This window comes from Halichoeres trimaculatus, unplaced genomic scaffold, assembly GCF_033239565.1.
Source record: "Halichoeres trimaculatus isolate MK-OKI-2021-1 unplaced genomic scaffold, fHalTri1.1 fHalTri1_scaffold_10, whole genome shotgun sequence".
Lineage (NCBI taxonomy): Eukaryota > Metazoa > Chordata > Actinopteri > Labriformes > Labridae > Halichoeres > Halichoeres trimaculatus.
In genome coordinates, this window is record NW_027437187.1 from 19,437,116 (window position 1) to 19,674,656 (window position 237,541).

General features: G+C 40.6%; 4 protein-coding genes across 7 annotated transcripts; all 4 read right to left on the reverse strand.

Moving 5' to 3' along the window:
• Positions 1-24,716: 24,716 nt before the first annotated feature.
• Positions 24,717-44,379, reverse strand: hgfb (hepatocyte growth factor b). The gene is made up of 18 exons (XM_074677522.1): positions 44,227-44,379; positions 42,529-42,688; positions 42,174-42,286; positions 41,414-41,528; positions 39,666-39,814; positions 37,625-37,745; positions 36,373-36,491; positions 33,996-34,161; positions 33,774-33,907; positions 32,891-32,984; positions 31,593-31,714; positions 29,877-29,906; positions 29,044-29,149; positions 28,566-28,640; positions 28,176-28,325; positions 27,968-28,074; positions 26,998-27,140; positions 24,717-26,511 (listed from the first exon to the last, which is right to left on the reverse strand). The coding sequence occupies exons 1-18, from the start codon at positions 44,273-44,275 to the stop codon at positions 26,332-26,334; spliced, it is 2,133 nt and encodes a 710-aa protein (XP_074533623.1). The 5' UTR covers positions 44,276-44,379; the 3' UTR covers positions 24,717-26,331.
• A 10,763-nt stretch (positions 44,380-55,142) lies between these two features.
• LOC141796481 (voltage-dependent calcium channel subunit alpha-2/delta-1) lies at positions 55,143-126,213 on the reverse strand. The gene is made up of 39 exons (XM_074677636.1): positions 125,908-126,213; positions 117,587-117,668; positions 117,303-117,419; positions 97,636-97,695; positions 96,898-96,933; positions 95,846-95,975; positions 88,858-88,989; positions 87,958-88,027; positions 87,674-87,724; positions 87,345-87,444; positions 80,623-80,781; positions 80,018-80,122; positions 78,710-78,788; positions 78,282-78,331; positions 78,099-78,188; positions 77,933-78,007; positions 77,771-77,851; positions 76,995-77,069; positions 73,495-73,566; positions 73,171-73,242; positions 72,919-72,980; positions 72,472-72,548; positions 71,651-71,666; positions 68,840-68,920; positions 68,664-68,755; positions 66,676-66,757; positions 66,061-66,123; positions 65,368-65,471; positions 64,785-64,874; positions 64,606-64,673; positions 64,481-64,519; positions 64,320-64,391; positions 62,484-62,636; positions 61,719-61,771; positions 61,274-61,329; positions 61,019-61,148; positions 60,256-60,368; positions 59,452-59,534; positions 55,143-57,067 (listed from the first exon to the last, which is right to left on the reverse strand). Exons 1-39 carry the CDS (start codon positions 125,994-125,996, stop codon positions 56,957-56,959), a joined length of 3,270 nt encoding a protein of 1,089 aa, XP_074533737.1. The 5' UTR covers positions 125,997-126,213; the 3' UTR covers positions 55,143-56,956.
• A 3,658-nt stretch (positions 126,214-129,871) lies between these two features.
• On the reverse strand, positions 129,872-189,818 carry pclob (piccolo presynaptic cytomatrix protein b). Of its 3 annotated transcripts, XM_074677787.1 has the most exons (38): positions 189,711-189,818; positions 187,022-188,225; positions 184,496-185,344; positions 182,265-183,095; positions 181,227-182,114; positions 180,088-181,035; positions 179,011-179,886; positions 177,899-178,750; positions 176,841-177,668; positions 175,423-176,640; positions 174,028-175,116; positions 172,865-173,923; positions 162,090-162,992; positions 154,444-161,293; positions 152,413-153,980; positions 152,048-152,313; positions 150,835-151,663; positions 149,282-150,332; positions 147,551-147,619; positions 147,200-147,226; positions 145,540-145,619; positions 145,329-145,404; positions 145,106-145,231; positions 143,555-143,663; positions 143,271-143,338; positions 142,953-143,176; positions 141,822-141,866; positions 141,610-141,740; positions 140,525-140,551; positions 140,002-140,095; positions 138,901-138,972; positions 138,115-138,421; positions 137,539-137,733; positions 135,334-135,475; positions 135,081-135,139; positions 134,191-134,328; positions 133,495-133,640; positions 129,872-133,114 (listed from the first exon to the last, which is right to left on the reverse strand). In XM_074677787.1, exons 2-38 carry the CDS (start codon positions 187,970-187,972, stop codon positions 132,971-132,973), a joined length of 24,135 nt encoding a protein of 8,044 aa, XP_074533888.1. In that variant the 5' UTR covers positions 187,973-188,225; positions 189,711-189,818; the 3' UTR covers positions 129,872-132,970. The 3 variants fall into 3 exon arrangements, with proteins under 3 accessions (XP_074533888.1, XP_074533889.1, XP_074533890.1); XM_074677788.1 differs by lacking the exon at positions 147,551-147,619; XM_074677789.1 differs by lacking the exons at positions 147,200-147,226; positions 147,551-147,619.
• A 15,032-nt stretch (positions 189,819-204,850) lies between these two features.
• On the reverse strand, positions 204,851-230,487 carry sema3e (sema domain, immunoglobulin domain (Ig), short basic domain, secreted, (semaphorin) 3E). Of its 2 annotated transcripts, none has more exons than XM_074678238.1 (17): positions 229,443-230,487; positions 218,566-218,726; positions 216,823-216,882; positions 216,449-216,568; positions 213,679-213,772; positions 213,285-213,401; positions 212,592-212,734; positions 212,389-212,503; positions 211,310-211,379; positions 211,088-211,232; positions 210,545-210,770; positions 210,190-210,281; positions 209,727-209,768; positions 209,374-209,540; positions 208,950-209,017; positions 208,500-208,633; positions 204,851-206,853 (listed from the first exon to the last, which is right to left on the reverse strand). In XM_074678238.1, exons 1-17 carry the CDS (start codon positions 229,558-229,560, stop codon positions 206,350-206,352), a joined length of 2,376 nt encoding a protein of 791 aa, XP_074534339.1. In that variant the 5' UTR covers positions 229,561-230,487; the 3' UTR covers positions 204,851-206,349. The 2 variants fall into 2 exon arrangements, with proteins under 2 accessions (XP_074534339.1, XP_074534338.1); XM_074678237.1 differs by having other exon boundaries at positions 208,950-209,020; positions 229,443-230,486.
• Between the last annotated feature and the right edge of the window lie 7,054 nt (positions 230,488-237,541).

A 237,541-nucleotide genomic window follows, 5' to 3' on the forward strand; every position in this document is an offset into this window, starting at 1 on the left:
GTGTGTGTGTGTGTGCGTGCGCGTGTGTGTGTGTGTGTGTGTGTGTGTGTGTGTGTGTGTGTGTGTGTGCGCACCACATTGCAGTAAAGCAGTGTTTGGAAACATGGCACGCACACTTTCTTTAAATAATGCTCTGCTCTCTGTGGAGACAGTCTTTGCATCAGAACATTACCTCCTGAGGAGCTAAATTTAACCTGGAAACCTGAGAAAATGCAAAGTAGGACATTTAGATTCTTCATGACTGCACAGGATCTCAAGTCTCATCTGGCTGGATTAAAAAGTAACATAGTCACACTTTGACTTTTCACTCATTCCATCTGATAGCATCTAACTGAACTAGATTTTATGAAACAGTCTCTGCGAAGCTGTGAGGGAAAAAGAGATGATTTTTGCAAGGACTGTTAAACTGGGACAAACAAGATTTGTTTGTATGCAGTCTGCCCAGTCAAACAACAGTAAATTGACCAAAGCCTGTGAGGCCAGTTCAGACTGGCTGCTACCCCCACAACTGACAAATGCTTCAACTATAACAGCTCGAAAAAAGGACTTCTGCTAAAGCTGACATTCATTCCTTCAATCTGCACGCTGCTGCTGCTGCTGCTGCTGCTGCTCTGTTGTTCAGTAAACATACACTGCTCCCTGCTCTGCTGCTTTGGCTGCTCATGATACCTAACATTTACGTTGATAAATCCCTCCTCCATCCGAGCATCCACCTGTGACCCCTGCTCCTCCAATGTATCCTCAGTGCTGAATTTTATGAGGCGGGCAGAGCGGAGGTCAGAGCGTGGAGACCACATGTCAGTTTGATGCGTATTCTGTTTGCACTCGTAAAGTACAGTATAGAGTAAAGGTTGGAACTGAAGTGGAGAAAAAGATCAGTGTGATAGGCGTGTGTGAAGAACATTTTGTTGATATTAGTTTTCTCTGAAGTATATTGATTTTTTTGCCCCTCAACATTGATGCTTTAAAGGTTCATTTGTGTGAAACAGATTTGTTTGAAATGCAATAGAATATGTGTAAGATTGTTTTATAAGTGTGTAATCAGCTGAATATTGAAGTACTTTTGTTTTTCTTAACTCAAAAAAGCCTTACACAGTCTGCCATCTTACATTGCCATGTTTCTACCAGAGCATAAAAATGACAAACTCGTAGTGTAGCAACAGCATTTTTTATTGAGTGGGCAAAATGGACCACTTGAGTAACAAAAAAAAGGAAGTGATTGTTGTGTGACAAAGAATTTTTTCTTTTTTTTGAGGGTTAAAATTTGACATATAAAGGATCGTACCTATTGAAAATCATATGATCCTCTCGTCCTCCAAGGCCACCGTAGCTTCATCAGTGGAAGTATGGAAGCATTTCAGTTTTGAATCTCACTACTACATGTTTATTATTCTAATTTCTACATCCTGTGTCTTACTTCAGCTAACATAAACAAATAATGACCTTTGTCTTTAGGTGTTGCTATTTGACTCATCATCAAGGAAGAAAGTGACAAACACTGAGCGCAGGTGCACCTGTGTGCAGTGACCAGAAAGAAATGAGAGCACTACTGTTCACAAAAGAAATAAGTAAAATGGTGTTTTCAATTGTTTTTTTCACAGTGACTTTGAAGCTCTAAAGAACTATTAACCACATCCCCAGCTCTGTAAAGTTCTGCAACAAGTCACAAGATTCTGTTTGTGTGGAGCTGCTCTTTGCTGTGTCTCTCTGCTCTGCCTGTAATGCTGACATAGCAACAACACAAACAGACAATTCAAATTTAAGGGTCATGTTCATTTTCACATTGTCACTCTACTCTGACTTTTAATTCAGACTACAGAGATCACAAGGTGGCCCATCTATGAGCTCTAAACCTTGGCACTGTTGTTACTTCATGTTTCTGGTGTAGTGTAAGGATGATTATATCAAATTAGAGAAAGTGTTCTTACATGTTTTAATACTTAAGAACAAATGTCCTCCCCACAAATATGGAATTGCTGTAAAAGAAAAGAAAAATTCTCAATGTTTGGGAACTGTTTCAAATATATAAGACCGATGGTCAGGTGCGCTTCTTCAAACTTTCTCTTCAAAGTGTAAAACAAAATGTGATCAGGAAGCAGCTTTGCCATTAAGGTGCCCCTCAGCAAACCAAGTAGATGCCTCAGTGTGCTGCTCAGCTTTTCCTTAAATATGTCTATATACCTGCTCTCTCGTGTATTTGACAGATTTTGTCTGGCTTAGCTTTCGTGTTTTAGCACTTTCTGGGCTCCAGCTACACACTGAACAGTGAACATCAAGTGTTTACTCGAGGAGCCCTTCTCGCTCTGACTTGTTGATGTTAACCAGCAAACAGCTCCAGCCACGCTGGATCCCTCCTACACACCCGCAAGAGGTGTTGAGCGTGTGTCTTCAGGTGAGAGAGAGAGACTGATGCAGAGTTTGGAAGACTGTGCGCGAGTGTGTGTATCGTGTCGGGGGTTGGTGTGTATGCCGCCACTCCAACTACAGGCTTGTGCTGCTGTTTTTCTGCTGCACTGCAGAGGCCTGCGCCGCCTCTTGCTCACAACTTTAGACCGGTTTCCCCGGCAACCAGGGTGTCTGCACATGGAGAGCAACCAAGTTCCCCAGATGAGAGCTTTTGTCAGTACAGTCACGATCACTAGGAGAGAGAGAGCACGCGAGCAAGAGGGGGGGTGAGGGGGTGGGGGTGTGTGTGGGGGGGCAAAGTAACTCTCACCCATATATCACCTGCACATCTGTGTGAGGTGTAAATTGCCATTTGTCCGACCAAGTGGCCAACTCTTCCAAAGTTAAAGTATAGTATCTCTTTTTCTACCCTTACACACACACACACACACACACACACACACACACACACACACACACACACACACACACACACACACACACACACACACACACACCACACACACATACACACACACACAGAGTTATGCAGCAATATTTCGCAGTTTGGCGCTCCTTAGGCCTCCGCAGTAAACTTACTGCTGAGTTGTACTCACAGGATACAACTTTTTGAGTAATATTTCACCTCAAGTCCATAAAAAATATCTCAGCCTGTCTCTGCTGAACTGCAACAGTGTGTGTAAAAATAAGTGGACTGTGAACAAGATAAAAAAAAAATACATGTCCCCACTGTGGGACAATGACAGAAACTTTTTTTTTTTTTTTTTTTAAATGAAGTAAGAACATCCATCAGTTATCTGTACACCCTAGATCAGACGTCTCCAACAGGAAGTCCTGGGAGCTACCAGGAGCTTCCAGGCCCTCAATAAGTATTTCACCAAGCAGATGGAAAATTAAGAATAGAAAAAAACAATAAAAAAATAAGGAAAAAAAATACAAAGAATCCACACAAACCTCAACTGCTTACTACAACTCTAAACATATCAATTCTCAGCATGCACTGTCAAACATCTCATTAAATGTAAGCCTATAAAATGTGTTTAATATGTACTCTGCAAAATAAATAATAAACAAATAGATACAGGGAAAAAGTAGCTCACTGCTTGTTTTATTGTTTGAAAGTAGCTTTCATCACAAAAAGGTTGGACACCCCTGCCCTAGACAGATGGCCGGCCAATCACAGGGCTAACTCTTAAAAGCAGTCATTGGTAACTGAGAAGTGAGAAGCTAAGATCTGCACATAAGCCATTGTCTTGCTGTTATCTTCTTCATCCATCATACCTTTGGGTATAACAGTTCACTCAAGCCAAGCAGGGCCTGGTTTCTACAAATCAAAGTGAGAGTTAATCGTATTCATGCTCACTTTTAAAAGCTGTAATTTAAACACTAAATGGATAGGACTATAAGTCAAGAAGTTACGTACTGATGTTCATACAAGGATAAAAGATGACAAGACAAAGATTTATTCCTCTCGACAGCTTTTCAGAGGTCGTAAAGTTTTGTGTTACGGCTTTAATTCTGTCATAATTACCACAGTTACCTTTCTGTCAGCATACTCTACAAAGGAAACCTGACTGGCTTCAGTATGTCAAAGCGTAGCTAATAGTGTGTGATAAACTTGCAAAATGCACTGATGCAGTTTGATGCAACAAAGCTCCAAGTGCTGAAATCATGTGACCTTCCAACTTTGATACAACTCAAAAAACACTGTTTTGACACATTTTTGCAAAGCTTTTTAAATTCTTTTAAGTCCACCTCTTGTCATCTGATGACTGGAATCATTGCTTTTTGAGGCACTGCATTTTTCATGGGTCATGTTTCTCCTAAGATTTGTATCAAACAAAAATCATAGCTTTTCTTCCTCTTGCCTTTACTCTGTATGCCTGCCATGCTTTCATCTGCCAGCAATTACAACCAAGCGTCGGGCTTTTCTCTACCTGCACACTTCCACTCTGTGCTCTCACCTGGAGGGTCTGTAACATTTAGTGCCATCTGAGACCTCTGAGTCAGCGCTGCTTGTTGATCAGATGTAGCAAACAACAGTTATTGTTGGTCACGGGAGATGCATAGTAAATTTGCACCCAGCGTTAAAGCAGAGTGAGACGTTAAATGCTTTAAACAGGGTATAAATTAATACAATGCAAAATAAAAACACATTTCATTCAAGAACACATTCGAGGCCCATTGATCTTCTGTTGTGATTCTATAAAACAAAAAGTTCTTAGCACATTGAAAGTGAGGGTTTGAAGGTCTTTTGTGCCTTTTTTGAGTGCCAACATTGTTTGATTGTATTTCATCAGTTTGTTGGGGGATAAAAAGACAAGTATAATGACAAGTCTGAAACTGCAAATTATTACTAGTATTAATCAAAGGGGAGGAAGAGCAGAGTCTGATAATGTCTTTCCAGCCTGTTTTGCATTGATTGTTACACTTTTCTTCTCAAAAATAAACAAGATCTGAACAAGCTGGTATTAATTTAAATGACATAATTGAACAAATACTGATATCCTGTCTGCCAGTGATATAAAAGTACACTATTTGGCCAGAAAAAACATCCTCATATTTTTCCACTACAATGTTGTTTCTGTTATTCATCTAATTGTTTTCATAGCTTCACAATTCTGCAGCTTAAGAACACCGCCCCAGGGAAAAACAGGAGTCTATATCTCTAAAAACTCCATAGAGCCCCCCCCAAAAAGGAAGAAAAAAACTCTCACTTTCCTTTCCCATTTTTGTTGCTTTTCTTAACTCTCTGCTACTGTGTCTGCCTAGATCTCATAAGACTCTGAGGCTCAGTTGCAATTTGGCTTCCCTGTTTCATTTAAAACTCCCCCCCTCTTTCTCCACCCACTCATACTAGATTACTAGATTTCTCAATAGTCTTTTTCTGGCCCCAGCTGACCTCACCCCTGATGAATAATAATATGTTTTCCTTTCATACACATTGCTCATTGAGACCAGCCTGCTGTCTCTTTAACACAGTGGTTATATGATTAGGACCATAACACTGTAGCAACAAGGCGCTGATGGCTGTATTTGTATTCATGTCACACTTGGTCATTTGAAGGCCTAATTGCACACGCATGTTTACAGGCTTCTTATTATCGCATATACACTCTTCATTACCCCAAACCAGGATATGAGAACTCCAGCCATACACAACAACTGTAAGAAGAAAAAGTTGACATTAATATTGTTGATAGAAGAACAGGGCCTTACAGGTACACAATTGAAAACTGATGTTACTCCCTGATAGGGATGGGTACCTTTCACATTTGAAACGATAAGGTACTGAAGCTCGGTACCTGGCAATCAGTATCGGTACTCAACGGTACCAATTTTTGGTACTTTTTTGCGTTTCTGTGGTAAAAAATATCAATGTGTTTAATGATAAAACATATATTTTTTTCAATTCACATGTTTATTTCTCAATATATAACCTTACAATGGTGTGTTCAAGACCTGCATGGAAAATCACCTACTCTTCCGACCCCTCACAGTCACAAGGATGCATTTAGGTACATAAACATGGTACCTTTTGATTTTATGTGAATTGGTACCTGGTACTTTTGACAGAAATAAGTTGGTACCTATAAAAGTACCTAATTCGGTACCCATCTCTACTCCCTGAGTGGGTATTATAAATACCTTCCTGGACTTAATATACGTCACATTCACCTGAAAAATCCAGAAAATGCCAGATGTTAAGAAATTGGAGGCCAAAGATAAGGCTTTGGTTGTGTACAACAAGTAAAAGAAATCGAGCAAGTGGAATTAAAAAATGTTTTGCTGGTTGATTGTGATAAGGATATTGTCCCAATTTAAGAAACTTACAAGTTTTTTCTTTTTTTTCTCATCACAAGTAATTCAGGCATCACTTTTTTTTTTACCAGCAATATCTTAAAAAAGGAGTTTTTGTACTTGCCAGAAGAACCTATCTTGGAATTTTTTTTTTTTTTTACATAGTCATGGTTATAAGATCACCATCTGTTTATTAATTGTAAAATCACTGTGGCAGTCTGTAAAAGTGTTTTGTTTATTTAAATTGTACTTTTTTTTCTAAATAGACTGATAAACAATTATGCTTTGGCTTTCTACACCGACTGTTTCTTCTCTTGAAGCAAAAATAAAAGCTCAACCGAGTCAACAGTAATGTTTAACTGTTAGCATTTTCAGACATTTTCCCAGCTAGGGCTATTGCACTGTCAGTTTATGCTCCATGTTGTTTGATTGCACTTTAAGATGGTTAACCTTCTTGTCACATCAACAAAGCTGGGAGTGTGGTTCAGTCTTCCTACCTTAGAGTCCTGGAATGAAACTGTTATGGAAGTGGGGTGTATGAGTTCATATGCTCAGTGGCCTGCTGTGTCTCAGGTTGTAGCCTCTGTTCTTCCATCAGAGCATGTGGGTTGTGTGAGTGTTCCTGGATGACTCTTCAGTCTCATCTCAGCCTCTCTGTTTTGATGCACTGTCTGAACCATTCAATCTGAAATGTCTCTCCCGCCCTAGGCCCCTGGTTTGTCATGTCGAACATAACAAGGTTAAACGCTGGCTTATGTAAATGTGCAAATCTTGATAAATCCAAAGTGTCCTACCTGATCCCGTCTGAGCCACATTGTCTTCCTTGGCTGAGTCGGACGCTATCTTGAATCGTGACACAGGAGCAGAGATAGTGGACATGATCAGGCGGACGTAATAGGGAGATAAAGATCACCTCTCTGACATGACCTCTGCCAATGACACACACACACACACACACACACACACACACACACACACACACACACACACACACACACACACACACACACACACACACACACACACACACACATACACACACGCACACACACACAGGCACTGAAGGTTGTGGACAGTGTTTACGACGGTGTCAAGTCAATAGGCTTTGAAGTGGGACACATTCTTTACACACCTGAACACACACACACACACACACACACACACACACACACACACACACATACACACACACACACACACACACACCCACACACACACACACACACACACACACACACACACACACACACACACACACACACATAAAACACACAAACACACACATAAACACAAATACACAGATAACTAGACAAATTAAAGGATGTACAAATTCAGCTTCACACCAGGTTTTCAAGTGCAGACAAAATTCAGTGTAGCATCCTGATCTTGCGTCTTAAAAGAATCCCTGATTTACCCAGCATGCATCAATGTATACCAGTGGTGTAGACATGCTGAACACCCTTGCTATCTAAGGACATTTTGTAGTAATTACCTGTAAAAAAAGATCTCTTTGATCAGAGAAAACAAACACTCTTTTTTGTGTCTCACTTTCAAAAAACAAAGGCAGAAAAGAAAAGCTTGAATTATGACTTTGCAAGCCATTTGGAGGATGCTTTGATCTGAAGCACCTTACAGATAAAGAAGGCCAGATCTATTTTTGGGGCACCTGCATCACTTTGTGCCCTGGTTGTTGTGGTTTCTAAACTGTCTCAATCTAAGAGGCTCATGTGCATTAGATCTTGACGAATGTGTTTTGCGCACCAGTACTAACCACATCAAATCGAATCAAATTATCACAACAGATGCTTGTCTTGCTCTTATCTCCTGTTCACCTCTGACATTTGATGATTCAAGTCATGTGTCATGGCGTGGAATCGAATGATGACTGATGCCTTAGCTCATCGACTGGGATGCCAAATAAGGGACTGGTTATGAAAAAAGCAAACCGCAGTGACACACAGGACTGAACACTCACTTGGTCTTGTCCTGTTTCTCCTTTCCAGTAATGATACCTGACTGCAGTGTTGGCCAAGTATGGCTCTTAAACAAACATAGTTTTAGAAAAATATAATAAAGATGGAGAAAAACTGATAACAGAGATTTCTCAAGCTCTGTCATACTTTCAACTCTTTGCTTTTTATACTGCAGTGTTTCAATATCACATAACAATTTACATCCTCACATCATGGGGGCTAGGCAAGACCAGTGCCCCAGAGAGTGACATTTTACCCAAAAGAGGGCGCTATAACTGAGCTAAAGCGTAGTCCTGAACATGCATTATTAGAACCACTAAAGTAGCTGCCATGACACCCATGCAGGCAACTTGACGCCTCATATAGTCATAAAAAAAACCCTGTTGTTCCTTGAGTATTCACTTGAGGCTGGCATTGTACACACCAATTAAAAACACTCTTTTATTTTTACGGTAAAAATGAACATGTTTGAAGACTGGGTACAAAATAGCTTGGGTTATGGCTGAAATACACCAGATGCGTCTACAGTCCCTCCGATAGGTTTCAATTCAAGTTAATGTGTCAACTTACACTGGATCTGTTCCGATGCAGTCCATCTGTGAAGCTGGTTTGTCACAATGACTTTCAAAATAAAGCAAGCCGTGTCAAAATCAGTATTTAGCTTGACTACGACAAAAAAGGACATAATACATAGTGGCACTAGACCAGGAGTCAACAGGTTTGAGCTTTTACAGCCCAACATGACTGAATAGAGGCTTATCAGTGGAGTGGGAAGCGCTGGAACGCCTCTGTCTCGTGACTCCAGTTGTCCTTCAGTCTTGCAGCTTGTCAACATGTGACAAAGCAGAGCTGGACTGCAGATGTATCTGAGGTATTTGAAGCGTTGGGTAGATTTTCCAATATGGCACCTGACAACGATCAAAACTCAGCTTCAGAAACAGATGGTTGACATCACAGACTACAGAACCTAGATCTTTGAGCAAGTCTGCTACCCAGGTACGCTATAGCTAGCTTGTTTACTGGGCTCTCAGCCTAAAGCTTGGACATGTGTAAGGTTCCTCTGAGAATGGGAAGAAGAGCAGGAACCACAGCTACATACAGGATCCTGTTCCTCTCTCTGCTCCACTGATGCCATGTGATTTCATTGTAAGAATATCCGGGGAGCAGATGTGGGGGTTTTACTCTGAGGAGGGAATATGAAGCCACAGCTGCCTGACTCCAGCTCCAGCATCTGGCACCAGTGAATAGAGTCGATGATAAAGGCTCCAAGAGATCCATCCAGGGAGAACAGGGCTTCTACCAGATCCCCCCAATCCTGACATTTCAGGATCAGTTACCTTTTGTACTGAAGGTGCAGAATGGAGAACCAGGAATTAGGCCATGACTGCTCTTTCACAGTTGAAAAGCTCATCCTGGTCATCCGGATATGTACAGTACATGTGCATTCATGGTCAGACCAGTGTGGTCCTTTCAAGGGCTGAGCATGTGTGAAACAGAAGGACAAAATCTGTGGAGTGCATGTGTTTCTAAATTGTAGTCTCAAGTTGTCTCATAATCACATGAAGCCTTCAAAGCTTAAACCGCAAACAAAAACAACACATTGAGCCTATCCAGAGACGGCACACTTATCAAAAAACAAAAAGCGTTCCCAGGGGGGTCTTTCACAGAGCAGAATTAGCTAGATTATTGTTATCATCCATCAATATGCATGACTGATTCATACTCCAAAAGCTAATACTCTCATTTTGTGTAACAGATGCAAATCAGGAGCACCAGGATATACAGAGTTATCAGTATAATTGTTCTGCAGTTAAATCCAGCTTAAAAACAGCTCTCAGCTGTACCACAGCTAAGCTAAAGGATACAGAAACTAGAAGACTGATGGCTGCTGCGTTATGAGCACTAAGATATTAACTCATCCTGATCATTATGTTAGATGATAATAGAAACTGACCTTTTCTTCCAAGCAAGCCCTAAAAACAACACACACAGCACAGTTTTACACTTGTTAGCAGTTGAGGTAAATATTTGCTTTCTGTTTGTTTGCTTTGCATTTAACACCTCTTCAGAGCTTTTTTTGTGTATTTTTTTCTTTTGTTGAAGAAGTGATTTCTTGACAAAAGTTGTGATGTGATGTATTGACTTCTGTGCAGGTTGATTGAAAATAAACATCAATGCAGTTGACAATTTGTCATATTTTAGTGCAAATGTCGCCTCGGTGTTATGGAGGGAACTCAGTGTGCTTCATCAAACAGTGAACAGATATTAGAGCATTAAGCAAACTGTGGAAGAATGTTTTTTGTTTTTTTCTGAGGAAAGATTCAATTTTCTTCATCAATGAGAGCAAAATGACGCAAATTCAATTTTATTTTCTCTGAAGTTTCAGTCTCATCTCTTTGATTCAATAGAAACGTTCCATTATACACCACTGAGGCTCAGATAGGGGGTAATTGACAAGAATTGACCGATACAGTAAAAGACTATTGAGCACACTCATTATCTCAATGACCTGACCCCCCCCCCCCAGCTTGCACTCAACACACACACACACACACCCCAATCAACCACACTGTTACTAGGCAACTGGCGCAGCCAACCACATGCTTGTCCCAATCACAGTACCCCAAGGGCTGACACAGATGACTGTATTAATGAATATTTGTGTGTTTGTGTGATGCGTTGTGCATCTAAAACAGACATCACTGCATTGCTGCCTATTGCAGCAAGAATGCCTCCTCTGCGGATGCTGAAATATTGCACTGGGGCAGCCATGGCATGTGCAAAAACTACCAGTCTGGTAATGTCATGGGACTGTTACACCCATGACATCAACCAAAATAGGCATTAAACGTATGAATAAAATATTAAAAATTCTGATATTAGGTAGAGTCCGCAGTGGAACAGAATTATTTGCACTCTTTAAAATCACACAACAAATGAAAACCAAACATATTAAAAAAAAAACAAAAAACAAAAACAAACGCACTTCCCCATAAATCAGCATAAAAGAATATAACCGTGATGACAACATTTTTGAGGAAAAAGTGCTTGATGCATATGTTGCTTTTGGTTTGGCTCCCTTTTCCCTATTTTAGTCAGCAGAGGGAGCTATAAATGTTTTGGCTTCAAAGAAGAAAATAGCACATGTAGGTTATCCATTTAAAGGCCTTGTGAGGACTGTATGAGTTATCTTGAAACTGGCTCACTTCCTCTATACTTGTCAGTTTATAATCCACAATTTGAAATGAAACTATCACTGCCAAGATCCTATATCACTAAGTGCTATTTCTCAGTATCCGCGGACAACCCGACCAAACCATTTATGCTACATAGCCCTGTAAACAATCCAGCATTTGTGCTTGTTAACAAACATATAGTAATCACCATCAGCTGGAGCTGCAGCTCAGGCTAGTGGCAGCTGGCTGCACTACAGTTCAGACACAACACATGCCCTGCATTTCAGGCTTGTATTAATGACATATCAATAACTCATTTAAACCTCTGACTACTGAGGCTTAAATAGACTGAAGATGCCTTGTGTCCGAGAGCTTTGGCCCCTTCTACATACATAAGAAGTACATAAAATTGATTTTTTTTTAACATCTGGTGAATGATTATTGCACATGGTATGGAACTTAGGTTTACAGTGTCATTTCAATTTTTCCAAATGAACAAACGGTGACGGAGTTATGGTTAAACATTACAGCCAAGGTCATGTAGTGCCAGCGCTATCACAGTAGGCAAAGCTGACTAGCAGTACTAATACTAAGGGTGAAGGTGTTAAATTGTGTCGTTGACTAAAATCACACATCTTTAATTACTGACAAAATTAGCATTAAGTGCTCCTAACCTCTAGACTTGACCAGGGCCTCTGGCAAGTCCTGGCTTCTTGTCCTTAGTAGCCAGTTTTCCCGTTTAATAGATTATTGACCTGTTAGTTAATAAATAAATAAATAAAATAAAGTAATCAATAAAAGGATTCTTTCTAAGGGCATGGTCTGTGATTGATTAGTAGATAAGTAGTAAATATTCTGCTCACTCTCACTGCTGTTCCAGAAACTGTCCCTATGGCCCTCCTACCACTGCACTGCTTTGGTAGCTCTCCTGTCTAATTAAAAGTTGGATATGCGATCAAAAGATAACTAAAAAAAATACTCAAAAGAAAATTTCTGTTCCTGTGATGAGTAACCTTCCAGGAATGTGTGCTTGCTTATATTTGATACAACGCCATACTGGGTGGTGTCACGCATCAGTGGAACAAAAAGTTCCACTCTTTCACTGTGTCTTTAAATTAGGCTGACGCACGAGGCAGTTTTTACATAAATAATAGGGCTTTGTTTTTCCCGCACAGGGCTTAAGTTGCCTTGACACTTTCTTTTTCAGCCATGTGTGTCACTGCTGAATTACTCACCTTACACTCAGCATGCTTTATTAAACCTGGCTCTAAAGAATGATCACGTACAGTGTTACAGATGCAACATGAAAGGCCTGAGTCAAATAATCAATGTGGAGGCAAGTCAGAGAAGAGAAATGGGCCAGTGTGGGTCTTTTAACTACAGGCAGACATACAGAGTCCAGAATACCTCTCTGCTTATTAGCATGATTGGTGATATTAGCCGTTGTTAGCTTTCTTATGATTCATCGCCTGCCACATGGTAGTGTTTCTATCTTTCTTATGGGTGCTATATGTTTACAGTGGCCTGTTACATAAACACTTTTGATCTGACTGTGGCTTCTCTAGCTGTGGGAGGTTGCTGAACATTGGCCTTCTTTTGGTTTGACAACTATTTTTACAGCTAACATCAGAGGATATTGACTGGCATGAACCTGTTACAGACCTTTTTAGAAATACATTTACAGTGTATAACCCGAGTCATTTTTAATATACAGTACACTACTGCTCTATTATCTCTTTAACAGTGATGCTGATTCGGCATCTCAGTACATTTTTCTTATTATTATTAAATACTAAGATTGGAAAGTTGGAAAACAAATGTGAGAAGATGTTTATTCAAATGTTAACTTTCAAGATGAAATCATTATCTAGTAGTCATATGCTGCCTGACACATTAATCAGCACCATCACTCGAGCTATAATCCTGAAAGAAAGTCATTTATTTTGTTTTTAGTGCAGATACCTTTATACATCTTGTCTGCATGAATGTGTTCAGGTCTTTGCAATACTTGTGTCCCCCTCATTCATCCCATTCTCTCATTTCTGAAGAGAGATAACAAATAGGGCATTTTCCAGTCCACCACTTGTGTGCACTAAACAGTCTCACTGAGGGCCAAAAGACCCTCAAACAAATGCAAACAAATACACAGTGATAAAAAAAAGGAAACAGAACTATCACTGTACGAAAGAGTTGAGTCGAAAAGGGATTGGGGAGCCTAGAAAGTAACACAGATGAAGGTTATTTGGAATGCAGTCAAGTACTCAAGGGCCTGTGGCTTTCAGCAGCCTGGCAGGCTAATCGCAACCCAAAATGGCAACAGACAAGATTTCCAAATACAACAACTTCAGGTGAAGCAAGTGGCGCCAAGCAGGGAAAAGGCCTGGGATAAGGGACAAAAATAAAACATCTGCTTTAGTCAAACACAGTCGGTACTCGGTGGGACGAATGTATACCTCATGCCTCAGGAGAGAATTGGCAATGGAGGCAGGATGGTTCGACGGAGTCAAGCAAAGGATTTGTTTTTTATCAAGCTTTTACCATTTTCTACTTAGACACTTAAAAGATAGTTTTTATTGACTCGATGTTGAGTTCATGTTTTGTAATGACAGGCCTGTCATTTTTGCCTCAGCCTTACTAGAGGCAGGACTACAAAATATTCAGCAGGTGCTACTAATGTTAGCACTGATCGGTGTACTTTGATTTAAAAGACAGATGGTGGTGGATCCTGGCCACCATCAGCATTTCGCTGATATCAGGTGAGCATTTTTTTTCTCTTTTAACTGGCATTTTGATTCAAGTGCATCTAACAATCATGTCCTGGAAAACATCATACCACTCCAACTGAATTCTTGTGCCAGGGAATCCTTCACTGCTTGTCTGATAAACTGCTGGGTTTACCAGAGGCTGCAGAAAACCGTCTGTCCCCTCCAGAGGTGGTGTTACACAACAGCCAATGGGTTTTTGGTTTGCTTGGAAGCTTTCACATCAAAAGGTCGGACAAAATCACATGCTGTAATGTTCCCCGCCAACCACACTGGTTGGAAGACAGGAAAAACAGACCTGAGGAAGTTGGCAGCCAGGAGCATAAATGTGACTGAGATCTTAGTCGGGCCAGCAGCATGTTTGACATTTGGCACCAGTGAGACTACGCAGGGTTACCGGCACTCAACCTGCATTGGATCAGCTGAGAGATTACAGAGAATCTGGCTTGAAGGGGAAGACATGAAAGTGTTCATGTGCAGGCATGCATTCATATGAATGTGGACACATTCCTTATCAAACCAGCATGGGACAGATGCTTGGGGACTGTCTTACACATTGACTATAGATGTGCAGGGACACTTGAAACATCCTAAAAGCTTTAACAGACAGCTGCTTTGTCCTTTAATTATCATTGCAGCAGCAACATCTGCCATACATGTCTTTAGATTCTTGTGGTTATCTTGCATGATAATGAGCTCAATTGGGGATTGACCTGATTTTCACCATGTCTCAAGCACTCTGCTGCTCTGTAAAAACATGCATGAGCATGAATAAAAAAAGACATTAGATCTTGTTTACCTTTAGAGAGCACAGTCAATGCTATAATAAAAGAGTAGATGGCTGGATGAAAGTGGTGGCTGATAAAAGAGAGAGTAGTGCAAAAGAAAGGAGGTCATCCCACTCAAAGGGAGGCATTTTTTAGATGCTCATACCCCTTAGAGGAGAACTGTCACTTAGTACATGTCCTCTATGAGTAATTGTTGCTGTGTACATACATGTATTCTACATTTGAAACATGAGAAAGTGCAGATGTGTTGGAACAGACTTGTGGGACAAATACAGATGATGAAAAAGAAGACGTGGTGTGATAACGTGTGCTGTGACAGACAATCAGAAAAAAGAGCACATTCTGAATGCAGAACAAACCAACCATCATTGAAAAATCCTGCTCAACACAGTGGAATATATGCAGTGTTTGCAGTGACAAAATAGACCTACTTATCGGCTGCTTATTTGCTGCGCCCCAGCACAAATGCCAAAGTTGCTTTCTGCAGAGCCGTGCACATTTAAGGAGGTCCTCTCACCCTGATTTCTTCTCAGACACATATCCCAGCTACCAACTGCCTCCGTCAGCACGCACAAACTCACAGAGAAGCACAACTCTCCAAGGGCACTCTCATTCACGCACACATGCAATGGCTGATGCACGTACACACACAAACACACACATCACCCACACACACACAGGCAAATACCCCCTGGCACCTGAATTCAGGTTGCTGTAACTGTATGGGCCATTTTTAGCTCTTTAATAATACTTGAATAGTTGTTACCTGAGATAACCCCAGGGACGGGAAAAACAATTCCAGTCTCCCACAAGCCCTGGAGTTTAATCCTCTCTTGTATCCTAGGGAAATAATGCTTCTTCTAATAATTCCTCTGGTTCTTCTGTTATACATTGATGTCCTTTCGTGTTAGCTGAGGCCATTAGTTCTGACACATGTATAATTGATTATCATATTAACAGCTAAAATCATTCAGCTCATTTTTGCTGAGGCTGTCAGGATGGACAAGGTGCATAATGGCCTGGAGCAGTGTGATCCATGGTTTGTCCTCTTGCTCTAGTTAAAGATGAGGCCACATGACCACAAGACCCAGAAGAATTGTCCTCGACTTTCTTGTTCTTTCATCACAGCAGTCTCATTCAAAGCCTCATGCTGGCGCCAATACTCCTCTCTCATACCTTGTGCTTTAGTAGTAAAGAGGCACTTCAGTCACAGAGCGGTCACAGGGCAGGTTTCTCCCCAGCACTTTAGTTCAAAGTTCAACCACAAACATTATTCATATGGACGAAGAATTAAGCTAGAGCCTTTGGGAGAGGAAGAAAAAGTGGTTTTTATGCCACTGTTCAATGAATGAGCAGGACACAAATTTCTCTAAGTGTGTTGCCGTGAGCCAATTCAAAGGGCAGCACTCTTTGACCTTCAATAAAAAGAGCGATTAGCAGCAGGAGGAAAAATGTGCCCTGTAAGAACACATACACACAGATGTGCAAGAGCACAAACTGTATTTAAACTTATTAGACAATACTTCAGTTTTAGAATTGGAATTAAAAAAAAACAAGTATCACTATCAAGTAGAGTTTAAGATAGGGTTGTGATACGTTCCTTGAGATGATTTATGTCTCACATCTTTTGTCTGATATACAGGAAGTATAAATTTGGTAAAGATTTAAAAATTTGGCCCAAAACCTAAGGGCCGGCCCTTATGATCTGAGCCAAATTTGCAAAAACCCAAAACAGAGGTGTTTTTGCTCAGACGTGTTTCAGAATGTGTTTTTGTTACCTTGGATGGCATGGACTTCAAGTGCCCTCAAAGATAGAATTCAAGAGGGGAGAGATCTTGGGATCTAGAAGGCCATTACACAGGACCACGCCAACCAGTCCAAGTATCCAGAAACTGCTGATCCAGGTACCAATGCACTCATTGTCTACAATGAGGTGGAGTTCCATCTAGCTGTGATGTTTTGCAGGGATGGGAGAATTTTTTTTCTTTCAATATGTTGAAAAACCTTTCTGCATCAAGATTTTCTCTGACAAAAATTGATCCAATAATTCTGTCAACCCATATCCAGGCCCACACCATCACTTTACCAGCACTTTGCATTTTTGTCGGACCTGTTATGGTTTTCATTATTCCAATAGCCTAGGTTCTGCCAATCAACCTCTCCATCGATGTAAAAGATTGCTTCATCAGTAAACAAAATCTTAGTTGAAAAGATTGCATCCTCTTTCACTTTAGTTCATCGAATTCTATCAGTCTATCTGGGTCATCTTCACTCAAATGCTGTGCCATGTGCAATTTGTGTAGATGCTGTTTGTTAGCTTTTAAAACGCACCTGGTACTGGATCTGCTGGTACCACTTTCTGCAGACAACCATCATGTACTTTTTCTGAGACTCCATGTAAGCACTTAAAGTATTGAGGCTGTTATTTCTTCATCAGTTGCTGTATGTATTGGACCACTTTGTGATTTATCTGCAACATTTCCAGTTTCTGAAACTTGCTTATAAGTTTTGCCGCAGTGCCGTGTGTGATGTTTTTTTGAAGTTTTCTGTTAAAGTTCAGTGCAACCATGCGACTGCTTCCTGACCCAGCCATCAGTATAATTTCAATTCCTTGGTCTTTCATCAAATGCATCTTTGCATCTTTAGGGTATCTGAAACATACGAAAACATACACTTTACATTTTCCTATGTATGGAAACTTATGGCCCACCCTGTATAGAAAAGAGGGAAGGAGGCACTCTTGTCTTAGTGGTTCCCGGATAAGTCCTTTATATAGACTGCATTACTTGTTGAGGTGGTTGCTGGTTTGACTCTCAGCCTGTGCGTGTTTGGTTGTATGTCTTCTTCCACTCTCTGCTCCTCACATATTCTGACTCTATTCAACTGTTCAATCAAAGAAATGAAAAATTCTCAAGATTATAACTTTAAAAAAAAAAAAAAAAAAAAAAGATATGGGATCATTAAAAACATCTTAATACCATGAAAACATGTGCCATACATGATAGCTTGAAGTGTCAGAAAAGTTAATTGTACGAAAGTTTCTTAATAAATTTCATAGCTCTGGAAAATGTCCTTTCATTATTTAAATTTTTGGGAGTTGGTGCTGAGATGTGTTATTATGCGTATCAATTTTAAAGAAAGCACAACACGTAAGAAAAAGAGAAGAGAGGAGGAGCAGAGAGATCTATGGCGTCAAAGAATCGTTGGTGGCACACATATCATTATCTGTAGCCTGTGTCCCATGGTTACCATATGCCGTACACAGCTGGGAACATGGGCCTCAGAAAGCAGGGTGACGCACTAGACACACACATGCACTGCAGGATGGCTGGCACCAAACACTCACGCTTGTATCCTTCATTTTCACTGTACCTGAACACCGCACCAACGTCTCGGTTACACAGCAGGGGGTGTTTCTAATTCCATCCTGGGTTAGAGCGAACACGTAAGGCTAATATCTGCAGCATCTTCAACTGGGAGAGGTAGCACACCTCTATCCCCATGAGATCATCCTGACTGAGGGAGATAGATAGAAAGAAAGAAAGAGTCGGAGAGAGATGCAGACAGAAAAAAAGGAAAGATTCAGATCCAAAGGCCGAGACAGACAGAAGGGAAAATAGGAGGGAAAGAAAGCAGCACATTATCTCTGCGTAGAGTCCTGGGAGGAACAGCCTGTTTGTAGAGTGATACCTATCAGCTCCCTGGCTGTCTCAGGAGATATTACTGCACTGTGGTGTACTTTACCCAGATAAAGCATCCCTACGTCTCTGATAGAAAGACTCAGACAGATAGTGGCAAGGTGAAAGGGAAGGTAGCAGGAAGGTTGTCAGACAGATTGACGGACAAAAGATAGGAGGAAGGGCTGATTACTTCCTTTTTAAAAGTGCATGAAACCTCATGGGGAGAAGACAATGCATAATATGTACATTATTTCTCAATCCTAGGGTCAAAAGTCAAATAACAGACATTGCATGCATGTGTTTTTTATAATGACAACCCAGCTGAGACAATAAAACAAATATTTAGAGGGTGAATGCAGTTCTTACATTCATTTAAAATACGCATAAAATCCAAAGCTATAAAGTTGTCAGCTCTTTCTTTAGCACAATTTTGATGTTTACCTGTGTCTTTCTTTTTGTCACCACATGAAGTCGTATGCCTGCTTTTCACTAGATTCAGTTGTCAGAGAGAATCTCATCACCCTCATGTCAAAAATGCATCAAGTTTTCCTTATGGAAAGTCATATTTGATGTGAAAAAAAAAGACTTCCAGGCACAAACTTGGAAGTTGGTTGTCACTTTGAGACTTTATGATCTCACAGAATTTGCTGTCTAATGTCCCCCAGCCTTTTCCCCCTTCTGATGATTCACCCTGCTGTGGGTCTGTCTGCCTGCCTGCCTGTCTGTCTCTGTGTGTGTCTGTCTCTGAGTCTGTCATGCTGCCTCCCGGGGCCCTGATTGAATAACTAATGATTAATATCAACAGAGTCACTACCACAGCAGCTGATTTACTGCACCCATTGATCCAGACCTTGAGATGTCTTGAAAAAATTCACAGATTGAACCTCAGGCGAGGTTTTGTGTCAGTGAATTATCTGAGGTGGACAACAAAATTCTGTGTGTATCGGTTAAAAGTATCATCCAAGATAAAACTTTAAATCTCTCTCTCAGCACTTTAAATAACACTCTTACTTTGTGATCGGAAAAGTCATGTCTTAATCTGGGATTTTTGTTGTCAAAATGTCAAATTATTGGTCTGTGTGACGCTTCATTTTAACCTTTAGGGATTATTATTGCTTCACTGCAGGGTGTCTGCAGAGCACTTACTGAGCAAGGAGGCCTTTACCCATGTTTATTTCTTTTTGCCCTTTTTTTTTCATCACTTTTACCTAAAAAAAAAAAATAAATAAATAAAGTGGTGTTCTTATAAGATCCATCAAAACTGGGACAGAGTGTTGAGTTGTGGTAAAAGCAGAAATTGGATTTCCAAATGAATTTAAAACTGTGTTTGGCAAGCAAGGTTGAATCTGGCTGTGTGATTGGAAAGCAAGCTGCTACAGTATTGAGAAATGTGCGCCAACAAACATGATGGAAGCTTAATGTTCCTGACTATGTCCAATTTTTATAAAGAAATTATTGTTTATTTCTTCTCTGTATAATTTTCTCCTTCTTGTCTCTTATCGTCCATCTATCCTCTCTGCCTGTCTTACAGGAAGCTTTTACTGCACGGTTGGATAAAGTATTAGAGTCCACAGTGAATAAGTCTGACATTTATTCATGCAGTGCATGGACTGAATGTCTGAAGCGGTGAGGGGATGAGGTACTTCTGCCTACAGAATATACATTTTGGCTTTTTTGGTGCAATATTTTGAGATTTTTTTCCTGTCAATAATATGAACTTTCAGTTGTGCCTGGAGACTGTATCAAAGACGAGACAAGTTGGTCAGCCAGTTTTAAAGATATAATCCTCTGCAGGATCACTAGAAGTTGTCTGTAGGTGTGAGTGTGTGTGTGTAAGAGGTTGTCTGTCTATGTGTCAGCCCTGTGACTGACTGGCAACCTGTCCAAGGTGTACCCCGCCTCTCGCCCTAAGACAACTGGGATAGGCTCCAGCCACCCGTGACCCTGAACGGGATGAGTGGTACGGAAAATGAATGAATGACTGAATCCTCTGCAGGTGTTGTCTCTGGAGATCAGCCCAAACTTAGTTTCAAAGTCACAGTTTTGCCCTATTGAAAGCATAGGTCACACAACTGACGGAAGGACACCTGCCTCGGGCTTCAAAACACTGTATGAGAAACAGATGGGTGACGTTGCAGACACTACATCTATATGATGGTTAACATACAATGGCTTATATGAGTTGTGCGCACAGGCTGTAAAAAAAAAAAAATGGACGTCATCTTGGTGGCTTGAAGTGAGGATGCCACAGAAACTGCTCCTCCTGGTGACTGGCTGTAGTATAGGTCAAAAAAGTGTCTCTCCAGTCATTCCAGATAGGCAGTGGTCAAACTTTAAAAAATGAATACTCGTAGAAATGTTTCTTACATCCAATTGTTGTGGTGATTTGAAGTTATCATTTGGCTGCCTTGTATTCGAGTCATCTTTTTTCTGAAAAGTTCGTTTTCATTAGTTAAAGGTTAAAAACGAGATTTTACATCACCTTTAATGATGGTTGACAGCTGCTGTTCATGTGTATTTTTTGGGGGTATTGCAAAATATATCAGGAGATAGAGTCAAGAAGTGAAAATACTCTCGAAAGAAAAAATATATATATTATTTTTGTCACCCGGCTCCTCTCAGATTCTCCCAGAATCCCTCAATCTCTACTGTGCAGACTCTGGCTGCACAACTGCTTCCAGTGGCTGCCCCTGTGACAGAGGGTATTTTGGCTTCAAAACTGTACAATGGTTAATGGTGGAGCCACGCTGTCCTCTCTATATACAGTCAATGGTTGTGCATGGCTTACACATTAGCTGCGGCCCCAGCTAGTGGCAGGTAGCAGTACGACAGCTTAGATGCATGAAAGTGCTGATCTTATACTGATTTGTTTTTATGTAAATAGTAACAATTTTCAACTTTTCTATATTTCTTCAAATTTCTAATTTCATATTATTATTATATTATTTTCTTCATAGTTATTGCATTTATTGCACTCTTCTGTGAGCTGCTGTGGCAAAAAATAACCCTATGGGGAATCGATAAAAGAATATTTTATTCTATTCTATTCTATTCTATTCTATTCTATTCTATTCTATTCTATTCTATTCTAATTTCCAGCAATGTGGGCCTGTAATAATAAAATATTACTTTGAAAATTTGAAATTCTGGTTCTGACCAATGAGAGTGAGGACAGTTCCGCCAACAAAGTAGTAATTGTATTGTATGTGCAACAAAACTAACTGTAAAAGAGAGGCTGAAGAAAAAGGGTAAGAAAATACAGTACAATGTCCCAAATTCAGCTCCATCAGTTCCATTAGTGAAACTATGACTGTGTTGAGTGTCACAACTTCCTCGGGGTACTTTCTGTCTCCTCAGTATCTGCTGGAAGATTAAGTGGTTCATTCAGCAGCTAAGTTTATCATTCTGCTGTTTGGTGCTGGAGCAGTGTGGAGCTTTTCTCGCTGAAAGCAGCTTCCTGCTGCATCTGGAAACAAGGTTAAACAGAGTGGTGGGAGTGAGCCAAAACTTTTAAGTGTGCCTCTGAAAACCAAGACTGAGTGTCTTAACTCATCTAAGGGTAAAGAGGTAAGGATAAGGGTAACTGCAAGCAACTGTAGGATCATACCTTGGGCAATCAATGTAGCCAAATGGCAAATCAGATAGAGAGAGAGATACAAAACGGCAATTCTCAAACACAAATGAACCAAAACACACATTATGTTGTTGATTAACCACCTCAGAAATTTATCACACCGTTACTCGCTCCTAAAAGTTTAATAATAAATCAGGACTCTAGCTGAAATAAGCTCATTTCACCTCATCTAACTAACAATGATCTGCTGCCAATTTCCCTGAAGTTTTGTTGCTGCACGCCTCACCTCCTGCATGAGCATTTCAACAGTCACATTTTTACTCAGCCTCTTAAAAATCGTCTCTCCACAAGTTTATTGAACACTTTGTTTGACCTAGACAGTTAATTCGATGAGTATTGGGGCCATACCGTCTATGCTGCATATAGATTGCTCTACCTCTTTCCTCTGACTGACAATTTCTTGCAAGCTCAATAAAATGTTGTTCTTTGTTCTGAAAGGAAGAAACATATTAGTAAAGGGAGAGTCATATTGAAGGTGAACTAAAGTAGAGATTAATGATGTGTCAGGTTTCTCGAATGAAACTCTGCTACGATAAGGATATTCTTGCGGATTTAAGTATCATCCACACAGACTTCCTTCTGCCTGGAATAAGTGTAAAGATGACACTTGAAAACGTTCATACAACCCAGAGAGAGAGGAAGAGATGGAGTCCTTCAAACTAAAGAGTCCACAGAGAGGGGAAGAAAGTGCCTAAAAGGAGTTTAAATGACATTACAAAGACAACCCAATTAGATTATGAGAGATATTCTTAACTAAGTCTGAAAGTCAATGATCTGTAATGGGAGTCCTGTGGCTTATAAAAGCCTTTCTCTGAAATAATCAGTCCCTCTCTCTGTCTCATTTTCCCTCTTTCTCCCGACCAGTCACTCTCAATCTCACCAAGACACACGCGTGCACACATACAGACGCCAACATACAGAAGCATTAAGACGCCACCAGTGGGGCTTAGATCTCTGCTTGCAATCGGCAGCCGACTGTGGAGACATGTGAGAGTTCCCTCCGACTTCGTTTGAATTTCAATGGACAGCCAGCAGGAGATTTAGCTTGAAATTTATCAGGAAATGCCACATTTATTCATGACACCATCTCAGACTGAATCCATTCATACACCCGTACATACAGCAGTTCTTAGATACAAGCTGTACTCGTCCCTTATGGAAAAAGCTGTTCAGATTCTGTAGCTCTGGCTTCTTTGTGAGTTACTGTACAGCTGTGGAATTATATTTTTTCCCCTTAGTTTTTTTTTTTTTTTTTTTCATCGAATCAGCCAGTGAAGTTAGTGGTTCGACTTTTTTTGTGGTGGAGTAGTTCAGTATTTTTCATAATCAAAACAAACTTAAAAACTTTATTTTTTATATTGCAGTTTCTACCATATTCAACACTTGCAATTTTAGCCAAAAAACTGACTGAAATGATACAGAGTGTCTCAGTTTTAGAAATGAATGTGCATTTGCAGTCTCAAACACAAGCGCACACACACGAGAGTCATTAACACTCGGACATAAGCCCTGATGCTTTCTGCATCATTAGCCTCTCACACGCTGTAGATCTTGCGGTACATTGAGCCAGGGTCAAGTAAGATGCAAGTTTGTGTGTGTGTGCATGTGTGTGAGAGAGAGAGTGACAGAGAAAGAGAGTGTGTGTATCCATCCTTTTGTTTACATCCACACTTCCTGTCTTTCTGTCCATCCAGCTGACCTGCAGATGAAAGCAAACTTCTTACGCTTAATCTCCCTTTGATGCTTCTATAGTAGCTGTTATCATAGAGTGCTCTGTATGCATGTGTGGTTGTGCGTGTGTGTGTGTGTGTCTTTGTGTGTGTACTATATTCGTCACGTTGTGTCAGCATCAGCACAGAAAGTCTGCCTCAAACAGAAAATGTCGACCCCTGTGTATTTCCTGCTTGCTCCATGAGTTCCTTAATACAGCATCAATGGAATCTCTATTAATCTGCAGCTCAGTGCTTTTCCTGCACATGCTTACACTCGCACTCTCTTTTTCTCAATCAGCCCTTATAACACACTCATGTTACAATCTGACTCTTGGTTTCACTTCATGTGTTAAACTTTGAGAGGGCTACCAGGAGAACATTCAGTTACAATATTTGATTAAGGACAGGTACAAGGCTAACATTTGTGGTGAGTGTGTGTGTGTGTGTGTGTGTGTGTGTGTGTGTGTGTGTGTGTGTGTGTGTGTGTGTGTGTGTGTGTGTGTGTGTGTGTGTGTGTGTGCTCGCGCCACTTGTATGGATGTTAAGTGTGCAAGAGAAACATGAGCAGCTATGTGCTACTGTGGTGCCATCTTCTGGTCGAAAAGCTTAACAGCTTTGAATTCATGAAATAGCTGACACATGGACTAAGACTCCACATTGGCATTCAAAATGTTTTTTTTTTTAAATGTTACACTCAATAAATAAAAATAAATGTCAGACTTGTAGATTAAAAAAAACATTTAATATAGTGACAAACATCATAAAACATTTAAAATAACTACTGAAACTGGGTTTAACATTAAGCATATAGGATAAGATGGCATTAAAGTTATGATAAATGTCATAATACAGAGGCATAAGACATTACTGTACAACCTGTAGAATATAGCAGCTTGCAGCATCCTTCAGTGCTCACACATAAGCAGACACACAATTCATTACTCCTACAAACACAACAATGTTATAATAAGAAGCCTTCTCAAAGAGATGTGTTCATATGTCTCGAGGGCCATTCAGTCATCTCAGCGGAGCAGCCGTTGCAGTCAATGCGGTCACAGAGTCTGTCTCATCTTTTCCGAGACAAAGTCTGAAGTGACAGAATTTGTGACGCTGATATCCAGAGTGGATTGAAACTGGAGGTCCGCCAAGGTCTGAGTGTGGGGAGTGTGGGGATAATTCATTCAGCTCTGGCTTCATCTCTCTCTCTCTCTCTCTCTCTCTCACACACACACACACACACACACACACACACACACACACACACACACACACACACACACACACACACACACACACAAGCAGACACGTGCTGCTGCAGTTTTGCATACTGACACTGCTGCAGAACTATGAAAACAAAAAAAAAATAGTAATACACACACACACACACACACACACACACACACACACACACACACACACACACACACACACACACACACACACACACACACACACAACACATCTATTCTATACCAGAGCTTGTGTTTGAGGAAATAGTCAGGTTTTACATGTTACATTTCCTGCTTGTCGTCAAATCTTTTAAGGCCAAGCTAGCTAAATGTCTCTTTCATCTGAGAGCAGGGTGCATCATGTAATTTCATTTTAAACTGCAGTGGCTTTGAAAGCTTAAAAAATGAGTCTTATTTGGTGTTTCCACTGCTGAAACAGAAAACTGACTGAATGTTGAAATGTAGTTTACACACTGTACATCACTAATCTGCCCAACATGACATTCACGTCTCTAGTCACAGATCTATAAGACCCAAATCAGCTTAAGAGTGTCACAAACACACTCATTAAAATACTATTTACAATAAGGACCACTTCATCAAAGCCCCTTGAGATACTTAGAGTTCCACTCTAACTACTAGTGGATAGTTTTTCTAAGTGGCCCATTGATGTACTCTACAGAGGGACCTGCTGAACCACTGCACTTTGGTGTTCAAAAACATTCAAGTAATGCCAGGAATCAAGAGTATTCACATGCACACATACCACTTGGGTGAATTTGCTACCAAAAGAACAAAAAAAAAATGTGATTGCAGTTTTTTGCCGGGTTATCTCTTTGTTAATGTTACATTCAACCCTTCTTTTACCATTTGCTACTTCAACTGTTCAATTCCCATGTGTAAGATCTGAACAACATCAACTTTCAATCCCCCTCATCACTGCGAATGACTCAGACTCAGAGTGGTGTTTGATTATGACCTGGTTGAATCTTACATCACAGTGTTTCCTCGCCCATCTTTTATAAGAGGTGCATCCATTGTTCAGGTTCACATCAACCCGTGAGCTGTGCAGGAATGAACATGGAAACCAGGTGTCCTGAGTACACTGCTGGGTTTACAGAAAGTTTGTTTGTTAGTTAGTGGAGAGTGCCCTTTTCCCTTTTTGAGTTCTTAGTCAACCTCTGGGTTGGGATAATGTTTGAAGACCTTGTAGATCCACTGTGTGTAGAAGGGCACGTTAATGAAGATACCAGGCTGATTGGCTCGAGCGCAGCCCCTGCCGTGGACACTGACACCCACAATAACCCTGATGTCTCCATCCTGGCACACCAAAGGCCCTCCGTAATCCCTCTGCAAAAGGAAAATTCGGCAACATGTTTTTCCTTGGTCAGTGTTGATGCATGGCTATCATGAGTGTTTACATTTAGAGAAAGCACTTTTATTGCTCTCAGGGACAGACAGCATCACCACTGTTTGAGAATGTGGACAGCTTTCTTCCAAAGCTAGAAACCACAAACACAAGGCTTTGATCGCTGATGAAATGTGGTGCAACAGTCTCCAGCTGCTCTATTTTCTGCACACTGAATACTAAGCCTGCAGATTCAAAGAACATGTGTTGGAGCTTTGAGTGTTGAACCAAGGCACTAATACTCTCATATATCCACTCTGGGAACAATTATTTGATCTAAAGGTCTAAAGCCCTGTTCTTATTTACCAACAAGGATTGGGCTATGTGAATCCTGAGACTGCAGATTTTACTCAAAGCACATATTTTCCCTCCTGTTTAAATGCTAGAACACTTCACTCTGAAGAGGATGTGAACAAGTAACAGTTTACCTCACACACTCCCTCGTTCCTCTTGCCTCCTGCACAGATCTTGGTGTTGGTGATATGGAGGTTGCCTCTGTGCATCTCTCTACACCTCTCATTATTGATGATGGGGAGGTTGACCGCCTTTAATAAGTCGTCATGGCCAGTGCCTTGAAAACAGATAGGTTTCACTTTATTGCATTTATTTTTTCTTTGGGACAATGCTACACAAAAGGCATCATTTGTACGTCAAGAATGATATGCATTTTATGCAGGAACTGATTTTAAGAGTGACGGAAAAATATAAATGGCTAATAACACACACACACATGTCAGGTCACCCAGCAACAAGTTCTGTGGTCAGAAAAAACCCCCATAAATATATAGTAAGCAATTATTGCAGAATAGGCTTACAATATAAACTTTCAGTAAGGAAATTTACTTTTGGTAGATAACATTTTTTTTGTAACATTGCTTTGTGGCAAATCCCAGATCTTTTGTGATGTTTTTATGTTTATATCTATTTAATTTTTTTTTTTTGCTTTGTTTTTTTTGTAATGAGCTCGACGATATTGTAATTGAGTGGAATATCCATGTGGGGCTGCACCCATGAAAAACAAAAACAAAAACAAAAAAAAAACCAAAAAACAAAAAAAAAAAACCCAGCAGAATAAGCTGTTTGGCATTAACAATGAGAAGATTTGACTAATTTCTCTTGGGCCCAACCCTCATACTCAGATCTGCTGCTCATTCCACAGATGTATGTACCTTACTGATGAGGCACAGTCGAGAAGGGAAATGATCTACCGAAGAAACATAGCTTTACATTTTGTGCTGAGTTCACACTGAATGGACACCTCATGTAATTTCAAGGAAAAATAGATTAATTCGGGACTGCTTCAGGGGGAAACTCAATATAAAAGTAATATATCACAGACCTGGAGGGAAGGTATGAATATAACATCTATAGCAAGTGTAGAATATTAAATATCAGTACCTTTGGTTTCTCCCCAGCCATACATTTTACATATTGTTCCTTCTGGGATGGAGCACCCAGCCACCGGCAGCTGAATCGTATGGACATTATCTGCTGGAAGGGCTGGCCTGGTTGATTTTAAAGAGCACAGAAAGCAAAAGGACATGAACATCAAACATGCACACAATCAAACACTGGTGTAACTTTCCAGCACTTTCCAGGTACTCACTTGGACAGTCTTATAAGCGCTAAACTGGAGCCCTCTGGGCCGCATATCACATGAGCTATGCTGACTTCCTGCCTCTGAGACCAGTCAGGAGCACCCTCTCGAATATCTGAGACTCCCAACCACACCCGATACTCGCTGAGGTCTGGAACACTGGACAGACACAAGACAAGAGGTAATACTCAATAAACTATTTCCACTCTTATTTCTCTCTACAGACTCAGACTGAGCAGAAAATCAGGGTCAGTTAGGGAATAAAGCTTGAATAAAGAGGAAAAACACATCAACTGAAAACATAAATCTGACATCTAATACACTAAGGGTATAAAAGAACATAAAGTTTTAAGCAAAGGGAAAGAAATCGCATTAACAGAGAGTGAGTAATGGAGTTACCATGAGGAGAAGCACTGTCTGTCGGTGAGGACCCACTCCTCACGTATCAGAGATCCTCCACACCAGTGCATTGACCTGAAGAGACAACAAAAATGCATCAGTGAAACATTAAAGACTTCAGAAACTCTTAAGTACCATGACTGTACCTTGTCAACAGGAAGATAGTTCAATAGTGACAATGACTAAGGTAGCAGTGTTCACAGGGCATGAAAGTCACTTTCCTTGGAAAATAAGACATGGCAATGCAGAAGCACTGTTTGGAAATAACACCAGTAATTTAGAAAAGAATTCAAGAAAAAAAGTTGCTTGAACTTTTCCATTTTTTGTCTGTTGAGCACTGTGAAAACTCATCTATCACAGCAGAAGAAAGAAAAGAAAATGCCCTTAAATTTTTAAAAGAATTCAAGTCAGGATGGTCCAACTGTTCTCCTTCAATGAAGAAGGAGAAATGCTTTGAATACTGAATACATTGCCTCACCCTTTCTGTATGCTGACCATCCAGCTGCCATCAGATATGCCCACTGGACCTCCACCAACAATCCTGGTTCTTTTATGGACAAAACACCCCACAGAGGAAACTTCACCTGAAAATGGACACACACACAAACAGACATGTCTTTCAAAGTTTCAATGTAACATTTACAACAGCACAAGTGTAAAACAAGACATTTACAGCCAGAATTACACTAATTTAAAGAGCTTATTGTAGTTCACGCACACACACACACACACACACACACACACACACACACACACACACACACACACACACACACACACACACACACACACACACACACAATACAAGAGACACTAAATCTGCTTAATGATCTGCTGTAATCGTCTTTACTGTATATAAAACATAACTACATAACCAGATGTACTGATGAGGCTATTCATTAAGGTGGTTATAGAGAGAGTTTATATATCACATGGGTGTAGTTTGAGGTCTTTATGTAGAGTGATGAAGAAGTTTATAACCTGCACTTGAGTTATTATGGGGGGAAGAATGTACACACGCACACACGCACACACACACACACACACACACACACACACACACACACACACACACACACACACACACACACACACACACACACACACACACACACACACACACACATCTCTCTCCATATGCATAAACAAACAAAAAATATATCCCCTTGACAAAATAATGTACAACATGATGTACCAAAGGGCTTAAGATACAAAAAGAGGCTGATCAGGTAGAGAAAACACCACGGCTTGCTGGCTTTTCAATACAGCTGAGCCAGAAAGACAAACACACCAGATGACAGAAACACTCACCCTGTGGAATGGTATTCTGTGCCGCATCACCTGCAAAGAAAAGTAGGGAGAAAAAAACTCAGGTTAGGTCATTTTTTTACAAAACAGGATAAGTAATTTTCAAATTAAAAAAATGACAGTGTAAACAAATTATTTTCTCCCTCTTGTGGTTTGATGCTAATATTCCATTATTTCCATACAAGCTAAAAGACAATTAATGGTTTAAAACTAAGAATTGTAAAATCCATCATGGTTTTCTCACAAGTTAATGCACTTAACTCAGTTAGTGACAGTGAGACCTGGTAAGAGCATCTCTAACACACTAGGTCCATTGCATCAATTTGCCAAGAGCAGATTGAACACACTAAAACAACATTAAATCATCTAGTTGACTTTTAAAATAAGACACACTGTGTGGAGGTGGGATCGTATTTTACTCTACGACAATAACAGACCAACATAATGAGTGGATTCAGGCCAGGAGACAACAGTTTATGGTTTTACAGTGCAATAAAAATAAGGAGCGGCTCGTCGTTGAGGTGGAGAGCGCGGGAAATCCTTTGTCTGGTGACCCCAACTGTCTGGCCGCCTTCCTACATGCTGGACTGAACTTGCAGCCGGTGTGAGTCGTCAGGTGAGAGCGCAAGCAATCAATATGTGATGGAGCAGAGATAGAATGGTCATGGGTCTGGTGTGAGCCAGTCAAGTCACTACAAAGCAACTTCGACCTTTAAACCAAACTTCCACCAGATCTGTATCTGGTCCATATTGGTTTTGACACAGTTTGGCTTCGTGCTGCACCCCTTCAAATCTAGTGGAGGGTGTTGACAGACAAAGGCCACCTCAATGATGAGCTTCTCCTTATACATATTGTCATCATTGATCTCTAAAATGTCAGATCTGTCAGGCAGCCTCCTCTGTCTAAGGGTGAAAACTTTGGATTTCATTAGCAACTGAAATCAAACTGAACACAGATTTAAAATCCCGCACTATTAAGGTGAAATGCTGACTGAAACCAGAACATAGCTGTAACCATTCTTAGTCTGCCAAATTTTTAATTTCCTGTGTGAACTGTGATTTTGTGGTTTTTAAGATTGATGTGTTTTTTTTTTTTAATTTATTTATTTTTTACTGTTATCCTGTAATGTTTTGCCATTTTATTGCTGGTAAATGAACATTTTATGATCTACTTACTTAACAGCCTAACTAGGATCAAAAGTTGGAAATTAGCACTTGCTACAAACTCCCTTTGCAGCACATCAGATTCATGCTTTGTTGTAAACTATGTTAAACTGCAATAAATAGATTCAAATGAAAATTCAAAATGTGAAGTCTTTAACATTTTTTGGTAACCAGAACAACCATTACCACCAGTATGAAGAGATACAAACACTGTTTCACTGACACACAGAAACAATCAAGCTGGATCTGGCTCCATGTGGGAATAGTTAGAAGAAGCCCTTCCCTGTCTACCGGATGAGTTGTGAATCTCCTCTGACACACAGTGACCTGTGAGTGTAGACACATCTACACACTGCAAATAAAATGTGCGTCTCTGTGTGAAAGCGAGACACACCGCTAGAAGGAGTGCAAATATTTCCACACTGGCTCTGTCCAAGATTTAACAACAAAAAAAAGTTCGACAAGCTTTCAATTTCACACATTCACACAGATGTTTTTTCTAGCATGTCTCTATTTGTTATTCTATGCATTGAAAAAGGTATTGCATTCACTCACAAGGTTTGATATTGCAGTAATCCCAGGGAATGGCGGAATTGTTGGAGTAACACCAAGGACCATGTTTGTCCTTATCAGGGTTTCTGCAGTAGTTTCCCTCCAGGCCAGCCATCAGCACACCACTGAACAAACACAGAAACACAACAAGTCCAATAACTTATTTTTTCATCATTCAGAGGGCCAAACATACACGTTTGGGGAAAAAAATAGTCGTTTCCCCTATTTATAGGGAATGATTTGGCTTCTAATGAAAGAAAGAAGTATTAGCCTGCAATTTATAACCATTAAGCAGAATGAATTTAGTAAGATAAGATCTAGACATCCAAACTGAACAGCTGTGTAGGCTCAGTCCCTGTGGATGAGATAAGAAGGTGATCTGCGGAGAATTACTCACTGAGACAGAATGCACCCACCTACACTCACATTTCTTGTATGTGCTCATGCAGACATATCCCACACATGAGGAGATTCTCATAAGAGTTGTAAACCACACACAGAATTCTTTCCCACACTGAGTTTTTAACTGAAAAGGTTGAGATTGAAGAGGGATGCTCAGTGCCTAATCACTACAATCCAGAGTCTTTAGATCTGTTTCTATGTCTAGTATTTTAGCAGCCAGCAGCACAGCCAGCACTCACAGACTCCCTAACCATGACTTTTGACCCCTGGGCAGGAGCCAAGCAGTGCACTTGATTAGCTTTGAAGTGTTTCTTACAAAGGAGAAGTCTGGGGTCAGAGGTGGAGAATGAAGTGTATATCCCCCAGCCAAATTATCACTGGGAGTCATTCTTGCTGCGTTAGGTCATCTTCAGGGAAACACTTCTCCAGCCATTAGAAGAGGCGAGTCACAGCACCCACGGGAGCAGTTTTCTCCTCAGAGAGACACAAGGCCAGACTTGGTCGGCTAACGACAATAAGACTCAACTTGAGGTCAATAATGGGTCGACTCTCTGCACTAACCACCACATCTCAGGTTTGCAAACACAGCCCTGGACACCTTTTCCCCAAACACAGAGGCTGTAAAAGCATCCAAACTATCTTTCTCCTGTTGAGACCCGTGAAATTGCATGTTTTCTGCTCATTGTCAGTGTTCTTCTTTGATCCTTCCCATTATTTGAATACCTCTACCTGACGTTAGACTGTCTGTGATGAGTTACCTGTAGTTGAATTGTGTGACATCTTGATCTCTTTTCTAGACAGAGGCACCCGCTTGGGGTTTATTGATGGCACAGGTCTGTTTTGTACATCACAGTGCAGTTTGGGAAAGTTATTAGGTCAGAGATTCAGTGGGGGCGAACCTGTTGCTGTGTTCTCTCCAGGGAGCGCAGGGCAGGTTTGATCTAGTCCTTGACTGCTCTCCTTGGTAATTCTCCCCAAAGCCTTCATAGCAGTCTGTATTTGGAAAGAAAGAGGAACAAAATCAGACATGCATTCAAGGCACTTACTTGATGTTTGTGTGACTAAATAGCCTTGCTAAAAAAGGAAGCACAGTGGGTAACTCTCAATATTATTCTTGATAATAAGCCTCTGTAGCCTGCATCATCATGTTAATCGTCACAGTTTGTCTGTATTGTTGCTGGAAGAGGTGCAGTCAATCATACACAGACAAACGTTGAGCTATTGTGTTTGGTTTTGAATGTGTATCACTGGGAACACAAAGAAGCTGTCCTTAGAAAAACAGAAAAATAAGAACTTGTAGCTGTCTGTCTCATTTCTATGTGGGAATGCATTCAATCCTCAAGGGTAGCCACCAAGAGGTTTTGTAATCCCAATGCAAGACCACATCATCTCAAAGACTTACCCCCAGAGATCCCTGGGGAAATGTGGATTTGTGTACTCAGCCATGGATCTACATATTTCCCTTCAAAATCTCATGCTTTCCCCCTACTCCATCTTTCCCTTGTCCAGTAAGACCAGACAGTTCCTGACATTGAGCTTCTGTCAGAGTTCATTAATGTGAGGCATGGCGGTCAGTCCTTCCCACACTCCTATTGAGCTTAAGTTCCCCACAGGGATGAGGAAACATTCTAATACGCCAATGTGCGCAGCCACAAGGTCACATGTGAACACGGCTGTCTACAAAATATGAAAATGCAGGATATTTCTGTACTCCTGACAAAGAGTAAATCGGCTTTTCCCCTCGCAGTTTTGATAGTCATGTGAAGCTGTTGAGTCCCTCACCACTGACAGGCTTGTTTTGGGCGCCGCACTGAGGGATGTTGGTGCAGAACATTGTGCGGACTCTCGGGTCTGTAGTGAAGCACCATGGGAGTTCTTGTCCATCTGGATTTCGGCAGTAGTTTTCTCTGAGGTCTCTGGAAATCACAGAGAAAGTCATCCTGTAATCTGCATGGAAATAAGTGCATGCAGGTGGGTGAGTGTTTGGATGGCTGTGTGACTCACTTGCAGGGGTAGGCATCAGGTATGAATGTGTGGTTATGAGGATACTGGGAGTCCCAGCGTTGGCATGTGAGTCCAGTGGGTAAAAGATCCACTGTGCCCCTATAACCCTCTCCTCTGCCTTGGTAGCACTCTGTTGTTTCCACCACGTTACTTTTGGGAGGTGTTTCTGTGGGAAAGCAAACGGTAAAGATTGGGCACTAGACATTGCTTTTGTTGACTTGCAGCATGTTTATCATACTTTTCCAAAACAACCTGTGTGATTGGCTAGATTTCAAGCACAGTAAATAAGGACTAAGATCTTGTGGTGTCATGTAACAACATTTCAGTATCATACAACAAAAACAAGCTTTTTATTCCTGCATTTTGTTAGGAAATGCAGTTCCTTTCTCAAACACACCCACTCAATGGCCTTTAAAGCACCTGGAAAACACTAATAAAAAACAGGCTAAGGCGCAACATATTAATGTGAATCATGTGTTTTAATGCCAATCTGTGCTGAAGCCAACTGAGGAATCCCTGTATGGGGAACAGCCCATATGGATTAGTTTTAACTAATGGCTTATTTTCTTGAATACACACACATACACACATTGGATGCTTATGTTGTGGCCAAAGAAAACATCGAGTAACATATGATTATATTTGTGTCTTGATACACCCCTTCCCATTCCACCCTACTCTAGGTATTAACATGTGAATGTATCTATCGAGAAACAATTTCTTATCAAGCTGCACTTTAGACATTAAAGTTGAAACTCTAGTGCCACTCCAAACTTGGGTGAAATGGATGAAGAAATGTTAAAAACTGGGAGTGTGATCTGCCGACAAAGGCGGGCATTAGTAAACTCTGTAAGAATGACTCAAACTTTAAGTGGACTACTCTTAAACCATATCACAGCACACGTTTCATTCTCCGTCCCATCTATCAGTTCTTCCTCTCTAACACAGTGTATGACAATACACAGGTCTATATTCTAGTCATGAGCATCTCAAAGATTTTAATCCAAATATCAACACACAAACTCAAGCAGCCAATTTGTTTAGATTGGTTAATGACTTGATTATAAAATTACTCTTCATGAGTTACAAATGGAGCCACAGAAATAGAATATTTTACTGATCAAGTAGTCTTTTCATTATTCCAACTGAATTGAGTGGTCTAATAAGAAAATGTGCATGCTCATCGATTTTTTTCACTAAACCTGTTCTTGCTATTGAAGTCTAAAGAATGTGTATGTCCCCCCGCTGTAGTAATAAAACAGCTTCTCTTTTTTCAGGGTTTAAAAAATGACCTGCCACCTGTTTTGTGTTTTGAAGCCAATATGAGAAGCAAAAGTGTCATCAGCTTCACTGCTTTTAGATGGCTACTTGTTGCACTAAGATTACTTGAGTTCATCAGCCTGAACCATGTACATGATTAAATCCAACTACTGTAAGTGTTAAGCAACAAATTATCAACACTAAACCAGACACTTTCCACCAATACAATAAGCCTAAAAATAGACACGCACTGGTTATAACAGTGAACAAAACAGCAAGCCTTGACAAAAGAACACTTTGTCTCTCTGTCTCCTGCTCTCTTCTCTCTGCCTTGTTTTGATTAAGACTTACTGGGTCGTAAACTTGGTCTGTTCCCAACAAACTCCCATATCAGAGACAGAGACAGAGAGGGGGAGAGATGGAGACAGTGCGGAGTGGGATACAGTTTTAGTGGGGAAAAACACAGGGGGTGCTGTGAATCACAGGGTCCACATGGAGGAGTGCCATCTAGTAAGCATGGTGCCAGGACTGCTGATGATTGTAGCAGACAAACAGGCCAGTCACACACTCAAGAGAGAGAAGCTGAGCCCAACAATAACACCAATGGGCTCTCTGTTTTTATGTTCCACAGGACCACAGAGGCTGCCCCAGTGACTCATCACTGATTATAGGTCATCTGAGTGCATACACTAACTGCTGCTGTACTACAAGTGTATAGACACACGTGCACCTTGTGCTTAAACATCACTCACACATGAGAGGTGTAAGGAAAGCAATCTGCCCATAGTGTGTTTGACCCCTGTGTTGTGTCTGTGTGTGTAACAGGGGGTTAATGTGGAGCAGTCCGTGAGCCCTGTGCAGTTTGACTCCTGCACATTTGAGCTGGCATAGAAAAATAAACAGCAGGCCAGTGGCGTAGGGAGAAAATAAACATTCTGGCTATTAAAGAAGACATAACAGAAAGCCAAACCTATTGGGGGGGGGGGGGGTCTCTGGGTTGGTGTGTGTGCTTGTGTGTGTGTTTCGTAGCTTTTGTTAACAATGAAGAGAGGAGTGGTAAATTTAAGGTATGGGATGTTATGCCCAAACAGAAAGCAAACATGACATGGATGCCTACCACAAACTCTGATGTCACAGTACTCCCAGGGTGTGTCGGGGTCCGTGGTAAAGCACCAGGGTCTGTGACGTCCGTCTGGGTTCCGACAATAGTTGTCATCCAGGCCTTTGTCAGGGTACCTAATTGAAGCAATCTTAGATTAAAATTTATGAAGAAGCCAAACTGTAGTGAAATGAAGAGCACAAATGCAGTATCAGAATGTGGTGCAGCCTGTAATATAACTGTGACTTGAAGGTAAGTAAAAGTGGCAGAACACACTTAAAGTCTCATGAATCATCCACTCATCGCAATAGAAAAAGAAAAGGAAAATGTGCTCATTTTTCTTCAGAATTCTTAAGGGGGCCGAGTGGAATTGATAGATAATTCACCATTGCACGCAGAAGAAGCATTAAAAGCTGGAGTGGTGCAAGAACGCCTCCATCTGTGAGTCTGCTCAGTGCTCAGGGGAGTGAGAGAGATAATAGGCAGCATAACTACAGGTGTTCTACAGTAAGTCAACCCAAAAGTCCCTCATCCCTCTAGGCCTCCCCCCGCCTCCAGGCACGCAGCATCAGGCTGTGAGACCCTCTCATTACATTAATGCTACGAGCAGCCTGGGACCTCGTTCACACAAACACTAGGATGATTAAGGATGTGTTAACGAGTCCCTTCTAATCCAGACCACCTGCCATATGACACAGACCGACACACACACACACACACACACACACACACACACACACACACACACACACACACACACACACACACACACACACACACACACACAATGAGATCATGTGAGGAATACTGATGCAGACCCATATACATATATAGCCATCCTAAAATGGGTATAAGCTTATCTCACAGCTGGATACTAGTCAGCTTTACAATTTACAGAGAGCTTAAAGGAATTTGGGCCAATTAAGTTGGATTGAAGAATTTTCCCAGTGAAGTGCTGCTAAAACACACAAAATTACACTCTGTGTAACTATGATGGCAAACCTTCAGGGAAAGTCTCCAGATCACTTTATCTGCAGAGCTAGTGCACCAAAACTGGAAGAACTTGTCATTACATTAAGTAGTCTCATGCTTTTTGCGAGCAGATATACTGTATCTCAGTGTGTGGTCTCCAGAGTGATTTAGCATGCGCAATTAAGGGTCATGCAGATGTGTGCGTGTGCCTTTGAGTGTGCCTGTGCATGCCTGTGTGTGTGTGTGTGTGTGTGTGTGTGTGTGTGTGTGTGTGTGTGTGTGTGTGTGTGTGTCGTACCTTTTGGGGTGGTACAGGTGTTTGTGTGGTCCATCCAGGTCCCAGCGCTGGCATTCCTTTCCACTCTCTGTGTGGTCCATGGGTCCTCTATAATCTTCCCCATTACAAGTCACACACTCAACTACACAGCAATGACACACACACACACACACACACACACACACACACACACACACACACACACACACACACACACACACACACAATAAAGCAACATCTTAGAGAAACAAAAACTCAACCAAAAAAACTCATAGACCTTTCTTCAATGTATTATCAACACATTGCTTTCACCACTTCAGTGTGCTGGCAGGAATTTGTATTGATTCTGAAACACATTCAGTTTCACTCTCTGGCCAACATGACCACTTGGTATTTTTAATGCCTGTCAGTCTTGTCATCAAGGCAGATTATGATAAAGCAATTAAATGCTTTTGGACTGAAAGAGCTTTTGTTAACATTTTCCCCACAAAGGTTGACATTCTGTTGTTTTAAGGATCTGTCTCCACAAAAAGGGTTTCTGTTTCTCTAAGACCTTAAAGTTGTATCCTTATTTTATACTGAGGGTACAGTGACTTCAGGAAGAAACAGCTGACACTTAGGGTGTCCATCCAGTTTGGATGCTAAGCACTGCAAAAAGCAGGAATAAACTTCTTCTTTTTTTCAGAAAGAAAGAGATGTGTCTGCGAAAACACTTTTAAAGGACACTGGCCCTTTAAAAAGTGGGGAAGCATTTTTTGGATCAGATGGGATTAAAATTTGTAAAGTTGGTTTGTGCTTTTCAGAACTCAGACTACAAAATTGTTACTAACCAAACTAACTTCCTTGAAAGTTATGATTGAGGCCTGTAAAGCATAAAGAGGACACAAAACACAACATTTTTAACAAGTCCTCATATTCTGCCATGAAAAATTATGCAACATATCACAAAAAATCCTCCATGGGAACTGCATAGATTTATCCAAGGTTTAGATATCGAATTATAGACTAAATGCACGAAAGAAAAGATTATGTTCTGCACTCATGGAGCCATGTTTCACTTTGATGTCGAAAGGGCACCATTTGTTGAGAGGTGAGCAGTACACAGGGTCTAGTGTAAACAACAGAGCACATGTGGATTAAAACCAGATGTTTGTGAGTCTACTGTTGTCATGACAGAGCACATTTAATACCACTGGCAACATGCACAAGTGTGTTTGTCCACGCCATGTTTACGTGTCTGTGTGTGTGTGTTTTCTATTAGGGCTGAGTAATTTCTGGAGGAACCCCTCAGGTTATTTCCTTCTCAATGACTTTCTATCATAATAAGCCAGTGCCCGTGTCACAGCTAGTGATAACCTGGTGAAACACAATGTGTGACTCTGAGGACGAGAAGGATTTCCGTCTTGTCTTATCGAACTGCAGCCTGTTTCCTCATTAACATGATTCAGTGTCATACATGCAGGGAAACAGCCTCTCTGACAGCATGAATCCCCAGGGATTAGATTACAGGGCCCTTATCATCCCTGTCATCAGGGGGGGATCAGCGCCTGAGAGTAATGTCAGTGTGATGTAACACAATGACGGAAACACCTCTGGGAAAGTAAATATCAAAGTTTTACTTGAACAGATCCATAACTCAACAGTTTGTGCCTGCAGGGATGAATGAAACAGCTAACAGTTTATCTGTGAGAAAAGACAAGGGATGAATATCCTCCAACATTCTGGCTCCAGCTTCTTTCGGCTCAAACCACTTACAAACCCTGAACCTGATGGAATGAGAGAGGACAGCATAAACTGAACCACACACCTGGAAACAGCTGCAGCTGGCCTCGGCAAATAAAGAAAACCTGTACCTCACACACACATATACACACACAGATGTAGAGCAGAGCCCAGTTAGAGCCAGCATTGCTTCATCTAAAGCACTGTGTGATTGTGTAATTTGCTGCAGCTCATTTCAGACTATCAAGCCTCGATTGGAGTGGCAATTTGCAATTTGAAATGGACATTATTTTTAGATAATCTTCCCCTCTGTGTGTCTGTGTGTGTGTGTGTTGCCTACCCTCTGAACACTGTGGTATGCCACACTCCTGGTGTCTGAGGTGTGGTCGGGGGTCAGTGGTGAAGCACCAGGGCCCAACTGTGGAGTTGTCTGGGTTGCGACAGTAGTTTCCTGTAAGGTCCTTCTTTCTGAATCTTTTGGACGTGAATCTGTCAGAAACAGAGCAGCAGTTACAAAAACAGACACGTGTACCGAGACCGCTTGCCAAATACTTCAGCTAGCATGCAGAGCAACCTCCTTTAGAAAAACACCCAAGGCCACAGTTTGTGTTGTCTTTTATCTCTGGCAGGGTGACGAATCACCTACGCATTTTATGAGAGCTGCTGCTGTTAACCTGCCTGTCGACAGGAACAGTAAAAATGAACGAGTTTTCAGTAAATTCAATGCAAATCTAACAAACTGAACCATCGCTAATGTGATGTTTTCAGTGCAAGAAAGCAGGTTAATAAGTTGAAGCAATGTTAGTTTTCCATGAGGCAGGTTCTGAATGTGGTGTAAACACTCTGACTCATATCTTCTACATCAGGCGAGCACATGGCTGTAGAAGTCAGTGGTAGTGATGGACCTGTGGCGCACTCAAACTGTGTTTCCCTCACGATGACGAAAAGATTAAAGTTCTGGAGTGCACGATCAGTCGAGAGGCTAATGACAGGTACAGAAATTAGAGGACATTAAGAGGAGAGACCTTTCGCTGATAAAAAAGCAATTTGCTCTAGAGTGTGTGTCAGTGGTCAAGTGTGGGTGAGAGTTTCCCATGCCTGTACAATGACTGATAAAAAATAAAAAGTGCCTGGGTTCAATTACCCGATCCAGAGAGACATAGAAGTCAACGCAGAAAGTTCAGCAGAGGTACAAACATGTGAAGCCCTGTTTGATTTGTCGGCATACAACAGAGCCTCTCTCAGTCATTAAATATGTCTGAGTGCAGTAGACAGAAGTAGACAGACTTGAAAGATGTCAGACGAGGTGTATGTGTCACGTTAAGGGTTATTTGATAGTTATAAAAAGCTAGGACATGACAACCCTGGGTGTCTCCATTTTTTTAATAACACATAAAGATTTGACATTATATAAATTTCAAAGTAAAAGCTTTGAAAAGCTGGTTTAGAAGTCATGTTTTGTATTTTCTGTTGAAGATAGCATCAACATTAAGCAGAACAAAAGACCTCACACTATTTTTGACTTTTTGTAAAGGATACACACAATTATCCTGTTACTTGCGGGGCATTTACTAAAGATTATTGCTAATCCAGCCTGTGTTATCCAACAGAAAGCATTGCTTCCCTCCTGTCTTTTGTTTCTTAACTCCATTCATATGGTTCATTTTTCTACTTGGAGCAAAACTGTATCCGACAGCATTCCTGCATACTGAAAGAAGAGATTTATCTGGGGTTTTACATGTGGGATACCTACAGCTTAACCAAAGGCTGCATATTAAATATGATCCTAATCCCAGCAAATCACACACAGACTCATACACGCACATGCACCTAGATAAACAGTAGGGCTGCTGCGGGAAATGATGTGTGACTCTGTTAACTGTTACAATGAGGTCAGTTCTGATGAATGACTGCTCCCAGGAGCCTAATCAACCCCTAATGTATCATACACACATACACGCAGACACACATGGAGGCTAGCCTCTAGCTACTAGCTAATTGCATCACAAACAGGCCAGAGCTCACACTAAGGAGCAGCTTTAATGCAACTTTCTTTGACATGAGGTAAAAAGTACATCAAGTTCTCACTTGTGTTCATGAGGGAAAGGAGAGGCCCACTCCTGGCACAGAATCCCGCTCACTGTCACTGACCTCCGCCCCCTGTAGCTCTGACCTGTACCCACAATGCACTCTCGAACATAGTCTAAAAAAGAGAGGAGAGGAGACAAGGAGAGGAGACAAAATGTCAGTAAAAAAGAGTGAGTGGGATGAGCAAACGACCTGTGTGAAATGCTGTCAACACAGAGAACAGATGATGAAGAAAACAGACAGACAGAGATGTTCAGCTCTAATGCCGAGCTTAACAAGGACAAGACAAAGCCAAAAGCCAAAATCTGTTTTTCTAATCTTCTGCAAAACATTTGGATCCAGTTAAAAAAAGGCTGCACAGCTTGCATGTTCAGAGTTGTGGTCGGTCAGAGTGGAGAGGGGGTGGGGGTTGTAGTGTTTAAACAAACTCCATGTAATGACAGAAAATGGGCCATAATGTGGGGCGACACAGTAAACACGACAAATGTCCTTGCCCTTCCTTGTCTTCCTGTTGATGCATGCTGTCATTACAAGGCTACAGTCACACTGTGAACAGGCTTTTTTAGACACATAAAACCTTCTACTTCCCAAAAATAAGCAAACAAGTGGATTTCTAAAACCATATCGCTGACTGTAGGTGGGGCCATGTGGGGACATTTTTTTCATGCAGTGTCATGGGGAGACAGCCCTTTAGTTGATGGAGAGAAAGGAGAGACATCATTTCAGTAAAAGAGAAAAAAGGTGGAACAATAAAGGGTACCTTTCTTTTGATATAGTTGGTAGTTGAAGTCCTGCTGGCTCTGAGCTCCCGGTGAATTCCTGTCAAACGACAGCCACTGGCATTTCCTGTTTTTATGATCATAGAGGAATGCTCTAAAGAATAAGAAGGAAGATAAAATAGGAGTAAAGTGAAGAACATAATGGTCAGTTTTCTTTCAGTGCCTTGTAGTAGAAGCACAAAAGTATGCCAAGCAGCTTGGTGACCAGCTGAACCCAACATGACATTTTACCTTCAAAAAGCATAATTATTGTGAAGAACTGGAAAACCACCAATTCCCTCTGTGTGTGCTGTCACTCATAGCGCGGGAAAGAAATCATGCAGGCGACAGACATACCTGCAGGTGAAGGGGAGTCTTTTGTTGCGGCTGCAGGCTTTGGCACATTTGGCCATGCTCACTTTTCTGCTTTTGGTCAGATGGGAGGAATCAGGGGTCACCACGACCAGTCGCACGCCATTGGTCTTCTGGTAGTCCTGGAGTGCATTTCTCTTGGCCTCTGAAACATTATTTCAATCACATGTGCATAAACATTCAGTAGTTTGGACATTAGAAAAATAAAACCAACCCTCATGTGCATACAGTGTGACTTAAGGTCACAGTCAGAGAGATGCTAGCTTGAGATGTGGTCAGCGGCTCAGCTCAGGTGACAAGTAGGCAGCCCCAGGACAAATTAAATGACCACTGCAATAATTTTTCCTTTCTTAGAATAGCAGCGATTATATTCCAGAGTCTGTTGAGCTTTAACACACGTCATTCTATTTGCTGAGGGTTATCTGTTATGTGGTACTTTAGTTTGATAAAAAAAAATACACCCAGAACTTAAGTCTATGGATTAGAAAGCAGTCCAGGTATTTTGCTAATGGGTTCAGCCAGACTAAGAACACCCAGTAACAGCATAACAATGTGTGAATTAGTCCCCTTAAACTGTCATTAAGTTACAGCACCTAATGCGATGCACCGTCATTCATCACTGCACCCAATATAACCCACAACCCCCCCCCCCCCCCCCCCCCACACACACACACACACACACACACACACACACACACACACACACACACACAGAGGGCAATCAGTGCTGTGAATGTCAGTTTGAACAGGTCCTCTGCAGAGTCAGAGTTAGACATTTACATTTAGACTGTAAACTCGGGCCTCCTCCTCCCCCTCATTCATCCTCCTCTTACTGATTTGAACTCAGCCTTTATACGCTTCACCCGATTTAAGAGCTTTTATCAGCACAGAAAAACTCCAACTCATGCTGACTCTGATAGGAGGGTTCCTGGAAAGCTGTCATTTCTAGGAATCCTCCCCAGCAATCAGCAAAAAGTCACTGTACATCAAGTCTGCAAATACAGATTCAGCATTCGAGTAAAGGGATGATCTGTGAGGGAGTTGAGTATCTCAGAGGTCCAGTGGTGTCATAATTGTCCGATCTTCAACTTGAGTTGACCGGCTCGGCAGTTTTCCTGCTTGAGTGCATGTGGGTGCAATGAGCCGCGAAATCGCGCTCTGTTAGGAGCACAGGATGACCGAACTTCAATTGGACGTTAATAAGGGTCACATTGCGAGACAATGGACTGAGTCTGCTGGATTTTTCGTCACATTTATTCATCTCGTGATCAATTCAGATAGGCCTACATACCTTCATACATGCCTCTGCAGCGTAATGCGCTCTGGCACGGTCAGCTATAGTAGGATTAAAAAGTAACTGCCTGATCTTTAATTTTAGATAAAGACATCTTTCATTCCTGCACTGGCTGAATATTCTCAAAAAATGTTCTTTCTACTCCGAGAATCACACTGTCATTAGATAAAGATGCTTAAATTAAACGATCTGTTTCTAAGAAGGTAAAAAAATCGTACTGCAGGTGGTAAAGACCGGCGGTCCTCACATTACATACATGAAAACATGATAAAGTTACGTCTATTCTCTCATCTGTTTGACAGTCCCTGTTTGTTGTGCGTTCCGAGGCGCGTGCGACCCGTCACAGAGCAACGCGAGCAGTTGTTGAAATGATTTCAGTCAAAACTTACCAAAAGAAGAAATGACGAAGAGAGGCAAAAGCAGAGTGTAAATCCACATGGCAGCGACACTAAAACGATAGTCTCACATCAAACTGGACTCGCTGTTCGCTGATCTGTCCGACTGCGATGCAGGAGATGTTGCTTCCACCACTGCGCGGAGGATGCGTCTCCTCTCTAAGTACTTCTCCTCTCACCCCTCCTCTTTCTCTATCTGCGTGTGTGTACGACTTTATCTCTCTCCCTGCTTCCCTCGCTTTCTATACCTCCCTCTCTTTGAATGTCGTTCCCTCTATCTTAGGTTATTTAATGCCATTAATGTATCATAATGTACATCACTGCAGTGACAGTGTTATCAGTGTGTGATCGTTGGAGTGAGTTCCTTATAGCCACAGCCTCCTTTTACATAAACCTTTGAAAGCATGCTGACCGTGGCTCTAACTTCTCTTCACTAAATTTTTAAAATCTGAAGAACCTGCATATTTTAAAAGTAATAATTATAATGTCATCACGTGGCAGACATCTTTACAGGAGCTGGATTCAAAAATGAAACATACTCTGATCTGGGAAATAAGTTTAAATAATAAAAAAAAAAAACTACTGATATAGCTGCAGTTAAATTGGAAAAATAAGAGAAACATAATTTCACTTTTTCTTATTTTGTCTTATTCTGTGCACTTGTTTAAGACAGGAAACCCAGCAGGGATGTGAAAAGCTGGGGGAGGAGCATGTGGGTTTGTTTATGCTACTTTTCTTCACCCTCCTTGTCCTAGATAAGAAGTGAAGTAACCGGTGGCGGCTTGGATGTGGACAAGGCATCCAGGCCCAGCTCCCGAGTGTCATCTCTATTTCCTGCGATGATAGCATGAGATAAGAGATGTGACACTCAGCCCTCTGTATCATGTTAAACAGAAAACATGTCAATTATCGCAGTGCAGGTCCCAAGTTACAGCTTTGTGGGGATTCCCGGTAGTTTCTTTCAGCTCACACCATGAGTGCACAACAACCCAGAGGGAAAGAGATGGATAAATATGCAGAGGGAGGCAGGCTCCATGTCTATATTCTTTCTGGTTCAGTGAGTAATGCTCCTGCGGCTTCCTGACAGGACCACAGAGTCATTCGCAATAATAAACAATCAGCTGTGAGTCAGATACTTTCACTGGAGCGCAGCACAAATCTCCATTTTTCTCTTTCTCTTGCTTTTTTTTTTTTTTTGGGCTTTCCTCTAACTCCATATGCATGCAACACAACCTAATTCTCTGTCTCACTCTGTTTCTTCTTTTTTTCCTCTGCTGTCTATCCATCACTGTAAAAAACATGCATGCTCGTACATAACAAGCAGCAGATGACTGGATAACCTTCACCAACAAAAAGCCCTCATCACCACAGTCTCATTACTGACTCTCCTAGCAGGAATCCAGTGGGTGTTTTTCATCCTGTCTGCACTGGAGCAATGGCTTCTTCTAGAAAGATGGAAATTGGAGAGAGACCCAGTCAGTAGCCCGTCGCTCGCACATATGAGTGCCGTCACCATTCAAAACTCCTCACATCTGTGGCTGGTTATTGCCAGAAACTTCATATCTCCCTGCAGCTGGTAATGATGGGAGGAAGTTCAGTGGGAGATGGAGATGATATGGAGAATAAGATAGGGAGAAAATGGATCGACTGTAGCTGCAAGGTACAATGCACGCCACTGTACTACATGTTGCTCTGTCTGGGTGCATATGGAGTGTGTGGGGGTGTAAATAGACTTCCTGAAGTTTATTTTGTGTGCATTATGTGAGCAATGTGTTGTAAACTCTCATTCCCCTGTGCATGTGGATATATGTGCATGTTTTCATCTGCAGCAAATTAGCCAGACCTCTTAGAGACCTCCAGCCCTCTCCTCCAGATTTCAGTCACGTGACCTTATGTATGAGAGATGGATTGGGATGGAAAATTGGAAGAAGAGATGCTGGAAAGAGCAGACCAGAAAGTGTGATGTCCTGAGGAAGACAGGGAGAGATAAGAGAAGTGGAAAAATGAGTAACAGAGTACAGAGCAGGTATTTCACTCTAATGAGAATAAGGGGTGTAAGCGTGTGTGGGTTTAGTTTGTGTGTGTTTGGGTTAGTGATGACAGTGCTTGGGCCTTGACGCTGTAAACACAGATACTGTGTCAAGAGATCCTCCTTTAAACAAACACTCACTTCCTGTTGTCAGTGCTTGCAGTTGTAGAGTCACTGCTGGTAATTGAGATCCGCTGACAGTTAGGGCTGACACAAATAAACTGTGTACACACAATCTGTGCATACAAGCAGTTTGCAAATATGGCTGTGTGAAGCTTGCAGCTCTGTGCTCTACCTTCAAGTCACATTTTTCAGATGGCGACATGGATATGAGAGCTAAAGAGTGGGCAGAAGACAGAAATGCAAACCTTTTTTCACACAGTGGTTCATTAGCATTCACATTAGTAGACTGAGTCACCGACACATCCTCGAAATAGCTTTCAAGAGGATCAGAGGACCATAACAAATAAATCCCACTCAATAAGTAATTGATTTTTCTTTTAGATAATTCACTCTCCAACAGCAAACAACCACTTTTCTCATTTTCCTTCATCCTCAAACGTATTCTATTGATCACAGAAAATCGATCACAGAGTTTTACTCGTCACTCATCTTTGATGTGCTGAATCACTCAATTCAACAAAGTCTGCAGATGTATCTAGGGATTGCTGTGTTTGCAGTTGACTTTACTTTCCACCTGCCTTTTGACAAGGGCAGACAATCTCCATTGATCTTCATCACAGTGAATGTGGTCCAAAATGCTCAACCTATGCATATTCCAAAACACATGCATAATTCAGACTATGATATGGGTGCTTCAGGACAGTGGGCGCCATACATGAAACAGCTTGTTATGATGAGGACATCGAAGAAAAAGACTAGACTTGTTCAGATGTTCAGATGTTCAGATGGAAAAAGCGGCATGGTTTGACATTAGAGAGTAACATGAATTTACAATAGTAAGAAGATTTAAAGAACTTACTTGGGTCTTGACAGCCGTAATGACAGAGTCACCATTGCGATGTGAGAGGGGTGGGGAGCGTATCATTTTCCTCCATCTCAGGAAACCTGAGTAGTAGTTTTGTGAGGCTGCTCCAGGATGCCTGGAGCGATAGCGCTATCTCCACAGCTAGCAGAGCTTCATCGCCAAACCCCCGAGTCCTTAGAGCTCTGTCAACAGGCAAGTCAACTTATTGTGCTGCTAGCTGCACAGCTAGCAAAGGTCTGTAGCTGGAGGACCCTGCAGTGCATGTGGAATCCCTGCTGGGTTTGGCTCCAACTGGCGTCAAAACCCATGTTCACGCTTTGCAAGACAAGAGGAAAATGATACCTGACATGCTCTGCATTCCCCACAAGGCATTTTTCATCTCTGCTGTGCTAGACTTCAGAAAAGTATTGCTGTAAATCTTTTGGCTTCAGTAACTACCTGTAAATCACACCTGGTGTCCTGGTGGCCTGCTTTTCTGTTGCTTGTTACAGAAGTAAACACCTAGAGACCCCCGTTCTCAGAGCTGGAAAACAGATGGCTAACAGTACCACTTGCTGAACAGCTAACTGAGATCCCTGACTACCTTTGGCTACACTTAGCAGTGGTGACTTTTGTATAGCTTTCTGCCATTTCAGATATTTACAACTGAGTGGCCTAATAATCGGCAAATTCAGTATCTGGTCTTCTTCTGCGCTGTTTCACTGAGCACAGTCAACGGCTGGATTTGTGGCATACTCACCTCCAGCCGTCATCTTCTTATGTAGCGTTTGTTAGCTTTGCACTGTTTGTATATTTGCTGCTCGTGTTGTCCTGCATTTTCACTTTTTTTCCCCTTCTTTTTTTGTGTGTCTTATTGCAGCATTTTTTTTCTGTATTTTCGCCATTATTGAGTAAATTAAACCCCTAGTTTTTTTTTTAATCCAGATATATTGAGCTTAACACACAGTTAGCTCGATAGAACAATTGTAATTCACTGCGCATAATCCTCACTTAGCCTTTTGTCCATCTCTGCCCCTGTGTTTATGGGTGTTGATGTGAACATTTCAGACAGACTCTTGGAACAATTCATTTTCACATTGAGCTGGTGAGTTTGTATATTCACTCAAACCATAACTGTTTAAAGAACACATCCTTTAACATGGTACACATGGAGGGTGTCGTACAAATACATCAACATCCCACATGCACTCTATTGTGGTGGCCCTTTGACAGCGGAGGTCAGTCACTCTGAAGTAGAGAAACGTGGAAAACACCCACAAATAGGTCATGTGTACATACACAACCTGTGTTGTATAGGAAGGACTATTTTGTAGAATTGTTAAGCTTTCAGATACAAATATTTATTTCAGAATCAGCTTTCATGAACTTTGGCAAATACTTGTACCTATACCCACTGAAAATTATGTGTGCATAGGATTTGTATGACATAAACATACACACACACTTACTTAAACTTAATAAAATCCACATAATTACTGTAGGTGCAGCATTTACCTTCAAGCAGAAAATGTTTGATATTGATTCAACAGAAACATTTAAAGAGATCACTCCTTAAAAATACCAAGCACTTACATGAAACTCGGAAGAATAACTTCCACATGTTCAGATATAAAGCGTAATTAGAAAAGCAAAAAGTGCTTTAGGACAAGAGACCAAGAAACTTGGGTCTTAAAATAGGGCTTTAACCTGTGTTTCCTCATTTCTTACACATCTGCAAACAGTCTGCTTGTCTTGTCTACTGCTTACTGCTAATTTACCCCCACATGACTCACACAGAGCTGGAGACGCACAGGAGAGGGGGCTGGTAGGTTAGATTAAAGAGCAGAGGGGAAGAAAAAGCTGCTCTGGGGCGGCAGGTACATTTCAGCCCACTTGTGTCTGTGTCAGAACACATAAATGTAATTAGCATGTTGATCGGGAACATGGCATGGGGCGGGTACGGCAGTATATACAACCCACCTGAGTGGTTTGCCAGACGTGCGTACAGCATACTGAGAGTGAAGACACACTAAATCAAAGCTATTTTAGTATCGAGCCAGCTTCTAAAGTTTGAACATAAAGTTTAACATGTGAACAAAAAAAGGCAGAATTACACAGACTCTGCCCTGTAGCATACCACAGTGTTCACTCATCCTTATTAATACGTCAACATCTACATTTCAAACAGCGACAGAAATTCATGGCCCCCAGAGGGAGAATTGAAATGACTCAGTTATCCCCTTCTTTCCCCCTCGGGTACACCAGCTGGACAAAGTTGTCACCAATGTGGTGAAATAGCTTGACGTCTGCTTGATGGATGGAGACAAAACCAGATAAAGACATTAACAATTCCCCAAGTTTGAGTATCAAAAGTTGTTGGCCTTCAACATATGGGGTCATAAATGTCACAACATGGGTTAGTCAGTTACTGGCAGGTGTTCAATCTTTGCTGTAAATATTACAAACGTGCTTTTGAATAGGTCTTGCATTGGCGTAAAGCACTGTGGGCATCACCGGCATATGATGTATTGAAAACAAACTGCCTGAGAAAAACAAACATATGACCAGATCAAGTTGAAAAATGGGTTAAAGACAATACCCCACCCCTTTTACAGCTCTGTCTTCCAATGTCAGGAACGCACATATAGAAAGCACTCAAGCCACTTATTTAAATCTCATAGTGTCAGGGGCTTAGTTAACCTCATTAAGCAAGCACTTTCTTTTCAGGAGCATCAAGTGCTCCTGAAAAAGAAAAAGGACTATAAGAGCCGGGCCCGTGGACCAATACTAATAATTGCCCCACCACTGGCTGTGCATGAAACTGGAAACAGGAATGGGATAGTGGGCTTGCATGTGCATCCAGTATACTGGAAAAATTACTGCACTACAGTTTTACTGGTCAAATACTCACAATGTTGACGCCATATTTACTGTAACAAGTCGCCAAAGAGACTCAAACAAACACCTGAACTCTCCCCTCAGAGGTTTGGTGGCACACACTCTTTACCCTGAGTGAATCTGCCTTCCCTTGTAATTATAACACCTCATGTTACCATTTAATGTGTTTTAGCCTCACTCTAAACACACAAAGAATCCAAACATCGGACCCAAACCTGGGCAACAGAGGAATGTGTCCCAAAGAGACTCTTCACCTGGTTGGAGTTTCTCACTCTCACGCCTGCCAATCACACTGAACACACAGTCACACGCACAGCATGCTCACACTGTGAGTGGAGAGAGGCAAGGAGAGAAAAACCAAGGTAGAGAGAACAGATAAGTGTCTGGTTATGTTTATGGGTTTACAGAAAGCCTCTGGCATTTCCTGATAATCCCCGCCAAGTTGGCGTTTTGTGTTCTTGCCAACTCTCACTTTGTCTTACACTGTATTTCTCTTTATTTTCACTTTGTTAATACATTTGAAAGTTTTCTTTGTTGTCAGGAAGGCCAGGTCAGGTGCCAGAAAATTTGAACAATCAAGGGAAGAGATCTGAAGACTTTTGAAGACCTTTTTCTGTTAATACTGAACTATTTGATAATATCTGTATTTCCTTTTGCTGCATACTAAAGGTCGGCGAAAACAACAAGATTTATTCACAAATACCATTTGATCTCAGGTGAAAGCTGTGTCTCATACAGGAAGAACAGGCTCTGTACCTTCACTTTTTTTCCTTTCTTTTTTTCTTTCTTTTTTTTTTTTATAAGATGTCGTAGCTACGACCCTGATGGCCCTGACCAGCTGTGTCATATGATGACGGAAAATCTGTGACCCTTCCATTGCTGCTTGCAGGAAGAGCACACTTTTTATGGTTTAATAAAGAAATCCAATAAGAACAAACAGTGCCAATTAAAATTTTGGACTTAATGTAAACTGCATGAAGCAAAGTTTATTCAGACCCGGGTTGATTGCCCTGCTAGATGTCATGATCTCAAGGTTGCTCAGAGTGTTGGGACTAAATATAGCACTAATGGTACAATCATAGCGTCACTGAGTGTTATACTGATCCAAAAATAGCCTTTATTCTTAGAACATACGCAAATAGACGCTATTTTCATAATCAAAATAATGTTAACGAACTTTAGAGGGCTTTACTGATGACCCAGGTCATGTTGTTGACGCAGCATAAATCTCATGTGTCACTTCCTGCAGTTTGTGGAATGAACCCAAAAAAACAGCCTTAGACTTTAATGACTCATACAGTTTGTTGGTCTGAGTCTAGGTCAAATGTCCTTCCTGAGGAACAACACACGGCTGATGTTCTGGAAAAATAAGCAAGATAGATCAGCGGATAAAGAGGAAAGTTTGAGGACTAAAGATCTTTAAAAAAAACATGTTTGTAATATGTTACTTGGTAATTTGCACACAAAACAGATCTATCCTTCACATAGAAAGCATTTGATGTTTTGTGTAATGGTCCAGTTTGACTTGATGGTTATGCCAGAAACATCTGCATCCACATCTTGAATACACAGAATGAGTCAGTGTTCCTGAGCTATTCCCCCATCCAACCGTGTTATCTAAGCTGTTTGATTTACTGTAAAAGCAACACTGAACTAAACTATGCATCATTATCACCTTTAAAATTACACTTGCACATGTTCAATAACACAGGTACAGCAGGTCACATTGACCCAGAATGTAGATGGATAGATAAATGATGTGTTCTTTACAGATTAGGTGATGATTTTAATATCTGCCTTCATTTTCCTGTCCGAAACAAATGGTTTACATAATATAGCAAACATATGGACTTGTTTTGTGTTTGGCTTGTGAGGGTGTGACACATGCCAAATCCTCAGTCCCACGCTTTCATCCAAACCTTTATTGCGTTTTGGGCCCTCTTTCTCTCCAACCATGTGTTCTGCCGCTTTGACAGTTGACGGTCTTATAAAAGAAAAACAACAGAACTGAGATAAAGGGAAGCTGTAACATGTGCCGCGTTGACTCAGTGATGAAGACATCATTAGTACAGTCACTGTGGCCCTGCATGTCAGCTGTGATGAGCATGAGTTGTTATAAGGACTGATGCCAGGAACGATGAAAATGAAACCTAAATTTGGGAGGACCAAACAACAAAGTAAATGCATTATGTAGTTTGTTCTATTACAACATTTGTTTCAATTTCTTATTCATTTTCTTACTTGACTTTTTCTAGCTAAAGTATTGTGAATGACAAACTGAAAAGAGGTGAAACTGGAGTGTGGCCCTGCTCTCCTGCGTCTGTAACTTCTTAAGCCAGAAATGTTAAAGGCTAAGACCTTGGGCCCGTTTACAAGAGTATCCTCTTACAACCTCCCTTCGAGGCATCACCATACAGCGCACACATGAGGACCTCCCAGCCTGACACAAGTCCAAGAAAAACAAACGCCTTTATGCTCTTCACTCAAAATGTGGCCGTATTGACTCTTAGATTACCATCACATAAACACAAATACCATCAAGTGGAGAACACTCGTTTTGCAAATGCCGTGTAGTTCTGTGGTGTTTGCATCTGGCTTTCTGTTGCTGCAAGCAGAGAAAGCAGTGCTGTCTGTGTTGGTGATGTTGCCAGAAGTGTTACAAAATTAGAAACATGGGGAGAGGACCACAGAAGTAGTAGAAAAACACCACCATGATGCTGTATTTAGGGTCTGCTTTTCTGTTTCATCTCACTCTGGTATTCATGTGAAAGAAAATGTGTTTTAATTTCATCAACCTTTTTCCTCCCCCCATCAAGCGCTTTAATATACCATTCTTTAAGTTAAATTTCGGGGTTTGTGGGTTGATTTGTTTGTTATAAAACAGACTTAGATTAACTCTGATGTGACTACGTGACCTATGAAAGGAAATGAAACCACCAGAAAAAGAATTATCATTTCAATATTGTTAATTATTGTGTTTGTAATCAGTGATGCAGGGGAAGTGTCAGATGAGGCCATGAAGTGCGTGCTAGTATGGCAGCCTTTACACGCTAAGGAGAAACTTGGGCTATCTTAAAATGAAGTTGTTTTTCTAGGGGGGCAGAAACACAAGACCAAAAGTCAGTGTTCCAGCTTATATTTGTTCTAATTTTCTGACTGATATGACACAAATGCCAAGAGAAGAAGGAAAAAAAAAAAACGTGCCGCGTTGACTCAAAAAAAAACCCTGCATCCTTAATCCTCCATATTGTATCCCTGAACTGCAGACCAGCACTCATGAGCTTGGGGTTAAATTAGATTTTTCACCTTAATTTTCACTGTGTCTTCAATGTTCATGTTTTTTGTTTGAATATATCTTTCTTTGTTGGCATTTCTCCTGCTAGCAACTGAAAATTGGCTCTTTCAGTGTATGCAAAACGCAGTATAGTCGCTCCCCATTACATTTCCCTCCAGGACACTGTAACTCTCCTGGAGGCTCAAATGCTGAATTTCTCTTTGGTATGACAGGTAGCCTTCTTTACGTTACGCAGCAAATCCTGTCAGTATAACAAGCTTGGCTTTCTTATCATCAGTGTCATGTAGAGACAGAGTGACACATGTACAGACAACTCAGTACATAAGTTTGACTTGAGGCGCATTAGAGGTGTTTTCCTATAAGTTCAAAAGCAACAGCCTTGGGAATGGCATTGATTGACATAAAGAGCTTGACAAGTTTGTTGGACCACCTTTCTCAGAATGAGTTCCCTAGGTTTCACCATTTTGAACAGCAGTGAGGAATTTCAAAGAAAGCTTACATTTTTAATCCCAAATTTGAGCCAGCACACCAGGATCCTCTGAAAAGTTAGAGACTTATCAGAAACAAACACAACCACCAAAGCATTTTTTTGTTTAGAAATGCAGGTAAATAACTGTAATTTAAGACAATAAAAGATAACAATGTGCTTTCTTATTTTCATTTTTTTTGTGTGTAAAACATGATGTTTAAGAATTAATGAATACCAACAATAATTATATTATGTATTAAGCTTGCACAAACTGGTGGTAAAAAGTTATGTAGTTATAACTAGGGATGCACCGATCTGGTCCTGGTACCGAGTATCAGTGCCAATCAAGCCCCTCAAAGCTGGATCAGGTATCGGTGGGTAAGGATTGGTCAAAACTTGACACTAAGACTAAACTATGATTTAGTCCATGAGGTATAAAATTTTTACCATCGAACTGTAATTTCTGTAAATTCTGAAGCATTTTAACAAAACTGCTGTTTAACATTTAAACACCAATAGTTTAAATAAATAACTTCAGTAATTCCATATGTACTCATTTTTGTCTTTTACTCAAAACATTACCAGTCTTATCCCACAGTAGAGCGTGCAGGTTGTTATTTAACACTGGTATCAGATCAGGATTGGTATTGGTTGATACCCAAAGCCAAGGTATCGGTATCGGTACCGGTATCGGTATCGGGACTAGAAAAGTTGGATTGGTGCATTCCTAGTTTTAAGTAATATGCTGGTAATTCAGGGTAAACACTTTACACTGATAATTTAGCTATGATCAAATACATTTGTTATGCACTTTTCATGTAGACCAATCAGGGTTACAAGCATGCTGCATTGTTTTTGATACTCCAACTGGTTAAAAGTGGGACAGGGATTCTCTAAAACTGGAACAAACTGGTGTTTTATAGCTCTCCATTGGGACTCGAGACACAGAGCTTGAAAACCAGACCGTCTTGTCAAACTGGGGCCCTAGGAAAAAGAACAAAATGTAGAAAGCTGTTTGACAACATAGTCACCTACACTTACTTCATGCACAAACCCAGTTTAACACAGTTGCGGATGTTCTTCCCCTATTCAGCAGCTGTCTCCGTCTCAAGAGACGATGACATGTTTGGTCTGCTCCCACACAAGCCAAAGCATCTTGCCAGATGTGACAGAAAAGGCTGGAGCACCTCGGGTCATAACAATACAACACTTTTATTGTGAATATATTATATTTGCACAATAATCAACACCATATTATAAACATTTGTCTTCTCTTTCATTTTCTCTTTTGTACAGTAAATAGTATAAGTGTACAAATGTATACAAAATTTATTCAGGCTAGTCAAGTTCCACAAAAGAGTAATTCATGTACAGTATTAAAGCACAATCAGATATTGGAGGGACACTCACATGCCTGCACATAGACATGTGATCCCCCCTGGTAAAACACAAGTCAACACACGACTCTGATAGATAGGCATATTCTGAACACTCAACACCCCCAGGTCACCATGAAGGCAAGGTAGAGAGAGCTGAATAACTGTTACAATGGCAAAGAAAAAAGTTAACACTGGAACATTTATGTATTTATATGTAATGATTGAAGTAAGGCAATGCAAGGTTACCACTGATAGAGGTCTAAGCTCCCTCCAACTGGCCCTGATGGCGACCCTGGGCATAGGCAGCGTTCAAACACAGAACAAGCTCATCCCGTCACATTGCAGCGTATGGACACCGAGCTTTCAGCGTCTGCTTCACAGCACTTATAAAGCAACACATAGAGGAAACAAGCAGAAGGAGAACATTGAGGAGAAGAAACAGAAAGAAAACAAACTGGTCAAATTCTTGTGCTGATCGCATTCAAACGTCATCCTGGCTCCTGAGTCAGTGATCCAGAAAGGTAACAGAAAAAGGACTGATGATGAGAGGTGTCGAAATACAAGCTCAAGTCTGTTTTTGGTTTGTTGTGACCAAAGAGGGAGATTATTAGGGCCCTTTTCATAATGAAAATCTGATTTTCCCAATGTTGCATGGGCCTAATAAAACTGATAAACTGCAGCATTTAGCCCATTTCACAACATGTCACGACAGAGGCTACCCCCCTGCTCTGCATGAGCTTAAGCATAGAAGCATACATGGACAGTAAACAACTCAGATACTCTGCTTCATTCAGGAAACAGACTGTTTGAGCTACTATGTAGGCACTGGGGATTTGATGTGTCAAATTGAAAACAACTGTAGCTATCTGTCCAAGTCTATCTGATACTATAACATCCTAAAATTTTGATTCAGATGGGTGTCCTCTAAAATACCTGGATGAAAAACACCTACATCTGAGAAATCTCTTAAACTCGCCAGCATCATCTCTGCAGTCGGTTGTTTTTTTCCTGTATTGGTGCTGTGTGTAGCTTTGGTGTCAAAGTGTTGTCTTAAGCTCTGTAGTGAGCACATGCTGCTACAATACAACACTCAGCTAGTTATGAAATGTACGTTGATTCTGAGAAGGAAAAAAAAAAAAATCATCAGAGATGAAGCGATAGGTACAGTACATTTAAAAAACACTCAAACAGAAGGGATATTCTTATCATTTGCACTAGTTGCAGAAGTGAACTATCATTACAGCATAATGATCCATACGCAATAATTATAATAAGCAACAAACAATATTGACAACTACACAAATCAATGCTGTCAGTGAACATACAGTCTTTGAATGATATTCAGTTGGCATAGCGAGACGACTCTTCAACTTCCACCAAAATAATCTGAGAAACAAATGAGGCAGAATTAAAGGGTTTGGTTAGCTCTTACTCTTGCACCATAGGAGAGTATTAAGGAGTATATCATGGGGAGGAGTGCAGCTGAGCACAGTAACTGTGTCTCTGTGTATTTGGAAATGATGGTGGGGAAATGAATGAGCACCCTTTGGCATTGGAAAATAGAAATGCTGATAAAAATGTCTCATTGCACATATTCTGCATACATCCTGGATGGCATAGCTGGAGTGTCTCTTGTAAGATGAGATGATGATTGGTGTATGTGTCTGTGTGTGAGTGTGTGTAGGGGTCATGAGTTTTGTAATGATGTGAAGAGCCACAGCAGCAGTAGTTGGAGTCCAAGCATTGGCAAGAGACACGGAGTTAGACAGGTCCCTCCTCCACAGTCAGAATCATCCTCCTGTTGGAAAAATCAGCCTTAAATTAATGAGACAAACATTTCCTACATCTGGTAGCTTTTTTCTCTACAAGCACTGCTTTAACAAATGATGGTTTTACTTGCAAATGATGAAGATTTAATCACTAAATAAATTTAGCACAAGGGGAAGGAGAGTATGTGTTTTGATTATTTCTTTGTTGTAACAATTCTTCTTGGCAATAAATCTTATACTGTAAGAAAGTCTGTTTATTTCCCTTTTTAGAATGAGCCACGTTTGTAAGGGACATGGGTTTATGGGGTGAGCAGCAAAACAGAGTATGTGGGTTACAACCATGAACAATTTGCCAGATATTCTCCGCCAATGCCAAACAGCTCAAGTGATTTATCGAGCTGTTGTTGAAATGCATATTGGGTATGTTACTTTAACTTTTACATCTAAAATATTCATATTGAAGCATTTTACCCAACATTTTCTAGCTAGCTAGCTAGCTAGCTAGCTGCTGTGCTGATATCACTAGCTCTCCTTTTGCCGTGCACTTGCATGAGCTACAGTCACAAGCCATCAGTATGACTGATATCTGCTACTGCTCAAGTACACATTTCTGTATTACTCTGTGTGATATACATTAACAGTAATGTTTGAGCAATGTATTAGAGTCATGCCTGAGTGAGCTGCTTGAGCTGCATTCATAAGCCAACTGTGTGACCAGTACATACTCTGTTCCGTTTCATGTTAAATCGTGACATGAACAGATAAACAAGCCTCCTGAGAGGGCTTTTCTAAATCTTACTGGTCACATAATGCTTTCGTGCAATAACAGAGGTGACTGAGACTTCATTCTGCCTTTCAAGAATGTATGTGTATGCACATGTGTCTGTTTACAGAAGTGTGCGGCATTCTTCTAGTTGATGGGAGTCTTCAGGATACCCGTGCCTGCCAAAGGCCTCAGAAACAGAGGTGGGAGTCTTCTGTATTCAAAGGACAGGAAGCCGTGTGGAGCTTCCTCTGTTTACACCGCTGGCAAAATGAACTGGCCTGGACACAAACTGTCTTCCTATGAGGAGCTGAGCCAAACATAGTGGGACAGATGGAAAGAGGAAAATGGGACGAGGCCTACTTTTTCTCTTTTCATCGACTTCCTCGGCCATTCTCCCCCTTCCCTTTGCTTCTCAGCTTCTCCACAGTGTAAACAAGCAGTCACATGAAATAGTGGCCAGTTATGTGTCTGATCTACGCCTTCAGAACACAATGAAAGTCTGAGTTCACAGAGATATGAGGAATAATAATTCCAAATATTTGGAAGTCTCATAAACTGTTCAAAGTTGGGTGGTGATGCAGTGATCTCACTCTCTCCTTTGTTTCACTGATGTAAATCAAACGGCATGATTTCCATTAGACCTACACGATGCTGTTGCTCTTACCAGGAAACAAAAAAATAGTCTTTCCAGATTGAGGCAAAAAAATCCAAATGAGCTTACATATTTACGAGAGAACTTTGCATTAATTTTAGGAAGCTGTTGGTGATGCTAATTAAATACGTCAAGTAAGCTGCTGGTATCATTTGTGAAGCTGGTAAAGAGCTATCGGATCCGCACTTTTTTTTTTTACTGCAGAGGTTCAATATGCTTTCCATCTGCTGGAGTGATAAACAGGAGAAAAATAAAATCAAGCAGAATGAAAAGGAAGACAATGTTTTCTGTCAAGTAGGAAGTCATGCAACAAAGACATAACCCCTACTCTTAGTTATTTCACTGTTTTGAAACTTTTCATGGGTATTTGCTTGTTCCAATTTGTTTAAGACCTACACTTTTGTTTATAGGTATAAGTCAGGATATTACCCAACACACTTGATTAAAAAAGTTGCATAATGTGCATGAAATTAGCATTTAATCAAACCCATCAACCATATGTTTGTTGGATTTGCTTGTGCGGGGAAAACTGCAATGATCTGGTAATACTAAAGATCAAGAGTGGGTAATGAAACTACATAAAGCAGTGCAAGTACACTAACCCTGAACCCAGCACCAGAAACAATAAGAGGGGTGTAGGGCTCAATGAAGAGGCTCTGCTGATTGGACACAAGGGCTCATCCTAGCAGAAATGAGCAGGAGCCATTGGGATGCAGAGTGGAGAAAAAAGAATGAAAGATGATGAGTGAGAAAATCATAGAGAACAAGACAAGAGTAAACAATTAACTGCATGCAAATGAGTTCAAATGAATGAAACCATAAAAGTAAACAAACTGAATGAACAACTCAGGGATGGATCAGAGAAAAAGAGCAGGCAGCCAATACTTGTTTGAATCTTTGCAGAAATCAAAACCAGAAAGAAGCTGACAAACCAACAGTGAAGGGTCACTAATGGAGCTTTTAACAACACAAAACCACATGCAGTTGCCTCTTACATTTTCATTGTTGTCAAAACACACGTCTGGCCCTTTGCGATATCTTGGATTCTGAGCCAGCTCGCATGGATTGGGACCTTCAGCTAAACAGACAGTGTCAGGAAAATACATCATCAACAGAGCTGTTTTCTCACTTTTAACAACAACAACTATATGATGTTGACTCTAGCAACTCTTCAAACCACTGCCAGAAAGCCTTATTTAGCTCCAAGTTGTCAGCTTGGTTATTTATTCCAAATGTTTTCTATAAACTGTGTCAGAGAAATTGAATAGAATAGCTCTAAATGGCAGTACCAAAGTTATTGAAAGTGTTAATCTGTTCAGTGTTATAATTTATAATTAATGCAACTCTATGCTGACCTCTATTAGCAACACCTGCAGCACCTAATACGTTGGCAAATAGTGACATTAAGGGCATGTGTCAGATAGATATACTGACATAAAATCTATCTGATGAATCTAAGCTACTCAGTTTGCATAAATACTTGAATATAATATGTATTGTTCATACCCATGCTCTTAGTGTTTACTCAACCAGACTGCAGCCCACAGCTCAGATGAAATCAAACAAAAAAATCTAATCTGAGCAGTAATCTGAGACAGGCTTTAATATTGCAGTGCATCTGGTTTACTATTGGCTTGTGAACACTCAGGGGGACCTGCTGCAGACTCATTAGCTGTGTCCTTGTGTTGAGAGTTCAAAGCCTCACTGTCATATGGATGATGGATTGAGGGCTGGAAAGTGAAGAGGAAGTGTAAGTCTATGTTTGATTTTTTTTTTTTACAAGCTGAGTGAAAGGATACAGGGTTGTTCAGCCTGTCGCAGTGGTCTGGGGTCACACGACAGACACGTTGCCTTGGCATCAGTGATCAGGAACACTAGGTTGGTGTTTGGCAGCTTCTCAGCGCGGTACATCCTAGGAAGCATTCAAAGCCACACACAGACATGCATACATGGTAAACTGTAGGTACAATATAAATCATACAGTGCAAGTTTGTGCGCACATGTGCAGCACTCATTCCTCCCCTCTACCTTTTTTTTATGGAAGTCATGAAAGTTTCTGTGTCCACAGTCGTTAACATTTGGGGAGTACAGGACCAGACACGTGGGACTTATAATGCCTAGTAATTAAAGCCATATTTAACCTTGTCTGACAGTCCGAATTGACAGAAAGGAGTTAAGAGCAAAGTGAATGTGCAGTGCTTTGTGAATATGTGTATTAGTGAGTTTGAAGTACAGCCAGAGAGCTTAGGAAGAAAAACAGATAAAAGCGCTTTTGTGCTCTCCTCTGTGACTCTGCTCACTGACAGATCAAGGTAAGCTGTCCCTGAGCAGGACTCTTCACATAACAGCTGTCTGAAATCAGGCTGGAGCACAAAAAAGAAGCCAGGAAGCCAACACTATCCCTGCAGACCATTAAACAGAATAGTGTCCAGGAAGAAGACCCAAAATAAGAGATGGGATTTGCCCAAGAAGACAACCCATTAACAACACATTCACAGCCAACAGGGTGGTAGCTTTTACAGATTTCTGCATGTATCCTGATATATGGAAACACCCACATACCTGGAACAGTTCACACAGTCTAGGACACCTGAGTAGGATCTTTCATCATTGTCAAAGAAGTACTGAGTCTGCTCCGTGATGCAGCTTTCCTTAAACATGGCATCTGGTATGTCTTCGTCTGCTGACTCTACTGAAAGTAAGACATAGGGTTTGACATCTGTGTAAAAGAAACTTCAAATAAAACAAATAAATTAAGTGTTGGGGTTCACTTTGGTTCAACGTGACTTTTGACAAATATTAGCTTCTGCTACTCACCTGCCTCCAGAAGGTTTGGGAACATAAGACCAAAAAAGAGCTGCTGAAGTATTGACCTAGACCCCAAGAATAAAAAAAAAACAAAGAATGAGTCACACACATGAGTCAATAAACCATCTTCAACTTATTTACTTTTATTAACTGAACACTGTCCAATAAAGACTCACATCTGTTAGAAGACAGAGTCACTGGTGATGTAAATGTCAGGGGAAGTATCAGTCACCCTATTTTCGGTTATAACACGGTTGAACAGTCATTTGGAAAGTAATCCAGTATAATGTGTAACCGTCTTTGTCCTGCATTGACCCAGCCAGCTTTATCCCTCGATGGTACACAAGCCCACTCTCATACAAACTCCTACCCTTAAGAAAACATGTACTCCTACCCTGAAACACAGACACAAACACACGCAAACACTCACAAATAATCTCAACCTGCAACTCACCAGGCAGCAGTGGAGGCCCACCAGCCAATACTGAGCATGTCTGCGATGGTAGGCTGGAGAAAGGAAAGAAAGAGAGAAAAAATGTACAAAGGGATTAAAAAAAAACATTGAACCATTATTTCTGTATTTGTATTGATGTATATATATATATATATATATATATATATATATATATATATATATATATATATATATATATATATATATATATATATATTATATTTAGAACTGGGAACAAAACAGGATTATACTGTGATACAACCAAAATATATTAAAAATCACTGAAGTTCTTATGGACTTAAAACAGACTCAAAGTAGTTGTAGCTTGTAGGAAGAGCAGTGGAACAGTCTCAAAAGGATTTGTATGAAAAGGTTAAGATTTACAAGTTGTATACCCTTTTTAAAATGCTAAAAGTGCATTGATGATTTACAAATTAGGATAAACAAGAGATAAATTAGAGCACAGTTACAGGTCTAGACTTCAAAATACAAATGCTGCTTTTCTAAACAATCCACAGGCAGGAATCATGCTTAACAGACACAGATCATTTAGTATGAGAACAGCACACTACACCAGTCTCAGAAGAACTTACAAATACATTTCCATTTAAGGAATTATGAATACATTCTAGTTAAGAGTACTTTTGGGTCTGTTTTAAACCCATTAGTATGGCTCAACCTTTATTCCCCAGAATCTAGATTAATGCAAATTTCAAATACAAACTACGTGGAAGACAGTGACTGCGTATAAGTGTTGCTTTTTACCACATATACAGAGCGCGGTCCTGCTGCAGCCTTGCTGTCTTTCTCTGGGTCACACACAGACTGGTAGTCATAGGTCTTGTTGAAGGAGTATAAGGAGGTGTTGACCAGGTTAATCATCAGCACGGGATCCACCTCCCCAAAGAACTGACCTATCTAGACAACACACACACACACACACACACACACACACACACACACACACACACACACACACACACACACACACACACACACACACACACACACACACACACACACACACACACACACACACACACACACACACACACACAGTCAATGAAAGTCTGTGCAGTACTTCCCTTGACAGATGCAGCCAATCAAATTGCACATTGGTTCACTTTTTTTGTTTTGTTATGAAAATACTTGACTCCTCAAAATGAGCCAATTCAACAACAATGTAGCTGCCCACAGCTAGTGCAGAACACTTCCTTATTTTTATTAGCCAAGTATGTGTCAACATATTATAAAGTCCATTAATCAAACATTCTCACTTTGCTACCACAGTCAGCCTCTCTTTGTAAGTGGTTGAAGAAAACCAGAATTACTAACAAGTGCATCCATTGTCACAGTCACATCTGTAAGACTTTAGTATGACTGAATCAGGTGGATAAGAATCTGGGTGATTAGTTTTCCTTGAAAGGAGAGATTTTATTCCTCAAAGTAGAATCCATCCAAATGTTTTTCTTTCTGTTTGTAATCATAATCATTTCCACCACTGTTTCAGTTGAGTGTAGGAAACAGTCAATGTGAAGGAAATAAAGACTTGGAACAAATTGACTGTAAAGCAATCCTTCAACCCAACTGCAATCCTTTGATGTTGATTTTGCTTCTTATTCTTTCGACATGTGCAGCAAGGAATACAGAGACAGACGTCATGTTTCTACTCCAACTACCACTCATTTCTCAAATTGCCGGTTGAAATGTAAACAACGGACAGGGAGAAAAGATAGAAAACAAATTCTCACTATTGGTTTTACTGATCTGAAAACTACTGGTTACAAAGTGCATTCACTCCTAGAGGCTGTATCATCATCATGTTGTGGGATGGTAACCAATTTGTTCTGAAGATTGTTTTCATACTGAGAAAAAAGCTTCCTTTAACTAAACAGATAACAAAAAACAATCAGAGTAATTGCTCAATGAGCTAAATTGTAACATGGTTTAAAGAGGTCAAAACCATAGAACTGCTAAAGCACAGACTGAATTCTTATTCCAGGAAACACTAAATGTACAACAAGGAAAAAAAAGAGAGACAAGAGAGTGCTTCTTCATAAACTGTGTGCCAGACATGCGGTTGTGGAATGAATTAAAGGTAACAGATTTCCTGAAAAGCTTTCAGACCCACAGTATATCCCACTACTGATTCACAGGGGTCTGCAGCAGCCGGGGAGAGTTAACACAGCAAAGATGACTTCTTGCACACACAGGGGACTTGCCTAACTCCGGCGGACTAAAACCCACCAGAACCTTTCTTTTGATCCTTTTCATCCAGTGCTGAACTTTATCCGAGATGTGGATGTGCTGCTGTCCTGCAGCAGCTTTAAAGCTGCCCTGAGCTAACGGGCCATTCTCATAACTTAGATGAGTCATGAGCCTGCTATTTGACCTTTGAATAAGATTACTGGATCCACTGGAAAGGTAAGATGAGCTAGGTATATAGAAAGGCTGGCAAAAAGTTTAACGTTTCTGCAAAGTCTGAAATTTGAACTTTTTCTAACCTTAAAGAAACAGATCTTGCATTTTGGAACATGTTATGGATTGAAAATGATTTTGCAAAACATGTTACATGGTAAGATGAAGCATCTTGTGACTCACCAAGTTGATATACTCATCCTGATTGGACATCAGGAGGAATCCCCCATCATCTAGTATTACACAGTCAACATGCTGCAAGATGAGAACAACAGCACTTTAACGGTGAGAAGAAGGCAGGTAACAGTATGATTAAACAAAAACAAATCAACTGTTTACAATACCTTGTCGTTCCTCAGACAGCCACAGATCTCATCCTTGCACTAAAGGTCACAAACATTAAAACAGTTGTGAAAACAAAGTTATCCAAGGTTATAATGAAAATGTCGGCTTTATGAGCAGAACTTACATTCAATTTTAAAGTAGCATTCATAAAACTGTTCATCCAGAATGAGACATTTAGTTTCACTCCAACCACTGCAGAGAAAAAAATACAGAACAGTCAGAGCTGCAGCTTGAGCAGCAATGAAATAGTTCAATTTATTTTGCATTACAAGAGGCAGTAAATCAGGTCCCAGCAAGACTGACCTGCTGGTTTGAGTGTGACTTCATTAACCGTGAGCTCCACTGCTTTGCTCACCAGAATACCTGACTCAGAAACGCTCTCCCTCCCCTCTGCTGCAGAACAGAAGACAGAGAGAACCAATAATCATGGCAGTTTCGGCACACTCTTGTAGTACATAGCAGGGAATGTTCAGAATGTGAATTACAGTTAAAATGGGAATAATCGCTCTCCATTGTGGGCGATTATTTTCATTTTTAACTGTTTGTGATTTATGCAATGCGATTGGAGCATGCAGAGCCAGGACATGTGCTAATCCAGTCAAGTGTAGCCGTGAGCAATGGCACATTATTCTGAAGTTAGCCTGTCCTGATGTCTGTTAGAGAGATCAGTGGAGATAACAGGAAATATGCAGGGTGGGAGGGGTCGTTTGTTGAAAGACAGCGGGGAAAGGAGAAGGATAAAGAGGGTGATATCAGTGGCCAGTGGTGTTGGGAAGACATCCAAAACTAGGGAGCTGGATAGGATCAGTGCCAGACCACAGTCAAGTGCCTCATGCACAGAAATGAGTAAACAAATACACATTTCCAAACCTTTCAGCAAACTTACTGTTAAAAGATGGCGTGGTGAAAATATAAATGTCATTGTCAAGAGTCCTTTTGTAGAAGCTGGATTCGTATGTCTCTGGATTCTCTGTCCACTCTTCCCCAGCACTAAGAAGAAAAATATATATCCATGTGATACTATTCAAAAAGCATTATTGGCATAATACAGCAAGGAAATGTGTTTGATTTATCTGAATAATTTATGTTTTAATCTAGAGCCAAGTTCTAGTCATCAGAGCCAGTCACACCCAGTGCAGTTGATGTATGTTAAGGGCATGATCCAATAAAGGCTAAAACTGATTGTATTTCTTATTTTATAGCCTGGATAAATGTGCATTCATCCTCAACCGGAATTTTATATTTTGCCCAAGAGGAACCCCCAAGTGTAGCTCAGATAAAAGCATCGACAAAGGAATTGAGGGAAATGATCTGCATTTGAGCAGTGGATTTGTGGATTTGACCCATGTCCCATTCTGACCGGGCAAGTTCTGGGAGTTCATCTCCAAGTGTCTAATCTACCATGTCTAAGGAAAAAAAAACCCAGAGGAGCAGGTGAGTAAGGCAGCCAAAAGCACTCTGCCTCAAGAGTAATACAGTCGGTATTCACTTTCATCTGACACATTTACACCACCAGAAATTTGGCCAAGCTGTAATGCTAACCATGAACATGCAACTGAGGAGAAAGAGGGGAGAGTACCTCCTCGGATAGACTCTTGTGATTCCTCCATCTGTGGCTACAAATCTGGCCACGATCCCATCTCTGACAACATGGAGAGCAACAGCCAATCAAACATCAAAGACAATCACACATATCAGAAAAAAGTGTTGGTGAACTGTGAAGCTGAGCTGCAGACATAACATAAATTGTTTTACACCCTAAGTAACTTGTCTCTATGTATCTTAGCATTGAACAGATGCTCTGAACTGTATGTGTAAATGTGTGTTCAGATTACTTTAGACAAGTGGGCATACCATGAAACAAAACATACTGTCCTGATTATCTTATGTTCTGCTCAAAACAGCATGTCTTGGCAGAGCTCAGCACGGTTGGGGTGTGATGTCAATTTTGTGCTTAGCTTTCATCGTGTTTTACTTGTTAGGCATGATCGAAACATTCAGGGTATAAAAGAAAGAAATAAAAGTCGGTATGTCAGTAAATTGTGCATAAATTTGGCATCAGCTGTAGTGGTTCAAAGGAACAGCGTTGACATGCAGCAAAGATTGGTACACAAGAAGAAATGCTTATTTCTAACCGTTATCAGTTGTTACTCCAAAGTAAAGAAGATGATGAACAGAAAGACTTGGCACTTACACTGCCTGCTCGTTCCAAATTTTGACCAGTTCTGCTGTCAGACCGGCATCCAGGATGAATCGGCTCACAAGGGACACATTACCTATGGAGGACACATTTTACATATTGAAGAAACATCTGATCCTAAAATTAGCATCAACATATTCCAAGTTAACTCATTTTTTTTTCCTGTTGCACATGACAGACCATAAAAGATCCTTAGCTGAGAATTACTATAAGCTGCTGCAGTCTTTGTGTGTTAGCTTCAAAGCTATGTTAAATTAAGCTTAGAATAAAGGTTAAGTTTTTAGCTTGTCTGTGCCTTCGTAAAATAATATGTGACACTTTCTAATGCAAGTGCTGGCTACCGGAGATTGAATACTGTCAGCTTTTGTATGACAGTAGCGCATTACTAAACATAGCACAAAAAGTAAGGCGACTTGTGTTTGGTAGATTATTTCTTTGATATAACAATGTCTCTTGGCAAAACAAAACAAAAACAACCAAATAAAAGTATTGTTGAGAAGCCATCTTTTCCTTTTCAAATGGCACCACATTTGAGCAGATGAGCTGAGTATGTGGGATGTGCCCATGAAATATTGAACAAATCTTCTCTGCCAATGCCAAACAGTTTATTAGGTCTCAAGTTGTATCAGTATTGTCAATATCCAGAGCTCACCTGAACCCAGATCTACTGAAGGTGGCAATGCTACTCAGGTTACTTTGGCCACAAAAGGCTTTGGTAGACCAAGCAGTTTGAAGGAGGAAGGGTTGTGCTCCTTCTGTGGGTGCTTATCCTTTTTAATCAAAGCACTAGTATATTCTTTATTTCAAAATGAACAAGTGATAAGGCCCTACACATTTATATTCATTATTTTAAAGTTGGTAGTCAGGAAGGAAGTGGTTATTCAAAGCATTTGTGCAACTTAAACTTGAGCCAGGAAAATCACCGATCCGTGGACACAGTCTTTCAAAAATCCAGCCTTGGAAGATAAATTTGAGGCTCTTTCAGCTCAAAAATGATTGCTAATTTCACAGAGCTTTGCTCTTGACCTAGCATTTCTCCAGTAGATCTGTTCACAGACTATCAGTTAGAACACAGACAAGATTTGTGATTGAAGTCCAACAGACAGAAAAAGGGTGTTGTGTTCAGCCAAATCTTCCCCCTAAATAAAAAAAGGGGGCCTTGGGGGCTGGATGTCATGGTGCTTTCCAGCAATATCATCCAAGCAGGAGACATGTTGACATGTATTTGTAGGTCCTCTTTGAGTGACCGCTAAGACAGCCAAGTGACAGTGAGTTCTGTGTGAAGGATTGTTGTTGCTTTAGAAGACAGACATGCCAAAGTTTTGAACCTCAGTTTCAGGAAAAGTTATTTTCAAAAAGATAAACTTTGGCACTGACTTGAAATGCAGCTTCCCCTGAGTGTTGAGTGTTATATATAATGTCTATAACTGTCCATGACGAATAATGTCATGGAAAATTACAGACGGTTATCATGTTAACATGTACTGTGAGAACATACTGCACAAACAGAAAGAAGAGAGCAAGTGTATGGCTTAAATATATGGCTTGACTCGGGTTGGAACACACAAGGATACTTCTATCCATTAGCTGGATGATCGTGGTAAGCCATATTAGGGGGGTGACGCATTAGATAATGAGGTCCTGATGAGTCATGTTATACCATGACAGCATCAGGCTTTTCGGGAATTCACTGGATCAGGCTGATGTCACTCTGCTTAAACTGCACTAATCGAATGACCAAAGTCATGCTCTGACCTTGAGATGCTGACCATCCTGATATCCATCCAGCATGACTCACAATAACATACACAGAAACAGAAACACAGACGTCCACTCATACTTAATATTGATTAAGTTCACTTTAGGTTCATTTGGGGTATCACTAATCCCGAAAAACAAACGAATAAACGAACAAAAAAAAAACAGTGATATCACAACAAGTGCAAGCGTGCCAAAAACAGTGAAAAAGATGCATGACTCACATGCATCTGGAGTGTTTCTGTCAATGTACTGGCTGAAGTCGAGGAGAAACTGTGTGTTGTTGAGTGACAGCTTCAGCTCTTTGCAGTACTCCCTGAAGAAACAGTATTGATCAGATCCATTCGCAGCCTGGTGTGTTTTTTTATCCTTTACAGTTTATTGAGTCGGGATCACTCACCTTGGAGCGATGTAGGTGTAACCAAACTCGTCGAATCTCTCTAGCTGTATGGTGTCCATGGCTTTTGGGAACAGAAAATCACTGTTACCATACAGATAGACACTTTAAAGTTAATTTTCTGTTTAGGTAGAGATGTGAATGCGTGGGTTACGTATGACGACGTGGATTTAAAAACACAGGAGTGTATTTTTACATTGTATCACAAAAAACAATACTGCGCATAATCTAACTGAAAAGCCTTCCACACACTCATACACGCCACACAGGCACATAAAATACTGGACAGCTGGTGATGGATTAAGGTAGTGAGTGTAAATCCATGTGCAGTGGGAAGGGAATAACTGAGAGAGAAATACTTGCCTTCTTGCCCTGTTGTAACCCCAGAGATAAAGAGATGGAGAAGGAAAGAGGAGGAAAGACAAAGGGCTGATAAAAATGCATTCATCATCTGAACAATGATGTCATACCCTGGGAAACATGCAACAAATTGTAAATGTCTCACAGTTAGTAATGACATTTTTAAAATACTACATCTCCAGGACAAAATAAAGGAGACACACTTTTTTGAGGATGCAGCAAAGAATGAGACAGAGCATCTGGAGAAAGCAGAAACATGTAAACACACAGTAGTATATCTGAATATGTTTTCTCCACTCATTGCTTTGTCCACCTCGGTCTGGATTTCATTTAAAACACTGTCTGGTAGTTCTTATCTCATAAATGACATGACAGGCATCTACAGCCATCATTCACCACTCTCTTAAACTGAAGACACTTTGGACACTGCCTTTAAAACATATTGAGTCGTGTGGCGCAGTCTGCGGAAAATATTACAGAGCACTCAGTTTCCCCAGGGTCATGGAAATCTGGTGCATGATGAAACAATGTCCTTCACATAAAACGTACTGAGCAGATTCATTGTCCCTCTGTCTCTGTAGACAGGCAGGGTGTCTCTATGCCCAATTGCTTTCCACACCACACTGTCCCTCTCGTCTTTTTTTTTTTACTCTTTGCTTCACTCTTCTTATCTTCAACCCCCTAGGATTAGGTCACTTATTTAATGCTATATGACAAAAAAATGAAATGTTCATCAGTCACGCCCTTAGCTTGAAATGACTCTCTAATGTATTAGAAGGACAAGTGGCTGCAGGAACCACCTACTGCAGGAAAGATAAGATGAATCGAGGTATTGGTGGTCTGGCTCCAGCGCTGAAACTCTATATGGCTGTGCAGAGAACTTAAGAGTCCCAAACTCCCTATCGGAGTTGTCTGTGGCAGCAAGGCATGCTGTGTTACTTTCTTTAACAGGCCTGTAAACGTTCTGACAGCGTTTATGGTGCACTGACAGACTTGTTATAGTGGAGAGGGAGTGATACAGGGGCCACAACACTCAGTCAGAATATCTTCTTTTGGAATAACGGCACCATTAGCCGTTTATGCTTTGTGGTGTCACATCAAAGATATGAAAATACACTGAAACCAGATGGTCGTGTGCTGAATCTGATATTTTCCTTCTAATTATATCCACTGATCAAAGTGACTGTCTGTGCGCATAGCTAGACTTTGGAAAAACTAAAAAAAGTAAAAGTAAGTAAGGAAGTTTGTGTTTGGTAGATTTTTTTTTTTTTTTTTTTTTTTTGTAAAAAGATTTCTTGACAAAAATATCTTACACCATTGGTAAGCCTGTTCATTCCCCTTTTAATTGGTGCCACTTTTTTTCCTTTTTTTTTTTTTTAAGAAACATCCATTTGTGATATGAGCAGTAGAACCTAGTTTGTGGGTTGTGCCCATGCCAAATCTTCTCTTCCAATGCCAACCAGCTTAGTCTACTGATGCATTTGACTCTTGTTTTGAGCTTCTGGTACCAATAAGGTTGATTGGCACCTGATTGGCATATCACCATGTGACAGGGCTGTTCCAAGATGCTGAGTTATGGCAACATTTGGAGCATGTCCTGGTACCATCTCCAAAGTGAAGGCCTGGTTCCATATAATGGTGAATGTCATAGACAGGCCATGGAATTGGGGCCTCCAAGAAGAAAACACCTGGAGAATATCCCACAGTCTTCGTCCTAACCTTAGACTGTAAAACAAATAGATGTAGTCTCTGTTACATCACCAGTCTGTTTGGGAAACAAAGTTTTACAGCAAATCAGCTGGCGCCGGCATATTGGACAATTGTAGGGCGCCTGTCAGACATGCGAGCTGAGCTGTCTCTCTGATTGGGTAAACTTGTTTTCTAAACATCTTCTAAACTGCTGAGTTAGAAAAAAATTCACCCTCAACACAGTGTGTGCTGTTAGTGAGACTTTGGTACCTCTGGAGCCAGCCTCAAGCAGACATTGGATGAACTACAGATTTTAGCACTTCTGCATGTCCCGTATTTTCAGACCCCAGATTGCTGCTTGGTTTTAACTTTCTTCAGACTAAGCCAAACAAGAGTCGGTGGCAGAATAAGCTGTTTGGCTTGAGCAGAGAAGATTTGGCAAATTTTCTACAGGTATACCCCACATATTCTGCTCTTCTGCTCATCCTACGAATGCACATTCCTTACAAATGTGGCACCATTTAAAATGAATTAAACAGACTTTCCAATAGTATTTGATTTATCACCAGGAAGCATTATTCCATCATAGAAATTATCTACCAAACACAAATTTTCCCACTTTTTGTAAGTTTATAAAGTTGTGATCAAACTTGTGAACAATAACACATTCATCCATTCACAAAGCCATATGATAGCATGCCTAAACATGCTGTCACAACCGAGGAGTCAAAATGAGGAAAACACACAACAGAGAATAGAAAGTACTTGCCCCAAGGTGAAGCTGTTAAATCCCAGCAAGGAGGAAGGAAGAAAGAAGAAGTTTATCAGAACCAAAATGCAAACTGTATGAAGAGTGAGAGCTGCACATGAAGGGGTAATTGTGCATGTCTTTGAGCTTTTAGCTGTATGCAAAAGCAGCCAGAGTTTTGATACAGCAAGACAACACTTGGGGAAAATGCAGATAAGAAAAATAGCTAAGGAAAAAGAAACACAACAAAATGTAAGAGGGGTATTTTGAGACAATAAGGTGAGGGTGGGTTTACAGATCAGACAAAGGCACATGGAGAAATTTGCTTTAGTTGGCTGTTACCCCAGGAAGCATTCCGGGGGAAAAGACAGACTTGGGGGGAAAAAAGGAGGTATGGAAGGATGGAAGTGACAAATTTGTATTAAGACAAAGAAGATAAATGTAAAGCTTGATAAGAGGATGGGCTAATCACTAAGATTTCTGTTTCTTCCAAGCCAGAAGGAGGGCCAGAAGAGGGGAGTACAGAAGAAAAAGAGAACAAGATCAAAAGAGTCTCACTAAGGCAGGGTCAGAAAGGAGGACAGCATGTGGATGAGTGTGTGTGGGAGTGGAGGGTGACTGACCAGTGGGTTATACTACAAAAGAGAAGCTCCATGGGGATCCAGTGATCTGAGCAGCTAATACAAAGGAGTGGTTGGTTGTGTGATACAAAGCAAGTGGAGACACTTGAGAGTACGGCCCAGGGAAAGTATGCATGGGAGCTGGTTTGTAAGACAGCAGTGAAATCAGACAGATCTGTTTGTGCACTTTTGATCATGAGGGTGTAGGTTTTACTCACACATTGCTTCTCTCATGTCATCCCCCAGTTTAGCTTGAATGAAGTGTTCACTGTACTTGGGCAGAACAAGAGCCAGGCTGCAATAAAAGACAGTCACAGACACAATGAGTTTAGAAAAAATTATTTTGGTGTTATGTAGTTGAGTAACGAGCAGACTGTAAAAATTAAAAAATCTTGAATAAAGCATATATTCAAGCTTTATTTGTACGTTGTATACTTGTCTGCAGGTTGAGTAAAATATAAAACCGATCACTTAAATGCATTCCCCATTAAAGCATTAAAGCACAGCCCAGTGTTAGAAACCAGAGAGTGACCCCTGTTGGTTTAAGTGGGGTCCTCCATCAGTCTGAGTGCTCTCTGTAGTTAAGCCTCAGTGATTTTTCTTTAGGGACACTGACAGTTTAATGAACCGTAATGAAATATTAGAAGAGTGCTGAGGTGGCTCACCTGTAATCTGTTCCATTGACCGGTGCCCACGTGTAGGTCCTGACTCCTCGATCTATGTACCTCTGCAAGGGATGATACACGCAAGATGAGACATTTGGAAAAGTATGTAGCGTTCAAGTAAGGAGTGCTAGTGTTTTCAAGTAATAAATCAAAAAAAAAAAAAAATACAGCAGAAGATCAGAAAGACTTCTACATCAAAGCTTCTAAAGAGCATGAAGAAAAAAATATTAAGCCTTTCTATTATTTTCTTACCTCATCCTGAGTTTTCACCAGAGTGTCAATGGTCTGTTCCCCAGTCTCACCATCAATCATCATCTTTCTGATCTATAAGATGAGATAAAGAAACACATGCAGCTCTATTTCTACCAGATCCATTTCATTTAAGAGAGAACTGTTTGCTCCAGAGTTACCTACGGCAAGTAAATCACTGTAAGATTCTTGTTTGCCGAAGCTTTATGAGGAGAAATGTGACATCCTGCAACAGCCAGAATGTGTCTCCTCTTCACCTTTGCCTCAAAATGAGTGTTCTTGTTTTTGTGTTTGTGTCTTGGGTTTCCTGGTATCAGCACACCCTACCTCCACTTTGATATCGTTCTCCAGCTCAGCATCCAGGAAGTCCAGGGTAACTGGTTCCTGGAATTTAGGATTCTGTGGAGAGGAGAGTCTGAAGTGAGATTAGATTGATGACACATGATGGGATCGATCTGACAGAAACCCATTTTCTTCAGGATTATTGTGAGACACTCTGCTAAAAGCTCAGTTTATAATGCAATAATTTACTTTGATATCACTATATCTGAAGACTGCTGAGTTGGTAAAGTGGGAGCGTATAATATGCTGTGGACCATTTCACAGTTGTTATCTGGGGCTGAGTTTTTCAATGGCAAATGGCCATTGAGAGGAGTTTCCCTCTGACTCTTTGTACAGTATTGATCAGCTAATGGACTTACATTATTTAAGCCTTGCTGTTCTTTTGTATTCAGTTTAGTATGGAAGAATATCATTTTCTTTAACATATGATTCTCATCAAACTGGGTATGAAAACAGAGGGTGCCATGTGGCAGCATTTTGAATTTCTAACACCAGACACAGCTGAATCAGATTTGATACAAAGTGACACTGGACCCTATTAATGCCCTCTCTTAAAAACCCTATACGTCTGAGTGGCTTTATGGTGGAATAAAATGGTAGCAGTAATCTAGTGCCGCTCTATAAAAAAGAGTACAAGGAATCTGATACTATTCAGTCCTCAATAGTGATTTCTTTCTTCTGCTTTACCTCAAAGTATGGGCTGATGTGGTGAGGACACATTGTATAGATACTTTTTGTCTGCCTTGTTGCTTTTTTGGCTGTCACAGCACATTTCTTATTTAAGAATAAACCACTGCTGAACAAGAGGAGCAACAAATAACAAGTTTGGTTGAATGGCCAGAGATGAGTCTCTTACATTTGATGGTAAGTTAAATGAAATGGAGCAGCAAAGGAAGATGACACAGATGACACATCTCAACATGAAAATGAGAAAAGAAAGAGTAAAAGATTAAGGGGTGTCACAGAAAAATACATCAAACATATGCTGTACAAGACAGGTGGGAGAATATAAAAAGAAACAGAAACTGAGATATTGGGAGGTGTGAATAACAAAGTGAAAAGATCAAATGCTGAAATAGGGATTACAGAAAAGAAGAAAGAAGATTAAAAGAAAAGGATGAGAGACTGAGAGAACACTGTACGTCAGCAGACCATGTTAAAGTGAGCTGCAGATGTAAGATCAAAATAAAGAACACAACCACAGCTGGAAAGTTCTCTGTACACTGCATAAAATATGTACAAACAAAATCAAAGACAGAAAAACAAACACAACAAAAACATGGAGAGATGAAAAACTAAAATCAAAGAAGCTAAGGTGAACATCAGTTCACCGCGTCATAAACTGTGCTGGTCCCGTGGCACAATGAATGATTGACAAGCAGCTCTCTGCCTTCCAGACACACTTGCTTTTTAAGTTTGCTTACATTTTCAAACTGCAGTGAGTAAAGTTGCCAGAAATAAAAAGTTAAAATTATAGTTAAAATTTAAACTTAAGAAAGCTGAAAAAGGTTTTGAACCAGACATAAAAGAACTACAGACTAAAATCAGATGCTATCAAACCAATCCTTGCTTCAAGATTATGTAAATAAATAAATAAATAAATAAATGAATATGTGCCGGATTGGAAAACTTGGTGCTTAATTAACAGGTGTCCTTAAAAAAAAAAAAAAGACATCAAGATATGGCTAAATCAATGTTTGACTGCCTTTTCTTTTGTTTTTGTCCTAACCTAGTACATGTAGGTGAACAGAAAAGAGAAAGAAAACAAACAAAAAAAGAATCATACTAACTCATTTGTCAAACTAACTCGTGACCAGAATGACATTTATTAGAGAAATTTAGAGATGGATATTCAGATACAAGTAACAGTGACATCTATCTACCGTGAATGCTGTTGAAGCTATTAAAAACTATGTCTATTGAACTACAACACAGTAACCTTCACATTGCTACTTTAAGGACCACCTCTTTTGTCTACCGTACCTCTACCGTATCTCACCTCGTGAAACGTGACAGCATACTTATCCCAGAGTCTGACACTTCGATTCTGAATCCTTTTCTGGGAAAGTCATGAAAATATGCAACATGATGCATTTTTGTGTGTCAAAAATGTAAACCTGTGACCTTTGGTCCATTCATGTAAACATCTTATGGTAATTTTAACCATTCAAAAAAATGCAGCAGTAAAGCAAAACATTTACTCATGAGATCCATCCTGCAACTCATCCCACATGAGCTGAACTCATCCCACAGTGTAGTTGCTCTTAACACCAGCCCCTATCAGCAGAAAGCTCAGCTGATTCTTTCTATGCATCTAATCGGCGAATAGCAAAACAAGCATACTGTTTAAAGTGCTCTAGTGTGCCTACTTCTGCTACTTCCCAAACCATTATGAAATCCACCTTTACCCTTGCCTCTCTTTAATGCTGTGACTAATTTTGCTGTTGTCATGTATTGACAATGATGTTAGCTGTGTTCTATACCCCCATTGGTCTTTGCTATGGCTCCACCTGCTTTGGCTTTTCATATATGCATATGAAAGAAACAGAAGGTATGCTCTCCCCAACTCAGGCTCTGTTATCCATGTAGGGATGTGAAGGGGCAGAGGGCATATTCCTAAATAAATCTTATTTCATCTAAATAAATAATCTTCAGCAAGAGTGCTCCTGACTGAACAGGTGTTCAATTTGAAACTAAATGTGTGTTCTAATGTTATTTAAAATAAGTTGCCACACACATACACAGCTCAAAGTTCAACCTCTCAGTTCAGCTGAAAGATCAGGGAGGGTTTCAGATCCAAAGAGGTGCCTCTCTGAACATTTGACCCCGTACTTAAATCACAGTCTTTGGCAGCAACCTGCTACTTGGCAGCCTGTCAGAGCCTGTTCTGTCTGCTGAAGGTGGAGAGTTGAAAACTTCTGTAAGGTCATGACTAAATACCAATGGGTCAATGCATAACAGTGCATCCGCATTTGTTTCCCAAGTCGTAGGATCACCCTGAGCACTTTGCCCATGAACACAAGTTGCATAATATTTCCTTCACGCTTTATTTTCTTAGATTAGAATTTAATGACACAGATTACATGGATCTAACTGTCTAAAAGTAAGCTAAAGCACAAAAAGCTCTTGAAATTATTGCATTTTATTAATAAAAGCTCTGTCCAAGTATGTAGACAAGTCAAACAGCAGAAGCATTATTTATCTCCAAGGTGAAAGACACCGAAAGCCAGGTCCACATATCTATTTAATCTTACACAGCAATAAGTGACCTTCTGTACTTTAACTGGGGAACAAATTCTCCCTGTGAGAAATGATGAGGTGATTAAAAGGAAAGAGTCTGAAAGAGCCATCATCTGATGGCCTGTATATTATTTATTGAATCGGTGAAATGATTTTGTTTCCATTTGAAATGGTGAGAATATATTTTAATGCCTTAGGACATGGTCTGCTGATCTTAAAGCAGTATGTGCAGTCAGATGGCCTACCTTTGGCTGAAGATTGGGGTGCAGCAGGACATATCCATTGGGATCAATGGCAAAGTAGTATCCATTTGGACCAATCTGAAGCCACAGATAATAAGTTAACAAGGAAATTGAATCCATGTGCATAAAAAAACAAATGATTCAATGACAACTGCACTGTAAAAAACAAAATCTGAGCAGGTGTTTATGTCATAATTCTTTTTAAACTATCTTATCAGACTTTGTTTGAGCCACATTTACCTGACAATTCCAGAGACAGTGTTTTAGTTCAAGATATTAAAGAACAAAAGCTTGATGCAAATGGGGCAAGAAAAAACTGCTGGTTAAGCTTCTTAGATTGAGTCATAATTTTTATTTAGAGAATCTTGACAAGCATTTTTGTCGCCCATTAGCAGTTTCTTTCTGTAATATAGGTCTCATTTTTTTTATTTTGTAATTAAGACATTTTTCTAGACCTGTCAGATGAATGCGACTTATATTAAGTCTGATAAGCTGTTTACTAGAAATAATATACAAATACTTGCTTGCACTTCAGTTTTTGCTGTAAGGTAACGGCTTGTTAAAAAGTGTGCAAGGCAAGGATCTCTTGTTTCGACAAAACATAGAGTAATATGAAAGTAGTGGGCAGTAGTCAAAGACATTTTTATTCACTTCTCATTAATTACACAAGAGGGACAAAAGCTCTTTGCAAGTTTTTCACAGCTGAGTCACCACACTTAAGTGTGATAAATGTATTATTTTTCTGAATGCATGTGATCCCATAAGAATATGAAACTCACTGTGAAGCGTGGTGTGAGTTTCTTGATGTCAACCAAGGAAACATCAATCCCCATTACGCCAAGAATCAACTGGTTCTGGTACTTGAATGAGGAAGAGGAGAATCATCAGAGCCCGAAATATTTCAACAGCTTACAATGTGTTCAAACATTCATTTACTTCACCTCGCCATTTTTGTCATCTTTGGTCTTTGTTTTATTGAAGACAGGTAGTGTCCCTGTAATGACCAGACCCAGCTCCTGAGAGTCAAAAGAATGCACTAGTTAACTCAGAAATACCTCCACATTGTTCTTTAGATTCCCTGAATTAACAGCCACAAAAGTCTCATACCAGAGCATCAAGGTAAACATTAGTCCACTGGACTTGCTTGGCCTGCTTGTCAGCCAGAACCATTGGTCTACCCAGGACATCCAGGTACTCCTAAAGATGACAGAAAAATAGCCATTAAGCAGGTTAAGTATTCTTTGAAAATAAAATTCTAAGCCCTCAAATTTCGTGGCAACATGTCATCACCTGTGTATTTATTCTGATGGCTCCAATGGAGGGAATCTCGTAGAAGTAGCCTGAAGAGATAATCAAAACAAATGTTCATGCCACACTGACAACATAACACAAAGAACTTTTCTCATCTCTGTACGAGAGCAAATTCCTGAGCGGAAAGAGGACAAAGCCCAGAGCTGACATCCAGACATTTCTGAGTTATATAAAAGCAGTGAATATTTCAATGTTTGACCAAGAAAATTTCAAAAGGGTTGATAACAGAGAAGCTCGAGGGAAGCTCCTCTTTCCAAAGACAAACTAATTCATAACTTTACCATCCATCTTCCGCAAACATTTTTTTTTGTCATTTAAGCTCATAAAAGTGTGTCTAGTACGGGGATTAAAATCAAAGTGACAGATTATAGACTTGTGGAAGAATGGTGTTAGGGTGTGTGCTGTACCTTTGTTGGAGCAGGCCATCCACTGAATGGGTCCTTTATCGTAGTTGTGCTGTCCTACTGAGAAGGTAAAGATCCTCACCTTGATTAAAGATTTAGTTCAACGTTATTCAAATGGCAAATAGATTAGATTTACATTCTGATATTCTATTTCTTTTAGACCATTCAAAGCTCTTTGACACAACATGTCACATTCACTCTTTCAATTTAATCCCATTTACATGCTGTTGCTGTGTCGTTGGGACCAGTTTATTCAATTGAATAATGCCTCATAACCACACATGCAGCAAGGTGCACCCCCCTGCGCCCTGTCCTAAACAAAGATTAGCTATTTGCATTTTCAGAGGCCAGAATTCTGTTGAAATCAAACATTCGAGTCCTTAAAGGATTGAGCTAAGAAGGTTTATGTCTTGCCAATGTACTGAGTTTTCTTTCAAAGCAATAAAATTATGCATAAGACCTGGACCTGGAAACATGTGACTACAGAGGCTAAAATTAAACTGCTAAATTTCAGATTGGCAGACAACAGATTTTACCACAGCCAGCTCACAAAACATCAAAATTGTCTTTTTATTATCATTATCATTCTTTTAGTAGGAAAGCTTTTTTTCAGTTTTCTACAATAAATTAGATGTAATACAATGTGAATTTGGATAACTGATTGAAATGTGTTGGAATATCTACAAATAACTGGTATGAAACCATCCAAAGTACCATAAAAATAACTGATGAGACAAAAACACATTTCAACATTTTTATATTTAACATACTGCTATTTTATTTGAGACTAATTACAGACACTCTTCAAATTGATAAGAATATGCAACCCCCCTAAACCTTCTTTTATGTACACATTTGGGACTTTTTTTCTGTGTGTGTGTGTGTGTGTGTGTGTGCGTGTGTAGGTGTGTGTGTGTGTATGTGTGTGTATGTGCGCTGAATGTATACATGTTTGTGTGAGTTATCTTTCGTTTTACATAACATGCAAAAACACCTCCTTTGCCTTCTGAATAAACAGGGTAGTGAGGATGTGCACACGGAAATTGGGACCCAGAGGTAGTTCCAAAGAGCTGTGAGTGTTGATCAAAAAATAAAGTATACAAAAAAAGAGAAAAAAAAACGCAAAAGGGAGCATATCCATGAAGATAAAATAATTCACTGGACTGTATAACAGTTCCCAGGCAGCCTGTGCCTCTTTGTGTGTGTGTGTGTGTGTGTGTGTGTGTGTGTGTGTGTGTGTATGTGTGTGTGTGTGTGTGTGTGTGTGTGTGTGTGTGTGTGTGTGTGTGTGTGTGTGTGTGGTGAATGTACCTTTTTGTCAGCATTGTACTTCTCCAGTATGGCCTGGGCTCTCTCCTCGCCTCCGTCAGTAAACAGCATAATGATCTTATTGCAGTTTGCTCTGCTCACATTCATCTGGTCAAAAGGAAGAAACAAAAATGCTTTTCATGACAAATTTAAATCAGGATGTGGAAAGACTAAATATTTTTGGGGGGTGAAATGCATAATTAAGCCACATAATTATCTTTGATCACTTTCAGCACCTTTATTTTACACAGAGTTTGAACTTTAGGGAATATGAACTTTGGTTTGGATTGGCTGAATGTCCTTCAGCTGCCACCCCCTATTATGATAAATTACCAGAATACACATTTAATTTCCCATTTAAAGGCAACAGTTAAATGTCTGATGGTTCTTGATTTGTCTCTACTGTCTGTAATTCTAGGTATGTCATTCAGCCAGCAGATGGCAGTGAAAGACAATCCTACTCCTGCTGCTGGAACCAAAATGCAGATGCACCAAAGACAATCTTCACTTAAAACTTCTTCTGAGCCTTTTCTTCTCTCTTGGTACAATAAAGTAAAATAAAATCTTAAGTTTTCTTTTCATTAAGCCAGTACACTGAAGAATCTTACCACAGAGAGCTGTTCAAATGCAAACTCAAAGCCCTTGGTGTAGTTAGTGATTCCTTTGGCCGTGATGTTCTGCACAGCATCCTTCAGCAGCTTCTTGTTCCTCACATTGGCTTGAACCAGATGGTCAAAACATGCTGTTTTCTTCACCCTGGTATTAAACTGTGAAACAGAGGTGAGGAGTTGTGACCTACAAATTATTTATGATTACACCATGTGTGCAGATTTAACATTAGAAATGCAGAACACACACATAGAAACATGCACACAAAACACTCCCACCTGGCCTTGGCTGTGTTATCAAGCAGTGGTAAACAGACACATTCATCAAACCCCACTAATTGCTTCACGTCCTCGGAGCTCAATGATTTGGTACCCATGGAAACAAGATTCTGCTATATAAGAACAAGGTTTGCTAGCAACACTATCATTTTTAAAAGGTGAGAGTGTCTGTTTCCCCCAACACCAAATGATTACACTCCACCCAAAGGCCTGCCTCAGCCTGTGCAGAGCTGTGCCCCAAGTATAACAGTCCACCTTTTTTTTTTTATTGATAAAGCCTCAACAGTTTAGAGAGCTAACAATGCCACTGAGTACACACGATGGAATACACTACACAATAAAGCATAAAACAGTCGAATTGATGGGACATAGGGCAGCAGAATAGTGAACCAGCACATCTATTGTGTTGCAGAACTCTTCTAAAACAATACTGCACCCCATCGATCTCAGCTAATCAATGTGTCTGTTTGAGATGGCCAATGGGGACGCAGAAAACTCTGATCTACACCGACAACTAAGAAGGCAAAAAGAGCCCTGATTCTACGGGTGGATGTGAGTGCGTTTGTGTTTCCAATGAGCCTGACAGCCTTGAAGTTTCTTTTAGATTGACAATAGCCGAAGGACACATTGAACTGAAAGGAATACAGACTATGCCTGCAGTTTGATGAGACTTGATCAAGGCAGCGCATGAAGACATAAAATTTAACACACCAAACTGTAAATTCACATAATTGGATCAATATTGGGAGGGTGGGGGGCTCAACACATAATCTATTAAAAGGAGAAGTGAGGAAGGTGAGAGGGGAATGTAGGAAGGTGAGGAGCAAAAAGTGACAAGAAGAAGACAGAACAAGAAAGAGGAGGGGGAGTGTGTGAGTGCAGCATTTAAAAGCAGGAGAGTGATGTGAGGTGTGTTTCTAAGAAAACAAGAAAGTCATGTTGCCAATGTCATGACGCTCAAAAATATTGTCTCCAGATAAGCCCATTACATAAAAAATAGAGAAGTTGAACACATTTATAATCCCATAAAAAGAAACATATTCCTGCTTTATTGGGCTGTGTTATGGCCTTGCACACACATGTGAATAAAATCTATGACAAATTTGTCTGTTCCCTTGTGATCCTATTACAGCAGCTTTTGTAATACTGTGTGTGTATTATGTGTGCGCGAGTGTGTGTGTGTGATAGTCCCAGCCCTGGGAATGGATTAACGATGACACAAGAGAGAAGGCTAATCTTTGAGCTCTAATCCCGCCGGACTGTCTGCTACTACGCTTTGGTACTCTGGCTTGCCCACTGGACTGATGCAGGCTAACAGCGATGACACCCGCTGACACAGCTGAGCAGGATGGGTAAAAGTGACGGTGGGAGAATGAGGGGAAGTGAGAAGAGGAAAAAGTTAGGGGAAGAAAAACCGAGTGGATGAGAATGGAGAGGAAAAAAAATGAGCGGACAGGAAGAGCCAACAGCATTCTTCCATCCTTGCACAGCTGTTGAGGAAGTGTGTGAGCATCCTGCATGACCAAATGCCAACTCAGTCCCTGGGCTACTGTTAATGAGAAGGGATTTATGGGTAATATCAGAGATTAATGATTAAGTGTCAGGTTACAACACCCTAAGGGCCAGACATAGGGCGCTGTGCGTATGTAGGTGTTCGAGTTGATGACATGAGGAATAGACAAAGGAGGAGGTGACAGGAGAAATGAATAATGAGTCTCTGTGAGACAATGGGGTTTATTATTATGACTTATTACTGTCTGATTTTTTTAGATTTGGGACATCTTTACACAGAGTGGTCACAACATTGTTTTCACTTAGCTACACTGCTTTTATCTGATAACTTTATTTAATAACACGTCAGCATGGAGCAGGATTAGAACAAAATCACATGATGGTAAAGAGTGTGAATTAAACCTCAGACTAATCAGTGACCTGTATCCAAAAAGTGGATGTGGTCTCTTGGTTTCCAGAGAAGCCAATGTAGAAATGCCTCATCTCTATGTTCTTTCTAGCAGAATTGCTAACAGCCGTCAGGGATGACTGCGCTGTTTGCTCATAAAAATCCAGTTGTATGCAAACGATTTGGCTGAGTGCGTTACCGATGAGTTTTTGGTCTCAATCTTTTATTGTCTCCTTGAATACAGATGTCACATTTTGTAGATTATGGTCCCACTAACAGTAAAATGAATTATAAAGCAGGGTACACTGTTATGTGTGGTAACCTCTAGTTGACAAATTTCTCCCACAGCAACGTTACCAGGTTAATGTCATGTGGTTCTGTGTCCACCCTCTAAAAAAATGTTTTACCTCCAGATAAATCAAGTTTGAATCATAATAATCTCACTAAATTCTAGGTTTGTTTAAGACTACTGTGATCATTAATATGCTGGCTTTCAACAGTAATGAACTGGGCTGTATGTTTCTATATTCTGCATCATAGAAATCCCTCAGGAAAATTATAATTATAAAAGCAGAAATGCTGGCAGAAGCAGTAGCTTATTACTCACATATTGTTTATTATAATAACAGCGTTTTGATTTCCTTCATTATCTTCTTTTTGCATACATTTCTGTTTATATGCAGCACATCAGCTGTTTTGCTCAGCTAATAATTAATGTTCCAGGCAACTCAGAGAAGAAAAAGGAAAATCTGTGATTATGAAGTGTTAACTGTGCTGCCAAGTGTATACATCTATGAACCAGGATACTTAAGAGAAGGACTCATTCCGCATAAAGAGATGACAAGTACCTCCAGTGAAAACTCAAGGCTTTGCTGTCAGCCAGTATGTATATGTCCATGCCTAGAGACTCTGAGAGGTACTTCTGCTGTGACTAGGACTTAATAATAAAAAACAAGTATCTGTCTGAACCAGAGGATGCCAGTGCCATGCAGAACTGAACTGGAGCTCTTTGGACTTTGAAAGCTGTAGACATTCAAGTTTTGGGAGGTATACTGAAAAAAGTCCCTGCGGGGATAGACAATTTTTTACTTTATGGAAAAAGTTGTTGCTCTGTCTGTGTTATTTTGTAGAATAACTCACAATCAAGAAAGTCGTGGGCTATGTTTTTCTGCATATTGAAGACTAGTGTGGAGTACAAGTAATCCAGACAACTTAACTACAGAGAAAAACAGTTAACAGCGAAGTTTTGTGTAATAATAGAATTTAAAATGAACTAGAATCACCCAATATGAAGGTATAGGAATAAACTTTCAAAATGAAGCTCAAAGACCACCTCTGACTAATCACTGTAAGTAGGACTACTCTAATGGGCCAACACAGGGGTAGGCAAACTAAAGGACGAGCGCCATAGCTGGCACGTGAGGCAATATATGTTGGCACACAGGGAATATTTACAATAAGGCAGAGGACGAAGTATATAAATGAATAATAAAACAATTGTGTTGTAATCTACACAATTAATGTTCTTACATAAACATTTAAGAATTATGTTAAATAGTACATTTGTTTCATGATGTTACAAGTACTTCAATGTGTCTTGCAGGTGCATCACCGCAAATCTCTTGGGTGGTTAGCCTGCCAGCTCACACTCGCATCCATTTAGCGATGTTATCAAGGCAAACAAACCAAGTTCCAGTCATTCTTTCCAACATAGTAGAACAAGGGAGTATGGCTTTATTCTAGGGCTGCAGCTATCGAATATTTTAGTATTCGAGTATTCTATTGAAAATCCAATCAATTAATCGAGTAATCGGATAAAATACATTTTTGTTTAGTTAAAGAGCAGTTATTTTTAAAATGAAAAATTTTCTCTGTAAGAAATAGAATTTTCTGGTACAGCATGTCAATAAGAGCACTTGCTTTGGTAGCTCCAAAATTTGTAAACACACTTTGACACATTTTTTGTGCTGTGTACATCTCATCAAATGTTGCGGACCCAAATGGCACCCGTTTCGTAGAATGACCCATTAGTCTCCAAACTCCAAAAAATAAGCTAGATTTGTTGCTAGTTGCTGTTTTGTATAAGAGGTAGCTTGAGGGGTCTGAAAACCCTCTAAATATGGCCTCAGCTCTATTTGAAATACCACTCTTTGATCTTTTTTTCAAAATTAAATGATTCCTCGAGGCAGAGAAAATTACTCGAGTATTTTTTGTAATTGAGTACCTCGAATCATTCAAGGAATCGTTTCAGCTCTACTTTATTCCCAGAGTTGATTGAAGATTGAATGATATGCACCCTTTTGCTGTGAAAGTGTGGTTTGTAGGACATCAAAGAAAGCGGGACGCAACTTTTTGAGACCAAACACGAAAACAGTGCTAGCAAAATATGCTAAACAGAGCAATACATTCAAAACTCTCTGTACTGTTAAAATGAGGCAACGGGAGGAATTTATACCATTTCTCTAAGCATGAAAAACCATTCAGTGAGCCTTTCCTGTTGACTCTTAATGGTTTTATTTAAATAAGTAAGTACCGGCACTTTGGGCACGAGTGTATTTTAAAGTGGCTCAAGTCGTGGGAAAGGTCCTCTGGGCTTACACGTATTTTTCTGCTGCCCCTGTTAAAATGTATGCACCAATGTGATCCTGGTATCAGGTGTCGGTCAGCCACGGACTCAAAAAGTTAGAACAGATAGTGACAAAAAGGGCCAATCTGTAGCACAGATCTATTCAACTCAGTTCTATGTTGCACTGTATTTACAACAACCATGTGCAAGTACTTCTTCATCAACTCCTGTTGGTCTGTACATGTGTGCAAGGCAGAGCTAAAATAGTGTGAAAAAACAGGGATATGTCCAGCAATAATGAACTGTAATCCCTGTTAGTATGGGAGATCTAATAACCACACTTTTATTATCCCATAAAATAATAACACAGTTTTTTTTTATTTTCGATCTCATTTTTCTTTACAGGGTTAAAAAAAAGTATGAAATTGCAAAAGTATAACGTCAGACTCATAGCCATTCTAAGGAATAGAAAATTTTGAAGTAATACTTAAATTGAATCATTATCGGTATCAACCAACACAAAAGCCCAGCTATTGGTATTGGTATCACTTACTCAGAAAAATGGATTGGTGCGGCCCTACTGCTAACACCATCATACATAATGTTCTCCCGCTAGCTTTAAACTGAACGTAACTTCTCCATTCATCTCTATATCGGTACCATTCCCTTCCATGGCCCGTCCACAGTGATACAGCATCAGGGGACATCAGGAAAACAAAAACCAGAAGGAAGTTCTGCATCAGAACCAAGTTCAACTTCTATTAAACCAATCTTCATCACTTTGACATGCTTTACTCACTTAGATAAACACCGATCCCCCCGACAGATTCCAGTAATTGCAGATCTTTGGTGAATTGTGAGTCAACAATGAAACTGAATACATTGTGTCCAAGACAAAGGGTCCCCGGAGAGAGGAAACAGAGGCTGAATGGCTGTCTTTGTGCAAGTAAAGTGAAGACAGCTCCAATCCCTTTAAAGACCCATCTCAATAAACACCTCCACAGGCGCCCATCTAGGCACCACACAGTCCCCTGATTGGCTCTCTCTGAGTGTAATCACAAGCTTGGAGGGCCTAGAATAGATGGTCAGGGAATGAAAGGTGGAGGGGGAGTGTGATAAAAGTGATCGGTGGGTAAGGAAAGTCCAAATGAAAGGAGGGAAAGTGGGGGCTGAGGAAGTCTAAAAGTTGTATATGAAGCTATATTGTACATAGTGGAGGGGAGGTGTAGAATGAGGGTGATCATGGACTGACACCGAGAGATGAATGAAGGTATTTGGTGAAATGCTGAGATGAATTGTGCGACTCAATGATGAAGGAAAGAGTGATGGGGAGTTCAAGAAAGTGATGGATGAGTGTTTCCTGTAGTTCACTCCAGTCAGAGGTGCAGCTTTAATTCCTTTAGGAGCAGTGGGAGTGCACACACATGAGCACACACACACACACACACACACACACACACACACACACACACACACACACACACACACACACACACACACACACACACACACACACACACACACACACACATACACACACACACACAGTTGGGTAACGAGACAGGGCGGGGGGCATGTAGTGCAGAGTTTTAATCCTGTACACCAAATAGAGCAGTGGGTATTTCATTGAAGGTCTGTTTCAGGGTGGCCAGACCTGGGAGAAATCCATATTTCATTACTTGTCATCCATCCCTCTGCCTCTCTTGTGTGTAAATGTGTGTGTGTGTGTGTGTGGGCAGGTGTTGTGTGGGCACGTACATGACATCTTTTTGTATACCCCGAAAGAGTAGCTGACAGGTGCCCACATGATCTGGGTTCCTTTTCATACACGTCTAACAGTACAAAAACAAGCGTCAGAATACATAAACCCATCCGTGCGTGCACTTTGAAATTATCCATCACTGAGGGCTCTTTTTTCCCAGCATGCAACTTTCCCCAAAGTGAGACCACAAAAGGCACAGCTAGTATGATACTCACATAAACTACATTGACGTAGTCATCATCAGACAGAGTCTCTAGCATCTCACTGACCGACGTCCTGATCAGTTTGAGAGTCAAGCCAGACACACTCCCGCTCCTGCAACATAAATAAATAAACAAATGAATAAATATCTGCCAGATTCTCACTGTGATCAGTTAGCTCTGCCATTGGCCCCTGAGACTCTACAAGACATAATTAAAACAGCTTCTGCCTGGGGAAATACATTACATTATGTGGCAAATCTAGGAAGGCATGAATTATAACCAGGGGAAATCATGGCTGATGTGTGAAGGTTACAGATCAATGATGTTATCAAGTGACTCACGCATCCACGAGGATTAGCATATCTTTAGGTGAGGCGGCTCCTTGAATGTACCTGTATAAAGATTAATGAATGACTCACAGGCTGGTCTGGGACACACACTCCAGCAGCAATTACAAACATGTTATCAACCAAACATTTGCACATGATTGCTTAGATTGCATACATCAAAAGACCCACTTTAAAAAGTTGATCAAATATATTGGGCTGGTTAATGCTAAAATGCTATCATACAAGTATAGAAAAAAAATCTAACAAATGGTCTATTATATGACTTATGTTCTTACCATGGCCTCCTGCGGACATCATACAAGTCGATTTTACTGGGTGTCTTACGGGCATCCATCCAGGGAGAAGCTGAACAGGAAGATTAAATATGTGTTGATTACATTCTTTCATCATTAAAGCAGATAAAACACACATTCTGATCTGAGTTGTTTCATTGACACCCCTGACTGTCAGGCTGAAGTGTTGAACTAATAATAACCTGTCAATATGTGGTGTTATAATCAGTCCAGCAGTGTCTGTCAGTCATATAGTGCAGATAACAAGGAACGCACATGTCGGAGACAAAAAACATTTGTTTGTTGTCTTTTGGATTGAGTCCTACATGTTTACAATACATATTTAATGCTTGGTTGGATTATTTATAAGGAGGTGAATGGCAGGTGATAAGGCTGAAATGTTCACCTGTGAGGTAAAGCATAAAACACAAAATCTGCTTTCTTTTACAGTAATTGGCAGATTCCAGAATTCCCAGTGTGTAACTGTAGATCATACCAGTCAGGAAGTTTAGTGAAAAAGACAGATGTAAAAAAAAAACATGGCAGAAGAAAATTCATGAATATTGGACATAAACTTTTCCCATAAAGCTATATTGACTGTAATGACAGGCAATCTCATGAATAGAAATAGGTTGGCAGAGAAAACACTCATGAAGGAGAGCAGCCCCAGACTGATGCAGTTAAGATTGTGTGGCTCTTTATAAGCCCTGTGTATATAGAATTAGTGCAAGCTGGAGGAATAAAGACTGTTGATTAAGCTTATTAAATCAGTGATGTGTGAACAAATATAAACGTATGACTATATTTTTTGGGAGCTTATTACAGATGAGATTAAAAGTCACATGCTGCTTCATAATGATAATCAGCTAATGCCTCTGTTATTATGGATCGTATACTACCTACCTGGATAGTAGCGAGCCAGGCCTGTAGCACTACCAAACACCTGCCAAAGGAGGGTTGGGTCATCCTCTCTGTTCTTCCGAAACACATCTTCCAACGCCTCAGTCCAGTTCAGCTCATTCAACACAATAGTGGCTAGAAATCCACACAGAAAAACACAACACATCAGCAACCTGGAGAAAATTAACAACTCTGTAACATCTCCACAGATTTGCAAAGAAGTGCATGCCTGTGTTTGTTTCTGTGTAGGACACAGTGATCTGAGACATTTGGACATCTCGTTTCAAAACATTCATTGAGCTTCACGCACACATGCACAGACCCGCTCAGTGTCACTTCACCTGCCTAGTGGGACATATGAGTAAATGTTAGGCTAGCTGTGCTGTAATGCAAGAAACTACACTAAGAAAGGCTTTTCTGGCAGGCACAGGGTTCACACTGACTACACTCCAAGTGTTTAATTTTTTCTTGTGTTTATATGTGAGCATGTGATTGATTGCATGTGCTGTGAGAGGCAACAGGCATTATGGATGTAATGACACAGCACCCAGACAGCTCAGAGCCACATAACACTCACTATGATGGATGGAGAGTGAGCACTTGCTGCCCCGACTCTATCTGTGCTGTCTGTCGCTCTGCTGCTCTTCTTTTTTCTCCTCTTCCTCTTTTTCTTTGATAAAAATGTAGAGCTGCACATAGTTTGCTGCTCTTCGACTCTTTATGTGTGTAAGGCTGTAAGAGTGCACGTGTGTGAAATAGATTGGTGTCCTGTATTGAGTGTGACGTGGCTCATTGATGTGCAAAGCAAACACTGTTCATTTGCATGCATGCCTCTAGAGGGGCGAGTTAATGAAGCCTCGGTTGCCAGGAGTGCATGTTTTTTCTTCTTCTTCTTTCCTTTTTTTAAAGAGAGGAAGAGAGAGGGAGCATGCACAGTGTGTGCACGGTAATGTATTTCCCTCATTAAGTGCAGAATTTTAAAGCAAGATGGAGACAAAATAACAGCACAGTTCTCGTTTGGTAATGAGGGAATTACAAAGTGCATGTGTGATTTCTGAGTGAATCCTGATAATGGCTTACAGGCAGGTGGAAAAATATCCATGCACAGCACTTCTTATTGCAATTTTATTTGATTGCTGTTGAGATACAGTACAAAATACAGACTTCACGGAAACAGTGCCAAAAAATAAACCTGCAACATTTATTTCAACAGTAACACAGTGCTTTTTCATTTTCTTATTGGTTTTGCGTATACTCAAGTTAGCCATTCTATATAGTAAGCCAAACTCCATGTATGCTTCATTCATGAGAGATAGAGTATCCTCCAATCATACAGATTGCCACTGACACTAATGAATTCCCAAGCTGCACTTGGCATGGCTTTGATGCCAAACTGAATCTTCACCTGGAGAAGACTTCATCTATGTATGGTAAAAGGTTCAACGTATAAACCAACGACAAATACAGCATGAACCACTTTCCTAAATAGAGACATTAAGAGTTCATAATCTTCACAGTTTCAAATGAGCATAAATGTTTAAACCACTCTGACAATCAGCAAACATGACATACTGTGTGTTCAGAGTATAATACTATCTCCGCTGAGAAACAGTGGTGCGTTTTATCCAGAGGTGACTCTGTGTTTTCATGGTAATGTGGAAGGTAAATGTAGAACAATTTGGAAGTTACCTTTATTCATTTTCTTTCCATAAACTACATGAAATTATGAAGTCAGTATGCAGTCTTCTACAGCACCAACACCTAACACAGGACAGGTAGCCTGGTAAAAAAGGCATATTGCATTCTTATGAATAATTTAGAAAAAGGTTTTGTTTTCCTGAGTTAATTTTTATTGTCAGGATTACCTAAAATTAGATTTATTAAAAAGAATTATCTGAGTTATGAGAAATCATTCAAAATAATCAGTGTTTTTTTCTAAATAAACTAGTTTATTATATCAAAATTATAAGAAAGTTCATTTTAAATGAAAAGAATCATCAATGTTTTCAAAATTACTTAGAAAATTATCTCAGAGTTATGAGAAGCTACTTAAGGTAAGAGAAAAATGTATCTTTTCTCACAATTTAATTGCGTAAGAATCTGCAATGTTTTTCTTAAGCAATGAGGCAGTAATCTCAAAAGTATGAGAAAACTTATGAATAAAATTATCTTCTCTGGTTTACTAAATTGTTAAGATAATTCTTTCATAATTAAGAGAAAAGCCATTTCGATAAACACTACTCTGTTTTTTCCTAATTAACATGATAATCATTTGAAAAACCACAAAAATTGTTGATTAAAACAATCTGTTTTGTTTTTCTGCATTAACAAAACGATTATCTCAGGATGTAAGAAAGTTATTCAAATTAGAACAATCTGCTTTGTGTTGCACATTTAAAGAGATAGTTGTCCCAAAACCATGAGAAAAGTTCAGAAAAAAAAGAAAAGAATGCACTGAATGAGATACTATTTCTATAAACCCCAAACTCACCCTGGTTTCCAGTTTAGTACCATTTTGTTTAGCTCTGTTTAAAACATTAGGAGATACTATTATTTATGAAGCTAAGAATGTTGTTGTAAGTTTGTATTGAGCAGTCACTTGAGGAGTGTGGTTGGATGAAACAGATGTTATGATCTGCTTGTGTTGCAGCCTCTCCTCAGATATAACAAACCTCAGGGACATAAGGTGATGTATAATATAATCTCTCAATTTTTCAGAAAAAAATGTGCAGTTTTTCTTATTATTCAGAGAAATTTTCTCATAAGACTAAGCTAATTATCTCATTGATTCAGAAAAACAGAGCAGAGTTGTTATCTCATGCGAATGCAGTACACTTCTTGAGCCTGTATCTATCCCAGAGTGATAAAATACACCTGACAGCACCTCTTAAGCTCGTAATGAATCCTGTTTGTTTAATCCATACAAGATGGGGACGTCACAGATGAAACAAAAAAAAAAGGGATGAGCCTGGGCAGGCTGATGTTGAAGACAACCAAGGAGTGGCAGAACATACATTGAGCTGACATATGGTGTGGTTCAGAAAGGTTCAACCGTACTCATGAAATGGAGACTACAGAGGGAAAATCAATCTGTGTCAGCCTGGAGAAAATTGTTACATTCTTTCAGTGCATTGAAAACATGTTTTTTTTTTCCTACAAAATCAGTTTGGACAGATGTGTCATCAAGCATTCAAAACTCTTTTTCTCAAATTCTGCCTGTAGTGTTTCTGTCCTTGCTGCTAGCTCTATTTCTGGTCTTCTGAAGAGAAAACCTCCTAGTTAGCCTGCTATCCTTCAGATGAAGGCTATCACACACAGTCTTCAGAATGATTTATTTAACTGTCTCCAGCCCTGGGGTATCATATATATTGTATACATAAATTCTCAGCTTCTGTATCCAAGAGCAACACTACTTTTTCCAACTGCTTTCATTCCTGCCTCTCTGCTCCTCTTTCCTACACTGTCCTCCACTAGATCAACAGATACAGCTTTGTGATCCTTCTGTCATCCCAGCGTCTGTTTCCTATCCAGATGTCCTCTCTTTTACACAATATGTGCCACTGCCTATAGACAGTGATTTCATAAACTTGCCTCCCACTTTACCCAGAAAATCCAATTTTCTCCAGCTGAGCTTCGGCTATTCCTGGAACATTTATAGGGTGGAGATCAAATTCGAGAGGTGAAACCTTAATAACATACGAATCCTCAGTTACCTTTTTCTTGAGGTGTTTTCTCTTGAACATGTGCCAATGCCTGACACGGTACACGATATGATCCCTTGCAAAGGCGCTGATATTTTTCTTTTAAAAACACAACATGTCCTTTCTCCATTTTCTGACTGAAGTCCTCCAACCTATATCCAAAAAACTTGACTCAAATAAAAATTAAACTCAAAGGGACTGGCTTTTCAGTCTGCATGATTGAGGAATTTCCAACTTTGCTTCCAGTTTGAGTACCCTCATATCTTCACACACACCTTTGCTTTCTTTTATCTCACTCAGATCAAACTTCAGGCCTGGATCGGTCCCAGAAGCTCAGCCTATCAATGCATACTCTTTACAGGCTTCCAGTAGACAGCATCCTTGAAAGAAAGACAGTGTGAGGAGTCATGGCAGCCAGCCCAGACATTGGCCAAAGTGGCGTCTTGGGGAAAAATGACACAACCAGTTCAAACACATGCTAATAAATCAGACTCACACTTTTACAGATAACACACCTTGTCAACGCTGTGTGCCAACCCCGTCCCTTGTTTGTGCCCCTGTGTGTATGGGGTCAGAAGAGAGGTGAGATGTGTAACCTTGAGGCCAGACGGTTCCCCAGCACGCTGACGGACATGCTGGGACAGTCACTTCATTCTGCTGTCCCTCAAAGTCACTGCTGACGCACTGCTTTCCACTGCACGCTAATTTCAGACACACTTGCTCTGTCTCACACAGCTACGGATAAAAACACACAAGAACCAGCTGAGCGGCATCAGTGCAGCCTGGTGGTACCAGAAACTATCCTGCAATCATTCTCCTGTTTAAACTCATCAAGAGCCGTGGTTCCCGCTGAAGTATCTGTGAGCGAGCCACTAAACTTCGCTGCTCACTCATTTTAAGTCGCACTAGGATGAGAGCATCACCAAAGTGCTTGAAATATAAAAATAGAATAAAAGAAAGTTGTTAAAATGTATAATTCAAGCCACAGTTAAGGTATTCAACAGACATTCCCTGAGTCATTGACATTCAGCCTGAGCTGTGCTAATGTCAGAGGGACTCTTGAGAATCAAATTATTCCAAAGTGTTCAAGGTAAATGTCAGCACATGAGGAGGGAATGTTTAGAAATGTACTTAAGTAACAAACAGAGCAAACACACATATGTTACTTCATAACATGACACTGTTTTACACAGGACATCTACAATAACAGAAACCTGAAAGCAACTAGTAAAAGACTCAGTGCCTTCAAACAAATACTGGCATTGATAATATGTTGTTTGTTAATCTGAAGAACAAAGAAACAGATAAACCAGCCCTGTCAATGGCTTATCATCAAAACCAAAACATATTATTTTACTGTATAAATTTAGTGCACTGCATAAAACCACAGTAAAACATTCACACATGCACTGCACTCCTGTAAACCTCCTGACAATCAAGGTGAGCTGTATGTGTGACCACAAATGTTGAAGTTTATTGAACCTTTTTTTTCTATTGCCAGGCTTCTGGTCTGGTGCTCGTAGAGTTTGACTTCTGGAAAGGATGCCTGACTTAGAAAATGTGTGTCAGTGGAGAAACCACCTCCCCCTCATCTTAGTGTTCTTGGATAATTTGAGTGGACAGTATGAGATGAAATTATGGAGGTGTAATGCTGCTGGGACAGGAAAAAAAACATCTCATATATTTTATAATATCAAAAAAGTTTTTTGCAGATATTATCACATTATAAGTTTTCTTGCTAAAACAGTTAAGCTTTTTTTTTAAACTGTTGTAACCTAATGCGTGATAAGTCACATTGTTTTCATTTAAAAGGCCTCAGATTTTAACATGAACGCTTTAATCTTTGAACTCATGTTCGAGTGGAGAAGCAGAAAATGGATTGCTAAATGGAGGAATTTGGCTCACTAACAGGACTTGTTCACTGAATTAATACTGTTGAGATTATGCTGTATTTGAGCTCTATGGATGATTTTTGGAGCCTACGTCATCAACAAGCTGTGTGCGCATCATGGCAACAGAAGTACCGCTTCATATCATTTACCCAGCATTGTTTGCACTACTCAGAGTAGCATGTCCACAAATCGCATAATCATAGGCTTTCAAAAATTTGTATGCTAGCAGCTTCTCTCTCGTGTACACGCTCGGTTTTTCAATTAAATATAAGTAAATATCAGGCCACTGAATATTGGGCCACTTAGTAAGATCATAGTCCCATTCGGTAAGTGTACAGGGATCTGGGAGCCTCTTGCCATTTGTTTAAGTGCGCTTTTTAAAGTATTCTTCACGATCTTTTATCACTAATGCACCCGCATAGCTTGACAAGCCACTGCTACCCACCATACTTCCGTTGCCAGGATGGGAGAGCAGCCTGCTTTGTTTACCAACAGTAAATGGGTCTATGGGTACATTGAACAAGTAGGGTACTACAATGCATGGGGCTCTATCATAGAGAGTCCAGCTCTGCCAAATACTTATCTTATTAAAATGTGAAAGGCTTGATGTTATAAAAATATTTAAACGTTACGACGTGAACAGCATTATGTTTTAAAAAAGATGAATAGTACATTGTTATAAAAATGAAAGTGTCACATCAGAATGATACAACTTTGCATGTCTAAGTATCAAGGAAATATCATGTTATAGCATGGAAAGGATACTGTAATAACAAGACACTTTTCATGTCAAAACCTACTGTTTTCGTTTCTCTCGCATGGGCAGCAGTACAGTTCCATAAATAAATACTACTTACTATTTTGTTTTTGTATTTGATATATTATAGAAATGATTTCCAAAATAAATCTCTCTTCTTTATTATGTTTTCAGAGGATAAATAAAATCCCATGCAGGCTATGACAGTGTGATAACTGATTGAAATCCAAACTTATCAAACTTTCATTGATGGTCCGTCCTTTTCATTCTATTAATTCAAAGCCTCATATTTTGAAAAGGTTACATAAAAATACTTTTCTTTTTAATGCTTTTTCTAAAGCAGGAGAAGAGAATTATTTGAAATGGACTCAGTTTTGCTCAAACAAAGGCGAGAACACATATCCATTTATTTCAGTTAGAGGCTCCACTCCTCAGTTACATCACAAGGACACACAGCAGAGCCAGGTAGAGGATCCTATTACGCTTTATCACTTTTTTCAAACCATCATTTAGCCATAGGCAAATTTGCTGGAGGCGCAATCTGTATACAACATTTTATAATAGGTTCGTGTGTCAGCTGTATCCATGGTTACCACTTCAGGTTTGTGTGTCAGAGTATATGCGTGTGCATGTTTACTCACAGCCATCATAGATGTCCGTGGGGATGTGGACAGCCGTGTGGTTGTGGTCCGTCAGTCGTTTAAATGATGGGTCTTCTTTAAAGTCTGGTCGAATCCTGTATTTTCTTCCCTCTGTCTCATTTGCATCCAGCTGAGGGCGGATTAGAAAAAAAAAAAAGATTCAAGATGCAGACTGCAAAGCTGACCGAGGTTTGGGATATCATTCAAAGCCCCTTTTATTCTATTTGCTGAAGCATCAGTCTTTTCATGAAAACAGCTTGTGAGTTTACATAAAAGAACGAGACATTAAAGACGATGTGACTATACGTCCTCATCAACTCCAGTTTGATGTGATAATGTCATCGCTGCACTTTCCACAACCTCCCTGCTTGTTTGAGGAAATATAGCATCTCCCAACGTGTGCCTAACGATATCTTCCTTTTTCTCCCTCTTTTCACTTTCTCCTGGGAAAAAAGAGGAGCACAGATTGTCTATGCCTCTTGTGGAGATTTATTACTCATGCATTTGGCAATTTACATCAATGAGAGCAGCACAGACAGAGAGATATGTGAAGAAAAGCATGATGAGAAACGGAGGAAAGTATGCAAGGGTGGAGAGGTAGTGAGGTGGAGAGGGATAGGGAGGGAGGAAGGGAGAGTGTGAACAGTTGCTTCCTAATAAAGCAACAGTGTAGCCAGCTCATACATCTCATCTGTCAATTAGGGGAGAAACATGGCAGAAACCTCTTCACCTGCGAGAGAAAGAGGGAGGGGAGGAGGGATGACAGAGAGGAAGATACAGTGGAAGAAAAGCTGGAAGAAGCAGGCGAAAACTGGGAGGGATTGCGGTATAAAGGCTGAGGCAATGATAGAACACCGGGTATGAGGGAAAAAATAAGAAGGAAGTGAATGTGAATAGGAAATGGAGGAAGGAAGAGGAGGTGAAAGGGAGGACAAGAGCAAGAGAGGAAAAAAAACAACTATTACTGTATGTCCCTGAGTGTGGCTGGTGTGTTTGTGGTGGCTAAAACGCAGGACGAGCCGATAGATGAGGGGAAAAAGAAGCCCACTTACATTGTCTTTTGCGTTGTAGTAGGCAATTTCATCATCCTGTAAACACACAGAAAGACAAATGTGACTTTGTGGCTCTGTTGCAGTGTAATGTTTATTTTGTCTTTAACGGCTTAATCCCTTCTAAACCGTTCTTTATTCTGTTGGCAGACAGCTCCATTAGTTAATTCCCCGGTTTTATGCTAATGAAGAAACTGGTCCCCGCTACCAATGGAATGAATACTGTATGAGATAAGTGTGCTGTGTGTTCCTCTCTTCACATCTGTGTCTGCGTGCCTACAGCCATTTGCAATGCTCCAGGGAAGCATTACAAAGCCATTGAGAAAGCAACATTATAAAACACAGTTTAGACATGAACGTATCAGTCTCTGTGACACAGATTTGTCCTGACCACAGCTTTACTCTGTGTTATAACTGTCTGCGAGTGCATTTCCTGGAGAGTGGAGTATCTGTCATCTAAAATGAGAAGTGCAATGCATCAGTGCCCCGCATTTAATGTGCAATAAACTTATTTAGTAATGGAGCTGTAATCGCTGCTAACGACACACAGACGCTAACTGATTAGACCTATTCAAACAATAAAATGGACTCATGGTCAGAAGACCAACACTGTACTGTATGCGTGACAGCTAAAGCATGTGTCTGCTTCCACATATCTTGCATAATATACGTAGAATTATTACACATGTGCTTATACAGGTATTCCTTTGGGCATGTCTGAATTTCACGTCCATCTGTTACCTCAAACTCGTCTCTCCACTGATGAACCATCTGGAAGTTCTCAGCAGCTGTGGCCAGTTTCTGGGGAGTGAAATATGACAGAGATTTAGACTGGAACCTGAACAAATTATGCCTCTCCCTGACAGAATCAGTGTAATTACAAAAGACTTGTGTAAGGACGTGCTAAAAAGCACGACAAAGACCATCCCAGGAATGATTTTGATCTCTTTCACAGAGCTCAAGGCTGTCATGGTCTTACAGCACCGGTGGCTAAAGGCCACATGGTAGAGCTGTAATGTCAGAGTGAAAAGGTTGATCAGAGTCTGTGTCTGCTTGTGTGTGTATGTAAGAGAAAATGTGGATGAGTGGGTGAGTGAGAATAAAAGGCAAGAGAAAATTCAAGGTCAGCAGTGTCAGAAATGGTAGATCACTGAATAAAGTCAAGTACAAATGATCACCAGCTCAGAGGCTGTCAGTCAAGCTGGATAGTATTAATATGCAACAAAAAGCAGTTCCTCCACCTTTACTCTTCACAGCTGTCTTATACGGACACACACATTCTGATAAACAAAACTGAAAAATACAAAAAAAATAATTTCAACTACTAAAACTAGATTAAGAACAAAGAATAAAATTAGCAAATAAAAAACAGAACATATTTATTACTCCTGAAAAATGTGTGCTCTAAGCGTTCCTCAAACATCTAGGCTAGTATTTAGTTGAAGATGAATCAATATGTGCGCAGAGCTGGACTGGGTGAAAATGCAGCAATATTTTAAGCTATTACGCAATTATGCATTAACAACAACAACAACAACAAAATTAACCATGACTTATACTTTGACTCTCGATAGCTTTATTGTTTTGCTGATAGCAATTCTAAGCTTGCACAGTCTGGTATTTATTGAAAATAACTGATTATCTGAAGATTTCTTTTCTCCGAGTTAGGATTCTTTTCAGTCCATTGTTACATGTGATTACAGTTAACTTTAAATAGGTTTAGCATTCTTCACAATAACACATCACTTTTTGAGCCATGACCCAAAGGGCAATGATTCTGTATTCAATGGAGAGATGTAATACCCATTGCGTAATGTAACTATTTTCTTTTACTGCTGTGCACTACTAATAGTGATGGGGGGGGGGGGGGGGGGGGGGGGGGCGTATTTTGCCATTTTGCAACTAGGAAGTTTGTGTACTATTGACTGAGCATGTTTCCACCAAGGTTATAATAGTTCACTAAAATTAAACTAAAAATGAAAACTAAAATTTAAAACACATTGCACTTAACTCAAACTAATAAAAACTAGAAAAGAAAACAAAAACGATAAGTAAACTAAAACTGGATCTTGTGTTCAAAAAACTAACTGAAACTAACTAAAATTAAGGACAAAATGTCCTTTTTTATAGTTTCTGACAATATTAATAGCCTTTAGGATTTAAATTAATCCGACACATTTTACGGCAGTTGTCAGCTCCGTACAGCACCATCATAGCGGTGTATAGGGACGAGCTTGTTTACTGCACTGACTGGCTGTGCGCTGTGCTGCGACGAAACGTAGAGGAGCAATGAATCAGAGCATCTGTAATAGTTTAATTTCATGCGAGTCTGACTTTATTGTTACAGAGTCAAAGTTTCTCATTATTAAAGCTCATATTATATTGTTTTATTTAATTTATGTTAATATTATTTTATTTAATTTATGTTAACATTATTTTTATAGGATTTATGTTTATATTTTTTATACTAAGTTTATATTATTTTCTTGTGTTTAAGGCAACAGCCAACAGTTCAGTATCAGCATTGACTGAGCAGTGAGCACTATGTTGGACTGGAAAATAAACAGTATAACAAAATATTTACTCTGACCTTTTTGAATCCTGCAACTGGTTAATAGGGTATGAAAAAACTAAAACTAAATTGAAACTAAGCCTCATTACAAAAATCAAAACTAAATGAAAACTAGAATGCCCGCTCTAAAACTAATTAAAACTAAACTGTAATGACAAATCCAAAACTATTATAACCTTGGTTTCCACATCTCTGCTACAACAGACCCAAAATATCATACAGGATCATGTAGGAATGAAGGTTTGACTTTTCAACTCACAAAATTCAAAAATTTCAATTTGCTCATCATGTTTGAAAAAAGGCATTCTGGTTATTATTTTTGTTTTGTTTTAAATGTTCACATGCTAGCAGGCAGTATGCTGAAGCATCTAGCCTGACACATTGAGAGAGACAATCTTACACACTGCCAAAAAAAAAAAAAGAAAAGAAAACTTAATTTTTGACTAATACTGATGCAGTGATTTCAAACTGGTCCAATTACCTATAGTGTTTTTATAGCTTCCTGGAAGGCATCATTGGCTATAATATGGCAAGCAGTTGGTTGTACAAATACAGGCTTGAGACATTTTCCTCAAGCCAAAAGTTAAACTTAAAAAATATAAATAAATAAAAAAATGACTGCCAATTACTGATAGCAGTAAGGAAGCAAGTGCTTAGTAGAATCAAGTCCAACAGTGTTCTTAACCAAGGACTGGATAATTAATACAAATGCAGAACAGACATGCTAAAACTTTTAATGTAAATTTTAAAACTACTTTAATGACTTAAAAGGAGTTTTAACGACTGGGATCAGAATAAAAAGAACAGTGAGCTCCCGGGCAGGCAGCAGGCAGAGAAACAAACTTGAACTGACACTATTCCCCAGAACTGTGTATATGTTCACCTGCACAAACCCACACAGATCAAACCTTAGCTCTGACCTGCCCTTCTCAGACTCTGCTCGGTAATGACAACCCTGTGGAGAAGAGAAATGCCCTTAAATAAACCCACCTGTGTGACATGCTGGCTTCCTTCTACAGCAAGGTTACTGTAGCCTTGTAAAAGCCTCACACAGGCATATATTTTGAATTAACCAAACCTATTAGAAGTGATGAAACAAACTTTGTTTGTAGTAGAATCTATTTCTGTTATCCATCTGTTAGACTTTGTGAGTAGGAGAGTATAACATAAGGCATGCTGGTCCTGTGCGTGAGCAATTACTGGACAGGCTGCTCAAAGAAAAGGTCATTTTGTGCTTTAACTGAGCGTGGCTGTGAGTGTTTTGTGCCTATGACCATGTGTCTGCTGTCAGCAGTGGTTCATTCTTGATCAACAGTCCCGTCTCTTTGGCCTCCAGTCCTGGGCTCTGTTCCAGACCTGTCTCCACCTCCTCTGCACTGCCTGTCGCAGCTAAAAATACACTCAAATTTGAGCCACAAACATACACAAACACACACTTGTATGCAAACTAGTGATCATGAAATTATTACGCATCATGGGAACTATGTGCAATTATAACACGCCTCATCACTGTGACAGTTGCTGGTCATACATTTCCAGATTAAAATAGCATCTTTGTGCCGACGCTTTCACAGAGTATTGAAAGGGCCTTTACATTGTTTTTAATTTTCTACCTGGAAAATTCTGTTCTCTAACTGTGTAGAGGTGTAGTTGGAGGTGCTTGACATGTAAAACATGAGAAACAACAGTAAACTAGGGGTTTTGGTGGGATGGTGTGCGAAGCTGCAGGTTCCCCATTTGCCAATTTCTTTCCTTCTTAGCAAAGCTCTGTCTTCCCTTAATGAGGGAGTATCTTACTTTTTTTAGGCTTTTTACTTTTTTATATATGTTCTAAGAGATTTCCTTTACTGCAATTGAACCTATTGCCTGTCACGTTTTCTGTTTGACTGACACCAAACTAGAGAACACAAATCCCACATAGGAGTGTGCGATATGGCGATCTTAGATCAAGAAGGACTAGATTATGATGATGATCTGACAAAGCACAGAGATCGTAGAGCTGGCTGTAGTACACATTCTATCCTTTGTATTGCTGTCTGTGCCACATGTATGCATGCCCATGCACCACATCCAAAGCTTTTTTTCTCTGTCGAGTCACACCATTTGCTAATCTGCTTGTGTCAGAACTACAGACACACCAATGAACCAATCAGAGCAGGGTATACGCCCTGTCTTGGTTTATCTCCCGCCCCTTTTGATCCCACTTAAGTGAGAGAAAGCATGGCTGCAAACGAAAGTAAAAGTGATGAGTTGGTCTCCAAAAAAAACTGAATCTCTGTAATATGGAACTGGTTTGGGTTCTCCCAACGTGACACAACACTAACAACAATCATTTGCAAAGTTTGCAATGAGAAAGTGTTAAAAGCAGTAACTTAAGTTTACATTTTCATTTTTTGCTTTTCAGTATGTTCATTTTTTTTTTACCTTGTGAAAGTTTAATCTTTTGGACAACTTTAAATGAATCTCGACTTAAGTGAAGTTGAGTTTGTATGGCTGAAGCACATTATAACAAGAGGTGACATTTGTATTTGATAGATGTTGTTTAAAACTTTATTTTCTTGATGTTTGGTTCTGTTGATTGTACTTTTAGTATTTATTAGATTTTAATGCTCATCAGGTTAATTGAAAAATCTAAATTGTCCGTAGGCGTGAGTGTGTGCGAGAAAGGTTGTCTGTCTATGTGCCAGCCCTGTGATTGACCGGCAACCAGTCCAGGGTGTACCCCACCTATCGCCCAATGACAGCTGGGATGGGCTCCAGCCACCCGCGACCCTGCACAGGATAGGCGGTGTAGAAAATGAATGAAAAAGATGAGTGTGCTACCTCAAAAAAACAAGGTAAAGTCACTAAACTGATACGCTGCCTTGATAAGCTAGCTGTTATGTAGCAAGTGTGCACCTTACTTTAACATTGTATCCAAGTTGATTTTGACTTTTGAGTGAAGCAAAACAAAAAGTCAATAACTAAACACTAGGAACTTAACGTGCATGTCAACATTTTTATTTGATGTCAATTTTACTTGGCTCAAGTTTTACTAAATTTGCTAAATCCTAAAAAATTGCTAAATCCTAAAAAAGTGTTGGAATTATTTAGTCTTAAATGATCTTTTATCCTTTCTTTTCCATTTAGAGCTTTGGTTTTAAATCAGAAAAAATTTTTAAACTGTTAAATAACATAAAAAATAGTCAGAGTAATCTATTTTTTTTAAATGTGATAAAATCATGATCATGATTTTGCAAAATTAAAATGGTACAATGATTTTTTTTCTATAAGGCCCACTCCTACTTCCGCAGACTTCACGCAAAAAGTCTGATTTTTTATCGTTAAAAAACTGAGCCCAAAGTGCAACAAGACTCACTAAGAAAATCATGATTCTTGAAATTTAAATACAACATTTTATAATGACATGTGAAACTCAATATATATTTATGAATTTCTAGAATCCAGCATTAAATCTACAACTTTTAAAGGAAGATTTAATTTCGTTTTCATTTTCACTGTTACACTCAATAGGAAAATAAAGATAATCTACAAACATCTTTTCTTCACTTTAGGAGTGATCTTGTTTTAAATTATCCACAAATATCTTTAGCTGAGATGAACGAAACAGCAAACAGCAAAATATTTGAAAACAGTTTGAATTTGACCCTTCTTTCACATAGACAGCTGCTATCACCACCCTGAATAAACGCCTTCTTCTTTATGTGAAACAAACTTTTCTGTTCCACCTCCATCTGTGTTCCACAATAGAACAATGTGCTGTGCCAAAATTGTGATTTTAAGACTGCAAATACACCAAAAATTTGACAATACTCATAACAATTAGTTACTTAGAGTTGATTTCAGAAGTCGTGACCAAAAAAGTAGGAAAGAAAGAAGACTGCAATAGCATGCTATCTGTGGAAAAGAGGAAGAATTAAAGTGCAGGAGGTTATATCACAAGGTTAATGTCAGCTAATGTCAGTGCTACAACACATTGTGTTGATGCCACTGCCTGTTATTGCCTGAGCATAAAACTGTTTCAAACCAGTGCAAATGCATGCCCAGACACACTCAGGGACGAGCATGTATTGATCACAGATCCTTCCTTTGCCTGTGACTTCTTTCCTAGCGTGATGTTGTAAATTATGTGACACCTGGGTATAAGCAACAGCTGTTCAATACTTGATGCATCATGCATCATACTCCAACAATCCGTGTGATATTAACAGGGAATACAGAACTGCGGTATGTGTCCATATCCGCCCTTCTCACTTACATGCTTTCTGATTTACACACAAAATACACACACACACACACACACACACACACACACACACACACACACACACACACACACACACACACACACACATATATGCACATCCTGAGAGCAGACCGACTGTGTTAAAAAATTCATGGCAAGGCTTTGACGAGGCTCCTCTCCCCTTTGGGAGATATGTTGGAGAGTGAGGAGGGGGAAGTGTGAGGAAAGGTACCTAATTACTCCTCTCTTCTCTCCTTTCCTTCCTCCTTATTTCTCTCTTTTGTCAAACACACAGACAGGTGATCTCTCCACCCAAAGACAGCAAAGCAACAATAAAATCATCTTTTAACTGCAGAGCCTTGATTTGACGAGACGTCTCCCTGAGTGACAGCTAACCTCACTAAACTGGCTCAACACTTCATCACAGAGTGACGGCGAGTTGCTGCTTCTTCCAATTTGATTAGCAGCCAGTGTTGCTCAGTTGAAACGCACAGATTTAACGCTACGACTTCTTCGTTATGGAAGTGCATAACACACTCCCCGTAGCTTGCTTAATCTAACTGCTCATTAGTCTCCCTCTGACTTATTGGAGTATGGATACCCCAGCTCCATGCAGTAATGAGTCCACTCTGTCACTTGATGACCACTGGAGATATGAGGAGAGGAGCCGCTTCCTTGCAGCCCTAATAGGGGAAAAGGAATACATGGATGCAAGGGGATTGGGAATTTGAGTCATGTGTTAGTGGGTTCATTTAAGGAATGTGGTGCTTCAGTGGGAAAACAGAGAGCAAGGGAAGGGATCGTGAAAATGTAACACACCATGCAGTCTTGGACGCGGCCCAAATGATCTGCAGGGAGTGATACTGATACATGTGATTTTCCAATTGGAACATAAAACAACCCAAATAGTAACCACAATAAAGGCTGTGCCTATCAATATCCCAGCAGCCAAATAAGGGCCATGATATAATATTATCACCCCATGCTCCTTCCACTGATGTACGGCATCATTAGAGCACAGACACAGAGAGCACAGAAACATCCAGAGCTGGCCTCAGTGTTGGATGGCAGTGGAGTCCTATACCTGCCCGCCCCACAGAGAGATATTGCTGCCCTGCTCGCTTAGTTGTCATTCTGCCAGGGCAGCCCGGCAGCCCACCATGCATTTAGTGAGAAAGCAGAGCACAGCTTAAAGGATAGACAGGGAAGATGAGACAGGCTCTGCTAAACCTCACAGAGCCTCCTAGACTCCCTTGGTGTGTGTGTGTGTGTGTGTGTGTGTGTGTGTGTGTGTGTGTGTGTGTGTGTGTGTGTGTGTGTGTGTGTGTGTGTGTGTGTATGTGTGTGTGTGTGTGTGTGTGTGTGTGTGTGTGTGTGTGTGTGTGTGTGTGTGTGTGTGTGTGTGTGTGTCTAAAGGCTCCACACGCCTGAAATCAATGGGCCATTCAGAGCACACAGCCCTCTCCCCCAGACAACAAAGCAATACTCGCAAGAGAAGTAACGGCCTCAAAGATCATTAACACCCACATTCAGCCTTATCCTTATCTCCTCTCTCGGAGCTAACAACGTGTACACATTCATGGATGCTTGTTACTTACTTGCCATAATGAGCCCCAACTCAAAGAGATGATAAGAAAGTAGAAACGGAGGATTTGTGACGGGTCAGTATTAAAAGCAGAAAAAAGAGAGGAGTTTGAAAATCAGAACTGAAAAGCAGATGGATTCACAGAAAGGCAGTCCAAAGTGATAAAAAAACGTCCTCAGCATGATCACAGTGTGTGTAGCTCTCATTAAAACTTTGCTTATTTGTCTGAGCCCATGGAGTGATGAAGAAAGAATACGTAAAAGGTTGTACGGGAGGTTGTTTTCTAGTTGAAATGCTGAAAGCTTCGTCGAACATGCATTAGTTCTTTTTTGGGGTTAGGGACAAATGAAAGCATTCTCTATGTGCATGTCTAATTATTTGTGTGTATTGCAGCAGAGAGGAAGATAAAAGATGGAAGAGTAGAAAACAAGATGAGCCTTGTGAAGAATATCTGAAACTCAACAACACAGAAAAGGAGGCAGAGGGAGAAGGTGTAATACTAAAGAGCAGAGAGAAATAAAGGGTAACTGGATAAGAGAGAGCATATTCTGAGAAACAGAGGTCAGAAGATCTGGTAGGGATGATTTCAAACTCCAGTTTGACAGAGAAGTGTGAAGGTCAGGAGCTGATCACAAAGGAATTAGGGTAGTTTGAGGGAGAAGGACTACAGGAAGCAAGAGTTAGGCAGGCTAGGATGTAAGATGAAAGAAAAGAGAGAATGAAAAAAGTATCATGAGCAGAGGTAACTGCAGCTGTGAGAGCCCAGGGGAGAGCCCCTCTGCTCCACATGGTTTCTCTCAGAGGCTGAACCCTCCAACGGGAGCACTTAATCTACATCTGCTGCCTGTTTCATTTGCTCTCTTTGGGTCTTTTGCTCAAATGCACATTGTAAATATGTGTGAACGCTTTTACTACAGAGTTTGTAAATCCCATCATCTGTTCAGAATGCAGGAGAATATACTTGGTATTTTTAGGATACATTTGCTCTTATTACAGAAAGTGGAAAGAAAAAGTGCTCTACACAATATGTTTTGCTTATCAAGGTTCAGGTGCAAGTTCTTAAAAGTCATTTCATTTCAGGGAGGGTGCATGATTACACATGCTTGTGAAATAAAACAGTTGCCATAAAATGTGACTCAGTGCTCCTCTGAGGAACTTTGTTTTGCACTCGGGATACACCGATACCGATCCTGGTAAAGGGTATCGGTGTATCAGCGCCCCTCAAAGCTGGATCGATATTGGTGGAAGAGGGGCCAATCCATCGTGCCAATCCAGGCAAAAAGCTCTGTGCCTTTTTTCACTGGCGCTCTTGGCTACTGGATCTAAAATGTTACCTTTGGTGCACTTTTTTGGCTGCATTACTAGTCTACAGAGTATAAGAGTTTACATTTGAATAGAATTTCTGTACATTCTGGAATATTGTTTTTACCAAAATAGCGCTAAACATTTGAATATTATATTGTTAAAATAAATATTTACTTCAGTTTTTCTTCATCTACTCATTTTTTGCCTTTTACCCAAAACATTACCAGTCTTATCCCACAGTAGGGCATGTAGGTTATTATTTAACACTGGTATCGGATAAGTATCGGTATGGACTGATACCCAAAGTCCAGGCATTGGTATCGGTATCAGAACAAGAAAAGTTGGATCAGTTCATCCCTACATACCATGCCATTACATACTTCACTCAGGTTTTTGCGATGCTCTTCAATAAATGGCTAGAAATTGAGAATATTTTGTTTGTTTTATGTTTTACTATGTTGCCCACTGTATGGGTATGGATCGGGTATCGACACAATAACATTTTAGTAGATCGGATCTGATCAGAATGTAAAAAAGTGTATTGGCCCATCTCTATTTTGCACCCCCTGTTTTTATTCCAGTTCCTTTTTGATCATGCTCTGTACATGCATTAGTAGTGTTCCTCTGAAGAAAAATCTCAAACTAATGTTTTTAATAGTGAGTCCAGTTGGAATGAGTGCTGAGGAAAATGTAAACACAGGCTTATTCAGCAGTGTCCTGTAACTGTGTCTATTTTATAATTTACTACCTAAAGCTTCCTTCAGTAACCAGTGCTGAAGTTTAGTCACCAAGTTGTCAAGCCCAAATCAGGTTAATATTATTTATTAGAGGACACACTCATCAACTCTCCTGCAGTGGGCTCACTACTAGTGTCTAATACAGTTATACACACCTGCAGCCCAGTGAACAGAATCTTGGACTCAGTGGTAATTTTAGTGGATAACATTACTGTCAGCATGCTAACACAGTAACATCATCAACAGTCTCAAGTAACCAGAGCATCTCTTGTACTTTTCCACATTCATCCTGGACAGATGTATGTCCACTCACTGACGAAAACTTCTTGGCAGATGCAATTTATTCACTGTTGAGCTAACAGTACTACATGACTACCTTATTCCATATTTATACAAAAGCCCCAGTCCTCCTCTCAATACTCCAAGTCCTATTGCAGCCAATACTACAGTTCAGGTCCAAGTTGAGTCAAAAGGTCCTGGAAATCAGGGTCGGCTTCTGACTCAAATCCAAGTCCAGAACTTGAGTACTTAAGCCCCGACATAAACTTTTAGAAAAACTACAAATGTCATGTAACTGAATATATAACAACTTCCCAACACTGGCATTAGAAACACAAAACTAGTCATCAAAACACAGTGTGATGAATGAAGCTACAGTATTAAGCCACTAATTACAACTTGCACTCATTTTTAATTTGGCGGATTTTCAAACAAATTATGTTACATAAAACTCATCATCAAAAAAAAAAAGAAGTGGGGGAATTCCTTAACCTACACAACAATAACAAAATACAGAAATGTTGTAGGAGAAGTGTCTGAAATGGCCAACGCTTGAAAAAACTAAAAAAAACTCAAACTGGTGTAACAGAGAAAGCAGATCAGTGTAATTATAACACAGTGTCACAACACTTATTCTGAAAGATTCCACCTCTCTGTTGATTTAATGTTGATAACTACATTAGATAAGAAAAGGAAATTTCTGGGCGGGCAAAGATTGAAATGTAACTGTAAGCATGTTGTGCTCCACCAAGATAGCTTGGATTATCATGTATTAGACACTTGTCCCTTACCATAAGTCTAGTTAGAATTCCCTATCTGCACTGCTCCCTGTCTTTTTTCCTCTGTCTATCACATACACACACACACACACACACACACTCACAAGCACCCTGACACACGCAGACACCTCTCTTCTGCTTAATATGATCATTGCAGAGCGGAGATGGAAGGTTGAGTAACATCTGCTCTGGAGACTGAAATATCTCTGATCGTATCATAGCCTACGTTCATTTCTGCTTCATGTTGACAGATACACAAACAGGAGCACACACTCAGGAAAACATTTTAATGTCAAACCTTGTGCTCATTATTCCAACATCATGACAGCAGGCGACAAATTAATAAAAATATGGTCCAACACCTGGGGCACAATGACATTAATTTGGACATGCACAAATAACACACCAAACACCTAACTGCTTCTTTAGAGGAAATGACACTATAAATGAACTATTAGCCGAGTAAAATATGAAAGATACTATTTAAAAACATTAAAAAATTAGAGATTGTATGGCTGGAAACTGAAGGCACGAAGTGTTGTATCTTGGTTACCATGCAGTGAGTTCTCTGCCTGACAAGCAAAAATAACATAATGAAAGTCCATATATGCTGTTGAGGTTAAACATTTGCACACATCCAATGCATTAACCAAACGTGCCTGTCAAGGTCTGTGATAGACTTGCTGCCACAGAGTAAATGTTGGGACTTCAGCTTCAGTTTCCATTTATACCAGCAGGGTTAGGATAATCAACTTTATAGTAATAACGAAGTTAGCACAAGGAGTAAGAAAATTTGTGTTAAGTAGATTTGTTGTTGTTGTTGTTGTTGTTGTTGTTGTTGTTGTTGTTGTTGTTGTTGTTGTAAGAATGTCTCTTGGAAATAAATCTTGTACCACTGAAAAGTCTGTTTATTTCCTTTTAAAATGGTGAAATCATTTGTAAGGCACATTAATTTGTGGTATGAGCAGTATGGCTTGTACTGATGAAGAATTTGCTAAATCTTGTCTGCCAATGCCAAACAGCTTGTTCTGCTGTTTTTGAGTAAAATGTTAACAGATGTACTTGTCAACGTTTCAAATTTATAGTGGAGATGTCTTTTGGAAAGTATACAAAGTATGTGACTTTGTAATTGTCCATACCGTTGGAATTGCGTCCTAGGGATGGGTAGTGAAAATTGTACTTTTGTAGATACCGACCAAATTGTGTCTGTAGTCCTGAGTACCAATTCACGTAAAATCAAACAGTACCATGTTTAGGTACCTAAATGCATCCTTGTAACTATGAGGGCATGGAAGATTAGGTGATTTTTCATGCTAGACATGAACACAGCATTGCAAGTTTAAATAATGAGAAAAAATATGTTATATTGAAAATCTTTGAGATTTTATTTTCGGACAAATTACTATTTATCACCACATCAACACAAACAAAACTACTGAAAATTTGTACTGTTGAGTACCGATACAGATGGCCAGGTACTGGGCATTAGTACCCTATTGTTTCAAATGTGAAAGGTACCCATCCCTAGCCAGAGCCAACTGTGGAGGCAGAAAAATGAAGAGGTGGATTCAGTTCCTTGAGTAGACCCTTATCCACAAGTAAGTCAACCCCTGTTCAGCCCCATGTTGTAATGCCAGACTCCACTGTAGAGTTTGAAAGCCTCCAATAAAAAAATGGACTCTCTGGGTCATTTTCTTAACTCGTGTCACTTGGGCAGCAGCTAAATCTTTGTCATTCAACCGTTTGAATTACATTGAGCCTTACAGCAATGAAAAGGGGCGCGGCCTCTTTGAGTGACAGGTAAGTGCTGCTGGCTGCTTTGTCTAATAAGCCAAGTCCACCAGCTGCAACCATGAATAGAATCTCATTTGAGGGAAGCACTGTGGTTGAATATCTTACTATGCAGCTCATGAATTACCTTTAGGCTTAGACCGTAAAGCTTTGATAGCTTAAAACTTGTATAGTCTTTTCGACTCATTAGCTTTACTTTCTGGCTTTAAGAATAAACACAGGGCAGGCTGTAATGAGGAACCTATGGCTTCTAAAATCAAACCAGTGACAAATACACAAGTAGGTGTCTTTTTCGTTTGCTCTACACAGTCTATGGCTGACATATACAGATTTTTACAGAGCAGAATTGTAGATTCTGCTGCAAGTCAGGCATGCAAATTTTAATTGACTCTTCTTAGTGGTAATGTCTCGCAGAAAAAATAGGTTTATAAAAAATGATTTATACTTTTCCACTTTTTGGCACAGATGATATCAAGGAACATTTCATAAATCAACAATGAACTCGGCGTACATGCTAGCTGTAACAACCTCAGTCTTAAAACAGGGAGGTGTGTTGTTTTAGGAACTTACATTTTAAGCAGGACACATCTACTGGAACCCACATGCCCAAGTACATATTCTTGGTAGTCATCCACACACACATTCACACACTGGGCCACCTGTGTCCTGTAGAGTTTTAGTGGTGCCGCTTGAGATATTACTCTAAGTGATGCTGTAGACTGGCTCATTAGTCACTGGATAGAGGCCTTCACCTCTGAAAAAGAAAGGGATTTATGCACACACACACACACACACACACACACACACACACACACACACACACACACACACACACACACACACACACACACACACACACACACACAGGTGCACCTCATGCAGATTGTTCAAACAAATCAAACACATGGCAGCTGATTGTTATTAATAGGAGGTGGACTATAGACAATACCGTCATATGTGAGCGTGTGTGTGTGGATGTCTGTCTTCAGTGCTCCATCAGTTTGTTTTTTGCTTGAACAGTTGAGCAGCATCAATACTCTTTTTAATTAGAGAGTGCACAGGCAAAAAAAGACAAAGAGAGAACAGTGGTGGTGGTGGTGGTGGGGGTTGGAGTAATTGGATCTCGCCTCAGGCACATCATACACTTTCACTTTGTGGTCAACTACTTTTGACGAACATTTTCCCCCTCTTTCTGACTCTCCCCCATCTTTCTCTGATTTGCAGGAGTACATTTAGACTGAAATGGCATCTTAACCGACTCATACTCATGGGTGTCTGTAGCTAGTGCCCATATAAATTATGGGATACATAAATATAGATCCCTTTAATCCAGTAGTGTCCCATTTGACAGAAAAATACCAGACACTGATCAGTGTTTCACATGTCAGGAGAATGGACTTCATTACAAGATGGTAGACTAAATCTGTTTATGCTTTATGTGTACTGGACTACGAACTAAAGTGCACATAAATAAAGCCAATGAACCAAGAGAGTAAAAGATAATTGGTGCGTGTGTGATGGATACAGTTCTTTACAGCAGTGGTTACCAAAGAGGGATTCTGGACCCCCTTGGGGCTCCTTAACAATCTTTTTATCTTTTGGCGCCACATATCTTTTGTTTTTTATTTCTTCTTTTATTGAAACTTTGTATTCAGTCTGGCTGACTTTTAATCATGTTCAGTATCATTGTCTACTTTAGGTCTTATTAATGTTTTAACTTCTTAAATCTTTGTGTTTAGTTATTTGTTGCTTGAACGTCAACTTGTCTTTGTTCGTGTGTCTTTCTTATGTGTATGAGCTGCTCCACACTAATTGCCCCATGAGGGATTAATAGAGTTGTCTGAATGTAAAAAACGGCATAATGTGTGCACAGGTAGTCTAATTTTCTACCTGTCAGCTAAATTAAATATCTCAGGACTTTTTATTGTTGGTTTTCTCTGTTTCTGATTAGCCTATTAGTGCCCTTACATGGCAGGGGATTCGCCCATCTCCAGCACCGCTACTTTAGGGTCATGGGCCGAAAAGGTTGGGATCACCTGTTCTATAACATTACCATGACAGCAGCATTTTGACTCTTGATACAATAACAGTTAAAATCAAATGATACCTGCAACACAAATTAGCCCCTGACCCCCTAAAATGGTTGATTTTATTATTTTCTTTCTCCTTTTTTAATTCTATTTTCATTTGTGCCTTAGAATGTTTTACAATGTTCAAGACATAAGTACATAACAAGCATACTTCTTCTTTATCTCCTTGAATACTGATTAAAACTATCTACATTTTAGCCTCTATGGACTTCTTTTTTATGTGTCAAATCAAATAGTATATACATCCAGAGAGAAAGTACCAAAAATAAAATAGGCCAAGTAGTATCAGCAATTTGGTCACATAAACCTTTAAATCATACCAATTAAATATAATATTATGATACAAGGAATTAAAACATATTACAAAAGTTGAATAAAAGGGGGAAAAAAAACATTTAAAATTCCTGCAATGCATTTAATCAGCAGTCAGGTCTCAGAGGTTTGACATATTTTACCCATTTGGCCCAGTGTGATCAGAAAATGTATAGCTTTAAAGTTAAAGGGAAACTTACCCTTTTTAATCCTCTAACTCTCATCTGTCATCACTGTTGAATTAATTACTTTAGGTCCAGCCTGCATCAACCATTTTGGGGTGAGAGCCTTTTTACCTGCTGTCAGCAAAACAGCTATTTAGTATTTGTCAACACATTTTACTTCAGGTGAGACAGACTCATATTGGACATACTGGGCTCTAATTTTGTGGCGCAGCGCAGGGGCGCAAGCCTGGCGCACCCAGCGCAGTGTTTATTTTGTGCAGCGCACCGCTGTGTGCTGCCAATTTGCCAATTTGGTAGACCTTCTGCGCAGAGATGGGTGTGGCGGCATGCCAGGGGGAGTTGACGGTGCACCAGGGGGAGGCGTCGGCAGATTCATGTTGGTGCAGTGACAATTTTGTGCCAAAAACAGTGCAGAAAGTGCGCCAGCTCCAACCTGGTCTATTCTCGGCGCAAAGTGGAGCGCACCTTCCACAGCTGTAATTTGGCGACAGGCGCACATGTGCGCTTATGACAGCAAAGCCTCAGAGGCAGGTTTCCAGAGTGTCAGGCAAATTTTAATGCAATAAACAATCACAGCAATCACTATTTAATGGAAGAGGCAGAGAAGGCAAGTTTCTGGCTTTGGCTGAGGAGGCGGGACAAGGCATGGGGAGCGAGCAACTCCTAAGGAAGGCTAGCTGCAGGGGGTGACAGGGAGACATCCCTGATCATTGCCCCGCCACCAGGAGATGTTCTGGGCTAAGGGGCGAAACATTGGTGAATGGTGGTCCCCAGCTGAAGACCACGCAGCTAGCATAATGGGCACCGGTGGAGGTGCGGCAGGCCAAGAGCCCAGCAGGAGGAGACACCTACCTGTGCAAACAAATAACCGTCTGAACCAGCATATACATTTGTATCTATATTAACTGTCCCGTCACATCTGATGTCAGATTAAAGCCGTTTGTCATAATGGAAAGTTAACCTGACGGGAGCTGGAAGTTTGATGCACATCTTACAATTAAACAATAAACAGCCTTAACATCTGATACTGAGTATATGTCTGGCTTCTCTCATTTCATTTAATTCAAAGACAAGATGGAGAGAAAAGACGAAGAAAAAAGAGACAAAATAAATGTATGTCACTCAGGATTTACGCGTGATTTCCCATATTTCTCTGTTTTAGTCTTTATTTTTAACGTGATCTAAAAAGATGGAGTACATTATTGTGAGGAGGATGAGGTGGAGACACTGGGAGAGTATATCACCAAAGGTTCTGCTATTTGGCGATGACAAACCAGGAGTGCAGGTGGATCAAAAGTATTCTGAATGGATAAGCCAGCTGTGTAACTGTCTCTTAATTTTGTACTCCTATTAATGACAAAGGAACAGATTAAATCTGTCCCGGGAGCTGGCCCACACGGTGATGCGCTTCATGTCCTCTGATGCGCCCTGCTGTTCATTCTCCTGCTGCAGGGACAGCTGCTCTGACCGTCTCAGCTACCGGGTCTTTCCAGCTCACTGTTTCCGCGGTGCTGGGGATCACTCTTACCAATCAGAGGCTGTGCCTTGGCCGCAGCGCATGTAAAGGCAAAGAGAGGCGCTCATTTGATTGGTGAAAACAGCGCTCGGCTGTGTTAAACCCACTCACGGCTTTTCTCCTCCCTCTCTGCTATTTGGCACTGAGGGAGGCGTGGAAGCGCTTCTCTGCGCCTTGACTGCGCCTCTTTTGGCACTGCAGGAAACTTGCAAAGTGTGCTGGTCACGCCCTGTCTGCGCGGTGAAGGCCGGCGCAGGGCAGGTGCGCCTGCGCTTGGTCTAGGAAATTAGAGCCCACTGAGTCAGTGATGAAAAGCTTTGGATGTATTGATAACCCTGTTAGCCCACCACTTGCAGAGGCTGGCATGAGGGTTAATGTATCGATATGAAGGGATGGGAAATTCTTCAGCTACATTGAAAACAAATATCACAATATTTTTCATACACATATAGATATCAACACTTTTGCACAGATTTAACAATAATTGAAGACCAAGTTAACCTAAATGAAGGTCACTTGATACATGACAAATAAACGCAAGCAGACACTTAAATCAGGCATGCTGAGACAACTGTCTGTTGAAAAATCAAATCTATTTTTTATAGGTCATCTTTGTGAGGATAAATGATGAAAGGATAAAAATAAATAATATTCAGCAGGATAAAAGATGACAGGCAACATATGAACAAGATAACTTTTTTGCACTTTTTTAAAAATAAAAAAGTAGTAATTTAAAGCTTTAGTGATGTCAGTGCGAGGGTGTTCCACCTTCCCTGGATAATCTGTGTGAGTGTTCCTGTTGAGATCAAACCGCGGTATACAATGTAAATCCTTTGATAAAGTGATCCCTCCCAACAGTGTGCATCCAAGTGGTCATTAAAAATTCATGATACACTCTGCCACACACTTATTTATGGGATCACGGGCAGACACACACTTGTTCTACACACCTGTGGCTGGCTAAACTGTTGCCTCTCAAAGGTCATCACGCAGAGTTAGAGATCAGAGACAGGAGGTCAACGGGAGAAAGACAAAAGTGGGGAAAAAGTTCTAAAGTAGTAGAACACAAAATGAAAGTTTTTCATGTGCCTTGGAATACCTCCAGTCATTTTGACATTGAGAGTCATTTCCAGCTATGAAAGATATTAAAGAAGAAAGGATCTCCAAACTTCAATGGAGATTCTCTTCCTGAATGTCTGATAAACCTTACAGCTAAATCCCTTTAGTGTATGTATTTGTCCCACATTGAATTTTCTCATCACTACTCTGCGGTCTGCTTTAGAAGAATACAAAAAAAGGGTTTTTCTTTTAGACCCAGCTCAAAGTCATATTTTTCTCTAAGTACGATCTCCTGTGCAACCTCCTTTGCTCAAGCTGCCTGTCTATCCTCCATGTATCCATCATGTTCAAGCATTTCCTTTTTTTATATCATCCATTTAGCTCCCTGACCATACATCTTGAAAAAGACTTCAGTATCATTGTGCCTTGGGGTTACTGGTAGGACTGGATGGGTTGCAATAAAGAGTGAGGAGTGATCAGTGAGACTGAATTGACAGTGTCAGGCTAGCAGATCCATCCACAACTTCCCACCTCCTCTAACAAAGTCTAGAAAACAGGGGGAAGGGATGCATCCCACTGCCTGTGAAACCATTTTAAGTCAGTTTTATGTGTGCTGCTCCTCATCTTATGGCACCAGTGCTTGGAAAAACCAAAAGAAAACATTGGTGTTTACTTAGCATACACAAGGCAGACACTTAGAAGGAGATCTGTTTATGAACATTCATAAATACTCCCTCTCCATTACTAATAAGACAACAATGGTGAAGCCTTATAAAGGCAGAGCAGGGCATGCAGAGATTTCCATGAATGAATAAAACAGTTCAAACCCCTGATACAGATGAGCATCTATGACCCACTTTTAGGGGAAATAAATGGACAAAAAGAGAGGGGGAGAAAGAGCAAACATCCCCAGAGCCAAAGCCCTCATTATCACATTGAATCCTGCTGAAGAAAAAAAAATTGCAGCCCCTGCTTTCTACTCCTTTGTGTGTATGCTTCATCCATTGTTGCTAATGCACACAGCAACTCATTTCCATAAAGAAAGTCACACAAGTGAGTGAATGTGTCCCACAGGAAGCCTTTAACTGCAGAAAAGGACTTGGGACAGTGTTGCTAGCAGATTAATTTAATGTTGTGAGTGTGACTTTCTGCACTTTTTAAGGGTTGTTTTAACCAAACCCAGAGGAATCACACTAAAAAAAATGTCAGCAAGATTGATCATTAGAGGAATATATCCACATGGTGAAAAACTGACAATGTGACGCTGTATAATATCAATAGTAACTGTTTTTGTTTACATGATTAATCTTCTATGACTATCTAAGTAACATGTTCTATTAACACCTATCTATCAAAGTGGACAGGACATAGTATATTATTTATCACATATCCTCCTGATTCATTTGACTAAATACAGTCATGATTACTTCAAAGATTTTCTAAATATCACCTCTGAATCTCCTTCTTTTAAAAAAATATTTTAATACATTTCAGGATTACTATATTTCTCCTATAAGAACTTAACATCAACATTACAGCTCTGCAGCTAAAGACCTCCAGCTCCAGCAGTGGGTTCAATCCAGGTTTCCCCCTTCCAAAGAACAAACGGCAGAGACAAAAATGCTTGTTTTCTAGTTGAAAGTTCTTGGCTTGGTCCATCTTATCAAGTCAAGTAGTCCTGTAGTTGAACATTTCGTCTGTTAAAAGTAACCACAGCCGAACAGCTGAATGCTCTATGGTTGGTGAAGCTAATAAGAATTTGCCACAAAACGTGCAAGATGTGCATCATCTTTGGTAATTCAATGAACACAGTCAAGATGACCCCATAGAACCAGATGAAAAATGTCGTTTTGTAGCCCTGATTGACACAGATCTCTTCGTGCATGATGTGGAAAGGGTGTCAAATTAGAAAGCAGCCAGTATTTTGTTCCTGTACGATGGGTGTGTCTTACCTCCAAAGCAGCAGACCTCTTCAGCAGCAGCTGTTCAATTTTTCTAGCAGCTCTGGCCACCAGCTCCTCTGCGTCATTTTGCTCCACGGTGTACAGATTTTGGTTTCGCAGAAAAATCTAAACAGAAAAAGAAAGCAGTGAACAACATTTAATAAATGAGAACACTTAATTTTTGAACATTAATTTGGGAAAAATGAGCAGCAGTGCAATGCAATCATGATCATTTTAAGGGGAAATTGACTATGCAAAGACAAGTCGCACAGTCTTGGTATGTGCTTTTATACCTGAGTAAGGCTCTTCCCGCCTGTGGCTGTGTCTGCCAGGGTGACAAGCTCTTTCTGCATTCGATCAACCCATTCTTTGATCCTACAGGACAAAGGAATGCACACAATCAATCTTGTAACCAGCACAGAAGAGACATCACAGACTCTCACAATTAAACTGTCAATGAAGTCATCCAGCATCCATCATCTAAGAAGACAATACAGACACACAGCGGACAAAAAACAAAACCAAAACAAACAAGGCCTGAGAGAATCTCTTCGATAGGTCACGTAAAATGTCAACCAATCATTGCCTGAATCACGGGGAACAGATACAATGGCATCTAATCAAACACGTGTCATTCAGAGTCGACCAATACGATTACTTTGTGAGGGTTCAAACATGAAGTCAACCAATCAGATAAGTGTCATCCTGTGTTATGAGCATCGACGGTGATGTGAGCGGACAGGCGAGAGAGGCCAGGACTGGACTGGCGTGCCTCTCTGAACATCAAAGAGCTCAGGGGACATCAGGTCTGCCCTGCTGGTGCCACACACTGGATTACACCTTCCTCTCATCCTCCTCCAATCATCTTGTCAACCCAAAATAAGCCCTCAGCATGCACTTTAATATACTGAAATAGTAAATCACTTCTTGCCCTCGAAGCAGAGACACAAAGGCCTGGGAAATTTTGCACAGGGTGACACGGTTGCTTGTTGGAATAATCTGCCTCATCTCGAGTCGTACCTGCTACGAGGAGCTTGTTGGAGAATAATTCATGTGTGCATGTTGGTGCATTAATTCACAATATATGCTATCATGCATGCACAAACAGTAACATGCATGGTAAGGCAGTGTATGAATATTGTATGAGAATGACAACAGCTTAACATGGTGTACAGACACTCTCGTTGCAGTGGATTCACTCTTTCTTCACTGTGATCCTTCCTAGTGCAAGGGAGACATACTAACTCACTCACTTACACAGAACTGTAGAAATATAGAGAGGAAGATGTCTACTTAGAAAGTATTCCACAAAAGTTTACTTTTTAGCAGTCTAAGTTACAGTGTGTGTGTGTGTGTGTGTGTGTGTGTGTGTGTGTGTGTGTGTGTGTGTGTGTGTGTGTGAGACATCTACTCTGACAGTCAGTACAGATGAGGGAGGAGGTGAGATGCAAATAAGGAGAGAAAGGTAGAGAAGTTAAAAAAAACACCTGAAAAGAAATGAAAAAGTTGCATAAGGGACACAAAATCCACAGGGCGTAGGAAAAATTCAGAAGCACTGCGCTTGTGGAGAAAGATGAGATGCTTTTCAAGACTGTGAGAAAAAAAACAGCAGGGATAGCACCATGCGAAACTACTAAGGAGAAGAAAGGGGGATGTGTAAATATTAAAGCAGGGTCAGTCATTATTCAGGCTGTAGGTCGGGGGCTTGTGGATAACAATGAAGTCTGGCGGAGCTTTAGACTACATAGATGTCCAGCTACTGTTATAAATGCTATAATGTTTTTAAGTTCCCAATACTGTTCTGGTTAAATTACACTGAAGCTGCTAACAGATGGAAACATCAGTGGTAGAGGACTAGGGGCATGCAACCGGGAAACAGACCTCAGATGCTGCGAAACAAGATGTTTTCATTCTTTTATCTGGCCATGACTTTGGAGAACCATGAGTCTGATGGGGCAGTATGTTTGTTTTTTGTTTTTTTTTCATTGCTGGTTATTTTTGGAACTTGTAAACATAAAGCCAAGGAGCCAAGGACCTACTTTAACATATATTACAAACTTTCAATTTTCCACATATTACAGTTTTGCAAAAGCAACCTTGTTTTAAGTCTTAAGTCAGGCATGTAATTCATGTATGACTATGTATCTAATTAAATTAACTGTATCTACAAAATGCACTTTATTTTTAATAACTTGTAAGCCAAAATGTACATAATTTACAGTGGATCATTTCCAAATCATCTAGTCCAATAATCTTAACTTAAAAAGAACTTATATCAGAAGCGTATTAGATTTGTGTTTGCCTCAGCAGCAGAGTCAATAGGTTTCAGTCTAGCTAATGTGAGTTCTTTCCCTTGCTCCAGATTAGCAAGAGAAACTCCCCACTGCAGATACACAACACTTCTATTTCTGCCAGATGTGAAACACTGCACATCAATCAGCAGGGTAGACTGAGCAAGACAGGAAGTCAGACACCAAAGTAACATCACAATATCTGGCTTTGTTTTCAGAATAAAACACTGTTGTATTTGACTTTCTATTTTGTATTTCACTTAACTATAATATGCTCATTATCAAAGTAAAAAACTATGAATCTGCAATTTCTATGAGGAAATCTGTGCTGCCCTGTGCTGTTCTAAGAGGGTTTGGCAGGCAGGACAGCAGGTACTCAAACAGTAATAAGGCAGAGATGGACCGAACACAGATCTGGTAGAAGTCAAGATTACAGACTCGTCTAAAGGAAATAAATTACTCAGAAAACAGCAAGAATATAACATGTGTATAACATGACAAAACGTGGGATCACCAAGTCTATAAAGGATGTCACGTTTGTTTTCCAAGTTTAACAAACAGCAGAGCCAACATCCCCAACCTTTATCTCTCCTTGGGGGTTTCCTAGATCACAATACTTCCAAACTATGTAATGATACATGTCATCTGTCATCTGCACTTGTGGACATCAGTGTAGTAGATCATTGTAGCATTATGACAGTAGCTATAACCCATTAGCTCCAGATGGAGGCCAAGAGATAAACTTGGACATAACATTTGACTGTTGAGCCTATCAAAAAATAAAGAAAGAAAGAAAGAAAGAAAAATAAAACTTAATTTGTCTAACCAACCACTGAAGCTGGTTTCAATTATTGGAGATAACAGCATTAAAACAGTCCTCACTAGGGTTGGAAGAAAAAAAATGGTTCACATATGTAGTGGCTCCTGATAGTCTGCAGACATTATTATCATCATTCAACTTTTTCTAATGGTTTGGAGCCGGTATTGAAAGCTGGTTTCTGTTAAGAACAGGTAGGAAATGTTTCGATTCATTGATATCGTTAGCCTTCATGCTTAATAATTCCCATTTCGATTCTCTACACTGTACTAGAGCTGCTGAACCTTATGCAGACTGGTTTGCCGCTGCTATCTTAGCTTAGCAGTTAAATAACAGTTTCCCAAGAAAACTCTGATTCAGAATTTTCAGCTTGAAGTTTTACCAAAGAACTGAACAAGAGATTCCTGTTCAATACATTCAACATGGTATAAATCTCCTTATTTACAAAAACAAAAAACAGCGCTAGCTTGATGCAAACTTATATGCGAAATTGCATTAATATAATAGTGGTTAGCATACACCAGTATAACTTCGGTTTTACAACAAAATTTCAACTTTAATCAGAGAAACATATCACAGTTAGTCATAAAAAAAACTGAGAACTCCAATAGTCAATAATAAGAGAAAAGTTGAGTGCAGGCTCATAGCTGGCTTCATAACTACAGCAAGGTTCCAAACAACTTAAAATAATGCTATAACCACTCTGAGACACAAGATGGCCTACTTAGGCAATAACGTATAACAAAACAATACATCAACATCACATACCATGCGTTTTTTACTCATTTTTATTTGTTAATGTCCATAAATATCCAGATCTGGTGACCAACTTCATATTTATTCACTTCTCAATAAAATATTTTTGACACAGAAAGTCTGTAAAGCTACTTTTTGCACACAAAATATTCCCGAGAGGAAGCGATAAAGAATCAGATCGATAAGCACAAAATAAAAAGTCGCAAAATTCCAAAGTATAGAATCACAATCTAAATTTAATCGGCATCCCAAAAATTGTAAAGAATCAAACTGCGAGTATAGGCCTGTCCCAGTCCTAGTTCTCTCTCTCTCTCTGGTACACACACACACACACACACACACACACACACACACACACACACACACACACACACACACACACACACACACACACACACACACACACACACACACACACATTCCTACCAGTTCTGATAAGGCTCTATCAGCCAAAAACTATTTAATGACGACAACGGCAATAACCAAAAACTTGGTTCACAATAAGCCAAAGCATAAAGGGCATGAAGTTTGAAAGATGTCAGACATAAGTTGTATGGTGTAATTTTTTTTCTCAAACTTGACTCAAACTAGCAACTCTTGTCCACTGCTTTATTTTGACACTTCTGAAGATCTACTATGCTTTGGTGTAATGGCCCTTTGAAGCTTCAGATTCCATTTCCTATTAGAACCTGTCAGTCAGGAAAGCTTATGTGTTCAAGAACATGATGGCAAATTATTTCCACTAATGAAGATAGTGATGAAAGATCCAGAGTAGCAGCTGTGATATTGTTTTCCCTACTGATGAGACCTTTTTTTTCTTTCGTGACTAATTGGGCTTTCAGGGTCCCAGTCTTTCCCTTCATAGTAATAATTACAATCTTTTCATGGCCATTCCACAATGACATTTTCTAAATGCTGTGCCTGTTCACATACAGTTTTCTCTTGTTGTGGTGGGGATACTGGTCTTATGTACATTTGAGAGCAGCACCACACGGCTGGTTGTTTTGTTGACGCATTTCCTATAACATTAGCTGGAAGTATCCCTTATCTTGTCTTCTGACTGGCATCTGCTTTCCTCTTTTTCCAATCTAAGAGTCTCTCCTCTTGATCCTCTCTTTTGCCACACCTTTCCTTGTTCCCCAAATAAATTGATTGTACAATGTTTTAGTGGACCTTGGAACCCTAAGCTCTCTAAACCTGACGCATTGACAAGTCAATTCTGAGTTAGAGTCTGTGTGCCTGAGTGTGTTTATGTGCAGTCCCTGTGTGTGTGTGTGTGTGTGTGTGTGTGTGTGTGTGTGTGTGTGTGTGTGTGTGTGTGTGTGTGTGTGTGTGTGTGTGTGTGTGTGTGTGTGTGTGTGTGTGAATGCTTATGTGTTTGTGTGGGTGTGTTTGTGCTCCCAGGGACTTGGCATTCAGAGAAGCAGAGGGACATCTCTCCAGAGTTTACCTTCAGTAAAATCTACTGCTTCCAGTGTAAATCTCTGTAACAAAAACTCACAGGTGCTGACAAATGGATGACATAACCCCAGGCTGTGGTGCAATATGTGGGCATGTGTTCCTCTGTATGTATAGATGACACTAAGTTTATTTTTCTGTGTGAACAAATTTAGAATATTTCAGTCCAAAGACTTTCTAAGAGTCATATATTTACAGAGCAGCTGTGCTCTTACAATACTGAATCCCGGGGCAGTGTATATTCTGTAATTGTGTTCAAATACCAAACAGTACTGTTTGTAGACAAAGCAGACTTGGCTTTAAAAAGCTCACTTGGCTCATTATAAATAGTAAAGGACTATTAAACAGAAAGTTATTCCCAAAGCTCCCCAAAAGGGATTGCCTGTTGCACTATATGATAAATCCTCTTGTTAAATTGGCCTTTTACACTCGGTCGTACTATCCACAGGCAGAGTAAATCTCTGCACAATAATTCGTCAACCTTAAATCATGCTTTTAAAAATTCCCCTAGGTCCCAGGCTAATTTAACAGCAATGCTTATAAGTGCCATAAGGTGAGGCATGCACTCAGCCCATCATGGCTGGTTCACAGGAAGTAGGATTTCCTCCTGCAATTAAGGTTACTGTATCTCTTGTATTTCCTTCCATACAAATGCAAATGAGATGAAGTACAGTGATGCTAGTTATCCTATCATCATTACATTGTTAGCTGAAGCGTAATGTATGCAATTCACAGATGCCTTAACTCTAATAAAGTCATGGTTGTTAAGCTGAGGTAGCAAAATATTTCTGCTCTGGTTGCTGGGCTTTGATTATTGCAGCCTCTGGTACCACACTGGATAATTAAACACACATACGCGCACACATACACACACAAACACACTCACACTTATACGCACATACAATGGCAACTGGGTCAGACACTGCCCTACATTGTTTTTCAGACACAGGAAGAGCAAACGAGAGCGAAGCAGAAAGAGAGGCGGGGAGACAATAGAACAAAAAAGAGAGGAGGCAGATGTTGTGGCACCATCACTCCAGCACTGGGGAGAGTAATGAGCTGGCCCGTAATGTGTGTGTGTGTCTCAGTCGGAAGCTGTGTTAAACTACAGTCTAATTACACATCATCATTACAGAGGCAAAGACGTGGGGCAGTAGCGTCCAGAGAGCTGGAGCAGACGGAGGATTTTAAACACCAACAGTAATGCAGCAAAACAACCCGCGGTGCTCTGCTGCACGCTCTGTAGCCTACACTATCACCCAAGTGGCCAATTCAGTTCTTCTCCAGCCTGGCCAGCATACTACAAAATAAAAGTGATAATTCTGGATTGAGCTCTGACAAGCCCTGTGTTAGAATTCATTGTTTTATATGAAGAAACCCCCCCATGATATTGTGTTTTTCCCTCCTGTCTTGTTTTTATTCACTTTGAAACACTGCTCCACACATCTGAGGCAGAGCAAAATGTTTCATCTCCTGAGTATTCACAAGAACAAGCAAGCTATTAAGGGTCATAAAAAGGCACAAACCCAGCTGGACTTAGTTTGGAAAAGTACCTTTATATCATCAGTATGCTTTTGTTGCTCTGTCCTTTGCATTTGATCAGTGAAATGTAAGGGGATGCACTTGGTGAAGATAGTCATATCCTACTCGTTTTAATTTCCACCATCTCATTTCAACCAATTATTGTATTGCATCTCATCATCACGTACAAACTCAACAATTCACTTTATAGACATCAGAGCAATGACGACCTTTTGAATACGGATAGTGGTATCTCATTTAGTTGGGCATAAAGGGCCATAAACTTAAAAGAAAAGTCATGGATGTGTTCTGATTAAATTCATACCAGCTGCATGTTTTGGACTCAACACTATGCTCACATATATATGTGTGTTTTGTTGAACAATGACTCTCTGGACGATACAGGCTTTATATTTTCCCCTGCCGTGGATTCAATAGAAGAGCCCTCTACATCTGCCTCTCCTCTTAATAGAAATTGTATTCATCAGGCACAGAGAGAGGAGAAGGGGGCCATGGAAATATAAAAATAGTAATACTGAATGGATACTGTCTCAATAGCAAACCAAAAGGACTCTCAGCTCTCTGTAAGATGTGCAATTAGAATAAAGTCTTGAGCTTTTGGGTCTTTTAGTACTGAAATCTAAAAGGATTATTTTAGGTTTTCATGCAGCAACACGTAGCCAAGCAATGTGCATTATAAGATAGATGGAAGGAGCAGTCAAATATGGATTTCTGAATCTCTTCTCCATGTAACATTAGCCATAAATGCACCTCATGAATTGACTGTCATCTTACTAACATACCCACTTGCTCATTCACAAATTGCAAATTCATTCTTGCATCAAGCAGATAAAGGAAGGCGGTTTTAGGCTTTGTACACCTCTTTGGTTTCACTATCAGGCTGCATAAGTTTGTGTATGTTTGCAGTCACAGTCACTGTGGGTTTTAGTATATGGCTGTAAAAATGATTTCAATGTATTATTTACGTAGCTAGCAGTCCAATCTGCTGCTCCTTCTCTTGAATTAGTAACTTGAAACTTTGCAAATCTGATCCAATATTGGCAAGAGACTCTCTGGAAGTTGATTTGGTCTGTGCTGCCTGCAAATTGAAAGACATTTGTAATACTGATTCAGCCCAAACAGATTTGGCAGGGAACAAGAAACATTTGACTTTTTAGTTTGGTTTGGTAATAAAATATATTCTTTCGAAACTATGTTTATCTGAAGAGTAAGGGCATGATGATGACACAAAGATATGTCCTAAAAGATAGCTAGATTTCACCACTGGATAAGAATGGAAAAATATACTGCATCTGTCTGTCTAGCTATCTGTCTGTTTGTATGTTAATCACTGAAATCCAAACTCATAAAGGCCACAGACAAGATTTAACTTTCGCCAATGTGTGCTCCTCAAACGGACAGGACCCGGTGAAGAAACGTCAACTCCTCAGCAACTTCAGAGAGCTGTCACGGCACGGTGTCCACATCCACCAGCGATATAATGCCCATTCCGGTCACATTCATTTGTCACCGCCCGTCGGCGAGCGTCTGGAGGAAATACCGTCCACCCCGAAACGTGTCTTTATCAGGGAGACCACCGGTGCATGAATGGAACGACCTGCCCAGCCTCTTTCACACCCACACGCGCGCACAGTGCAGACTACACACACCTTAAGTGGCTCCTACATGTGATACTTGTCTCTAAATAAGGTACGGTCACACCACAGCATTCGTCCACGGCTCAAAATTGGATTACAGAGGCTATACTTACATGAGCTGTGTCGGAAACTGCGATGCCAGAGACCTGTCCTGCCAAAATAAGAGCAGAAACACCCAGGTTCGCACCCCGCAGGTATCCATTGTTAAAAAAAGAGGGGGGAATTTCCCCGCCGCGCGACAACAGCCAACGTGCCCCGCTCCCCTCCGCCTCTCCGCCGGTGAATGGGAGCGGTGATCAGGAGCACCACCGTGAGTGGAAGTCTGTCTGTCCCTCCTTCACAGATTAACCAACCCTGACGCCTCTAATCTGATCAACCGGCCATCCAGCGCTCTAACAGGTACTGAAGCTGGATCTCTCTCTCTGTCTCTCTCCTCTATCCCTCTCTCTCTTCCACCCTGCTTTACTAATCCTGAACATATGAGCCACTTAAAAGCATATGTTTAAAATCTTGCAACATGAATTTGCCTCTCTTAAGCATAGTTGATAATAGGAGATCTCAGCTTTATTTTAAAACCTATTCAATAATATTTTAGATGACAAAATGAACGTTTTTCGAATTTGGTTCAAAGAGCTCCACAAAAATTCCTCACCCTCAAGGTGAACACCGCTCTGTATTAGCAGCAACAAATTGTTATACTAACCTCCCAATGAAGAAACACCTGCTACAAGGATGGTCTGACTACAGGTACCACACATACACAAACAAAAATACACACATACTAGGAGAGGCACACTGAATACAAAAGCAGGGGAGGCTTTTTAAAATGCCCTACAACCTTTCAATTCCTGATACCTGCAGGAATGGGAGAATTTACTAGCTTTGATAGTGCAATCTTTGCCAGCACTTGCTATCAGTCATACTGGTATAGCATGAATGGCAGGAAGCCGTTCCACTTGGGAATCAGGGCTAGTGTGACAGATGTATTGATTCCACATATATAGTGTAAAATCTTCTGAGCAAAGTACAGTTAAAGCCCCAATAAATCTTTGTACCATCAATCATGCTTGTTTTATAAGGTTGCAGCTGTGTGATGTGCATCCTAACATAAACGTATAAATAATGGAATATATAAAATGTATACAAGCACTGCAGACGCTACAATCACTTTCTGTTATCACTTTAATTTAAAACACCATCAACACCTTAGACTGGTTCAATGAATAACAGAGCAATAACATAAACTCACATTATGCGTGTGTTTGTGTGACTGTGTGTGTGAGATTCAGGCCTGGAGGGGAGGGCAGGGCAGTGCAAGCAGGATGCTTGGGGATTTGGTTATCAATCGTTGCCTGGCAACCACACACCATCTCTTGTGTCCTCTACTCCCCCCACCCCCCACCCCCCCATCCATCTTTGTTTCTCCTAGCCCCAACTCTCCCTCTGCTCTCATTGTGCAGCACTGTTGCTCTTCCCCCCTCTTAGTTTCTCCACTGTCACATCCCCCTCTCCACATCCTCCCTCTGATTCCACACCTTTCTCACACTCATCTCCCCCAGCCTGAGTAGCAGATGCACCTGATGCTGGGTTGGAGAAAAGCACAGGAATTGTGAGAACTAAAGAGGGAAAAAAGGAGTGACTTACAATATCTTAAAGCAGACTTCTCTTTAGACATCCCCATCCCCTGCTTTTTTTTCATTAATTGGGAGCATATCACACTATATCCTGTATAGAAAGAGGTGTCAGACTAATACCTTGGCTGCCTCTCCTTCAAACGGATGGGATGAAAAGACTTGGAAATAAAAAAAGAGCATTCATTTGTCGGACAAACCCAGACTTAGAGTGTACTCTACTCCACACAACTCAAAAAGTGAGCACAGTGAATGCTTCACATATGAAATGAGTTAAACACAGAATTGCCCTTTAAGAAAATCAGTCTGATCTGGTAACCCTCAACCCAAGAGAGAATAACCTGCCGGCATGGAAATTGTGTAACATATCATGGCTATACTACTTTAACATTAGTCACTAGACAGAGAAAGTTTAGTTTATAAAATACTGCCATCTGGTGGCATTAAAGTATCATCGCAAGAGGTAGTTGCTAAAAAAAGATGTTGCTGCTATACATGTTAACAGAATATATGGGATTTCATTTGCCTTTATTACATTTGGGATCCAGAAAAGCCTTACTTTTACAGAATCACAAAACCTTTTTTTTCATCTTTGGTTTCTTTTTTTTAAAGTTTAGTAATTATTCAAGTTATCACAATAGCGTAATACAGCACTTCTTTGGCTGCTTGACACTTGAATTCCTCCTTGTTTCAAAAAGTTGATAACTTCACCACCCACAGTCCATAATGCTGATGTGCACGACATGCTAGACACTCTGGGAAATGTGTTGATTTTTGTAGTTTTGTCAGTCTCCCACTAAAAAGCCCACATGGTGCCCTGATACCAGTGATTTCTTTTAAAGCAAGAAAGTCCTCTCTGCACCAGCCAGTCAGCTCAGTCTTGGATGCTTGTTTGGCTGAACTGTTCAGCACCAAGTTGTTATGACAACCTGGAGTTGAATACATTTATAACTGTAGAGAAGAGAGTGGCCTTCAGGAGAAGCCTCCTGACACCTCCAAACCATCAAAATATTCAGTAGGACTGAGTATGCTGTGGAAACCTTCAGGTGTCTAGGATCCACCGTCTCCCAGGAACTTAAGTGGGCGTCCTGCAGCAGATATAGTTTTTTGTGCAAATCAGGGAGTTAATGCTGCCTCAAGAGCTACTTGTACAGTTCTACCGTAGAGTTTTGCAGTCTGACCCTTATTATGCAGGATTTTTTGGTTTGGATTAGTCACAGGACAGAAAAAAAGACTACAATGGACATTCAAGACTGCAGTAAAACATAGTTGATACCAGCCAGATCCCCACTAAATCTTTAAGTTAAGAATACAAACCTTAAAGATGCTGGATGGGTAGATAGATGAAAAACATGTTTGTTCATAATAAGGGATATGGCACTAGCTTTTTTGCTCATTATAGCATTGTTTTAGCTCTGCCTCAGCTCTTCTGCTATAAATGCTGACACAGTCAAGAGCAGGATACTTCTGTCTTGAAGCATCAGTGACACTCTATAATATTGAAGAAAAACTCACGAGGGCAGTGTTGAGTATAGTTATCACATTACCTGTTCTTGTCCTGCTATGTTTCTGCTTGATTTTTCAAAGCTTTTTTTAACTAGTATGTTATACTGTTGCTTATAAATGTTGACATTTATCAAACAGCAACTATTATACAAAGGAAAGGAGAGAAGTCATTGGTGGAGAAGGAATGTGCAGCCAAGGTATGGTGATTTGACAAATGTTGTCATAGGAAATATGATCCCAGGTTAGTAAGCAGGCTATGCGGACTACTACTACTACTAATACTACTACTACTGTGTAGATCCTACACAGAAATATAAACCAGGCTTAATGAATGTGGCTAATGGTTTTCCAAAGTTACAAGCCACTGTTTTGTTCTTTAGAAATTGTGTTTTTGATAATAAAGTTGATGATGGTCTGGTAAAATTGACTTGAATTAGATTTTAAATATGTTAATAACCACTGTACACACCAAAACAGGGCATTCATGAAGTCTTTACCACCACAGGTCAAATAATGATAACTGTTAGGTTTTCCCTTGTGTGTAGTCTGCTCTCTGGGTTTTCCTAATCCTTTCATGTGCCACCACACAGCTCTTTGATTCCCAACTCCACCATGTGGTGAACCCTCACTGAAGTGAAAGCACAAGATGACATGGGCCAGTGAGCAAACAACCTTGCAGGTATTGGTCATGAGAGTTGTACTGTCAAAGTGTCATATTACAATTTGTTTAATACTTCCAATGCCATTTGAGAAGACTACAATTAAAAATAAACTTTTAAAATTCAACCCACCATATTGCTCAGTGGGAGTGACTGTTTCACACCACTACTGAAATCTACCCACATTTGGCAGGTTGGCAGCTGATAATGCCATGCCTATAAATACATTTTTAAAAATATTGTTTCCATTCTGAAAACAAAGCCAAGATCCACACCACAGGTGTAATATAGCTCTTCTTAATGTTTATTCTTTAGATTCAGGGGAAACAGCTGATTTTTTTACAGCACAATTTGCATAATATCTCAACACATCCTGTGTACAACCACAAAACCATAACATTAGATTCTTTGTTTTTACACTAAGTGAAAAACAAGACAATTGTACAAGCATATCTCTTTACAGTCAGCATACGGATAGATCTTTACATATTCTGTCTCTTTTAAACATAATCTGTAGGCAAAATATACAGACAAACCATCAACAGAACATGCAACATCCAAAACAGAAAGTCTCAGACAACTATTGTAGTTGAATAGATTATTATATTTTTTTATCCCTTTGTGTTGTTTCGGCTGTTTTATGGGACGTGGTTGCACAGATAGTCATTAGTTGACAGCACATGATAACACAGTCAACTCCCCTTTTACAACTATAGACACGCATTGCTGTACAAGTTTAAGTCTAATTGTGATTTTTTATTATTAGTATTATTTTTTATGCGACACTCACATGCTCAAACTTCAGACAATATAAACATTCAATCTTTGTAGAAAATAAACACTTTATATACACATGTCAAAGGACTCAAGTCACATTCACACTCCTCTGAACGACAACATATAGATGGTTTCACAATAACAGGCAACAATTGATTCAAACAAACAGTATTTAGCGCGAGGGAAGTCTATTAAAACACGAGGGGTCAAACAGTCATGACTGAGCACTGATGGATCATGTTTGATTTACTGTACTTTGTACACTGACTGTTATTAGACTATGAGGGTGATTTCTGCACAGATTGTGCATTGTATTTAGGAACCCCAGCATGTCTGCATGTTTTCTTTTGCCACTTGATACAAAATGCACACCACAACTTGTCTGCCACCAAATACACCATGAACTGTTTCATGTCCGTGCAGAAACATAAAGCACAATGACTTGCATGATGGGAGGTTTAAAATGAGATGAGAAACTGAACAATGTAATAATAAAGTGCACAAGCTGTATGTTAACGTTAACAGAGGTTAACATCAATTTATATTAAAACTAGTAAAAAATTAATTTATTCAATATTTTCTTTAATGGTGTACAAACTAAAGTTAGATTTACTATTAGACATTTTTTAAAACATATGTGTACAGATATAACATTTATTCTCAAAACAAATGTATTTAAACACATTTATGTTGCATAGAATTAAGAACCAATGGGTCTGGAGTAGTAAAAAAAAAAAACAACAAAAAGAAAAAGGTTGGCACCGTAAAATAACCACTGAAAATCAGCCATGTTCCCTTCCTTATGTTTTCCTTGAATTATCATTTGCTTAGATTTAATTGACATCTTGATCCAAGTTGATCTCTTTGAAAAATTGCATCAGCCCTGTGATCATTCCTAAATACACTGACATTGGTTCTTGGGGTCACATGATGGTGTTCTCTTTTTTCTTATATAGATAATGACAGCTTGACATATACAGGGGTCACCCACTCCTCTCAGCGGTACTGAGACTTGGCCCTTTGAGATCTTCAGACTTGAGAATGACTGAACCCTGGAGGGCCTGAGTGAGCGTTCACGGGCAGTGTGAGAGGCTGGTTCACTGTGTCGGAAAGGGGGTCACTGACAAAAACAGCACAGTGAGTTTCACAGCACAGTCAGACAAACAGAGGGAACCTTGACATTTGACTGGAAACAACATGTTTTTTTTCTTTTCTTCACTTTGAAATGAAATTGGTTAAAACCCTGGTCATGGTGACAACTACAAAGGAAGCAGAGCTGCCACACTGGAGTGATGACAGTCGCAGATCTACACATGGTTTGACACAACTTGTGTGAGCTATTTGCCCGTTCTAACAATGTTATTACATAATGGGCTACAAGAGAATAATGTATCAGTCTACCCGGAGCATCTATGACAGCCTTTAAGTAAAATGTACATATGACACGGAGGTGATTATCTCTGGTTGTCCTCTTGAGTCAACTTGTAACATTCAAAACAGCATGTATTCAGCACTCCTAAGATAAAATGCTTTTCAGTTAAGTGTTATTCTAACCTGCACTAAGCCAATGAGATAGTAATATGTCACTGGCTGTTGTTCTTGAAATGTTTTAATCAGTTGAATATCTAGCAGTGCATCAGTGTGATCAGAGGACCAAGGAGCTAATTGCCTCATGTAGGTCCACATTCACAGAACAGCAATTGAGACTGCCAACACAACAAACTCAAGTAGCTTACTGGATTGTCCGTGCGCCACCCACAGCCTCAGTCTAATAGAATAAAGATCATATGTCTATATTTTACTATATATACTCTAATGGCAAGAGAACAACTCTTATTCTGTATTTAGATATGTTCTGCTTCTGATATCTTTATATTATATAAACCTCACTCTGTACAATGTGATTCTGATATGCTCTGAAATCTGCATGTAAAGTATGTACAATCTGAGGACCTGTACATTTTTCATCCATAACTCTGACCTTTACATATAGAATTTCTTTTTACATGAACTCAAAGACTTTCATACATTAACACTTTGCATTCCATCGTCTTTAGATAATTCAACCACTGACATCAACACATCACAACCATCATTCTGCATTACAATGACAACTCTCTTACAAGAAAAACACAATACTTACTCAGTTGCTGATTCTGTGATCAGGTCAAATATACTTTTTTTCCCTTCTTGTCCTCTTATAGATATGTTAGATTCATTGCACAGCACCAAAAACAACAAAATCTCATTTGGATCGTGGCATCAAACTTGGGTGAAAAAGAGATTGCTGCTCTCAAATCCATGGTGCTGCTGAGTCCACAGCTAGCAGGAACTTGACATGTAAGGAGGTGGATGTGTGCTGGCAGTGTTGGTCTGATACAGTTGTTATGGTATTAGCACATAATTCCCTCTTTCTTACAACTCATAAGTGAGAAAGTAAAGGAAGAATGGAGGAATTTAATGGATGATTCTTCTTCCTCTTCTTGTCCTTTTATTTTCTTTTACTCATCTTTTTTCATCAAATCCAGCATCTAGTACATTCTTGAACATTATGACTTCACCTTTCATGGATGAACTGTATCTCCATATTACTGATGTGGTGCTCAGGGGTTGGTCTGAGAAGTGCTGACAAACAACTTGTGCCAGCTGACTACTCTTTTCCTCATGTCCACTTTGTCCAGCCAGATGTAGGCTTCCCCTATCAGGGTCTTCTTCACAAACTTGCCTCCGTTTGACACCAGGAAAAGCTAGAAGCACATCAAAGAGAGAACTAGATTTGTCTAGGTTTTTTTCCCCCAATTGTTTCCGTTTACTTATCCAATTTAAAAAAGTATTGTTTCCTAAAAGTATAATGCAGGTACTACTCTGCAAAATTTTCAAAAGACAACAAATCAGTTTAAAAAAATCAGCCTACTTAAATGCATCACACATGTCGATGTTGTACTGATAAAACTATTTTTTTTAATCATTTTTTTGTCAATCTTCTACAAAAACCCCCATTTACTTTGAGAGGATCATACCCTGAAACATTAAAGCGATAACTGCTGCTTAAATAGCAGAGGTAATATCTCGAACACCATGTTCTGACACATTCAGAATCACAGCTCTCTGCCACTGTCACATTTACCTGTATGGAGTGTCCTGTTGGGTTGAGTGGGAATCTGAAAGTCTCGTTGAAAGAGGGCTCCCTGTCGTGTCGACAAACTCTGGTTTTCTTCTTGATGATTCTCTTCTGAGTGGCGATATTTACCACGTACAACTTCACATACAGGTCTGAGGGCGTAAACGATAATGAACGTGGTTAATGAAGCTGCAATAAACTTAAGCCCCCCCCCCCAACTGAATAATGTAAAATTGAAAAAGAAACAGAGATAAGTGTGTTGTTCTGGCATACAGTTTTTCAGGTCAGTCATGCTTTTGAGTCATTCAGTATTGAGAAATAGTTTTGCTTGTTGTGTTTTGCCAGGCAGCAAAACAGTTTTTGTTAAATGACATAAGAACTTATTTCATTAACTGAAACCGCAATCTGTTAACTAAAAGCACTAAACTGAAATGACATCACAGATGGAAAATATATGGTTTTTATACATGTATGACATATTTTGGGAAGCAAATACTATAATGGCATAAATGCAGCACAAGTGATGTCTGGTTGGTATTTCTAAAGTTAGCTTGCATCTTTAATCTGAGAGGACACACACATCCCTTTCCCTGTATACAATAAAATTATCATTGTAGCCAGAGGAATAACACAGTCACAGGGTCTCTAGCATTAAAAAATAAGTTTTTCATAACCATATGCAAATTCCAAGTATTTCCAAACCTGGTAGGTGATCAGGACTCTTGAATTTGTAAGTGATGTTTCTGCATTGAAGTATCTCTAAAACGAGTTGGTCTCCTTCTGTCTTCACTTCCTTCTTCAGGGCAACTTTGATCTCCCCCATCACTTGAGTTTTACCCCCTAAAAACATGAAGAAACAACATGTGATTTATAAAAAAAAAAAAAGGCTGGAAATTTCTCCATTTCTTATTTGGATCACCCTCACTGCACCCTGCACCTGGCTGTGGATACTGTTGCACAGAAAAAGTATGTCATCCTAGTATCACTAAAGATTATTTGAATTATTTATCAGCAACTAAATCGGGTCTCACTGCAGGATTAAACCAGGACAGAGAACTTTTCATCTGTCATGTATATCTATGAATATTTCTTGGCTTGAGGGTTTATCAAAGTCTGTTCTAAATCAGTCACCAGGTGCCTTGAAAATGACCCACTGACCCTCATCTGTGGAACAACCGCCGGTGTACAGCCTAAGATGACCTTGGGCTCTTTGTTACAAATTGAAACAAGAGATGAATGAGAGGCATCATGACACCTAGGCAACTTGAAACGCAGATACAGTTATGACACAGGTCGGATAATGTGACATCCACTCCTCTTTAGCTACTCCAGAGTTGTGCATTTCAATAGTAGGCTGGGCTGTTATGAGCAATAGTTTAAAAAAGGTTTAACAGCATTTTTATTGCACAGCTGAGTTTAATTGTTACCAAATCAACAGAGAGGCTTGGACAGTAAAAAAAAAAAGTGCAGTTCTAAAAAGTAGCCAGCAGATGGAGACACACAACTGAGTTAAAGCAAATAGAAGCGTTCATGTTTTTCTAACATTCCCTTGAGATGTATTTACTGTAAACAAAGGACTTTGTGGAACTTGCCTTCAATGTCTGACATCTCCAGTTGGTTTTTGTCGGTGCCGTTAGGAATAGTCTTTCCACTAAGAGAGAAAACACACACACACACACACACACACACACACACACACACACACACACACACACACACACACACACACACACACACAAACACACACACACACACACACACACACAATCACAAAGTACAATCACAATACAGCATTTTGCAGCCTCAAGCTCTCATATTCTTAATAAAAGCATTGAATAGCCTTACATGCGTGGAACTTGAAAAATTGCACTGTCCACTCCAGTACCCTCTTCATCGTCTCCATCTAGGCCACCGTAGGCGTCACCTACAAGACTTGGAGCAGATAGCACCACTGACCCTGAGACATCTGCCAGTCTGTGTCCTGGTCCTAAGGGGGGAAAAAATGATGTAATAGTGAGGAAAGGTCTGTCTGTCCATCCATCAATCTATCTATATTTAAACACAGTGGCAAACACAAAGCTAACTGACTCAGCTCTTCACAACGTGTGCATGCATGTCCAGATTAGCAGAAACACTTCACACCCCCAGAACATCAGTCACTGACAGAGAGGGTGTCTGTCACGTCTTTGACTGAGTATCACGTTACAGCATATCAGGGAAGACGCTGATCAATGGATCTGACAAGCTTGTCCTTGCACTGGGTGCCGCAATGTTCAATCTCAGTTAACTTTTTGAGTTAACATCATATTTCTCTCTTGAAAATTATACAAATGTCACTCACTTTGATTCACATGTGAGTTTAGATTGAGACAATAAAGATGTTTTTTCTTTTTATTTTTCTGTTCTAGGCCCTGTGGTGCTCGTGGGACATGCTCAGAGCCTACATTATGAAACACAATGATTAGTTCAGGGAGTATGTGAAGTGTTGTCGTCTAGACTAAAGGTGCATACATCCTGTGCCTGTATGAACACACAGTTTACTGTTTTACAGCAAAAAAGATAAAAATATTATATTATGTTTAGAATATAATCCATGACTTAAAAGAAATAGCTTTGAATTCTGTTTCTGTAGCCATGAAAACATAAATATATCAGTCACAAGTAACATAAAAGGCATGCACAATCACTGTAAGTGGCATACACAACCTTTATTTTCTAAAATTCATTTATTTTTTGAATTTGAAGAGTTTTTTATTCTTAAGTGGTTAATAGTTACTTCATGGTCATATTTTTTTTATTTAAAGTGATTCTCTTTTATTTTATAAGGGTTGAAGGAGTAGATTCAAAAATGTTTATCAGTCCATTTCTTCTATGTTGCCTCACCTTCCCTTGACACCTTGTTCCTCTCATGGTTAGCTGTTGGCTTTACTCTCATTGGCCGGTGAATGCAGAGTGAACCTCCTGTTGACTCTGACACCTTTGATGTCTGTGTTTCTTGGTTTGACTGATTCAGTCTCACATGTATGTCCTTTAGTTTTATTTAAGGCTGTAGGTTTAGGAGAGGATTGGATAGGGAGGGGAGCCTGTGTGCCATACTGTGTGGGTCTGTGTGAGTGTGTTTGTTTTTTTTGTTTTTTTTTTACTTGTGTAAGGGTTCATTCATATGGCACACGCATGCACACACACACAGAAAATACTGCATCACATAGCCTTCAGGGAACAGTAGCCAGGGAAGCTTCAAGTGCATGCTGAGATAGCTCTAACTCACTTAACCAAGGTGGGGGTGACTACATACTTCTTCATTTTAAGGATGTTATACAGAAGCAAACATTTGATATTTGACACTTTGTTGAAACGGTAAAAGACGTTGGAGGGTTTGCCATCCCAGTTTGGTTTCTGTACTGGGTTAGAGGTCTCCACACTGGGGTTCTGTAGAAACCATAGGCTTGGGATTGGCACATGCACGACTCATGTAGAGCCACATAGGCCTGGTTGGTGCTTTTGATTTAAAATAAAAAAAGAAAATATGCGTGTATGTATTTTTTACTTTTTATTGGTTTATTTTAAAGTTGGTTTATCTGCTGTGATAATAAATCACAGAAAGCATATGTAACGTATGATATATGGATAAAAATCTAATTTAATGCATTAGGAGTATCTTTATTGTTAAATTATTTGTATAAAAATTGTGATTTTAGTTAGAATTTAATTCACTCAGTATTTCTGATTTAAAATGATCAATCTTCTTGTTTTGGAATAAAGAAAAAATAATAATCTTATACATTTGTGTCTTATCTGACTTGGATTCTTTTTAGTTTCTTTGTTAGTAAGACTAATCTTTCTTAGTTGCTAAAAATACGACAAGATAATTGATCAAAATAGATCAATTGAAGAACAGTACATGAAGAGCAGAAGGCAAAGGTAAATTGATAAGGTGGTAAACAAACATTGTAGTTTAGGCTTCACTCAAACAATTTAGACAGAGCTTGCATGCGCAGGGAAAAGGAGGCATGTCAAAGGAGGCCTAAGACAGGTAGGGGCGGGATTTACTTGGTTGCAGGCGGGATTGTTGCACAGCAGCCTCGGCGGCAGCAATGGCTATCCCAGCATCCTCGAGATGGGCCTGAGTGACGCTGCTCTTGCTTTGGCTTCGAGAGGGGCCATGGGAGCGCAGTTGGCCATCAGAAGAAGACTTGGAGCTGCCGGGGCTGCTGTGAGACTTTTCTAATGGCAGCATCTGCATATCTGCAGGGAGATGAAATGGAGGGTTTTAACAGCTAATGGGACAAGAGTGACAAGCTGAAGAAGAGAATTATCCAAACTGTTAAGGTATTTGGTTTTTCTGCTCCAAAGCGGCCCTAATTGTGCCTTGTAGCTGTTGACAAGCACATGAAGTGTAATTACAGCTGTCAAGTCTCGATTAGCATTGTTGTTTCTATGGTAACAGCCTCTTAAAAACTCGCTGAACAAATTTTAAATGACACTTTTTGTCACAAACAGAAATGGCTAAGACAAATAAAATCAGTGCGATGACTCAGAGCATGCGCTCATATAGACTAAACTGATTCATGTTGATTTTATAATCTCGGGATGAGCAGATCACAGCTTTGTGTAAGACTAATTTACCTTTGGCTGGATCAGGAAAGATTCCGTGGCTTCTGCTTTTGATTACAGAGTTTTTTGGTGAATCATGACTCCCGTCTCCAAGTCCTGGTCCTACACCCTGCCCTGTGCCATATCCAGGCCCCAACCCAGGCCCTGACATGTGACCCTGAACTTGACTATATCCCTGACCCTGACCGGATCCGGATCCTGGTGGACCTTGAGCAGCGTGATGTGCTCTGCTGTGCTCAATGCTCTCACTCTGCTCCTTCAGCGGCAGCCAGCGGGGAGTGTTGTCGAGCTGGGCTGTGTTGGATAAGTCAATCAGCACCTGGAACGTAATGAAAACACACAGCAGCAGAACTGATCAAAGGGACAAAAGCAAATCTGGAACAAACCTGTGAAAAACCTGGGAAGGAACAAAAAGAGTATTTTGTATAAAGCTGAAAAAAGGATGCTTTGTCACCATGTGTTTTCGTATTATGTAGCTACTAAACTGTTACTTGAACTGCATTTAGCACCAGGCAGATGGCACTGCACACAATACAGATTAAAAACATGGATAAATGCTCAACTTTGGAGTTTGTCAAAAACCAAGGCTGACCAATCAGTTTATCTTTTATTATACAGAATCAAATTGTACCATATCATAATATTTTACTGTGTATTGTAACAGTTTAAGGACTGTTTTTCCTGAATAATAGTGAGTTCATCCACAATATAATAAGGCAGCAGAGGCCATATTTGTGCTGTAAAAGCTAACTGAAGTTGACATTTTCAGACATGGCATTCAGATTCCAAAGCACTCACCTCTCCAAGGAAGTCATTTGAGGAAGATCTGTCATAGTCCCACACTGTGACCTCCAGAGTCTTTTTCTTTAGCTAAATGGAAAGAGTGGAGAGGAGAGAGAAGGCACATATTACTATGACATATTTTACATGTGTAAGCTGGAGAGTTGTGATACGGAATGTGTGATAGTTAACCATCCAGGCATAGTGCAGTGTGAGATAAGTAGGGTAGGGTATTTAATGCAACCAAAAAAAGAGTTAGAAGTGAAATTCTATGTGTGTGTGTGTGTGTGTGTGTGTGTGTGTGTGTGTGTGTGTGTGTGTGTGTGTGTGTGTGTGTGTGTGTGTGTGTGTGTGTGTGTGTGTGTGTGTGTGTGTGTGTGTGTGTGTGTGTGTGTGTGTGTGTGTGTGTGGAAGGAGGTGGAACATGAGCCAAGAGGTAACATTTTAAAGGCTGCTCTGGCCAATACTAAGATGTGATCAATAATAGGCAGACCCCATCAACTGTATAATTTACGGACCCAGTCCCTGTGATGTCACCCATTTGTTTCTGATGCAGAGTTTTTGAAGCCGATCATCGCAGTCAGCAACAGGGAACATGTTACCAGTCAAATGGGCAAAAAATAAAAGAGTTGTAAAAACATTCATCCCTCGTCTCCTGCCTTTACAGATGGCTGCTAATGTCTGACTACCAAAGTTACCACATCTGCACTCATCTTCCACACCAGCAGTTACTGTCTGGGTGTTATCTCAATCACCAACAACACCTGTTTCAACCAAACTCTGACTCTCAAGTAGAGAAACACCAATCCAGATATGCAGTACCATAAGCGGTCCGAAGTTCCTAAATCTTTTTCTCGGTTCAAATGCTTTGTGTTCAAGCTGTCTGTGTCAAACAGAAATGATGGTTGTTAAATTGAGTGCTGATAAGACGCTGCACAGGGATACTAAGAACAGCCCCAGGGACAAAGCACAAGGACAGAATCCTAATAAGAGTATAAGACATCCACTTCACCCAAAGTGGCTCACAGCACAAACAGTAATTGCTCAAGACAGACCGAAAGTATGTGTGTATACTTGCAGGTGTGTGTATGTGTGTGTGTGTGTGATGTCACTCAGTACCTGCTCTAGGTGAATGTTCTTGTAGATGACAGTCTGGTTCCACTCTGGGTTCATGGTCTTCTGGGCATACTTGGTCCGTCTCTTGTTATCAGCACTGATAAGTTGTGATATTAAGAATGATTTGTTTTCATAAATGAAGATAACTTTCTGTATTCTTTTTCACCCTTGAAAAACATTCACAAAACATGTCATGAACTTAATATTGACTATGTGCTGGAGAAAAGGCAATCTCCTGATGTAGGGACATCAGAGACATATTCAGATGTAGACTTAGACATTATGGTCTTAATTAAAAATCTTTTCAGGAGGTAGAATCACAGCAGAGTTCAAAACGAGAGGCACTGAGAGAAAAGGCAATGACAGGACTGTTATTAAACATAATAAACTACTGCGGGTTGTTGGACGAACAACAAAGGTCACAACAAGAGGATGGTCAACCACTGTGGAGACGGCATTTACAGAAAGAAAAACAAAACATGACACCAACGAAATAAAAGAAAAGCAAAGATCAGCACCACACTACCTTGCATTCTGGACAACCATGACTTGGCTGAGGGAGTCCAGAAGAGGAAGAGGAGGGCAGATATCACAAACAAGAAAAGCAAAAACACAAAAAAAAACAGTCAGAGAAGCTCAGAAGAGCTCAAACGAAAGGTAGTAAAGGATAGAGAGCTGAGGCAATCAACATTCTCAGCTAAGTGTATTACTGTTTTTGTGCCAGGGCAGAGTGTGTGTGTGTGTGTGTGTGTGTGTGTGTGTGTGTGTGTGTGTGTGTGTGTGTGTGTGTGTGTGTGTGTGTGTGTGTGTGTGTGTGTGCGCGTGTGTGCGCGCGCGTGCGCGTGCGTGCGCGTGCGTGCGTGTGTGTGTGTGCGTGCGTGTGTGTGTGTGTGTCTCAGGAAGACCAAAAAACCTGGCTCATGGGTACGTGACTAATTCAGAAATGTTGTTGTGGCAGTGTAGCTGTGCACTCTACTGCTAATGTCAAACAAATTCATTTCACATTTCTTTTTATATGACACAGCAAGAAACACCAACGCTCTTCTGATGAGCCTAACCTATCTAGCTTGTAGGTAGAGAGGGAGGGTTTATAATCTCATAAACAGGTCTAATAGGGTCATTATCTAAGAGCAGATACTGTTACAGAGTAGATAGAGGCTGCATCGATCCTCTCTCTGGCTATTCACAGGCTCCTGGAACTACGCTGGAGTGAACAGGATAAGAAGGGGAAATGGTGGACATGATACTCTGGAACAACACTAAAATACTACAAGAAGGATTTTGAAAATCCATCATACATAATGCTTGCATCTGTACTTGTTTATGACTGCAATGTGTTAAAGTATCTCCTCTCATTGCTTTGTATGAAGTGCATACAGAACACCCAACCACTGATTCATATTGAACCAAACCTGATCCCATAGCACTTTAAGTGACTGCCTCATATCAACATGTCCAGTGTTTTTCTCTCAGACAAATATAAGTAGTTAGTCAATTCCACACAGCACAGCACAGTCAGTACAAAGTTATAAAGAAATAGGGGAGAGACACAAAAACAGAAAGGTAGACACAGACCAGACTTTTATGAGCACTTGAACACTCAGAGCTCACCCTCTTCCTGGTAAGAGGTAGACCTTGACAAAGGGGTCAGAGTAGCTGTCGTTGTCTCTCGGGGCCAGGTTTCTAGCCTGCAGGACGTGGACGATCAGGTTTCCGAGGTTCCTGTCATAGTTTATCTGGAGCTGAAAGAGAAAGAGCAGAGTGATGGCTGAGTGAGACAGGACTTCATCAGAATAAAGATGATGAAATCGATGTTTTCATACCTGTATTTCTCCAGTGATTGGATGAGGTGTCCTCATGTCGGTCGGCTGAAAAAAAAAGAGAGAAATATAATACAAAAATGTAGAACAATTCTTTCAAAAATGGTTGAAGATTACAGCTTTGACACCCTAACCTCAAAGGAATCAGTTCCTGTGAAAGATTTGCAACAACAGTAAGACCCAATTCTTGTCAATATTTCCCTGCCTTTAGAGAAATTTGACTATCTGAGGTTTAAATATCACTGTCAAAGTCCTCAAGATAAGTCTGAGGTTTGTTATCTACAAGATTTATCTAAGTCTTTTAGACCATGAAGGAACTAAGATATGAAAAAATATCTACCATATTTTTTTATGTGGTACAAAAACACAGTCGCTTTCTGTTTCATAAAGGTTACATTTGTCAACCATTTATTGTATTAGTCCAGTTTCTTGTCAGAATTCCAATATTTAGATTTTTGTTTATGTAAAATATCCTCTTCATTTTTTTGTCCACTGTAGGTTCAATGGACAAAACAACAAAAGGATTCAAATAAACAAACAAAAAATGACCTCTCTATATACAAGATGCATGCATGTCAGACAAAAGAAACTCCTGAGAGTGTTTCAAATTGAAATGATATGGAAGGTTCTACCACAAAAGAGCAGATCCAAGTTTTCTAAAATTAAAAAGGCAAAAACCAAACAGCTAGTAGTTTTATAAAACACACCTGATTGAAACACGACCGCTGAATTATTTCAAAATCTAACTTATGAAAGTAGATTGCCAGCAAAATGATGCAGTTACACATTTGTCCAAATGACTTAACCTTGGTGCCTAATTTAAAACTGTCTGCAGCTGGTTATAATGAACAAACTATGTAAAGGATGAAAAGGTCTAGCAGATTAGCAGGAAACCAAGATCTATTTACAAAAAAAGTTCAAGGTGCAAATGTGGAGGACTCTCATGTGAAATATGCTAAACAACTGCAGTGTTCAAAAGAACGTGGGGCATGGACATTCTAGCTGGAGTAAGGGGCTTTTACATAATAAACATGAAACTGGAACCAGTTGTTTGCAGGTAACCTTTGTTTTTTATCACATTGTGAACTGAGCTCTTCTCAACTGAAAGTTGGACAGAAAGTTTCTTCTTGCTACCTTTTGCCGTTGTTTCTTGTTGATGGCCGGGGAAGCAGGTTGGCCAGGGCTGGGTACACCGCTAGATGCAGCTGATCCTGTACCCGAGTGGAGGAGGGCAGAGCGCTCAAGTGCAGATAAGACCCCAATACCCCCAGGCCCGATGGGGGCCTGCTGCTGGGACACCTTCTGCAGCTCTGCAGCCAATTGCTTAGGATCCACTCCAGGTGAACGCTGCCCACCCACTGAGGAAAAATGTGTTTGGTGAAGAATGTATTTATTTGAAATAAGTTCACAGATTCATGCAGTATGCAGAAAAAAACAAATACTTGTACATACCAGCTTTAAGCTGGACAAGGTGCTCCAGGGCTTGTGGGTGCTCAGGGTCAGACAGCATGTTAAGGTCACTGTTTGGATCCATACAAGAAATTTATGACGAGGTATTAACCAGTGTATCTTAGCGTAATCAGTCAAAGTGATATCACGTGATATTTGTCAGATGAAGGGGTGTGAATGAAGAGAGGGAAAAGGGAAAGAGGAGAGGTGCAGATTCACCATGTTGCGACCAAACATGGAGGACTATCAGTTGGAAAGAGGGCTAAATGATGTCAGATGCAACTCACAGTCTCACACAGAGCTCCGCCTCTGCACATGGCTGGCCCACAATGCATTGCACTTCTTCATAAGTCTTTCCTGTTAGAGGAATTCCGTTCCACTCTAACACCTGCATTCCTGTTAAGTGATAAAAGGTAGACATGTGGATTCAAAGGGATGTTATCAATTCCCAAACAATATGCCACAGCCTGTGGCAAGACACTCCATTTCATCTTTATATAACAAACATGTTTTAATCTGTCTGCATGCTCACAGGGAAGATGAGACACTTTAATTTGTTGTACACCCAGTGGAGTGCTTTAATAATTTGAATTTTCATTGTTGATTTGGCACTGCTTCACACAGGGAGCAGCAATATGATACTGTTTCCAATCAGAAAAAAATGGAACACACAGTACAAGCAGGGGAACACACAAAAAACATATTAAAATGCAATATAACATCTTTGTATTGCTTGCTAAACTTCACACAGCAAAGTTTGTGTTCCAAGGCATAAGCCATATGAGGCCTCATTGAAACAGCTGAAACCTCATTTTCAGTTCTGCTTCCAAAACACCTCACCTGCTGTGGTTACAAGAAATGCTTGATTTTGTTTTTATGCATGAGCTGGTGCTTCTTTTAAAGCTTTCCCTTGCTTTTAATATAATACTCTGTATCCTCCCCCACTTCATTTCTTTGTGCCCCTAAAGGCATGTTCTGCCGCAACTGCCTTTCGTTTGAACATACACATCACGTGACATTTACATAGCCATCATTTAGTATCCAGCATACACTGAAAGTAAACATTGCCAGCCTGTTCAACCCGTGAAATTCACAATGACCATGACTATATTATTATCCCCCTGCCAAGAAAAAAAATAAAAGAGGAATATGGCCCAAGAGTAAATACACAAGCTGGTCTGTCCTTCACTCCCTTCCCTGTGCAATAGCAAAGTCATAGTCCCTTTGGTGGAGTTCCCATTGAAGAAAGAAACCAGAAGCAGATTAGTCCAAAACATATCAAACTGTGTGAAATGCCGTTTTTGGCCTCACTTTGCAAATAATTAACATTACAAAACCAATTGTTTAAAACTCTGACAACTTAAAATGCAGTTTCAGACTGTTTTTGTACGCCCTTGAAGCTTTTATGTGTTTCTCTAAGCTTGCCTTTGTGTATTTGTGTGTCCATAGTGATGCTAAATATAACCTAATGACTAACAGCTTAGTGCTGGGGAGGGCGAGTTGACAGGGTTTTTTTTCTGTCTTTGGATGCAATGTGTCGGGGAATGAGACATGACAGACCACAACACAGAAGGCTACAACAGCAGCTCACTCTTTATCTAGAACTCCTTGATTTGGGCAGGGATTTCATCTAAATCCCTGCATTGCCCTTAAGAACACATAACGTTGCTAGGATTTGAAATGAAATCCTCAATCTCATCTTTTAGTATCAGAAATGAAAGATTTAACAATGTTTTCCCAATGTAAGAAACCACAGTAAAATCAAAGAATACCCTATTCTTTTTTATTTTAAGAAAATAAAATGGTTATCAAAATTTTAAAAATGAAAAAAGTCTTACCCTCTACAACTCTTCCTGTCTGTTCTGCTGTACCGCCAGGGATAACCTTGGCTATGTAGGCACCAATCTCTCCTCTGCCCCCTGGAATCAGCTTCCCACCTACGACACGGATCCCAAGTCCGTTCCCTAGAGGTAAAATAAACAGACGATTAACTTTAACAAAACTGTGATACAAAATGATGGTGTGCGTGATGCTTCTGTGTGTCCTGTGTTTGCTTTGTACCAGACACACTGGTGTCCTTCAGGTCCCTCTTTAGCTTCAAGCATGTGTGAGGAAAGGCATATGGAGCCAGTTTCATCTGTGGGAGATTCAAAGAAGTTTACAGCATGGCAGAAAAGGATTTTCCTGAGAGAAATTAAAGGCTAATATGCTGAAAATGTAATGTAGGAAATGGAACAGTGTGGTGTTCAGTGTTGTTGGCTTGTTGTCTCACCTGCCTCCTGTCCCCGCTCTGTGGATGACCTTCTCTTGGCTTGTCAAACCAGTCTGTGTCCTCATTCCTTAGATGATAGGCTAGGCAGGAAAAAGTAGCTATTAAAAGTCATGTACTCACAAACAAAGTCTACCCCAGCTTCTTAAATATTTTGCATAAATATGGTGATGACAACTCGGGAAAAGACAAATCTTGCAGTTGGGCTAAGGTGTGCATCACAAAAGTTGTTTCATCTCCGTTTATTTGAATGCAGTGAAAAACTCTGATCAGACTGGATAGGTGACCGCAAAGAATCACAACCACTGTTCAACACTATCTGTGTAGTCTATCAGATTAAATGATCACTGCAAACACTTAACGAAGGATGAAAACAATTTCAAGAGGATTTAAATTAAGGCATGCTTTTGATACCATGCAATGCTCCCCGTCTTGGTGTGAGGGCTCTTTTAGTCCGATTTTTAATGTTGCCATGTGAAAAACTACTGTAGCAGAAAGAAGCCCTTAAAGATCATGTATCATAATTTTGAACAGTTTGAGTACAATCAGTGTGGGTTGGAGTTGTCCCATTGTTTAATACCAAGGATTATAAACATATTTAAATAATAAATCTGGTTTATAGAACTGCTTCAAAAAACAGGTGTTTTTTTTTGTTACTGTAAGTTATTTTAAAGTTGAAAAGGGGAAATCAGTACACGGTATCTAAATCCTTATGTTTCGCTTAAGTTAATGGAATGACATTAAAATTCATATTTCTGTGAAGCTGTACTGAACTGTTTTGACATATTTCTGAAGTAAGTGAGCTCAGTTGTGAGTATTCTTGCAATATGATGTGTGACCTCTAAAGATACTGTATGCTAAAATGGTATTAATTTTGTGAAACCATAATAACAAGGTGGAACTGTTTGTAAATCCCAGCATTTGAGCATGAGTCATCACTTGCTGCTAAAAGTAAAAGATTATCATCATGGAGAAACTATAGGTAAATTTGTGGTATTTCTCTATGTATCATCAGTCATGTAATTATACCAAGGTGATGCACAGAATGATGAGGAGTAATGACCTAATGACCCCTGCGATGCTGAAGGTAAATGTTGCCTTTTCATCTGCCTGTGTAGGAGTAGAAAGCAGTAATCCCTTTTAGTAGTAGTAGTAGTAGTTTTTTTTTTATTTTTTAACTAGAGTGATTAAACACTGGCAACATCGACCTTCAGAGTTTAACATGTTTGATAAAATGCCTTTTACATATATGCACTGAAGAGCAATCCAAACATATTTTGGCGGAAACACTTGTGCATGACCACACAATATACACGTGATAGCAAAAGTGCATGAACATGAATACTGGGTATGAGTCTGGTACGCTCACAGAACCACTGTGATATGCAGTCATTCCAGAATGATGTTTTTTTTTTTTTTTTTAACTCACTACTGTTCATGACTTGAAAAATACAACTGGAGCCATTTTGATAGTGTTCATTCCAGAATGAATTTGACATGTCAACTACTCAAGATCTTCTACATGACATGTACTGTATACTACTGGATGAGTCTGGCATGTTAACAAATCAACTAGAGAAGTGCATCATTCAGGACCATGATATGCGGCATGGAGGCATACACTCTCTTTAGTAGCTACATGGAAGTTGGGATGCTGTCTCACCTTCTATATTCCAGTTTGGGCCTCCAGCTGGGGTACAAAGTTAGATGTTTTTTTTTTTCTTTTAAGAAATGCGTTCCACCAAGGTTCAAACACATACTAAAGGAGCTGGCTTAAGACTAGACTGAGAATACACCAGCACATGCACTAAAAAGCACTTATTCAACTCTAGATGCATGCTTCTAATTACTGCACGTCTGACATTACTAGCCCATCAGACGGTACACAGATTTAAGCAGAAGCAATGTGATAAAACATACAAGATACATTGAAGGTAAACAACTTGATGTAAAATTAAGTCATATTAGTACCAGGACAGTGAGGGGTTTTGACTAATATTGTAAAATACTCTACCGTGTCTGATACTTTCATGAAAGATTCTGGCATCATCTCTGTTCAAAGCCAGCATGGACTCACTTAGTGCTGTAATCAAGGCAGATGGACACTTTTACATAAGGTCAGGACAAATATCACTTTCTTATCAATAACTTAATCATGATCTTACTTGAGTCAATGGTAGAGGTGCAGAAAGTGGCTCAGCATATTTTAATGTTATATATTTAGCATGTGCTGACAATCAGATTTAATTTCAACTGAGACCAAATCAGGTTGTTTTGCAGAAGCAAATGGTCTGTTGTGTGTTTTGTGTCATTTCTAAGTTTTTGCTTGACCTATATCATAGTGTGTTGAAGTGAAAGTGAAAATTAAAAAAGGACCAACTACTATAAAATATAGATATTTCCAGATACTAATTTTCCAAATGGAACACTACCAATCCCACACTTAAAGATATGGGAATAGTTCATATCAATATTTTCTGTCAATCACTGGGGACATGGACAACTTAAATAGCAACAAGACAGTCAAAACAAGAACCAACAAGCATAAAACATACACTTTATTATAAGATGGAAACAAAAATATAGTGCACAACATGCAATGATGCAATGTCAGATAAAGACAGGAAACTAAAGAAAAACAGGAGCAAAGACAAACACTTGGCTTGGATGGAATTTTGAAAAAGTACATTCAACTGCATAGTAGTTCTTGGGAGAGAGTTATTGTGTTGACACAAAGGCAGATAAAAACATATCTCCTGCCGTTTGTATTATTAGGTGTGTCATCATACAAAGAGCTAATATAGACATTTATAAAAAGTGATTGTCTTGACTGTACCTGCAAAATAACTGCAGCATATCTGGGCACTGTTATCAAGAATTGTTCATTTGAACTTTCTGCTGCTTGTTTTTTTTTTTTTTTTTTTTTTTTTTATTTCAAATGGACAAACATACAACTTTACGTAAATATACTTCTTTGGTCAACTTCACACATGGGCAGGGTAATGATATGCAAGTGACTAGGAGTTCTGACATTTTTACAATACAATCTCATGACACTTCTTGTTGTACTTGCAGCTAAGTCACCTGATTATGTAAAAGAGAAGATGATTAAATTCTGCATTGTGATATGTGAACATAGTGTCTGTCTGATAGGGCCATACATGTATTATCTCTACATATATAGCTAGGTAGGAAGAAATACTTAATCACTAAATATGCCAAGTGAACTTTGTTTATAGTGGTTATGAAAACATACCCTACCGAGATTTAAATAACATTAGTCTTCTTAACTAAAGATAGGCAATCTGTTGTATGGACATTATATAGTTCAAGCCTATTTGAGGTCCTATCTGAGCCCAAAAATTGAAAAGTGAGATTTGAGTGCAAGGATGAAAAAATCAAACTATGAAGAATTAAACGCATTGCAAAACTAAAAGACAGAGCATGCCAGTGAAATCACAGAACAATCATGGATAGAGCTTGTCAGTGACATACATAAACTCAGACCAAGAGTGCTATGTATCGGTGGGTAAGATACTCCAAAGAAAGGAAAAAGCATGCAAACATCCATGTTACATTTACTGCAAAAGGGATATATCGTTATGCACAACCAACAACAATTACATGGATAATTTATTTAAAAAAAAAACAGTTATGCACAGTCAGTAAGATGACTCAGCTTCAGCATGCGTGACAAACAGGTCCACACAGTTTAATTGCTGCAACAGTCTCAGGTTCCATTTACCTTCACTGTCAGACATTGCTCCTTGCGAGTCATCCATGATGAATGCGATGTCCCGATCATAGCCTCGGGTCCTAGATTCTTCCCTCATATGTTGCTGCACCTCTGGCAAGGAATGACTGGACCCAAATTGGTCCCTGGAATCAGCAGAAATTGGAGGAAGAGGTCCAGCTGAGGCTCGAGCCATTCCCATCGGCTGCCCCACTGGACTCAGAGGGCTCTCCTCTTCAGAGTTCTGAGCCACAATAGGAATACGACCCCGGCTTTGGCTGATAGGTAAACTGGTTGGCTTTGCTCTGGCCACACCTGGGGCAAATGCTGCATCCAAGACTTCTCCTTCTGTTTTTAGTCTCAGTGAAGAGCTGGATAGATCCCGTTTGATCGATAGATCCAAGCCATAAACTGAAGATGGGCGGGAAGAGGGGCGAGATGAGGGACGGGAATGAGCTCCACCTGGATAGGTCCCATCGTCCTGGGCTGTCGCCCTGATAGTGGCTCCCAGTCCTAGAGACTGCCCAAGATTCAGAGAACCAGCTAGATTGGCCCCTAGAGAGGAGCCTAAATATTTCTGCTGCTCAGACAAGTTTTTTCTGATCCCAAATGTAATCTCATCCTGAAGCAACCTTGCAGTTGCAGCCAGATTTGTTACAGAAGAGGCCCCAGATCCCATGTAGCTGCCATAGTCAGGCTCCAGGTCCCTACTCTCCTGAATTGGGGAAAACTTAGTGATAGCCTTCGGGTCTATCAGGGCCTTTTTGTTCTTCATCTGTTTCTGGTAAAGCACAGCTGCTGGGAGTTGCTTTGCTGCCTGTTTTTCAAGGGTAAGTCTGCCAATGCTATATTTCTCTCCTTTCGGAAAGTGGCGAAAACTGCCATCACTGGGGAGATACTGGGGTAGACCAAGCCCTGTTAAGTGTTCTAGTCCCTCGGTTCCCCGCCTGAACTCCTGTTTAATTTGCTGCTTTAGTAGCTTCAGCTCATACGGCTCCTCCATAGTGTCATCTTCACCTTTACCGTAACCCTGAAGCCGAGATGAGCCTAAAAAATCAGCCACCTATAAAGGGAAAAAATAATATGCCACACATTAAATGTTTCTCAATAGTAACATGATTTTAACTCACAAAATAATTTAATTTAATGTGTCTCACATATATTGGTGACCAGTAAAAGATTGCATAAATGGCATAACTGATCCTTTTTTATTTCCAAATTTGTATCTGTTTTTTTTTCTTTTCTTTGTTTTTAGTACCTGTTTTTACAAAGTAATTTTGTATGAGAATGTTCTACAAGGCCACAAGTAAGTTCCTTGCTCTCTGTCTGTATTGATATAGTGCTTAAGGGCTGCACTTCAAAGAAAATGTGTAATGCTATATGAATACCATTTTTGTTTGGCTGATACAACTTTAACTTGCCTTTAACAGTCCATATAACAGGAAATACAACAATTTAAAAGCAGTAAAACATTGCTCTGGAGTTTAGAATTATAAGTAAGGAAGTGAGTCATAAGGTGACGAGGAAGGTGATAAAAGGGGATACACTAAAGTAAAGTTGTTTACCTCTGCTGTGCGCCTGACTTCTGCTGCCCTTAGTAGCCTATCTGCCTTGGACAACTCCTTATCAGGCAGGTTGAATCCAGACCCTAAGCCAGTATTGCCCAGCCCTGTAGAGGTCTTGGTAAGCTCCCCGATATCTTCTATCAGTACATAGTTTCTGGCATTGTGGTGGTCAATATCGGCATAAAAGGAATCAGCGGATATGCTAGACATTGGACTAGAGGCCATGCTTCTCTCCTCTAGCCCCAATCTCAAGTCCAAGTTCCCATACTTCCCCCCAAGATGAGCCACCCCATAGCCACTTTCTGTGGAGGTTGGCACAATGAGAAGAGGCTGGTTGCGAATCACTTCATAGTTGGGGGTGATTTTGGGATCTAAATCTGACAGATTGGACTGCCGTTGCTTTCCCTGCTGCAGGAGCAGTGCATGTTGGTAGCTGCTTGGCTGATTCTGAGCGTGGGAGAGGGAAAGAGTTGGGTAAGGAGACACCTGTTGGTGGTAAAGGGACTGTTGCTGATAGATATTCTGCTGGGTGTAGTGGCTGGTAGTTTGGGTCTGTGGAACATACTGGGCATAGTGAGAGTAGGGACTCGTAAGTGTGTTATACTGAGAATCTGCTTCTGTCTGAGGGGGGATAAATTGGTCAAATTCTGACTGAGGTGCTGTCCGGGGTCTTTCCAGGCCATCGCCCCTGGCCTCTCTGATGTTGCCAACCTCACTGTCTGACATGTAGTCTCTTTCCTCGGCTACCCCCTGAAGATAGGCCCGCTCCCTCTTCTCTCTCTCCTTCAGCAATGCTTCTTTGCGTCGGTTGATACCCATCTCCAGGTATCTACAGCAGAAAAGAAAGGGACATATTGGAATACATGCAAATTTGTAATATTTCCTCAACATATCAACCAAAGAGATAAATAGCATTCTGGGTTCTCACACATTAGTACCTTACTATGTGTGAGTTTGATGAGGTCTCACTGAGTGATGTCAAGGCAGCCTTTTAGCCCTTAAGCTATCAGGGTAAGACGGGAATCATGCAGATGAATTAGGATTAATGATGAATGAGTGATAGGGAGGCAGGCAATGATATTGGTTACATTCAATTCACAACATGTTCTCTGGGTACTATCGGTATTAGGTAATGAATTGTAATGGGGCAAAAAAGTGTACGCCTAGAAACACTGACTCTAGTTTAAGTAAATGAAAATCAGCTGCATCTTACCGTAACTTAGCATCAATTTCTTTTTCTTCTTCATCCAGCTCAGCCTGTTTCTTGCGAAGTTTAGAAGATTCTCTCTCCACCAAATCAAGCTCTTTGTCAATGTCTTGCAGGATCTTTGCCCTGGCTATGGTTGTGCTTCGGGCAAGGCGGCGACGAGCAGAGTTGGTGCTATAGCCCGATCGTCCTGTCAGAGAGTCATCTTCAGGAGGGGGGTCTGGTAGTGTCCGCTTCACCTTCTTACCAGTACTAGAGGGAGAACCTCGACCCTAGGAAAGTGAACAAAATTATAAACTCCATAATTATTCAGACTTGAGAATTATTTCTATAGAATAGACAATTATTCATTTCATTCTGTTGTGACTCACAGAGTAGCTGTCTGCATAGTATCCACCCAGTCTGTCGTCTGTGGAAGGACTAAGAGATTTGGGATCGGACAGAGATTTCTGACCAGCCTTCAATATTCTAGGGCCAGAGGAGAATCTGTTTGGGTCAGCAGTCAACATTCTCTGTCCTCCAAGTGACTTTTCCGGAGACAGGGGGGAAACTTGGTTGTAGAAAACTTTGGACTTTGAGGGAACATCTGCTGATAAATGTGTGCTGTAGGCCATTTCGATTGGTGTATGCCTCCTGTCTGACTCTGTCTGACAACTCAGACTGCCACCTCTCTGAGAGTTTTCTGGAGCTGAGATATGCTTGATGATTTCCACTTTTGTGTCCATCTGGACATTGGGTCGTTTGATAGTTCCAGAATGATCAGTCTGGACAGATATCTCTGCTACTGTCTGGATAGCAATGCTGGATACCTTGGACCCATGTTTCCCATCACTGCTATGTTTTCTCGAACGTCTTCTTGCTTTTGTAGGAGCATCCCATTCATCTTGATCTTCGTCATCAGTCTGGGCAGAGCTGTCGATATTTCTCTTATTTTTCTTCCTTCTTCCTACATGCTGCTTTTCTGCTGAGTCTTCATCATCTGTTTGCACTCCACTATCGATTATTTTTTTTCCAGTGTCCTGATCAGCTTGAAGCTTCTTTATCAAACTGTGCTGGTTCTGACCATCCTCAAACTGTGTTCCAATAGATGGAGTTGTAGACTCATCTTTTACAGGCCAGTACTGGCCACTGTCCCCAACCCCTGCATATTTAGCATCTAGGAGGTTCCCTGTGGTTCCAGTGCCACCATAGTGGTCATCTAGCTGGCGTTGGAGTTGCAATTGGAGTTGTTGTATTTGCTCCAGTTGCTCTTTCTGCTGGGCATATGTCTCCTGCTGGGCCACCATGTGGGCATGGTGTTCTTCCTCTTGCTGCAGGAGAAGCTGTTGTTTTAGAGCCTGTAGCTCCTCAAGCTCTCTTTGGACCATAAACTGCTCTTGTTCACGGTAACGCTGGATCTCCTGCCTTTCCCACTCCAGCTCCTCAGCAAGACATAGCTGCTTAAGCTTTTCTAGCTCTAGAAACTCCCTCTCCATCTGATATTGTGCCATCTTAGTGTTGTCTAAGCCAGGGAATATGGGGGAGGAGGCTAAGGCATCAAGGGAGGCTGCTATTGCTTCCAGGGTGGTATCTGAGTACATTTCTGGGTAGCCTGTTATAATGTCTGCCAAAGCAGTGGGAAGAAACTCCTTGGGTAGTCCAGAGTCAAAAGCAATTATCTGCCCTGGGTCTGTACTGGGAATAAAACCATATGGATGTGGTGATGACTGGTTCTGGACGGTTGATGTGGGAGTTAAGGTAGTGCTAAAGATGGAGCCTGGTTGAGTTGTAATTGCATAAGTGGATGGGACTGGAGCGGCAACAGAGGAGTAGACTATTCCATCTGAGGTTCTGAGGACACTATTTACACCAAATCCAGCGGCAGGGACCTGGGAGAATGGAGCTGTCGTCATCCCTGGGTAGCTTCCAGCAACTTTACTAGTGTAGTCAAGAGCTTGACCTGCCATAACCAAATAAATTGACTTTTATTTTTATGAAACATACTTTGGTTTCAGAGAATAGAAAATACTGTAAGGTTGGATTCAAACAAGACTTCCACTGGGCATGCATATCTGTTGTCATTTTGGCTAGCAAGATGCAAAACCAAAATATTGAGGAAGAACACGCAGGCACACACATGCATCTGTATAAAGAAAAAACAAAACAAAAAAAGCTTCTGTTAATACTCAAAAAACATGCATATTGAGCAACAGGGAATTTTAACACTTAAGAGAAAGCATGCATAAACAGACTTTGAAAATGTTCTGTATGCACATCAATGCAGAGTAAGGGCATTTTGCACATAAAAATAATGCATGAAATCAAACAAAAACTGGCCAATGACCTAAGCATAGATGATGGTAGAAGTAAGGTACATAGAAGTAACAAAACAAGTTTAAAAAAGGTGTTATCTTTTAACTCACCAGCAGAAAGTTTTGCAGCAGTGAGGTCTATGGCTCCATCTGTGGCTCCACTGAGATATTCATAGTCACTCTTTGGGTCATAAGAGAAGAGTCCTGGCTCTGTCAGATTTGTCTCAGACATAGAGGATTTTTTACCATTCATGCCTTTGATGCCATACAGTCCAGCATGATCATATTGGTAGTGGTCATCTCTGTAACCAAAACGGTTATCAGGCTGAGTTGTAACTGGAGGCTGTGTTCTGCAGCTTCCTGTGAATGGCAGCTTGTAGATCACATCACAGCACACACTTCTCCTTCCAGCTGTAAGGTCAACTGGAGTCCCGTCATCCTCTACAACAGTAGTCACTACACCTGGGCTTGTGCCAGCCAAAGCTACCATTGCTCTCACTGGTCTGTAGGATAAATCCATTGCCCCTGTGGCCTCAAGAGAAAGGACAGACCCTCCATTGCTGATAGCTGCTTGGGTTGATGGTACTGGCAGTTTACCTAATGGAGAGACTCCATATGAAAGGTTCATTGGTATATCTTGAGCTGTGGATGTCACAGACCTGGTTGCAGCTGGGGATTTTACAGGTCTGTATACAATCTGTGCAAGTGGTTCAAATGGTTTGTATGTGGTTAATGGTAAAGGCAACGACATAACAGTGCCTTGCAAATCAAGAGGTTTCTCTGCTGGTGTGTTGTTATAGGAGGAAATGGTGGCTGTGCATGTGACTATTGTGATGCTGTCAGTGACAACAGACAGTGTGGTTGCAGGTGCAATCTCTGCACTCAGGTTTACAATCTCAGGCTGCACTGCTGTTATTGGACGCAAACTAGAGTCACTTGAAACAGACTGCCGACATGATTCGGGTGGTGTCAGATCCATTCCTTGCTCAGTCATCTTTACTCCAACCTTCATGGTACGTAAATCAATAACATCTCCAGGATATATTATCCTTCCATTCTGTTTTTGAAGAGGCTGGACTTTGGCTGTGTCTGGTTGTATGGTAATTGCTACACTGGGTGTGGGGACCTGTGGAAGTCTTTCATGGACCACAGAAACAGTAGTCCTCTGGACCTCAGTGGTGACCACTTGAGTGACCAATTCAGGACGACTTTCAGGAGGCTGGCCAGAGGTGGAAATTGAAGATGAGTACATGTGACTCATACTGGAGACTACTTTTTCTGGTCCTCGAATCTCCTGACTTTCAATAGATTCTTGCTGAATTTTAGTAATGGTGAGTGGGGCTACAGGTACACCCTGTGGAATATTTTGAGAGGTGGGTACTGATGTTCTTCTGGAGTATGCCTCAGTGGTCAGAATCTCTACTGGATGATCATATTCTGATGAATAACTTAATACCTGTGGTATTTGTTCAGTTGAAGGAATAGATCCTCTTCTGTAGGGATACTGAACAGGATGACCATCACTTGGGATATCTTTCTCAGCTGGCAAGTTTACAACCTGTGCCAGGGGTATTTTTGGCTGCATGGTTATGGATTCTCTTCTAGTGGCAGCAAAGGCCTCGGTTGTAACCACCTCCGTTGGTGCTTCATATGCTGAGGGATAGGTAAACATGTCACCTGTAGTGTATGAGGGCTGAACTATAGATGATATGGATGTCCTTCTTCTGCTAGTTGTTTCTTCAGTTGTAATGACTCCAACTGGTATCCCAGCCAAAGGTTGCCCCACTGATGGTATTGAACCCCTTCTTACATTAACATCCTCTGTTACAATTTCTCTGGGAGTCTCACGCTCAGGCAACAAAGCTATAACCTCTAAAGGCAGTGATGAATGTGACACAGCTGGGGATATATTTGCTCCGTAGACCAGTGGTGCATATGTGCCAGAGGGTACTTCTGGCTGCACCACCATTTGCTGGATTTCCATCCCGAGAGGTGATGGTATGACTTCAACAGCTGTAGGAGTTGTCATGGTCGCAGCTGTGGTAAGTGGCACTACCTTCATTACATCGGGTGTTGGAGTGATTTCAGCCACTGTTTGTAGCGGTTGTGGTACTGGAGATACAGTTGCTACTGCTGGTAGTCTTGTGACAGTGTCAGCAGACATAACTTCTGAAGATATTTCAAACTTTGTAGGGGGGGTAAAAACTTCAGCCACATAAGGTGGTTGCTGCTTGGACAAATGCTCAGTCCCATGGGGAAGACCTTGTAAAGGCTGGACAGTTTGTGGTACTGATTGAAATTCAGCATTGGTGTCATTTAAGTTAGAACCTGGTGGTAAGTCTTGCTCTGTGAAATAATTTGGTGGTTCAGCTATCACAGGTTGCTGTTCAACAGGAATTTGCTGACTCAGTAGTGGCACAGGTGATCTAGTTTTTACTACCTCTGTAACAATTACTTCCATAGGAATATCATATTCCTTTTCTGGTATTTCAATTTGAGTTTCTACTTGGGGATAAAGACTAGTCAAGGAGACAGATGCTTGTCTGTCTTGGGGAATAGCTATATGTAACAGATCCTCAGGCTGGACTGGTGAAGCAATGACTTCTTTCATAGGCCGTTGCTGTACAGGAAGAGTCTGAGTTGGGATTTGAGGAATTACAGCTGCAACTGCAGCCTCAGGTGGAACTGCAATGCCCTCTGGGGCTTGGTTTGGAAACTGATTAACAGATGGTTTGGACTGCACTTTTGCTGTGGCTTGGAGGGTCACTGGTTGAATTAGAACTGTTTGCTCTTGAATCATTGGAACTGCCTCAGTTATCACTCTAGCTGGTGGTAGTGGCTGAGTAATTAATTGTTGTTGAATATAAGGTTTCTTAATAGGAGCAGGAACACTTTGTGCCTGAATAGATGTGTCCTGGCCTGATGAAACTGAGATGAAATCAGCCCCAGATGGTGGTGATGGTACAACAGAAGGCACAAAGTCAGTCCTGGGCCTACCAGCTACCACCTCTGAAGGTATCACTTGCTCGATTGCTGCAATTGGGGCTGCAGGTACTGGGGGCTGATGCTTTACAGTGGGAACAGAGGCTCTTCTGACAGCAGCCTGTGCTGAAAATGCATCAGCTGGTGTTTTCTGTTCTAACGGTGTGGTCCTCACCCCTGCCACTCTTGTAGATGGGATGGAGCCACGTCTCACAGGGGCCTGGACTGTTATTACCTCAGTTGGTGAACCTGGCTCCGATGGAAGAGTTATCACCACATAGGTCTGTAAACATTTGACATGTCTTGGGGACAAAGGTGACTTAGGTGATGTTGCACCCAATTTAGACTCCACAGGGCGTGTCATGCTAAGTGAAAGAGCATTTGGTGGCTCTTTTGTCCTAGGCAGAGTTGCAGCTTTTGGAACTACATGTTGCGGTGGCTTGACACTCTCTCCTGGTTTGTGGCTGAAAACCAGTCCAGCTGGAATTGACACAGGCTTTGGTGGTATGGGTGGGGGTGGCTTGGTGGATTGACTGGGGCCACTCGTAATAGAAGTAGAAGCCTGTGCTGTTATTGTTGTAGCAGTTGTTGTAACAACAGAAACTGGAGGCTTTGGATAAACTGTTGGCTTGGATAAACTACCAGGAGCTGGTGCTGCTGATACTTCTACTGTATCTAAAATGTTTGTCCCTGCAGTAGGTTTAGGTGGAAGGGGTGGAGCTGAAGTCAACACATTAGTGGGCTGTATAGCTGTATCTGCACCGGGGATAGTTGGTTGTGTGACTTTTGGAATCGTTTGTGGCAGAGGAGAAGAAGTTATTGGCTCTTTGGTAGGAATGTCTTGTGGGACTTGTCCAAGCTGAGATATGCGTTCCCCACTAGGTACTATAATAACCACATGCCCTTGTCTTGTTTGAGTTACTACTTGAGGAACAGATGTACTATCTGTTTGTATGTCATCCATCCGTGGCTGTATATCTACAACTATTGACTGCATTGGCTGGCCAGCTGCTGGAGTTCCAATAGTTGAGGTGGTGGTGATAGTCGGGGTGGCTTGCTGAACAGCTCTGGCAAGCGGCAACTCTGAGGTTGGCTCAGATGATGACACTGAAGTAGACCGAGGTGGAGGTGGGGGTGGGACCTTCTTTTTGACGATGGTGGTTGATGCTGGTCCAGGTCCCTGAGCTGTTTGAGTCGGTGCAGGGAAAACAACTGGACGCATAGATGGGACAGCAGGTTGTATGGGGACTGAGTGCACCACTTTTGCTTGGGCTTGAGCTGGGGCAGTTACAAGTGCTGAGACTGGAAGTGGGGCTTGAGCACTGATTGGGGATGTAGTTGAAACCAGATCAGGCATCTGGACTATGACTGGCCCAGGACCTGAGGCCAGAGCAACAGTTGCAGAAACAATGTGGGCTGAGGCTTGAGTGGAGACTGCAACAGCTGTTTCTGCCACTAATGCAGGTTGAGATGAAACAATAATAGGTGCAGCACTCTGTGCTGAGACCTGTATAACAGCTGGTGCCTCAAAGGGAACCTGAGAAGGAGAAGACACCAAGTCTGGCATTTGAACAATGACAGGTTCAAGAGAAGTAATTTTCACTTGGGCTGATGCCAGGGCTTCAGCTGCAGAATCCACAAGTTGAACTTGAGCAGTTTGAGCACTGGATGGATCAGACACCACATCTGGTATAGTAACTATGACTGTAGCTGGAGTTGGTTGAGGGACAGAGCCCCCACTGGGTTGTAATGCTGCAACTGTGACAGAGGGTGGTGGAAAAACTTCAGGAATTGATTTGGTTAAAAATGTGGTTGGAGGTGTAGGTGTGGACAGCGGCGTAGATTCAGCTGAAAGAGGTGTTTGAGCTTGAAATGATGATGAAGATGTAGCATTAGAAGCCAAGCTGGAATCAGGAGTTGCTGGTGACGTTGGAGGAGACACTGGTGATACAGGGGAGGGTGTTGTGGTTAGTTCTGGGGCAGATATTGGTGTTGGAATAGGTTTTGGCTCTGGAATTTCGCAAACCACAACAACAGGCTCAATCTCTGCTGTTTCAGACAAGGGTGGGCTGATATATTGATCTTCTTTAGGCTCAGAATCATCACTTGGTGTAATGTCAGAGGAAATACCAACACCGTATTCATCAGCAAGACTATCGTCTTCTTCTTCCCCAGAAGAACACTGAGTAATCTTGAGGTCTGGGATGGGGAATAACGCCTTATTAAGTGCTGGATCTTGTGGAATCATAGGCCTAATAAAGCTTATAGATCCACCTGAAGTACTAGAAATAGCACTCCCCTCTGAGCGCTTAGGGGGTTCAGAGGGGCGAGGCGGAGCTGGCCTTTTCTTTTTCTTCACTGGCACTTCCGTAGACGTTTCAGTACTTGTAAAAGGCATATCAACTTGTCCAGGAAGTGATATCTCTTCTGCAGGTATTGACACTACACAGGTGTCAACAGCTGCTATAGGACCAGAGACCCCTGGTGAGGTAGTTTCCATGGCAGTCTGTGCCTGTTGAAACTCTTGTTCTATCATCATTAATTCTCTCTTCTTTTGCATCATCTCTTCATAAACTTCTTCTGGGGACCTGAGTCTTTTGCCAATTTCAGAGCTGGTTTCAAGTTTGGATTCTTCCCCTTGAATTTCGCTTATCTGGATTTCAGGATCTTCAACACACAGAGATTCATAAAGATAATCCTCAATTGCCATTCCTCCATAGAGTGGTTCAATATCAGGAGGACTTTCCCCTGGAATAGCTTTTGTCTTCTGAATAATTTCCTCGTATGCTTCTTCAGCACTCTTTAATGATCTTGCCACTGAATACTTCTCTTCAAATGGATCAGGGGGAGTGTATGGTATCACTGTTGGTGAAGGCTTACGTCCTCGCTGTACAGCTCTTCTCATCTCTGCTTCTGATTCCACACTAGCCGAGTACTCAGAGCCAGATATTTTATAAGTGTCATCTATGACTGTGACCTGTTTCAGATCCTCTGTTGAGGAGCCATCACCACTTGGAGATGGTGTTTTACCATGGGTCCTCACTTCCTCTCTGTCTTTCTTGGACTTATCTTCATCCTTCATCTTTTCTTCCTCAGAGGAATCCTCAATAGTGGGTAGAGGCTCAGTTGGCTGCCTGTGCCTGCCTCTGCGATGCTGCTTTTCCCCTTTGACCTTTCGGTGGCTTGGGCTGCTATCACTATCCTCCTCCAGTGATGAAGCTGATGTAGGTGAAGATCCAGGAGTGAAGCTAGATGCCTGAACACTTGATGATCCCTTGGACAGGGATTCTGTGATGCTCTCTACTTCTTCATCAGTGCTTTGTCTATGTCTCAGGACAGGAAGAGCTTTCTTAAAAGAAGTGATGGGCGGTGTTTCAGGAACTTCTTGAGTTGGGTAGTCCATTTTTGAGGCTATTCTCTTGGCTAGGTTGGCATCATCCTCTGTTGACTTGGCTGTCGCTGAAGCATTTTGAAGCTCAGCCTCCTTGATGGCTTCCTCATTGTCTAAAGTCACTTGTTTTTCATCTTCTGAGAGAGACATTTCCTCTTCATCGCCCATGCCCATTATCTGCCTGCGGATAAAGTCTTCATCCTCTACGTTGGAATCAGCACTCTCAGTTTTGATGTCCTCACTGCTGGATGAAACATTGCTGACCTTCAGCCTTCTCCTCTGGACCTTTGGTGAGGGTGAAGGTGTGACTTCACTCTCACTGCTCTCATCCATGGCTTGAAAACTCAAGCGCCTTCTCTCAGCTTTTACCTCTTCTTGTGCTTGCATCAACTGATCTGTTTTTCCCTCAGTTGTACTTGCATCACTAGCTGCTTGCACATCCTTCAATTCATGTGATATGGGTAAAATCTGGGGTTGATCCTCATCAAACTCTTCTTTTGATCTTGGCTTGATGGCTGTTACAGGAACAACTTTCTTTTGCAGTCCAATTTTCCCAGTAGTTAGTTCTTCTTTGCTCTCATCTTGGTCCTATGTTGAAAATATGAAGATACAAGTGGACAACATTCAGATAAGAGAATAAGACTATTAAACAAGATTATGTTTCATATTGTTTTCCTTTTTACTGTATGGATTCAGATCTTAAGCTCTGAAAAAAACTTCAATAAAAAGACCTTAAAAAAATAGTTACGGTTAAGTTCTTTTTTTGAATAAATTAAGTAGGGACTGTAATATGAGTGCCATTACCGCAAAGAGTACAGTACTGTGGGACATTGTTAGTAAAAAAAAAAAGAAAAAGAGATTTTAAGATCATGCTTTTATAAAGATAATGTAGTCTAGCTGCTATTTTTTAAATATAAATTACTCACTTGAACTGCATTAATATGTTGTGGAGTTCATAAAAAAACATGATAACATGAGGTTCTCATGTGGGCCAAGGGCCGTAAGTGTAACTGCAGGAAAAACTTGGTGTGTCATGACCTTGTAAGATGGTCACCACATTAAGAAATGTAACTGTTAAGTATCCTGAGATCTTGTGGGAAAAGATCTTACCACATAAATGGTATATATTTCAAGCAAATAAAAACCATGGTTTATATTATATGGGACCTTTCGTAATTTGTGGAAGATAATGGACATAGTTAACTTATTAACAGACAAAAATACACAGCATAATGTTTTTATAGTTCTCTGTATACATATATGTATATATATGTATATATATATATATATATATATATATATATATATATATATATATATATATATATATATATATATATATATATATATATATATATATATATATATGGGGGGGTCATCTTACTTTGATGATAATGTCCTTTGTAGGTACAGGTAGTTTCTCTGGAGCTGGGGTCACATCATCAGCAATTTTCACAACTGGCTTATCTTCCACTTCTTTGCTGACAGGTTTTACTTCTAACACCTGTTCTGGTGCTTGTGACTTTGGTTGCACCTCAGCTTGCTTCAAAGACTCTGTTGGCTGTGCCTGTTTGATATGATCATCCTGCAGCACTTCCTCAATAGCCCTCTCTGGAGCGGACAGCTCTGGCTTTGTTTCAATCACTGGAACAACTCCAACTACCTCTGCAGCAATAGGAGGAGTTGGTACAGTTGCATTTGTAGTCACTGGGAGTGAGGGAGCTGTAGCTTCCCCTACTCCAACTTTAACAGCTGAAAGGTCAGGTTTAGACTCTTCAGCTTTGGGAAATTCTGTCACACTGGGCTCTGTTTTAACTGCCTCTTTAATATCTCCAACTGTGTCAATCTTGGGAACATCTTTGTCCAGTATCTGTGGTACCGCTGGCTCTTGTTTTAGGGCCATTGTGGGCTCAGTTACTTCTGCTTTGGAAATTGCTGGAGGCAGTTTTTCTGATGTTGTGGGTATCACTGCAGCCTTTTGCTCCATTTCTGTGGAAGCTGCTGTTGCTGTGGTCTCGACATTGACAGATGTAGGTTCTGTCGTCACTTTTGGGCTTGGGGCTGTTGGTGCTACCCTGATGGAGTCTTCCGGAGGCTTGGGTTTTGCAGAAGGGACTGTAGGCTCTTTCTTTACTGGAGCAGTCTTGGGCTCGGTTTTTATGGTTCCGGGTGTGGCTGAGGTGTCTGGCTTTGCAGTGACAGGTATAGGCTGGGGCATTTTTCCTGCGTCTCCCAACTGTCCCGATAATGCCCTTTGAGTCTGGCAGTTCAGACACAGCCATTCCTTCTGTAATGAAACAAGCAAATATAAATTAAACCAGATAAGTCTGACTTGGCATAAAATCAAGCTACTTTTTGACCGATAGTTTTCTACACATAAAATTCAAGACTTAGGAGGTTTACACTCGGTTCGAGGTAAATCAGTGTTTTGCAGATTTCAGACCCACAACTTCAGTTCGAGGCCTCAAGGAATATTCTATGATTAGAAAATAAAAACAAAAAAAACTCAGCTAACTAAAAAATGTCTAACTTTTAGACATTATTAATTAATTACATTTTCCTTGTTGATCCAAACTTGAGGATCTGTTTTGATTGCATTCCCTTGCCACCTTGTGGCCCAGAGTCTCTGCAGAGACTGTTGTAAATTTCTTTTGCCGGGGTGTGTGCCTCACTTTTCATTTTATTGATAGACTCTCAAGTTTGAACAGACCACTGCAGAATAACTGCTGCATGTGGGTTGGATGAATATTATCACTACCAATTTAGCCCCTGTGTTATAGAGTGACTAATTACCCTATGGCTTGGGCTGTATCACTCTCACGTTTAGCTCTCTTCTGCTCTTCTGTCCTTTTTGTGTCTGAAAGTTAGGCTCCTGTGTCCACCATCACTACAAAATTAATCACAGAAGTCGTTTCTATCAGAGAAAGACACAGATCACTGTGGTTTATCTCTTCTCAGTACTAAACTTTGTCAGCTGGCGTGGTGTTGTCATGGAGACCTAGACGTCCCGTAGATCAATCTGGTTCTGGACAACCCCAAACTGGAAGCCAAAAAGTAGCAATTTAAAATAACCTGTAACTAGCGATATTGGCGCTGCTAATCTCATTTTAAAGTGTGAATTACGATAAGGCAGAAGGTAACCTTCTTCAAGATCGCCCTCAAACTCCTCACAGCCCCTTTTTAATCAAATGGCAGCTATAAACTAATGTGATCAGGCTGATAGACTGTAGTTACATGCTAACAATTTAACTTTTTGCTTTTCTCCTTGTTAGAGGCAGAGGACAAAAGTCATGCTTACATAGACTGATTGATATCAGCCACTCCACCCACTCATCACTCATCTTTTAGCTGCTTGACTACCGGCTAAGTAGAGCAGACACTCCAAGAACAGCAGTGGTTTGCCTCTTTTGGAACTATATATAGATATTTCTAAATTGATAAAGTCATGCCGGTTGCTTGCCAGTGCGTCTCTTTACAAAACTGCATCCAAATTTGTATGTTTTTTAAAGGGTTATTAGTTCTAACTAGGCCTGGGCCATAAAACGATAAAGATTTATATCGCAAAATAACTTTTCCTAGAAAAATGAGACATGGTCGATAGAATTTCGATAGAATTCATTTGTTCATGTTTCGACAGACATATGATTAGCCAGCCATTTCTCGGAGGAAGAGATGCTAGCAGCTGCAGAGTGATTTATCAAACCTGAAACTGATAGTGTTTACTGATTTTGCATCCATATTTATCACATTTGAAAGGCAGGTGCATGCTTGCACAGTGTTACACACAAACAGCTGCAAAGGTTACAGCAGGAAGTACGAGCAAAATCCAAATTTAAATAGGGCAGTTTGCACAGTCTGCAATGAAATAAAAAATAACCTTCTGATGCCTTCGCAACTTACGTATGAGTAACAGAGCTTTTAAGCTTGACAAAAATTTTATTTAATGTATATCATGATAAATATTAATATCAGCTGATAAGAAAAAAATATCCTGATAGGATTTTTTTCTCATATTGCCCAGCCCTGGTTCCAACTTAAGCTTGCTTGAGTATAATCTTACAGTAAAGAGCAGTTTCCATAAAAGGTAATATCACTTAATCTGACTTAGTTAGCAATTTCTCATTGAAGAAATCTGCATGCATGCTATTAACTTTTAGTCGAGTGACCTCCTTTGCTTTGCAATTGTTATATTAAATTCATCACATTTTATAATTGAAATGCTTGAGAAAATCAAGATAGCGCATTTCCTCCTGTCACATGATTTTATGTGTAACTTACAGGGACACAACACTGACGCAGAACTGAGTCGAGTTCACCAATGCAATGGTGGAACTACAGTAGAACTAAGGTAGAAGAAAAGCCTGGCCAAGAACTTTTTTCTGTTGAAAGCCATTGTCATAATGAAGCAGTTACTCTAATGGCACAATTCTAAACAGGAAAAATTACTTAAGAAAAATCTTTTTTACTTGAGTGACACTGCTCTGACTTTGTAAAACTTAACTTCAAAGTTTAACTTCTATAGCAATAGCAACAGCATTTTTTTATGAAGTACATTTAATTTCAGGTCAGCTTAATCTGCTTTAGATTGACAATAAACAAAAAATGCAACGGAAAGACCACATAAGAATTATTTGTCTTAAAGTGTAGACTTGAATTTCAAACTTGAAGGTTCATGCTGAGACAGTGAGGTATGGCTGTGGTGCTACGGATGAAGCTCATAACTTTACAACCTGAAGTGTTGCAGTTGTTGTGAGCAGAACCATAAAACAAGAGACTACATACTATATTATGCTGAGTAATATCATGGTACTCAAAGCAATATAAAGACAGCCCTATTTCTCCCAGTCATAGAAAATAATCTTCCAGACATTAATCCATAATATTCAACTAATCCAAACTAGATACAGAGAAATACTAACCCAAAAAGGTAATTCTTTTGAAATAAGCATGCTCTCCCTGATCTTAAATGCTTGTTGCTGTTACTTACGACACAAGTAAGACCGCAATAAAGAAAAACCTTACCTTGCAATGGAGCTAGTCACATATCAAAAGCAACGCTTTCCTAAAATCAATCCTCGAAGACACATTTCTTATCACATCTAAGCTCCATTAGCGAACAGTTAAAGAGGAGAAGAAGGTTTAAGCTGTCAGTAGATAAAACTGTGTCTGTGGCAGCCTAGCTGAGAAAATCACAGCAATGCGCCTGCCTCTGCAGAGCCAGGGAGAGCAGTTCTGATACACAGGACAGAGGAGGAGATTAGGTTGCATTCTTTTTCTGTTTGTGAAGAACTCTTCACTAATTATTCTCTTTATCCAAACCACAAGTTTCAAACACTTATATATTCATTACAGCATTATCATGGAACAACTGTGACCACAGGTCCACACTCATGTCTAAGTATTTGCTTACACATGCTGAGAATTGAAGACCAGCTCCTGATCCGACAACACTGATTCAAATAAAAATAAATGTTCAAAGCCAAAGTCAGATTTTGTAAATGAAGTGCTTTCAGTCTACCTGTGTTGCACATTTCATTGTTGTTCAATCATAAAAAGCCAGAAATATTACCCTGTTGCCAACATACATCGACACAGCCAGACAAAGTTTACCGAACCCCTAAACTATCTTTAGTCAAAACTGTTTCAGTCAATTTTATGTACCATGGATTTTTCTTGTCTAAAACTTCGAACTGCGGTATTTATTTTAAGAGACCAGGTGTTGGTGCATAATAGCACATTAGCATAAACCCACTGCATGGCTGAAGATACAAACACTTATATCCTTCCCAAAGAATGCTGGCAGCAACCCCACAGAAAATACAGCAGACTTAAATGCTGTTATCTTCATATTGTCCTATAAGTCACAGAGTAAAATCTAAAGAAATTGGTGTTGGTACTGGGATGCTTCTGCTCAGTCAGCCATCAGTGCATTGGAAATATGTTAATCCTCTTGGTTCCAAACATTAAAAACAAAGCCTCATCAGCATAGCGCTTGATGCTAGCCATCATGTCAACCAATTAAATATCAACACCACAGTTTCATCATATATGCAAGCTGAGCATTACTGATAATAGTCTTTTAATGTAGACCAACATTAAGAGGCATTGCCCCAGATTAAAGCTAGTGTGAAATCTAATTTGTTGTACAAAGTTATGATGCAGTTATGTCTATTTTTTTTCAAACAGCTCATAAATTAGTGCTTGGTGGCCTTTGAAGCTGCATCTGAGGCACCTCTGGTGGGTGTTGCTTTTGGCGACATCTGTGGACAAAGCTGTACCTTCTCTATATTTGCCAGTTTTGTCTAATACAGAAGTATAAGTATAAATCTTATTCAAGTTTTTGGCAGAGGACAGTGCATCACTTTGTCTGACACCTGTGTTGTGTAGATGTAAACAACACATTACAAAAATGATCAGAACAGTTGCTTTTGTGGGTCAAAAAGACATCACATTCAGTTTCAAAACAAGCTTAAAAACCATCTAATGAACTTAATGTTACCCGAGTAAATACTTTTGGTGATAAACAAACCTGTAAGTCATACATTCTGCCTTTAATATCAGTCAACAGGATTATTTTCACACACCACTACCTAACCTTCTCCTCCCCCGTAACACTTCTGGATGTTATCACAGTTTGTAAGGAATGTCCTCCTGTCCTGTCTTGCGCATATACAAATCAGCAAAATTATGTCAATCCAGAGTACAGTCATGTGTTAAATTTCTGAAGACATTCCCCAATTCTGCTGTTCAGACCACCTCAATGATGCGGCACAAGCCTAGTCAGAGAAAGCCTACATCCAAAATAAGCTCCCTGTAGCTCAAGTGACCGGGCAACATCTAACTTTTTTTTTTTTTTTTTTTTTTTTTTTGCCATTCCAGGAGAAAGTTATTTTTTTAAATCCATTAAGTGTCACTAAAAACCTAAGCTGCTATTATCCAAGATGATATGAGGATTTAATAAGGATGTAACGATACTCGCGATACTCACTTCAACGTAACATAAGAGCATTATGTAATGTTTAATATAGAACATGAAAGTGATGTAACGTTTACCCATAAGCACAAGAGGTGTTCAGAAGCTGCAGTTTTGAAGAAGCACATTTGCATAACTCATTAAAAACAGTTACGGTAGCCTTTTACTGTTCAGCTTCTATCTCTTTTTAAGTGGACAAACTTGAAAGGAGCTATCAGCAGGGATTGGTGGAAAAGGATCACACAGCAGTGTTCACAGATGGCTGGGCCATGGCCCTGCATGTCAAAGTGTTTCTTCTGGTTGACTTTATTCTCTCTGCTGTGCAAACTTAAAACAAAAAAACAATAGCACTACACTTTACCAGGTTGTGACATCACATAGGTCTGAGCCTCGTCCTATGAGCATAATAACTGCTCATGTTTAAGAAAAAAGGAGAAAAAACAAGAAGAGAAGTGACTGTAAGAGTATGCAAACAAATAATTGCGCTTAATTAATGACAAATACATTATCTAAGATAAACATTTACTTCCTCTCAACACTAAACTGACCTTGAATTTGATTACTCATTTAACCTGCTAATGCCAAACAAGACTGGAAATAAAACATCTAACTCAACAAAAAAGCACTAATCTCATCACATTTCCTTTAAGCGCCAACATCGCCTCAAGGCCACGCAGACTGAGAGCCATGCATCAGACCCGCTGGGTCTGGAAAGTGGCCATCATCCTTTTGTCTAATTAAATCTGTTTTATGAGCAAAAGAGCAGGAGCCCCTAGCAAAGATCCGTGGGGGTGGCTGCTCCCCATGATTAGCCTTGGAGCTGGATTACCAGACCTTCACAATGACAGTAGGCAGGAAATTATACTCTTGACACACTGACGTGCAGCATCAGTGTATGGTAAAACCGTTGTGCAGTTTGACAGAGACATTGTAAATCAATTGGACAAAAAGTGCATACTCATTTATCAAACTTCTCTACCAGGAAAGGTCTGTCACCCACTCCCAAACTAATAAATCACCGCAATGCATCCTGGTATTACGTGCACAAACCTACACTTTCATAGAAAACACAGGTCTCTGGTTACCAGATTGGTTATGAAATTTAAATTTCAAGATAGCTTGACTCAAAACTGGCCCTGGAAAGAACTTCACTGTTTTCCAGCTTCTCCTCAGTGCCTTGCTTCTATTGATACTGGAGCGGACAAGTTTCTTATTGATTTCCTGGCAGATGCCTTTGGCACAAGCTGGAGCTGGCTAATATACTTGGCTGTCAGCAGCCCCCACAGAGCAGAACTCCTTATGAATCAAACCCCCTGATAACAGAAAATGTTGACCTACTAATCTGTAATAAGCAGAGTGCCTCATTCTACAGAAAACGAAGACAAATCAATCCATCAAATGGCACATCAGCAAACTTCCCTTCATGGAGCATGAAAGGCAGACTGAAGTAAATTACTGTGTTCACAATTCCTTTGCAGTTGTTTTAATGCCCGTAATAGATACCACCAGTTTATCATCTGACAAGGCATCTGCAGCCTTCATTTAAAATTTTGTAACAAAGATTCAGAATGAGTGATAAGTTGAACTGTTGAAAGAAAGCAAGATGAGTATGATGCACAGGACAAGATCAGCACAAACTGAAATTTACTCCCAGGTGCTTCAAGTAACGGTGTGTGTCTGAAGCACAGCCTTGTTCACTCTTCAAAATGTTTGTCATGTTGAACCTTTAGAAGGGGCTGTTGGAAAATTGTGGGGAATGCAGCAGGTAGGAAGTGCTGGGTCTCTCTTTAGACTGACTATTTTTAACACTGTCACTAAGTGCACCAGGGGGTGCCTCCTCTTTTTTGCGCGGCCAACAGCATGTGGTTTTGTTGCTTACTTTAAAAAACATCTTTTATTGTGTGTATAAGTCAGAGCTGTCGAACACTTGATCTTTTTCTAATCCCAAATGAAGTGCTAAATTTCAGTAGTAAATCAGGGTCAATCACAAATGCAATCTGAAAATTCAGATGTTTTGCATTTCAAAAATGTTTCAAAGTTTATATTGTTAATCACAAGTAATTCTTACAGTGTCTTGTAAACGTGTTTGTACAACAATTTTCTCGTGGAACAAATTTGTGTTTTGTAAGACACTAGAGTTGGTATAGTGGTGGCCAAAACTATAAGAACACATGGCATATTTAGGAGGACTTCAGTTGTTTTGTTGATTTGGCCATTACATTTCCAACAAAAAGAATAAAATATCAACATTTTGTCAGAATCATCATAAGAAGATCTAAGTTATTTTCCTCATGAAAGGGACATCAGGAATGATGGACTGGGCACCTCAAGTCTGTACCTCAACGTCATCCAGCAAATGTCGATGTGTTGGAAAACAAACTGGACAGATCTATTATAAATTCAAAGGAAAGCCCTTGGCTTGAGTTGCAGTGGGTATGGGATAATGTGAGTGTTGAAGTTATCATGATTAGAATTTAAGAAAAGATAAAAACAGTAGGACTCAGTTAATTTGATATTTGTTGTGCTCAGAAAGACTATCTCCATGTTTCATGTTCATGTTTAGAGTCAAAAGAGGTTAACATTTTCAGTTCTGTCAGATGCACAAATAATTTTGTCGACCACATTTTATGTATATGTAAATGTGCCTGTGTGTGTTTGAAGTGAAAGCAGGAGAGACTGTGGGCAAGCAGACTAACATAAGTCAGATTAGCTGCACCTGTAAGCTCAGACTCAAAGAAGCTCAAATATTTCATATGTTTAAATCCTTCTGGGAGTTTTTTTTTTCTTTCTTTTTTTTAAGTGAAATATAGCATCATAAGAAGCATTTATTTTTTATCATGGCAACAGAATTGTGCAGGAAGACTGCAGCAGTTAACCTATGGTGTGCAGGAAGGGACAAAAAAAATATTAACATAATACTTTTAGTTTTGTTACCAAATCACATCTGGATGTAGGTTTCACGCCGACAGCCCTATGACGTATACAACACAGAATTGTTAAATGCATGTTGTGCATCCAAAGCGCATACCTTTCTAGGAATAACAGGAACACTGCCTTCAGCATGGTATGTGGGCCACAAGGTAACAATCTAAAAATACTTGGGAAATGTTAATCATAACAGCCTGTTTGTTACACACAAATGCTCAAACTGGTTAAGCACGACACACGTGTGTCCTACTTATCAGACAAGAGTCACTCACAGGCTTTTGATGGCATCAGCTCAAGCAGAACAGGCAAAAGGGAAAATGGATAGACTTGCTGCTAGCACTCACTTTGCCTAAAGTGGCCCTTCTCCTTTTGAGCCACACAAGCCCTTTTCAGTATTTCTGCCCTTCTCAAAACACAAACACACGCACATAAAGTAGAGTACTGTCAGTCTTGGGATAAAGCAGAGTAGCATTATGTATGGTGGCTCATCTTTTCCATGTGTGTTGAGGCAAAGCTATTTCAGTTTTCCTCTGCTGTTAGGAGGCATGAATCTGTAATACAAACAGCAGCAATCATCCATGTTTGTCCCTTCCCCCATCCAAAGTCTGCCCTAGGGCTCATCCTCTCTGGTGTCTGTGTAAAACGTGAGAAGTGTCAATTACATAACAGGCAAATCTCTTTCAGTGTTATTTCTCCATAACAACGCGCCATTTGGACTCAGCACGTGATCATCTGTCTCTGGGAAACGAGAAAGAAAGTGGAGGCAAAAATAAACAATGGTGAAAAGATTAAGTTGACATTTACACAGTCTCTACAGAGATTAGTTTTGTTTTCTGAGAGTCAACAGTATTCAAAAACAATGTCCATATTTTTAAGTATAGGTAAGAGAAACTCAAAAATAGTCAAAATTTAAACTAAACTTAGAGTGATATCATTTCTATATATGCACTTTTTTTAGATTTAAATATAACCATATTTTCTCACGTACTACTAGATTTCATGATTTGAAAGTGTAAGCTTTAGAAGCTACTAACATTGCTTGTTGCTCAGATCCAAACAGTGTTGTATCATTAAAAGTCCTTTAAACCTGTGTGTGTGTGTGTGTGTGTGTGTGTGTGTGTGTGTGTGTGTGTGTGTGTGTGTGTGTGAGAGAGAGAGAAAGAGAGAGAGAGAGAGAGAGAGAGAGAGATAGTGTGTGAGTGTGTGTCTATGTACGTCACAAAGCAGGTACACACGTGTCACAGCCACCCACATATATTGAGGGGAAATTGTTAAATTACACCGAGTCACTGTTCTGGGAGAGAACAGATGGCCTGAAAGGAAATGTCTGCTGCTCTAATGTTCTGCACGATGTCATATTGGACCAAATCCTTTTCACCTCTGCTTATTGGCATTTCCCAGGGCTTTTGCATCTCACATCTCCCACGGGGGTGGAGATTCCCTGGTTTGCTATGGCAGCAGATCCCATCACACTAATGCTGTTGCACAACCCTTCATCACTCTAATACATTTTCAGAGCTGCCCGTCTGCTGATGCAATCTTCTCATAAGGGGTTATGTAATGTCTCGGACCACTCTATTGGAGCCACAACACTGAGCAGAAGTCAGTATTTAAATTTGTTTTAAATTTTGTCTAAGAATACCTAAGAGTACGTGGATAATAGTCATAGATTATTACACCTAACAGCACACAGACCCGTGTTCAAAGTGACAGTCTAAATTCTGATACAAACTGTAGTCATTTTTAAGTAGTCTGTATCTATCAATCCCGAGAACTTGTAATTCAGAGTCCAACAGTACTTTTGGATGCACACCATATTTCTGTATTAATATGAATAATGGCAATATTCCAATTGCCATGACCAGATTAGGATTCTAGTATGATAATTTAAAACCCAAATAATTATTCCTGTATTAACTGCAATATTGGGTCGTGCAAACATTTTACTTAGAAACTGCTCTTTAACAGACTCACATGTTACATTGGTGCATGTTCAGGTTGCAAAGAATTGTGATATTCTGTTTGGGTATTAAAAAAAGGGCTGCAAAAGTTTGAATTTTTAGAGAACAATGAGTAAAATCTACCCACTTTAATCATGAAAGATGTAGAATTTTATATTTCATTAGGTGTCTGAAAAACTTCAGGAAGTCAGTTTTCCCAGCACTATTGAACAGGAGATGCATCTCTGGAAGACCTACAGACAGCCTATTATGAAGTTTCAAATATTTAGAATAAATAAATAAATGTATTTCACTTACTGTTGATGTATGAGGCGTGGGGTTAAATCCACAAAGGCTGCACACAGTGTTCTTGCATTCAGTGCATGTGTTGTAGTTTGGAGGGTCCTTGGAGCCAATGTTGAGTTCTACTTTACAAAGAGGACAGGTGGACAGATCTGCTTTAGGACCAACTTGTGTCTTTTCTGTAGGTTCAGGAGGCCTTGGCTTTGGAGGCTCTGCTTTTGCCTCTTTTGCCTGTTCAGTTGGCTTGGCCTGTTGTGGTGGCTTGGATACCTGTGCAGCAGGGACTTTGGTCTCTTTGGCAGGGGGCAACTTAGGAGAGACTGGAGGTGTCGCTTTAGGAGAGCCTTGGGGTGTAATGGACATCTTTCGTGGGGTAGGCGGCGTAGACTTGGGTTCATCTTGAACAGCTGATGTAATCAATGTGGATGCAGAGCTGAAGAGAGAGGAACCAAAACCAAACATCTTCCCAGTCACTGACTCAGCAGGCTTTGCAGCTGCAGGCTGAGTTTTAGGACCCCCAAAGCCAAAGAGGCCTCCTGATTCTTGTTGTTTTGCAGGCTGAGGTGGTTGAGGGGCAGTTTTGGCAGGAGGTGTTGCAGTTCCTGTGGGCTTCTGTGGTGGTTTTCCAACCTCCTGTTTTTCAGGACCCTCTTTGGTCACTGGTGCATTAGCTTGAGGAGGCTGTACCCTTGGAGCTTGTTCAATGGGCTTCTGCTGCTGACCAGCCATATCCTGACCTTGTCTCTGCTCAGTTCCTGGAAGGACTTGTGACTTTTGCAAAGGACCTTTTCCTGGTTTCAGTGTACTTGAAGCTGCAGCTGGCAAAGGAGCCTCCGCTTTAGGGATTTCCTTCTTTTGTGTAGTTTCCTGGGGGACTTCTTTTGTGACTGTTGTTGGTTCTGAGGGCTTCTCCTTCTGGACGACTGCTGGTACATCTGTCTTTGCAGCCTTATCAGCGCTAGGTGTAAGAACCTTGCCTGGGATGAGTGGTGGTTTTACAGCAGGGCGCCCAGTGGGCTCAGATGCTCCTAGGGCTCTCTGCATTTGGCAGTTAAGACAAAGCCATTCTTGTACCTAAAAAGAGGAATGAAAGGTTACAATCATTGCTGAAAAGCATCAAGTGTACATGTCTCATGTGTTTTCATAGATCACATATTGAAAATGGCAAGGCAACTTACCTCTGTAACATTTGGCATGGGGTTAAATCCACACTGGTTGCAAACCTCAGTCTTGCACTCTGTGCAAGTGTTGTAGTTTGAAGGATCTTTGGAACCCTTGTTAAGTTTCACCTTACAGAGTGGACAGATGGGTAAATCTTCTTTTGGAGCACCTTTGTTGTCTATTTGTGCCTTGGTCGGCTCTGGTGGGGCTTCTTTCACTTTGGGCTGATCTGCCAGATTCTTTTCCTGTTGTGGTTCCTTCGGTGTCTTGGTTTCCTTTGCATGTACTTTTCCTGGAGATGCTGGGGGTGTTGTTTTTGGAGAGACCTGGGCGGTAGCAGACATCTTTCGAGGAGTTGGTGGTGTAGTTTTAGGTTCATCTTGAACAGCTGAAGTGATTAAAGTGGATGCAGAGCTTAAGAAGGATGATCCAAAGCCAAACATCTTCCCAGTCACTGACTCAGCAGGCTTTGCAGCAGTAGGTGTTGTTTTAGGACCACCAAAACCAAAGAAACCTCCAGATTCCTGTTTTGCAGGCTGAGTTGGAGGTGCAGCAGATTTGGCTGGAGAGGTACCAGCTTTTGCAGGTGGCTGTGAGGGTTGCTTTTTCACTTCTTGACTGGATGGAGGAGTGGACTTCACAGTTGAAGTCAAATCTTGCGATGGCTTTTGCTGTGCTGGCTTTCCTGTCTCTGTGTCTGTTCGGGGAACAGACTTTGCAGAAGCTATCACACCTTCAGGAGTCTGTTGTCGAGGTGTACCAGGTAGCTCTTTGGCTTTCTCGTCAGAAGTCCTTCGTGAAGGAGGTGAAACATCAGTCTTTGTAACAGTAGATGGAAGAGTTTTGTCTGACAATGGAGCAGCCTCTTTCTTTGTTGCGTCAGGGGCAGGGGATTTTGCATCCTTGGTTGGTGCTGGCTCAATAAGGGGGGCAGCCAGTTTGGGAGTGTCATCCTGAGAATCTGACAGTGGTGTCTCTTTCTGCTGTGTGGAGACAGGGACCTCTTTCATTGGTGAAGGCTGGAGTTTCATCATCGGAAGGCCTGGAGGTTCAGAAGCTCCAAGGGCTCTTTGCATCTGGCAGTTTAGGCAAAGCCATTCTTTCTCCTGAAACACAAAGCAAAGTGTGAGAAAAATGCCTTTTGATCGACTGAACTTTCATAACAGCACTGCAGTCTCTTGGTCAAATCCATACATGTTATTTTGGAATTTAAATCAAGCTAAACACAAACATTTAAAGTGAATTAACAATAAATCAGTATCACTGCCTTTCCAAGTTCCAAACAAAAAGAAAATGTTGGGACTTTGTGATACTTAATACAGAGGAAGAAAGGTCAAAACAAACATTTTGATTAGTCAGTGATACTAAATGGAAACAATGGTTGAAAACCAAGCATGAAGTCTCTGAATTACCTGTGTTGTATTTGGCATGGGACTAAATCCACATTTGCTGCAGACATTGGTTTTGCATTCACTGCATGTGTTGTAATTAGGAGGGTCTTTGGAGCCCATGTTGAGTTCTGCCTTACAGAGGGGACAAGTAGGCTGGCCAACTTTAGGGGCAGCTTGGAGAGCACTGGATGAATCATTGTCCACTTTGCCCTTGTCTGCTGGATGAACCTTAGTCTGCTGGGGTTGATCAGGTATCTTTTCCGGGCTTGGTTCCTTTGCAGCTGCAGGTTTTTCCTCCTTTATTGAAGTCTTCCTCACAGCAACTGGAGGGCTGGACTTCTGTGGCGTTTGCATTTTTCCAGAAACTTGAGCAGGAGCAGACATCTTGCGGGAGCTTGGTGGTGTTGTGCGAGACTCTTCCTGGACTGCGGATGTTATTAAGGTGGATGCTGAGCTGAAGATGGATGAGCCAAATCCCAGCATTTTTCCAGTCACTGCTTCTGTTGTTTTTGAGGCAGCTCGCTGAGATTTGGGACTACCAAAACCAAAGAAACCTCCAGACTCCTGATTTGCTGGCTGTGTTAAAGGAGGAGCAGATTTGTCGAGTGATTTTTCAGATGCACTTGGTTCCTTGCTAGGCGTCTGCTGCTGCTGTTCTTTATCACGGGTTGTTACTGGTTGAGCTGCTGATTTCTGCACATCAATTGCTTTCTCTTCTTTCTTTTCGGTAACCTCTTTAACTGCAGGAGGAGTTTGTGGAGTGATATCCTTGGTCTTCTGATCAGCTGTTTTAGAATCTTTGTTGACAGGGTGAGGTTGTGCAGGCAGTGGTGTCTTTAAGTCTGAAACCATGGCAGTCATCTCTTTACTGGGAGGTGTATCCGAGGGGACCTCAGTAGGTAGTGATGAACTAGTGATTCCATCTTTTGTTGGAGCAGAAACAGTGTCTTGGGAATCTTTTGCAACACCAGTGGTTGATGCTTGAGTAACATCCCTTGTGGATTTGGCTTCTTCTTTATTTTTTTGTGCACCTGGACTTGGAGTGTCCTGTTTTTTGACTGCTTCTGTTTGAGTGGGAATAAGGTCTTTCTTCTGAGTTGCAGTTACATCTTTTTGAGCAGTACCAGATGGGGACACTTTGCTCGGTGATGCCTTGGGTTTCATTAGCGGAGGCTCCAATGATTCTGAAACTTTAAGAGCTCTCTGCATCTGGCAAGTGAGACACAACCACTCCTTTACCTGTGGGAAAACACAATGTCCATTAGTTGATTGTTTCTGTTGGACAAATGTGATTCAAGGATGAAACAGTAGTGTCATGAAAAATGGGTTAAACTTTTAATTACAGATTGAATAAACACCATCCAACCATTTAGACTTGTATAGTTGAAAGCTAATGGGGACATCATTATTGAACACATCTTTGAATTAATCTCACTTACTTCTGACACATTTGGCATGGGGTTAAAGCCACACTGGTTGCAGACAGTGTTCTTGCATTCAGTGCAGGTGCTGTAGTTAGGTAGATCCTTGGTGCCCACATTGAGTTCAGCTTTACAGAGTGGACATGTAGACTGGCCTGCTTTCACAGTCGCTTTGGTGACCACTGGAGCATCTGATGGAGCCTTGTCCACTTTAGCCTGGGGTGTCTGCTTGGGTTGTTCTGGCTTGTTCTGTTGCTCTTTTCTCTGGCCTGCAGGGGATTTAATCTCTTTTGCAGGGGATAATTTTGGAGAAACTGGTGGAGTAGTTTTGGACTGGTCAACAGCTGAAGTCATCAAAGTAGATGCAGAACTGAAGATAGAAGAACCAAAGCCAAACATTTTCCCAGTAACCGACTCTGCAGGCTTTGCAGCATCAGGCTGAGATTTGCTTGAACCAAATCCAAAGAAGCTCCCTGACTCTTGTGGGGTCACTTCCGAGGCATTGCTCTTTTTACGTTCAGTGGAGCTAATTTGGTCAGGTACTTTGATGGGACCAGATGCTTTTCTAGCCTCCTGTGGACTCTTCTGAGAAGGAACTGGGCCTGGCTGTTTCAGAGTTTCTGGTTCTTTAGCAGTCTCAGCCTTATCTGGCTTCACTGTTACAGAAGGTTTCCTCTGAGGTGAGTCTCTTACTGGTGGTGCTGTCTTTTCAGGCTCAGTTGGACCAGTAGTGTCTTTCTTTGGAGGCTCCATTGTTTTCTGTGATTTTGCAGGATCCACACTAGGGGGTTGGGTTTCTCCAAGTGCCCGCTGCATCTGACAGGTGAGACATAGCCACTCCTTCACCTAAAGAAAGATGAAAAGAGAAAAGAAAAGAAAACATATTTAGAAGTACTTTGTGTAAAGTTACTATTTGTTTTAAATATGTTGTACAGTAGAGATTTCTCAGCTGCATTTCATCTGTTTCATGTATGCAGTACCAGAAACATAATGAAAAAACTCTTTCATTTATTTCAATTACACATTTAAACTATATTCTGTGTAATATTAAATACAGTAACATGAATAATACTTACCTGTGTTTCATTTGGACTAGGGTTGAATCCACACTGGTTACAGACAGTGTTCTTGCATTCAGTACAGGAACTGTAGTTTGGTGGGTCTTTAGAACCAACGTTGAGTGCAGCCTTACATAGTGGACAGGTGGACTGGCCTGGTTTGACGAGTACTTGGGGTGCTCCCGTAGGCTTGGGGGACTCTGGAGGTGCTTTGTCAACTTTAGCCTGTCCAGATGGAGCTGTCTTGGTCTGTTTAGACTGCTCTGCTTTCTTTTGTTGCTCAAGCTTCTGGGCATCAGTAGCCTTGATTTCTTTTGCAGGAGACATCTTTGGGGAGACTGGTGGAGTAGTTTTGGACTGGTCAACAGCTGAGGTCATCAAAGTAGATGCAGAACTGAAGAGAGAGGAACCAAAACCAAACATCTTCCCAGAAACTGACTCTGCTGGCTTTGCAGAATCTGGTTGACTTTTACCTCCCCCGAAACCAAAGAAGCCACCTGACTCTTGTGACGCTGTTGAAGCGGTACTCTGTTTACGCTGAGCTTGGTTTTCCAGGTTTGGTGCCTCCTTTGCACTTGTCTTCTGTGTTTTTTGATCTGTTGCAGGACTGTCTTGCTTCAGTGGTGCAGTAGCAGTGTCTGGTTTTCCAGACGTCAGAGAAGCTGCAGACTGCTTTCTTTGTTGGGGGACTGGTTCTGAGGTGTCTTTCTTTTGAGTCATGGTTGGTTTGGGGGATTCTTTCACCTGGACTGCAGCAGGTGAAGGAACTTTACTGGGTGATGATTGAGACTTCATCGCAGGAGGTACTGGTAGCTCCGATGCCTCAACTGCTCTTTTCATCTGGCAGTTTAGACATAGCCACTCTTTAACCTGAAATGCAATAGCCATCTTGTTATGAGATGCTCTAAACAGGGGAGTAAGGACACTGAAAACAACATTAATATGCAGATGAACAAACTCTTGAATACAGCTCTATACTTGGATTGTCATTTAAAGAAAGTAACAGGTTTAATAAGATTTAGAATCTACATGCACCAACTGCAATAAACCTGCTAGTGCAAACAGTTTATTACAGAATAAGTTTCTTCTTCATTCTGATCAAGGGGATATCAGTGCATTCTTAAACCTACCTCTTTTGTAGGCATTGGGGTAAATCCACACTGGTTACAGACGGTGTTCTTGCATTCAGTACAGGAACTGTAGTTTGGTGGGTCTTTAGAACCAACGTTGAGTGCAGCCTTACATAGTGGACAGGTGGACTGGCCTGGTTTGACGAGTACTTGGGGTGCTCCCGTAGGCTTGGGGGACTCTGGAGGTGCTTTGTCAACTTTAGCCTGTCCAGATGGAGTTGTCTTGGTCTGTTTAGACTGCTCTGCTTTCTTTTGTTGCTCAAGCTTCTGGGCATCAGTAGCCTTGATTTCTTTTGCAGGAGACATCTTTGGGGAGACTGGTGGAGTAGTTTTGGACTGGTCAACAGCTGAGGTCATCAAAGTAGATGCAGAACTGAAGAGAGAGGAACCAAAACCAAACATCTTCCCAGAAACTGACTCTGCTGGCTTTGCAGAATCTGGTTGACTTTTACCTCCCCCGAAACCAAAGAAGCCACCTGACTCTTGTGATGCTGTTGAAGCAGTACTCTGTTTACGCTGAGCTTGGTTTTCCAGGTTTGGTGCCTCCTTTGCACTTGTCTTCTGCGTTTTTTGATCTGTTGCAGGACTGTCTTGCTTCAGTGGTGCAGTAGCAGTGTCTGGTTTTCCAGATGTCAGAGAAGCTGCAGACTGCTTTCTCTGAGGAGTCTCTGACTCTGATGTCTTCTTGTCTTTAGTGCTGTCTGGAACTTCTTTCTTTTGAGTCATAGTTGGTTTGGGGGATTCTTTCACCTGGACTGCAGCAGGTGAAGGAACTTTACTGGGTGATGTTTGAGACTTCATTGACGGAGGCCCTGTTGGCTCCGATGCTTCAACTGCTCTTTTCATTTGGCAGTTCAGACATAGCCACTCTTTAACCTGAAATAAATGATACACTTTGTAACATGTTGCAAACTTTTGTAACAGCTTTAGTAAATCACACATCAGACTCCCAATTCTTGCTCTCCAGGTCAATTAGAGTGCCAAAAAAATGAAAATCACAAATATTAATGATCAGATTTAAGCATGCCTATATAATTCAAAATTCAAATGAAAGATTTTTTGTTTCACTTTACTTACCTCTCCTATTGGCATTGGGTTAAATCCACACTGGTTACAGACAGTAGTCTTGCACTCGGTGCAGTTGTTGTAGTTTGGAGGATCCTTGGAACCAATGTTTAGCCCAACCTTGCACAGTGGACAGGTGGCCTGTGCTGCATTAGAAGATGCTTGAGCAGCTGTTGCTGCTTTGGTTGGCTGTAATGGAGCTTTATCCTCTTTGCTTTGGCCGAGTTTCTCTGTTTTTACCTCCTGTTCTGGCTTCTGAGTTAATTGTTTTGGCTCCCTTGCTGGTGACATTTTCGGGGAAACTGTTGGCGTAGTTTTTGGAGAAACCTTGGACACAGTGGACAACTTTTGGGAGACCTGTGCTGGTGCAGACATCTTACGAGGGCTTGTTGGTGCAGTGCGTGATTCTTCCTGAACTGCAGATGATATCAAAGTGGATGCTGAGCTAAAGATGGAAGAACCAAAGCCAAACATCTTTCCTGTCACTGATTCTGTTGTCTTTGAACTGACTTGACTTGACTCTTTCTGTGCATCTGGGACGACTTTACTCTGTTGTATTCCAGATTTATCTGCCTGGGAAGTTGGTTTCTGAGACTGAGATGTCCCCATCTGATCTGGCATTGTTTTCTTAGTAGGGGCTGGGCTAACTAGCGTTTCACGATCAGGGTTTTTGGAAGCCTTAGTTTCTTCTGTTAGCTGTGCTTTGATGGGAGAGCCTGGTGTTGAACTCCCCTTCTTGAGAAGTGTGTCAGCCACTGGATTTGCCACTTTTTGAGTTGCATCAGATTTTGGTTGTTCCTTTTTAAGAGTTTCGTCTTTATTGAGGGGTGTCGTTTTCTCATGCCCACAAGATGGAGAAGTCCTGTTGGCTACATTTTGAGGTTTCACAGGGGGTGCTGTGAGTTCAGATGACCCAAGAGCTCTCTGCATCTGACAGTTGAGGCATAACCATTCCTTTACCTGTGATTAAAAAAGAAAGAATAAGGCAGATGGGATTGTTAAACATTTCCATCACCTTCATGCAGTTATTTCATTGTGTCAAAATATGTTAATTCAAAAGAAGTGTGAATATTCAGTTATAGACAGAAATATAAAACAAACATTTTCATGTGTTTTTCTATCTGATGTTATTGGCATCTTTTCATCATTACCTCGGACACATTTGGCATTGGATTAAATCCACACTGGTTACAGACAGTTTTCTTGCATTCAGTGCATTGGTTGTAGTTTGGAGGTTCCTTTGAACCAAAGTTGAGTTTCACTTTACAGAGAGGACAAGTAGATTGTCCTTCCTTGGGTACAGGTGGGGAAGCTGCTGCATCCTTTGGAGGCCCTGATGGAGCTTTTTCTACCTTGGTTTGCAGCATTGGGGACGTCTTGGGTTGTTGCACTTGTTCCAGTTTTTTCTCCTGCTCTTGTTTCTGAGAAAGAAGTGGTTTTGAAGTGGCAGATACCTTGGGAGAGGCAGGTGGTGTCTTTTTGGATTCATCTTGGGCAGCTGAGTTTATTAAAGTTGTTGCAGAACTAAAAATGGAGGAGCCAAAGCCAAACATTTTTCCGCCAAGTGATTCAGCAGGTTTTGCTGCATCAGATTGAGATTTAGGGCCACTAAATCCAAAGAAACCTGTAGATTCTTCTTGTTTAACTGAAGCACTGCTTTGCTTTCGTTCAGTTTGACTTTTTTGATCAGGTGGTTTCTGAGGATCTGCCCTCCTGCCCTCCTGTGAACTTTTCTGACCAAGTGCTGGACGGCTTTCTGGTCCTTTTATGACTTCAGGCTTTGCCTGTTGTTCTGCTGATGTCTGTGGTTTCCTCTGCGGGGAGCCTGGTGCAGATGTTTGCTTTGCTTTAGATCCAGCAGGTGTTAAAGTATCTTTTGGTTGAGGTTTATCTGGTTGGCAAGTTTCCCTATCAATGTCTTTGGCAGGTGCTGTGACTTTGTTTGGTGAGGCCTGAAGTTTCATCATTGGAGTTCCAGGAGGCTCAGAGGCTCCTAGTGCTCTTTGCATCTGGCAATTGAGACATAACCACTTCTTTTCCTGAATAAAAAAGAAAAAAGATTAAGATTATTGCTGTGGTGTAATGGAGTGTACTATCTAAAATTAATTTCATGGCCAGTAACAAACACAAAATGTAATAATCACAATGAAATATTTTTTCTGTGATCAACAGACACTCTATTAGCTCACCTCCTTGACATTTGGCATGGAACTGAATCCACATTGGTTACACACAGTATTTCTGCACTCTGTACAGGTGTTGTAGTTAGGGGGATCTTTCGAGCCCACATTGAGTTCCAGTTTGCAGAGGGGACATGTAGACTGGCCTGCCGAGGAGACTGAGGCTTTCTTTGGTGACTCTGATGGAGGTTTTTCTACCTTGCCATGTGTTGATGGAGGTCCCTTGGTCTGTTGGAGTGGTTCTGTTTTTGTTTCCTGGTCTTTGTTTTTGGTGGTGGTGGTCGGGGATTTGGATTCTTTTGCACCAGAGATTTTAGGAGAAATTGGTGGTGTTGTTTTTGGCTCATCCTGGACTGTTGAGGAGATCAAAGTAGATGCAGAACTGAATATAGAGGAACCAAAGCCAAACATCTTCCCAGTCACTGACTCAGCAGGCTTTGCAGCATCAGGCTGGCTTTTAGGACCACCAATCCCAAAGAAGCCTCCCGACTCTTGCTGTGAAGCTGCAGGGACATTTCCCTGTTTTGGTCCAGTTTGGCTTTTCTGGTCTGGTTGTTTCTGAGATCCTGTCTTTCTGCTCTCTTGTGGCGTTTTCTGAACAGGGGCTGGGCTAGGTTGTCTGTTACTATCTGACCCTACAGAGGCTTCTGCCTTGACTACTTGTGCTGCTGGTGTGGATACTTTTCTCTGCGGAGAACCTGGTGCAGAAGTTTTCTGTACAGCAGGCTGTGTCGGGGTAGATTTTTTCAATGACGGGTCAACCAAAGGTGTGTCTTTATGAGTTTCAATTCCTGCATTTGCCCGTTTCACCTGGCAGTTAAGACACAGCCACTCTTTTCCCTTAAAAAACACAAAAACAAAAAATATTAATGTAAATATTAACCTGAAACAAAACAAAGAAAGAATTGAGAAGCATAAAGCAAAATATCATATTCTTAACAAATAAACTCACAGAAACAAATACAAAGAACTACTAAATTTAGTGAGTGCACAAATCTCTTGATGACCACAGATGTGAGGTAAACAAAGTGCATAAACTACTTGGGCTGAAGAGGTGTAAGAAAAGATGCGCAAAGCAGGAAATAAACCACAGGCTCAGTATCTCAATATCTGAGAATGTTGTATACAGTACAGTATGTGTCCAAAGGTTGAGTCACATGACCAAATCAACTATCACAGATGTGGAAAAATATCTTTAAAAATCAAGGCGGGTAACAATACTGACAGTGTTGTATACATTATACCAATTAAGAGCAGATACCACATTTTAAAGTTTTCAAAGGAACTTAAAAATCAACCAGTCCAGTTCCTGTTTCAGCACTCCTTCAGACATCAGTTTAAACAGTATCACATGATCAAGTAGCCTCGTACTGTCTTTGGCCAAGGTAGCCTGCTAACCGTGCATTGAATTACAGAGTCAAGTGTCAAGTCCTTTGTGCCTCAGATACCCTGAAAGACGCGACATCCATTTGTCCTCTATGTTGTATCCTCTGCAAGGCAATCCTCATGTGATGTGTGTGTATTTGTGGTTAGCTTATATTTATTTTGCATTTTGACATTTTATATGTAATCACGTGATACCTGTAATAATATTGCTCCTATTTACAAAGGACTTGAGGGAAAGAAAATGACCCTGGAGGCATGTAAAGCTGTTTTTTTTTCTTTGTAAGGGTCTGACACAGTCTTTTCGCTGTCTGACTGGAGACTAGAAAGCTGTGAGAGGAATACTGAAGAGTAAGAAAAAAGCAATGCAGCTTGCCAGCCTGAGTTCAGAGATTTCAACTGGACTGAAAACACAAAACATATATCAGTTATTTTATGATGCTAACTTCTTCCAAAACATGCCTTTTATCATTAGCCAGGCTTGAACTCTGTAGCCTGAAAATGAGTGCTGCCATGACATCTATTGATGTGAATAAGTTAAACCATTTGGTAGTAAACAATTTCAATTATAAGGAGCCACTGAAGATCACAAGAAAAGTTAACAGCTTCAAAAAGGCCATTTTAACAAGAATTGTTAGCTGATAATTTTAAGTAATAACCATCTCATATTTTCATATATATATATATATATATATATATATATATATATATATATATATATATATATATATATATATATATATATATATATATATATATGGACTCAAAAGCAGTGTGTCACTAAATTTTTCAAAAATGTTTGTGTGTGTTTTAGAAATGCCTTCTTTTTTTCTGCATTAATGTCAAGCATGTCTTACCTCTTTGACATTTGGCATGGGGTTAAATCCACATTGGTTGCACACAGTACTTTTGCAATCTGTGCAAGTGTTGTAGTTTGGGGGGTCCTTTGAGCCCCTATTGAGAACCATCTTGCAGATAGGGCATGATGTTTGGCCTAGTTTAGAAACAGCATTGGAGGCTGCTGTTGCTGCCTTTGGAGTCTCTTTTGTAGTTTTGTCCCTCTTGTCCTGTCCTGCTGGATTAGCTTTTTCCTCCTGGGGTTGCTCTTGTTTCTTTTCTTGTGCTGACTTTTGGGCAGAAGGTGGTTTGGTCTCCTTTGTAGACTGCATCTTTGGAGAAATAGGTGGTGTGGTTTTAGCCTCATCCTGAACAGCTGATGATATCAAAGTAGATGCAGAGCTAAAAATAGAGGATCCGAAACCAAACATCTTCCCGGTCACTGACTCTTCAGGCTTTGCAGCCTCAGTTTTAGAGCCACCAAAGCTGAACAAACCCCCTGACTCCTGCTGGGGAGCTGGGGTTGCACTGCTTTGCTTACGTCCAGTTTGACTTGTCACATCTGGTTTTTGAGACCCTGTTCTTCTCTCCGTCTCAGGTGTCGTTTTTTGAATAGACGCTGGGCTGACCTGTTTCTGGCTGTTTGGTCCTTGAACACCTTCACCCTTGGCTGGCACTTTGGGGGATGTAGGCTGCATTTTCTGAGACGAACCTGGTGCTGCCATCTCTTTTTTGACAGCTGGAGCAGGAGATGTTGGTTGAGAGGCAGGAACTTTGTTGGGTGAGGGCTTTTTCATGGATGGTCCTGTTGGTTCAGGAGTTCCTTGAGCTCTCTGTATCTGGCAAGTAAGACACAGCCACTCATGCCCCTTTACAAAATAAAAAAAGGAGAGAAAGAAGGAGAAAGAAATTTATCTTGAGAGTGAGAAAACATTGACATTCAAAGGTCTCTCAAAAACATTTGGTTTATAAAAACAGTTAGATAGCATCATAAATACCTTAACACCTTATATTCTAAAATACATAAATTCTAAACCATATTTAACTTTGTCAGTAACAATACATCTTCACTAAATTAAGCTTGGGTCAACACTTGGACAGTGGTCAGTCATAAATAACTGTATAAAAACTAATTGTAAAAGGAAGAGATGTCCTGATCAGCATTTTTTGCCCTCGATACTGATTCACTTTTTTTTTTATTTAATTTCTGCTGATACCGAGTTAGCTTAAACGATACTTGGGTTTGCACAGAGGAAAGCTTTTTTGTTTTGTGTTTTAACAAGTATGAATAGTAAAAAAAAAAAACAGCTAAAATATGTCTTGAATTTATTAATTCCTTTTAACTTAGTCCAGCTAGTTTTGATGTTAAAGTCATCTAATCTATTTTAAATGCTTTTCTGTATTAGGTCCCCTGAACTCATGTGCATGCAATTCAGCACACTTAAATTCAAGGCTGCCCTTAACGCACCACTCACAAAACGGTGCAAGACCACAAACGTACATGTTGGACACCAACGCGACTTTCTCAGATTTTTTCTCTATCATTGAAACATTCATTATGCAACAAACTGGATTACAACTTTTACCAGTCAGGATCATCTGAAATTTGAAAGTACAAGACAATCCAGGCTCAGCAAAACAAGAAGAAAAAAAAGGGACAAACATCTGTTGTGAAACTAACCACATACTTTTTAAATTACCTCACATGTTGCCACAGACTATGCTGTACAGCTCAGGATGTAAAACAAAGTGTCAGAATGGCAGGACACACCATGGATAACAAAGATGGCATAAACCTGCATCCCACCTTCTTCTCAGAACCTTTTGGACACTCTTCTCTCTCTGCAGATATTTATCTGTTCTTTTAAAGCCCAGAAACAGCAGTGCAATCTTTACTTTTAAGTGAACTAGTTTGCATGTTTCAGAATGTTTTGTTCATATTGAAGCATCATGAAAAGATCGTAGTGCATAAATATATTTATGTGTGGCTGCTGGACTGTTTTTACTTTCTAGTTTGATATATTTCCACACTGCTGACATTTAAACCACGGATTTGCCAAAGCGAGGCTAACAGACTGTCTCGTGATTTTTTGTTTTTGCCTTTAAAACTGTATGTCCTTGGACAGCTACCATAGAGTGGTGTAAAGCAGATGTTATTGGTGCACTGTGTCAGGTTGTGCACATGTGTAATGTAATAAAGCAAAGCGTGTCTGGTGTTCCACATCAATGTACCATACCTTATTTTTTATTTTCTCATCAAGTTTATGAGGGTGCAGCACCTGGTTATACTGACATATTAGTGTTCTGCAGCAAATTGTGCTCAATGACGGCTAACATAAATGATCGGTTGAAAAGATCGGCTAAAATGCTGTTCACAAAACAATTAGACAATGCCAAAATCATCCCCAATCAGATACTTGTGATTGGGATTCCTAGTAAAAGGTAAACAAGGTTATAAAAACGACTAACATAAAACAGGTATGAAATTTGTTTTAAAAGAAAAGAAGGAGGAATGATGTAAAGCAATTCAGTGAGCCAGGACTTACAGCAGAGTCTGGAGGACTGAAGCCACACAAGCTGCAAACTTCTGCTTTACACTGTGTGCAGGTTTTATGGTTGGGTGGTTCCTTGGTGTGCATATTAAGTTCTGTTGTTTTACACACTGGGCAGAGGGTCTTAGCTGCTGTTTTTGACTGTGCTCCAGCTTTGGTTGCTCCCTGTGATGAAGACCCAGCTCGAGACAGGCCAGGTGTACCAGGTCCTTTAGTGCCTTGCTGCTGCTGAGGCCCAGGCTTGTCAGAGGACTGTTGCTGTGGTGTAGTCCTGACTCCCTGCTGTTGTTGTCCCTGCTTAGCTGAGCCCTGTTGTTGCTGGGCAAGTTTAGGTGAGCCCTGTTGCTGTTGTCCCACTTTAGATGCCCCTTGCTGTGCGCCAGCTTTTTGTGACCCAGTCATTGTAGACTCCTGCACCCCTGTCTTTGAAGCCCCTTGTTTTGGCATCCCCGCCTTGGGTGGTACTTGTTGTGATGCCTTTGAGGGCTCTGGTTGCGCTCCACTTTTAGATGTCATCTGTTGTTGAGCCCCAGGTTTTGGTGAACCATTCTGTGGTGGGCCCTTGGGTTGATTTTTCTGTGGGTCCCCTTTAGGCTGACCCCCTGCTTGTGTCCCTGCCTTAGGAGCAGCTTGTTGTGCACCAGGTTTGTTTGGAGGTCCTGCCTGTCCATTCCCTTGCAGCTGTGATGACCCTTGTTTAGAGGGAGGCTGGCCTTTTTGCATAGAGGGGCCCTGACCTGATGTTTGGGGCCCCTGCTGCTGTTGAGGGCCTTTGCCAGGGCCTGCTCCTGGCTGCTGTCCTCCAGATGGTGGCCCCCCTTGCTGGGAAGGTGCTTTCTGATTCTTTTCCCCTTCCCCGTCATCTCCAAATATTCCAAACTTATTCACAGCTGATGACACAGCATTTAGGGGATTGGCCCCACTCAGGAATTTGGAGGAAAACATAGTGGGGTCTTCCTCCTCCTCCCCCTCCTCGTCTTCCTCCTCCTCCTCCTCTGTCTCCTCGCAGGAGCTAGAGTCTACGAGGCTGTCTGAGTCAGAACAGGAGCTGTCTCCTCTCTGTCCTGCCTCTCCTGCAGAGGCCTGAGGGGGGGCTGGGGCTGGGGCTGTGGAGAGGGCATCTACAGTCCCGATGCTGCTGCTGCTGCTACTGCTGCTGCCAGGGCTCTCCTCTGGCTCTGCATCAACATCAGACTTCCTAGAAGCAAAGACACAGACACAGATGAAGTGTAAGATGACGGCAAACAAGACAAGACAGTGGAATGCTCGAAGAGAGTGTGCGAGTGTAAGAGCCACATTTACATTACAGTCTTTGAAAAGTACAGTACTGCTGCAACAGCATGCCAAACCATGATGGAAAGTAAACCTAACCCATTTACTATGTCATACTCTAAGGTAGGTATTCAGAGACAGAATCAAACTCAATTTCTATTTTTAAAAAAATTCATTCTACAGAGCTCTTTTGCTAAATCATTGCAGTTTCAGCTCTCCTGTGCACCTATAACAAAGTCTGCAAATTGCACGCTTTAACATTATCTATTCCTGAAAACACCAAATATACTTCTATGGCACAAGACAGCACGTAGTGATTATAATTTACTTCTATTCCGGCTGAAACGATTATCATTTACATAGTTATCGTCGCCTCCTCACACAGAAAGCCATTAATGATTCAGCCTCACTTTGATTTACTCCGCTTCGACTGTTGCTTTCAGTACCATGGACAGGGTCAGAGCCGCTCTGCTGGTCACAGCGTATAGCCTACAAACCCCAGAGATCGCTTTTCAGCCAGCAATACAATACAGAGTAATGTGCAACACAGGAGGCGGATACCTTTCCCACACCACCCGGCTACTACAAATCATATTCAAATAACCACCCAAGTGTTGGCTCACGAGTCCGGATGACTATTTCTGCCATTTCAAGGCACTTCAATACCATCTGCTGATCACGTTGTTGCGTTTTACTCGCCCTAAGCCCTTTATAACGTGTGTCGTGTGGTGAGCAATATCGTGCAGGACGTGTTTTACAGCAGCTAGACGAGTAAACACAGGAAATCTAGCGCTCTCTCTGGAGAAAACTGCGGGCACATCCGGGTAGGGCCCCGTCAGTGAATGCATGGAAAGTGAATGTGCTGATACTTTCCCCTTCGAAAAGCGAAATCAAGTGCAGTAGCCCCCGGGTCAATGATGAGACATTGCCGCTATAATAGCTTGGTTTGACGTTTACTCCGCCCAATCACGAAAAAGCGGTGGAAGACCTGTGCAAATCCACAGCGTTTCATCGTGATAAAAAAAAAAAAAAAACAGCAAGCATCACGCCTGACCACTCAAAACCCGATAACATGCAAGTCTGCAGAGGGTATGAGGTGGTGACAGCTCCGAGCATAAGGGGTTAGCAGGGAGGAAAGCCTTTTATCACCTATTTGTATGCCCTTGACCAGAAGCCTGTTAAGATTTAAGAAAAGTCCTAACGCCAGCCAAACCTATGTCTATAAAATTCCACGAGTAAACCCATCCAAACCTCTGTCTTCGGCTGCATCTTCAGAAATACCATCTGTTATCCACTCCGTATTCCCCCCCTACTCATCTCCTCCCATCCTGCAGCCGAGCATCCTTCACCCTCCACGGTCACAATGTCAAACACTACAGCGCCGTAGTCCAATGAAAGCGAAGATCTGTACCTTCATCAACTGCAGATCTGTGTCCCTATCCTCGGCCAAACCTGCACGGATATTTCCCCGTCCGTGTCTGTCTGATCGCCGAGGGATGGAGGGCACAGGGCAGCAGATAGAGAGCGATCAGCATCCACTCCGCCTCCCACTCCAGTGCGCAGGCGCCGCATCTGACAGGTGATCACAATATATATCACGCACGGAAATTGAAACTAAAGGGGACGAGACGATTTATTTCCCCTGTAGTCACGTGTTATCGGCGGCGAGACCTCAAGATTTAACCACCTTGTGATACCGTTTAATATTTTCTCCGTGACGACCGGGACCTACGTGAAATGTCACGGTGGTGATCACGAGGAGTGAGGAGTGATAATATGATTTTTAGCTCCGAGAGTGGAGGCATGATGGGAATGTCATTTCATATGCAGATCACGTTTTCTTCCATTTCATTTGGTAAATCATGTTTTCCGTTGAAAATAAATATGTTGACTCTACAATCTTGGTCTATCATAAGATTCATATATTTTTTTTTATTTTATTCATTATTTTTCTGTTTGTGAAGCGATGCATGGGATGCTTTATGTGAATTGATTGCAGATGCTGACTTTTATATTCTTAAGTCCAAGATTGTTAAAGCAAAAAATCTATGTCTGATTTTTGTATTATGTGAATTCATCCATTTGGGATTTCAGCCTTGACAATGTGGAGTTTATTTATATTAGCCTTTGTTTTGGATGTTACAGCAAGTTTTACCCGTAGTGTATATAATTTATTGTTTCTTTGCATGAGTCCTTTTTTATTAATTTGATTAAATAAGCCAATCCATCCTCAGATGCATTTTGTTTAAGTTTAATTTATTATAACTTCAATGATGGAACTGAAAACCACCTTAGGCCATACATTAACTCATCATATTGTCTATTTTACATATCTCATATCTCATAAATTGGTCTTCTCTGTAAGTGTGGGCCCTGTAAGTAGCATGACTCATCCCAGCTTATTTTAATTAGCATTAAAAATTGCCTGTCGTATGGCATTTCTCTCTCTTTGTCAGTTCAGCTGAACTAATTGCTCCATCAGTTTAGACATGCCTCAAGACTAGCTACACCATGCAGGAGCTCCTACATTTGGACATCAGTCAGTTTGTTTGCAAAGCCAAATATATTTTACACACTGTCTACGGATTAGGGTGATTTTATTTAGCATAAGTAGATGATTTTTGGACATGAAAGCACTATTTATTTTAAAGCAGCTATTCTAGTGTGCATACACGGTCTAGACATTTCCTATGGGCCCTGAAATAAAGGTTTTTGCTGCTGGATGCATTTTTAGATTATAAAGAACTAAATGGAGATGTATATTATAGGACTTGAACACCCACAGGCACAGAGCACCTCTTTAGTTTGTGTAACCTTTCTCTTTCTCCTGTGCTGGCCCTCTTATACTGGCATTCTTCCAACAAGAGTTTTCTACAGGGCAGATGTGATGTAAAGAGACAATCTGGGAGATCTTATCCGGTGCCACTCTCAGAGTGAAAAATAACCAACAACTTGCTGGCATTCTTCTTTTCTCCTTCCAGCTCAGGCCAGATAAAGAGACAAAGTGAGACTGACTATGATCCTTTAAAAGCACTAGTATCTTTAGCATACCACATTATAGAGTCCTAAGGTGTTAGCCATAAAACCTATGTGTGTTCCCCTCCTGTCAACAGCTTTTAAGAAAACGTGATTTATAAGTACAGGGACACACCACAAAAGAAAAAAACTCAAAAGGGAATGAGTGACATCCCCCACACTCGTGCAAATCTTCACATGACACATAGTCAATACATTCCTATTCAGTATGTGGCAAGCGTGTTTGAGAAGTGTGGGAAGGATGGAGAGCAAGTGGTGTGTGGGCGTGTGGAAGAGTTACGTCATGCGTGATGTGTGAGCGGCTGAATCGCTGTGGTCTCTCTTTGGAAAGCGCCAGATTTGGCTTCTTTGCACACACACACACACACACACACACACACACACACACACACACACACACACACACACACACACACACACACACACACACACACACACACACACACACAGGAAACATTCATCAGCACAATCTCCATCTGGGGTATAGGCAGTGGCTTTGCTGACGGCTCCTACACGGACCGGAAATCCTTTAAGTAATCTCAGACTGCTAGAATCCACCTCATCGTGACAGTCTGCTCCTTGACAGTATTTCTAGATTCAGTGTGCTGTGATCTTCCTTCTGATTTCCTGGAGTTTTACAACTGGTTCAAACAGGCCTAACTACGGATATCACACACTATCTGGTGGGAGACCTGGACCTATGTGTTTCTTCCAAGGAGTTTAAACCTGTGGTTCTTCAGCCTGCTATTTTGAAGCACACGGCAGTAAACAAACAAACTGAGTTCTTCATCATTGTTTTTGTTGATGTTAAAACAGTTTTCATCGTGCACCATGAGTGAGTCGTGTTTGTCAGTCAACAATATTATGTAAGGCTTGAAGACAGCAGGCAATCACCAGATGCGCTGCCATCATGTTCTTTTCTTTTGATCCCTCCCTGCTTGTCAGTTTAAAAGCAATAACTACAATCTCCACTGTCACCATCCCCTTCACTCCCACGCACTCTCTGATTATGAACGGCCACACTTAAATCCTGCACTCCCAAAGCTGAAGAAACATACACTCTAGCAGAACCACTCATTTATAAAGATCAATCTAAGAAAGAATTTGAGCATCCCGTGTGTCCAGACCTGTGACTTGGGTTCAAGCAGCTCATGGAGAATAAGCTTAAAAATTTGAATATCAAAATGGGTTTCACCTGAGGGTTCTTGTTGTTGAGTAAATTCACACCAAGATTGAGATAAAACTTTCAAAGGAAGGAGCTCTGTTCCTCCAGTGCCTCTCCATTTAAACAGATCCTCTCGGAAAACAGGATGGTTCCCTAGCAGAAGTTTAAAAGATGAGCAGCAGCAGTCTCTTTCTACCCTCTGCTCTCTTTTGTCACCACTAGTCCTGGTGGAGACATGAAGCTGACTTGAACTTGACAAAAGCTTCTTTTTTTCCTCATGCACCTCCTCCAGTCACACGATAAGGCAAGAATTGATTATTCTGTTAATTTGTAAGTTATTTTAGACATTTTTATTTGAAGCACAAGTTGAGGCTGAAGTAGAGCGCTCATCACCATGTGAACAGGAAAAGCACTCAGAGAGCGCAGACCTCTGCCAAGCATATTGTGATTCTCATGAAACACTTTAGTCCTACTTTAATGCTATACTAACTTTTGGCAGGCTGTCTACTACATTTTTGTGTTAATTTCAGGTTTGTACGATAATTTGTTACCTGACAGTGTTGAAAATTATGATGACCCAGTACATATTTCATACTCTGGATCTTATTATCCAGAATATTACCAGGATCTGGATCACACTTTTAAAAGTGTCCAACATTATGGTGATCTAGTCTTGTATTCTTTTGCAAAGCAATATGACCATTTATCATCGAGTTGTAGTCACATATGGTGAAAACGGTCCTATCTCACAATGATACGGAATCCTTTAAAAAATCCAGGACCCAGCTGGTGATCCAGATCACCTCCAATATTTAATCACTTCTTTCTTATTCTGTTTTGAACATTTCCTGAAAATTTCCTGAAGATCCGTTCGTAACTTTTTGAGTTATGATGTTCACAGACAAACAGACAAACTCTCCCAGAAACATAACCTCCTTGGCGTAGGTAATAAATGTAGTGTGTGCACGGTTTGGGGCCTAAATTCAGCAGAGCAGGACCCACGGAGGTCTCCAGTCCCCAGCAGATTTTTTGTCTGAACCAGAAAGTTTATTGGCTGCACTGGCTTGAAGACAACTCTTTTAGAGATAAATTTATCATTTTACGGCTAGTAGAAGACTGCCATTGTCAACAATATGTTTTCAACCTACTTTTGCTCTCCATACTGACTGTTTTTATGCATACAGGCTACAGCAAAACCTCCCTATAGGTTGTTGTAATAATGAACTAGTAACATAGCAGTATAAAAGCAATGAAGTCTTTGAGCCTCTCATTCTTAGTTATCTCATTCTATGTTAGACACTCTAAGTAGCATCAGGCCTGGAGATTAATCCATTCATGCCTCCCAAACCCATTTATTGCAGACATGAGGTCATGTTCTGTCTAACAGCTGACCAGGTGCCTCTCTCTGTTCTTCTCCTTTCTGCAGCATTGCCTCTCTGTTCACTCAGGCATGCACCATTAGAAAGACATCACATTTATACAGCATTTGTATTCTTCTCTGCACTGGTGAGCTTCATGCCAGCACCCACACACCCAGTCTCTTTCTAACCCGTGCTGTTTCTTTTTCTCTCTTTGCTCTCTCTCACACACACAAACACACTCAAACAAACAGAGCTTGGTAGCAGTACTTATCTCTCTCACATTTTAATTAAGCCACCACACTGAAGCATAATGCAGCCGAGCAGTTTCTTACTCTGCAAGCTGTAACTCTCATGGATGAAAATGCAACTTTCACAACAACAACAAGAGAGTAACAGTAACTTACTCATTCTTTTTTTTTCTGTTTGCTAAGCATCTAGTTTGGATAAAAAAAAATAAAATACACTCCCATGCAGGCACACACACACACACACACACACACACACACACACACACACACACACACACACACACACACACACACACACACACACACCTCTTGTGACCCTTGAGGAAGGCAAAGCAGTTTTTCCCCGGCATGGTTCTCTCTGGAGCGGAGCCGGAGCCAGAGCAGTGTGGAGTGGTAACCTGCATAGAGGTGTATTACTGTCTTCTCCGGGTCTCTAGGTCTCTCTCTTCTGGTGTGTTTGTTAGGGTCACCGTGTAATCTATACAGTAACTTGATCACACACACTTTGCCAGTGTCATTAAATTTACAAACCCGCCCTGAGGAGGGGAAAATATGGACTCACGACACTACTCTGAAGATTATTTGTTACTGTAGATATTTTTGAAATTTAGAAATTGTGTCATACAGGGCACCCTATTTTAGTTTTGTAAATGGGCTACTATGTAAAGCATGGCTGTTTTGTTTTAGTAACTAGCCCATACATGAGGTAGAGAGAAGAAGAAAAGAGACCTTTTGATCTCTTTTCCTCTTGAATATCTGTATTTCACTGACACATTCTAGCCCTCACCTTTTTGCACACTATAAATGCTCCAGCACTGTAATCGACTGACTGATAACTTGATTGTGTTCAAATGTGCATGATACACAGATAGGGTTACTGGGCCTTGGCAGGCTGTGTGTCACTAAAGAGAACATGGTGTGTGCTTCGCTTTCTCCCTCTCCTCACTCTGCATCATGCCAGAATGCTGCACAAGTCTCTTAAGCCACCCAGGCTTTTTTTTTTTTTTCCTGACGAGTGACCACTGCTAGCCGCCAAACTAAAAATACTCTTAAAGGAACAGCGCCCGCAAGACATCAACCTTATCGCTACTTCCCCCATTCTTATCTTGATTTTCCCACTGGCCCCTCCCTCTGCTGTCATGTCAGGCAAGAGTTCGAAGGATAACACAAGTTCACGCCCCCGTCCATCCTACAAATCAGTGAGCAGGAAATCAATGCTGATCAGAGTCAGAAAAGCAAAGAGCAAAGGATGGAAGGAAATGAAAATGAAAGACAGAGGATGGAATAATAGCACATCTTGTCTGATTATTAAGATAAGCTCAGTACAATGATAAATACCAGGAAGATGAAAGCAATAAGTCGCTGCTGATGTAAGAGGAGGCATGGCATAAACAGAAATGGAAGGTGGACACAGCAGAGCCGCAGCTGCTATAATACTTATGTAATCCTTTATTAGATCTGGCAAGTGCCTTTAGCTGGAAGTCCCCGCCGTCATTCTTTAATCAGACACATCTCATACTTGTAGCCATTAGGTTCCTGAATTATTTACAGGCAAAGCAAAGTACAGACATCTGTATTGTATTCTCAGCATTCCTCTCCTGTCTTTGGCCGTGAAAGAAGATGCCTGTTGAATACAAACTAACCATGTGATAGATTATTGCTGAAACCCAAAATATGTTCACCCTAATACCCTTTAATGATGGTCAGCATCCAGTAAAATTGCTGATGGGTAAAAAAAAAGTGCTGTTTGATGTTTGGCAGTGAGAAGGACATGAGAATATTTGCAGAGGTGCTTTGATGAAGTCTAGACAGCTGGCTGTATAATTGAAGAGGTGTAAAAGAAGATGAGGTCTGAGACTACCTCAGGACTCCTGCCTCATCAGTGTATAGTGTCAGAAGCAAACTTTGTTTGAAAAACTTGCAGCAGATTTGCTTCAAGTTTCCCTATTGAAGAAATAAAGATATAATATGCTTCTATTTCAGTCAGAGGTGACATCATGAATTAACACACCACACTTCCATCATTTATGAAAGTGTTAGCATTCACCATTTAAGATGTTTTTAACCAGCCCCTTATAAATGTTGAGAAAAAATAACTCCATTCAAGCGTTCTCTTGTAAAAATAGAAATTGTATGAATGATTCTTTCAGGAAGTTGCTGTTACACCTCATGGGGGAGGTTTCCTTGCCTCTCACAACTCACCGCTTTGCTAAGATGGGGTAAGGCAAGGAGTGGGGCTGTATCATGTGATGGAAAGTAAAACTGAAACATGTTTTTGCTCAGAAACGAATCTTGTTTCATTTTTCAGGCAAAGAAACATCTGATTTCTGCAACTATCTGTACAAACTTGTCCAAAATTGACAAACATGTGCTCTCGAAATGTTCTTCACATGTTGGTCCCCAGAGTTAGAACTGAATTAAGAAAATGTCTTTTAAATGTTCTGTACCTAACTCGTTGGACATCCTTCAGAAAGATCTGAAAGTGACCTACATGGTCACCTTTGGAGAGTTCAAATCAAACAGTAAAAATAACAATCTAGGCAGTTGTTTCTGGTGTCAATAGCCCCTGCATTTTAAAGTTGAGTCCTATTTTTAAGAATGCCTCCAACTATTTTGTTAAATTTTGCTCTGTTGTGTGTTTTTAGTGTAATTTGTTTGTAAGTGCAAATTTTATATTTTCAAATATTCTGTCTATTACTAACTTTATGCTGCTGTCTGGCCCAAGTCACTCTTGTAAAACAGAGTTTAATCTCAAGGGGGATTTTTACCTGAATGAATAAAGGATTACAAATCTATCACATGTAGGGAGAGGAGGAGTCTTTGATAATTATTGCATTTTTTTTCTACAGCGTTTTTCAGACATTGAAAGCACATGCAGAAAAGACTCATGTTTCAGAATATGTATATTTGGGGCTGATTTTCTCATCATTTCAAACCAGGGAGCTCTGTGCTCAACTCTTGCATGCATATACATCAGATTAATCAACTATCCCGACAGGTTTGTTTAAAATGGAATGAACTAAAAAAGGCTCATGGTGTTGAATGCCACTAATAGAGGCACACTTGAGTATGAGTGATTCCACAAGTGCTCTCATAATTGCTCATTTTCTTTTTGTCTTTGACTCCCTCTCAGTATTCCTCACTGTACTTTGAGTTAAAAAGAGCTGATGACCTTGCATGACTGTGTGCCACAATCATGTATTAGAAGAAGCCCATGGAGGATAAGAGGCATCATTTTTTGGTGTGGTTATCATCTGGAGTTATGCAGTATACTCTTATATCACCTCCACCGGCACCTGCTTGGCGTCAGAATGTGAAACAACAGAGAAACTGTACCACCTGCTGTGTGTGTGTCTGTGCATGTGTGTGAATGTGTGTGAGCGATTGAGTATGCACAGAGCGCTCAACCTGCCCAGGGAGAGGATCCATTCTCTCATCAAATATTCACCAGCGACCACAGGCTCCCAGCTGCCTGCTGCTGTAATGCACACACATCACTGTGTTATTGGTGCCTTATGTATTCACTGAAAAAAACAGCCCCATAAAATGTTTGAACAGTTCATTTTGGGGATCATTTTTCAAGTTCATGCAACTCAGCTTCAAGCGTAATTGCTGTACACCTACACCTGAATTCAGCAAATAATCCACTTCAGTGCAAGCTGGCTGCTTTGGTAAACTGTGGAAAAAGCAATTCCCAGGTTTCTGCTCATGTGCTTTCAGAGTATTTTGCAGCTGTTTGCACAACATTCCACCACAGTGTGAATATCATGTTATAATAATCTGTTATGATGTTAAAAGCTCAGGTCTATCTTATCATACCATGAAGTTTAATTTACAAAAACAAGTGAAGCTGAAAGAATCAGTGCACATGCATGCAGTTAACCTGTATGTGCTGCCTTTATTATGCACTGCCATGTTTATGCTGTGACCTAACCAGTTTTCTGAAATGGGCTGTTGGACTTCGTTTACAGGAAGCTTTAAAATATGTGAGCATAGACTGTATACTTATAGATTGGACAGCATGGCTTCGCCTTTCACCACTGTACAGTTTTAAAGCCAAAATTCCTTCATTGATGCCACCGTTCTGCAACCAAAGTCTGTGCAGTAGAGACTCTGTGTGGACCCAGGCACACAAAACACACAACAATGTTTTGTTTTTTTTTTCAAAGTCTGTAGTTTGATCAAAACTGCAGCCACCAGGGGGAGCACTTTTTGAGCCGAGAATGATGATGCCCATTTTTTTTTCTTATATTCAATGTACATAAGCCATTACAGTAAAAAGAAAAAAAGAGTACAAATGTATCATATATGAACAAGGTCTGTAAATCTTTGACTCAATTTGAGTGGTGGCTGAAATTAGTAGAACATTTGGAAAATTTAAGAATTTTCAGTTTTTGTTTTTGTTGGACTGGCTTTTAATATCCCCCTAAAGCAAATACAATTTCTACCAACCATTAATGTGCTCTACATGCCATAGAATTGAGCCATCATAATGAGCTTTTGGTTGTTTTCTTTACAAGAAGGAATACTGAAAATGATCGTTAACATAAGTCACTAAGTGTAAAAGTGGAGATATCAAATATTGTAGTTAGAAGTGAAAAAAAAATATTATCCTATGATTTGATATGTGTTGTGAACATTAATAAAAACATGTTTTGGAAGCCAAAAAGGGTCATTATATCCAGATTTGTCTGGTGTTCTAATAATTTTAGCCACTGCTGTATTATTTGCAGAGGGAAATTAATTTAAAACTGACTTTTTCCTATTGTTAGAAAATCCTGGCAACTCAGACTGCAGCTTTAAATACAAATGCTTTGCATAAGAGCCCAAAGGAGGTATTACATCATTCAATACATACATGTGTAACCAGTTTTCATCAGAGCAGTGAAGACTTAAGAAAAAGCCATGAGTTAAATAGTCATGTATTTCATTTGAAACAAATCTTATTTAATCACTTGTAAGTCAGCCAGTGTCTTACAAGATGCTTTTGAAGAATCCTCCTAAAAGTGTCATCCAAAAGGTGATCAATCTGCTTAATGCTTTTAATTAGATCACTCAAATAAATCCTGACAGTCTGTGCTGGAAATAAGTGCTTGGAGTCGCACTTCTACCTCACAGCTGTTAGAAACTGTGTCTTAAGGCAGCTTTGAGTCAGAGAAGTGAGTCAGCGTTTGGTAAAATGCTGACTCATTCCTTGTGCACCTCATATGTCATCTCTCCACCACCACCAGGGAAAAATGTACATGTATGGTCATGGAAGCTTCAGCTTATTTTCACTTATTTTAGATTTCCCATGACTAAGCTGTTTTTTTTTTATTTGAAGGAGGGGTTACAGATTGCATCAGAGCACAGCTGATGATTAAATCTCTTGTTTTGCAGTGGACTAATTTTATGCATTTGTATTGTATTCTTTTTGAATACAGAAATATGCATGACATAAGCATTACCATATCTAATACCTATGTCGCCGTTTTCACTTTTTCAAGGGTAGTTATATTTTCCTTTTTTAAAATATAAAGTATATAGAAACACACACTTAAACAACAATAAATAAAGTGGAAATACAGATAATTTTGTCACAGTGGTGGATGGGTGTCAGTCTGTACAGTAAGTGCACATTATGTTGTCAAAGATGTGGTGGAAATTTGACAAAGATATGGGCGACTTTGAAGAGGGCCAAATCAGGATGGCTAGAGGACTCTGAGTCAGAGCAGCTCCAAAATAAACAAAATCAGTATTGAACAGAAGTTTGGAAAGTGGCGAACATGACAGGGTCACGGGCAGCCGAGGCTCACTGATGAGCGTTGAGACTGAAGGCTGGCCAGTGTGATCAGATCCAACAGAAGAGCTACTGAAGCTCAAATTGCTCAATAAGTTGATGCTTTTTGACTTTTTAAGTTCCCATTTTCCCTTAAGCCTCTACCCACTGCCTTAAAGAGCATTTGTGCCTTTATAAATAAGGAATTGTTCATGATGACTTGCCTGACAAAATAAAATAGAAAGGAAAAGGAAGGAGTCACAACACACATCACACTTGGTTGAGCACAGGGCTGTGCCTTTGCAGAGTGGTCAGTGTGCCCATGCTACCCATTGCTGTAAGTGCTGACAATGGGCACTTTGGCTTCATGGGTGCATCATGGGTCAGTGGAAGGCGGCGGCCTGGAGGTACATACCAGTGCAGAATAAATCTCTAAGTTCCCCAGATCTCAGATTAGTTGAGCATCTGTTGGATGTGACAGACAACATGCCTTCAGATGTGTCTTGGAGTCTCCCCAGGTCAGGGCTGAACTCAGCGAGATGGGTAGCTAACGAAATATAAGGCAGGTGCTCTCAAAGTTATGGCTGGTTGATGCAGAGAAAGCATGTCATGGTAGAAATATTGATGAGATTATTAGAAAGGCTCAGCAGTTAAACAGGCAAACACTGCTTGCAGATCAAACACAGAGCTTACAATATTCAATACAAGCAGTTTTTCCTTCTATAGAAATCTTCTGGGATCTCCAATAATTCATTAGAGGAATTCTTGCTTTAATACACTGCACCACTTGGCTCCAAGCATCCATATTTCATATCATTAGTTAATACTCAAGCATCTGAAGGCAAACCCCTGGTTTTGTTCAGCTCTGTAAATGGTGATTAGCTCTTCATATACATAGTATGCTAAACATCCTGATTTCTGCTCCTCCTGTTGTGCCCAGCATGTGGACTCAATATGTTTTGTTGCCTCCCCTGCACGTGTTTGCCATGGCTGTTTCTTGTATTACAGCCCCAGCCAGCTGTTGGGACTGCCGGCTTGGGTGCAAAGGTTGAGATGATGTAATGACGAAGATGCAGAGGATAAAGAGGCAGATTAGAGGAGAGATCAACCCCTGGGAGGACACAAATGTAGTGATTACACCCCGATTGACACAGCACTCACTGCGTCACACGGATTCCCAGAATGGGCACAATTCACAGTGAACACAGTGTACTGGGATACATGCAGACTCATGGATATGCACCCAAACAGAATGGTTTCACATGCAGAAATGTTGCTGCAAAATACAAACACCTGAAAAAAAAAAAATCTTCTTTTCACTTTCCTAAACACATTTCTGTGTTATTCTGTCTGACTTGTTCACTCTTAGGGCATCTGTTCTTCTCACTTGCATCACATACCTGCCACACTTTTCTTGGCAGACTTACACTTCAGGTTGCCAGATAAAGCAGCAACATGATTCTGAATTCCAAAGATGTGTTAGTCCCAGGAGAAGCAAAGCCTTAAGGTGAGGAGAGCAGAGGAGAGCATCCTCTGTTCTCTCTTTTCCTGCTCCTCTTGGTTTCCCTTTCACAGCCGCACTCTCTGCACACATCATCTCTCTCATTGACTCACTCTCTCCTCTCGGCTTTCCCTTGGCTATCAGCAGCAGGAAAAAGCCCAGATGATCTACGCCTCTTATCTCTCTCATTCCCTCGGCTATCCTGTCCAAGCCTGTTGTGTGTTGTGAGGTATCGGAGCATCTTTCATACGTGCAAACTCCTAGGCACCATGAAGGGAAACACGCATGCAGTGCAGTGAATCATTTTTTACAGGTTTGTATGTTTTTCATGTCCCTTTAGAGACCATGTGTTGGATAAATTATGGATTATTTTTCGGATTTAGAGATTATGGGTTCAAACAAATGCACAAAGAGACACCTGCATAAAATCGCAATTTGCATGGGTCAGTCCAACTTCCCTTTGTGCTTGTTATTAAACATAGCGCCTGCTATAGAATAATCCTGCCCCTCAGTGACAGCTGTTTCAGTGAGATAACACACAGCACATGTTGACGCATCACTTGTGTACACAGAGGGTTGATGTCTGTATTATTTCAGATCCCATTTATTTATTTTGCACATTTTGCATGCTTATCACACTATGTGTATGTACTCATCATGTTTATTTTATACCGACAAATATACACCTTGATACCAAGCTGGGGTGTCTTTTGTACTTAGCTGATATGCAGGGCAAGCTACTGCCTGTGCCACTGCTGATACTACTTTCCTCTTTTTGCTTATCAGATCACTTTTTTTCATGCGGTGAGAATTGTGTTTGATGTTTAACCTTCACCGGTCGCCCTTACAGTCCATGCCAAAAATATACCACAGAGAAAAATAAGGGCTGGTTAAAAAAAAAAAAAACTCCAACCCTACTTGTTAGAAAATGGCCATAGAGATGAAAACAACTATTTTATTAAGTTTAGTCCCTGTTTCCAGTTAGCTAAATATTTATTTGCCTCTTCTGTCACTTATCTCTACTACATGACTGGTTCTAGATGACTTGCACTCTCTTAATCTTCCTGTAACATGTAATTTATGTCAAAACTTGTATTTTCAAAACTGTAAAAGTAACAGCAGCACATTAATCTTTGAGTATTGATTCTAATGAATTCTTTATTTTATATCTAATTTAAATAATGTGACATTATCTTAAGTCATAATTGAATATGGATACCATTGGCTCTGGAGAGACCATAGATTGACCCAGTTGGTCAAATGAGGTGTCAATCAAAAGAGAAGAGTCTGCACTACAATGCTAACACTGTAGTATTGTGATTTGAATTGAAACACATTGGAGATTCTGCAAGGCTCTGTATTCAGATTAAGGTCAAAACAGCCTGGGGCAGGCCTCCCTCATTTAACACCTTTTAAATACAGTTATTCTTAAGTTTTTAATTTCTTGTCAAGTATTTTAATTTAAAGTACAAACAAATGAAAGTCCTGCATATGACAAGGAAAATAGTCATATTTAAGGATCCCAAGGCACTATCAGATCTTAAGAGGGGCCATGCCACCCTTGGCTGCTCTTCTGGGCATGCCCCTGCTGCCAACCCACAGCTGTTACGCATGAGTTTACCTTGATTTGTCTGTGGCTTGGCACCATTATACTGTTAATTAGGGTTACCCTTCAACGTCTGCCCCAAGGACTTAATAGATGGATGGATAAATGATTTAAAGTAAAAAAAATAATGTTATCTTGTTCTTACTGGTCAAATTTTATGAAGTAAAAATAACTGGATGCTTTGATCTAGGTTTTTAGATGTATGTGACACTTGTTTTACCTTGTTTAAAGGAAAGCACAGGGATTGATATGCACAATATTTTCATGTGTTGCATTTCTATACCCAAAAGATGGTGCTCCAAATAGTCTTGTCAAAGAATTCTTGGAAAGATAGCACCATGGAGTGAGTGAGTGAGTGAGTGAGCCCCCTCTTTAGTAGATTTTTGCCCTCGATAGTTGTTTATTACCAAGTAAAAAAGGCTTCCTGCTTTGCTGCTTTTATTGAAAATCAAAAGCTTCTCAACGTCTCAAATGACCAGCTGAGATGGGTCATTTGATTCCTGTTAAAAAGGTTAGGGGCAGTTGAAACTCACAACTATCAAAGTTACTGTCGACCAAGCTGGACTGTTATATCTGTGGCTTGCAGGGCTGTAGACTCCACATGGCAAAAACAAATGGTCTTTAGCTCCACAGAAACTACTTGCTGTAGACTCTCCAAAAGATCCTTCATGTAACACAGACTACTCATGTAACATAAATCCCATGTCTTGTGTTAACATGCAGGACTGCACAAATTGATGCAGAGTGTTACAGCTGCAAAGGATTGTTCACTGCTCATGCTTAAATGTTCATTTTCCACTGCCTCACAGCCCCTCCTTCCCTCCTTCCCTGACATTTTCTCTCGTAATAAAGCGTTCTGGGGCATTGGCTTCTGATAGAACCAGCACTGTGTGGGGACAACAAAGAAGGCATGAAAAACAGAGAGGGATGTCAAGAGTGGAAAAAGGATAAGCGCTGTCGTCTTCACACAGAGACAGAAAACATGTGCAGCAGCCTGTTTATTAAAGTGGACTTTGACCTTTTGCTCCCTTTGCAGATCAATGAATGGATTTATAGCATTTCATTATATTGGCCTCATGAAGCCTGGCATGAATGAGTGTGGAGGAAAAAACGTGCAGCTCCAGATTGAAGCTCTATTTTTGCAGCAGTTCCCCAAGCTGATTAGCTGGCATCTGTATGTGAGGTTAGAAGTTCCATCCAACAAAATGCCAGCTTCGTTCTCAGAGGAAAGGAAGGCCGTTTTTAGCTCAACTAAGAGGACTATATGCAAGGCTGATGTATGGGGAGCAACAGGAACCCGTGGCCAGAGAGGCTCAGGGGCCACAGTAACAGTGTTAAGATGTGACAGAGAGAGACGAGAGAGCTTTGATGAGGAGAGAAGCTGAACTGGTTCAGAGCCTGTTGCTATGGTAGCCAATGTGGAATAAATCAGCAGCATGAATTGAATTCTCAGATGCCTTCAGCACCCCGCCGACTCAGGTAAACCCAGACAGAATTTGAATGCGAGTGGAGTCCCGGTGGGCATCTGGGTGTGTGGAAAAAATCATAACCAGGCTGTGATGGTTGTATTAGTTTTGGAATTTCACAAGCAGGTGGTGTATACAACAGGATCAGGAGGGAAAGGGTCCTTCACTTTCGTAATATGGCGTAACATTTTGTAACACACACCTTAGTTTGTGCAGGTTCATTTTTTATGTAAGTAAAAGGCTTCACCTCCACCCTTCTGCTTCATTTGCTGAGTCTCAGTGTGTGTGTGTGTGTGTGTGTGTGTGTGTGTGTGTGTGTGTGTGTGTGTGTGTGTGTGTGTGTGTGTGTGTGTGTGTGTATTTTTATTGATTGCTAAACCACAGAGGTGACACCGGCGAAAGATGGCCCATCTCTTTTAATGGCAGTTATTTATAAAGGGTATAGCAGACACAACACTCTCAATCTTGGGCTTAGCTGAAGGATATTCAAGGAGGATGATGAGTGACAGACAACAAGAAATGTGAGGAGGTTTGTAGTTTTTTTAACCACGTCAAAATTCAGTAAAGACAGCAAGGTCAAAAGCATACATTTGGAATAGTTTATGAAAATAAGGCACGGTATGCAAAAGAAGTGATCACTCAGATGGGCTGACCAGTAAGATGTATCTCTCTGCAACATTGTTGAGTCCAACACCTTAGAACTCAGCTGAATATTCATCACTTGTTCTGCCAATGACATGCTTGGATAGCCAACCTAACATGTAATTCTCTTTCCACCAGAAGGAAATGTGCAGCTTGTAGTGGTAATTACGAAGCCCATCTGCGACATTCTCACAGAGGAAAACAAAAGGGAAGATAAATAAAGTGGGAGAAATGGAGGAGAGTGAGAATGACAGAGCAGAGAAGAGGAAATAGGGGGAAAGCTTTAACTTAACAGGTGGAACCTCAACGACCATCCTTTGTTTGAGATAAATAAAATATACAATACACACAACACTGCTGGTACATTTGATCACAAATATATCTGTAAATGACACATAGAATGGCAATAATATCTACTTATAAAACCACTTTTCATCTAATCTAACTGATTTTACAAATGCTTAAATAGTGTTTACCTCCACTGGGCATTATTTTTACAGTAACATGCCTCAAAAATCCATTATAGTGGTGTTTAAACAATATACTTTGCATTGTGGTCAATGTAAGCCTACATCTCCCCATTTTTTTTTTCAAATTAGCTGTATTATACAGCTTGGTGCATTTTTTCACTGTACAAAAAAACAGCACTACATTTTCCAGTTTACGACATCTAAACAGCCACAGAGTAAGGATTCAAAGGAATAAGTTAGCATAGTACCGAAAGAGCTGAGAGGGTCTCCTCTTAAACATAGTTGTTTCCTCTTTTTATAAATACATATAGGATTCTTTCATATTGAGGCAAGGAATGAGAGTGAGAGCAGAGGTGTTGTGAAGCAGTCTCTGTGCGTGTTTTGACTGACAGCAGAGTGAGCCTGGGTCAGTCCACTGGAGCTGATTTGTTGTATTCTGTCTCTTCAGATCAGAGGCAGTGGCCTTTAATCAATGGTCCATCGCTTACCAGGGCCTCTGCCCTGTGCTGATACTGACATTCAAAGTACTCACCCAGGGTCTGCGCCACATAATCAGTTTACACCAACACCAGACAGGAAAACGTAACTTGTAATACACTCACTACAGTGTGATTATTGTAGATACAATAGCAAGGCAGCCTGTCAGGGTTATTTTACTGTTATTGTTCCTCTTAGAAGCAAGAAAAACCCTCATACATGGTGCAAACACTGAGTGAACCTGACTTTAAAAAAATGTGTGTACATATGTGTATGTGTGTATGTGTGTGTGCAGGTTATGTGAAGTTAGCTTATCCTCTTCAGGTGTCCAAAGTGTGCCTTGGCGCTCGGTGGGAGTTCTCCTCCCCCCTCCCTTTCCCTCTCTTTTCCCCAGCAGGAGGTGCGTACTTCTTTTTGGACTTTTTACGTTTTTTATCAGAGCACCACACTCTCTCGCAGTATGCTTCCACTCGTTGGGCATCTCCGTAGCCAATCAGCTGGAGAAATTCCTTGTACCACAGTCGTGAGTGGGCACCTGGGACCGAGGAGGGGACCAGAGACCTGGGGCTGATGCTGGGGCCAGGTACAGAGTCGAGGGAGGAGTGAGGGCATGTAACTGCAGCTTTGTCTCCCTCTCTATCATTCACTCTGTGGATCACTGACTCCACCTTCTCTCCTTTGAGCACGTGCAGAGTGATGCGTAATAATGCGTGCACATATCCATGTTCAACAGTCTGGCACACGTAGACACCAGCGTCAGAGCTCCTGACTCTTAAAAACAGCAGTCCGTGGGAAGTCAGGATCACTCGCTCATCACCCCGAACCTACAGGGAGGAAAAAGAGTCAAATGATTCAGAAGGCAGGTCAGATGGTTCTGCACTGCTGTGGTATTTCCTCTTCTCCCATGACAAATTTCATTAAAAACACACAAAACAAACCAAGTCAAGAATAAGTTACTCAAATTAAAACAATTTAGCAGAGTTCTGAATACAATGACTCTCCTACAGAACCCGGTTTATAACAATTTAAGGTTTTTTTGTGCTGTACACAACTTTGTCATTATAATGTTTACAAACCTGGCTTCTAAATGGATCCAGTTACACAGTAGGTATTCCCCAGAGGTCTGAGATAAACAAGCCTTAAGTCATCAAATCATACAATCAAAGGAAGGCTAATTTTGTTTCTGTTTCTTTTTTGCATTATTGGTATAAGTACAAATTCCACAACCACTTTGTTGAAAAACAAATGATTTATTATTAACTTGGGACTAGTCACTAAGCTCCTGATGCCATTGCAGATACCCTGTCATGCTCCCATACTTCCTTAATTCATCCTTGATTAAAACAGCAGCAGTGACTGCTTGCATTAAGTCTAACTTACTCTTTCAGCATGGCTGTATAGATCTTAAAAGAGAGGGTATTGTACTTTTAGGGTTAATACAATCCCTCTGGTAACTTTTAGTTGCTTTAGAAAACTAACATCAACCTAAAACAAAATATTTTCTTCCAAATGTTTAAGGAAACCTTTATGCAACCTCTGTGAAATGCTTTTTTTGGGCCACTGTCTCTTTAAGACTCCCTACTCCACAAACCCCCTTCACTCTCATTGGCTAGTCTTCTGAAGGCCTGTCAGGGATTGAGCTATGGACAAACCTTGGTGTTGAGTTCATGGCACGTTGGAGGAGCAGGCCTCAGTTAGTAGATCCTTATGCAATGACCTTATCATTCAGCAAGTCTCGAGAAAATTTGTGCTATTTATGGAGCGGGGCATTCTGAGCAGTTTACAGACAGATTCAGGGATTTCTACAACATATAAATATGTAATCGTTAGAAAAACAGCATTTGTTTTGTATAGAACTCCAGCATTATTACTTTATATCCATGTTTAAAATATGGTAAAACATAATACCCCCACTTCAAGTGGAAAAAAGTACTTTCATCTGTCTTCCACACATGATCTTCCACGACAGCTTGCCTTGTGGCTTGGACTTTCTGTCATTTAGTGTACAAAGTCATGAAAATGTGTCCATAATCAACATTCTCATTTTTATTTGACTAATGTTAAGATAAAATCTTTACCCATCACAAGATCATTTTCTCAGTAAATATTTAAATCAGGCTTTTTCTTCAGCTACCTTTCTCAAACAGGTGCCTTTCATTAATCAATGCACATCTGCTCAAATACCTGTGTGTTTGGGAAGAGAGAGAACAGACTAGTGCACAGTGATCCAGAGTGTCAAATGACAGCAATATAAAAATTATTGTCAATTTCTGTGGGATCCTTTCAGCATTAAAAGTGCCAGACTTGCAGGAATCGCTGTGAGAGAATTATAAAACTAATAGGTGGATCACCCTCTTATTAGTGAATGTAATGGGCAGACCTTTGTTTTTTTTATGACATTGTCAGAATAAATCAATAAAAGTCAGAAAATGTGATCAAGCTGTTGGATGCAGGAATTTTAAAGACCCACCTCGTGTCTCTCGTCCCCTCTCTGTAAGAACCACAGCACCTTGGCTTGCAGTGATCGAGGGACACACTCCAGTAAAGTGCTGTTTCTCTCCACACCATAAACAAACCTCTCCTCAGCCCTGTGCCATTGTTCATCTACGCACACACAAACACACACAAACACAGAAAAAGATAGTGATTTAAGATAGATGGCAAAGAACTGCCACGACCTTTTATTTTCTGACAAACACTGGATGGTTTGTTCCACCACCGATCTACACTTTCAGCAGCAGAGGTGCATCAACCTCTCTCCGTTGAGGTGCAGTGACACATGAAGTGTTCTCATTAAATCGAGTGCTTTGAGAAACTGAACCGTTTTTTTTACCATGTGGCAAAATTTTACAGTACCAACACACAAGTATTTCTGTGAGCACTTACTAAAATACACATCGCCCAGTCATTACACACTTACCGTCAATTTGCAGCCCATTGCACAGCTGGACGGCGTTGCCATGGCGAACATCTTGCCGCCTGAATCGTCTGCTGAGATTGGAGCGAAGGGAGTAGAGAGGGTAATTTTGAATGTGATGGAAGTGCAAAAGAAAAAGGAAGCAAAGAGGCAGAACCAGGGAGAAAAGAAGAGTAGAAAGAAGAGGAGGAGGGGTGATCCAGTGCATACTAAAAGACATTACATAACATCTGACTGTCACATCTCTCAAGGCCGCAATAATGACTTATAAACACGACTCAGAGCAGGGTGACCTTTACGGCGGGATGCTATAATGGAACAGAGGTAGTGCTAAAGGTGTGAGCAGCTGGCATCACAAAGCACACACACGCACACATACACACCTTAAAGGAGAAATATAACTTCTGCCTGTGAGAGTGTGTCTTACCTTTTAGTGTAGACTCCAGCAGGATAGTATCTTGAGCAGGTAAGACCATCCCAGGCACAGTAAGGGTCTCTGGCCAGACAGCAGTCTGCACATTCTGAGCCATAGAGGTCACACTGATGCAGTCTGAGCTGAGCCACACCCACTTCTGATCCAACGTACAGCTGTTGCTAAAGAACCAAGAATACAAATCAATTCGGATTATTCAGAGCATAACTCTGCCACAAGTAGACGACCGTGCATATCAAGTATATGCCAATAAGTGAAGGAAAGTGTCCCAATGTTATTATCTTGTGGCTTGGACACAGAACTACATTATAAAAACATCACTGCCAGGGTTCAGACAGTCCTCTTACCCTTTTAGGCGATATTATGATCTCTTTGATGGGTACAGGCACCTGCAGATCAGAAATATTCAACTGTTATTGAGTGAAAAAAAGTTCAACATATGCTGTAAGAATAATGTAACAAGTGCTGACACAGCCGTTTGTCCCTGCAGGCCTCCCGTCATGCTCCTATCCATCCCTAATCAATGCTTGATTAAAACAGCAGCAATGACTAGTTTTCAAACGTGTCTCATCCCGGCAGAATTAACGTATTCCAATCTCTCTGGAGCTCTCTCAGCTGGTTGCCAGCACAATCACAGTTTTGCCTCTCTGGTGGGGGGAAGTTGGCAATTTATCAATCAGTATCTTGAAAATAGACCCTCTGACTGTCTGAGTGCTGTAATAGTGGACTCTAAGATGTTAGCAGTATACAGAATTTGCTCAGTTTCCAAGTACTTCCTGCTTTCACATCTTCTAGTTAAATATAGAGTACCTTGAATACTTGCAGCTCTTCCAGCAGCACCTCCTCCATAGTGTCTGTGTCTTTGTTATAAATGGTGATAATTTTCAACACGAGGGAGTCATCTAATGAAAAAACACATTATCATGGGTTTTACAGGAAATATCGAAACACTTTTTTTTCACAATCAGTGCAAAAGTGTCAGTTCCAAACTGTCTCAGTCCAACAAATGTTCTCTCTACATTTTACTATAACTTTATGCCATCAAAGTGTTGTATGGGGTGTGTTGGGTAGTCCAAATGTTTCATAATTCAACTTTTGAGTAACAAAAGAGTTCTGCAGAGCCTTACGGGTGAAACATAAAAAGTGTTAATTTCTTAGTGTGTACCTGTGCCAATGTAGAGAACATGGTAGTTTCCATCTTGAGCTTGGACTCTATCAACAGCGATCTGGGTCAGCTTCCTCCTGCCGGGCTCTGTCTGCAGCAGGACAGGTCTGCGGTGCTGAGGCAGGATTGGGCGATACATCACAGGATGAGCACGTACAAATCGCAAAACCTCGTCAGGAAACTCCTTAGAGCTGGAGAAGCCGCCACCGTTAACTTTGCTGGCACACTGTTAGAGAGATAGAGAAAGACGACAGTGAAGAGCAGCGACAGGAGAGGGCCATTAATTGCGCCAGCACTTTATGTAGCACAGAGGAAAAAAAAAAAGCTGACATGCTTTGGTGTGGCTCAGACTGTCCCAGTTTGACCTGCTGAGGTAGCTACAACAGTGCTGACATTCACCAGAGCTGTCTGACATGCTCTCAACACTGTCCCTCTCAGAGGACGCATAGCCTGAACACAGACTACAGGAGAGTGCTGTGAATGCTTAATGTTAGTGCATCTGCTAATGAAATCCCACAAACATGTCTTCATTCCAAGACTCACAGATCCAGGTCGAGGGTAGGGGACTCTGTCCTCGTAGGGAGTCCAGTGATGCTCAGGTCTTTCTCGGTAGGCGAAGGGACCATTAAAAGCTGCTCTGATATCATCCATGTGATAGACACACACTGCGTAGCCTTTAAACACGGCACTGTAAAGATTACTTTAGTTAGACAATTGATGAAGAATAAAGTTGTGTCTGAAATGCTGATGTCATCCTCCCCTTACCTTGTTGTACTGAAGAGGCAAAAGATCTCTGGATTTTTCTTGTCTTTGTTGTTCAAAACAAACACATCCTCTACAAACACAAAATGTAGAAGTTAGTCGTTGTGTGTAAGCTGCACAAAGTGGATGTTTCTATGTTAGAAGAAAAGATTTGACAGACATGATGAGGGGAACCCGATGAAGCACTATGCACTCAAAAAATTGAAAATGGAGTAAGTGCTTAGTGCATCTTTTTTGTCTTTTAATATCTTGAATTCTTTTATTTTGTATATTTACATGGTGAATATGGCTAATATCAGGTCTAATAAGACATTTTTATGAAGTGAAAACAAACACTTGGCTGGATTTCAATTGTTGCCATGTGGATGACAAAGTAATACTTTTTGTGCTTTCTTTTAATGTAAAAGTGCAAATTTTATACTCCACATGAGGAACACACGACAAGACCACAAAAACACAAAACAAAATAAAAAAAACAAACAAACAAAACATCTGATTCATGGCCTTCTGCATGTCATTGTGGCCCAGTGCGAGGCTAATATTAATTAAGCTAAATTATCTCGCAAATGTTAGCATAAAACAATCGATTTTTTGTGTAGCTGGAGTTTGGGGTCAACACTTGTTGGGAACTTTGTCTTCATGGGGACAAATAGTTTCTTCTCACAAGCAAAACAAACACACCCTATTTAAAGGCACCATTAACATGTGGAAACGACATGTGATTGTGATCATGTTAGCATCCTGATGTATGTATGTTTGGATCTATGGATGGATCCATGGATCCACAAACGTACCTATTTCTATCTATCTATCTATCTATCTATCTATCTATCTATCTATCTATCTATCTATCTATCTATCTATCTATCTATCTATCTATCTATCTATCTATCTATCTATCTATCTATCTATCTATCTATCTATCTAAGCACACACATTTACAATCAGTATTCTAATATATGCCTAGTCATACCTGGACTACCTGTATTAATATTTGAAGGGAGGTGAACCAATATGTGTGTAGCTGAGTAACCACACAGGTTTTCACATTACAGGATAAAAACAGTCTCATGTAGTCGTACCGAGCTCATCAAAGTGTGTATCAATTCCATTTGGCCCAGCCACAGAGCAGATGAGTCGAGTTTTAAGGAAGGAGCTCCATCTATTCACCAGCATCCTCTGCCCTCCCTGGTCGTTCTGAGAGATGAAGGCAGATATAGGGAGTGAGAGCAGCTCTTTGGCTGGCTCATGTCCACAAATATTTATTCAGCTTTAACTTTCTCACCGCACAGACTCTGCCAACACGGGAATACACTGCCTTGTTCGCTCCCTCGGCATCGGTCTCTCGCTCAGTGAAGAAGAAGTAAACTTTATCATCATCCCTGTCATCGTTGTCAGAAATAACTGCTGAGCCCACAAATTTAGGTTCTGTAAGAAGAGAGAGGCTTTGAACAAAAGACTTTGAAGGGAAGCTGTGAGGCTGTTTAGCAGGCAGTGAAATTACCGTTAGTTTTATATTCATCTCATTATGATCAGGGGTTTTATGGCAGAGATCTTAATAAAAGATAGTTCTTTAACCAAGTCTTAGAAAAATATGATTTGTGTTGACACATGAGTAATTCATTACAATTTAACACTCAAAACAAAACAACAGTGTGTGTATAATACAGATAACCTCCTGGTGAGAACAGTAATGTTGCCATCATGTGGAAGAATGTTGTACATACAGTGTGTGATTCAAATGTATCCCCATTCATACTACTGCCTTTCTGTAAAATACTGTTAAAGACACATATATTATGAGAACATGTCACCAAAAGAATCTAATCTATTTTTCTGAAATGCCAGAATGTTCATATATGTTTATATTATTTTAAAAATAGACTTGCGATCTGTTTTAACGTAAATGGTCTCATATCATGTTTAAATATACTGCATTTAAATTAACATGCAATTATTTTCTATGTTTTAAACCGACCGTTCAGTTGCTGCCTGTCGTCTCTTTCAGTGCGAGTGTAGGTCTGGTTGTTAAGTCGACAAAGAGCACCATCGTTCTCCCAGTAGTCAGTGTATAAGGCGACATACAGCTCCCCTCCTAATGTGTACATACACAAACAAACACAAACACACAACAAATTTACTCAAACATGATAGAAGTCTTACAAAATTGCAACTCTCATTGACTGTAAATGAAATTCTGGTGTGATAAATGACCACTAGATGGCAGTGTTGTTTCATTACAGGGGGGAAAAGTGAGCAGATCTCATTTTGTACATCATGGTATGAACTTATCCAGCCGAAATTCAAGCATACACTACAGTCTCAAAATTGTGCCAGTGAGGTGATAAGTTAAGGAGTAAGCAGCCTCTTACTAGAGAGTGTTGAAGTGCAGGGGCTGTTGGGATCATACGGACATCGTCCTCTGCCGCTCATAACACTGTCCTCTTCCAGAGCAAACTGCCTGTCCTAAGGGCAACACACCACACACACACACGCACACACACACACAAAAATGTAGGCAAAGCGTTTCGACAAACCCATGTTTGTGATGCCCTGGGAACAAAAAAGGTGAGTTAGAGACAGGAGAGATCAGAAAGTGATGGATGAGGAGGAAGGAAGAAGATAGATGAAGCTCAGAATGATGGATGAGCAAAAGAGGAACTGCTGTCTGAATGTGTAAAACCAACCATGTCATGCTCCTCTAACTCAGCAAGTGACTGCTTTTACTCCCTGGTCTGGCTGCCCTGCACGACAGGTGGCACACACACGTATACATAGTCACACGAATGCATACCTTAAACTCCCTGTAGAACCACAGCTCCTACATATGGTTCACCACAGTGTTTATGACCGCCACTGTGGCTGATCAGTGGGGTTGTCATGTATTGATTTATGAGTACTAGAGAAACCCTACTGTTCTGTGACTACTGCCCAGCATATGAGAAGTCACACTGTGGGTTAAACTCATCCATCATTTAGTGTGATTTATCAAACACTCCATATGTAGCTCTCTTCTTCTTCTTCTTCTTCTTCTTCTTCTTCTTCTTCTTCTTCTTCTTCTTCTTCTTCTTCTTCTTCTTCTTCTTCTTCTTCTTCTTCTTCTTCTTCTTCTTCTTCTTCTTCTTCTTCTTCTTCTTCTTCTTCTTCTTCTTCTTCTTCTTCTTCTTTTTTTGTATACTGGGTCAGGAGTATGCTTGATTTATGGTTGCACTTCTTTTCCAATCAAAATACCTCATTATTATCTAAATACTGTTCATCTGAAATCTAATACACTAAGTATAAAATTTATGGGAGGTAATCCTGGAAAAAGATAAGCTTGCTGACACTGATCTGTTTTTTTTTCTTATTTAGCATTCCCAAGATGTGAGGAAAAACAGATCAGTGAGATATAGAGAAATAGTTGAATGTAGTTCCTGTTCGGGAGGTGTGACTGACCTACTGGATCAGTTTTGGAAAGCAGGGTGGAAACCTCCTCCCACTTTCTCTTTTAACAAAACCCAGACACCGACACACCTACTTACACACACACACACACACACACACACACACACACACACACACACACACACACACACACACACACACACACACACACACACACACACACACACACACACACACACATACACACATCTAGGTCTGTTCCATGTTTGACATCTGGGAGATATGTGTTAGACAAACATGCCTTCCAAAAACGTATGCAGGTTATTTTACATGGTCACCAGAACGCACATGAAACCCTTCTGTGCTCTCAAATCTAGTCCAGGCATCTGACACACACACATTTGGCTAACCTCTGAGTAAGAAAACATTTATCTTCCTGGATTTCAAACCTGTCCCTGCAGAGAGCATCAGCTGGCTTCTACTCTCTTTTTACCTGGACTGTACTTGTGCCAGCTTTTTAAATAAAAAATGGCAAGCTTGTTTCCTATAATTCTCTCCTGCCCATCAGAATCTCACACTTAAATCAATCATTCTTTCTAGGAGGGTAAACTCAGCTTCAGCAACATGTGCTAAGATTTAATTGCTCTGTGTTCTAAGCTGAACTTCTGAGAGCTCGTGGCCAAAATATTTACAGTGTGAAGAGGTTTCTGACTACAGTCACTGAAAGACAGAAGGTTCAAGAATGGAGGTGATCTACAGGAAACGTAGCAATCTGGGGACAAATGAAATCTGCAACAATGTGTTGGAATATCTGACAGCATTATAAAAACAAAAAAATTCAAGATTAAAGTCTTAATGTTATAAGAATAAAAGTCATACAGTAGTAGAATACAGTAGTCAGCCTACAGCTCTGGAAGAGGAATGTGGATTATTTCCAACAGCGAAAGATGAGCAGCGGTTACAGATATAAGCACAGGCTGCCTGTTAGCTCACCAGTTTTTGTAAAAGACTTAGTTTGAAGCTGAGTCCCTTTGACAGCATGGTGCAGATAAAAGTAACAAGGTTTCGAATAAAACGTATATTATAGTATAACTTCACAAGATACACATTGGACCTCTATCTTCTGAATATTGCAGCTTTATTTTCATAATATTACATTAAGCTGAAAATACTACAGCTTTATTATTCTCCTAAAATTGATTATTCTTAAAGCATTTTTTGCATATTTTTTCCACTATGGCCCTTATTCTTGACTGGGAATGATCATTTGCTTTGCTGCAAACCTTTTGAAATATCTAATGCTCACACAAGTTTTAAAAGAAGGTGTACCCGATCCTGTAGATATACCTGACACATGTTGATGACAAAAGGTGTTAATTTACTTTGGCTGTAACTGGCTGTATGCTGCCATCTGGCCCACATCATTCTTGTAAAAGAGATTTTAATCTCAAGGAGGCTTTTAACCTGGTTAAATAAAGGATCACATATACATATATATCATTTTTTTTATCTGAACTTTATTTAACCAGGAGAAAACCTCATTAAGACAAAAAGTATCTTTTTCAAGAGTGTCCTTATAAACATTGCGTGTTACGCAAGTCATACACAATGGATTTCTATTTTGATGACCACACTTCAAAATGGAATTTGTTATGACTCTTTGTCTGACCATTCAAATTTTAAGCAACTAATTTCAACCAGAAGCTCCACAGGGTATGTTTTTATAACACAGAGTCTCGTGTTGTCTTTGTGACTCACCTGGCCTGTGATTCCTACTGTGACCAGCCCACAGACTGGGTTGAAGGCTCCTGTTCCACATACCAGCAAATGAGTTTGGTTGTACTGCTGCAGGACCTTGATGTAGTTTGCACACTCCAGCTGTTGGATGAGAGACAGAGATGAAGCAGCGGGTGAGGAATGGGGCAGTGCAGTTGAAATAGGGGTCATGAGGGCAAATGAGGTCAAGCAGGGATGATTGCAGGGGGGAGAAATGCCAGGCTTTAACCACATCATCAATATCATCAATACACAGGTGAAACAGTGGTCAGTGAGAACAGGGATACATAAATCAACTCATACATGCTGACTGACCAACTTCAAGAAAAGAGCACATTTTGTCAGGTGTCTCTTACCTTTTCCCTCCCCTTCATCAAACACTCCTCTATCTGATATTCCGTGCTGGACCACTGGATCTGCAAAAATATATTCAGATTTCTCACTATATGCAACAGTACTATTACACATAGGGACAGAAAAACAACTTTAAGGGCATATTGCATGTTAAATTCTTTTGTAAATTAACACGTTACATTGTCTGACAATGGCAGCAGAATGAGTCAGTCATTGATTTTGTATGCTATTCAACCAAAAACAGCACAAATTTAGAAGAGAAGTGGCTGTTTTTACTTTAGCTGTTCAAAACGATCTTTTTGTTTCTGACATCACATCATATGACTTCCTCTCGCTCAGCAAATATGAATAGTAGGTGGTAGTGAGTGGCAACAGAGACCCATGATAATCCATTTTGATCAACATGACAGAAGGAATCGATAATGTAGGAAACAGAAGACAATTGTACAAAATCATTTGAATGGATGTCCCAAAGCATTTGCAACTTGTTCAGAGAAACGAGAAACTGATTTTTGATGTGCACAAGTAATGATGTCAAGATTGAACGAGTAGTTTTGAGAATTTCAATTCTGATCTGGGAAATGAACCAAAGCAACTCAGACAAACTGTAAGATATGTTAGGATGGATGGATGCAAAAATACTAGTTTATGGAGTTAGATTTTAGGTTTGGATTTGTTCTGTGCAGGGGATAAGGCGGAACTTCATTTCTGCAACTGTCACAAAAAACGCAGTCATCCATGGTGCTCATATTCTGACAGGAAGATTTTGTGCCTGGTGATATGATGGAGTATTCTATACAGTCTATGGATGGAGAACAGGATGGGGTACCAGAACCAGGTCTGGGCCAGACCAACACGGCTGCAGTCCCGTCAATATAGACAACTGCAGCTTCATCGGCAGCAGCAGCAGCAGCCGCCCCTAGCCCGGCTCCCAGTGGCGGACGTAAACAAGGATTTGTCAGAGATACAACCTGACAGAAACATGAGCTGAACACTGTAGCTAAGCCTTGGTTTTCTGACTCTGGATTAGCGGATAGACCTCTGATAGATCTCTTTGTCTCTCTTTATGGACTTAAGTCAGTGTATCTGATTTCTAACTTTAAATACCCTGATGCAAACCCAGCATTAGGCTACATATCAGCTAACTCAGTGGGGTACCAGCTCCATTTTCCTCTGGTTCTCCTCACACCACAACTCAGCTGCTCTCCTATGGCCGTTATTCCTTTTAATTCTACTCTGTCCTGGTCTCCATTTTGCCTAACAGGCTAATAATTATAACCCTGAGGACCATCATCTGGTTGGGAATAAAGATTTTCTTCCTCTTAAATGACAGGAGTGTTGACAGCAGTTGGATCCATGTTTATTAAAGTTAAACAGAGGCATAATGAGAGGGACCCCCCCCCCCCCCCCCGTGACATCACGTTCAAATAACAATTTGAATGCAAAAATAAAAATAAATGTACTAAAATGTCTCCAGGAGACCCTGTAGTTTATTGAGTTCAGATTTTTTTTTTCAAAGAATCAATTTTAAGCTATTTTACTATCAATTGCTTTACCGTTGTCTTTAACCTGCAATATACCCTTTGAAATATCCTGCAAATGCTCATTTAAAGTATTTAGTTGAATGTTTGAGTGACACTACCTCTGTCACAGTTCACAGCCTGTCATGTGTAAACACTTGCCATACTCAGTTTGGCTAACATATGAACATGGTATTTGAGTATCTTAGATGAAAAGTCACCTACCTCTTTTGGGTGAGTGTTAACCCTATCCAGGCTGAGGGAGTAAAGAGCATTTTTGGCCCCAATGTAAAGCCTCTCATGGCCTTCATCAAGCAGCATTGTCTGAGGCTGGAGAGAGGCTCCATGTCCATGGAACACCCAGGTCCTGTTTAGCTGCCATGACTCTGCAGACAAACACAGAAGCAAAGATTAAAGAAACATGAGATGGTGGTGATTTAGTTAGAGATGCTAGCCGGGTGAATGGACTAGCCTTTCATTTCAAAGGTGGATTCCCACATTGTTTCTTGCCTTTAGCGAGATCAAATTAGACCAAAGCCTTCCCTTAAAAGGTAACTGACCACTACAGTAACTCGTGGCTGAGTGTCATCTGGTCTCATGGCCAAAGGCACATTTCAACATGTGTTTCTGATTTATAGAACACCCAAGGGGATAGCAGAGAGCAACAGCAGGGTTATCTTTCCTTCACATCTCCCTCTCATGTGGCCTCTATGCATCCTTTCAATTCAGCAACTTTGCTTAGCGGCATTGACATTGTTAAAGAACTACAGCACATCTTGTTTTCATTGAGGAATAAATGAGTGCAGGCAGCTCCAAGTAGACCCCCTATGTTTTTACCAATAAATTGCTTTTAGGACAAGCTGCAGGCCAATGAGGAAGCTTAACTGAAAGAAAAGTTTAACGACAGAGTATGTTGCAGAAGAATGACTAAAGCAAATCATGGCAGGATATAGGGATCAATCAGAGGGACATTTGATGTACACAGTACACCCTATGGTCTCTTTCATCAGGAGGAAGCTCTGTTATCAAACAGGAAATGGAGCAAGTCTCTTTATCAGTCATTAGTTTAAATCCACTGCCACTCCCTGTCAGTCCTGCTTAAGGTGATTTCAAATCCTCCACTGAAAAGGAAGCAACAGCCCATGACAGATATGTCTTTCAATATAAAGCACATGCTCATCAGTATAACGACAGACCATGCAGGTAAAAGAGAGTCAACATGCACACATTCAGCACAGCCGTCTGCCTGATTGGACCTGACGGGGTGCTGCTCTTTGTGAGCTTCCGGGGGTGAAGGATTTAAACAAAGTGCTAAAGGGCCCAAAGGTGTGCACTTACCCTGGGCAGTGCTTGTCTGAAAAACCTTTCAGTAACACATGATTGAGTAGGACAGGGTGTTCTCGCAAAAAAAGGGTTGCTGGGTTGTTTTAGCAAACTTTTCTCAAATCTTGAATTGATTCATTTAGACAAGCAAGGGTTTGTGATCAAATTTGTATCAGGCAGTATTTTCTGCATTTGGATGATATTGATGCATCAGGCCACCCATGTAGTGCTTTGGTAAAAAAATAAGTCTGATGTTTTCTAATGTGTAATGACTACATGTCGAGGCAGCGGGGGGTAAATGTCTGAAAGGATTTTCTAGCATGTGTATATATTTTTGTGAAACCTGATAGCTAAAATTGATGGAGAAAGTGTTTATCCCATTTTTGAAGATTACTCATAGCAACAGTCACGCAGTAGAGGGTTTTATTTGTTTAATATGGGATTAGGTATCCACAGAGGAGAGGGTGAGTGTGTATATTTTGTTACTATTAAGATTTCTCTGTTGGAGACAAGAGACTGTTTGTTTAAAAAGCATTAGATCCCAACTGGTTAGGTGGCAGAAAGTGCGGGGATGTGGCAGCAGTGTTTCTGCCAGGGCTCAGACTTGTTTCCTGTAATTATCTAATCCACACGCACACACACTTGGAGCTGTTTTTCTCTCCCACACACACTCTCAGCGTCTCTCCTCTCTGTCTCTCACAGTTAGCTCTAAGTTAAGCTGAGCTTGGATCAAGGACAGTCTTCTGACATTCTTCCCCAGTGTTTCAAGGAGTGTCAGGCCAGCTCCTGAACAATCAGCTCCTTCTTCATTTGAAGTCAAATGTCCTCCCACTTATTCAGAAGACAGACTCAGACAGCTATTTAAAAAGAGGGGGTAAACAATTCATATGCTGAACATTTTTCCATCCAGCCTGTGCCTGCCTTTATGAATAACAATGAAGGGCAGACGATTTACATGTAAACATGGGAGAGGCACATGCTCTCTTGCTTCCACACAAACCCACCTGTCACAGCTATATTTGATTTTTTTTGGATATCCCATAATTTTATTGTTATTGTACAGGTATCAAAAGTTAAAATTCATCCAGATAGCTATTGTAACTTTGAAAACTAAGAATACATAGCGACCTGCACAAGATGCCAGTACAGATTTTTTCACACTATTATCACGAAAAAGCAGTTTTAGATCGTTCTAACAGAAAACAGAAGTAGAAGCAATTTGATTTCTTTTGATCAAGGTACTGTGATGTTACGTATAAGTTTTGGATAATTTCGTAAAAGACTTTTTGAAAACATCTTTACTAACTATGGCAAGTCATTTTAATGTTTAAAAAGGGGGTGTTGTGCTTTTTAAGGCTTTATTCTATCCATCTGGTAACCCAGTAGTAGATTCACATAAATTACAGCTTAAAAACATCCCAATTTTTCCCACACTGGCATTTTAGGAGTCCCTTATTTTAGTCTCTTTCTTACTTACTTCATTTTAAATGCTGTCTCTTCAAAGTGCCAAGCTGCCAACACCCCACTAACCTCCTTCCTTCTGATTGGCTGCCATCTGGAGGCCTGTCAGGGGCAGAGGAAAAGGGAGACCTTGGCGTTTCAGGCCCATCTCGCCACCATGTCATGGTCCAGAGAGGAGACCTTCATATACAGTAATGATCTCATCATTTCAACAAGTCTTTTGAAGACCCCGTTTTTGTACTATTTCTAGAGGAGACTGTTTGAGCTGTTTACTTGACAGATTCAGGGATTTTATGTAATATGAATATGTAGCAGTTGAAAATTGTCATCAAGCATTATTACTTTATATCTTTGTTTAGAATATGGGAAAGCATAAAGCTTGGCTAATGCTAATGTCTGCAATGTCTGCGTGGCTTGGTGCTGACGAATGTCGTCATTTTGGTATTTGGATTCATAACACAGAGATCACCGCTATAACCATGTGATGAATAATTCCTGGCGTAAAATTGCGACTGTACTCAGCAGAGAAGGGAAACTGGGGGAAAAAAAACTGTTGTAAACGGTGTAAACAACTTCTTCTTCTCTAGTTTAGTAATGTAGTGGATGTGCGTTTGAGATTCACTACCCCTTGCAATTTGCGACACATGTTCTCTTGTGATATTTCTGTGCATCTCATTTCAATGCATCATGTTCATGTGGAAAGCATTTTCCAGCCTTTATATCCCCCCTTTAAATTGAAACATTACCAGTAATTACAATTAAGATGTCCATAATAACATTTTTCTTCTTTTCAGTATTTTTACTTGTAAGAATTGCTATTAGAAATGTCTCGATGACTTTCTTATTATCCACAGTTTTCGTACAATTTATCCATAATGCCATTAATGATACACATGCAATTCATGTGTTTTTGGCTTTTATTCCCAGATATTTACAATGTCATTCTTCCCATACAAAATAAACAACTTGGATATCTGCAATATCTTCTTTTCTTGATATCTGAAATGTGTGTATGAAAAAAGTTTACTAACAGTGTCCCTCTCTAAAACATAATGCTTTCAGGCCATGTTCTTCAACTGATGAACAGCTGAAGCCTGAGACAAATAGAAAACATCCATTCTCCACCTGCACACATGAAGAAGATATAATCATTTAAATAATAAAAGAAGGTGTTGCTTTAATTACATATAATTACAGAGTCGTAAAACACAATGGTTGGATGAGATTACAGTGTCACACATGGAGGTGGTTTAGCAGGCACATTGGTGTTTAAAGGGTCCCTCCACTGTCATTATGCGCACACTAACAGACAGTCACTCCCGCTGCTCAGACTGAAGAAGGGAAAGGGGGATTTCCACATTTCACCTCTCCTTCCTCTCTCTCAGTCTCTCTCGCCAAGTTTTTAACAAGCAAAGGGGCTGAGAGGAAGAAGACGAGGAGGAGGAGGAGGGTGTTTCTCCATCGGCAACTGAGCAGGGGAGACACACAGCCCTACTGTGATCCCACTTCAAATGGAAAAGACAGAGAAAAAAGGAGTCCCTCAAGACAGACACTTTCATCGGCTGTCTGAGGAGCGCTGAGAGATGCCCGAGAAGATTTGGGGAAGTGAAATCAAAACAAACTTTAGGATCTCCTCTTTGGGATCCATGTATGGAGACCGTGCCTGAGAGAACTGTGTGCGTGTGCATGTGCGTGTGTGTGAGTGCGCAGCAGTAACCTACTTTTTATTGTAGTTCTGTTAGCAGCAGGGGAAATGCTCATGTTTAGTCAAAGATAAATGACACGTACAGAAAACGATTAAACTCAGATTGGACATACTTTCATTTTTTGATCTATTGCCAATACTTTTCATGTCATAAATTAAACTGGTGGTTGGTAGTCTCATGTTTCCAGAGCAATAACTCTATGGAGGCTTACTTATTGAGTAATGAGACTTTGGCAGAGAGTTATTGGAGTGAACTGGAGTTAAAGGGGACCAGAATAAGAAGTGAGTCTGTTCTCTTCATGCTGTCAAGACTGTACCCAGAGTGTGGAGCCCCTGGGGGTGAGGTCACGAGACCAAGAACTAGGGTGTCATGCTATTAACGGTACAAAGCCTGCTGTTCCCGTATCCTCTCGTGTGTTTGCAAAATGATGTCACAGAGCCAAATGAAAGCCACATGGAGTGTCTGCTAAAGAGAGAAAAGTATGTCTCTGTGCTAAAGACCATTTGTAAGTATGCAACCTGAATGATGTCTTAAATTGAGAGAAAATCTCAGTTACTGATGGGTTGTATTTCACTGTGTCCAATAGATCTAGTATTAACCTTCCAATCAAACAATACAGGTATTCATGTTGGCTCTGTGAGGCTTATTTTTATAAGCTTTCCGAAAAAAATAGAACACTGTCTTTGACTGACATTTAATTAAAGTTTATCCCCATCTGTTCCCAACTATACTATACCAACCATGCATTTATATGACAAGGGACTCATAATGAGTTACATGTTGATGTGGCCTACCGTATGTCAGGAGAACTCCATTTATCAAAAGTCCCATGAAAAAGTAATGTGACTTCAAATTAACTGTCAAATATTATAAGTAGTGTCTGTAAGTTTGCTTAAAGTTGTGTTTGATTCTGTGGAAAGATACAGACTCTGAGATGTTGTTGAAGCGCATGCTCTAGTTTAATTTGTAGATGGAGTAGTGTTGTCCACTTAGTGGGTTCATGTATACATAGGAAACATTGAAGAGACGGATGATTTTAAACAAAGTTTAGCCATAACTCTCTTTTTTTGGAATCTAATCTATGTTAACAAGTTAGCAATAAAAATGTACAACCCCACCTTTCTTTCTGTCTTCTTTTTTTTTTTTTTATGTAACGGTTTGGAAACTATTCAAAGCCTGTATTCCAATGAAAATATTACAACAAGATCACTTATGAAATGTTACAACTCAAAATTTTAATGACAAATGTATGCTGAGTTTTGTAATGGAATGCTTACAACACATTTTGATTAATTGTATATCAAATTTGTCAACACTGTATTGCACAAAAAAAAAAAAAAAAAAAAAAAAAAAAAAAAAAACAAGACAGGTTAGATTTCTCAATTTCCTGTAAGCCAAAGGCAGTATATATGACAATGGTTTTAGGATACTATGTGATGGTATGGTTGCATTTCAGCCTCTTTTTCACACAGGAACCAGTGTTTTAGCCAACCTGAAATACAAACTTTTGAAAATGGCCTCCAAAGTGGAAGATTCCAATGAAAGAAAATTACTGTCGTTATGACTGTCACAAACTACCATGCTGTGCTTACGCTGCTGTATCTGCTGCTGTCTTTCAACAAAATGTGCACTTCTGCACTTAGCATTCACCAACACGCTAGATGATCGACTCAACTCTACTCCGGTGGAGATCTATCAAAAGCCACTTCTGAACAAGAGCTATAGTGCCAACCACAGGCCTGGCATACTTACTGCAGCGTTTAATGTCCCTTAGCATTTCTGTGTGAACACAGATTTTTTTGTCTGCACTTTTGTGTTGTGGCAAAACATTGCTGTGTACATGGGACCTAAGTAACCCAGAGTCACTGCTGTTTAACTGAGCTCTACTGGGACTTGAAACAGAGGAACCAGTGCTCTCTTAAGTGATGTAATGGACCAAGGTGCAGACTTAAACGCTGAACCCCCCCCCCCCCCCCCCCCCCAAAAAAAAAAAAAAAAAAAAAAACTTACATTTGGAGGGATCGTTTTCACAACCTCTGACTTAGCAGGAGACACTTAAAGTTGTGATCTGTACCTAGATTCACATATCTATTCTTTAAAATAAAAGACGATGAATGGTTCCAGTTGTTGGTCATTTAAAAAAAATATCTCTACTGACAAACATCTGCAGAAAAGTGTGTCTGACCAGCTGTTCTGGCATGGTCTCTTAACTCCAAGTGTTTTCACACTTCTCAAGTTGCTAATTTGACTGTTTACAAAAGCAACACAGAAGACAGAAAGAGAAGCTTTTGATGTCCTATGGGCGACGCCAGAAGCCCCAAAATGTTGGACATTCCTACATTCAGCTATTGTTCACTGATAGAAAAACAGCTGACATGAGCTGTTTTCATCATGACATCTATTTACCTTTTAATGATGTAAATAAAACATAAAGGTTGCCCAGCCATATCCCAAGAAAACACTCATCTTCATTGTTTCCTCTTTGTCTCCAACAAGCTGACACAGCCCACAACACGCAACCTAACTTTGACAATTATATGTCTGTGCTTGCCTCATTTCTCATCTTTTAGTGTCCCTTTTTTTCTTCCGTAATAACTATGCAATATGCACTCTCTTAGGACACAAACACTCATTGTGTCTTTCTTTCTTGTCCCCCTTTTTTTATTTATTTTTTTTACAAACTCAGCTCATCTCCTCTCCCTGGTCCCATACACTGGGGAAAGGTCAGAAAGGATATTAGACTTCCACCAGCTGCCTTCCCCTCTGGACATCTCATTAATGGACTGAAGAGCACACACATAACACAATGGGAGAGGTGCAGACGCTGAGATGTACCCAGGCAAAATGAGAAAGTGAAGAAGAGAGGTGAGCCTGGAAGGGAGAGGAGTTAAAAAAATATTGTTTTCCCTTTGCTGACCTAAAAGGTGTGATTTATCTAATCTTCACCATACCCTCCTTTTCCAGTGGCATGATATAAGGGCTATGACTGCCCTGTGGCAAGGATCCAATGTGGTAAATGTTAATTATAGGCCTCGGCACAAAAGGGCGGAAGAAATTTAATAGGACTCCTCACTTTGCACATTAGCTTTCAGGCAGAGACAACTTTAGGCCATATTGGTATTCCCCATCTCGCCCTCTGAGGAAAGTCACCTCCAGCCACATCATTTCAAGGCTGTAAAATAAAGGGGAGCTTTTTTCTTGTCTGGAGAGGAAGGTTTAAAATTACAGCTCAAAAGGGGGAATTCATTCATCAGTAATTGCTACCTGAGTAATCCCTGTGCTCATGCTTGCAGGTACTACAGCTTCTTCTGCTTAAATCTGGTATTCTTTTTCAGTAAGAGCAGAGGAAATTAAATGTCTGCGAGATGTTTAACATTAGTTGACCTTTATTTTGTTTCCAAGTGCTCATACACTGAAAGCAGGAAAACTTCAGTCACCTCTGAAACTTTATATATATTTAGATTTAAACCTCTTTGGCGAACATGCTGAGGGAATGTCATATCAATCAAATCATTGTGAAGTGGTCAAATACTTATCCTCATATTCGTCTGCGCAACTCTCATGAGCACTTTCCCTCTACTCAAACATATTTTTGGACACACACTTCACATTAACCCGCCAACTGGAGTTATTTTTCAGGAATGAGGGAAACAATTTTAGAATTTTCTGGACCAGATAATGGTTTTTAAAGTGCACATTGCAAGAGCAGGCATCTGTTGCGTGGGTGGGGGGAATTTTTTAGCTTCCAGAAGTTCTGAATTCATTACCTCAATTCACCCAAAAGCACTGCTTCATAGAAATAAGCGTACATATATGACAAGATAAACAGGCCCATAACAGCCTCACCTTCAGGAGTAAGCACAGACTTTGCTGAAGTTACAAGTTCTTTGAGGTGACTTTGGTCTGATTAGGTCATCACTAATGTGCAAACTGCTGTATCACAGTCTGTGCAGCTTTAGCCAAGCATGATAGTGCTGGAAAGGCAGCAAAATAAATCCAAACCTGGCAATTTACCTGCAGCCTGCTGACACTCTGACTCATGCAAGCTGAGCTACAGCTTCATTAGCAGCAGAATTAATAGTGGTCCTAAAAAGAAGCACTTATTTCTCTCCACAGGCCTCCACAGAGCTGGATCTGAAGCTGCAGCAATGACAGGCTCGTCTATCTGTGTCCATATGCACAAGAAGTAACCAAAGGAGTGTTATAGTTAATGTGCTGAGAAGGTGCATTTAAAAGAAGGTATTTCTATATCAGGTAATCCAGGGATTCTGGATTTTGATTGGCCAAGCAATCCAAGCAATTGAGGTGTATCACCATCTTAAGTCTGCGTTTAAGGTCTTTAGAAGCTGTGCAGTCAAAGATTCGGGTCAGCTCTCTCCACAGAACCCATGAAGTCTCAGACTGTAACTCTGTACTCCATGTGATTAAGGCTGTAACCTTTCGATTGCTGGAGTCAATTGCTTACAGATAAATGGTAGAATGGCTGGGATGAAAGTGAAAGAAAAGTAGAAATGTGGATTATTCTTTGCTGGTCCAGTAGTCTAGACAAAAACAGGAGGTAAAGATGAAAGAAAGATTGATAATGGTTCCACATCATGTGTGAGGTGAAGCTAACATCAAAGTGTGCAGAGATCTGTGCACCATGGGAGGAAGGTTTTCCTTGAATCACATTATGTGCTCAGAGGAATTCATTCCCAGAAACCACGGGAAAGACGATCTGATGTTTTATTGACATTTCTATTGATCCAACACCTGTTATCTACCAGCCGAACTGGAAGCAGCAACATTTTATCTCTGATATAAACTCCTTGGTATCATGACATTTAATTTTTCAATCAAAGAGGAGAATCCAGTTCTTCCACTTTGTTTTGATACCTGATGTTATGGTAATATTTTCTCAATCCTAAGGGTGAATCTAAAACCGCATCCCTCTCCATCTTCTTGAATAGCATCCAAGTTAATGGTGTGTGTGAGAGGAATTCACACCATTTGGTCTGTGGATGTGCATGAGTGTGTGTTTGTGTGAGAGTGTTTTGAGTCTATGTGAAGTTCAGGGTGTGTGCAAAAATCCCTGGCAGGGCCCATGAGGCATATATTAAGGCTAAGATGTTTTTCATTCCATAATGATAGGATCCAACTGCAATCTTTTCATGGCGCTAGGTGCTAGCCAGAACATGCATCAGGGGAAAGAGAGAAAGAGCGTGAGTAGTGGGATGTCAATCAGTGAAGCAGCTTCCCCCTCAGGGACTTGATTTATGAAAGTGAGGATAATGACAAAGTCTGACTTGGCATTTATGACTCATCACATCAGCTCTGATGGGCTAACTTTTGTTGAAATGTGGTCTTTGGCTTACTTTGACTTAAAATGCAGTTTCTCGCCTTTTCTCTTGGTCTGTCTTTCTTTATACTCCCCTTGGTGTTTCTTTATCAACATTTCCCCCTGGATAATTTCTCTAAACTGCATTTTTTTGTTATCTGTTGTGCTTCAGTTAAATTTAACTCTTCAAAAGGCAATAATTAAAGCAAATACACAGCAACCCCTCCTCTCAACTGACAAAGACTTGTCATAATAGACTTGCATCACTGTACCTATGAGTTATTGACCATCCAAATTCCACACCTATATTCAACCATGACTAACAGGCTTATGTGGAATCAACACCTTCTGTTTCCATAGAGATCAAAGAAACTGTGAGGAAAAAAATGTGATGTTTACTCAAGAGTTTTATCTACGCAAGTGAAAGATACAACCCCCATTAATATCCAAGAGAAACACAAGAATCAGACCGCATACCGCTGCATGCGCATCCATATCTTACACTCACCCTCAACTCAATCTCTCATTCCCATGCCCCCCAAGAAAAAAAAAAGGAGAGGAAAACTCCTCCATCTCTACGCCACTATGGCACAAGAGAAAGCCACATTGTGGATTCTCAGCCACCATGGCCGAGAGATCAAAACAAACAGCAAGGAGGCTCCTTTAACATCAACAGGCAGTGGAAAAAAGTTATCTAGTTTTTTTAAAGCTAAAACATAAAAACACATCTTTCTATTTCATGATAGAGATCAATTCTACTGACTCAGAGAATTGCTGCTGTACCACAACAATTTCCCAGTTTGGGACCAATAAAGTAATTCTATTTAATTCTATTCTATTCTATTCTATTCTATTCTATTCTATTCTATTCTATTCTATTCTATTCTATTCTATTCTATAGCAACTTTCTTGGTCACATACGCAGAATGCTTTTACTGATTCATGGTTTACATGAAATTTATGTATGAAATGTTTTGTTTCTTGGTACATAACTTTTTTAGTTAATTTGAAAGACTTACTTTTACTTTTTCCTGTGGTACCTTAATAAATTCTCCTCAATAAATTGCACAGATGAGACTGAAATCTGGTTAAGTTACACCTTTCTTATTCTCAACCTTCACCAAAGCCAGTGAACAGAAAAAAAAGCTTGGTTCAGTTCAAACTGCGAACTGTAAACAAAATTTCATATCCCCCTGAAGGCTGATTTTCAGTACAGCAGAGCGTTTGTGCAAAATAGATTAAAGGAAGGAAAAAGAGGAGAGGAGAAAAGAAAGAGTCTGGTCTGTTTCTCTTACCTTTGTGGGAGAGCCGTATCCTTGGGTAGATGCTGTGGGCAGTGTACGCTGTACCCAGCAGATTAAGACACAGCAGCATCATTGTCAGATACACAGTCCTTATGCACACTGCCATCATAGTTAAGAGAAATGTTCCACGATCATTAAGTCTATGTCACATGGGCAGCAAAGTCCATGCAAAGAAAGAAAGTCCTCTTTCTTTAGTCTACAAGTTCTTAAAAACTAGAGCAGTCCTACAAAAGTCTGCTTTGAGGTAGAAATCCTTTTTCTTTCTGGTGATGTATCTCTGCAGCTTCTATACAGTCTCTGCTTTCCCCTATAGCAGTCTGCTGAATCCTGCATCCACCCACCACCTCGGTGGACAGGATAGTGATCTGACTATTATCCTTGTTTGGTCTGAGTAACCAGGGAGAGGAGAAGTCCAGTTGCTACATTCACGCCGCAGTGCCCACTGCTCTCTGTCCATATGTTAGTCCGTCTGTCAGTAAAACCAGCTTAGATCGAGTCCTTCTGATCTGATGACAGGAAAAAAAATTGAAATCCCACAAAGGTAAGGAGGTGCTGATTTGTGAAACCTCAATGCATCTATCTGTCCCAGCAGGCTGGAAGGCAGGCAGCTCCTGTACTGTGTCCTCAGGCTGTGTTCCTCCTCTAAAGTCCACTGGAGCCAGTCATTCTCTGGACAGAAGCCCAGGAAAAAGAGGCAGAGTGGGAGAAGGGGAGGAAGAGGGGAGGAGTAGGGAGCCTCGTGCCTGGCGTGCCGTCCCTCTGCACTGGGGGAAGAAAGTGAAGCTCAGACTCCAAACTCTGCTCACGCTCCAGCAGTCAGGGAGGATCCCAAACCTCAGTTCCAAACCTCAGTGAGTCAGATAAGATGGCCTCCACCACATGCTACTGATCTGGGCAGAGGCCACCTGCCATGCTGTGGTGTGTCTGAGGAAAAGCTGGTGTGTGTTTGTGTGTGGCTGAAAAGGTGTGTATCAGCTTTGAAATTGCCTGCACCTTCCTCTAGATTGCCTCGAGATCTCTCTCTCGCTCCCTCCCAGGCAGCTGGATTAAGTGTGCCGAGTCTCCCAGGCAGTAAGACTCCCCCTGTCTCTCATGTCACTCCACAGACCACCCCTTGCTTCTCCTCTCCCCCTCTCCACCTCCTGCTTCACCACCACATTCTCTTTATTTTCTCCAACCTCCGCTGCATTAACTTGGACCTGAGCCAAAGCTTTTCAGCCTCTTAAGTCCAGCACCTCTTTCATTTTCAATTATTGCTGTCTTTGTGTTTGTTTCCATTTGGGTAGTCATTACTGCTGTTACCATGGATTTTCACGAACAAGCTTCCTTTCATGGCAATTTTCTTCTCCCTTCCAATTTAATCTCTCTGTGTCTTTATCTGTCTTCCCATCTCTCACACTCTTCAGATGTGTAAAACCTGGGTACTAGCCTGTCCGCATGTCCAGCAGGACCATCATTAATGTATCATAACATGCGTTGTCTGTATTCTTTCTCTGGACCTGCAGCTGCAGATAATTCATGAGTTTTATCTTTTTATGTGTCCAGTGTTTGAGGCTTTAAGACGCTCAGCTATTATTGAGAAAATCAAACAATCAAATCACTTGCATGCAGCTTTCTGATTTGTCCTTGTATCTTAATGTTTTTGTCTCAAGGACCAGAGCTTTCTGAATTTGATTAACAAGCACACACACACACACACACACACACACACACACACACACACACACACACACACACACACACACACACACACACACACACACACACACACACACACACACACACACACACACACACACACACGCTTTCTCTCAAAGATGGACAAGATGTGACTGGATTGGTTATTGAATTTGCGCACATCCCACAGGAAAGTCCCAGTGGCGTCCAGTTACTGGAGCAAAGCATCGTCTGTCTCCCGTAAAATCTCTCTGTAATACATCTGTTTCTCTCTGTGTCTTTCTCATGCCTGTGTAGTGACAACAACACTGAGTCATGTTGATCCCTAAAACGCAGAGCATTCCATCACTATGCAAAGAGAAAAAAAAGAAGCTTCACTTTTTTGATCAAAAAATCTGTGTCTGCTTCACATTCTGGAGTGATTTTTAATTCATAAAACTGGGATCTTACAGGAACATGTCGTTATGGTAAGCTTTACTTATAATGGGTTTAAAGAATGAATTAAAAGCAGAAATAAATGATTACAGAATCAAAATCTCATTGGCAGGGAAAGGAAGGCAAAAAAAAGTGAAACATGAATGCACAGTGAGAATCTGTCAACAGGCATCCTCTGAATGAAGATACTCTCTGAAATATGGCATCTATATGATTTCATTTGGCTGTAGCAGCTGCACCCCCACCCCCTGGTCCCACCCTGGTATCTGACGACTCCAACTCCCACATTGCACCTGTTCCCTGCCAGAACAGAAGGACTTTGTGTGTGGGGAGAGAGAGGGTGGGTGGGGGGGGGTCTCGTAACGTACACTATCCCTGTTATTCTAATGCCTGGTGCAATTACAGACTCATCTGTTGTTGAGGGTGAGACAACTGTTCAACGTCAGCTTCCCGTGGACGCTGACACTATCTGACTGACTGTGACACACAATTTCATCACTCTGACCTTCAGTTTTAATGTATGAGTGTTTAAAAGTCTGACGCCCTGATGAGAGGTGGGCCTGGAAGGTCTCCATTTCCGATCTCTAAATCCACTGCAGCAGATTAATAGCCATTTAAAGAGTCTAATGCACACAAGTCAGTGGCTAGCATCCACCCGCTCACACTGGCCCCTCACTGGCTGAGCGGGTCTCTCTATCCTTCATTCAGCCTAATAGCAGTAATCAGTCTGAAACAGAAACAGCAACAGCTTAATCCTCCCCCTCCACCACTCCCTTTTAACCACCCTCCCTCCCCCTGTCCCTGCTCCCCACCCTTTTCCTTGATTTGTGTTCTTCATTCAGCCTCTTGATGTTTCCATTAGTATGATCCTGACTGCGCCAGTAGCTTGTACCCAGGGTTCCCCCATGCTGCACCCCCACGCATCTACCATTCACTTACTTTTTTTTTTCCCACCTCCATTGAAATTCTGTCCTCTCACACGCGTCCCTGGGATTTCACAGATTCCTGGAATATTTATTGAGCATGTACTGCACTGCAGAGAAATGTGTCTGCACTATGGGCGCTTTGAATGTGAAAAATTAGAAGATGGTAACGCAGATGAGTGTGACACCTCAATGTTTAGCTGCTACCATAGGCAGCCATAGTGTGTGAAAATACTGTTTGATTGAGTGCTGACGTCTGGTTTGTTTGAATAAGCCATGTCTAAATGGCTGGCAGACTTCTTTTCATGCTTTCTGAACATAGAAAATATTTTCATTCAGGTTAATGCTGTGTCAATATCTGCCCCTGTTTGACACACTGAAACAGACCTGTATGCTCCTCCTGACCCCCACGCTGTTATTGCACACTGAAGTGTCTATTAGTAATGTGCACTGAACTGCAGTTTTACAGTCTGAGCAAGTTACAAAGAGGAAACAGAGATTAAAAGCAAGATAGGCTTTAATGGGTGAGATCTTTTTTGCATTAATGCATGAAACTGTGTATGTCTACTACTGACCGCCTGCAGGGCTCCCTTCTGCTGTAGGTCAAGCCCCTGGTCTCCCAGCAGCACTGTGAGGATCCAGTGTTTCAGAGCTACTAGATACTCCAGGCGTTTACACAGGTGGCTTTCATATGGCTAGTGTGGTTTGTCCCCTTTGCACACCCAATGAATACAGAGATGCTGATCAGAATTTGGAAGACAAACAGCAAAACTTGCTTCCTTGGCAAATGTAAATACTGTTGCATGTGTTCACTCCCAGGCTTTTTTGGACTGAGAAGCCAGGTGTGCTATCCTTGGCTTGGTTGCATCTGAGTGTGAACATTATTGTTCAAACCCGCTGTGCATTCTTCTGTAATTCAAATGAAATGTTACCATTTAAACATATCGCGTTTTTTTGTTTTGTTTTTTGTTTTTAACCTGTTCGAATAAACAAACAAATGAAAAAGGAAATGAATGAAATATAAAAAGACAGAGTCCTGATCTCATACACAATTCATTTCATACATCTTTGTTAAGTTATGCTAACCCTCAGGTAACACTCAGATCAGGTGTTCATTTTGTATTCGTATCCATGGCGGGCATGTTTTTTCATTCTCTTTTTTTTTTTTTAATATAAAGCAAGAGTCCACAGTGTGTCATGAAAACTCAGGAGGCTAAATACCTCTGGAGAAAAAGCTACAAAGCCAGCATCTTTGCTGTCTTTGCTTGCTGTGAATCAGCTTGAGGATATTTTTCTTTATAACAGAGTCAGTAATGGGAAACCCAGCCTAGTCCTGCGCTCTGCAGTCACAGATGGTTAAGAGGAGGAATGGGTCATGCCTCCCCAGTGAAATGTGCAAGTGACCATCTGTCCCCATGTGTATTCCCTATCATCATGGTAACCGTCACATAATCTACAGGTGTGTGTCGATGCAGGTGTGAATGCTTGTTTGCTTGTGTTTATGCACGTTTAGGTCGATTCATCATGTTTTTTGCAGATGTGCACAGGATGAAAGACCCCATCACATGTGGAAGTTTGCATTTATTCTCCTGTGCATGAACATTCAACATGCTTGGCAGAGTGCCATGCGTGTATTTATGCAGAAAAGTTTCAGATAGAAAAGACAGAGAGCGTTTTATTACAGTCTAGCTTCTTTTTTTCAACCACTTTTCCTAAACATTCCGAGTTATGATTACTGTTAGAAGACAAATTAAGATAATAGTGGTGACAAGTATAGACAAAACATCTGTCTTCAACATGTGCACATGGCAGGGTTTTTTTTTCTGCAGCCTTCTGGTTTTGTGATTTATGCCCACAGAAAAATGTCAGTTACATTTCATTCAGCACTACAGCTACAGCACTAGGGTGGATATGTGGAAAAGCAATTTGAATCACTTGTGGGGAAACTGAAATTGTACATTGCATCAATTCATATTTTGGGTTTTACTGAAGGGGAAGCATTCCCCATAAAATCCACCAAACTGATTTTTTTTCCAAGTGTGAATGTGGATGAAAATGTATGCAGTGCTCTGTGATGTGTGATCGTGAATGATGCATGCATGTGTCATGCCAACTGTAGATGTATGCACCTCCATATTAATGAAATATGAATAGTGACACAGAAATCGAGCCAGTTTGGCCATGTGGCTCTCTGTCTCTTTTTCTCTGGCTTCATTTCCTGACAGTCTGCTTTGAAGTGGCTCAGAGTTAATCAAAATCCAACACAAGCCAGTTGTCTGTGACCAACTAAAACAAGTTTTCATGTTTACACCCTGCCATTAAATTCTGAACCAACTGCACAAACAAGAGTGAACCAAATCTCTATCATAAAAAAACCCTTCAATGCTGCAAAACGAATGAAATAAAAGTTTAATTGAGACCAAATGCTTAAAAAAGTACATACAGAATCCACATCCGTGACCAAAGAGCATGAGTCATACTTTGGGTGTATCTTTAAGCTGGTACGTCTCCTGCGGTTTTGTGGCTCAGTGTTTCATGCATTTCCTCCCTTTAATAATTCCTGACCAAGCGGCAACCTCTGGTCTAAGAATATGAGACAATGCGGAAGTGCTAAAATCTGCTGTTTCTTGAGAGTCTGCTTGAGGCTGGCTCCGGAAGTACCGTAAGTCACATACACACCAAGCTGACAAAAAGCTGTTTTCAAAGCAGAAATTTACCTATTTACAGCCTGGTTCAAAAAACGTCTCCTGTCTGAGTTGCTAATTTTACTATCGGCACACACTGTACAGTTCAGAGAATATTAAAATCGCAAGCTTGCCCAATCAGAGGCCAACAGGCGCCTTATAGCTGTATGTGAAGCCCGTTACATATGGCTGCAATAGCCGATGTGCTTCATTTTCGGTTTAAGAAACAGACGGGTGACGTCAAGGAGACTACGTCCATGTCTTATACAGTCTATGTTCCTGACAGGCTTCACATTAACACCCTGTGTTTGTGTGAAGTCACTCAAAGTGTATCAAGAGGACAGTGATGTGATACGACCCTTCAGAACGCAGCACCCTGTATGTGTCTGAGGTTTGGTAAGTATGTGGGTGGGAGGATGAGGATATGGTGGAGGGTATCAGGGATAATGTTTGTGACAGATGTGCTGGTCCCTCTGTCTGTCCTATCTGTTAACCTGCTAACCTGCACTTTATCACTCTGACTGCTCCACAACGACCTACATGAAATCTCCTGTTTATCCAATTCAAGAGGTGACTGAGTTTACGTTTCTTTACAGCTCTGATGAACAACCTTCAGGAATCTTTGACTTCAAAATAAAAGTGCTTTCCAAAGAAACACAAAAACTGACCGTATAGTAGAGAGAAATACAGGGGGACATAATAGTGCACTAGCCTTTAGATTTTCATCCCTTACTGGACCTAAAACCTTGAATGAGTAACAGAGTAACATTTCTTCGCTGGTCCTTACTGCATTATAAGTTACATACGTAGAAGTCAATCAGTCAAATCCCTGCTGTGGGGTAAATATTATACAGCCAGCTAACAGCTGTTTATATTAGCTTAGCACAAAGACTAGACAAAGAGGAGAACATCAAGTCTGGCTCTGTCCAGAATCAGCTTAAAACTCCAGCTCCAAAACTATGCATCACTAGTACATAACAGACAGCATCACATCACTCCAGTTTTAGCCCCCCTTCACTGGCTTCCTGTGAGTTTTAGAGTTGATTTTAAGATTTTATTGATTACTTTTAAAGCAATCATGGGGTTGGGCCCCAGTTATTTATCTGAGCTTTTAGTCCCATATGTGCCAGCCCGCAGCCTTAGATCCTCTGGTAAAGGCCTGCTGGTCGTTCCAAAGTCGGGACTCAAAACTAAGGGTGACTGAGCTTTCTCCATCTGAGCTCCTTGACTTTGGGACGACCTGCCGGAGGAGATAAGGCATGCAGAGTCTGTTGCTTCTTTTAAATCCCTTTTAAAGACTCGCTTTTACAGACTTACCTAAATGTGATGCCGTCTATTACTGTCTTTTACCATCTTTAATGTATTTTATCTCTATCTAATTTTGTTTTACTGTTTGTTTTTCTTTACCTTCTTTTACTCACTTTCATTAATATATTAATACTATTATATGCTATTAATTATGATTTTAAATTTTTAATGGTTCACCTTTTTAAACTCTTTTATAGATAATTTTTAGACCTATTTAATTGCCTTAACTCTTGCTCATGTTTATTACTGTATTTTATCATCGCCTCTTATTTTGTATTATTTTGTAATTTTATCATCATAACATTTCTTATGATTAATTCATTTTATAGTCATTCTTCTACTTTTTTATTTCAGTGTAAAATATTTTAACACTGAAATAAAAGACTAAGCCTAACACTTTACGCTAAATAGTCTTTTATTCTAAGCCATCATGTAAGCTAACCTCATGAGCACTAAATGAGATTCCAACATTTAAACTTGCTAAACCAAACAAAGCAAAACAAAACAAAACAGAACAAAACAAAAAAATAAATAAGTTAATGCCGAGATCCAAGCAAAGTAACGTCTTGAATACTTTGTTGTTGTTGTTGTTGTTGTTGTTGTTGTTGTTGTTGTTTAGGTGGTGGTGGGTTTTTATACAACTCCAAACTCTCCATGTTGTGTAAACAAGACAGTTGAGAGTCAATGCAAAAAGATAAGGCCTTAAAATTCCTCGCAGAAGAAGATAAAGGAAAAATGTATGTGTTGGTGCATGGGCTTCAGGAATGTGTCAGAGGGCTGACCAGCAGGGACACTGGCTCTCCCTAGATCGGCGGGATTTCTGTTAAAGATTAACTTGGATGTAATGACCGGCTGGCCGTAGCATTTTTTTTGTTTACCTAAGTGATGCACATTTCTTTTTCTCATCAAGAGATGAGCTTTTAAGATATAGGAGTTGCCTTTTTGTTGCATTACTTCTTCAAGTAAAAATAATCACACAGGAATACAAAAGCTGTGTGATACTTTAAAAGATGTAAAGCTGTTTAAGTAGGTAGTGAAGACAGGAAGGGTAAATGCTGTTACC

What these genes read in the sequence shown, in the direction of transcription:
- hgfb (XM_074677522.1), bottom strand. Translation starts at nt 44,275, where the DNA reads ATGTGGATTTACACTCTGCTTTTGCCTCTCTTCGTCATTTCTTCTTTT. An exon ending in CCAAAACAAGCCTGTCAGTG is followed by an intron (nt 32,985 to 33,773) that starts GTGAGGGACTCA and finishes TTCCAAATACAG; the next exon opens with ACTGCTATGAAGGCTTTGGG. An exon ending in TGGAGAGAACACAGCAACAG is followed by an intron (nt 31,715 to 32,890) that starts GTTCGCCCCCAC and finishes GTGTTTGTTCAG; the next exon opens with TGGTGTGCTGATGGCTGGCC.
- LOC141796481 (XM_074677636.1), bottom strand. Translation starts at nt 125,996, where the DNA reads ATGGATACCTGCGGGGTGCGAACCTGGGTGTTTCTGCTCTTATTTTGG. An exon ending in TACACCTACATCGCTCCAAG is followed by an intron (nt 68,756 to 68,839) that starts GTGAGTGATCCC and finishes CTGTTTCTTCAG; the next exon opens with GGAGTACTGCAAAGAGCTGA. An exon ending in GACTGTGTGAACTGTTCCAG is followed by an intron (nt 60,369 to 61,018) that starts GTATGTGGGTGT and finishes AATGCTTCCTAG; the next exon opens with GATGTACCGCGCTGAGAAGC.
- pclob (XM_074677787.1), bottom strand. Translation starts at nt 187,972, where the DNA reads ATGTTTTCCTCCAAATTCCTGAGTGGGGCCAATCCCCTAAATGCTGTG. An exon ending in CCATGCCAAATGTCAAGGAG is followed by an intron (nt 182,115 to 182,264) that starts GTGAGCTAATAG and finishes TTTTTTATTCAG; the next exon opens with GAAAAGAAGTGGTTATGTCT. An exon ending in CAATGCCAAATGTGTCCGAG is followed by an intron (nt 181,036 to 181,226) that starts GTAATGATGAAA and finishes TTTTAATCACAG; the next exon opens with GTAAAGGAATGGTTATGCCT.
- sema3e (XM_074678237.1), bottom strand. Translation starts at nt 229,560, where the DNA reads ATGATGGCAGTGTGCATAAGGACTGTGTATCTGACAATGATGCTGCTG. An exon ending in TTAACACTCACCCAAAAGAG is followed by an intron (nt 216,883 to 218,565) that starts GTAGGTGACTTT and finishes ATATTTTTGCAG; the next exon opens with ATCCAGTGGTCCAGCACGGA. An exon ending in TGATGAAGGGGAGGGAAAAG is followed by an intron (nt 216,569 to 216,822) that starts GTAAGAGACACC and finishes CTCATCCAACAG; the next exon opens with CTGGAGTGTGCAAACTACAT.